General features: G+C 36.1%; 8 protein-coding genes across 10 annotated transcripts; 6 read left to right on the plus strand and 2 right to left on the minus strand.

Annotated features, from left to right (window-relative positions):
- Positions 1-1165: 1165 nt before the first annotated feature.
- On the minus strand, positions 1166-43093 carry LOC129739220 (ATP-binding cassette sub-family G member 5). Its single transcript, XM_055730644.1, has 6 exons — positions 42674-43093; positions 36358-36956; positions 36146-36289; positions 8242-8621; positions 1690-2020; positions 1166-1585 (listed from the first exon to the last, which is right to left on the minus strand). Exons 1-6 carry the CDS (start codon positions 42725-42727, stop codon positions 1285-1287), a joined length of 1809 nt encoding a protein of 602 aa, XP_055586619.1. The 5' UTR covers positions 42728-43093; the 3' UTR covers positions 1166-1284.
- On the minus strand, positions 8796-21486 carry LOC129739210 (uncharacterized). Its single transcript, XM_055730635.1, has 2 exons — positions 20639-21486; positions 8796-10715 (listed from the first exon to the last, which is right to left on the minus strand). Exons 1-2 carry the CDS (start codon positions 20867-20869, stop codon positions 8826-8828), a joined length of 2121 nt encoding a protein of 706 aa, XP_055586610.1. The 5' UTR covers positions 20870-21486; the 3' UTR covers positions 8796-8825.
- Positions 43094-53908: 10815 nt separating the features above from the next.
- LOC129739228 (ATP-binding cassette sub-family G member 8) lies at positions 53909-185601 on the plus strand. Of its 2 annotated transcripts, none has more exons than XM_055730655.1 (10): positions 53909-55557; positions 126778-126807; positions 166809-166953; positions 180658-181017; positions 181076-181525; positions 181593-182354; positions 182413-182556; positions 182618-182877; positions 182944-183224; positions 184924-185601. In XM_055730655.1, the coding sequence occupies exons 3-10, from the start codon at positions 166826-166828 to the stop codon at positions 185164-185166; spliced, it is 2628 nt and encodes an 875-aa protein (XP_055586630.1). In that variant the 5' UTR covers positions 53909-55557; positions 126778-126807; positions 166809-166825; the 3' UTR covers positions 185167-185601. The 2 variants fall into 2 exon arrangements, with proteins under 2 accessions (XP_055586630.1, XP_055586636.1); XM_055730661.1 differs by lacking the exon at positions 53909-55557 and adding an exon at positions 88034-88075.
- On the plus strand, positions 152571-154159 carry LOC129738194 (uncharacterized protein K02A2.6-like). The gene is made up of 2 exons (XM_055729385.1): positions 152571-152816; positions 152873-154159. The coding sequence occupies exons 1-2, from the start codon at positions 152571-152573 to the stop codon at positions 154157-154159; spliced, it is 1533 nt and encodes a 510-aa protein (XP_055585360.1).
- A 19100-nt stretch (positions 185602-204701) lies between the features above and the next one.
- On the plus strand, positions 204702-218634 carry LOC129739244 (protein D2-like). Its single transcript, XM_055730674.1, has 2 exons — positions 204702-205302; positions 218185-218634. The coding sequence occupies exons 1-2, from the start codon at positions 204794-204796 to the stop codon at positions 218324-218326; spliced, it is 651 nt and encodes a 216-aa protein (XP_055586649.1). The 5' UTR covers positions 204702-204793; the 3' UTR covers positions 218327-218634.
- A 7597-nt stretch (positions 218635-226231) lies between these two features.
- On the plus strand, positions 226232-233867 carry LOC129739316 (protein D2-like). Of its 2 annotated transcripts, none has more exons than XM_055730728.1 (2): positions 226232-226980; positions 227176-227300. In XM_055730728.1, exons 1-2 carry the CDS (start codon positions 226559-226561, stop codon positions 227282-227284), a joined length of 531 nt encoding a protein of 176 aa, XP_055586703.1. In that variant the 5' UTR covers positions 226232-226558; the 3' UTR covers positions 227285-227300. The 2 variants fall into 2 exon arrangements, with proteins under 2 accessions (XP_055586703.1, XP_055586702.1); XM_055730727.1 differs by lacking the exon at positions 227176-227300 and adding an exon at positions 233595-233867 and having other exon boundaries at positions 226234-226980.
- Positions 233868-235728: 1861 nt separating this feature from the next.
- On the plus strand, positions 235729-238648 carry LOC129739317 (protein D3-like). Its single transcript, XM_055730729.1, has 2 exons — positions 235729-236171; positions 238122-238648. Exons 1-2 carry the CDS (start codon positions 235980-235982, stop codon positions 238611-238613), a joined length of 684 nt encoding a protein of 227 aa, XP_055586704.1. The 5' UTR covers positions 235729-235979; the 3' UTR covers positions 238614-238648.
- A 5568-nt stretch (positions 238649-244216) lies between these two features.
- LOC129739319 (protein D3-like) lies at positions 244217-245461 on the plus strand. Its single transcript, XM_055730730.1, has 2 exons — positions 244217-244951; positions 245038-245461. Exons 1-2 carry the CDS (start codon positions 244315-244317, stop codon positions 245094-245096), a joined length of 696 nt encoding a protein of 231 aa, XP_055586705.1. The 5' UTR covers positions 244217-244314; the 3' UTR covers positions 245097-245461.
- Positions 245462-255492: the final 10031 nt, after the last annotated feature.

Below are 255492 nucleotides of genomic sequence, written 5' to 3' on the forward strand. Positions count from 1 at the left end.
CAATATTTACGATAAAAATTTTTAAAATTTACATCCCTGTGTATTTTACACGACGGCTTTTGTGATCCGATCTCGTGCATTGATTTCGATCTAAATTAACACGCCTCAAAAATTACACCTCGGAAAAAAATACACCGTGATAGAATTTTACATCAAAATCAATGTTCCGTTTTCGTGCATCGTTTTCGATCTAAATTTACACGATTTTTTCTTGCTGTGTAGACTCAAAATAACGGCTTCAAACCTGTTCAGTTGTGTTTTTCGAGTTAGAATGAATATTTCACCTAATTTATAATCGCTTTACTCATTTAGAACAAGTCATGCAGTAAAGAGTAAGTTTTAATTATATTACATTGCTTTATCTTTTTTATCTTTTTTTACTGATATTCGATTTCCACTCGTTGAGCTCTTTCACCAGATATTCATATTGTGAGGGTTTCATGCGATTTTCAGTCATTTTCAACAATTTTAGTCAAGCGGATCGGCCTTTTTGAATTTGACAATGTCGTCAGATAGCAAAATTCGATAAACCGTGTAAAATCGCGTGGAAAAAACATGCAAATGATAATGACGATATACATACTTAGTTTCTTGCGACAAATTAGATTGAGAAACACTTCTCTGACGACCTTTTGTGTGTTATATAAGTTGAATAAATATTCCCGACCGTGAAATACGCGTGTCGTCCAAGCACAGGCATCATTCGATGATCGCGGTTTGTTCAGCTACTTGACTACAGCAACTGTCGATTTAGAGCCGAAAATATTTCCTTATCCGTGAAAAATGAAACCTGTTGTGTTCCTGCTGTGTCTGGCTTTGGTGTTGATTCTGAGCGAGGGAGTTTCTGGTAAGGCGGCATACTGGACTAATCTTTGGTCTGGTGCCGCAACAGTAAGTAAATATATTGTGAAAGGCCATCAGTTCATGATACCAGGACCGTTGCAAAATGCAATCCAACCTCCGAAAGCTGGCATAACTTTACCAATAAAGGAAATAATTTGAATATAGCAGATTAACTTTGTTCTATTTTAAGTATGTTTGAGAAAAGAAAATCCACGTGTTCAAACAAAATCTGAAATTTTCCGAAAAATTTAGTCTTTTAGACAAGCGTTAAGATTCCATGCCATTTTCTAAGTTCTAAAGAAAAAAAATATTAAAAAAATCATAGACCGACTTTAAAGGATAATTTTATTGATCGATAAATGAATGGTGAGTTTTTCTTAAAATAAATACAACTTATTGTAGGAGTCAAATTCCTTAGTTTTCTAAGTCTCGATTTAGGTTCTAATCTCGAAACTTCCGTCGGACGCAACGGGGCATCGGCAGAAGGTACAGAATCATGTTGAAAGCGCACAGACCCAGGGCAAAGGCAATGCTGGCGGCAATGTCGGTCGTCTCCTGCGGCTGTGCCTTGCCCAACCGTTCCAGCAGGAAGTCGGCTGGCACCGGACAGACGATGCCATTTCCGGGGGTACACTGCATTCGCCGGCCGGTGAAGATTGCGGTGTGCAGCAGGGAGCTGGCGTACTTGGTGTGCACTCCCTTGGCGTTGTCTTGCAACCAGGGCGAGAGACCTTTGTGGGAGCTGAAAAAAAAGTTGGAAAAAGCAAAAGTTTTAGATTATGTTCATTCGGTTGCATACCTGTCGGGCGTTTAGAATACGGGGTATGTTGTACAACTAAAGCTTACCGTACAGTTCCGCTGGCAAGAGACACGCAAATGATTAGAATGTATGAGACGGCAATGGCGGCGTTAAGCTGGGACTTCATCACCAGCAGAAAGGCGATCGTGAGCTGTTCGGCCAGCATGTAGCAGGTCCACAGGGCAATCAGGAAGTACATGAAAACCAGCCCGTCCGGATTGGAAGCATTCAGGACCAGTGGGTAGAGGACGCAGGCGGCCATGGCCGACGATATGAACGAGAACGGCATCGATACGGTGTTGTAGGCAATCAGTAGCGTTGCTCCGGTGTACAAGCCTTCCGAGTATTCCTGACAGAAACGTTTACGCCATGAGGGGACTGAAAAAATATTGAATAAACGGGAGAACAATTTTAACTTTAAATAAACTTGAAAGGATCTGGTTTTTAGATAGTTTCTTATAATCTTCACAAGGAAAATTAGGAAGTTGAATCTTTGCAACTTGCAAAAAATAGTTGGATCAAATTCAATAGATTTACAATATACTGGCACAGCCCTAATGTGTTCACTTCTTGCAATTCGAATAGCCCCCTGGAACCCTCGGATGGCGGTATTTATGTCTTCTGTTGTCTCGATTCGCTGATCGTAGTAGGTGTGTTTGTCGACACTCCGTCCGAATGGCAACTCGAGTTCGCTTGATTATTTCAGCATCAGTGCCAACACTTATCAGTACCGGATAGTGGTCGGAGCTTAGATCCTCTTGAACTGCTGGTTGGCTGATGTTGTTGGATACGTTGGAAAATCCACCGGCCTTGCTGTGGAATATGGGACTCTCAGGAGCCATGATATTATAGACACCATTCTGCACAGCAAAAATTATTTCCTGTAAAATTACGCAAATGTCCTGTAACAAAAAGGAGCAGGACATTTACCGTTATTTTACAGGTCGAAAAACAAATTACGTGACATTTAATTTTTAGTGTACAACTTTTTTACAGGACATTTGCTGTAATAATAAATGAATCTTCGTTAACTTTCAAGGAAAACAATTTAAAACTACAGGTTTTGATGGGTACAGATTGATTTATTTTAAAGGTTGCAGTTTCAGTGACGCGTAATAGTCAAAAAAATTTTCTGTGTGTAAGTCTTCGTTAAGGATGAGCCAATTTCGATTTCGGTTTCGGTTTCAAACTTCATTTTTGGCGTTGAAATCTCCTGGGATAAGGTACTGATCCTGCCTTCCCGTCAATTTCATGTTCGTTCTTAAGTTTCTGGTTTGAGCCATCGCGCACATGTATGTACATTTTTCGGACAATAAGCCACAATACATGTGAGTGTTCCACTAGAAGTGTTGATTTCGACGCCCAAAGCCTCGATAATGTTAATTTGAAATTATGGTAACAGTTTGCATCTGATTCAAGACTTGACAGCGACTGCGACTCCTCCACTCCCAGAGTGTGTGCGATCCAGGCGATGTAAACGATGATTAGGGAAACATACAGAATCATCGGTTTGAGATGGGTTGATGTTTGTTTTCAGAAAGTTCGAAGGCAACTAAGTGCAGCTCTAGAGCCGTCCCCCGATGGTAAAGTGACTACATACAAAGAGGCGCAGTCTGATCCCTTTTGAAATAATAAGCTTGCAATCATGCTGTAGGGCTGCCTTTAAGACTGCTTGGTTTTGCTCGATTGGAATGACACTGGATACCGGAGGTGATAACGAAAAAATAGGTGAAATTTTGAAAAAACATATTGATGATTTGCTATTTCTGAAAGTGATTGGAGTCCCCAGTCCTTCTGATTAAACATTCGGGTTTCTTTATACCTAACTACCGATAAAAAAAATTGCATGAATAATTCGTCTTTACAATCCAACACTTGAAATTCGATATTTTAATTAATAAAATAATTCCAAATCATTTAAGTTTAAGATTAAGTAACAATCAAGTTTGAAATCCAAACATAGAATTCAATTTTCAGTTACCTTTAAAGTGACAAATTAAATTGAACATGTAGTAAGTTTTAGTTATTGAAATTTGTAAAATTAAAAATAAATAGTAATAATTTTAAATTTTATGCACATATCAGATTTACATTTTGTAATTCAGTTTAAAATTAAAGATTTTCGATTAGGTCTGCGAAAATTATTTTGATTTTTAGAAAAGAAAAAGTGGCTTCAAATGGAGGAAAACAATTTTAACAGACTATTTATATTTGTTTATACTAAGGTTGCCAGAATTTTTTCCACTCCCATCCGGGCCTACCAATTCCGGGCAAAACCGGGCAAAATTTAGGTGTTATTATATATAAAAGCAAAGAAAAAATGCAAAAAAATGATATTAATATTTTATTAATGTAATTGCAGACTTCCAAAAACTTTTTGGAACACTTAAATATTTAAAGGTTTATAAAAGTAAATCAGCGAAATTATTTGAAACAACCGGTAAAAATTTCCATACCGTTAATCGATTTTGCTGAAATTTACTCAAAAACTATGATTTTTTTGTTTCTTTGTGAAAATTGTGAAAAAATTCCGCGCAATATCCGGACTTTTTTCACGATATCCGAGAAACAGGGCCGGACCGGACTTTCTCGAAATTTAGTATCAAATGTCCGGGCAAACTCGGATAAAACCGGGCAATCTGGCAAGCTTAGTTTATACCCGTTGTGTTACAATTTATTGTTAAAATGGCGCGTTGTTCACGATTTTGCTCTTGTTCTTTGTTGTCACCCAAAATCGTCACCCGAATGCGACGATTCTCACCCACGGTGACTACGAGAATAGGGTAAGAACTCACAAAGTTCATCCGAAGTGATGTTCCTCACCTAAACCGACTACTGGAATAGAGTAACTTGGATGACTCGACTATCTTCACGTCACGTGCGGCGCATTCGAAGATGTTGCTCCTTATGGATTGAGCATTCCAATTGTGATTTGTCAGTGGTTGAATTCGTTCGTTCCCAAATTCAAACCGCCTGTTTCACATCTACCTTGCGACAACTTCGCCGTGAAAGGAATACCTGTTTACGAAAACTCCGAAAAAATCAAACCGAACACCAGGATTTAGAAAAATAAGCACTGCCTACAGAAGACTCAATGCCTTACTCCACAAGAGCTATGTTTTGCGCTTACAATCTGGTTCACGAAGAAATCCTGGAAGTTTTTGGTTTTCCGTTAACTCTAAACGAAAATCTAGCTCCCAGCCGTCCTCAGTGTATTATAATGAAAGTGTTGCAAATTCCCCGGACATGTGTTGCAACTTGTTTGCAGAACATTTTCGATCGATCTTTTTGGACACCATTTCATCTGAAAGCGAGTCGTTGCATCGAAGCTATGTCATTGCCCCTAGCTCGAATCTTCAATCAGTCGTTTTGGCAACGTAAGTTTCCTCATATTTGGAAAAATTCGTTCATGTTTTCGGTCTTTAAGAATGGCGAACGTCGTAACGTGAAACAATATCGTGGCATTACCAGTTTGTCAGCAGAATCAAAATTATTTGAAATAATTGTAAGTGATGCCCTTTTACGCGCCTTATCGCAGTATATATGCTATTGAACAGCACAGGTTCATGCCAGTCACATCAGTTTCTTCGAATCTTTTGGAATACACATCTTTTTGCTTGAATCAGTTGGAAAAGAAAAAAACAAGTTGACGCGGTATACACCGACATCAAAGCTGCATTCGACACAATTGATCATAGAATTCTACTAGCTAAGCTGGCTAAGCTTGGGATCCATAACAACATGATTGTTTGGCTGAATTCATTTCTTACTGCGCGATGCATAAGAATAAAGCTTGGCAATAGCTTATCATTTCCATTCACGAATCAATCTGGCGTTCCTCAAGGAAGTAACTTGGGACCACTATTGTTTGCGCTATTCTTTAATGATCTAATTCTCAGCTTAGACGACGGAACCAAAATTGGATATGCTGATGATTTAAAAATATTTGTTCCCATTGAAACTACTGCTGATTGCTTTCGACTTCAAGTGCTGTTGCATCGTTTCGGAGATTAGTGTGAACTAAACAAACTGTCCGTTAGTGTCTCGAAATGCACTGTCATAACATTCCATCGAAGTAAAATGCCACTTCTCTTCGATTATAACATCGGCAACTAGATTTTGAACCGAGTTTCTGAGATAAATGATCTCAAATCTCAATCTCAACGCTCTTCAGTCATCAACAAAGCTAATCGTCAACTCGGATTCATCACCAAAGTGGCACGTGATTTCACAGATCCTCTATGCTCGAAGTCTTTGTACTGTGCACTCGTCAGGTCAGTGATTGAACATGCTTCTATTGTCTACCAGTTAGGTTGGATTCTGCGAATAGAGCGTGTTCAGAAGCGGTTTATCAGATTCGCCTTGAGACACCTGTCCTGGCGCCATCCCGAAGATCTTCCTGCTTATCCAGACCGATGTCAGCTCTTGTGTCTTGATACTCTTGGATGCCGCCGAAAGACTCAACAGGCCGCATACATCGCCAAAATCATGAATGGAGAAGTGCAATCGCCTAAGCTGCTTAGTTTGATGAACTTCAGTGCCCTATCGAGGAATCTACGATCTAATTCGTTACTCGCAAGTCAAATTCACCGAACTTCGTACGGCTTCAATGAGCCACTAAGTGCAATGATGCGTTTGTTCCGGGATACTGTACATCTATACCAGTTTGGAGAACCTACTAGTCGTTTTGTTCGTCGTATACGCCAATCCACATTTTTTAATTCAGTTTGTCCGTGTTTTTTCTATTCATTTAAACTTTTATGTTCGATGAATTAATACCTAATTATAATAATAAATATTGAGGATTGATTTATGGTCCATATTTGTTGAGAAAATTTAATACCACCGAGAGGGCGATGCGTATTTGGTCCTCCTTAGAGCGGCAGGTCTTTAGACTTAGGAACAAATTCATAGAGAATTCTGGGATTACCTCCGGGAGGTAGAGGGTGTCATCGTGATGAGTGCTCGGTGGGACCGGAAAGTCCTGGAGGTGTGTTGATTACAGACACTGTTGCATTTCGACGCCTGTCCTGTACCGGAGTTGGTTTGTTTTGGAGTGGAATTGAGGGTATATTCGGAATCACATGCCTCGTAGCCAGCACCGGGAAACGTTCCAATGTATTAGGCGGAAACCGTTTTCTGCCCGGTTGGTTTCTTGTTGAGTCTTATTGATTTCTTGGTGTTGGTCGCCACAGTGAGCACATTTTGGAACAGGCAACTCCTCTTCGCAATCCGATTTCGAGGCGGTACAGTTCCCACTGGACAGCTATGCTTAAGAGTGCACGAATTTGGCGAAGCACGACAAGGGTAGAAGAACCTTTTTCCAAGTGTTCGAGATACAACACATCTCGATACTTGCCGGATTGTTATTTCCTTGTAATGGAGAAGATTCGGATTGGTTAAAGTTTGTTTCGTTTCAACTCGGGCTTGATTTCAGCTTTAAACATTGATGAGAGACCACTAAGTACCACTTTCAGAGGTCTGGATCCGACCGAACACATTATTTTTATGCCCGTGCTGTAGAGCTTGAACAATGGATATATTTTCAATTTGGTTAAACCATCCCTTAACGAACCGATTTCCTTCGTGGGGGTTAATAAGGGGGTAGAAGGGGAACTTTTCTTTGATAACGTCTTCATTTTCATGGCCTTTTTTTGGTAAGATTCGAGAGCAGGTTGCTTTGCAACATCGCGTGATTGGGATTATTTTTAACAGCTTTTCTACGCGACCTTTTGGGAACATCTCCTGAGGATGCGGTTGTACCCGCGTTTCGGTTGTGTCGTCACTTTTTGTTTTTCATTCGAATGCGAGCAGACAAGCTGCTCCACTTGGTCTGTTTACATAAGTCTCTCGAGAGAAAAAGCGCTAGTGAGCCGTTGTCAGCCAGAACCGTAATATAAGGCGTACTACTACACTTGAAACTAACGAAACACGGAGAGAAAAAAACGAACCGCTTCACTTGACGGTTCAACAGATAATGAGTCAGATTCAAATCCATTCGGAAGCATATATTCTTCAAAAAAAAGCTTAAACCAGTGCACCTTCCGGTCTCAACTGGAGACTCTACATAGTGAAGGTTAATTTGAGTTAATTGAGTAGAAAGACAAATGCCCTGGGTTAACAGATTGTCTCGTCTCACAACCTAGGACAAAACATCGCTAGTAGTCACTTTCCTGTACTAGAATATGCTATCTCAGCGACCCTGGTTTCGACAACGCATTCAGCATCGAACTCAAACATTTAAGCCGCGACTCATGCGCTTTTGTTGTTGCTAAAATACTTAACAGATACTGGGATCTTTCATACATTCCTTTATCGAGAAAGTTAGCTAAAGTAATTCTGAAGCCACGTAAAGATCCTTCCGAGCCGAAAAGTTATCGTCCGTAAACCCAACTTTCCTATCCAACTTGTGTAAGAAATCAGTACAAACCCTTACTTTGACATTCTTCGACAAAAATATGTAGTGTCTTACCTCAATAGCAGTTTGGGGTGGTTTGGCTTCCATATGGGTAGGTCAACCATCCATCAGCTCACCCAAGTTAATAACATTTAAAAAGCCTTAAACCTATAGAATGTTAAAAAAGGAAAAAAATACTCACACAAACATATCGTTGACCAAATGCCGACCCCATAGCTAAGCGCCAGGACCGTCATGATCAGTCCACTTTTGCTGAAGAATCCATGCGAGTCGTCTCCGATCTGGCTGTAGAAAATCCACATCAAGCCCATGGCGGCCGGCAGGGCAAACAATCGTAGAAAGAGGGCCTTCATTCCAGCGTAACCGAACGAAAAGGTAGCGGCCAGCAGTCGAAGGTACAGGATGCCCCATACCTTGAGCTCTCCCGGCTTCCCGTAGGCCAGCGGGATCTTTCCGCTACCGATCGGGTTGATCGGAGCCTCCGGAATCGGTGACTCCCGGGCGAAGCGCTCCACCAGGGCTTCGATTTGTTGGCTGGATTCCAGGAACCTGTCGCGAGATCTGAGACAAACGGTTGTGATTCATTCATAGGTGTGGGTTTATTGATTATATTGATTAAAGCAAAATTTGTTGGCAGTTTTGTTTCGAATTTAACAAGTTTTATTTAAAAAAAATTAAAATTGACAAACATTTCAGGGACTTGTCATCCTAAGTACAGAAAGTAGCGGTGCGGTATAAAAATAATATAAGTCTTATACTCTTTATTCATGGTCCATTCTGATTCAGATAGAGCAACATGTCTAGTTCCTCTTCCCGTAGAACGGCACGTTTTTTGAGAAAATCGCGCTGCTCGGCTCGGCCGAAGCGCAGCTTCATGTCATCACAGGCTGCCGGAATGTTGAGAACCCGCTGGCAGAGTTTCTTCAGCAGGGGGAATGCATTTTCGTTGCGCCAGTAGGTCAGGATGTCCACCGGAGCTTCCAGCTTCACATCCATGTACTGACGAACCTCATCGTCGACCACGTCGTTCGTTTCCACCTCGAGGGAAGCGTCCATGAATTCATAGAATTTGGTTTCCTTCTGGATTTCGGTATTTTTCTTCTTCCCAGTTGAATACAGCTTCTTCAGCTGTTCGATGCCCTCCTGATCTCGATGCAACTGAGCTTTAACGGTGGCGATTGTATCGGAACGATCTTCTTCGGTCATGAAACGGAGTCCCTTGAACTTGGGATCTAGAAAAACGGCAATTCTGTGATAGTCGTGCAGTTTCAAGCTTTGCTTGATCTGGTGCTGGAATGCTTCTTTGATAGTCTTCATATTCTCATCATCCTCTTCTTCCACCCGGAAATGGCGCTCAAGTTTTTTCTTCCAGAGCACCACCTCACTGATGGTGGCCGTATTTTCCGATACCAAACTTTTGATCGGCTCCTTAAATGGCGCCAGGATCTTTCGCATGGCATCTTCTTCCTCGTCATCGTCGTCGTCCTCCTGAAGGTAAATCCGTTCCACGTACAGTTCACTGTCGTACTTGAACATTTCCATAATTTTCTTCATGATTCCCCAGAGAGCTGTTACCACGCAAGGAATCACCTCAAAGTTTTCAGTTCGGAACGATTCCAATTTGGTGCCGGCCACTATTTTCATTTGACCCAAATGTTCCCTTTCCAACATTTCGGCAACTATAGCAGGTAGCTTCTGGATGAAGGTATCCTCATCATCTACAGGCACAGTCTTAACGTTGATTTTGCGGAAATAGTAATCCTCGGCTACGGTGTACGAATTGATCGTACCGTAAGTCTTTTGTTCCGGTTCACTCCGGAAAAGGTTGTAACTAAAACTAAGATCACAATCGGCCAGCACTTGGTTCAGCTGACCTCGGGCTTGTTGGTAGATCGATGGAATCACCCGTTCTACCAGTTTGTTGCGGTCGGCCAGAAATCCTATGTCCTGTTGGCCATAGTACACCCCGATATTCACCAGCATCTGGGCAAACGTTCGAAAGCTGCTACTTTCGAATAGATCCACGCTGCTGAGTTCCTTGTACAGAAAACATGTTTGCTGCCTTATGAGGTCATCGATCACGTTTTGAGGCATCGCAGTCGATTGGAATTTGACTGCATGAGACGATGTAGGTCCCACCACGGCCGATGCTTTGGTCGGCAGATTTCTAGTGGAGGCTGGCTGCTGTTCGATCTTCACTTCCACGCCGGAAGGCAGCTTAATCTTACACTTGTGCCGTAGCAGCGATCCCGTCCCTGTGCTTGCCTTGTGCAGTACCAACCATCCGCATTCCAAACACCGGACGTAGTTCTGCTTGACTCCTTTGTAGTACATCGGCAGATATCGGGCCCAGGTGCTGTTGTTATTGTGATGCTTTTTATACTCCAGATCCGGATCCTTCTCGGTGATCTTCTGCTCCAACATGTCCTTGGTGAGCAAATGGGTGGGAGCCTGTTTGAAGATTTGATCGGCCAGCTGGTAGCTGAGGTACTGGAGCGATTTCTGGTGATGGTGATGCTTCCGGAAGGGAGACTCGTCCAGGCCCCGGGTTTTGATTTCGATTTCCGGTTCATGCGGTACGTCATCGTTGGAGAAATCTTCGCCCAGCACCTGAGCCAAGGCACTGCCGGCGTCCAGCGAAACTTCCGAATCGGGCTACAAATTGAAAAGTTTGTTAGACTAATTGAGATTGATGGTGCCTACAGGAAGCTAGCATACCGAACCTGATATTGTGATTTTTTTTAATGTTAATGGAAGTTGAATCCGCGTTAAAAAATTTACCTTCCATAAGTTTGGAATTGAATACAGTAAAATGACCGAAACTGGTTTTCTATCGAGATTTTAAGAAGCAGAAATCAGTAATATTAACCAGGGATGAATCATCCAACAGGATGAAAATCCCAGAAAAAAAATATTAACCGAAAAAACTTTAGAAAGGTATCAACTCGGTGTTTTTAATACCAAAACCCCAAAACGTTCGGTTATGTTTTAAGGAATGATCGGTAATTTTTACCAAATAACTGGTAATTTCTGAAAAAGTAATTGAATATTTTTTCAAACAATCAGTAAATTCAACAAAAGAACTGTAAAGTTTCGGTAAAAATAATTACAGGATGATTATTATTATTATTATTTATTTAATAAAGGACATTTCACTAACTTTTGGCATTCGTGTCCGAATTTACAGGATGATGAAAATGTTGATAAATACAGCTTTGTTTAACATCGCATAGTGAGTTATTTTGGGCCACCTTATAACTAAGATTTGCGTCTTAGGGGGCATCCATAAATTACGTAACGCTCCTAGGGGGGGGAGGGAGTAAGCTCGAGTGTTACGAATTGTGACATAGGGGAGGGGGGGAGGTATGCTCTTCGTTACGTAAAGATTTTTTCTTACAAATTTCAGTTTCATCGCAGCTATTTTGATGTCATGCAATTTTAGCAGAATGATAAGCAAACCAAAATCAGCTTATAAATTGTGAGCTTCAACATGATTGAAACTGGATTGGAACCTTTTCTCTTTAAAGATCCGCTTCGAACCGCTTCGAATGATGTGCCGAATCTTTAATTGGTTTTATGAAGATTATGATTTTGACACGTCCACTGCTGCATATAAATCAAAAATTAGAAAATCTGTAAGATTACGAGAACTTATCTCTTTGATGAATAGTCTGATTTTTTGAATTGTTGAATTATTTCCAATTGCTGTCATGGAGACATTAATGTCAGATGATAAAACTACAAATAAATAAATAAATAAATAAATAAATATAGATTCCTTAAAATGTGAATTGAATATCCGTGAAATAACTGTTGGAAAATCGAATATTAGGTACACTTATCCCCATGAGCTCAATTCAACCTTAATACTGAAATTATTCTATTTTTTCTCTCAATTGAAAAAAAAATGCAATTTTGGTTGTGTAACAAGTTTTGCTCCTTAAACAAAATAAAGTAAACAAGATAGATCATCAGTTAACAAGCACAGAGCAAATCGTAATAAGACATTCAATTTATTTTATCAGAGAATTATCATCAATGAGTACTAAGAAGCGATATGGATAGATATTGATTTCGTTATGAAGAACTATTTTTAAACTGCGACCCAGAGATGGGTCTTGACTCAAACATTCAGTCAGCGAAACTTTTTTTTTTGTAGAGAAATGAATCCAACTTAGATGAAATTTTAGGGACTAGATAAGAGAAAATCGATGTTGAAAAACATGCGAAAAAAATTCGCCTTGTCTCCCGGTGAGACTTGAACCCACATCTTGCGCCTCTCCGGGGCCCATGTATTAACATTCTACTACAGGAGACCAACCTGGCGTATGAATATTATACTGGTTGAGTGTCGATGTCTATCGGAATGAAGGGAATAGTTCTCCCATGTGATCATAATCACACCCATAGAAGAGGTTGCAAAAATCCAATGCCTATTTGGAACATCTCTGTGCCGATAATGCGCTGAAATGTGCACTGTGCCGAAGATGATATGTTTGAAAAACCGTAACTGGCATAAGGACTCGGCTCCCAACTAAAATGATGCATGACCACTACATTCAAGCAAAACAAGAAAAACATTTTATGGGATTTCGTTCCTATTGGATAATTAATCCCAGAAACAAGAAAATAAAAGTATAAACCACAGCGCCCGTAGGGAGGCTCGAACTCAAATCATCATCCATATGGTCTTGCCAGACCGACATCTTAACCAGTGTACTATTTGAGCTTCATGCAGGAAGAGGGATATTTGTCATACGCATTCTGCCACCGATCAATCACAAAAGAAACGCACGACAGTGGCTTCCCGGCGTTTGGCCTCCTTTCAAGGTATTCATTTGTCTTGCGATGGAAACGGGAAAGGGAACGGGAGTGGAGGAAACGGGAAACCCATTGAATGAGAACTGTGCTTTGCTTACTGCCTGCTATTACATACACACGCTACATATACACAGCTGCTAAAGCCGGGCAGCTTGGCCGGTGCTTGTTTGCCGGTGAATTGAAGGAATATATTCTTGTTGCTTTTGCTACATACACACGCACAGCTTAGCCGTGGTTGTTTGCCGGCGAATTGAATTGAAGGAATGTTTTATTTTTTTGTTGCTTTTACTGCATACACACGCACAGCTTGGCCGTGGTTGTTTGCCGGTAGATTGAAGGGATTGAATTAGAAGGATGTTTTTGTTGTTGCTTTTGCTACATTCACACGCACAGTGCTCGGTTCGCTGGCTGCCTGGTGTTGGCCGGTATTTATTTCCATCCTTCTTCGTCTTGTGATGCGATAGGGAGGGACGTGAAAGCGTTTTTATTTTGTTTCTTTCAGACATACGCAATTCGGTTAACTTGGGAGATTAATGCCGGTGGGAGCAAATCGAATCAGCACCGATCGCGTTATCTTCTTGTACCAATGATGCTATATTATTGACTACACGCCATTGGCACAGAGGCTGAATTTTGGGTGCATTTTTCTTGGTCTATTTCTATTCCCATCATTTCATCTTACGGTAGTTGGAATCAAGTTTGGACATTTTTAAGCACGGCAAGATTTGCATTGCCTTCTCATATCCTGCACGGGTTGTCAGTTATGATGAGAAATGATGCGTTTTGCCGTATTTGGATATGTTATGAAGAACGTTAAAAAAATTATTTTAAATTTTTTTTACCATCGAAAATCAGTATTTAAAAATAATGGGGGGGGGGGGGGGGTAGTTATTAGCGTTACGTAATTTTCATAGAGGGGTAAGTCGAAGCGTTACGATTTGTGACATACGGGGGGGAGGGGGTCAAAAAAGTGCAGTTTTGCGTTACGTAATTTATGGATGCCGCCTTATGGCGACACTTTGGGGGAAAGGGTTTTAATTGAAACTGCCGAATAAACTTTGCGTCACTAAATTTGTTTCTTTAAAAGACATTCTTATCAAAAGATGTCACCGCCTACTAGTATTGCCACGACATACAATGCCATTACTACCTGGTCAATTTTGAGTTAGTAATGGCAAATAATTTTCCAAACCCTAATCATTAACTTTTTCTGTAGTCAGATTACTCGAATTTTGTCGTCATCCTTTTTTGATTGGACTAATACTGCAATAGACTGAGTCGATTTGGGGTCATTTTTGAATTTCTCAAACCCTGGGGTCTTAAAAGCTTCATTTTGGTCCAAAACTCATCTAAGATTTTTTGCAGAATTTTAAAGTAACGTTTACATGAGTAAATTTGAACTTGTACTGAAAATCAACATCATTTTTATTCCTTCTGTGGAACCGAGCCTACAAATGATTTTTGTGCCAATTTATAAATTTCTTACAGGAAATTTTCCGCTGATCAACTTTGTGGAATATCATAACTTCGTATTTTTTTTAACAAAAAAGTTATTAGCTCTTTAACAGGTGTATGTCTTTTGGCATTGATAAACAAGAAATTCAATTGACACCACTGCTGGGTGCCTAGCGAAATATTGCAAGACTACTTTTCATGCCATACTTCGTGGGGCACAAGCAGTGGTGTCAATTGAATTCATGGTTTATCAATCCAAAAAGACATACACCTGTTGAACAGCTAATAACTTTTTTGTCTAAAAAGATACGAAGTTATGATATTCCCCAAAGTTGTTCAGCGGAAAATTTCCTGTAAGAAATTTATAATTTGCCACAAAAACCATAAGCAGGCTCGATTCAACAGAAGAAACAAAAATGATGTTGATTTTTCAGTACAAAATATTAAATTTTCCCATACAAACCTAAAAGTCCAAATTTACTCATGTAAACGTTACTTGAAAAATCTGCAAAAAATCATGGATGAGTTTTGGACCAAAATGAAGCTTTTAAGACCCCAGGGTTTGAGAAATTCAAAAATGACCCCAAATCGACTCAGTCTAATACTGCAACTCGTCGAATGTATGGAAAATCACGTAAGATCGAAACTCTGCATCGTGTTTTCTCCAAAAGAGATTTTGTGCACTTAAACCCCTTTGGCTCGGAGGTTTAAATATGTTCCAGCAGTTTTTAGGTAATTCGGATCATCATAAGGATCCGGGATCTGAAATACAAGATCTAAATCCAGAATCAAGATCCGGGATCAGGAATCCAGGATCAAGATCGGAATCTAGAATCAGGATTTTTTTAACGAATACACAGTGATACTTCATGCTTTTTTGAAGAGATCTAATTTACCTACCTAATGCAGTAGTCGGCAACCTTTTGAGTCGGAAGAGCCGAAAATTACCATTTTTTCAAAATTTGTATGTTCGAAAGCCACATTTGATAGCTGCAATTCCGATGAAAAATCCTGTGTTATTTACACAGGGTTCTCATACTTTGTCTCCAGCAAATCTAGTTTTGAAAACCAAGGCAAGGGTTGATTCAAAAGAGAACTTTATAAAATCTTTTTTTTTTCAGAAATACTGTGAAATTTTTATTCTGTTTTTCGAACTGAAGCTTAAAAATCAAGAATTTGCATGTTCTAAAATCACAATTGACTTTTCCTTCTGTTCTTTGCCCTCATTCAGTTTAAAATGAAAAGTTCATGAAATTTATGAGCATGTTGAAACAAATTATTATTCTATTTTATATTCACAAGCATAAATCATAACTTACTGTGGGCAATCACATGGTGGCTAAAAAAATTAGAATCTTCAATATAAGGGACTCAGAAATGTTTTGTGAAATTTGAGAGATTTATAATCCGAAACCAAAAGTTGTGGATGAATTCCTCCAATAGAATACATATTACAATTCTGTTATGTGATTTGTTTAAGCAAACATGTGTGAACGTAAGCTTTCCTTCGTAAAATTTGGGAAACTGATATAAAAAACCAAAAAAATGTATGTTTAAACCTTTTTTTGTCTATAAACTTTAATTTTCTATTTGTTTTATTCTTAAGTTCTTCACATGTAGAATGGTACAAGAAAGTCTTTGAATTTTCAGAAGCATATTGATAGGGCCCAACAATAGACACTAAAGAGTCTTGAAAGAGTCCTAATTTGTGTCTCTGAAGAGTTTGAACTAACTTAGCTTGAAAACAACATCAGAGGATTAAAAAGAAAATTGAAAAAATCTCCAAAGAATGGGCTCCAATGAATTTCAATATTTTCTGCGAAAGTTCATAAAGAGTCTCAAAATTTTCTAAAAAAGTCTCAGAACAGTCGTAATATTGTCTCCAAAATACCTTAAAGTGTCTCAAGAGTCCTGAAAGAACTGTAAAAGAGTCTCAGAAGAGCTTTGAAACAGCCTCAAAACAGTCAGAAAAATCCTGAAACAATATTTAAAAATTTTAGAGAGTCTCTAAATTGTCCTTTAGAGTATCAAAAGAGTCCGAAAATAGCTTTGTTATAAATTGTCAAATTAAATCAAGAGTCTAAAAAAGGGCTCCACAGAGCCTCGAAATTCCCTCAGAGAGTCTCAACAAGTCCTAAAAAAGTTTACCCATGGCAGACGATCCTTTATGTTTTAAAATCATTACTTAATCTCTGTGACTCGAACATCTTTTTGCCTTTCTTACAGAAAGGTATAGTTATCAGCTGATTCGGAAGATCATTTATTATGGGTCTTAGACAAACCTTTATAGGTCCTTTGGTTGGCCTGTGAAAAACAAAAATTTAATATGTGATGATAATGCTTCTCAATAAATTCTGCCCGCTCATTTTCACCATCTTTAATTTCATCTAACGTTCTATCCATCTTTAAAATTTCATAATCATAGATGTTCTTACTAAAAAGGACATCACTTTTCCCCGATAATGCCGATAAGTTAAAAGTAACATTCTCAATCCTTTAAATCCTTTTCCACTACATTAAACAGCCAAATACTCCGTCGATTCCTGACAGAACCTTCAAATTGACAACAGACAAAATTTACATAGTTATCATAATGGGCAAAATCGACAAAGTTTACAATAATGTCAACATTGACAAATTTGACCAAAATGACATATTTGACGAAATTGACAGTAGAACAAATCAAATTGTCGAAATTGTCAATATTGAAAACATTGACAAAATATTTAAAATTAACTAAATTGAAAAAATGGTCTAAATTGACCAAAGATTGTGTAGGCAAAAATTACAAAATTTATAAAATTGACAAAAATTTCCAAACTGACATCATTGACAAAAATTACAAAATCGATAAAATTGGCAAAATTGTCAAAACATGTTGACAAAATTTATGAAACAGGAAAAACTGTTCAATTAACCATTTTGGCCAAATTCACAAAATATACCAAACTGACAAAATTGACGAACTTGATAAAACTGCCAAAATTGACAAAGCATATTTGCAAAAATGATGAAACTGTACAGAACTGTACGTTTTGGCCATTTTGGAAAAATTGACAAATTGAGCAAAATGGACAAAACTTTCAAAAATGATAAAAATGATAAAAATGAAAAAAAAACATAAAATTGATAAAAATCACATAAATCGCAAAAATGACAAGATGAAAAGAAATACAAAAATGACAAAAAATATTCATAAAATTATCCAAATCAACTCAAATTGAAAAAAAAATTGAAAAAAAAAATTGAAAACAAATTGCCAAGATTATAATAAATTTTAAAAAAATTGAAAAAAAATCGAAATTGTATAATTTTGTCAAAATTGAAAATATTGACATTTCAAATTTTTTAAGATCTATAATTTATTCAATCGATTAATGTACCCTACGTTGCCGCATCGTCTTTTACTCTAGCAATTGTAATTTTACCCAACTACTTTTTTCATAATATTCGTTTCCTTCGCTTGAGAGATTGAATTATTTTAAACACATGGTTAGGTATCTTTTTTAAATTGTTTTTTATACCTCTTCCATTTTAAAGTTACCATATGCTATGACTCCAAAAAGAATAACTTGAGTGAGATTATAATGTCATAGAAACGGGATCATACAAGATATTCCAGAATCCAGTCATTCAAAAATCTCCAATAAGTTGCAAATTATGTTATTTCTATAAAAATTATGATTATTTTAAAATACTTTTATCCTTTTAAAAATTTTGAATCATAATTCTTCATAGTTCGGAATTTATAAATCTATCATTTGTTTATTATTTTGAGTAAAAAATATCCAAATATAATTTACAGGCTGTAAGAAAGGCAACCATCCACTGTCAAGTTTATTAAATCGGGGTTTTATTCATAAAATCCATAAGATCGAAAAAAACGCGTCGAACTTTGAGCAACAAAGGAACTTTTTTATCAGCTTGAGATTTTTCTCGAGTTGAAGGCATCTGAAAGCTGTGAGGTAACAGTAAAATACGTGTCTTATTGAGGACAAAATTCTTGTAAAATTTTTTACTGGAGGAAAAAATAAGGTAATCCCGATCAGGAGAGCATATCAAAATAATAACTCAAACGTATCTCACCAAGATAATAACATCTGATTCAGTTATAATTAAGTACTCTAAATTTTCGATTTTAAGTTTCTCCAATCGGAATTACATCTTATTCTGATTGACAGACTTGAATGGGGTTGAGCTCATTTTCAATGATAAAGATTTTGTTCAGATTGTTCTAAAATAAAATGATTTTATCATATTTTGATATACGTGCAACTTTTTATGAAACACGGACATCGAAGTCAACGGCCCAAACCGTGTATTAATGAGTTTCGCTCAACAGATCCCTAAAATTGAATTCAATTTTTGGGAAACCAAAAATGGAGCATGGTTTTAGCATATACTGTGGTTTATTGACATTCCACTAGAAATTTTTCTCGAAGCACTCATATCTTGATAAGTTATAATTTTGATAGGTTTTGTTCTGTCCAATATCATGCTATGCTATCTGAATGAGGTATAATCTTGAAGGAGCATATCTAAAATTGATATAATTTAGCTATGATCGCATAGATTTTTTGATATCATTTGAGATATTTTAACATCCTACGAGTACTGAATAATAACTCATTTAGATAGGCAAAAAAATAGTATCAAAATATCTCATCTTGATATAATTTAGTTTTTACATCCTGATCGGGATGATTGATTTTTGTTTAGTTTTCAAATTCTATTAGACAGAAAAACTAATTTTCGACAGTTGCTAGTTTTCGACAAATTTTTCGTTCAAGACAGCTTTTGCTTTTAGTTGTGTTTTTTTTAATGAGTTGAATATGTGTTTTTGTTAACCCTTTAATGCGCAATATTGTTTTAAAACATTCCTAACTAAAATCCAAATATATCTGAAACGCGTAAATATTTTTCAGTTATAGATTGGCAAAAATTATTCAAGAGATTTAAAGATTCAGATAGCTCATTGTCAACATGGAATTTATTTTTTGCTGCCATACAAACCAAAGGCCAAAATAATTTTTTTAAACAAAAAGTTTTTGAAAATTGCTATTATTTCTACCGATTTTATTAAATTTTATCAAAACTTTTCATCACAATGGATCACAAACATCTTCCTGAACCTAATGAACAATGTTTTGGAACATTTTTTTTTAAATATTTAATCATCTTTACCTATTATAAATGTTTTCCGGGATTAATAATAAGGTTTCATTTGAAAATCTATTTAAATTAAATGAAAAATCTACAAAATCTAAATATGAACCCATCTGTGAATGCAGATTTTATGCTATTACGATTATCATTCTGATGGTTGCAAATATTCGCAAAAAGCGACAACAAAACACACGTTACGTGTCCTCGGCTTAGAACGTGTCTCAAAACCCTAAACATTGGTTCCACCCGAGTACCGAGGGCCAAGCTGGCTGGAATTGGACACTATCTGCAGCTTCGTGACTAATGTAAGACCAATGGAACTCCAGCACTGACATCAACAACAACATCAGCCAATTGTTTGCTGTTTCATGTGCGGAGGTGAAAACATGGCTTCGTGCTACTTGTTGCATTATTTTACCCGATGTTTCCGAAATGCAAGTTTGTTTTTTTTGTTGTGAGCGATTGCTCGGTTGTTTAATTTTTTTTAATCACGACAGCACGTCACGACACGACGGCATCCAATAACCAGAGCAGTCGGTTTTTTAATGTTAATTTTAGCTTGGGATGAGTTCCGCATGCTTATCAGTCTGACTGAGGCTGATGGAGACATTGAGTGAGCTACCATTTTTGGAACTCACTCTCCGCTAACGGGATCCAAAACAAACACCGCCGCGAGAGAATTTCCTTTTCTCGGTAGCTCACTCTCGGGAAAGTGGTCTCGGTACAAGTTCGTGAAGATTTCCAGCACCAAAACAACTACAGCACACACGACTCATGCATGCCGCATGTTTCCACCAACCACTTGTTACCTTGCTGCTTGAGCTGTTCCGTAGCGCAGCTCCTATCGAGTGTTTTTTTCAGCTTGGGTATTTCATTCCTCGCGTTGTACACAATCCAACGGCGAGCCAATACACAAAACAAGGGGGCGAACAATGTAGAATTCCTACACTCAGTATTTGAATCGGTAATCAAACGATGAACAGGGAGCTTAGTCACTTTCACAGCTCGTGCACGCGGTTCGGTCGGCCATTTTGGGGCAACCGAGAGACACGTCACGGTCTGTCACGGATCGCAACTTCCCTCAGGAAAATGTGGTTCGGTAGCTAGACTAGAGGCGTGAGGTTGTCAATGCTTACCTGAATGTCACCGTCGTTTGTTTCTTCCTTGATCTGGTTGACTCCGACCGGCAAGTACATGGCCGGATTGTTCTCGCGGCTGTTGCGACGCAGCTCTTCAGCACTTTTGCTTCGGAAGTCTCGTACTGCACCGGTGCCGTCCACAACCGGTGAGGCCAACCCAATCATGGCCATCGCTGCGGCCGCTGCTGTGGACGCTTGATGATCTGGCGTCGCCCGTGACCGTATCATGCTGATCCAATCCAGGATGCACCGACGTCTTCTGGTAATATCGTTGCCTGACGGCCGCAGAACCGATGAGCACGCACGCAAACAAGTGTCTGTCGTTGATGCAGCCGTCGATTGCTGTTTCTCATCTGCCGTTGTCTTCCTCCCTGATGTTTTTGCTGGTATTCCTTCTGCTGCTGCTGCTGCAGAACTACGTCTCGCATGTCCAGTTTACGGCAAGCTTCCTTGTTCTTGTCGTTCCGTTCCTTTTCCTCTTTTCTTCTACTACTACACCATTTGCTGTCCCCGTGTTCTCGAGACGGTAAGAAACACCTTTTCGCACACCTCAAGTCTTCGTGGGTCAGTGTCCCGCAAGCAGACCGGATAGTTTTTATTTTCCTCGATTCCTCTTTAGTCTTGTCACGCACGCACACCGACACGGGCTTCTCTAGCTGGATCAGCCAGCGGAAAACACACAAAAAAAACCGGGAATAGCAACAACAACTTAAAACAACAACCACTTGTAAATATCACAGAACAGGAGATGTAGAAGAAAAAATGAACCTGAAACTTGGAACGGTCCACGCGGCAAGAACCCACAACCGATACCTTGCGCTCACTCACGTCGACTGAAATGGGAAATTGAACACCGGTTCCAGTTTCCTCCGCATATTCAGTTTAACTTTGCTGTTTAATTTTTTTTTTCGACGCTGCTGCTGCTGCTGCTGGCTGTGAAGTGAGGAGAGCACTGTGTGCTGATATGCAGCGTGAAATAAAAAAATCAGTGGCGCAACGAAAGAGGTGGCAGCTTTATCATCGGTTTCCTTTTTAAAATAAATTCTGACAAATAGATACAGAGAGAAATATGCGACATAACGTTGGAGGAAGCTCTGTTAAAAAAATCTCTACATAAAAAAGGAAATCTTAGGACACACCACTATATAAAAATATTTTTTTAAACGAAACCGTTTTCAAAAGAATATTGATTCGATTTTGAAAAAGGGCGTTTGATTCAAAAAGAAAGACTAATCCCATGTTTTGGTTCACATAGTTTGTTTATTTTCACCCGAAATATAAAATTTAATTTTTATTAAATTTTCTTATGCACATTTGTTTAAAAAAAGTTATCAATATAACCAGTAATCGAAATGTCTGTATTTATTTTTGAATATCACAAAATATATTATAATATTATCTCTAAACAAGCATTCAACTAATCTTCCATTGATTTGTAATTGTATTATCTTTATGTATTGAAAAAAAAAAACAGCGTATCGACGTTTTGTTTTTTAAATGACAATATGATATAAGATGATTTATGATTTAAAAACATATTGGAAAAAGAAAAAAAAACATGAATTGTTTATTTTCTAAACAACCCGTTCCCTGTTTCGCTTTTTTGTGTCTAAACCAGGAGTGAGCAACCTTTTAAAGCAACGGGCCACTTTTGATTTGAAATTCTTTCGACGGGCCGCATTAAAAACAACATTTAGGTGAAAATAGTTTACTAAGCTCTACGTATTTTTTATAACAAAACAAAAATAAAACTGAAAAAAGGATGAATAATTCGTTTAATTGCATGAACATTTCTTTTATGTTTATGGTGATTAAACCAGCCGAAATTGAATAATCACTAAATCTTGGTAAGAGATCCATGATATTTAAATTGATTTGAAATTTTAAGTGAAAATTTTTTTCGACAAGGGGGTACAAGAGAAACAACATTTGCTTTCTTTTTATTTATTAATAACGAAAAATTTTGAAAGTCTTTCTATGGTTCGTAAAAAGATGTGAATCGTTTTCTGAGAATACCTCGTTTTTGTTCAAAAAAGTTTCATGCAGCTTAACCATAGCGATTTTTTCGGTGCCCATTTTCGAAAAGTTTTTTTTTTTACAATTTATGTACATTTTGTCGGGAAGCTTCAGTTTTTTCTTTTTAGAAACGGTGATTATATTTTTATTTGAAGTTCCGTATAAATTAATTGCTCAATATCTCAATGAGCAAGGTTTAAGAATAATGAAAAATTCATAATTTCACAAGTTTTTATCCAGATTTGCTTGTTAATGTTGCAATTTACATTTTTGATTCTAGAATTTTTTTTCAGATTTTATAAATTTTCTTAGATTATTTATTTAAATACCTCTGAGATAGGTCTTCTAAGGCAGAATCAAGAAAATCTAATCTTGTCAGCTCTAGTTTTTGAAATAACCTAAAAAAATAGGTGAAAAATAAGTGATTCAGTTTGCATACTTATTTGTCAAAACTGTAAAAAGAAATACTTATTGACTCAAAGATCAATTTTCCCAACGATCGCGAGTAACTTTAAACTCTGAGAAAAAAGGTTATGAAAGTTTTCTTTTTGCTATTTTTTCAAACACATAAAAACGGGAGTTTTGACGAAATTTTGAAGAATAATTAAACTAAATTTAATCTATTATATTTTTAGAACCGTAAGTCAAATCATTTCGCTACACATTCATGAAAATTGTCGAATGAATTTAAATCTTCTATATTCAATATTCAATGACTTTCTGAAATCATGTCAGAAGAAGTTGTAATATTTTTTTTTTGAATTTTTATAAATTGTAGAATTAAATTTTTTGAAAGCATTGTATCTTTCTCACAACAATATTTTTGCAATTTTTGAGTCCTTGATTGAATGAAGGATAGTGAATTAATTCAAAATCAGCTCTTGTTTTCTTTTATTGGTTTATCAGTCATAAGAGGTCGATTTTAACAAAAACTGATCAATTTTAAAAATTCCACACTGAAACCAGAAGTGATAGACAAAATCTGTAAAATGTTTTGAATTGATGACGTAAAAATCCTACAAAATCAGTTATTGAAACATAGGCACCAAAAATGCCTAAAAGAATACCTTGATTATGCCAAAAGTAGATATCACTGAAACCCTCATGATGCCTCATTCAGCAAACGTTTTAAAAGGAGTTTTGAGGGCATAATGATGCCACTTTTTGGTGTTCAATGGAACCAAAATTTTGCATAGTCGTGCCTCTAAACTTCTTTTAAAAAAAGCTGGCTAAATAAGGTATCAAAAACCTTTCAGTGAAACCAAAATCGTTTTTTATTAGATTTTAATTGTTAATTTCTTATCGAATCGACGATATCTCAACGAGGCCTAGTTTTGTTATGACAGAGAAATCAATACAAAATAATCCGCGCCCTATGCACTATCCCATTTGTGCAATCACTGATAAATCAAAACTCAAAATCCCCGGTTTTGCTGTTTGTGTGCAGTTCGATTTATTTTTAAACACCTAATATTTAAATTTGATTTTTCTTCACAGAAAATGTAATACCGAATCAAGCATAGATTTTTATCTCACTTTTGTACTTTATTGTTGTAAATCAAACCTTAATGATGCCTTGATTTTTTGGGAAAGAAAAGTTGAGGACTGGGGAGGTAGTAATTTTGCTACAGCCACTAAACGTAGAATTACGCAAATTTTATCCTGTCAATAAGTGAACTTTCGTTGTATTTTCGTAATGATCAACATGTGACAGTGTCAAAATGGCAATATCTGACTGTTGGACAAATTTCAACCATGTGACAAAATCTGACCATGCAACATAATTCGACCATGTGACATAATCCAACTATGTGATAGTCTGATCATGCAACAAAATCGACCTTGGACAATATCGGACCATGTGACATAATCATATCATGCAACATCATCGGACTATGTGACATAATCCGATCATGCAACATAATCGGACCATGTGACATAATCCGACTATGCAACATAAACGGACCATGTGACATAATACAAGCATGCAACATAATCGGACCATGTAACATAATCCGATCATGCAGCATAATCGGACAAAGTGAAATAATTAGATCATGCAACATAATCAACCATGTGACATAATCTGACCATGCAACATAATCGGCTCTGTGACATAATCTGACCATGACATAATCGGACCATGTGACATAATCCAACCATGGGACAGAATCGTCCATGTGACATAATCAGAACATACCTTCAGTAGGCAGGAAAAATCAAAATCCATCTAGAAACGTGGCTTCGGTGTTTTCTTTCTTTTTCTCTTTTTTTTTTTATTATTTTGGCTTGGGGATGACGTCTTAATCCTTTAGATTTGATGTCCGTTAATGAGGCTATTTTCGTGACGTGAGATTCGTTCGCGAATTTCCATTTTTCCCCCTATAGTGTTGCCGTAAGACGTAATTCTACGCCAAAAATAAAAACCAAATAGTGCTTTCATTTTAGTCTGAATGCATTATTTAGTAAATTTAAGGTTGCCAGAATTTTTTTAGCACGTATCCGGGCCGGACAAACCGAGCTATTTTTATCTAAAAAACCTGGCAAAATCCTGGCATTTGATTTCAAAATGGTCGACCAAAATCCTGGCAATATCCGGGCAAATTTGGCCAAAACCTAGAAATTTCTCATAAAAAATCACGAAAAAAAAGTTGAAAAAAAAATCATTTTTCATCAAAATATATCAACAGGTAACAAATCGTATTTTAGGCTTTTCAAAAACCTTTCATGATTATTTTTATGAAACTTGCTCAAAAAATTTCGTTTTGGACGCATAAATTAAAAAGTTTATAACTCAATTTGTTTTTAGAGTGTGATTTGAGAATGGAAATGAAAGTAAATCCGGGCAAAATCCGGGCTTTTCCAATGAAATCCGGGCAACCGGGCCGGATCGGACTTTTTCGAAATTTTATATTAAAAATCCGGGCAAACCCGGATAAAACCATGCAATCTGGCAACCTTAAGTTAAGAATTGGTTTGGCATCATATGTCGACATTTTGATGCTTCAATAAAACCTAATTATGCCATCAGAAAAATGCAATACTGAATTATGCAATCATTTTCATCATTTGGCAGCTCATTTTGGTTACCGTTTGCTATCGATTCAGACATCACAGTCTGGTCGGGAAACCATCTCTGAGCCGAAAAACTCTCAGACACCAAATTGAAATTTCACTTCAATTCCGATCCTTAACCAAATTTATTTGGTTTCTTGAAAGTATTTTTTTTTCTTAAAAAATGCTTTAAAAATTACGTAATTGTTCTAAAGATAGTTGCGAGGATGCTACACAACTTCGTAATTTGCTTTTGTAGAATAAGCTCATTGATAACTTTATAACATTTGAGTTATGATTCTAAGTGTACCACAAACGTGGAGAGCGAAAATCGATATATCTATCTCGTATTTGGACAATACATTGCGTATCATAAATTTGATTTGTTTCAGAACAAAATTGCTTTTGGATCAAGAGGTAACATCCAAACAAACTTCTCTAAAAGGGATCCTAGTGATTACACCCCCTTATCGCATGAGAGAAAACACGGCTTCACTGCTCAAAAGAACTCACCGGCGGATAGGTTCAGCGATTTCATGGTGAGAGTCACGTTTTTCGTACCGTGGTGTGTTCGAAAAACCTCTTCATCTATCTCACATATTACCATTTACCCTACTCTTTGCGATCGCCTCGAAGCACGTCTTGTGTTTTGTACAGTGAGTTAGGGTACTGTCTCTTTCGTCGGGCGTTGGTTGTTTCTCGGTTATTCATTATTGAGATACAGCTGCAGATGGGAAACGTCACCCTACGAGAGACAGAAAAATCGACTGGAAAGAATACACGCAGTGCACGCGATTCGTACACGAACACGACGACCAACTCACAAAACACGGAAAACGTCTGCCGGTCGGTGGTACTTGCTGGTGGTAAGGTTGCTGCCGTCATGTTCCCGAACTGGCTCAGGAGACCCAGGGAGAGGAATAAACGCCCGGCGGAAAGGTGTGTGCACTTGTGGTGTTCGCTGATGGGTTTTTCTCGTATATACCTGGAAAAATGTTAAGACAAAAAGAAGCAAATGCTAACTTTTTGCTGGCTCTGACGGGTCCGAAGAAGATGTACGCACGCATATATGCACGAATAGGTACCTACTGTTGTGGTACATACATTCAGGGACCGCGCGCTGCTGAGGTGAAGACGCGGCCCCTATGCAGACAAACAACGATCAGCGGACGTCTTGTGAGGGCACGCGGTGCGAAATTCCTAGACCGCTTGCTATTACTGGATGATTCCGTTTGATGATTTTATAAAACATTTGAATGAATCACTTTTCTGCTCTGGTTAAGCAATTCCAACCTTTCGATACTAAACTGATCTCAATGACTGTAATTCACAATCACAATAATTCTAATCCTGAAAGTTGGTTCCTTTTGATTGGTCGCTTATAGAAGTAAAAAAAATGTAAAAAAAGAGCGCTATCAAACCCATCAACGTTTTGAGACCCAAGGGCCTGACGATCTAAGGGCCTGACGATCTAAGGGCCTGACGATCTAAGGGCCTGATGACCGGCGAAGCTAACGACCTAAGAGCTTGACGAGCCAAGGGTCTGACAACCTAAGAGCCTGTCGAACTAAGGGCCTTACGACCTCCTAAGAGCCTGACGACCTCCTAAGAGCCTGACGACCTCCTAAGGGCCTGCGACCTCTTAGGGACCTGACGACCTCCTTAGGGCCTGACGACCTTCTAAGGTCCTGACGATCTCCTGAGAAACAGACGACCTCCTAAGGGTTTGACGACCTCCTAAGGACCTGACGACTTCCTTAAGGCTTGGCGAACTTTTAAGAGCCTGACGACCTCCTAAGGGCCTGACGACCTCCCAAAGACCTGACGACCTCCCAAGGGCCTGACGACATCCTAAGAGCCTAACGACCTCCTGAGGGCATAACGACCTCCTGAGGGCCTGACGACCTCCTAAGGGCCTGACAACCTCCTAAGGGCCTGACGACCTTCTAAGGGCCTTACGACCTCCTTAGGGCCTGACGACCTCCTAATGACCTGACGACCTCCTAAGGGCCTGACGACCTCGTAAGGGCCTGACGACCTCCTAAGGGCCTGACGACCTTCTAAGGTCCTGACGATCTCCTGAGAAACAGACGACCTCCTAAGGGTTTGACGACCTCCTAAGGACCTGACGACTTCCTTAAGGCTTGACGAACTTTTAAGAGCCTGACGACCTCCTAAGGGCCTGACGACCTCCCAAAGACCTGACGACCTCCCAAGGGCCTGACGACATCCTAAGAGCCTAACGACCTCCTGAGGGCATAACGACCTCCTGAGGGCCTGACGACCTCCTAAGGGCCTGACGACCTCCTAAGGGCCTGACGACCTCCTAAGGGCCTTACGACCTCCTAAGGGCCTGACGACCTCTTAAAGGCCTAACGACCTCCTGAAGGCCTGACGACCTCATAAGGGCCTGACGACCTCATAAGGGCCTGACGACATCCTAAGGGACTGACGACCTCCTAAGGGCCTCACGACCTCCTAAGGGCCTCACGACCTCCTAAGGGCCTGACGACCTCCTAAGGGCCTCACGATCTCCTAAGGGCCTGATGACTGGGGGGACGCGGTGGCTCGCTGTGCCTTGGAATACAATCCGTAAACCGGGATTTACCACCTGTGGTTACCAACTAAAAAAAAAGGGCCTGATGACCTCCTACGAGCCTAACAATCTCCTAAGGACCTGACGATCTACTAAAGGCCTTACGACTTCCTAAGGGCCTGACGACATGTTAATTGCCTGACGACCTCCTAAGGGTCCCACTACCTCCTAAAGGCCTGAGGACCTCCTAAGGGCCTGACGACCTTCTAAGGGCCTGACGACCTCTTAAGGGCCTGACGACCTCCTAAGGTCCTGACGACCTCCTAAGGGCCTGACGACCTCCTAAGGGCCCTACGACCTCTTAAGGGCCTGACGACCTTCTAAGGGCCTGACGACCTCCTAAGGGCCTGACGACTCAATGGCTATTATAAATCTGAAATGTAAATCCGAGTTTCTTACTATTGATATAATTTTGTTTTGAATTTGATCAACGAGTTCCCAATTTTAGCGCTCATTTTCAGTTATTCATCATGTTTTTCGTTCTCAATCCATTTTTTTCCAATATTTTATTCCGTTGAAAATATGCATGTTAAATAAAATTCTAAAGAAACAAATTTTATTTCCAATGGGTTCTGTCCTTTGTCCAATTTAAAATTTTCTACGTCAAACATCGGTCTGTCCAAATTCAATTATTAATTCGTTCTGCTTCTGACGCCGTTTCGTGTCCGGGTGTTCAGCAGAGTCTGGATTCACCATCCACATAGCCAATCTCGGAATACCGTGAATGGCAGCCAATGAAACAACACAAACCAATCGTGCCTTCTGTGTAGTAAATCTCTAATCTACGGTGCACGTTTTCGAATCGGGGGCTGTTTGGTTGATGTGTTTCCAATCCAACTGGTACCTTGCTATAGATGTTTCGCGTTCTACCTACTCTTGTGGCATCTCGTACACGAAACTACCGGCGCAGCAAAGAAACGAATCGTAATTGTCACGCTTCACTATTGCTGAGAACGTTTTTTTTTGCCAGAATGATCGCCTAAACGTTAAGGTCGTAAAACAGGTAACCTGTTTGAAATTTTAATTTTGAAAATTAGGGGAATTAAAAGAACGATATTGATAAAACTTTTCGTTTTTATGAAAGTTCAGCTGCTAGTTCTTTCGGCTCAATTTATTATTTAACTAAACACTTTCAGAAATGTTGTTTTTTCGTCCAATGAATCTTTACGCTGACTCAAAGAAGTCATGCATAATTCTTAAAAGTTGGATAGAACAAAGCAGGCTAACGGTTTTCGTTTCCAGTCTTGGAATTTGTTATCAATCGTGCTTCACGATATCGTGAGCGTGCAATCGATATGCGAACCATTCACGAACAACAAAACCTCCGCCAACCGAGACTGATAAAAACGCGGCATAATCGTGATGTTCCGATTAGCGCATTCAAACTCGACTCCGCCATCTTTCCCGCAAAAGCGACGTCAAATTCGAGCCCGATCCCATTCCAGCACGATCACGAAAGCTCGCGCCGTTGTTCTTTTCCACCGACCGACCGGCAAATTGTCGGGCGCTCGCTGCTGATCGGATGGTTGTCCTTGAACGAAGCGAACCGGGAACAACGAGATCATTCATCTTTGGCGTGTTCTCTTTTGGGTGCGCTTTTCGTTGCGTTTGCGAGAGCGTTTTTACGTTTTCGTGACCCGAAGGTGATCGTGCCAGCTCCTCACATAACTACCTCATGAAATGGACATCTCCAAAGCAACCGGCTATCAACAACAACAACATGTTTCCAAAGAATCGGACTCTGCGGGGCGTTGCTGGAAGGAAGGGAATCATTCCGGTGCTTGTGGAGGAGCACATTTAAACATTAGGTTTGCTTCTTGGCTGTTTTATTCAGCTCGGTGACTAAAGAACCGAAACGAGACCAGTGAAAATCAGTGAAAAGGCAAAGACAAAAATTGAGAGTGAGTAACTGCTAGCTGAGAGTCAAGGAGTGATGAGAGCCACCCACGCTTTTCGGAGAGTGAGTGTTAACGTTGTGTCGAGTTTTGATATTTTAAAGGAAAAATGTATATTCTAATGCATGTTTAATGGCACAAAATTTCAAACCAAAACTTGGAATAAATCATAAGGAAATTCAACCAAATTCTAACCTTCATTCTACAAGTCACATTTGATTAAGAATGAAAGAAAAAAATACAGCAATTATTGTTACACCTTCCAATGCTGTTCGGATCAATATGACCCGAAACGCACATTTCAAATACAAGAAAAACAAATATACTGAAGAACAGCGATTTTTGAGAGACTTAATATGTTCTATGGAAATAATAATCAAATCAACGAGAAAAAACTAAAATTTGTGTTTTCAAATTCCGTTCATTGAAATCAAATAAAGCGAAGCAAACTTAAAGCTTAAAGTCCTTTTAATAAGTTAGACTTTTTATCGGAAGATCTAAGAGAGCGGTCAAAACATTCATTGAACTCCAACATATTTATACATCGCTGTATTCTTGACGATTCTAAAAATCAATAAAACACCTCAATATAACAAAACTGCTAGAAGTTATTCATTTAAAAATTGTTTGTTTTTTACTTTTTTATTGGAAACCAATTTGAGGTAACCTGGTAAAACATATCAACTTTTTTTAAAAATATTGAGAAAATAGAATCAATAACCTATCAACAAAATCGGTCATCATTAGCGGCGAAATACGTTCAATAATAAACATTGTTTCTTGATAACAAAATAAAAATGATAATCTTCAACCAGTATTCAGGATACAGATCAAAAATTCAGTTTCCAAATTTCCTTTTGAAATTTTTGGAATAGAAATGCTTTCATTTCAGTTTACAATTATTCTTGAAATGGGTATCGCAATTTTTGTATTTGGGTATCATAACAACCTACCGTAGTGAAATGACCTTTTTTTACAAGGTGATAGTAATTTTCCGAAAATTTTAACATTGTCCTCAATAAAGTTTAAAAAGATTGGGTTAGGGCTAAATTTTGCCGGAGGATATGAAGAGGACCACAAAAGACAAGATTAAAACCTCTGCCCGGTTCTGGTGCGAAAAACGATGGTGGTACAACAGCTTCCGATGAGGGATGGGAACTAAGAAATTACATCAATACCGGGATCGAAATTTGGCGATGGAATCAACATTTACTCACATTCGGAATTTAAAAAGAAAAGTAACGAAATCCGTTAGGGGAACTAGGGGGTAAAACGCCCACGTTAAGAAGAATTACTTGTAACTCGTAAATGCAGAATGCAATCCAGTAAATTCGATAAAAGTTTTGAAAAGGGGACTGTTCTTCACCATAAATATATAAACTGGAACACTTAAACCAATAACATAAGTCTTAATAGTTGAATTATGAAAGGCTTTCTAAAGTATGATTTTCATTTCGTTAGGGGCAAAGTGCGCATATGCGTGTACCCAAACGCGCCGTTAAACGTTTATTATGTGTATATTGATTTAAGTGCCCCCAAAAGTGTTTGAAAGTTAAAAACACTTGTATTTTACTTCACAGATTGTATTGCTACGCGCAGTGTTGCCAGATATACTGACATTCTTGTGAAAAGTCATTTAAATCTTTAGGAAATTCAGGAATTTCCAATATTTCCGTTTATATTAAAGTTATGCTATCCTATTTAACATTGACTTTTCTTTTAAAGTATTGTGATGAAAATTGTACATGAATTTAAAAAAAAGATGCCGTAATTCCTTACGAGATAAGTTGAAAAATTGCAAGAAAACTCCTAAATAATTTTGTTTTTGTTTTTCGTCAAATTTACGTGATATACAAAACTTTAAAGGCCCACAAATGTTTATGAGCGCATTATAGTGTATATGGAACTAACTGAAATTTTCAGAAATTTTGAAAAATGTTTGATTAGTGAAATACCCCGCTCTGCGCATTTTGTAACTAGTTCCCCTATACTTTCATTTTATTGTTCTCAGTTGCGTTTACATCATACGATTAGAAGAATTCGTGGCTAGTTTGGCTAGATTTTGATAAGCTTGACAAAAACAAAATTTAATCCTTTTGGTGAAGAGTGAATTCTTCGTCCTTTGGCAGAGGATGATTAATGGTCTTGCTCTTGAGGATTTGATTTGAAATTCGTTTATTTGGAAGGGTGCCGTGCCCTTCCAAATAAACGAATTTCAAATCAAATCCTCAAGAGCAAGACCATTAATCATCCTCTGCCAAAGGACGAAGAATTGCTCTTGAGGAATATTTGAATTTCTTAAGGGCTTTTAGCAAATTCTTTCAACACTTTGCCTATGGAAAGCTGTCGAACTTTTTTGTGCAGGAGATGGTCGAAATACTGATTATATATTTCGGACAAGACCTTCTTGAACAGACGATGATAAAGTGGATTTGTTAAGATGCTGTTAACAATCTTGATCACTAAATTCATAACTTCAACTATTCAATTGGGAAACGCCTGAGCACAAAATGCTTCCCGATGAATGATACAGTAAAATGTCAAACTGTCGCGATCAATAGGCAATGGAAGCGGTGCCGAATTTGGGTGATGATTTTCCTCTAGTGCAAGTGGGATGTAGCTAAATTTCACACAACGTTAAACAGATCTTAGGCGGCATCCAAAAATTAAGTGACGCAAAAATGCACTTCTTTAACCCCCTCTCCCACGTGTGTCACAAATCTTAACGCTTCAACGTACCCCCCGATGAAAAATACGTAACGCTGATAATTGCCCCCTCCCCCATTTTTTCATGTTTTTAAATACTGATTTTCGATTGTAAACGTTCTTCAAAACGGAATTAATATCTATTCAAATCGCTTCTTAGTACTTATCTATGATAACTCTCTGATATAATAAATTAATTATCTCATTACGAGCTGATGATCTATATTGTTTACTTTATTTTGTTCAAGGAGCATAATTTGTTATGCAAAATATACTTCACTTATGCCGTTTTCGTTTTTCTCCACTAGTGCGGGGCAAAACTTTTTCTGAATAAACAAACAGAATCGTTACCTGGGACGATGCAAATATATAGTTGCTATACTCACCCTTATGTTTACCCCCAACACTGACAACTTTTACGGGATGCAACCGCCTGCTTGAGCTTCAAATCTCGGGCAAAACTATACCGGACTTCTGAATCAATAAACGAAAACAATAACAGCAGCTAGGGCAAAACTCGTGGGTAACTAGGTTGCCACTGCCAATAAACGAAAACACTATTAGTTATATTCGTTGGGATAATCAAAAGTGCATTTTTTAAATCAATTGAAAAAAATAATAAAATTTCCGTCTTACGATTGAATTGAGTTCTTGGGGGTAAAATCAGTTTCCAAATGTTATTTCACGGATATCCAATACACATTTTAAGGAATCTCAGAACCTTTAAAGAGGAAAGTTTACAAATCAGTTTCAACCATGTTGAAGCTTACACATTTTATGCTAATTTGGTTTGCTCATCATTCTGCAAAAATTACATGACATCAAAATAGCTGCGAATAAACTTAAATTTTTAAGATCGTTACGCAACGACAAGAATACCTTCCCCCCTCCCCTATGTCACAATTCGTAACGCTCGAGCTTACTCCATTCCCCCCCCCCCCAGGAGGGTTACGTAATTTATGGATGCTCCCTTATGGGTTTTTCTTAAAGAGAGAAAGAATAACTTTTCAACTATATCGCCCATTTTGCTTTGAAGTATCGTTGTGTCTCCAATATTTCTGCCAGTCATGCTTCTTGCTCAATCTATTGCTACGATTGTTTTTCAAATCAATAATGTAATTTTCAAGGCATTTAAGATTAGAAATAGCAATGTCTTCTCCTCGAGTTTGTCCCGTGAGTAGTAGTTATCCCAGCAGCTCTTCTTCTGTTCCTTGAACACTATTATACTTTGCAGAAAGGGCGAGTTGTGCAGTATCAATAATGTCGCAGGACTCATCAATTGCAAGTAATAAGGCAGAAGACTGTCGAATTTCTTCTACTTGCAAAGATGAAACATTCGAAAACATTTTAAGCACCATTTCTTGCACTGATTCAGCTGATACTGACAAATCTTAAATTATTTCAAGATTTATTAGTAGTTTTAAAAACTACGAAATAGTTCTTCGGAAGCACTAACGAAGCTCCGGAATTCCTTTAGGTTAGTTGTATGAATACTAAAACTGATGTTTTATGGTGAATTTACTTACACTGCCGGCCAAAAGTTTGGGATCACCCACTAAAAACATGCAAATTTTTATCGGTCATATATCAGCCGTCTTGGGACATATTACAAATATTCTCATCTCATTTGAAAGATCATAAGCAATAGCTATCTCGGAGGTATTTTGCCCAGATATAATGTCTTAGTTTTGTACCTTAAACTTAACCTAAAGTTAGAACATTTAAAAACAAATCGAACTCAATATTCAAAGCCGATCATTTCGGGATAGGGTGAATCAAATTTCAAAATTTTAGTTGCATTAGAATCTTTATTCTTTACTTCTCTCTCATTCTTTTAAAAACATGCAAATTTAGCTCATTCATATCTTTCTCATCTAACATAGTATTGCAGATCAGAAGGGTTCACTGGGAAGCTTAGGAATTGTTGTTTTTTCATAAATTCATTCAAAAATTATATTTTAAAGTGATAATTATAAAAAATTCAGAATCATAAGTGTAAACTTTCATAAAACAATTAATTTCAGGTAATTTTTTTATGATTATCACTTAAAAATACAATTTTTGAATGAATTTATGAAAAAAACAACAATTCTTAAGCTTCCAAATGAACCCTCCAGATCTGCAATACGATGTTAGATGAGAAAGATATGAATGAAATAAATTTGCATATTTTTAAAAGAATTATTCCAATCTTTTGGCCGATACACCATAATAAGGGGTGATCCCAAACTTTTGGACGATAACTTAAGTGTCTATTTCAATAATTAAAAGTACATTCTTAAATTTCATTTTTTTATTGTTTTTTGAGAAGTAAAGAATAAAGATTCTAATGCAACTCAATTTTTGAAATTTGGTTCACCCTATCCCGGATGATCGGCTTTGAATATTGAGTGCGATTTTTTGAAAATTTTCTAACTGTAGGTTAAGTTTAAGTACAACACTAATACATTATTTCTGGGCAAAATACCTTCGAAATAGCTATCGCTTATTATCTTTCAAATGAGATCAGAAGAGTTGCAATATGTCCTTCACTTTCACCTTTCCAACGGTATACAATTTAGCACCGCGATCAGCATTGTAAGCTTTGTTTATGCTACCGAAAAATAAACAGAGTAATTACACATTTTTTATTATCAAATTGTGTGCTAACAGCTAAGTGAAACTGTAAAATAGATTTTTATTTATTTTTTGTTTAATTCGACGTTCAAGTTAGTTTCATAGAAGGTGTAAAATAATCTGTAAAAAATATCTAATTACATCAAAACGTATCTTGAATATTCGTATCCTTAATAGACAATTTTTTTGTACTGACTTTAAAATTCGACTTTTTTTAGCTTCTTTGGGATTTGAACCACTGTGCGCTGGGAGGACAATGCATGTTATTAGAAGCTTGTTAATGCCGATTCGGCATAGAGTCTTATACTAATTATTACACATACAAAGAAAGTCTATTATTGGGTTTGAGTCTGATTTGTCGGTGTGCATATGTATCATCCTTAAAAATAAAATTGTCATCTTAACCAACAGTGGATTGAAGTCGTGCCATAAACTAAGAAATAATGCAAGTAAAATGTCAGTACCACGTTCATGGTAAGCAGTTTAGAATTTTAAATTTTAAACGCCTCCGTATGAATAAAACGACACTTACAACGAGACCGTTTAGTTTTCCACTATTAACAAAACTGCAAACAAAGCTTTTTCGAAACAAAATATCAGAGCAATAGTAGAAGTACTTACCTGCGATCGACGGTTGACAGGCAGAGATAGTACATCAGTGGATTCTCGAGCTGTGGGCAAGGAAATCCGATTCCATGGAAGTACTCCAGCATTGCTCTGGTACCACCGGAATAAACCGCACCGCCAAGACACAGAAACAGGGCCCTAAAATCGAAAATTATACATGAGAATAAGATTTCCCTCGTTTTTTTTTTCAAACAAAACGCCCATACCTATCCAAAAATGGGAACACATCCGACCGGGGTTTTTCCATCGAAAGCAAAATGCCGCATCCGGTTTTCTTGGCCGAGTTGGACAGGATGCTGATCAGCAAGTAGGCACTCAGCGGATCCAAGCCTTGCGTTGGCTCGTCCAGCAGCAACATCACCGGATCTCGCACCAGCTGTACCCCGATGGCTAGCCGACGTTTTTCGCTCACGTTCAAATTTTCCACCTTCTTGTGGGAAACCTGCGAAAGTGCCAAATCAGCCAGAACCTGCCGGACCTTGGAGCTTTTCAGATAGCCGCCCAAAATGGTCGGGGTGTAGTTGAGCGTTTGCGAAACCGTGAGGCCCGGGATGAAATCGCAGCCATGGGTCACGTAGCCACAGCGTTGCTGGAACAGTGATTTCGTGAGCGGGGACCCGTTCAGCAGAACTTGACCCCGGGAGGAACCCTCGGATCGGCGGGCGATCACATCTAGCAGGGCCCGTTTGCCGCTACCCTTGGATCCGAGGATGGCCATCACCTCGCCACTGTGCACGGTCAGGTGGACTCCCTTGAGCACGAGAGCCGACTGACCGCCCCCATTGAAGCAGCCACCGGTGTCGACCTGGGGAAAGAGTAGATAAATAAATATCAATAAGAGCAAGTTCACTGGTGTTTGGAAAAAAGTGGTAGAAATTTTGACATTTTGAAAATTTTACCATGCAAAAATGTTTTTAAGATCTTGGGACGTTGTATTTTTTTACAATACTGATTCTATTTCATCCGTATGTGATAGAAATATTGCTATTTTTGCATCACATCATGCGAAAATACAAAGCGTGTTGTAAAAAAACTAGAAGGCCACAGATCTTGAAAATGTTTTTGCATGGCAAAATTTTCAAAATGTGCTGTGAATGTCGAAATTTCTACCACTTTTTCCCAACACCAGTGAACTTGCTCTAAGGTGACTCGGAAGGATAGCTTTAAAGTAGGGAGCACTGCAATGAAAACAAACTGCAAATTGGGAGTCCTGTGAGATTTAAGTCCCCAAAAGAATTATTAATTGGCGGTTTGCAGTTCAAAACGGCTCTCAGGAGGCCCTGTGATCAAAATGATTATGTTAGGGACTCAAGTGTCAAAACAAGTAGCAGTTTTCCAAAACACATCACAATTTTTGAGAATTTCACAGTTCAATAAAATATTTAGCCAATTGGGATTGGAGGATACGGTAAGAAAAAGTGAATTCTTGAATCGCTTATACTTTTAGAAACACGTTCATCATTTAAACTTCCCTAATTTTTAGTTTTGCCGGAAAAAGTAATTGTAAATTGTCAACTTGCAGCAGCTTGGAAGACCTAGCCGGTGAAAGAATGTTTAAAGTGTCGCTATTAATCAGCAAAAGTTCTCGAAAAGAAGCGATTTGTCTGAATCAAAACAATCGAAAGGTTTCCTTTAATTCAACCACAGTATAAGAAAAGTTCACATATCGTTATTTCGATAGCAACTTACTATCTTGATAGTTTCGATTGCTTTGATTTAGTAGAATAATTCAACCAAGTAAGCTCATAACACATGATAGAGTGATTCGTCAATAATCGACTAAAAAAGATTTTTTTTTGAAGCAACTCTGAGACGGAGATTTCTTAGATCGAAATATTTTTATTCATTGTAAGCAAGTTCGTTTTCTCAAAATATTTCTTAAAATTACTTTTAGATACGTTTCGAGTTTAAAAAAAAAATTGATACTTAAACCTCATTTAGATAACAATTTCCAAAGAATGTAATGGAACGGATGGAACAGATTAGGAACTGCGTTGGCAAAGGATGTTTTATTTTTCTACGGAATTTGAAAAAAAAAATCGCATCGGCCTGACAAAATCAGAAACACAGTCCAAAGCAGGCATTTCGAACTGGTTTTTTACGAGTCGCAAGTAACCCAGTGTTTAACAGTTAATATTTATATTATGGTAAAATAGTTGAAAACTGTACAAATATATTCCTTGTTACATCATTGTTTTAACTTTCAAGGAAATTATCAGTACCATAAAACGGGGTGAGATTGATCACTTTTTTCAATATTTCTCGAGTATTTTTTTATTCAGTTAAGGGGAATGTGGCTTATTTCATATTTTCAAAACCAGTACTGGACTCCTATGAACATAAAACATGGTTGCAGAAATTTATTAGACCACTTTAAATTTGATTTAAAATCGATTTCGTCTTTGTAAAGAATTTTATGCTTGGAATAACATTGATCAGTCTCTATTTTGACGGTTTTAACTAGTTTTGTTGATCATAAAGGATACAAAACAGCTTCATAATATTTACAAATGCTTGTAATTGATAAACTAAGGCAGTTCGTGTGTTAAGGCCGTACAACAATTAAAATCGAGAGATTGACCATTCTGCTGCATAAATTAAGGGGCTAAATTTTTTAACATTACTTATAAAATTTTAACTACAAAAAAACAAATGAAATTTTGCCTTCATTCAAATCTTTAGGCCCTCGCACTATTCCCCTTCAATTTTTTCCTTCAAAATTTACCATTTTATAGGGTTTCTTGGCTTTTGTCCTAGACTGGCTTACTCTTGGAAAACGTCCCTATTTTTCAAATATCATATTGTTTGTGAGTGAGCCTTCGAAAAAATAGATATTAAAAAATTTTGGAATTACATTTTTACTTACATTTGAAATTTGCAAACACAAACCAAGTTTTATCCCATTTGAAACTCATCCTTTAGGTTTTTTACGTAGAAAAAAGTTTTAAGATATTTTAACTCTAGACTTAGTTATTGATGATTATGTGGCAAAATTTTAAGTTGATCAAAACTACCCCGGTGATCAATGCTACTCCGTTTTACGGTATTTATTTTTCTGCTGCGTTGTTTAAACGATCGTAAGTAATTAAACAGTCCAGGCATCCTCGACATTAAACGTCCCATAAAACCCTTGAGCTCGGGATGTTTCCACTAAAATCGATCTCTTCCTAAATACCTTCACTTTAGTTGAATTGAAAATACAGACCTCGTTCATTTTTGGCAACATTCGATTTTGGCAACATACACATGTGCCAAAATCGAACGGTTTTTATAAACAACATCACCTTTTAGTTTTCGCTATACCAGGACCATTATAATTTGGAAAAACACCAAAAAAAAACGTTTTTACGTTCATAAAAAGTGATTAAATACAACACAAAAAACTAATGTTTTTTTTAAATATAAAATACTCAAGAATGACAAAAGCATGAAAAATTGGAAAAAAAAAATACAAATAAAAGGCTAAAAATGACAAAAAACAACAGAAAATAAATAATAATGACAAAAACAGCGAAAAAGACAAAAAACAAAAAGATTATAAACAAAACAAGAACAGTGCAAAATTCATAAAAAACATGAGAAAAATAATAAAAAGTAATAAAAAATGGTCGGAAATTAAAACTTAAAATGATGTTTATCGTGATAAAAATAGTATTTTGTTAAGAAAAAGGGAAAAAATTTTAAGAAAAAATACCGCTTGATTTTGGCAACATTCAATTTTTGCAACAAAAAGTGTTCGGATATGTTGCCGAAAACGAACGGGGTCTGTATCAAAATTAAATTTTATCCGAAGAAATAATCAAAATTATATTTACTAATGCAAAATGCATTGAAACTAGTTAATGAATGGATATCTTACAATATTTAGCAGTTATTTTTGTCCGTAACTTGATGGTTTCCAGTTTATTTTTTGGAGATCGCAGCAAGCCGTGCTCGAGAACGGTCGTGTTTTTTTCCAACGTCGCGTTCTCTCGTTTGTATTTTCGCAAATATCAATTTTGGTGAATTTTAGGTGTTTCGGAGATTTCTGTTTAGAAAGATACATATTACAAGTGATTGGAATGCATCCAAATAATTGAAAAAGATGCTTTTCATTTCTAAATTTGATGTTCTGTTGTGCTTGACGAATCGTGCGTGAAGAAAATCGATTGTTGGTTATAGAAAAAGGAATTCTATTTCCGGTTTTCGTGATTTTAATACTTTAAATCAAATAAGTTAAGTTCGGTTGGAGGGATATTGATGATCTTGTGATTGTGCATCAATCGATGAGTGTATTTGAGTTAAAATTTTTGTTCTCGTAAAATGCTCATGTAGATTTCTCCGAGTAGAAGAACGAAAAAAAACAAACTTGAGGTCTGAGCAACATTTACTTTCGGCTCGTATTTGCTTTTTTGAGTAGGTACTAGACAGAGCCTATGGTAAACGCGAACAATCAATTGGCGGTTGATGTTAGGCGGTTGAAATTGAGGGAACAGTAATGTTGAGAACATGTGAAGGCAACCAGGAAAAATAGGGAGATAGCACCAGATAGATCTGGCGTGACCGCACGAAAACTTTGCACGAAAATGCCTCGTATTGTGCTTCGATGAGATGGACTAGTTTCTCTGGGACCCCTCGGCGCCTTAGAGCCGCCCAGATGTTTTCATGGTTAAGTCGGTCAAATGCTTTATCGAAATCAACGAACACCAGCAGAAGAGAGTCCTGGAATTCGTTGATTTGTTCCAATATGATTCGTAGCGTTGTGATGTGGTCCACACATGATCGTCCGGATCGGAATCCAGCTTGTTGCCGTCGGAGTGTAGCGTCGATTTTGTCCTGGATCCGAAATAAGTCAACTCAGTTTGAAAATCGATAAAAAATCGGTTGGCCTTTGGAATAACAGCTTTAACACTGTAATACCTGACGTACACATTAAGATTGCAATTATTCCTCTCGGGACCATAATCGTCTGAACTGCAAGAAAACAGCTCAAAATGACACTTGAATTTTTGAAAAAAGAGGTTTCCCTGTGCCTCGGGCAAATTGCCAATCGATTCTCGTAGCATTCTATTTCTCCTGAAATTCGAAGGAATTCTTTTTCGAATACTCAGGAGCTTGGGGTAGCGATTCCCAAGAATACTTAACTGGTGAAATATTGTCACTGTAATAATCTGTTTAAATCGCAGAAGCTAGAACAGTTGTGTGGAAAGATTCGTCGGCAAAGTGCCATCAATTTCGGCGCGATATTGGCAGCACAGTGTGAGACCCTAAATTTCACTGTAAGCACCACTATTTGTTGCCCAGCAAACATAAAATCGCATTAGAAATGGTAGCTCAAATCGTTAGCAATGTTAATGCGAATCGCAATTCCTACCAAATAAGAAAACGATCGTAAAAATGGTTACTTAAAGTCGGTATAAATCGTATATTTAAAAAAAAAGCTAACCGAATCACGTGACATTGCAGGAATGACAGTTGTGTTTGCGCATTAGTTGGTGTTTCACGATCCATTTTTTTGTCAAGTAATTGAATTGCGTTTATTTAAATATGTACAGAATTTCAAAGTTCACTTCTTAAATTAAATTCCAATTCATTTTCATTAATTACAGAGCTAGCACAGTTATCAATGAAATCAATATAACACGAGAGTAAACGTAATATAGTTGATCGAGTTCTTTTGTTCATTCCCTCTAGCGACGGTCTCAACAGAGCATCAGTTGAGAAGTTCCATTCAGAAGAAAAATATATCTTTTTGGACTCTAGAGATCAATTAAACCCATAAGAAATATATTTTGGAAAACTATTTCACTAAACAAAAATGAGAGTTTACTATTGCTTTGAAAATATGGCAATATGAAGTTCATATTATTCCCTTACGATTGGAATAAATATTTTTATTATGATTTTTTCATGAAGGAAACATTTTACAGTAATAAAAAAATATCTTCAAATCACATTTTGTTAAATTTTTCAAACCAACTTCAAAATCTCGCAAAATTAAATATTATAAATTTGTTGAGACATCAGCATTGTTGTTTTGTTTTATTTGGCAAATTTTTATAGAACATTTGATATTCGTAAGACATTCCAGTTTCAAGATATAGCGAAAGAATCAAGAATCCCTAGGGTTCATGTATACTCATTCTCCCCTACTGCACATAAAATTATCTAGCTCATTTGTTGTAGAGAGTATTCGTTATAGGTACGGAAACATTGTAAATTCGTAAATAATTTTAGATCCGGTCAGGCCTGCATAAACAATTTGTAATGCTTTATTTACTTATGTTTTGCCAAAACAACTTTGGAAGACTTCAATGCTCTAAGTAGCAACGAACCCCTCATTTCGATTGCTACGAAAGCCACAACGAAAACATGTTGAAAAGTTGCGCTAACTTAAGCAGTGTAAGGTCACGTTCGAGTCATACAATGACAAATTTCGTTTGCATCGAACTGAACACATCATAACAATCTCCATAAGTTCCCCCAACGAGTTCAAAATTAACCCACAAATGTAGGTATGTTACTTATTTCCGAAATACAAACCTCGGTAGTATGGTAAATATTGTGTGCTTCTAGCACGTAATCGCTCCCGATCATCGCGACCAATAGCCGTTGGATGCTCTCACTTCAACAACCCTCTCCTGCTCACTGTATCTCTCGCTCGAACAAAAATTTTCACTGTTAAATCACTTTTCTTCTGAAAACCCAGATAGGCTCTTTACTTATTCCGATTGAGGTTTCCGCTGTGTTGCCGCAAGGAGGGCACTGCAAGAATTTTCCAAGAGAAACTATTCAATCCAGCAGCAGTAAAAGCGAGAGCGAGAGAGCGACTTCCGATGACCTGGCCAAGATATTGCGGTGCCTTTCTTACTGAGAGTAATTTCCCGAAACTGTACGGGAAGATAGGAACGCGAAAACACCCTCCTGCCCAACGATCAGCTAATCCATCCGACTCTTTACGCGGTCCGATCACGACTAATTTCTCAGCTGGAGCCTCCTCGCGTGTGCTACCTGTTGACCGAGAAGCGCAGCTCAAGAAATTGCGGTCAAACCACCTCACGCTCTCGATCAGTTGGCGTTGGGCGTGAGATCGCAGAGCGGAGTCACCACACCCATACCAGTTAAGTTCGGGGAACTGTGCGCAACCGTGGGCTACAGCAGGGGTGTTACTAGGGGTCGTTAACGATGATGGCAAACTTAAAGTTTAAACAGTACCTATGGTATACACCGGTTGTTAAACAATATTTAATACATTGTAATGTACTCATCGATCCAATATCTCCCCCATTCAGCCTTTAATACGCCATCTGAAATATAAAAACAAAAAGAGGACTTTCGAACCCGAACTCAATAGTTCCCTAGCCTCAGACCTGGAACTGGGTGTTGACTGCTTTTGGGCGAGGAAAGTTCCTGGAAAAGTAATTAAGTATCTTGCAAAATGTTTGTCAGAATGTGATATGTTGAGGATTACAGTTGGCGGTTTAAATATACCGTATTTAACGGTTTATAACACGCCGTTTTTTTTTCCATCATTTTAATGCCAAAAATGAGGGTGCATACATTTTTCAAAAAATTTTGCTGAAAAATGCAGGTGCGTGTTATACCCCGATGCGTCTTATACACCGTTAAATATGGTAATTTTTTTATGTTATTTACGCGGGAAAAATGTAATTTTCAACAATTATGAAATATAACTCTATCTCTTTAATATCTAACTTATTTTCAAAGGATATTAATTCACTGTTTAATCATTCATCCCGATAGGTTTTTTTTCCTATCAAAAATGGTCTAACGCAGTTTTCGGCAACCTTTTGGGACAGAAGAGCCAAAAATTGAAAATTAGGAAAATTTCCAAGTTTGAAAGAGCCACATTTTCATGTATCCTTACCTCAAAAAACTGTGATAGCTGAGACACATAATGTGAATTTAATTTTATTCACTTTTTTAACATTTTCGATGTTTTATTGGCAAACGTGAAAAAAAACTTTGTTTTAATCCATATATTTCTGAAACAAGTTAAGCTTAGGAACGATGAGTTTTTGTCGATTTTTTTCTGTGACCTAATAGAATATATCATTTTGAACCTTGTTGCATATCATTACGAATACTTACTCTCAGTTTAGAAAAAACATTTAATATGTTTAGTTGAAATAAACAAGACAAAATTAACCTTCCTTTTGGGTCTATATAACCCAAGGCGCACATTTAAAACATCATTAAATATTATTAATTAAATTTATATATATTAGGCAACCCAGCAAACATGAAATCGCATTAAAATGATAACTCAAGTCATTAAAAACGTTACTGCGAATCGTAATTCCATCTAACGCAAGTAAATGGTCGTATAAATCGTTACTCGAAGTCGGTTTAAATAGTTTAAATCGGATATGATAAAAAGTCCGCCATGTTTGCAGATTGTGAAGACGATTTCGTTCCTTTACTTTCTCTCGCGTGGGTCATGTGAGAGAACAGCTTTGTTGTTCTCTCTGCGACCAGCAGTGCAACCAGATTGTTGAAAATCAGATGGTGTATTTGCAAGAATTGCTCAATGACAGAAGCAGCAAATATTGTCGCTGGCAACGGTTCGCATGCGTTGAGCGAAAAAAAACTGGTGCTCTCTTGCACTCTTTCAGTATGTATGAATATCATATCCTATATCGTCCAAATCGTATAATCTTATCGCTTTAGCCAGAAGTTGAAAATATGTATGTATATTGCCTCCACGTTGGTAGGTAAATGGTGTTTTTTCAAGTTTCATACGATCATTCCATAATGAATATGAGACGTATAACAAAGTTGTAGAGAAATATACCTACAAAAATGTTTGCTGGGAAGATTTTTTTTGACGATTTGAGACTCGATAAAATTTTTAAAAACAACAGATTTGTCAGAAGTTATGCATTTATTTAAATTAAATTGTTTCTTTTTTTTTTTACTTTTTTCATTAGGAATCAATTGTTGACAACCTGGTAAAAAATATCGACTTTATTTTAAAAAATTGAGAAACTAGAATAAATTACACAATGAATCAATCCATTCGTCAACATTTGCTACCAGGGGAACGCCTACGAACTACAGGTAAAATTTTCCCGAAGCGGATATTTGGCGAACAGCTTTGAAGGATTAAAATCAGGGAGGTGGCAATCTAGTTCTTCTTTCGAACACGAATCTTTTTCTTTTTTTTTCTATCCATCGGGAGAGACGTTTATGGTGTTTTCCTCTCAAAGCAGTACGAAGTCTCAAAAGTCAAAATTTCAACCAATGAGGAATCAGAATGATTGATGTGTTAGTGTGCTATCAACCATACTTCTCTAGCATTTGACATTTAGTTCGGGTCTTTGACAGCAAAATGTCAGGTTTGTTATGGGCCCACAAAATCGTGGGCCCGTAATTTTGATGGTTGTCAAATTCAATGACAAAGGATAGGCATGCCATCTCCCTGATTAAAATGCTTTTTAAGTGCAATCTAAATAAAGGATGAGCATCGTTTTAAAATAAACCAAAACGGGGTTTTATACTGAATTCTTATGTTAAATATTTAGATTGATAATAAATATAACTCTTATAATTTTAAATACAATAAATATAATTTTAAATCCAGAAGGGTTATTTTGTATGTTTTTGGCATTTTTGTTTCTAGAATATGGCAATCTAAACATTTCAATTCATATATTCTCATTATGTGGAATATCACTTGAAAAATCACAGAAGTCTATCATGAAAAAAAAATTTTTAAAAACAACAGATTTGTCAGAAGTTATGCATTTATTTAAATTAAATTGTTTCTTTTTTTTTTTACTTTTTTCATTAGGAATCAATTGTTGACAACCTGGTAAAAAATATCGACTTTATTTTAAAAAATTGAGAAACTAGAATAAATTACACAATGAATCAATCCATTCGTCAACATTTGCTACCAGGGGAACGCCTACGAACTACAGGTAAAATTTTCCCGAAGCGGATATTTGGCGAACAGCTTTGAAGGATTAAAATCAGGGAGGTGGCAATCTAGTTCTTCTTTCGAACACGAATCTTTTTCTTTTTTTTTCTATCCATCGGGAGAGACGTTTATGGTGTTTTCCTCTCAAAGCAGTACGAAGTCTCAAAAGTCAAAATTTCAACCAATGAGGAATCAGAATGATTGATGTGTTAGTGTGCTATCAACCATACTTCTCTAGCATTTGACATTTAGTTCGGGTCTTTGACAGCAAAATGTCAGGTTTGTTATGGGCCCACAAAATCGTGGGCCCGTAATTTTGATGGTTGTCAAATTCAATGACAAAGGATAGGCATGCCATCTCCCTGATTAAAATGCTTTTTAAGTGCAATCTAAATAAAGGATGAGCATCGTTTTAAAATAAACCAAAACGGGGTTTTATACTGAATTCTTATGTTAAATATTTAGATTGATAATAAATATAACTCTTATAATTTTAAATACAATAAATATAATTTTAAATCCAGAAGGGTTATTTTGTATGTTTTTGGCATTTTTGTTTCTAGAATATGGCAATCTAAACATTTCAATTCATATATTCTCATTATGTGGAATATCACTTGAAAAATCACAGAAGTCTATCATGAATTCCGAATCGGTTCTCTAGTACTAATTTTGATGTCTTATAAACAAACTTCTGTTTCTTACTTTATGTATAAAGATTACAAAAATCTGAGTTTGAATTCTCAAATTGTTAAAATCGTAACTATTTCGAGTCATTTCTTCTAGATTCTAATTCAATCTTCAATATAATGTCTAATCCTCTCAAATGGCTCTTGAATTTGAATCCGGAATTCATAATTTTAATTTCAATACAAATCATGGTCTGATTCTGAATATTGCTCACGATTTTTTAGTATTCTTAATAAAACTTTAGGAGTAAAATACACATTTAAATAGTAAAGTTGCACACCATAAAAAAACTATGAAGATTCCTTAGTTCGATCCAGCGCTCAGATTTACGTTTACAGTAATTTTTGTATCCGAGAATTCCGAATAAAAAGATATTGGAATTTACGTTCAAAATTAGAACGAAAATAAAAAACTGGAAGTTTTGAGCATTTGTGAAACGTGATCAAAGAGAAAAAAGAAATATAGAGTGATGGAATTAAAAGTTGAAAAACAAAAATCAAAAGGTTCTCTACAAAAAAAATTATTTTCATAAAAAATATTATTTTTATTTGGTGATCATAGAAAAAACCATCATTCGATGTTCATATACATGAACATCTCTATTAATATGAATTTCATCAAAACGCTGTTAGAGCTAAATCATATTTAAACATTCAAATCAAGGAAAAAAAACTCAATTTCATAAGCTCAACAATTAGAGCTTTAATTGACGATCTAAAAATTCTTTTTTATTCAAATTTTATTTTGAAAATTTTCTAGATCTCTAAAGAAAAAAATGCTCCAAGCTCTCAAAGGCTATATCAGACTTTTAGTGAAAAATGTTAACTGATTTGCAAGTTTTACCCTATTTAGTTTTCTATTCCAGTTTTATTTGGAAGATTCCCTCAACTGATTGGTCGTTTTGTATCGGTATTGCAAATACATACATACTTCTATTGTTCCTAATCGAAAAACTTATAATATGTCGTTTTATTGTGAGGTGATGTAGACTAGGAAATGATAGCAAATCTTTTATGTTTATGTTATAAATTTATTGATTTGAAATTAAAGAATCTGAGTACATATAATTTAATTTACTAGCCGGTTTTGACTATAATGACTTAACTTTTCATTTCAAGATTTTTATATTTTGTTTACTCTATATACATAATTCCAATACGACCATCCTAAAAAATTGACTTGTTATTGTACCGCCATCTGTTAGCAGCAAAAAAATTGTTTGAAAATGCGACAGATGGCATAGTTTTTTTCCCTCTATCGGTAAAATAATTTAGAAGGCCCTTGAATTAATCCATTTCTGAATGATTTATTTAAAAGTATTTGAAAATCATTTTATCTTACAGGAAATGTCCTATAGGAGCATGACGTTTGCCACAGTTCACAGGTCAAAAAAATATCGTGTCACGTAATTAAAGGCACTTCATTTTTCTGATCTGCAAAACTACAGTACATACAATTTTTGTTACAGGAAATTTGCTGTAAATTTAAATGATTTTCTTTCTAATTTTAAACCAATCAGAATTAGAAACATCAAAACAAGCGCGATCGATTTGTTTTTGTTTGCGCCCGGTTCTTCGTTTCAGTTTTTCAATAACTGTCCGCAAACTGCAACCACGCACTGGTTACACTGTCACTAAGAGCAAAAATCCGATCATTTTCTGTCTAATTTTGTTACCTTTCGTCGGCATTGCGAAGAAAAATTTAACTGTTTAGCCCGATTGAATTGTCGGAATAGCCTATTTTTCCTTAAAAGTTGGGTGGCACTTTCCAACTGGGATAATATTTCATCAAAAACGATCGATGCGCAGTCAGGAATCGATATTGCGTACTGCTGGAAAAATTATCCAACAAACGAAATCGAGCGTCCAGTCAGTATAGTCAGTGCTGCAATAATACAAAGTCGCGAACACAAGAAAAATGATAAAGTGAGTAGGTATAATCGAAACAATAAATTTTTCACACTTCAAGGTGTAGAGTATTAGATGAAAGTTATAATAATAAACAATAAATATCCAAAAAAAGAGTGACGTTTACGGAACATGAGGCGTTAAGTTAGCCGGCTCAAAATTTTGGGAAACCGCCATATTTGCATTTAGGGTCCAAGCGGATGGAAAAGTTGAGAAAAGCTACGGACACTACACAATAGACTGAGTCGATTTGGGGTCATTTTTGAATTTCTCAAACCCTGGGGTCTTAAAAGCTTCGTCGTGGTCCAAAACTCATCCATGATTTTTTGAAGAATTTTTAAGTAACGTTTACATGAGTAAATTTGAACTTTTAGGTTTGTATGGGAAAATTGAATATTTTGTACTGAAAAATCAACTTCATTTTGGTTTCTTCTGTGGAACCGAGCCAGCTGATGGTTTTTGTGCCAATTTATAAAATTCCTTGAGGAAATTTTCCGCTGAACAACTTTGCCGAAGACCGTAACTTCATATCTTATTAGGCGAAAAAATTATTAGCTGTTTAATAGGGGTATGTCTTTTCGCATTGATAAACAATAAACTCAATTGACATCACTGCTTGAGCCTCGCAAAGTATTGCATGAAAAGGAGTCATGCAATACCTCGCTAGGCACCCTACAGTGATGTCAATTGAATTTATCATTCATCAATGCGAAAAGACATACCCCTGCTAAACAGCTAATAACTTTTTCGCTTAATAAGATACGAAGTTACGGTCTTCGACAAAGTTGTTCAGCGGAAAATTTTCTCAAGGAATTTTATAAATTGGCACAAAAACCATCAGCTGGCTCGGTTCCACAGAAGAAACCAAAATGATGTTGATTTTTCAGTACAAAATATTCAATTTTCCCATACAAACCTAAAAGTTCAAATTTACTCATGTAAACGTTACTTAAAAATTCTACAAAAAATCATGGATGAGTTTTGGACCACAACGAAGCTTTTAAGACCCCAGGGTTTGAGAAATTCAAAAATGACCCCAAATCGACTCAGTCTAATACACAAGGCTTTTGAGATTTGCCTTAGTTATCCAGTTGAAATTAAAATTTTGTACAGTTTCTTCTTTTGATTCATGGATTAGCTTTAGGAGGTGGGAGTTTCAAAACATTGGCTTCTAAAAGTCGCATGTAGCTAAGAGCCTCCCTAATAATCATGCACTTTTTTGATAGCTCAAAATACGATTCAAAATCGACTGAGGCGATTCTATTAAATAATGCTTCAAGTGCTCACGAATTTTATTCGATAACTTGCTGATCCAGTGTGCTTTTCAATAAAAGGAAAATTTTAAGTTAAATTTTTCAAAATAATGATGATATTTTGCATGTCGGTTTTTGTTTCTTTGTTCCGTGTCAATTGTTTAATTTATTTATTTTATAAATGTTAGGCAATAGTTCAAATTTAAATTTAAACTTTGGCTAGGTAAAACAGACGTCACAAACATTTGACAGCACACGTATAACATCACAACACAGTAGGGGTGAACTACGGTTCAGTGGGTGGCAATGGGAAAATTGAATGACATGTCAGAACGAGGAGGCCGAAAGAGTTTCTCTTCAGGGTGGTAGCCGCCGAGTGAAGACCACGCCTGCTTTAGTTGCCAACATTAAGGCGCAATTAGTGGAAGTGAATCCGACTGTGGGCCAGCAAAACGCCCTAATGCGCAGTTCAACGCAATTCCGAGCTGCCGGTGGCGCAATCCAATTCCCGGACACGTCGAAACTCCTGTGCGCGCTAGAATTTCCAGCAAATAACTTGCCAAGGACCACTGGAAAAATTGCTTCACCTACAAGTGCCCGCCACGTGGTATCGTGTTTTGTCCACTATCTATCCAAGCCGCTTGACAGCCACATGCCACAGGAACATGAAACAGTTTTTCATGAATGACTTTGGTCTCCTTCGACCGATTTCTTTTGAAAATGGGTTTTCTTAAAGCCTAAACTATGACAAATATTTCATTCGAAGACTGCATTTCGATTCGAGTTAAGATAAAAAAGTTTTTAGACTTCAAAAATGGAGTTACTTTTTTCAGGGCGATATTCATCACTATTAATAAGATATACAGCTTCGAAGATTTCGACGCAGCATTTACAGTGATGAATATCACCCTGAAAAAAGTTACACCATTTTTTTTTACCACAATCCCTTCTATGAAAAATTTGCTCGATCATTTCTAGAGCTATTAAAAAAAGGAATAGGTGCACCCCTCTCCGTTTTCAAGCTCCCCACTGAAAAGAAAGGAGGAGTCTTAATTTCTTACCTTTCTATTACACATTTTACCTCATTTTACCACAGGAGGGCTCCCGAATAAGCATAGAAACATTTCACCATCCCAAAAACCCTCCCCTACTAAATTTGGTTTCTTTCGTATGACTCAATCTATATATTTGAAACAAAATGTATGAGGCTCCCGTCTCCTTTTCCTCTCCACTCATTGAAAGAAGAAACTGTGGTTGCCCCCTCTTCCCTTTCTATTTGTTTACTGGGATAAAGGGGAGGCTTCTCAAAAACTAGAGTCTTTCTCCGTATCCAAATATACTCCCTTGCCAAATTTAGTTCCATTTACTCGATTATTTCACCAATCATGCCAAGAAAAAAATGGTATAGGATTGTTTCTCTGATAAAAGGTGGGAGGAGCTTCAAACCACCTTAGGAAAATTTTGTTCACCCAAATATCCTCGCATTCCAAATTTGATTCTCCTCGCTTGATCAGATATCGAGTATTGCAGGAAATTGTGTAGGCCCCCTCCCCTCTTTCTAACCTCTCAATGAATATTGGGAGGAGTTTCAAACAATCATAGAACCTTTTACCATTTCCAAATATTCTTCCAAGCCTATTTGGTTCCTTTTTCTCGAATAGTTATTCAATTTCGCAATAAAAATTTTATGGAATCCCCCCTCTCCCTTTTAATCTCTCTACTGGAAGAAGGAAGGAGTCTTAAATAAGCATTGGAACATTTCTCGTAACCACTCAGACAACCATGTGGTGGGTATTTCAAGCTTGCAAAACAAATATACGTGCAAATATACGTGTAAACATATCGTATTTCATGCAGCAAAACCAGTATATACGTATCATTTTGGAGGCCATAAAGGTGCATTAGCACATACATTCTAGATTTGGATTGTGTTGTCGTAATAAAATCATGCAATGTATTTAAATACGATAAATAATATGCATGGGCCGCACATTGTAGGTGCTGATATACGGATTGTCGTAATAAAATCATGCACTGCATTTAAATATGATAAAGAATATGGATGGGCCGCACATTGTAGGTTCAGATATACGAAAATGAGTTTAAATAACATTCTATACGATATAATCTGTGAAATGAAATACGACTTCTGGTTGTCTGGGCAAATACCCCCACATGCCAAATCTGGTTCAATTTGGTTTGATTATTCTCGAGTTATGTTAAAAATAGTAAGAGGGGCTCTCGTACTTTTACTCTCCTCTCCCAGCCCTGTCTTCCCTCTGGAAATAAAGAAGGGTACCAAAAATTCATAGAAAATTTCTCACAACAAAATCCACTCCCATGTAGGATTTGGTACCATTTGCTTGAATGATTCGCTAGTTATGCAAATATTTCTGTTTTGGTTTGGAGACCCCCTTCTTCCTTCCGGTAAGAGAGAGGGGTCTAAAGTAGGGTTACCATATCCTGCAAAGCCAAAAAGAGTACATTGAGAAATATTTTCAAAACCTTAAGACAAACGCAATTTCTTCAAAACTATGATGTTTTAGGTCATTTAAATTGCGCTAATTTGTTGCTAGATATGTGACTTAATTGACAAATGCTCAGTATTTTAAGTTGGATTATTCAAAGTTTTCGATTTTATACTGAGAAAGCACACCAAAGTTGCTAAGAAAACTGCGTTTTTGAAAGAGTTTTTTTAGAGGCGTATTTTGTCACTCTTAAAAAACATTATTGCTGATTCGTTCGCTTATGATGTGTGCACCATGCTTTTAAGTAAGTTTTTGTTATGCATATTGCCTAGTGTTCAGGAGTTTATTGCATACTCAAAGGCGCTAATTTTGAACGAAAAATCCAAATTGAAACATTCTTTGAAACATTTAACAAAAGAAGCAAAACTGAAGTGTTGTACAACGAATGCATAAAAAGTTGTATAAGTATAAGGATAACATCTTCATGTATCGGAAAAAATAAGTTTATTTATATGAGGAAATTTTATTTAATTCCTTTCACCAAAAAAAAGAGTACATTTGGTTAAATTTTATAAAAAGAAGAGTACACTCATTTTTCGGTCACTATGTCGAAATGCTCACGTTTATCAATTATGAACAAATAATGGATCGAGGATTTTTCTTTTTTTTGAATTTTGTATAGGAACCCACCCCTGCTGGATTTGGAGGGGTTTTAAATTTTAGTATTACAGGAAAACGGCTTTACACCAAATTTCATTTTGATCGGTTCAGTAGTTTCCAGAAATTGTTCGAATTGTGTCATTTTTTTTATTGATTTTGTATGGGAGCCGAGCCCTCCCCCCCTTAATTTGGAGAGGTTTGAAAGTATTATAGAAGCTATTCCTGGTCTTCAAAACGGCTACACACCGAATTTGATAGTGTTAGGTTCAGTCGTTTATTAAAGTTGTTCGAATTGTGTCATATATTTATTTTGTATGGGAGCCCCCTTCCCCCCTCTGACCTAATAAACTTCTCATTTAAAAATTCAAATTGATCAGTTCAGTTGTTTTCGAGTCTATAGGGAACAGACAGACAAACAGAAAATGTTTATATATATTATATATTTATAGATTAATTTTGTCCATAGTTCGTTAATAATTACTCTCCCGAGTACCTTTTATTCAGCCAGATGTGAACTTAGGATTTTCAGCGGTAAGAAACAATAATAATTTCTTGGGACTTCCTTTGTTTCCATGAAATCAGCACGTTAAGTCAGCTGCTTCTCCCTCAATTTCGCCCATGAAAACGGACATCTCCACAACAAAATAGTGGAAAACCCTTTAAATCAGTTGATGGGACACAACTACATTGGCGACCACGCGAACACCCGGTCGCTGCTCATCATTCTCGCGGACCGGAGAATAGGTTATATTTGAGAGGCGCGAGCGAGCAAACGATCGCTCACTCAGCTCAGGTGAAAACTTTACTGACCCTGGCTAGATGGGGGAAACCTGGTTCCACAACGAGATGGCTAGCTGAGCTGGCTTAGTCGAGCCTTTAACGTACTGTCAGGTGGAGGTGAAGTTTTAACGCGGGTGCCCATCCAAAAGTCTGATCTTTTTTTGCTCCGGGTTCATTTCTTTCTCCTCTTGCCTCTGTTGTCTTTCGCGGATGAGACTCTTGGTAGTGACTTGACCCAGGCAGTGAGGTCGCGACTGAAGTGATACGGGAGCGGAACTAATTAAACCCGGACGACGAATACGGGTTCTTACGAGGTTTCTCGTATCTCTTGTGATCGGGTAGGTTCTGACAGTGCGGAACGAATCGTAAACCAACTTTGCTGCTACAGATTCTCATTTTTGGCTAACTGAGTGTACTGCATTCGTGAGTGTGTGGGTGCGAGTTGTGTTTGGGGCGGATTTTCCAAGTGTACTGGCAGCTGAATGGAAAATCGTTTGAAGGTTAAACTTATTGTATCTGACAGCTTATGCTAATCGAGATAGTGTTAATCGGTGACAATGTGCAGCTTTGAGTGCTAATCAAAACAGATACACGTTTGTCCGAAAGGAAATTGCTTCATTTTTTTGGTGTTAAGGGAGTGACGTGTGTTTTTCAATCGTGTGTCCATTGGAAGAAAGTTGTTTGCTTTGATGGAGGAAGCTGACGAATAGACGAAAGCTCTGCTTCGGAAGAGAAGCGAATCGATTTCTCGCTCCCCAGCTGAAGACACGCGAACAAATTCCTCTGGATGAAACTGACCACATCATAGTCTGGTGCTTGCTTGCGGGACGTCTTCGTCAGCATCATTTCTTTGGTGCCGTTTCTCCCCAGTTTTTGTTTTCTACCTTCTTCTTTTCGACGAAATCCCCCATCGGGCATCTCTCGCAGCTTTGTGTTAGTGTTTGCCGCAGTGTGGAAAATTAGTGAGAAATCGGGTTCGTCGCTGTTTCGTCTCCAAGACAAATTCCTCATCCCGGCACCCAGCTTGGAGTCAACGACGGACTGGAAGAACAGCTCTTTCTGTTGATCGTCTCCGTGCATCTCTCAGCTCATCGAGTATCAGCATACGAGGAATGCCAACGCGACTTGTCCGGGACACCATTCGACAAACCCCGGGCACGATTACCCTGATGCTGACCTCCTTATTCCAGTGGAATACTTAGGGGAAAAATATCTCGCTCCAACTATTGTGCAACTTCAACGAACCAGTTCCAATCGGATTAGCAGAAGGAGCAGAAAAAAAAAACGAAAAAAACACCAACATAACCCCGGGACCAAAACCGGTCATCGTGATCCGAGAATCCGAGTGGGTGGCAACATTCTTATTGGAGTGCTTTCGAACAAACTCGCAAAGAAGCGGAAAAAAGAGTTGGAGGAAATTGAAATTGCCAAAACAGCTTCGTCATCGAGATCTGTGTGCCCCTCTCCCCGGATTTGATTCCGCAATTTTTTTTTTCTTTCTGTGTTTTGTGTAATTCTTCCTCTACCGTACGCGGGAAGCTACACCCAAGATTGGCAGAAGTGTAGAGTTCGTCTTATTCGGTTGCTTACTTTTTCTTCTGTTACTGCTTTAAATATCACTCGAGTAGAACGAATCGTCAACGACGAACCCCACTTGGAGTGTGTGTTGGTGTTTCAATCGAAGACGGATACTGAAGACTTCAACGGAAGCCAGCCGCTCTTGAAGGTTAGTGACCTAGTTTAGCGAAATCTGTCTTGATTAATCCAAAACATAACGCGGCCCCGTGAAGATAAATAGAACATGAGGTCAGCGGAAGATATCGAACATTCCAATGTAGGATGTTTGATCTATTAATTTTGCGGTTATGGTGTGGAAATTCGCGCTTTTCAGCGAGCACTCATTTGGAAAATGCGAAATAGTTTTGAATTCATTTTGAAAAAAAAACAACATCTTGACTCGCCTTCGTTGAGGTCTGGAGAATAGAAATTCGCTGCAGTTTTTTTTACATTTTGACATAAAGCCTTTTTGAAATGAGTTAAAATCGTTTACGATAAATTCTTGTGCCGGACCCAAACAAAACCAGCAGAATTACTGCTTTATTGATAAGACATCCAAGTACGATTTTAGGTTTATAATGGTCAGCACAGCTTCGTTAGAGCTATAGCATTAATCTTAATAGAAAGCTTAAGCACATTCTATGCATCTCCAGAACTCTAATAAAGCTAAAATCTGCTATTTGATGCTGTTTTAGAAATGTCATCATAAATAATCTTTAACCCCCGATACCCCGAATTTATGCAAACGTTTTCTCTTTCAATGTACATAAAGAGCCCACGGGCGGATCCATGATGCGAAATTTTCATAAAGAAATTCAGTTTCTGCTGTTTGCTAGCTTCAAAATAAGGCAATTATGGTGGAAATCTTGGTCACCCATGCTGTAAATGGTAGAAAATCTCAATAAAATTTCAGAAGCGCAGCCATCTTTGATTTCAAGGTGGCGTCAAAAAGCGAAATTCGACTTCTACTCGATCGTTTAGCCCTATCATTTTTCTAAGCAACTTAAACAAAAGCATTATTGGCGTTTTCAAAACCATCTGAACACAAATGGTTGAACAAAATATCTAAGCATTTTTCATGACCATAATAAAACAGTTATGGAACTTCCAAATGCAAGTTGGCTTAATCTGTGTTACTTGGGATGCTTCGTTTGATTAAATTTGTTGACCTGTTCAATGCAAAAATTTCTTAAGGACTTGATAAAACTTTTGAAAATGGTCATTCTACAGAAATCTGAATCTAAAATCTGAAATCTGAATCTGAAATCTGAATCTGAAATCTGAATCTGAAATCTGAATCTGAAATCTGAATCTGAAATCTGAATCTGAAATCTGAATCTGAAATCTGAATCTGAAATCTGAATCTGAAATCTGAATCTGAAATCTGAATCTGAAATCTGAATCTGAAATCTGAATCTGAAATCTGAATCTGAAATCTGAATCTGAAATCTGAATCTGAAATCTGAATCTGAAATCTGAATCTGAAATCTGAATCTGAAATCTGAATCTGAATCTGAAATCTGAATCTGAAATCTGAATCTGAAATCTGAATCTGAAATCTGAATCTGAAATCTGAAATCTGAAATCTGAATCTGAAATCTGAATCTGAAATCTGAATCTGAAATCTGAATCTGAAATCTGAATCTGAAATCTGAATCTGAAATCTGAATCTGAAATCTGAATCTGAAATCTGAATCTGAATCTGAAATCTGAATCTGAAATCTGAGTCGGAACATTTTTGAATGGAAGACGATGGATTATTTCAATGTATGTCAATTTATCGGATTTAACTCATCTTTCATGATTGGAATTCCAACCTGGTGAGATAAGCCAACAAAAAACGTGATAAAATTTTGAAACATTATGCTACATTTATTCAAACGATCGACTAAATTTCTCCGTCCCATCAAACACGTACATATCCGCAAACAAATTTGCATAACGGTTCGAAACTTATTTCCAGTTCATCAAAACCCCTCGAGAGAAGAGCTACAAACGGGGCAAAAAAAATCCCTCCAAACACGCACCTCGCGCACATAAAATCCCAGACAAACATCTCTGCCAAGTCTTCACGAAATCGTCGCATGGAATCTCAACTAGGAGAAAGTGACACCGGTTTTTTTTCCTTCTGCTGCTCATTTTCCTCTTACCCCCGAGGGCCGTTGCTCGATGGCGCAACCAACGAATGTTCCCTGGAGGCTAAAAATCTGAAACCCTCCCTCGAAGAAAGGCCGAATGCCGCCCCGGGTCCATTCATATTGTCTCCGGGTGTTTTAGTTCATTCAAAATTTTGGGTGTAAATGCCCTGACGTCATCCAACTGATCTGTCTCCGCGCTCCGACCTCCAAAGAGTCGTCAGGGCCCTTGAGGGTGTCTCTAGAGCTCCGGGAAAATCATTCACCTTTCACGCATCGGAACGATTGTTGTTTTGAAGAATGTACTCTAGCATTCAACAGAAACAACGAAAACCAACCACAAAAAAAACACGCTCGTTGAAAGTAAAAGTGAATGCAGTTATGGGTACAATTGATTATGGTGGATGGCTCCGGGGTTAATGGGTGGCAATAGAAAGAAGTGACGGATGATGGTGGGAAAAATCTTCTTCCTAACAATTCCGAGTGACTACGCGAGCGTTTGAGAAGCTTGTGGTTAGGAATGTTGGGTTGAAAAAAGCTAACTAAGTTTGTTGGAAAATATACGATTATTTATGTTAGTTTTTGTTAAAAAAAAAATGTTCAAAATTAGTTTTATTTGTATGTATATAAATAGGCTGCGAAGCTACAGATTTCAACATCAGTAATTTGAACATAAGCGATGCGTTTTAAATCGCTAATCAATATTCCTAATTTAGATAAAACGTTAAAAAATATATTTTAAAATCGTTTGTCAAAAACTAAAAAAACAGGCACTGTATGGGACAAACTGATGATTTGAAGCTCATTCAATTATTTAGCTACAGCTTGCCATGGCTGACGAGTTGGCTTAGTGGTATGGTGATGGAACTCAGGGGACTGAAGTTCGACTCCCGGCCAGCGCGGGATTTTTTTTTCATTTACCCCTCATGATCGTTTATTTTGCTTTTTGCGTTATCTGCCAATCAAAACAGCAGAAAAATAATGCGTGTGTGTAAAATGTTTGTATTTTACAAGCACACATACATTACTTCACTGGTGCTTTGTTTGGCGCATGATGAGACTCGTCGTATAGGATCTCAGTGAAACTTCATGATCCTTTGAGGAGGATTCTACTCAAGACTAAAGCGTACATCTTTCAAGGATATGATAACTAGCATCTTACTAATAATAACACAAACAGTCCACAGAAATAGTACTATGTATGCCGTGACCGAGACTCGATCTCATGACCTCTGGCTTCGAAAATTTAAACGCTATCCTCTAGGCTACGGTTAGCGGAAAATTTATCATGAGTGTCAAATGAAAAAAGGATATCTTTTCAACTTAGTATCTGATACATAGAACATGCATTGCAGATACTTCTAGGGCCAGGCCAACCATGTGATGTGAAACGCCAGAGATATAGGAACAAAGGAGGAATGAAGCGCGGAGTTCCCTGCCAAACGCTTCATATGATTAAACAGAATTCGGTTTTGAAGTGATAATGTTCAATTTAAAAAGTTGAAAACTTAAAAAAAAATATAAAAAAATATGTATTTATCTCACCTGAGATTTCGACGCTGATTTGACAGGTTATAAAATTTTTGCCATCGTATTTCTTTATGCAGCCGACAGGGATTTCTATTATCTTTTTCTTGCAGAAACGCTAGAATTATAAAATTTTCTAGTTCCTCGTCAGTTACTGTTCCATAATTTTCACTGAACTTCAAGCACAAGTCTTGGTTCTTCCAACAGCGGTTTTGATTTTTTTCTCTCAAATGTCATGAAGATGTTGAAAATTTTCGGAAGCAGCTATCAAACACGTCTTAAAGCGAACGACGCTTGTTTGGATCTCTCTCAAAACTATTAGGGTACTTCTGTCTATAATGCCTTTGCGGGGTACACGCCAGCGACTATATTTTGATAAATTTTATAGATTTGCGAACTTTTCAGAGGATTCTTTTTACATAAAATTACAAGGTATTGATTTAAACATGTTCTTAAAATCAATACCTTGTAATTTTATTAAACATGATAATCAAATATTTGTTTAAACACGAACTAGAATCAAATAAAATTTTGTTGTTAAGTTGTAAAAAGTGATCCAATGAAATAGGCTTTTTCATTAAGATAATTGCTTATAACATTAGACTGAGTCGATTTGGGATCATTTTTTAATTTCTCAAACCCTGGGGTCTTAAAAGCTTCGTTTTGGACCAAAACTCATCCATGTTTTTTTGCAGAATATTTAAGTAACGTTTACATGAGTAAATTTGAACTTTTATGTTTGTATGGGAAATTTGATTTTTTTGTACTGAAAAACCAACATAATTTTTGTTTCATCTGTGGAACCGAGCCTGTTAATGGTTTTTGCGCCAATACATAAAATATTTAAAGAAAATTTTCCGCTGAACAACTTTGTCGAATGTCATAACGTTGTATCTTTTCAATCAAAAAAGTTATTAGCTGTTTAACAAGTGTCTTTTGGTATTGATAAACAATAAATTCAATCGGGCTTTTCTGATCCGGGTTTCGATGTCCCTCTTGATACCACCATCAGGCGTAATCTGGCAACCAAGATACTGGAAGCACTCTACTGTCTCAGTCTATTATAACATCCTCACCATTGATTTTATTGATTGTTCAAATTATATATTTGAATTGTCAATTGATGAAAAATTGTGGTAAATTGTTGTTTAGATTTAAAGATTTATAAAATTTTAAATATTCGATCAAAATGCCCCCATGTTGCAATGTATTCGGGTGTTTAGCCGAGCACATACTCGGTCATTTTCCTTACCAGGTGCCTATTCCCACGAAATACCCTATCACTTTTCAATCAGAAGAAGCTAAAATGCTTCGTTTAAACTTTAACACTTTGTTACACTAGCATCGATAATTTTTGCACCATTCCAATGCTGAGACTTTCCCCTTTCATTTTGAGCCTAAATTAGAAATAATCCACCGGGGGGTCTAGAACATTTTATTTGTTTCTAAGGTTTTCTAACCTTTTTAGCGGTTTTTTTTTTTCAAAAACGAAATGGTACTAATCACTGTGAAAATGCTAGTCTTTTTGTGTTTGTCGCTCAATTGGAAGGGGAAATTCCCAGTTTTAGAATGGTGCAAATATAAGCGATGCTAATTTTCGAAAAATAAAATCATTCCATCAGAGACACCGTGAATATAGTTTATAATTTAAATCTTGCGAATAAAGTTGAAATCTAGATTTGACATCAGTAATTTATTCTTGTGATTGTGTTGCCTAACTGACTCTGACATAGGGGATCATCCATAAATGACGTAGCTTTTTTTTTACGAGTTTTTATACACCCCCTCTCTTCTCGTAGCATCTCGTCACGAAGTCATAGACCCCCCCTAGATAATAACGTAGCTTTAATAAACCGCCCCTCCCCATTTTTAAAAAATCGGTTTTTAATTTTTACTTTTATTATCAGCATTTTGCAAGAATAAGACAAAAAATAACAAAAAAAGGGAAAGAAGTTATAAATGGAAGTTTAAAAAAGCATATCAATCATTCAAAAACTCAAGCTAACTTTCAACAAACAGGATAGCTAGTAAGTATTCAATCAGTTGCGTCGGTCCAAATTATCTCCATTAGGGATACCAATGAAATCGTAAGACAGCTTTCCTCCATCGTCTGTTCGGCTGGAATAATTGCATCTGCCTCCACTCACTCTCTATCGTCCTCCGGAGTGATAACCAGAACTTAGTGTCCTCTTTTGCCTACAATTCGCTTTGGACGAATCTTTCTATCCGAGGCTGGGGCCTTGTGGATTTTGCTATGCTCCTTTTGGAGAACATTTGAAGCAAAATATAAATTGCATTTCTTGCATGTACGCTCCTTGATACGCTTGAAAACAGTCGGGCAGTAGGAGCCAAAAGCTTCATGTTCAGACTGGATTGAATTAGGCATAATTTTGCTCAATTTTGATTTTATTTTCGACATTTAATTAAAGCTACGTAGCTTTACTTGAACCCCTACTCTCCCTCTCGTCACACATCGTCACACAAAGTCAAACTCCCCCCCTCCCCCTCAAATGCTACGTCATTTATAGATGTTCCCTAGTATAAAATTTAAATTCGAATCAAGAATCAAAATTATTAAACTGCGATGCCTTACAAATTGATTTCTTAATGAAATTCTCACATTGATAGTTTAACCTTTAATAAAACTTGATTTCGAGTTAAAAATGAATTTTTAATTTAAATAACAATTTTTTTTGTGGCAACCAACCACACTCCTCCACACCAAAAGGCTCGATTGAGCCTCCTGATAATGAACAAAGAAATATTAAACTAAAAACGCGATCAAAATTTTACTCATGCTGAGAACTCAAAATGTTTATAATCTAGTGCGAGGAAATGTGACGATACGGACTAAACTAACTTACAACTGTGAATCTCAATGGAAAGAGATTTCCTTTTAAGAGATTCATTATACAAATTATACAAAAATATTCAAAAATTTCTACATCTAAACTAAAACTTATAAAGGATTAACGCTACAATTTAAAAAAAAATCTTAAGACTAGCTTTGTTCGACTTGATTTATCGATCAAGTTTTTCTTTAAATATTTGAAGCAATTTTGTTTTGAATGTTGAGCAACTATTCATTTCTTTTAATTAATTGGGGAAGTTGTTGAATTTTTTTGGTTGTTGGTTGTTTGTTGTAGTTATCGACCGACAACATTATGGTTTGGGAATCACTAAGATCTACTAAAGGTTAAATGTTATGAAGACTAGAAGAGTAAATGAGTTTAGTTGGATATAGCATGGGAAGCCTGTAAATATTTTTTTAACACCTGTTTTGCAGAGATTGTAGTTTTTGTAAATGTGATTGAGATGCTCTTCCCCCGAGAGCAACCAACTGGGTTGCTGAAATCTATCTAAGCGAACATTTGGAAATCATCATAAGCAGGAGAAATGAAAGCTAAGTATAATTCCTACATCTTTTAGAGCTTATTTTTCATAATCTTTTATACACATTAACTTTTACTTATAAAATGTTCAATATATGTTAAAAGGAATGTAATAAGTCAATTATTTTTGCATCTTGGTCAAGGTCGTGTAAATAAAGCTTTCGAGTTATCATCATGACTCGTATGACATTCTATTTATTACATCAAATTTTTCAAAATACTTAGGTTTTGTGACTTCTGTGTACAAAACAAATCATTTCCAGCCCCTCTAGAATGGCCCAAGTGATTGGCGAAAAAATTTGGATAGCGCATTGTTTCTTCATCAAGGAGCATTTTTCTTAGCATGCTTCCAACGATACTGCCCATTCGAAACGTATGGTAATGGTCCACGTTTCTTCATGTGTTCCGGTTCTCTCTGCGTTCTCTGCTCCATGGTAGGCCCAACCATTTTGTTTTATGATCATTTTAATGTTAAAATAATTAAAAACATGAACAAAGTCAAGAAGAATGATAACACACTTATTATTCTTTGGGACTCAGACATAAGTTCTGGCTATGGAAGTACGATTAGTGATTAGTGATTAGTGATGTGATTGAGATGCTCTAGCCCAAATTGATATGAGATAGTGTAATACTGAGTGAATGAATGCGTGGTAAAATTTCAACAGAATATGTTGAAGAACAAATCTCCAGAGCACTCCACAGAGAGGTGAAATTCTTTTTTCAAGATTTTATTTATGGCTTTTCCACGCTTTGTACTTCTTGTATGACAAACTGATTCATATATGGGTCCCTGTGTGGTGGTTTTACTTTCCTCGACGAGCGAAACAACATATATTTAGTTTTAGCGTAATTTAATGAGAGTAAATTACTGTTGAAATATGTTGATAGCAGCTTTGAATCATTCTCCAAGTAATCTATAATATTACTTGCAGAGTTTCCTGAATAGAACAGAGCTGTATCATCAGCGAAAAGCCTAGCTGTGCCAATTAGTGGAAAATTACTTATGTCATTTATATAAAGAAGGAAAAGTAATGGACCAATGTTACTGCCTTGTGGAACGCCTATGCTTATATTCCTTAGTTCACTATTTACTCCTTCAGCTACAACAAATTGTTTTCTGTTTTCGAGATAACTTTTGATAATATCGTTAGCTATTCCTTTTAGTCCATATTTGTTTAATTTTGCCAGTAAGATGTCCGAAGAGGCATTCAAGATCAAGTATGGTGGTTATTATAAAACAAATACCTTGTATGCTGATCAAGTCCTTATCAATGATTCACTTTTTTTTGTTTTCTTCAAAGCTTTTATTAAAAGTCAGTCGTACTATTTTTTTAATCCAACGGTGTAGTTGGAGCAGAAGCATTGAAAAACTTCAACTTTCTTTGGTGTGTAATCCAAGGTTGAAAATCAAGGACGTTGAATCGGAAATCAGGTGTTCTACCACTTCTACTTGTAATATATGCCTCAGTAGTCGATTTAAATAAAAAATATATTCAGTAAAAGCACCTTTAAACCAAAGCACTTTTATACCCAGAGTATCTACCAAAAACATATATATCATGACTTTTTCTAACAAACTTTAAAATTTACTGCTTTTTTTTCAAAATTTCCCGCTTTTTTTGAAAATACTTCTCGTAAAAATGAACGTGAAAAATCTTATTTCGAAAATAACTCAATAACGTGACGAAACTACGAAACTGTAAACCGGGCAAGTTTTTGTTGCTGCTTAAGCACTTTTCTGCCGGACGTTAGCGTTCTTCTCCCAGCAACACACTCACTTTTCTTTTCGCTTTTCTGGAATGTTCTCACAGCGCTGGTCAAAGCAAGTTTTGCAAAATTCCCAAGTTGCTGCTCATTTTTGTTGTCGATTACTTGTTATTTAGTTCAGTGTCAAATTTTGCGCTATTTGTATGCAAGCTTTACTTTTATCTACGAGGGAATGAACTAATAATAAAAAAATGTTTACATGTTCGCTCAATACCGTATATAGTCGCTGAATCCCGAAACCGAAGTTTTCGTCATCATTTGCGCCGGCGACATCACTGACGGCATTTCATGACATCTATCGAATGACACCAGACATCTATCAAACATCTTCCAAGTGTCGGAACCAAACAAAAGAAAGGGTTGCCGATTGCCAAGGGTTGCCGATTGCCGAGGTGTGGATGAATTTTTCATCGTCGCTGGTTGGCAACTGCATTGACAATACAAAATATAGACCAAAATATCAAATGTACCTACCATCAAATGTACGCAGAAATTGGTTTAATCGCGTTTCGTATGCAAACGGTTCAACACAAAAAAATGTCGCAAAAACTCGAAACAATAAATTAAACCACGCAAGCACAGAGCCTAATTTATGTCCATGTTAGGCAGAACAAGATTAGTGCTGTCCGTTCAAGATCGCCCGGTGCGATAGATTTCTCCAGTGCACAACAAGTGTCAGTTCGCACAAAACACATGTGGCAAGCTCTTATAGGCCAGTTTCCAAGATGCATCCCGAGAGAAGGATGCAGCTGAGTGAGTCAACATCGTCCACACGAAGACTCTGGAATCCGGAATGGTTAAATCTCGAAAGCTTTCCCCCGTTCTCTTCCATTTGGATTGCTGGAATAGCAACATTCCACTTTTGTAGTGTGGTTCTCCGGGTACGATTCAAGAGGCTGCGAGAGGAAATGGCAAAATTGATGAAGCAATCCCACGAGCAAATAGCTGTTGAAGGCTCTTCAAACATAGTGGAGTTTAATTTTTGTGTTTTTATAACTTAGATGGTTTCGCGTGGTTGGCATTTGTTCGAGGCAGGAGACATAACTAGTTATGAAGTTTAAGCCATAATAATTTAAATTTTTGTTCTGATAGTTGTAAAAAAGTCATTATTATTCGATTGAAAAAAATGTTGAAGAAAGGAGATGGGCTAGTTCCAATCAACGTTTTCAGGAAAATTACAGATAAAAAATGTTTGCACTTTAATAAAATGCTAAAAGTCAGCAATATACATCTTAAAGAATCCTTCATCAAAAAGATATAAACATTTCGATAGATCATTAAGTCCCACCACTGGGGACCGCAAACGTGCTGCCTCCAGGTGCAACGGAACGGGCAATGTTGAATATTATTGTCTTAAAACACGATTATATGCATGAGGAATGTTTACATTTTACCGCTTCCATTTGAGGTTATTTCCAACAGACTGCTTCTCCGCAGGGCAGAGCTCAACGCACGTTTATCACGTGAGATTTGCTGCTGAAGCGTTTGAATTCGGAAAAAGGTTGAAACTAAAGAGAATTTTTAGTGCAGCTTAGTACAGTTTGAGAAAAACGTGTTGAGAAAACTCGTATTGTTTCCACGGCTGTTCGCGACATATTCATTTTCATTCACTCCTATTTACTTAGAAAAATTACGAGAATTAAATTCAAAGAATAAAAAATCAGAATCAGAAATTTTTAACTTCATCTGGAACTTGATTCTGATCCTGCCCGGAATCTGATTTTGATGGTAGTCTTGTTCCGGAAACCGACATTGATCATTGTCTAATCTGGCTGGTCCTGATCGTGATCCTTGTTCTGATTATCATCTCAATTCGGAACCTAACTGATATTGATTCTCCAAGTAAAACCGATTGTTTTGTAAGACTCTTCATGCCTCTTATAAAACCTAAACTTGGTCTAGTGGCCTGCTATAAAACTTTAAATGTTTTTTGTCCTTTTGCTATATTCTGATCTTGATCTCGATCCTGATGTTGATTCTGATCCGGAACCTGATTCTTATTCTGATTCGTGTATCAATCTTGATCTCATGCGTGGTCCTAAGGGGGGTGATCTTCTTCCCCCCCCCTCCCCTCCCCCAACAGAAAAAAGACAGTTCTAAATACACGAAAACGCTGGAACTTCTATAAAAATTTAGAACATTTGCTAGTCGGTATACCCTTGAATTTATCCCGATCCGTGGGAATATTTATCCAACAGAAGAAGTTATGCTGTTGGGGTGATCAATTTCCAAACATGCGCTTCCAAAGCGAAGGAATTCTATTGGCAGTCAAACTTTCTTATCGATCTCTTAATACTGTAATCATTATTTAATGTTAAACCTTGAAAATCTCAATTTTTTTCGCTCAGAAATTTACAGAAGTTTAGTTTTACGATAACGTAACAATAAACTTTATTGTAGAGTAAGTCTTATTACATTTTACGAAAATTGCACACCACATGGACTAAATGATTTAATTTAAGAATTTTTTCGATTGCAAATATTGAACATACATATTTGTCGATTTTTTGTCGGTTTTCCTAATCTCGCTTTTCGAACGGCCTTTACTTCATTTCAGTAGTTTAATCTAAATACGATCATTTTTTTTTTAATTTAATCCAGAATTTTTGTCAATTGTAGACTTATTTGTCAGATATTTTACATCGATACCAAAGATTTCGTACGCTATCAAAATGATAATTTCCCAAAAAAATTTATCTTTGTCTAGTTTTTTTCAAGTTTTTCTTAGGTGCAGCTTTTGCCAACAGCTAAAACAGTATAACAGTGGCCATATATGGATAGTATACTTTACATAATTTGAAACGTTCTGCAAAAATAATGTGTTTAAATTATGATTGGCTTCAATTTAATGCTGATTTAAGTTAACTCCGTCTAAAAGCGGGTGGGTTTCAGGAGGGGTTGATAAAGTTAAATTTTAGAATTTTTTTTATTTTTCATAATGTACCTTACAAATTTGAAACATACATGTATAACATGGAAAGGCAAAACAATTATGCAATTATTTTTCCGTTAATATAATTCATTTTCCATAACATAAGAATTAAGAAGAATTAAATTTAAAAAAAAGTTTGAAATGATGAGAGTCAATATGTGTTTTATGTTATAACCATCAAATAAATCTCAATTATAAATTTCAGGATTAGCTGATGAACTAATAATCCATTTTATGTTGGATCTAGATTTTTCTTCTATATTTTAAATTCTTAGAGATATGTACAATGCTTGAGAAAATTTAAAAAAAATTAACCTTCTAGTACCCAATCTTTTTCGCTTACAAATTCACAGATGTTGTATTGTGTACGAATTTTGTCATACAAAGAACCAAATTCATGGAAAATATTAGATTTATCAAATTAAATATTTTTAGGAAAGTTTTTTATTTCAGAATTTTATACCAACATTGGTATATTTTTTTTTTTTTTGCAAAAAATCAATCCAGCATCTTTGTTACACTCAAGTCTACACATTTATATATAATTTTAATTCAGAACAAAAAACTGAAACTAACTTTTCTAAGACTTTGAAAATGATGATTTTTGGTAAAATGGATCATTTTCTCGTTTTTTTTCTTGGTTTTTAAGCTTCTCTTAGCGAATGCCACACGCTTATCAAACAGATGTCATCATTTCGAAATCTTCACAAAACATCTTTGATTCAATTAGCGAAAAAAAATTTGAAAAAATCGATACGGTTTTATGAATATTTTGGTTAATTCCGCCTCAAGGCGGAGTTGCGCACTAGAAAGCAAATGTTATCCTACAATTTTTGAAAACTTAATTGAAAAAAAATATAACTTTTTTCGATATCACAGAAGAACATTTAAAAATTTTTTATATTAAAACTTTTAATTTTTTTAATCCTATTTTCTTAGATTTGAAAAAATCAAAAAAAAAAAACTAATGTAGTTTTTTTCTGAAGTATAAGTTGCTCGCAATCATCGAGAGAGCTGACCATTGATTTTAAACGTTTATATTCAAAATCTTTGTTACATTTTAGTGTTTTTTAAAAGGCACAAATTTATTAAATGACATTTGAAAAAAGGTAAAAAAAAATTCAAATGTTAGCCTTGAATCTCAGAAACGAGAGCTGAATTAATAAAATTAAATGAATATTTGAATTCAGCATTCCCAATTCAGTCAAAATCAGCACTTTGCTTCTATGCACCTTGAAAAAAATGTTTTATGCCTTGTGCTATAAAAAATTTAATCTTCATTAGATGATCTTATAATTTCACAAGGCAGCAATATTCACATGTTTCGACATGATCGGAGGTGCAAAGAATATAAGAGCTTATTTGAAGCCTAGTCCACACTAGGAGACGGTTCGTCTCGAGACGGTCTCAGCGTCTCCCATTTTCTTCGGGAGACACTGAGACCGTATCAGGTTTCCAACAACTGCAACAGACAACCAAGTTCGTCGGGAAAGAAGCTGTACTAATTGAGATATGTTGAAGTTAAGTGAACAAATCAACGATCAGGATGCTTGTTATATAGCGTTAGGTCTATTTTAGTTAGGATGTCTTTTATAGTGACATAATTTAGCGACGAAGACGATTCAATTTTTTTCAGACGAAATTTATTGTTTAGTGTTTTTTAGGCCAGAAAAGAATATATTTTCTCACAAACGCTTGATCATCAAATTCAAAAGGTCATAAATTCAATTTTATTTTAGCGGTATGTATTTGACTGCCCTCAAAGGTCAAACTATGATCCATGTTTCTAATATTTAGAGATAGAATATTTAAGTCGCTCAGAAATGTCAAAGATTAAAGTAATATGTCATTCTAAGCTCATCCGGCGCCTTGAGCAAATTTTCATATCTCAAAAATGCTACGCATGGATTTCAAGTGTTATATGTCATATTCTAAAATGTCACTTCTGCATATGTCAAATTTGTTAGCACGAAAAAAAAACAATCTTCGAATGACAAACCTGGGAGCGCGGTCGTTAACCTTTGGATAAGCTTTGTGACTGACGGCGGCGGCGGCTGCCGGGAACCAGTTTTTGGCTAAAGGCCAAAAATATGAAACCGCACAATCCGTCCGGCCTGAGAGTTGTTAAATGACATAAACACTTGAAGTTTGGGCCGAAGATTGGCCCGAAATGGCGAAAGTTGATCGGTCCGCTCGGGCTGTTAATTATACGCATGCTCGTTCATGATTCTTTTTCTCCAGAGTTCGATTGCCTTCCCAAGCGTTGATGACAAAAAGAAACAGTGTCATTTCGATGGCCGGCCTTTCTTCTGGACAAATTGCAAATTTTTGGTCGTTCCTTTTTTATTTTGGCAGTGTTTTAATTTGCCATGATGAGAAAGGAAAGCGTTTCCCCGATTGAATTCAGCTTACACTGCCTGGCTGTGTGAACTTGACTTTCGGAAAGTTTGTTTGTTTTTGTAAGCTGATACTCGATGACTCGACTTCCACATCTAGCGAGCTGAGTGCGCAACAGTGGATTGGGAAAGTTTGATGATGCAATCAGCTTTCCAATCAGTTGTTGGAAGGTTACAGAATAGTTCTGAAAGGGGGATCAGCTTGTATTGAAAATTATGGAGTACATATTTAAACAGATAATTCTAACAAGCTGTAAATGCTTTGAAAGCTTTGCACAGTATTACTCAAACTATACATTATTTAATGTTAAGGCACAGTACAATATTACATAGAGTAACAGTCTCATAAAGGTAATATCTCATTACATTACATTACATTACATTACATTACATTACATTACATTACATTACATTACATTACATTACATTACATTACATTACATTACATTACATTACATTACATTACATTACATTACATTACATTACATTACATTACATTACATTACATTACATTACATTACATTACATTACATTACATTACATTACATTACATTACATTACATTACATTACATTACATTACATTACATTACATTACATTACATTACATTACATTACATTACATTACATTACATTACATTACATTACATTACATTACATTACATTACATTACATTACATTACATAAAATTACATAAAATTACATTTCAAATAAATACAGCTTTCAAGCTTATTTTTATGCGTTTAAAGCTGTATAAAGTAACAGAACTATGTTCAAGCGTTTTTAAATTGTTTTCAGAAATATTATGTGGGTTGCTTTTGAACTGTATTCTTACAAAACCTTTTAAAATTTAACTATGTATGTAGTTGTTTCGATTGCCACGATTTTTAAGTGTCGAATCAAAGACACCATTCAACTTGCGACTTCAATCAACAGTTGACGCTTGTATAGGCATGTCTCAAGATTTCCCAGTCGCTGCTGATCACATTCCGTCCATTAGGTATCGAGGCACACTTTACGAACGAACTAAATAAGAGACAAACTTGATGGACAATCACGGTCAATCGCCTGTCCGACTCCGAGTTTCCGGCGGCGCATTTTCCGACCAATCGGCTGCGAAACCGACAGATACCTAATCGTGTTGGAAATAATAGATTTTAACCTTTTCACAATTTATCTATGCAGCCAATTGCCCAATCAGCGTCGCTCCGCTTTCGGGTCCAGCTTGATTGAGGAGCGATGCTGGTGGTAAATTGCGAAAGTAAGTAAGTACCTTTGAGTTTGACCACAGTGATTAGGGGTAGGATTCCCGGGGATTGGCCAAATGGATTCTGGCCAAATCGAAACTACCTCAACTCCAGCGAGTAGCGTTAATTGCCACGCGCAGGGAGCAGCGCTAATCAAGTGTGTAAAATCGAAATGTGGAACACCTGATTGAAGCTGTTTGGTTTCAATTGAACGAGCTAGAAAGAGATTTTCTTTTGAAAGGAAAAAGTTAGCCCTAATTTTCGGCCTAGTTGCCTGAAGCTTCTACGTACAAAACTGACCATCTCAGAGCTTTCTAATAGTGCGTGTCTGTTTGCTGTACGAATTTCATGCCCATACTGTCATTTTATTTTATAACGATGTCTTACTACTCAAACGATAGTTTTGACTGCTAATGGTTTTATAAGAAAATCAGATCCAGTGGAAATAGCTTTAACGCTGTGAAGATTTTTTGACAAGACTTGCGGGATAGATAATTCAAAACCTCTTTTAAGTTGAAATATTATTAAAAAATTAAAAGGCTTCATCTAAAACAGTGGTTTTTGAAGTCGTCTCTGCCACCCCCCTTGAGGGCGTTGAGAGCTTCCAGGGGGGCTGTGAGCTCAATTTTAGATTTGGGGGGCGTTGGAAGAGCTGAGGGGGGCAGTGAAGTCGTAATTCTCATTTTCACAAGTTACGAAACAACAGTTCACAACGAGCAAGTGCGATGGAAAACAATCAAATTACGTTACAGAACTGAACATCAGGTTCAAGAATCATATATTTATAATTTCACAGAGCTGCCAGTAAATTTTCATATCAGTAACTCAACATTTTTTTTTTCAAAAAATGTACTTAATATTTTTTAATTGTCACAGATTTTGTATTTTTGCATATGGATCTTGTTTTGTGAGATTATTTTGGGTTATACTAAAATAAATAAATTTTAGATGACAATGCTTGATAATCTTTGATATGTTCTGTCTCAAAAAGTCTGCTACAAAGCAGGCAAATAGAAATCCGTTGCAGCATTTTCGCAGCATTTGTTTTTTCTTTTCGAAAATTAGCAGTTTTTGAAAAAAGTTTTAATCGTTTTAAATGAAAATTCATGCCGCAACCAAACAAAACCATGTATAAGGCATGCTCAGTTTAATAAAATTTGCAAACCTGTTCAATGAAAAACTTTCTAAAAGACTTTAAAAGTTTTATAATGATCATTTTTATGAAACAAAATTTTTTATCCACTCACTGGTCGGTGATTAAATTCAGATCAATTTGACATTTGAGCGATTTTTTTATTTTCCAGCACTGGGTCTGCTAAACACAAGTAACCTTCGAAAAATCTGTTTGAAAGGCGTCATCTGTGATTAAGTGATAGAATTTTTGGAAGGAAAATATGTGAGATTTTTGTAGGTAAGAGAATTTTTACTTTAGGTTGCTATTTGCTCATCTTTATTTCAATCGACTCAAAAAGCAATTGTGCCATTTGCCATGGATAAACTTTTAGCCTATTCGGTTATCACAAAAATTGACGAAATTCAGCTGTTGAGGACACTTGAATGCTGCATAACTTTGAACAGGACTCAAATTCAAATATTGAATAATTGACAGTAATTAATTTGTATTCAGTAATTCAAATGAATGGTGAATATAGAATTTGGTTTACCAAAATTTAAGATATATGATTTATATATCAAAACATTCTAATCAATCAGTTTAAGTAATTGCCCAGAAAACTTTACATAGAATTTATTAACTCCACAGATCAGTGTTAACTCTTTCATTGAAAATTGGATCGCAGTCATCCGTACAAAGGTTGACTGAAAGAAGTCAGCGTGTAGAACTCCGACAGATTTTACACTGATTTGACAGGTCGCACGAATGTACAAGTTCGCACAAATGTCGCAGTCATGAGTGCGCAGTTCAATTTAGTGGGCTGCGATGAATAGTGTTTACTAGAGGTTTGAAGCAGATGCCGTATTTTGCCCGGATTAGTTTATTTTATTTGCCAAATCAAACAACAACAAAAAACAAATTGTGTTGTAAAATTTATTTTTATTCATGCTTCCAAAACGAAATTTTCTAAACAAGTTTTATAAAAATAGTCATGGAAGGTTTCTTGGAAGCCTTATCTACGATTTGAAATCTGTCGATGAGTTTAGATGAACTTTTTTTTTCAATTATATATATTCTCTTGATTTTAGATGAGCAGTTTCTGGGTTTTAACCAAATTTGCTCGAATATTGCCCGGCTGTTGGTCGTCAATTTTGAAATCAAATGCCCGAATTTTGTCTGGTTTTTATATAAAATTGAAGGATTTGTTCGGCTCGGATACGTACTGAAAAAAATCTGGCAACCTTAGTATAAGTGCATAGAAGCTTATTTCGAGAAAACACGCTTTTACGTTGTTATGTTTGTTAATTTTCCATATATTTTTAAAAAATTTGCGCTTTTCGTTCAAACAAAATAGTATGTAAATATAATTCTGAAAATCGAAAAAACATCACGAAATAAAGTGTGAAATATGAAGAATCCTTTGACATTATTAAATTAAAATCGACCATTTTAATGCTTATAAAATCCCCTACCCCTTTGGTTCTTAGGGCCTCATATAATGTGGAATGAGTTTTGAGTTAAGTCTTACAACAACATAAATCCGAAAGCTAAAGGTTTTTCAGCGTTCCAGATTATCATTTTTTTTTAAAGATTTCCTGAAATATTTTCCAAGGGAGGGGGGGGGGGGCGTTCAGCTCAAATATTTGGCAAAAGGAGGCGGTGAGTGAAAACCACTGATCTACAATTTAAATATTGTTAAACGAAAAAACCAATCAAATATTCTTAGCCGAATTTTCCTGAACCTGAAGAATAAAAACAAGTTATTTTATCAACAATCCATGATTGTTAATAATTATTTTCATTATAAAATTCCTGTGAAAGAATATAAAAATTAAGATTTAGATTTTTCAAATAACGCAATCTTGAAAATGAGTTCAGATCTTAATCTATAATATATCTTTGATTTTCTAAATGAATTCTTTCTTCAAGTATTTATTCATAATTCAACTGGTACATCCGAGTAAAATATTCAAATGATGATCCTCTAATATCTCAATTCTGGATCACCATTATGAAACTATTTTAAGTTTCAATTCTGCATAATCCAAATCTTTAAAATTGTTTGTTATTTTTAATATTTTTTTTGATAGTTCGGAATGTTGAGTTAATATGGAAAATGAATTTTTAATACAAAACCATTAATCAAGAACAAGAACAAGGCTAGAAGTGATACTGCAAAACAACAAAGAAAGTGAAGAAAAGCTGATAAGATTCCTAAAGATAAGTGAATTGTACAGTGAAATTTGATGAAAAATTGTAAAAATGTATTTTTGAAATCCGAGGGTGAAAACTTTAGGTTAATCCCTCTTTAAATAAACGATACAAAAAAAAAAGAAAAAAAAAAAAAAAAAAACAAAAAAAAAAAAAAAAAAAAGAACAATAAAATGGATATAGATTTCACAATCCGGTCACAGGCAACCAATTTGGATTCTTATAAAAAAAAATTGGATCCAGAACATCTGAAACGATTCAAACCTAAGCTCACCAGAATTTTTTCCGTTCTTATCCGGGATATTTCAATTAAAACCTTGCAAAATCCGAGTATTCGATTTTCATGGCAACATTCAGGCAAATTTGGAAATTCTTCAATTTAAATTACGAAGAAAAAACTAAAAAAAAAAATTTCATCGAAACCAGTTTATTTGGATAAACTTTGCTCAAAAAATTGTTTCGGAAGCAAAATATATAATTGTTATCAAGCAATTAAAATTAAAGTAAAACCATTCGGACAAAATCCAGGCAACCTAAGCGAGTCAAATCTTATTAAAATTGCGATATTGAAGACTAAGAACTAAGGAGTTTTTAGCGAAGAAATCACCAAAAAAATTTGCTCAAATTCATCACAATACAGCAGGAATTAAAAAAAAAATGCAAAATCGAACTAGAATAACATATAATACAAAATATCCTTTGAAGAAATATTGTAATTTTTTTTGCTATTCATAAAAAATCCCATTATTTCTAGAAATCTTTTTTTTAATTTGAAAAAAAAAATGGCTTCTGTAGGATGATTAAAATTTTACCGAATTCGACACGAGTTGGCATTTTAGTTTGCAATTTTTTGACGTTATTCAAAAATAAGAGCATTTCTGATGACTTACAATGCACTGATAAAACAAAAAATAAATGTGAGTGGGATTCAAAAATTGTAGGTATTACGGCTTGTAACGCTCTGCATTTTTCACATTAGTCGCATTAAAGAAGAGACTTGCTAAAAAATTGAAAATAACATGTTATATCTATATGGCTTAATTTTGTTGACTGAGCAATAGACTGAGTCGATTTTTGAATTTCTCAAACCCTGCGGTTTTTAATAGCGAGGTATTGCATGAAAATTAGTCATGCAATACCTCACTAGGCACCAAGCAGTGATGTCAACTGAATTTATTGTCTATCAATGTCAAAATACAAACCCTTGTTAAAAAGCTAACAACTTTTTTGACTGATAAGATACGAAGTTACGGTATTTCACAAAGTTATTCAGCGGAAAATTTCCTTAAGAGAATTTATAAATTGGCACAAAAACAATAAGCAGACTTGGATCCACAGAAGAAACAAAAATGATGTTGATTTTTCAGAGCGAAATATTCATTTTTCCCATACAAACCTAAAAGTTTACTCATGTAAACGTTGCTTAAAAATTCTCCAAAAAAAATATGGAGAAATTTTGAACCAAAACGAAGCTTTTTAGACCCCAGGGTTTGAGAAATTCAAAAATCGCCTCAAAACGACTCAGTCTAATGAGCAATCTCTTATTGCATTTGTCCGATTGCATATGGATTAACCACTTTGCTACTTATACAGTATATCGGATGAACAATGAACTGGCCTATTATCGATATAAGGCTTGAGAAACATAGTATAGAATGGAATACTCGAATAAGTTTATTCAAAAATTGCATTTAATATCACAATCAAAGCTGTTCAAAATTTTACAATTCTATTTTATAAAATATCCAGGAATGCTCTGAAGACGAGGCGTCAGGCTCTGAATTTTCAAACATCTGTGAAATGTTCACTTTTATACGATATTTTAAACTGAGTTTTTGATTTTCTTCAAAAACTTAGCTTTTAGCACAAAAAACTGGTGTGCACTTTCTTTCGTGAACACTCTCTATATTCCATAAATGCAGTTGAGTCTGCCTTCCAATTCCGTTGACACTTTACGTTCAAGCAGAAAAGTACAACTTGAGGCGATTTTAGAATGAGCAAAGAAGCCGAAATTATATCTCAAAACTGAATTTTAGATTTGAATTCCAAATAACGTTTTTGTTTTTGAACTAACGTACATTTTTTTCTGATATAGAAACATATTATTTTTGATCAAAACAAAAATCAGAGAACATCCGGCTTATTTCCAAAAATCAGGAAAAAAACGGAAGCTGTTCAGGTTATCATGATGGACCTCCAAAAACCAGGTAAGTCCTGAAAAATCAGGCACATTGGCAACCCTGGTGGTGATAGAGAAACAACAGAGAGATCAATAGTGGTAAAAGAACCGATGCGAGATATACATGGAGTGTATCGATAGAAGATCCACATGTACGCATTTAGCCTATTTCGTCACGTTCACCGTGGGGTAATTGGCTAACGCGCCGTTGTACTGAAGCGGAAATTGCGGGTTCAAGTCCCGTCGGTGAGCCGTTGTATTTTTTCGGAAAACTCATGATATTCACGGCGTACGTTCATTCTTTCTATGATATCTCTTGTTTCTATAATACTTTTTATCACCTTTAAAAATGTGATAACGGATAGAAGGTCGTTGCTGGTCCCCTGATGACTTGGGTTCGAATCCCATCTTGGTACTGGATGTTAAATGTTAATCTTAAGTTGTCTACGTTTATTCAGTCTGTAAAGCCGATATCGGTTAGGACGGTGTTTGTTTTTGATATTCTTTCAGGCTGCCTGGCGCTTTGCCGGTGACTGTTTCCTTCCTTGTTTGTTTTGTAATGGGATAGGGAGAAACGAAAAACTGTTTTTTCTTGCCATTCGGCGCAAAGCTTCTTAACGCCAATATTGTGCAAGTCTTATGCCAATTATGTGCAAATATCATTATTTCGTAATTTGAGTAGATCCTTATTTGTGGGTGTACTAGATCTAAAGTTTTAACTTTAGACTTACTTTATTGAATTTTGATTCTCTTCTCTGCTTCTCAAATTCCAGTCAAATTCCAATGCTTTGAGTCAATATCTTTTGTACTCAACTCTTTGGATTCTATTAAGGTCACGCTCCAGTTACACTTTGCTTCATTAAGTATTATTGAAGCTGCTACAATAACTTCCTATTAATAATCTAAACAGGCCGAACGATCGGTTGCTGCATTTCCATTTATCATAATATTAGGCCATCGATGCATCTCTAACACGACTCGCTTGAGATGGTAACGCCATGATTTCTTCTGAACGGGTCCGGTCCGATGCCATCTCACTTTTTCTTTTCCCCATTCGGCCTCTAACTGATGTCCACCGGTTGTCGGTTGTAAATGGTTGTCACATTATTCCCCGGGCCGGGGAGATGCAACCGGTTAAAACGTGTCCGTAACCTACAAAAGTAAACCGGGGAACTTGTTTTTTTTCGTTGTAGTTACTACCTGGCAAATAACACTACTACAAGCACCTCAAACCCAAGACGAACATCTCGGATGCAAACTTGTTCCGAGGAATCTCCACGTCATTAATTATCACCGAGCTGTCAGTCCGAGGGGTGACTTACGATCAAGTATGTTAGCGGTTATTTCTTAGAATTTATGATAAGTTCGAGAATCGAATATCTCTAATAAAATGTTAGCTTCAAATAGTCATTTAACTCTGATTCAATATGTATTCCGATTCTGATATTTAGACCTAGTAGAAGGAAATGACGATTCAAACGAATTCTCCGGATCCATCATCTTCATCGACAAAGTGGTGTCCTATGGATCGTGATCATGATTCATGGCCCCTCGGTTCCTTAAGATCTCGAGATCCCAAAACAGTTTATTTTTATTTACCTTTTTGGTCTCATCGGTGGCATTTGGAGATCAAATGTTTACGTTTTCGAGCTGTGATTCAGCGGCTGCGAATTTCGGTGCTTTCTGAATAGTGGATCATTCATCTGATTCCATTGAAATTGTTGATTTGAGATAAATACAATACCCGTTTGTTTGAAAATGATAATCACTCGAGCAATCAAAAGCATCGCATTTACTCCAGGAACTGATTTTTTATGTTTCTCCCGGACAAAATTTCTCAAAATCCCATACCTCTTCCCGTGATCAGATCTGGCCCAAATTTGGCATGAGATCATGAACTTGGCTTAGGATTAATTTTAACCTGCAGACCATAACATTTCACAGGTTTTGAATTTTCCATACAAATTTGGGGCAGTCTAATGCGTATGCATATTCTCAGTTAGATGTTTTGCATCCAAAATATTTAGTTTCTGATTTTGTATTTTTGTGTAAGGGAGAGATGTGTAGCCGGCAGTTGCGAGCGTGGCTCTCTCTCGGCCGATAGACCTTTCCGAGTCGGTGATCTTTCTCAATCGTCCTTACTACACGCACACACACGATGGCGGAGCTGTCCTACGGAAAGCGGTCGTCAGCAGTGATGTCAACCTTCCAGATTTTGTCTGGTTCTCCCAGACATTTTTTTTAGTTTCCAGACTTCCAGACTTTTGAAATTTTCTTCAGATTTTTTTGGTTTGGATATGATTTTTTTTACCAAACAGACAAAATTCAAAATTTTCGTGGTGAAATTGAAGGAAATGATTCAAATTAGTATTTCAAAGTTAGGAAGGGTACGAAGATGGATGTAAATAAGGAGTAAAGCATAGAACGTAGTACTTTTTTTTTTTTTTTTTTTTTATTAGAGACGTTTTAACCTACATTGGTTATTCGCGTCTTTTTAAAATAGAAAAATAACAATATTTTACAAGTTCTTAGTTAATCCTATATATATATATATATATATATATATATATATATATATATATATATATATATATATATATATATATATATATATATATATATATTATATATATATATATATATATATATATATATATATATATATATATATATATATATATATATATATATATATATATATATATATATATATATATATATATATATATATATATATATATATATATATATATATATATATATATATATATATATATATATATATATATATATATATATATATATATATATATATATATATATATATATATATATATATATATATATATATATATATATATATATATATATATATATATATATATATATATATATATATATATATATATATATATATATATATATATATATATATATATATATATATATATATATATATATATATATATATATATATATATATATATATATATATATATATATATATATATATATATATATATATATATATATATATATATATATATATATATATATATATATATATATATATATATATATATATATATATATATATATATATATATATATATATGGTAATGATTCCTCTTAACACCAAAAATAAAATCCACATTGGCTGATGGTGCGAAAATTTGCGCAATTTGAAAAAGTTTTCTTTGAAAATCGTTAATATATTACACTAAACGCTTTCTACCGCGCTTCAGCAATTTCAAAACACATCATTATGTACTAAGCGATTGTAGAACTTAACATTTTACAACTTTGTTTAGAAGACTGAAAATTGTTTTGTCTTTCCTGCAACGTTTCAGATTAAAAAAAATGTTTTTTCAAGGTATTTTTCTTAATTTCATTGTAACTCCTTAGAATGAAATTGTAGAACTCTGACTTGTTCAGCAAAGTTATGTATTTTGTTAAGGTTAACAACTTTGTAGAAGAAACCAAAGCTCTAAATTGCTTTACAAAAAAGTTAGCATTTTTATCTTGCTATTGGTGGACCCCTCGACTCTATATTTTATTTCAAAGTATGCGCCTTGTAAAACTACGAATGTTGTCGAAGACATCAAAAGTCTATCTTTTCATCCCTGGGCGCTATTAATTTAGTTCCGCTAGATTGATGTTCTGTACCAATGTGCAATGGTCTCAGGCTTTGATACTATATACTATGTTTGATACTATAACTTATGCGATTCCCACTTTTCCAGACAAAATTCTAGATTTCTATATTTATGACAATTTTTTTTCTAGATCACATCAGATTTCGCCTGTATATGCACAATTTAACGACATTTTTCAAATAGTTAAGCCATAATTTCATTATCTAAAGCGTGCGGTGGCTCAAAAAGCCTTAATTTGATTCCTCGAAAAAAATATCACACAAGATAGGTTTATTTGTTTCAAAATTTTCTAGTCCAAATCAGTATTTGGCTGAATGTTTATAAAACATAGGGAAATTTGGTGTTAAATAGGCAGTATATCTCCGTTTGTAAGCTCGTACGGCGTCTGAAACTATGTGCAATAATTTTTTCGGACATTTTCACTATACGAACGAAAGTATATTTTGATAGATTTAGGTCATGTAAATAGGAGAGAAGATATTGAATTTCTTCGTGGTTCATACACTTTTTTCCCCATTGTGCACCGTGTATAGGGCAAAGTTGCCGAAAAAATTCTGTGTTTTAGCAGAAAAAAATTCTGTCTTTGTATGATTTGACCCCAGAAATTTTTTTACGGTTTTCTGTGGTGGAAATAGTATTGATTTAATTTAAAAGTAATGTAGAATTGGGCTTTTTTAACATTTCACTTGAGAAAAATCTATTAAAATAAACAATCTTATCATGATTTTCCAAAACAAAGTTCAATATCCAAAATCAATGTTTACAATCAAGGAGAGGCCACAGGGTGCCTCAGAAAAAGTGTTGCGTTCTGTATTGGAGTCATTTGAACTCAAAATCGAACCTAAGGCTGCTGGGAGCTAGTTAATATCTAGGTAACTGCAGCATTTTTACAGCATTTTTTTTTCTACTTTTTGACAAAAAACACTGAAAACTTTTTGAAAAAAGTTGTTATTGTGTAAGAAAAAAAACTCGTACTGGAACCAAACAAAATCTACAAAACTGTTGTTTTATATATAAACCATGCTCAGTTTGGTGAAATTTATTAATCTATTCAATACTAAACTTTATTAAAGGCATTAAAAAAGCTTCAAACAAAATTTGCTACCAGCTCACTGGTCGGTGATTTCACAAGGTCAAATTGACATTAGAGCGTTTTTTTTTGTTTTATATGTTTTCCAGCCCTGGGTTAATATGTTCATTTTCATCTCATTTGGTCTACTCGACAAGGTAGCTAGCGACCTATAAATTTGAATCGAAACTTGGTCTCTGATATTTGAGGAAAACAGTTAAACAATATTTTGGACCTATTTCAAGCCTATTTCTAGAAACAGCATAAAAAGCTACTAGTAGATATGTAATAAAAAATACCACTTTAGTGGTAGAGCTCATATGTTTTTTTTCCTTATCCTAGTTTTTACCTACCAATTTCAAAAGACAGAAGAGCTCGAAATAAAGTGTACAATGTTTAATTATGAGGTAAGTTTGCCATTGTACTAACGTGCCACAACCCTGACATTCCCGTGAAACTAGACGCAGGTGGATTGTTGTGTTGTGACTGCATCTGGATCGCTTGGTTGATAATCATAGGGGCTCAAATTAATTCTGCGCACAGGCAGTTACGCATAACTGTTCCGCTGCACAAACTAAACTGCAACATTGTTTCGTAACGCGGCCATCTCCACGTGGTGGTGGGGTAGAAAGGAACAATTTGCAGAAATTATCAGCTGTTGCTTCATCTAACCTATATTTGGACCCCCTGATTACTTTATATAGTTGATGGTTGTGATTCTGAAATTTAAATCTGAGTATTGTATCTCAGTCGAGATTCTGATAACAAGGCTGGAATTCAGCGTGCTATTATTTTCATGAGCGAACGCAAAATTAAGCCAAGAAAAGGCTTAATAATCAGTTAGCTCTTGTGATCCATTTTTGTTAGTTAAGACAGAACTTCTGTGAACGAATAAAAAATATTAGTGAGCTGACTTAAAGTGACGAAGTTAAAAAGATTATCTCCGTTAAAATTATTTGGATATAAATTTCAATTAAATGTGTTGTATATACAATATACATACAGCCAAATGGGTCATGTCAAATTTCACAATCCAACCGTATACATTTTGTAGATTAGCCCAAGAAACTAACCTGTGCAAAATTTTGAGCTCAATTGGACTTGATTGATGGGTGTCTCAAAGCGCTCAAAATTTCGATTTTTTAACCCTCAAAAATCACCACAGAAAAAATCGGATGAGAGTTTTGCTGGATTATTTACTAAAAATAGGAGAATTTGTGGTTAAAAAGGCACCATATTTCCGTTCGTATGCAAAACTTTGTTTTATGAATAAGTTTCAAATGCATGAATAGAAATTAATAAAATTTTCAGTGAAGCCACCTAGTAATGTAATGTATACGCGTCAAAAATTTGAAGACATTCTGTCAAGTGGTTTTTTAAATAGGGTTTATCTCAGAAAATCATCGATCACTACACTACTCGACCCAAGCTCAAAATCGTTTAAGGAGTCCTAATGGATCAAAAAATGAGCTATAGTTTAAATTAAAATGAAGATGATTGATTCCATGAAGTTAAGGAATGTGAGAGGTTTTATCAAGCTCAATTCGAAAATTTCAATAGGGTAAGTGATAAAACAGATCATTCAATTAAATTTTTTTCTGACTGGTTTGTCTAGCTGACTCATGAACAGGTCTGACTTAACTTCAATAAGGTAATAAAGCTACCGAACGGTTTAATAAACAAAATAAGTACCAAATATACTTAACCAATATTTTCCACAGTCGTTTTCTCCATACAACAAAAAGGCGACAGCATCAGCTTCCTTTAGCGGACAAAATGGAAGTACTAATTCGAGAAATTCGTGTGCTGATAGCGTGTATTCCGGACACAACTTAGTCAAGGATGCCAGTTATAATAATTTTTTTCATTCCTATTCCGGCACCATGAAAATTTGAGAAACTTGAATAAATGAAATGATGAAAGTGTTTTAAGAAAATTTGTCCAGGTTTTGAAAGCTTTTGCTAGCGAAAAAATTTCATTTTCGAATCAAGTGGTTTTGAATTTTATCGCCTTGGAGAAAAATCTGCTCAACTTTGCATAATTGTTTGAAAACAATAATAACAATAATATCAATTCGTTCTGTTGCCATACTTTACACAATATGTATCACCCCACAAGGTATATGTTGGTAAGAAATATTTTCCGTAAAATACTTATGAAATTCAATTTTCAAATTGGTAAGAAATAAAATTCCACAAAACATGTGCACTAGAGTGCCCCAAATGATCCAACTTTTGAAAAAGTTATGCGCTGCAGGCTAAAATTGATCCTTGGCCTAGTACAAGATCTCATGCCAAATTTGGGCCAGATCGGATCACGGGAAGGGGTCGCTCAACGAGCTTGAAGTTTGTATGGGATTTCGAGACATTTTGTTCGGGAGAAACATGAAAAACCAGTTTTTCATCAATAACTTTGGTATCCGTCGGCCGATTTCTTTTGAAAACGGGTTTTCTTAAAGCTTAAATTATGAAAAATATTTCATCCGAAGACTGCATTTCGATAAGAGTTAAGATAAAAAAGTAATTAAGCTTCAAATACGGGCTAACTTTTTTAACGGTGGTATTCAGCACTGTTAATGAGGCGTCAATATGTTCGACCGCCTCGACTTATTAACAGTGATGAATACCATCCTTAAAAAAGTTAGCCCATATTTGAAGCCTAATAACTTTTTTATCTTAACTTTAATTGAAATGCTGTCTTCGGATGAAATATTTTTCATAATTTAAGCTTTAAGAAAACCCGTTTTCAAAAGAAATCGGCCGACGGAAACCAAGGTTATTGATGAAAAACTGGTTTTTCGTGTTTCTCCCGAACAAAATGTCTCGAAATCCCATACAAACTTCAGGCTCGTTGAGCGACCCCTTCCCGTGATCCGATCTGGCCCAAATTTGGTATGAGATCTTGTACTAGGACTAGGATCAATTTCAGCCTGCAGCGCATAACATTTCACAGGTTTTGAATTTCCCATACAAATTTGGGGCAGTCTAATGTGCACCGATGCATTTTGATGTTACAAACAACATTTGGCTTTCCAATTAAGCCTTTAATGGTTTTTAGACGATTTTAGAGCAAAATATTATGTGCTTTTATCATGAAAATTTCAAAACCAATACGCAATCATCAAAACACAAGGTTGGTTGGACTTGGTTCAGGTTTAATTATTCAATGCTTACAAATGGTTCGCGAAGAAAACAACAGAAGGCTAACAATTCTACATTAAAGAGGCAAATTTGCAGCAGAATATTTTTTTAAGAACCTTAGCTAATTTTCAAGTGAGGTCATGCGCACGAACTTCCTGTTAATTTCCATGTATTTGTTATGGAAATATAACTCGAATGTGGATTTGAGAAACTTCAGACATTTGTCTTGCTGGACATTACTGGTGAAAATTTGGGATTGGATAGAGATTGATTATGTTAATAAAAAAAAATCCTTTTTTAACAAGTACTATAAATTTGAAAAACTAATACGTCTCCCACGAGCTTAAATTAACATAAAACCATCCACTACTATTGTATCATAGAATTACATAAAAACGATTACTATTGTTTGTGTCTTATATCAAATGAACCATGCTGAATGAATCGGTGCCATTAAAGATTTTCGTGCTGATTAATGAAAATTTGAAATACAAATTTCACAAATATTTTTTTTTATCATTGTACCGTGAGTGCGGGTATTTCCGTGCACCTAAGCGATTTTTGTTTTTCAAGGCTGTGTAAAAAATTCAAATGAATGATTTAAAAGGTCACAAACCCACCATTAGTTAGGATTGTTTATGTACTTTAAGGAAAAAATACCGTAGTTGAGAAATACACGAAAAAAGTTTGGAAAAATGCATCTGAAAAATGTGTTTCGTGCACATAATTCCGTGCACTCTCTCTTGCATGTTTTTAATTCCGTGCACTTTTGCACCTAATTCCGTGCACTCTGAACTATGTTATTTATCTACAGTATGTGTTGATAAAACTAATGCGATGACTTTCAAGCTATAATAAACCTGGTAATAAATCTGGTTACACCCCAGCCCCTCCCTATTATACTTTTGTAATTAGTGAATGACCCCGAAGAAAAATAAACAAAGTATTGCGGACTCAACTTTGCATTAACGCTTTGCAACACCAGAAAGGGATGTTTCAGCCGAAGAGTGCTGGCGTTTATATTTTTTCTAGGGCTGTGTAAAGCATAAAATGCTGTAGGTATTTGACAGCATTGTGCGTAAGTTCCAAAGGACTGAAGCAACTGTCAAATCACATACAAACGGACCGTACCGACTTTTTGGAACCAGAACGTCAGTTCCCCTTTGATTTCAATGGCATTTTGGAACCAAAACGTCAGTGCGGTACTGAAATGTCAGTTCGGAAATTTCCTTCTCTTTCAGCCCCTTGGTAAGTTCAATGTCTACACGATAGCGTAATACTATGTTGAAAATAAATAATTTTTCGCATAGAAAAAATTTTTTTTCAGGAAAATGCACGGAATTATGTGCTGCACGGAATTACCCGCAGTCACGGTACGTCGACTAAAGAAAAAAGTTATGAAAACTTATTCGGACGACATCCCCGATCGACACTTTTTACGATTGTCCAACAGAGGTGTCAGGTGTGTGTCACTAGATTGGAAAAACAGAGCATAAACAGTTGATATAGACGCCTTAATATATGCAACAAATGTGAGCATCTTCTTGGCTGGATTGCAGATCATATCAATAAAATAAGGAGAAAATAATAAAATACGTGATAGACAGCAAAATTAATTCTTTGGCAGACACGATAAGTTTTCTGCCAAAAAATTTCCGTGGACAAATCTCGCCTGGATGTTCCGGAGATTAATAAGAGGAAAATTTAAAAAATGTGATGTCTAGTACTTGTCTCTAGTCTAGTACCTTTTTCAGCCATTGTGCAGTGGATCACAAAAAATAATTTTCCTCTACTACTCTTTAGATCTTCGTTTATAAAACTTGTCCTAAAGTAAGTTATTTCAAGGAACGTGAAGATGACATTCCAACTAACATAAATTCCCACTAGCTCCAGACAGATTGTCTCGAAATTCAAACTTCCAAACGTTAAAGTCTATGGCGCCCCATTTCTCACCGGTACACATATGTATGGGCCTAACAGACGAGCTATCAGGGCTTAACGGTATCAGGTTTAAATTTTAGGCTCAACCAAAGAAGTATGAGAAAACTTCCATCGGGTGCACCATAGCTAGAAGATATGCTCGTACGGTTATCACGGCATCATGATCGTGGCCACCATAATCAACGTTAGGGGCAAGTGAGCTTCATCGTCTTTCCCGGGAAGCCTAGTGGAAACACGTAGCCAGATATTAAATGCCAATACTGTTAATATTTAAAACGCCAGCCACCGGCTCGCTCTTTCGAAAACTCTAAGCATAATGGCTCTTCCGATTTTTGCCTATTCCGGGATCGGGCTGTGGTATGATTTGAGAAATTCGAAATGGAAGATAACATAATGTTTTTGTTATTTCTTCAGCAAATAAGTCGATTGAATCGCTTTCCCGGCTGTTCAATGTTCTCTTTCTGGGAAAGATCAGCAATGGAGTTATTGCTTTTAAAATCGAACTAGCGCCTCAAAAAGCGATAAAAAAATGTTTTTGAACTAATGGACTTTTTTTTTAAAAGAACGTCAACTATCTACTAAAAACTAAAATAATGTAATTTGAAGCTGTAAAGTTTGTCCAGTACAAAAGCTTAGAATGAAGAGCCCCTGATCTGGCTTACTCATTCCTCCTGCAACTCGGGCCATCGCCAAAGAATGTTTTACAAAAACAAACCACGAGATGGGGGTACCTTTTCGGAATGAAGTTTGATGTTCTTGTTTCTTTTTGAATCCATAAGTTGCCGGAGAAAGGCTACCGGAGCCTTCTGGAAAACTCCCGCCAGCCGGAATAGCTAATGGATGGATGGAAGCGATACCGTTACTTAATCGGACGACGACGACGGCGGAGAATGGGTCAGGTTCTGAAATGTGGAACCATTAAGGGAGCGAACGTGATTTGTTGTGCAAGACATGGCCCGTTCTCTCTGTTACTTTATTCGATCCACCGCGGGTTCTGCTTCTGTTTGGCTTTCTTTCTGGAGCTGCGACCGAGAAGCATGAATCGCGATTTTTCGCGCATGAGTTAATCGATTAAAATGTGCTCTTGGGGAGGTTTAGAGAAGCCTCTCTTCTTTCTTTCACCGTTTTCCCTTTGTCAAAAGAACTGCAACAAATTATACAGAAAGTGATTTCTGTTGTTCTGATTCCAGCTTGTAAACATTGTTTAGTGTTCGGTTTTATTGAATTACATGACCACATAAAACTTAACTCAATCTTCTTAGTATGACTTTGCATAATATATTTAAATCATTTTTCTAGGAAAGCTCTATTCTATTTAGCTCCAGTGAAAAATAATTGGTAAAATAATTCATCTGTGTTCGAGACGAAATCTTGATTGATTTTCACTCAAGAGTGCTTATCATTATTTCACAGTTGAGCTATGCGATATTTCTGAAAAGCCGTCCTCACAGGATGACTAAAATTGCCAATTTTCGAGGCTATTGGGGCCTAATACACATCGTGAAACTGAATTTGATCGAAAAAGTTTTTTATAATGATATATTCTCTATAGAGGTATGGCGGATCAAACAGATAACGGCCTATTATTTTTCATCTGCAAATAGTCCCTTTTGAAAAAAAAATTAAGTGTTCAAGAACCTTTAAATTCATTTTATAGAAATTCAATTTATTAAAATTCAGCTGAATCAAAGCAATCGAAAGATGCCTTTTAATTCAACCACGGAAGTAATCTTTCGATTGCTTTGATTCAGTTGATTTATTCAATCAAGAAGGCTCACAACACAATAGAGTAAAATTCCAGGTTGCTAGGACATATAAAGAAAAAAGTTTATTATTATGGGTTGGACAGGCCACGCAACAAGTCTCAGCAATTAAAATCACAGTTCGAATCAAGTCAATAATTATTGTTTTTTATTTTATTTCAGGTATTAATAAACCCGGTCCAAACTTTCGAGCGAGAAAATTTCCGTGGTTATTCTTGTAAGTGCTACTTAACAATTATTTCCCACAGTTTTTTTTGGGTATTTTTATGACAAACCCCCTTCTTATTGGGTCATCTTTTATTCAGGCTACATTTTTAACACGATCACCTATCAGAGATCAATTAGCAGTTTATACACAGCACAGTGCGCTAATTTTAACATAAATCCAAAATTTATATTTCGACAATATTGTAAAACATGGAAAAGTTTATAAAGACGACCTATTTTTATAGCGTTCAACTCATCATTAACTCTAATCAGCTCTTGAGTGTCGATATAACACTTTTGGAAGTTTAATGGCTTGCAACTTTATCGGGTGCATCCAAATTTTACAAAAAACTTCAGGAACCCTCAATGAATTTTTGAAATCTTTAATTTTGCATCATTACTATTTTTATGGAAGCACCCTGAAAGCCCAAGAAAAAAAAACTCCCTAATTAGACCTCGAGTGTAAATTTGACACTCTTCGCCTAAAACCGCTATATCTTTCTTGTTTCTCAACCGATTTTCACAAAGTTTATAGTTTTGGAAACCTCGTAACGTAACTCGAATATAAATGTTTCTCAGACATTATTTACCTAACCAATTTCAGTTGTCCTTTATTCAAAGTCCAAGAAAAAAATTCAGATAAAACATGCTTCGGAAAAATATGTACCTCAGCTCAATAAATAATTTCACTTAAATAGTATCTAAGAAAGTTGAAATTAGAGCTATTTTTTTTAAATTTACATAGTATTCCGTCTCACGACATAACTTGACGAACATAATTCCTAAAATTCACTCGGTTCATAGCAACCGTTCTCCAATTTCTCGGGCACCCCACGTTCGCCAGATCACGCTCCACTTGGTGTAACCACCACACGAAATTAGAGCTATACATTGCACATAAGGATATATTTGTTTTTGATTTTTTTTAGATCATGAGCGCATAAATTGTGAAAAAGTTGGGAAAAAACCTTACTTTTCAATCATTGAATCGTCCAAATTGTTTGAGTCATACCAGATAATCTTTGAAAAGAGGATTGAAAAATTGACGTTAGTTGGCACAATTTCGCATCTTTAGATTTCCAAATTACGAAATACAGAATTTCTGATGAATTTTCAAAGGTATGTAGCTGTTTTTTGAACTTTTTGTCAATTTGCAATTTCTCAAATTTCCTTGCATTTAAACTCAATTTTTACACTGGACTTTGAGTATTTACAGCATTAGTATCAGTATGGAATTCCTGTACTTTTCTTTAAAAGAGCTTTAAAAGATGAATGGAACATGTTGTTTTATAAATATATGAATTTATTACTGTATACTCAAAGGTGAACTTTTTTAGCTTGATAGCTTGAAAAATTTAAATATAAAAAAATAATTTTATCTCTGATTTTGATCACTGGAACTCTTGAAATAATATTGATGATTTTCTTTATATTAAATTAAATTAAGTCATCAGGTATGTGTTTTGAATGAATTCTCCCAAGCACAAAATGGATTTTTTTCCCTAAATCATGATCTCACAATTCAAATCGTGAATAAATATTTCTTAAATCAAAATAATACAGGGGAATTTTTTAATGAAGCCTTCAATTTAATATGTAGAAAAAAGAATGTTAGTTAAGATGAATAATAAACAACAATTATTATTGTTTTGCTGAATAATTCCAAAACATGATAAATTTCTTACCTGATCTGAAATTTATTTTGGAATTCGGATTAAGTTTCTTTTTAAATCTGGTTGTTTTTTCTATACGGCACAAAACTAGAAGTGATAGACAATATTTGACATAAAAATCGAGTTTAGGACGGAAAAATCTTCCAAAATCAGTTTCCCTATGTTTTTTCTTGATAATTAAAACCATCCCGTTTTCAGTCGACTATTTTTTCGACAACAAGAATATCCGTCAAGCTAAACATTCAGAAAAGTATTGATTTTTTACATTGAGAATTTGAAAAATCAAAACCAGAATTTTGAACGAGAATTGTGTTTCAAAATTGAAAATATTTATACGAAATTTCCAAATCACTAGTAAATTACGAGTAAAATACTCCAATGAAGAATTTAATCACCGTTTATCTTTTTGAAATTCGAAGCAGTAATTAACTTACACTCAGGAAAAAATGTAGATAACTTGAAGAGTTTAATTCTACATTTTCTCCTCTCAACAACGTGTTACAAATGACATTTTTAACGAGAAATACTTAAAAGAGCTTATAAAGTAACAATTCAAAAAACAAACTACCGGATATACCAATTACGACAATTTTCTTTTTATCAACATTTTTTCGCAGTAAATATTATAGAATCGCTGGTTATTCTACAAACATTGAGAAAATTTTTTAAAAGTTTTCATTTTTCTTCTCTTATTTCAAATTTTTTTAAATACATCTGATTTTTTTCAGTGAAATTCAAGGGGAGCAGCAGGAGCAGTGTGAAGTTAAAAAAGAAAACCGTGTTGGAGAGAATTTATAAGGAGGTTACTCAATAAATCGAAATTTGATACCCGATGCCAATTTATAGAATTGTGTTTTACAATGCTCAGACTAACTGTTCATGTTGAACCCCATTCTTTACATTAAAGTTCTATACATTAAAGTACAGGAAAATTATATCCATTAATTTAAACAAAATGAATTAATCGGCATTCACTAAATAGTGTTCATTTTGATTCATTCTGTTGATCATTTACTAGGTTGAGGATAAAATTGTACATGGCACCTGAACTTATCACATAAAAAATCTTAATTTTTCGCATTGAATACGAAACTTCCATAACAGTAGTCCCTAACAGATAAGTGCGTGCAATCTGAACTACTCTACTGAACATTTTTCATCAATGGAACTTACATATTCAAGCGGGTTTTTGAGATTGAATTAGGTCGACTTTAAGATATTATTTATATCACTTTCCTGCTGCTTATATTTTTTCCTTTTTAAGAGATATAAGCTGTCATTAAAAAATCTAAAGTTTTCGTATTTTCATGTTCAAATGAGAAGAAATAACGGAACGAAAATCCATTCTCACAAGTTGAACGCCCGGTGTATCATTAGGCAAATTTAATGCCTAATAACTCAAATCACGATCGAGTATCCGAAATTACTTGATCCGCCATCTATCGACCCTTGTTTTTGGCAATGGCAAAGGGTCGAGATGAAAACAATTTTCCACGCCTCTCTTACCCCGGCAATACCCAAACAATCCGAGTGGCCGGACAATTACATACAATGTTTCCGAATGATTTTTCTCGGCGAAATGGCGAGAAAATTTCTCGACTTGTTGCTCAATTTGCAACTTTTCGACTAAGTATTCGTTGATGGTCGTGGCGAGGGTAAGATTTGAATGCTTTATTTTTTTTCTATCCGTTTGGCCGGCCAGGTCTTAGCTCTAGCTAATTTTAATGACCCCTCGCGGGAAAAGAGAAATTTTTTCCCCTCGACCCGCGAACGGTGGCTTGTAATTTGAAGAAATCCAACCACACCCTCACCCTTCCGAATCAATTCAACCTCCCCAACTCACCGAATGAAGTCGCTCATCGTGCATATGATTGATGATGGTACTACGGTTATAAGCCCTCGACTTCGTTGCCACAAATCCCAGGTGTAGATGGTGGGAAGTCGGATTCGGAGACTCCTGGTAAGTTGTGAAGAATTGCCCGAGAGGGCCCTCAAATACGGAAGACCACGGCAGCACTGTTTTGGTTGTTGTTGTTTTGATCCGCTGCCTCCAATTCCGCTTCGCCGACGGAATTCGTTCGTCTGTTTTGGTTTACTCTTGGGCTCGGGGAGGGCAAAACAATAAAATCTGCTGATAAACAAAACACTGTTTTGAAACAAGGTCGGAAGGTGTTTTTTTCTGAGTTGTATTCAGAAATATTTAGTACAGCGCTTCCGACATGTTCCAAGCAAATTAAAATAGAGCCTGAGTAGTGCACCGTGCATGTAAAAACGCGAATCTAATTTGAAGAAAATCTTCATCTTAATGGTAAAATTGTTCAAAGAAATTCTTGAATGTTTATTTCCACAATAGTAAAACACTTGCATGAAATAAAGTGACTTTAAGTTTCAATAATTTGCTGTAGATATTTACAGCAACATGATTGAGGAATAACTTTTATTTCCCTCAACTGCACCAAAAAATCAGACTCTACTTCAATAATGATGTTCCATGGAGGTGGAATTATCGGCATGAAATTCTATGCCGGACCGGCATAAACCAACTTGACAATTTTGACAATTTTGAAAATTTTGAAAATTTTGACAGTTTTGAAAATTTTGAAAATTTTGAAAATTTTGACAATTTTGACAATTTTGACAATTTTGACAATTTTGACAATTTTGACAATTTTGACAATTTTGACAATTTTGACAATTTTGACAATTTTGACATTTTTGACAATTTTGACAATTTTGACTTTTGACAATTTTGACAATTTTGACAATTTTGACAATTTTGACAATTTTGACAATTTTGACAGTTTTGACAGTTTTGACAATTTTGACAATTTTGACAATTTTGACAATTTTGACAATTTTGACAATTTTGACAATTTTGATAATTTTGACAATTTTGACAATTTTGACAATTTTGACAATTTTGACAATTTTGACAATTTTGACAATTTTGACAATTTTGACAATTTTGACAATTTTGACAATTTTGACAATTTTGACAATTTTGACAATTTTGACAATTTTGACAATTTTGACAATTTTGACAATTTTGACAATTTTGACAATTTTGACAATTTTGACAATTTTGACAATTTTGACAATTTTGACAATTTTGACAATTTTGACAATTTTGACAATTTTGACAATTTTGACAATTTTGACAATTTTGACAATTTTGACAATTTTGACAATTTTGACAATTTTGACAATTTTGACAATTTTGACAATTTTGACAATTTTGACAATTTTGACAATTTTGACAATTTTGACAATTTTGACAATTTTGACAATTTTGACAATTTTGACAATTTTGACAATTTTGACAATTTTGACAATTTTGACAATTTTGACAATTTTGACAATATTGACAATTTTGATAATTTTGACAATTTTGACAATTTTGACAATTTTGACAATTTTGACAATTTTGAAAATTTTGAAAATTTTGACAGTTTTGAAAATTTTGAAAATTTTGAAAATTTTGACAATTTTGACAATTTTGACAATTTTGACAATTTTGACAATTTTGACAATTTTGACAATTTTGACAATTTTGACAATTTTGACATTTTTGACAATTTTGACAATTTTGACTTTTGACAATTTTGACAATTTTGACAATTTTGACAATTTTGACAATTTTGACAGTTTTGACAATTTTGACAATTTTGACAATTTTGACAATTTTGACAATTTTGACAATTTTGACAATTTTGACAATTTTGACAATTTTGACAATTTTGACAATTTTGACAATTTTGACAATTTTGACAATTTTGACAATTTTGACAATTTTGACAATTTTGACAATTTTGACAATTTTGACAATTTTGACAATTTTGACAATTTTGACAATTTTGACAATTTTGACAATTTTGACAATTTTGACAATTTTGACAATTTTGACAATTTTGACAATTTTGACAATTTTGACAATTTTGACAATTTTGACAATTTTGACAATTTTGACAATTTTGACAATTTTGACAATTTTGACAATTTTGACAATTTTGACAATTTTGACAATTTTGACAATTTTGACAATTTTGACAATTTTGACAATTTTGACAATTTTGACAATTTTGACAATTTTGACAATTTTGACAATTTTGACAATTTTGACAATTTTGACAATTTTGACAATTTTGACAATTTTGACAATTTTGACAATTTTGACAATTTTGACAATTTTGACAATTTTGACAATTTTGACAATTTTGACAATTTTGACAATATTGACAATTTTGATAATTTTGACAATTTTGACAATTTTGACAATTTTGACAATTTTGACAATTTTGAAAATTTTGAAAATTTTGACAGTTTTGAAAATTTTGAAAATTTTGAAAATTTTGACAATTTTGACAATTTTGACAATTTTGACAATTTTGACAATTTTGACAATTTTGACAATTTTGACAATTTTGACAACTTTGACAATTTTGACAATTTTGACATTTTTGACAATTTTGACAATTTTGACTTTTGACAATTTTGACAATTTTGACAATTTTGACAATTTTGACAATTTTGACAATTTTGACAATTTTGACAATTTTGACAATTTTGACAATTTTGACAATTTTGACAATTTTGACAATTTTGACAATTTTGACAATTTTGACAATTTTGACAATTTTGACAATTTTGACAATTTTGACAATTTTGACAATTTTGACAATTTTGACAATTTTGACAATTTTGACAATTTTGACAATTTTGACAATTTTGACAATTTTGACAATTTTGACAATTTTGACAATTTTGACAATTTTGACAATTTTGACAATTTTGACAATTTTGACAATTTTGACAATTTTGACAATTTTGACAATTTTGACAATTTTGACAATTTTGACAATTTTGACAATTTTGACAATTTTGACAATTTTGACAATTTTGACAATTTTGACAATTTTGACAATTTTGACAATTTTGACAATTTTGACAATTTTGACAATTTTGACAATTTTGACAATTTTGACAATTTTGACAATTTTGACAATTTTGACAATTTTGACAATTTTGACAATTTTGACAATTTTGACAATTTTGACAATTTTGACAATTTTGACAATTTTGACAATTTTGACAATTTTGACAATTTTGACAATTTTGACAATTTTGACAATTTTGACAATTTTGACAATTTTGACAATTTTGACAATTTTGACAATTTTGACAATTTTGACAATTTTGACAATTTTGACAATTTTGACAATTTTGACAATTTTGACAATTTTGACAATTTTGACAATTTTGACAATTTTGACAATTTTGACAATTTTGACAATTTTGACAATTTTGACAATTTTGACAATTTTGACAATTTTGACAATTTTGACAATTTTGACAATTTTGACAATTTTGACAATTTTGACAATTTTGACATTTTTGACAATTTTGACAATTTTGACAATTTTGACAATTTTGACAATTTTGACAATTTTGACAACTTTGACAATTTTGACAATTTTGACAATTTTGACAATTTTGACAATTTTGACAATTTTGACAATTTTGACAATTTTGACAATTTTGACAATTTTGACAATTTTGACAATTTTGACAATTTTGACAATTTTGACAATTTTGACAATTTTGACAATTTTGACAATTTTGACAATTTTGACAATTTTGACAATTTTGACAATTTTGACAATTTTGACAATTTTGACAATTTTGACAATTTTGACAATTTTGACAATTTTGACAATTTTGACAATTTTGACAATTTTGACAATTTTGACAATTTTGACAATTTTGACAATTTTGACAATTTTGACAATTTTGACAATTTTGACAATTTTGACAATTTTGACAATTTTGACAATTTTGACAATTTTGACAATTTTGACAATTTTGACAATTTTGACAATTTTGACAATTTTGACAATTTTGACAATTTTGACAATTTTGACAATTTTGACAATTTTGACAATTTTGACAATTTGACATTTTTGACAATTTTGACATTTTGACAATTTTGACAATTTTGACAATTTTGACAATTTTGACAATTTTGACAATTTTGACAATTTTGACAATTTTGACAATTTTGACAATTTTGACAATTTTGACAATTTTGACAATTTTGACAATTTTGACAATTTTGACAATTTTGCTAACTTTGACAATTTTGACAATTTTGACAATTTTGACAATTTTGACAATTTTGACAATTTTGACAATTTTGACAATTTTGACAATTTTGACAATTTTGACAATTTTGACAATTTTGACAATTTTGACAATTTTGACAATTTTGACAATTTTGACAATTTTGACAATTTTGACAATTTTGCTAACTTTGACAATTTTGACAATTTTGACAATTTTGACAATTTTGACAATTTTGACAATTTTGACAATTTTGACAATTTTGACAATTTTGACAATTTTGACAATTTTGACAATTTTGACAATTTTGACAATTTTGACAATTTTGACAATTTTGACAATTTTGACAATTTTGACAATTTTGACAATTTTGACAATTTTGACAATTTTGACAATTTTGACAATTTTGACAATTTTGACAATTTTGACAATTTTGACAATTTTGACAATTTTGACAATTTTGACAATTTTGACAATTTTGACAATTTTGACAATTTTGACAATTTTGACAATTTTGACAATTTTGACAATTTTGACAATTTTGACAATTTTGACAATTTTGACTATTTTGACAATTTTGACAATTTTGACAATATTGACAATTTTGATAATTTTGACAATTTTGACAATTTTGACAATTTTGACAATTTTGACAATTTTGACAATTTTGACAATTTTGACAATTTTGACAATTTTGACAATTTTGACAATTTTGACAATTTTGACAATTTTGACAATTTTGACAATTTTGACAATTTTGACAATTTTGACAATTTTGACAATTTTGACAATTTTGACAATTTTGACTATTTTGACAATTTTGACAATTTTGACAATTTTGACAATATTGACAATATTGACAATTTTGACAATTTTGACAATTTTGAAAATTTTGACAATATTGACAATTTTGATAATTTTGACAATTTTGACAATTTTGACAATTTTGACAATTTTGACAATTTTGAAAATTTTGACAATTTTGACAATTTTGACAATTTTGACAATTTTGACAATTTTGACAATTTTGACAATTTTGACAATTTTGACAATTTTGACAATTTTGACAATTTTGACAATTTTGACAATTTTGACAATTTTGACAATTTTGACAATTTTGACAATTTTGACAATTTTGACAATTTTGACAATTTTGAAAATTTTGACAATTTTGACAATTTTGACAATTTTGACAATTTTGACAATTTTGACAATTTTGACAATTTTGACAATTTTGACAATTTTGACAATTTTGACATTTTTGACATTTTTGGCAATTTTGACAATTTTGACAATTTTGACAATTTTGACAATTTTGACAATTTTGACAATTTTGACAATTTTGACAACTTTGACAATTTTGACAATTTTGACAATTTTGACAATTTTGACAATTTTGACAATTTTGACAATTTTGACAATTTTGACAATTTTGACAATTTTGACAATTTTGACAATTTTGACAATTTTGACAATTTTGACAATTTTGACAATTTTGACAATTTTGACAATTTTGACAATTTTGACAATTTTGACAATTTTGACAATTTTGACAATTTTGACAATTTTGACAATTTTGACAATTTTGACAATTTTGACAATTTTGACAATTTTGACAATTTTGACAATTTTGACAATTTTGAAAATTTTGACAATTTTGACAATTTTGACAATTTTGACAATTTTGACAATTTTGACAATTTTGACAATTTTGACAATTTTGACAATTTTGAAAATTTTGACAATTTTGACAATTTTGACAATTTTGACAATTTTGACAATTTTGACAATTTTGACAATTTTGACAATTTTGACAATTTTGACAATTTTGACAATTTTGACAATTTTGACAATTTTGACAATTTTGACAATTTTGACAATTTTGACAATTTTGACAATTTTGACAATTTTGACCATTTTGACAATTTTGACAATTTTGACAGTTTTGACAATTTTGACAATTTTGACAATTTTGACAATTTTGACAATTTTGACAATTTTGACAATTTTGACAATTTTGACAATTTTGACAATTTTGACAATTTTGACAATTTTGACAATTTTGACAATTTTGACAATTTTGACAATTTTGACAATTTTGACAATTTTGACAATTTTGACAATTTTGACAATTTTGACAATTTTGACAATTTTGACAATTTTGACAATTTTGACAATTTTGACAATTTTGACAATTTTGACAATTTTGACAATTTTGACAATTTTGACAATTTTGACAATTTTGACAATTTTGACAATTTTGACAATTTTGACAATTTTGACAATTTTGACAATTTTGACAATTTTGACAATTTTGACAATTTTGACAATTTTGACAATTTTGACAATTTTGACAATTTTGACAATTTTGACAATTTTGACAATTTTGACAATTTTGACAATTTTGACAATTTTGACAATTTTGACAATTTTGACAATTTTGACAATTTTGACAATTTTGACAATTTTGACAATTTTGACAATTTTGACAATTTTGACAATTTTGACAATTTTGACAATTTTGACAATTTTGACAATTTTGACAATTTTGACAATTTTGACAATTTTGACAATTTTGACAATTTTGACAATTTTGACAATTTTGACAATTTTGACAATTTTGACAATTTTGACAATTTTGACAATTTTGACAATTTTGACAATTTTGACAATTTTGACAATTTTGACAATTTTGACAATTTTGACAATTTTGACAATTTTGACAATTTTGACAATTTTGACAATTTTGACAATTTTGACAATTTTGACAATTTTGACAATTTTGACAATTTTGACAATTTTGACAATTTTGACAATTTTGACAATTTTGACAATTTTGACAATTTTGACAATTTTGACAATTTTGACAATTTTGACAATTTTGACAATTTTGACAATTTTGACAATTTTGACAATTTTGACAATTTTGACAATTTTGACAATTTTGACAATTTTGACAATTTTGACAATTTTGACAATTTTGACAATTTTGACAATTTTGACAATTTTGACAATTTTGACAATTTTGACAATTTTGAAAATTTTGACAATTTTGACAATTTTGACAATTTTGACAATATTGACAATTTTGGCAATTTTGACAATTTTGACAATTTTGACAATATTGACAATTTTGACAATTTTGACAATTTTGATAATTTTGATAATTTTGACAATTTTGACAATTTTGACAATTTTGACAATTTTGACAATTTTGACAATTTTGACAATTTTGACAATATTGACAATTTTGACAATTTTGACAATTTTGACAATTTTGACAATTTTGACAATTTTGACAATTTTGACAATTTTGACAATTTTGACAATTTTGACAATTTTGACAATTTTGACAATTTTGACAATTTTGACAATTTTGACAATTTTGACAATTTTGACAATTTTGACAATTTTGACAATTTTGACAATTTTGACAATTTTGACAATTTTGACAATTTTGACAATTTTGACAATTTTGACAATTTTGACAATTTTGACAATTTTGACAATTTTGACAATTTTGACAATTTTGACAATTTTGACAATTTTGACAATTTTGACAATTTTGACAATTCTGACAATTTTGACAATTTTGACATTTTTGACAATTTTTACAATTATGACAATTTTGACAGTTTTGGCCATTTTGACAATTTTGACAATTTTGACAATTTTGACAATTTTGACATTTTTGACAATTTTGACAATTTTGACAATTTTGACAATTCTGAGAATTTTGAGAATTTTCACAGTTTTGAGAATTTTGACAATTTTGAGAATTTTGAGAATTTTTACAATTTTGAGAATTTTGACAATTTTGACAATTTTGACAATTTTGACAATTTTGACAATTTCGACAATTTTGACAATTTTGACAATTTCGACAATTTTGACAATTTTGACAATTTTGACATTACTTACATATGACGTAAGACGTAAGACGTAAGACGTAAGACGTAAGACGTAAGACGTAAGACGTAAGACGTAAGACGTAAGACGTAAGATGTAAGACGTAAGACGTAAGACGTAAGACGTAAGACGTAAGACGTAAGACGTAAGACGTAAGACGTAAGACGTAAGACGTAAGACGTAAGACGTAAGACGTAAGACGTAAGACGTAAGACGTAATAATTCGAACACGTTGCAAAACCAAATATTCCAACACTGAACACAAGACTCGGACTTATGAAACAGATGACTCATAGGATTCAAAATGCAAATCACAACCATCGTCATTGCACATTTGTTGAAACTACGTTTCAACAACCCTCAAGTAGGCACACTCCGGAACTGACCAATAAGAGTTGACGTTCCGTCATTCTACACACCTGTTACGCTATTTGGTCGTCAAGTTTGATGACAAACGAGAATCTCTTCAAATTTCGCATTCTAGCCACTCGTCGTTAGACCAAAAGTGCAGCTTTCAGCACCCGGTAATGGATTCCATAAGTCAGAGTCTAACGTTGCAATTTGCATTCGAAGTATTTAACTGCATTCGCTTATTTGTAAACTTTATGACTCAAATCACTATAACAGTAGGATTAGTTTTTTTACTGAGGCTTTTTCATTCAACCAAAGCTAATTTTTCCGGAATGTCAAACTTTTTTTTCGCTTCTCGTTTGAATCAATTATCAGTTTTCAAGAAAAAAATGAATGAAAATACTATCACACAACCGTAATCAGCTACCGTGAGCCTGCAGTAGTGGAATAGCTAATTACCTCATACCGATACCGATTGAGGGTGGGTTGGCTTGGCGCCATTACTTGGGTGCATTTTTTTCCTTCTTCAACTTCAATTAGATAATCCCTGGCGAGCTGCATGGATTGAGCTGTTGATTTCCATGAATGGAACGAGCTAAACCTATGATTGCAAGAAATGTGCAAATCGCCGCCGAGAAATGACGATGTTCAATTGTGCTTCCGTTAATTACTGTTTGCCATCAGCTTGAAAGAGGTTAACGAGCTTTCCGAGTTTGACGCTAGTTGTGACAAAATAAGTTTTTAAAAACTTTTTCAAATTTGATGGGATTTGGAAAGAAGCGACATGCATTTCATAAAATATGTATATGCACCTCAATGCACGAAAACAAATCAAATTGCTTGTTCTCAGAATGATCTTATGTACAAATTATTTACCACGAGTCAGACTCGTGACAAAATCTACACAAAGAATCTGATTCTGAAATTTTTCGTGAGACATGAAATCTTCACCACGGGTCAGGGTCAAGGTTTGAATAGATTTTTCTTAAGTAAAATGTAAAAAGACAAAATTTGACTTGACTTTTGGATGAGTTTAATGGAAAAAGCATCACAGATATCCATCACAGAATTTTTGGGTAAAATCTCAGAAATTCAGATTTTTTTTCGTGAAAACACAGAATTTTTTTCGGCACCCTTGTTCTGGTTCGTGTTTTTTTTTATCTACGCCAAATTCAATGGTTATCACTTGTTCTATGTATAAAATCATAAATACGAGCCTGACTCGTGGCCAAAGTTGCCCATCACAAACAAAAAGTCTGTAATTTTACAGAATTTCGAGCAATTATCACAGAATCCGTATTTCAAAACACAGAATTTTGACATGTTTATAGATTTCAAAGATTTATTTAATTTTGAATCGATTATAAAAAATTATCATTTTTTATTTGGGAAAAATTAAATACAGATTTCTTATTTTGAAATAAAAGCTTTGATAATATTGGTAATTTAAATTGATTTTTCCTAACTAGAATGTTAAAATGGCTCAATTTATTATGAATTTGCAATTAAATTAAAGGAAATATTATCACAAAATCCCATTTCAGAATTCTTTGGGGAAAATAACAGAAAGTCATAATTTTTTTCTCAAACAGACAATTTTTTTTGGCAACCTTGCTCGTGAATTATAATAATAAAGCAAATTGTTTACGACGAGGCAGTTTTTCTGTCTTTTCTGTCTATTCTGTCTTTTCTGTCTTTTCTGTCTTTTCTGTCTTTTCTGTCTTTTCTGTCTTTTCTGTCTTTTCTGTCTTTTCTGTCTTTTCTGTCTTTTCTGTCTTTTCTGTCTTTTCTGTCTTTTCTGTCTTTTCTGTCTTTTCTGTCTTTTCTGTCTTTTCTGTCTTTTCTGTCTTTTCTGTCTTTTCTGTCTTTTCTGTCTTTTCTGTCTTTTCTGTCTTTTCTGTCCATTCTGTCTTTTCTGTCTTTTTTGTCTTTCCTGTCTTTTCTGTCTTTTCTGCCTTGTCTGTCTTTTCTGTCTTTTCTGTCTTTTCTGTCTTTTCTGTCTTTTCTGTCTTTTCTGTCTTTTCTGTCTTTTCTGTCTTTTCTGTCTTTTCTGTCTTTTCTGTCTTTTCTGTCTTTTCTGTCTTTTCTGTCTTTTCTGTCTTTTCTGTCTTTTCTGTCTTTTCTGTCTTTTCTGTCTTTTCTGTCTTTTCTGTCTTTTCTGTCTTTTCTGTCTTTTCTGTCTTTTCTGTCTTTTCTGTCTTTTCTGTCTTTTCTGTCTTTTCTGTCTTTTCTGTCTTTTCTGTCTTTTCTGTCTTTTCTGTCTTTTCTGTCTTTTCTGTCTTTTCTGTCTTTTCTGTCTTTTCTGTCTTTTCTGTCTTTTCTGTCTTTTCTGTCTTTTCTGTCTTTTCTGTCTTTTCTGTCTTTTCTGTCTTTTCTGTCTTTTCTGTCTTTTCTGTCTTTTCTGTCTTTTCTGTCTTTTCTGTCTTTTCTGTCTTTTCTGTCTTTTCTGTCTTTTCTGTCTTTTCTGTCTTTTCTGTCTTTTCTGTCTTTTCTGTCTTTTCTGTCTTTTCTGTCTTTTCTGTCTTTTCTGTCTTTTCTGTCTTTTCTGTCTTTTCTGTCTTTTCTGTCTTTTCTGTCTTTTCTGTCTTTTCTGTCTTTTCTGTCTTTTCTGTCTTTTCTGTCTTTTCTGTCTTTTCTGTCTTTTCTGTCTTTTCTGTCTTTTCTGTCTTTTCTGTCTTTTCTGTCTTTTCTGTCTTTTCTGTCTTTTCTGTCTTTTCTGTCTTTTCTGTCTTTTCTGTCTTTTCTGTCTTTTCTGTCTTTTCTGTCTTTTCTGTCTTTTCTGTCTTTTCTGTCTTTTCTGTCTTTTCTGTCTTTTCTGTCTTTTCTGTCTTTTCTGTCTTTTCTGTCTTTTCTGTCTTTTCTGTCTTTTCTGTCTTTTCTGTCTTTTCTGTCCATTCTGTCTTTTCTGTCTTTTTTGTCTTTCCTGTCTTTTCTGTCTTTTCTGCCTTGTCTGTCTTTTCTGTCTTTTCTGTCTTTTCTGTCTTTTCTGTCTTTTCTGTCTTTTCTGTCTTTTCTGTCTTTTCTGTCTTTTCTGTCTTTTCTGTCTTTTCTGTCTTTTCTGTCTTTTCTGTCTTTTCTGTCTTTTCTGTCTTTAATGTCTTTTCTGTCCTTTCTGTCTTTTCTGTCTTTTCTGTCTTTTCTGTCTTTTCTGTCTTTTCTGTCTTTTCTGTCTTTTCTGTCTTTTCTGTCTTTTCTGTCTTTTCTGTCTTTTCTGTCTTTTCTGTCTTTTCTGTCTTTTCTGTCTTTTCTGTCTTTTCTGTCTTTTCTGTCTTTTCTGTCTTTTCTGTCTTTTCTGTCTTTTCTGTCCATTCTGTCTTTTCTGTCTTTTTTGTCTTTCCTGTCTTTTCTGTCTTTTCTGCCTTGTCTGTCTTTTCTGTCTTTTCTGTCTTTTCTGTCTTTTCTGTCTTTTCTGTCTTTTCTGTCTTTTCTGTCTTTTCTGTCTTTTCTGTCTTTTCTGTCTTTTCTGTCTTTTCTGTCTTTTCTGTCTTTTCTGTCTTTTCTGTCTTTAATGTCTTTTCTGTCTTTTCTGTCTTTTCTGTCTTTTCTGTCTTTTCTGTCTTTTCTGTCTTTTCTGTCTTTTCTGTCTTTTCTGTCTTTTCTGTCTTTTCTGTCTTTTCTGTCTTTTCTGTCTTTTCTGTCTTTTCTGTCTTTTCTGTCTTTTCTGTCTTTTCTGTCTTTTCTGTCTTTTCTGTCTTTTCTGTCTTTTCTGTCTTTTCTGTCTTTTCTGTCTTTTCTGTCTTTTCTGTCTTTTCTGTCTTTTCTGTCTTTTCTGTCTTTTCTGTCTTTTCTGTCTTTTCTGTCTTTTCTATCTTTTCTGTCTTTTCTGTCTTTTCTGTCTTTTCTGTCTTTTCTGTCTTTTCTGTCTTTTCTGTCTTTTCTGTCTTTTCTGTCTTTTCTGTCTTTTCTGTCTTTTCTGTCTTTTCTGTCTTTTCTGTCTTTTCTGTCCATTCTGTCTTTTCTGTCTTTTTTGTCTTTCCTGTCTTTTCTGTCTTTTCTGCCTTGTCTGTCTTTTCTGTCTTTTCTGTCTTTTCTGTCTTTTCTGTCTTTTCTGTCTTTTCTGTCTTTTCTGTCTTTTCTGTCTTTTCTGTCTTTTCTGTCTTTTCTGTCTTTTCTGTCTTTTCTGTCTTTTCTGTCTTTTCTGTCTTTTCTGTCTTTTCTGTCTTTAATGTCTTTTCTGTCCTTTCTGTCTTTTCTGTCTTTTCTGTCTTTTCTGTCTTTTCTGTCTTTTCTGTCTTTTCTGTCTTTTCTGTCTTTTCTGTCTTTTCTGTCTTTTCTGTCTTTTCTGTCTTTTCTGTCTTTTCTGTCTTTTCTGTCTTTTCTGTCTTTTCTGTCTTTTCTGTCTTTTCTGTCTTTTCTGTCTTTTCTGTCTTTTCTGTCTTTTCTGTCTTTTCTGTCTTTTCTGTCTTTTCTGTCTTTTCTGTCTTTTCTGTCTTTTCTGTCTTTTCTGTCTTTTCTGTCTTTTCTGTCTTTTCTGTCTTTTCTGTCTTTTCTGTCTTTTCTGTCTTTTCTGTCTTTTCTGTCTTTTCTGTCTTTTCTGTCTTTTCTGTCTTTTCTGTCTTTTCTGTCTTTTCTGTCTTTTCTGTCTTTTCTGTCTTTTCTGTCTTTTCTGTCTTTTCTGTCTTTTCTGTCTTTTCTGTCTTTTCTGTCTTTTCTGTCTTTTCTGTCTTTTCTGTCTTTTCTGTCTTTTCTGTCTTTTCTGTCTTTTCTGTCTTTTCTGTCTTTTCTGTCTTTTCTGTCTTTTCTGTCTTTTCTGTCTTTTCTGTCTTTTCTGTCTTTTCTGTCTTTTCTGTCTTTTCTGTCTTTTCTGTCTTTTCTGTCTTTTCTGTCTTTTCTGTCTTTTCTGTCTTTTCTGTCTTTTCTGTCTTTTCTGTCTTTCTGTCTTTTCTGTCTTTTCTGTCTTTTCTGTCTTTTCTGTCTTTTCTGTCTTTTCTGTCTTTTCTGTCTTTTCTGTCTTTTCTGTCTTTTCTGTCTTTTCTGTCTTTTCTGTCTTTTCTGTCTTTTCTGTCTTTCCTGTCTTTTCTGTCTTTTCTGTCTTTTCTGTCTTTTCTGTCTTTTCTGTCTTTTCTGTCTTTTCTGTCTTTTCTGTCTTTTCTGTCTTTTCTGTCTTTTCTGTCTTTTCTGTCTTTTCTGTCTTTTCTGTCTTTTCTGTCTTTTCTGTCTTTTCTGTCTTTTCTGTCTTTTCTGTCTTTTCTGTCTTTTCTGTCTTTTCTGTCTTTTCTGTCTTTTCTGTCTTTTCTGTCTTTTCTGTCTTTTCTGTCTTTTCTGTCTTTTCTGTCTTTTCTGTCTTTTCTGTCTTTTCTGTCTTTTCTGTCTTTTCTGTCTTTCTGTCTTTTCTGTCTTTTCTGTCTTTTCTGTCTTTTCTGTCTTTTCTGTCTTTTCTGTCTTTTCTGTCTTTTCTGTCTTTTCTGTCTTTTCTGTCTTTTCTGTCTTTTCTGTCTTTTCTGTCTTTTCTGTCTTTTCTGTCTTTTCTGTCTTTTCTGTCTTTCTGTCTTTTCTGTCTTTTCTGTCTTTTCTGTCTTTTCTGTCTTTTCTGTCTTTTCTGTCTTTTCTGTCTTTTCTGTCTTTTCTGTCTTTTCTGTCTTTTCTGTCTTTTCTGTCTTTTCTGTCTTTTCTGTCTTTTCTGTCTTTTCTGTCTTTTCTGTCTTTCTGTCTTTTCTGTCTTTTCTGTCTTTTCTGTCTTTTCTGTCTTTTCTGTCTTTTCTGTCTTTTCTGTCTTTTCTGTCTTTTCTGTCTTTTCTGTCTTTTCTGTCTTTTCTGTCTTTTCTGTCTTTTCTGTCTTTTCTGTCTTTTCTGTCTTTTCTGTCTTTTCTGTCTTTTCTGTCTTTTCTGTCTTTTCTGTCTTTTCTGTCTTTTCTGTCTTTTCTGTCTTTTCTGTCTTTTCTGTCTTTTCTGTCTTTTCTGTCTTTTCTGTCTTTTCTGTCTTTTCTGTCTTTTCTGTCTTTTCTGTCTTTTCTGTCTTTTCTGTCTTTTCTGTCTTTTCTGTCTTTTCTGTCTTTTCTGTCTTTTCTGTCTTTTCTGTCTTTCTGTCTTTTCTGTCTTTTCTGTCTTTTCTGTCTTTTCTGTCTTTTCTGTCTTTTCTGTCTTTTCTGTCTTTTCTGTCTTTTCTGTCTTTTCTGTCTTTTCTGTCTTTTCTGTCTTTTCTGTCTTTTCTGTCTTTTCTGTCTTTTCTGTCTTTTCTGTCTTTTCTGTCTTTTCTGTCTTTTCTGTCTTTTCTGTCTTTTCTGTCTTTTCTGTCTTTTCTGTCTTTTCTGTCTTTTCTGTCTTTTCTGTCTTTTCTGTCTTTCTGTCTTTTCTGTCTTTTCTGTCTTTTCTGTCTTTTCTGTCTTTTCTGTCTTTTCTGTCTTTTCTGTCTTTTCTGTCTTTTCTGTCTTTTCTGTCTTTTCTGTCTTTTCTGTCTTTTCTGTCTTTTCTGTCTTTTCTGTCTTTTCTGTCTTTTCTGTCTTTTCTGTCTTTTCTGTCTTTTCTGTCTTTCTGTCTTTTCTGTCTTTTCTGTCTTTTCTGTCTTTTCTGTCTTTTCTGTCTTTTCTGTCTTTTCTGTCTGTCTTTCTGTCTTTTCTGTCTTTTCTGTCTTTTCTGTCTTTTCTGTCTTTTCTGTCTTTTCTGTCTTTTCTGTCTTTTCTGTCTTTTCTGTCTTTTCTGTCTTTTCTGTCTTTTCTGTCTTTTCTGTCTTTTCTGTCTTTTCTGTCTTTTCTGTCTTTTCTGTCTTTTCTGTCTTTTCTGTCTTTTCTGTCTTTTCTGTCTTTTCTGTCTTTTCTGTCTTTTCTGTCTTTTCTGTCTTTTCTGTCTTTTCTGTCTTTTCTGTCTTTTCTGTCTTTTCTGTCTTTTCTGTCTTTTCTGTCTTTTCTGTCTTTTCTGTCTTTTCTGTCTTTTCTGTCTTTTCTGTCTTTTCTGTCTTTTCTGTCTTTTCTGTCTTTTCTGTCTTTTCTGTCTTTCTGTCTTTTCTGTCTTTTCTGTCTTTTCTGTCTTTTCTGTCTTTTCTGTCTTTTCTGTCTTTTCTGTCTTTTCTGTCTTTTCTGTCTTTTCTGTCTTTTCTGTCTTTTCTGTCTTTTCTGTCTTTTCTGTCTTTTCTGTCTTTTCTGTCTTTTCTGTCTTTTCTGTCTTTTCTGTCTTTTCTGTCTTTTCTGTCTTTTCTGTTTTTTCTGTCTTTTCTGTCTTTTCTGTCTTTTCTGTCTTTTCTGTCTTTTCTGTCTTTTCTGTCTTTTCTGTCTTTTCTGTCTTTTCTGTCTTTTCTGTCTTTCTGTCTTTTCTGTCTTTTCTGTCTTTTCTGTCTTTTCTGTCTTTTCTGTCTTTTCTGTCTTTTCTGTCTTTTCTGTCTTTTCTGTCTTTTCTGTCTTTTTCTGTCTTTTCTGTCTTTTCTGTCTTTTCTGTCTTTTCTGTCTTTTCTGTCTTTTCTGTCTTTTCTGTCTTTTCTGTCTTTTCTGTGTTTTCTGTCTTTTCTGTCTTTTCTGTCTTTTCTGTCTTTTCTGTCTCTGTCTTTTCTGTCTTTTCTGTCTTTTCTGTCTTTTCTGTCTTTTCTGTCTTTTCTGTCTTTTCTGTCTTTTCTGTCTTTTCTGTCTTTTCTGTCTTTTCTGTCTTTTCTGTCTTTTCTGTCTTTTCTGTCTTTTCTGTCTTTTCTGTCTTTTCTGTCTTTTCTGTCTTTTCTGTCTTTTCTGTCTTTTCTGTCTTTTCTGTCTTTTCAGTGTATTCAGGCTTTGTTTTTTGGTCATTTTCGTAATTTCTGTCATAGTTTTGAATTTTATCAGGACCAAGCGGGATTTTTGAAGTTTAAAATTGTTTTGAACGTCAATTTTTGCCTCTGAATTATCATAAATCCTACTTCTTAGAGGGGCAGAAAATACAAATCCGAACCATCAAACCTGTCCTCAGTAATTATAGGTTTCGAGATGTTCGAGCTGAACGAGAATGACGCAACTGCGACACCCCCACGTTACAAGGTTGAATCTTAAGGGAAGCGAAATGTTTGTAGGCGTGCTTCATTTCAAACTCGTAACCTTGATGCGGTTTGTTTCTTGAACCGTATAGGAGCAAATTGAAAGACAAAAAAACGAAAAGGAGAACAACGGCCCGTATTAAAGAACCACGAGTTGAAACCTAAGGCATCGATCAAATCCGCCCATTCCATGTAAAGTCTGTCAGTTTTTTTTTTTGGAAAATCTCATTTGAGATACCAAAAAAGTTTGCACTTGAACTTGATGCGTTGAGGTTCTGCTTTAGGTCCAAAGATGAGAAACATTAATTTTTGATTCGTGAAATGTGGACTTTTCAGGAATCTTTCCTACAAAATTTAGTTTGTGCTGCAAGCACGCAAGTAAACGTAAAGCCAAGCTAAATGGAAGAAAACCTTCACCTCTTGGAGGCACGTTTTTGTAGCTTTTTTCCATCTCTTCTTTCGTACCCATCGACAAAACCAGTCGGTAAACCACTCTCTGGGGTCAATGGCGCGGTTGAATTGCAGTTTGAGACACCTGTATGGATCCGTTTGATGTGTTTCTTAACTTTGCACCTCGAACGGGAAAAATGGCGAAGAAACGAAACCGATTTATGCACACATCTTAGTCAATCCGCACTGTTTGAAAAGGGGGGCCTCATTTTTTGAGACTATGCTTTCCAGAAGATGTCACAGCATTTTTTTCGGTAGGATTCCATTTTTCGTAGATGGATGTCTTCAGAATGTAACTCAGTAAGCCATTGTTAAAAACAACAACAAACGAACTTGTAAAACAGATTTCAAGAATGGAAGCAAATAAAAAAGAGTAGGTAATTCCTAAAATCATCTATTCTTTGAAGCTAAAATTAGGGTCCTAAATCCATCTCTGTGTCCAAGAACTGTACCTGGGTGCATAGACCTAAGGGGTCCAAATCAAGAAGAGTTCAGCGACTTTTCGCGCATCTCTCACGCCGCCGTTTGGATTCACTGGCATTTCAATGAATTCGTCAGCCATCCACTGAAGCCCCTCTGAAGAGGCGTGTCGAGAGCACAACCTGTTCAAAGCTCAGCCCTTGATCACTTTCGTTACACCACTGTTTAAAGTGATGGCAAAGAGAGTGCACAATACCTGTTGTGGAAACGTGAATCGTCTTTTCGAGACGATTCAAAAGGGTAAATTGCGAAGAAGAAATCTCTGTCTGCTTCTTCGTTTGTGCTCTTGGGTATGTAAGTTTTTTCCCTCCTTTGCCCTGAAAGAGACAATAAACAACCATACTAGGTTCAAACGATAGCGAACGCACATCAATCTCGGCGCTTGTTTACCATAACTCACCTTATCCGGGCTTAGTCTGACTCCGATTATGGAGTTCAACTTGCTGCAACTAAAACAGGTGAAGGCTTGGCACTGGAGCTTCGATTTAAGTCAAACTTGAGGTGGCGATGCCGAAAGACGGACAAAGTCTTACTTTGAATGCACTGGCAACAAATTCTAGACGAGAGGAAGTTACCTTCCGTTCAGGGTTTTATTCAAGTTTAAGCTTAAATCGCATCGAACTGGGCGAGTCATACGCCAGTACGCCAGTAAAATATTGAACGATATAAGAATCTGAAAAAAGTTTCATTTGGAACTAATCAAAAAACAACTGAATCTGATCTTAGAATAATCTAAACTTTACCTTAAGAATTCGAGTCTGTATTGAATGTCATCTAAATTCGTTTTGAAATGTATCTATATTCGATTCAAATAAAATTTGAATTTGATCTGAAACTGAACTAAATCTGATTTGAATCTAATTCAAGCCTGATTTGAATCTAATTCAAACCTGATTTGAATCTAATTTAAACCTGATTTGAATCTGATCTGAATCTGATTTGAAACGAATCTGAATCGAATCTGAATCTGATCTGAATCTGATCTAAATCTGATCTGAATCTGGTCTGTGTCGGATTCTTCGATAGCATCTTCCGAACAACACAAATTAGTTTGAAGCACTAGCGTCAGTTCAGGCCAAAATTCGTTAATCGACTGACTCTTTGGAATCATATCGTTTTTTGTTTCTCCCTCCAAAAAAAATATTTACACACTATTCCAAGAATACTCGATGTCAAGAATATCAAAACGAATTACGTATTTTTATTTTGAGACGCTTCATCGGACTTTACATCTGTATCCTACAGTCTGAATCTGATTTGAATCTGCTCTGAATATGCTCTGAATCTGATCTGATTCTGATCTGAATCTGATCTGAATCTGATCTAAATCTGATCTGAATCTGATCTGAATCTGATCTGAATCTGATCAGAATCTGATCTGAATCTGATCTGAATCTGATCTGAATCTGATCTGAATCTGATCTGAATCTGATCTGAATCTGATCTGAATCTAATCTGAATCTGATCTGAATCTGATCTGAATCTGATCTGAATCTGATCTGAATCTGATCTGAATCTGATCTGAATCTGATCTGAATCTGATCTGAATCTGATCTAAATCAGATCTGAATCAGATCTGAATCTGATTTGAATCTGATTTGAATCTGATCAGAATTTGCTCTGAATCTGATCTGAATCTGATCTGAATCTAAATCTGATTTGAGTCTTTACTAAATCTGTTTTGAATCTGATCTGAATCTGATCTGAATCTGATCTGAATCTGATCTGAATCTGATCTGAATTTGATCTGAATCTGATCTGAATCTGATCTGAATCTGATCTGAATCTGATCTGAATCTGATCTGAATCTGATCTGAATCTGATCTGAATCTGATCTAAATCTGATCTGAATCTGATCTGAATCTGATCTGAATCTGATCTGAATCTGATCTGAATCTGATCTGAATCTGATCTAAATCTGATCTGAATCTAATCTGAATCTGATCTGAATCTGATCTGAATCTGATCTGAATCTGATCTGAATCTGATCGGAATCTGATCGGAATCTGATGTGGTATGAAGGTTGTCTGGAACTGATCTGAATCTGATATGTTGTTGATAACTTTGTCAATGTTGTCAATTTGATAAATTTTCACGATTTTTCTCAAATAAGTTTTTAAATTTGTCCTCTTTGTCGGAAGAAATTTATCATAATCTTGAGAAATTTATTGTAAATGAACGAATATTGATTGAAAAAAAAAAACAATTCAAAGTTCTAACAAATCGATGTAAAGCTCCTCCAGACCAGAACCAAAAGTAAAGCGTTGTAATCCACTTTCCGGAACATCACAAAAGCATTGGGGAACGGGAACTCGACCAGCCGACTACAAAACGTATGGACGTTTGGACTGACCATCATCGGATGAATCATGCTACCTGTAGATACTTTTTCAAAGAATCGCGAAGACAACACAGGGCTGCTACTAAGCCAACACTTTAGACAGATACCGGTTCCTGGCCTGGTACGGGTAGACTACCGGGTTTCGACTCAATCATGGCGATTCCGCCCCCACCTTTCGCAATGATTGTTAAAAACTCCTCAAAACAGCTCGATTTACCGGATTTTGAAGAGCGTGAAATTTATGGCCCATTGTTTTGATCGACGTTTAGCCGAGCCGGCAGCAGCAGTTTAGATTTTTCGAACTCGAGACGAGATATGTACCTATTTTGGTTTGGGAGGAAGAAGAAAAACGGTTCCGATTTCCCGGATTGAGAATGGTGCCACCCTCCGCCGTTCAAAAAGGGGTGCAATTGAACGATTGAAGAAGGAAACGGTGTACTCGTACGGCAATTGTCAAGGCCGCACCAATCATGCGGAAAAAAAATCACCAGCAGCATAACTCAGCTAATTGCAGCTGCTATGATTAGATGAACACATTTTAGCGCCACGATTTAGTGACGGCCATCATTGGTTGCCAGCAATGTGTAAGGACCGTTGTAAAACCAATTTCAATTATACTTTCTCCTCCGGTGGTTGTTGTGAATGGAACGAAAAGAGGGAAAAAATGGCATTTGTAAAATGTGTAGTACCCACAAGTTTACCAGTTGTTGGAAGATTTTTTTTTAATCGCTCTATACGGAGGACGTCGAGCGTGGAACATTACTGAGGGGAAAAAACTGTTATGATTACCTACTGCCAAGTAATCGAATATGCTGATCAAGCCTTGCACTAGCTACTACTGACCCATTGAACGAATTTGGCGTCAGTGGATTTATTTTAATTTTAATTTTTGTTTCACATTAAATATTAGCAATCGATTATCAAGCTAGCCTGTCAGTCAGTTAGCGAGAAAGCGAGCAAGTCAGCAATGTGTGTCGTTCCTCCTTAAGCTCGTAATCTGGGTGCTCTCCAGTGCGTCGTGGAGCTTCGGAGCTCCGTAAAGGTCTGCACATTTTACGACCGTGGCAGGTAATTTATCGTTAGATCAAGTAGTTCATTAATTATTGATCACGAATTCAAGCGAGTTGAGAGATCGAAATTGAAAAAGGCGAATTGAGAGGACAGCCTGAACGAATCAATTGAAATTTCCAGCGAGTTGAGAGGATAGCTTGAAATTGAAAGGTGAGTTGAGAGGACAGCCTGAAAAAATCGATGAAAATTTCAAGCGAGTTGAGAGTACAGCTTGAAATGGAAAAGGCGAGTTGGGAGGACTGCGAGAACATATCGATTAAAATTTCAAGCGAGTTGAGAGGACAGCCTGAACATTTCTATAAAAATTTCAAGCGAGTTGAGAGGACAGCTTGCATATATTGATGAAAATTCAAGCGAGTTGAAAGGACAGCTTAAAATGGAAAGCCGAGTTGAGAGGACAGCCTGAACAAATCAATAGAAATAACAAGCGAGTTAAACGCTTGAAATTTCAAGCGAGTAGAGAGGACATTCTGAAGATATCTGTAAAAATTTCAAGCTAGTTGAGAGGACAGCTTGAAATTAAAAGGCGGATTGAGAGGACAGCCTGAACAAATCAATAAAATTTCAAATGAGTTGAGAGGACTGTTTGAAATTGAAAGGCAAGTTGAGAGGACAGCCTGAACATATTGATGAAAATTTCAAGCGAGTTGAGAGGACAGCCTGAACATATCTGTCCATCCTAAAATCCGCAAACGAACTTCGGACTAATCTTTTAAACTCGTTCCTAGACACGCAGTCACCTGTTTATTTGCAAAAGCACGTTTTACGACAATATCGATAGAAATTTTAAGTGAACTGAGAGGACAGCTCATATTAACATATCATATCGACATATCGATAAAAATTACAAACGAGTTGAGAGTACAGCTCGAAATGGAAAGACGAGATGAGAGGACAGTCTGAACATATCGATAAAAATATCAAGCGAGTTGTGAGGCCATCTCGAAATTAAAAGGCTAGATGAGAAGAATGCCTGATCATATCGAAAAAATTTCAAGCGAATTGAGGTGACTGCTTGATATGGAAAGGCGAGTTTAAAGGACATCCTGAGCGTATCGATGAAAATTTCATGCGAGTTGAGTGGACAGCATAAAATTCATTGAAAGGATTGCCTAAAGATATCGACAGAAATTTCAAGCGAGTTGAGAGGACAGTATTAAATTGAAAGACGATTTGAGAGGACATATCGATAAAAAATTTCAAGCATGATGAGAGGACAGCCTGAACATATCGATAGAAATTTCAAGCGAGTTGAGAGGACAGCATTAAATTTAAAAGGCGAATTGAGAGGACTGCCTGAACATATCGATGGAAATTTCAAGCGAGTTGAGAGGACAGGTTGAAATTGAAAATTAAGAATTGAAATTAAGAAGACAGCTTGACATTGAAAAAGCGAGTTTAGAGGACAGCCTGAACAAATCAATGGAAATTTCAAGCGAGTTAAAAAAACAATTTGAAATTGAAGATGAATTGAGAGGACTGCCTGAACACATCAGTCAAAATTTCAAGTCAGTTTAGAAGAAAACTTGAAATTTAAAAGCTAGTTGAGAGGACAGTCTAAACATATCGATAGAAATTTCCAGCGAGTTGAGAGGACAGCTTGAAATTGAAAAGACGAGTTGAGAGGAAAACCTGAACAAATCAATAAAAGTTTTAAGCGAGTTCAGAAGACAGCTTGAAATTAAAAAGGCGAGTTGAGAGGACCGCCTGAACATATCAGTCAAAATTTCATGCGAGTTGAGAGGACAGTAAAAAAGGCGAGTTGACAGGACAGCCTGAATAAATCGAAAGAAATTTCAAGTGAGTTGAGAGGACAGCTTGAAATTGAAAGGTGAGTTGAGAGGACTGCGTGAACATATTGGTCAAAATTTCAAGCGAGCCTGAACATATCGACGAAAATTTCAAGCGGATTGAGAGAACAGCTTGAAATTGAAAGGGCGAGTTGAGAGGACTGTCTGAACAAATCAATAGAAATTGCGTTGAGAGGACAGCCTAAACATATCGACGAAAATTCCATACCTATGTATGTAATTCACATAAGTTCATTAATAGGATTCATATAGAAGTCAAGAAAACGAGTGCTCTAAAACAAAAACGAATAGAGCAACTAGTTTAAAATTTAATCGATATTCCACAAAGTTAGTGTTTCTCATAGTTTCTCTTTTTTTTCAAAATTTAATAAAATGAATCGATTTGATAACGTTTTTTTCTAGTTATATTAATGTTATTTTGTTAGGGATAGAAGGGGGATGTGCGATTGGATAAAACCGACATCTAATCATTCGCTCCAAGCGTGCACGCAGCCAGTTATTTATTCGGCGAGAAAGCGTGCTAGTAACCACTTGTAGTTTTTGCTATTGAGAATTAAGGATTCAATCTTTTTACTTGTAATTTTCAATTATTTTAAACTTATATCGCTATTTTTTTTCAAAAAATTCATGTCCATTAAAACATTAATGAATAATCACAATTCAAAGAGTTTCAAGCATGTTTTGAATACTATGAACTTGGTTGCCCTGTTCTAGTTATTGCCGATAATTTTCTCGAAGCTGTGTACGAGTCCAAAAACACGACCAAACCACATCGAATAAAATATTACTGCTAGTTTTGGACAAGTTTGTGTATCCGCGCCGGTCGATTAATACACGAACATTAATTCTTAGCCATTGGCCGGCCGGCCTAACTAGCCGGATTGCCCGAAAAGTCGCCAACAGGGGTGCATTGCATCATGGCTGGCGTGCTGCGTTAGTTATTTTCTACCATATTATATGTCAGTTAGTTAGTCAGTCAGTTAGTCTGCCAACCATCCGGCAGGTGGCGAAGAAGCTCCGTTGCAGAAACTAACATAAACAAACTTAAAGCTACCTTCATTCATATCATCAGCATGCTAAAGACCGGTTGTTGTTGACGTTGACGTTGATAAAGGCCCGCTAGCTTAGAGGAGTGCCCGTTACAGTTAGACACAGCACATCCATCGGGGGGTCTAGCGCGCACCCTGCTGTGGTTCGAGTCCCATCCGAGTAGCGTGATATCTTCAGCTTAAGGGTACTATACGGGCAAACTACATCATTAAACATACTCCCCGAGTGATAGTGGCCTACTAAGATTGGCGGGTACAGTAATTTTTGAGAGCCGAGTTGCTCCGGTTTTCTCGGTCATCAACTTTGCATTCAATAAACGAAAAATGGCTAGGAAAAATGTAAGGTTATGTATCGAAAAATCAATAAACAATGTTCAATTTCCGACAAGCAACAATGTTTGATCCCATCAAACGATTGGGTAAGGTGTAAATTTGAAAATTAGAAAAAAAAACCGGACCAATTACAAGTTGTTCAAACTAGAAAAAAAACATTGGCAAACATGTGTCGACGTCTAATGCTATTCCACAAACAACTTGGATTACATATGAGAATGTTGTACAAGATGTATGGCGGCGAATTTCGCTGGCATGGTTGAGTGAATCCAATGGGCTTGTGAGTGCCAGCCGTGTACGGGGGGTCCGAAAACAACAATGCAAGGAGATGTCAACGATGTCATGAGAAAATAAAAAAAAAACTACACACTGACCACTGCTGACCCAATTGGGCGGGAGACATGAAATATTGAATAAATTGAGACATTATAGTTGTATGCTCTGAATAGTTTTAGTTGAAATGCGGAATAATGATACAATACTGACTTCTTGTTTTGCATATAAAAATCAATGTGTTCCTAACTTTGCCAATGATTGTGTTCCTAATTTTGGCTATGGTAAAATGGAAGGTTTTTTGAAACACGATGTTCTACGACTTTGACAGTAAGGAGGCGAGGAGTGAGCGGGGCTCTCAATTAGTTTGTTTACAAACATAATATTATTTCCTCAGCTTTTCTGTGGTTTGATAATAAACAAACTCCTAAATAAAACAAAGCCTAAATAGCCAAATTGGCTGAATCGGGAATTTGCTATACGGTAACACCACAGACTAATTAGTCTGTGGTAACATCTACTATATGTACACACCTTGATAAAATGTTCAGCTTGACTAGTCATCTGCTCGAGAATCCGAAAATTACAATCGAAACATGCTATGATATTTAGAAAGCAAAATAAGAACGGAGTGAAAAAAATGTTGCCCAATTTCTTCATATCATGTTTCAGGTATTTTCTTTCAAAAAAAAGTGGTTAGAACGTTCTTTTTACCAAATTGGACAAACATTGTTTCGATACGTAGAAAATAGCGTCACAAACAACCGGAATATCACGGTAAGGCAAAATTACGATCACTTGCAATTTTAGGAACACTTACCCTGTCTATTCTAACGTGACATTCCATTCCGAGTGCAAACGATAATGCCCCGGACATTCCATGCGGATGCGGAATCCAGCAGATTTAATTGAAATCGCACACATTTCCCAGTTCCGGTTTGGCTATCCGGAACAATCGATCGTGCATGATCCCAGCCGATTGTGAAAGCTGGGCTCGGTACACAAACGGATCAATTATTTTTCGAAGCCCCCTATTTCACCGATGATCGGTATCTCCAGTAATCTCGCTGCATCGTTGCATTTATATTACCGCAGCATGACTGCACCTTTGAGGTTGCACCTACTTACATACAAGTTTACAAGTTGATGCTGCGCTGGTTTATTTGTTGACCGATCCGACATTCGGCATTGTTACTGACATTTCTCGGTTTTGATCAAGTTTTTATGACCAGAAATGACGCTCCCCCAATCAAACATTGATCTCTAATCGAATGTTTTCGAGTGAAATTTGAAGTGACACATGTGACAGTTGATCCATTACAATCGACATTTATACAGGGGTAGGTCACCTGACATCTCCATTTACATTGAGATGGCATAGAATTGAGAGAAAAGTTTCATCATCGATTTTTTAAATTGTACCATACATATATCTACATTAGGGTGGTACGCGCAAACTGTCAAAAACTTACCGAGTAAGTTATTTCTACGCACCCGAGAGTTTATTGGGATTTTCTTTTGTTTGCATAGTTTTCGTTCCTTATTTTGTATGCAACTCAAAAGTTTTTTCCATTAAACTTTCAAGTGAGTACTTTTGCAGTTGCCATTTTGTTTTAGACCTTTAGACGCGTTGAAGTTGCGAATTGCACCGATTTGGAAATTTAATCCGTGAGCGCATTCCGGCAGGTCAAATTGGCGTTAGAATGTGGATTTTCTCTTTAAGCGAGATCCAGCAAGTCAGCCAAAGTCGCCTCTGTTACCCCTGGCTCGCCCGGAAGAGGATTTTCTTCAACTCGCATGATCGATTTTGGAATACCTTTTCTCCTGAGGAAAACATCAAGTGAGTAGTATAGTAATTGATGATTTAAGGGACTATCAAAGTTAAATCTTACCAGCAGGACAATGTTGTCTAGTTGCGTGCCCTTCGACTGGTGGCCGAGGCATCGGTGGAAACTGAAGGCGACTAAGCCAGTCACATTTGGGTCAATTCCAGCATCCGGGAGATGCTGAATCAACAGCTGCACCAGGGTGAGGACGCGGTTAAACAATTCCTTCAAAACCATAACCAGGAGCTGACGAAGGCCGTTCTAAGATTTGCCGGACGGGTTTGAGTCGCCGCAGAAGGATTTAAGCAACTGTCTTTTGTTAGCGCCAACAGTGGACAGGGATATTTTTCTGTTGCGAATTCTAGCAACCCGACCAAATGTAGGGACAGATCTCCACATATTGGTAAGTATTCTGCGGATTGGTTGGTTGAATAGTTAATGACTTGTTTTCATTATTTTCCGGACAGCAACAACTGGGAAAATAGCGGCCCTCGTTCCAGTCATGATAGCTGGAAGAAAGGAGCGAATGTCGATGCGAAAATTGAAACTTGGCCCAAGCTAGCCAATCACTTCTTGCTCTCGAAGGATCGCAGCGGAAGGATTCCCCTCAGAGATGGTCCTCTTTGTGACACAGAGACACAGAGCATTCCGCAGCAGCTCTGACTCCGAGAACCATCCGGAAGGTTGCTTGTACTAAGCCATCATTTATAACACAGCAGATCAACTTTGTCTTCCTGCTGCGAGCATTCGAAGTCGATCGAGTTGGAAATTGTTGTTTAATTTAATTTAGGATTATAAGAATCTTCCTTCTGGTCTGGAAGCTACTTATGTATGAGAAACTAGTAAATAAAGACATAAGATTAAAATTCCTACTTTTAATTTCATTTAATTCGAAAAAAATCTATTTTCTACGATTTTTGGATTCTACGCACCGGCGAGAAAACAGAAAAAAAACTTTCTGTTGCGTAAAGTGCACTAAACTTAACGTTGAGTTAAACACGCTTAACTTTATGTTGAGTTTAAAGCATAAAACTTAACATTAAGTCCCTGCGCTTTTTGTCCGAGATGCGTACAAAAAACTGGCGGTTGAGTTTATAATTTTTTCCGTGTATAGAAAAGTGGTGTGTTGAATTTTTATAACGAACCATATAGATTTAGGAGATCGGCTCAAATAACTGACCTGTGCAACATGCCAGCTCAATCGGACTTGATTTAGGGGTGCCTCAAAAAGTTCGAAGTTTTGATTGTTTGACCCACTTAAATCACCAAAGAGGAAATTGAAGTTTTAATTTTGGTGCTAAATGACTTAAAAATGTATCAAAGTTGTTGAAACTTAATGGAGTGTTTGAGAGTTGCCTTATAAAATGAATTACAAATCGTTCCTTGCGATATTAACTATTAACTATTAAACTATATCTATTTTAACCATTAAAATGCTTATACGGCACACTTAAACTTTTATAAAAATGTCCCACGCACCGTCCCGCTTTATTCTCAAAATGTATACAGCTTTTTCTGAAAAAACTTTTGTGTTAGACTCAACCCTATCCTATTCTACCACTTCAAAATAGTTGGTCCGTGCTTTATGGAAACGCTTCTTATAAAATCTCTCTCCGATCGTTTTCAACTCTTGTCTTTTTTTCTCATCCTCTTTAATCCATTTATGATTTTCAAAACTAGAAATGTACTTACTTAAAGAACATGCCATTCGCCGATAAAGCTGTAAAAATTAAATAAATAATATTTTTATGAAGTTTCACTGACTTACACGGGTAAACTTTAAATTTAGTCTAAAATTTAATTCATTAACTCAACACAGAAAATATAATGTCATTGAAATATAATGCTTTTTTCTCAAAATTAGCAGCTTTTTTTCAAACTTTATAAGAGACTAGATTAAATAACTTGTTTAGTTCTTAGCATTTAAGGTTGCCAGAATATTTTCCAGACTTATCCGGACCGGGCTAATCCGGGCAATTTTATTTAAAAACAAACACGGATTTGGCATCTGATTTCAAAATTTTCAATCCAAAATCCGAGCCACATCCGGACAAATTTGGTCTAAGCCACGGAATTTTTCAATAAAAAAAATGATGAATGTTGGTTAATCGCCGCGATGTATTGTTGTTGAATTTTATCGACGTTTTTCGGCGAGTTTTAAAAATTAAAAACTGTTTTTTACCAGTTTCCAGACGTTTCGAGCTACTTTGGCGTTCGCTCCTCTTCAGTGGACAAAATTACTGGCTTTCGTCCATACTAAGCCAGAACAAATTAGCAACTTGACACATTAAAAAATAAAATTTTGGAATATCATTAAGGCTATGATCATTTAGTATCCGGGCAGTTACAAACGTGTGTATTTTAACAACTATTCATTTGATCGAAAAACTTTCTATGGAGGAAATGAAGGTGTTAACATGACATTTAAACTAAAAATATAAAAAAAAAATATTTATCGATGATTTCAAGAAATACTCTTACTTTTCCATAAAATCTCTTTTTTATCTTTGCACACTTTTTTCAGTCATGTTTTGATTTATTTTTTTTTACCACAGAACCAAAACCTTTGCAAAATCATGATATTTTACACAAACTCACCTGGAAAAAGCAATTGGAATCTGGTTGGAACCTTTTCATGAGTTGGTATCTCGAAGAAATTGATCTCTTAAATCCGGTTTTAGCATAAATTTTTCTGTCCATCAGAACACAGCTGTCATATTGCGTAAAAACCGGTTGCACAGATTGCGATCTTTGTATCTGATCATTATTAGTTATTTACTTGGTGTCTACTAGTCAGGCAAAACTTTTTGCCTCTGCCGGAAATGGATTTTTTGCGTTATGTAGGGAGTCTTCATTCAGTTATCCCAAATAACCATAAACTTTTCACCATATTTAAGATCAAGAGTTGCACTCCGATAGTTGATTTGAACCTCGTGTGGATCCTAGAGTGACTACTTATACTTCTTAACCATTTGGTTCGAAAAAAAAATCAGAAAAAATCAACAGTTCATGAGCTTTCGAGTCAACAATGAAGAATTTTCGAGGCACATAATGCGTAAAAGGAGCAAATTTGTGCAAAATTATTTTTACCATATCTTTTTGCATCGTAAATATCTCAAACACACGTTAACTTAAAAATCTATCAAAAATAGGCAAGATAGTCCTTTTCATAACCAACACAACGCTACTAAAGTTTTGCATATTCGAGCTCTATGAAAGCAGCTATCACCGAAATAAAGTGCCCGGATACTAAATGATCATAGCTTAGATCCCGAGATTTAGCGCATTTTTGAATCATTTGGCATGAAAATTAAAATTTCGATTTTTCCGATATCATTCTGGCCCTCTTAAGGTAATTTTTAAGGGGTCGAAGAACCGAAATTTTGAGCGTTTGAGGCGTTCCTAAATCAAGTCCGATGGAGCTCAAATTTTGAACAGGTTAGTTTTTTGGGCCAATCTACTAAATGTCCGTTTTTGAAATTCGATGTTGAATTTTTTTCTCATACATCCATTTCGTTGCTAAGCCAAATGATTGACGTGTGCAAAATATCAGTTCAATCGCAAGACACTCAAAAATCAAAACAGTGCTGCCAGAAATTCTGAGTGAAAGTACCAAAGTACTCATTGAGAAATGAGCCGGTTAAGGCTGGTTTACACTTTCCGTGAAAATGAACGTGAAAAAATCTTATTTTGTCGATAACTCTACAATGCGACTAAATTAGATTTTGTAACATGGTGGAACCGATAGGGGATGGTTGAAAGATGAAAATACTGATCTGGTCCAACCCTCCTAGAACTGTTTTTATTCCGACTTCCCCGGTTTTCACCGCGGAATTTCCATCATGGCGGCCTATTATAATTTTATTTACATAGTATTCCGTCTCACGACATAACTTGACGAACATAATTCCTAAAATTCACTCGGTCCATGGCAACCGTTCTCCAATTTCTCGGGCACCCCACGTTCGCCAGATCACGCTCCACTTGGTCTAACCACCTCGCTCGTTGCGCCCCCGCTCGTCTTGTTCCTACCGGATTCGTGGCAAACACCTGTTTTGCAGGACAGTCGTCCGGCATTCTCGCAACATGTCCCGCCCAGCGTATCCGGCCAGCCTTCACCACCTTCTGGATACTGGGTTCGCCGTAGAGTCGCGCGAGCTCGTGGTTCATCCTTCGCCTCCACATTCCGTTCTCCTGTACGCCGCCAAAGATGGTTCTTAACACTCGTCGCTCGAATACCCCGAGTGTACGCAGGTCCTCCTCGAGCAATATCCATGTCTCGTGCCCGTAGAGAACAACCGGTCTAATAAGCGTCATATACAGGTTACACTTCGTGCGAGGGCAAAGTCTTCTCGACCGCAGTTGCTTGTGGAGTCCATAGTAGGCACGACTTCCGCTGATAATTCGCCTCCGGATCTCACGGCTGGTGTCATTGTCTGCGGTCACCAGTGAGCCGAGATAGACAAAGTCTTCGACTATCTCCAGCTCGTCGCCGTCGATCGTGACCTTGTTATTACTGGACAAGCGGGTTCGGTCGGTCTCGGATCCGCAGGCCAGCATGTACTTCGTCTTGGATGTATTAATCATCAACCCAATCCTTCCTGCTTCGCGTTTCAGTTTGCGGTAGATCTCCTCCACCGCCGCAGATGATCTGCCGACTATATCAATGTCATCGGCAAAGCAGATAAGTTGATTGGATCTGTTGAAAATCGTGCCCCGCATTTCGCCCACCGCTCGTCGAATAACACCTTCTAGCGCCACGTTGAACATCATGCAGGATAGACCATCACCTTGTCGAAGCCCCCTGCGCGATTCGAATGAACTCGACAATTCACCCGAAATCCGCACACAGCACTGCGTTCCATCCATCGTCGCCTTGATCAGTCTGATTAGCTTCCCGGAAAAGCCGTTCTCGTCCATGATTTTCCATAGCTCGTTACGGTCGATCGTGTCGTATGCGGCTTTGAAGTCGATGAATAGATGATGCGTAGGGACTTGGTGTTCACGGCATTTTTGGAGGATTTGCCGTAATGTGAATATCTGGTCCGTCGTAGACCGTCCCTCCATGAAGCCGGCCTGATGACTTCCCACGAATCTGTTTGCTTGTGGCGTGAGGCGGCGGAGTAGTATTCGGGACAACACTTTGTAGGCGGCATTGAGGACAGTGATCACTCGGTAGTTCTCACAGTCCAATTTGTCGCCCTTCTTGTAGATGGGGCATATTACCCCTTCCTTCCACTCCTCCGGTAGCTGTTCTATGTCCCAGATCCGGATTATCAACCGGTGTAGGCAATCGGCCAACCTGTCCGGGCCCATTTTGATGAGTTCAGCTGCGATGCCATCCTTCCCAGCCGACTTGTTTCTATTCAGCTGGCGAATGGCTTCCTTAACTTCACTCATCGTTGGGAGTGGCTCCTCTTCGTCGTTGGCTACGCCGGCGATGTACCTTCCCCCACCGTCTTGATCTCCTGCATGTGCGCCGTTCAGGTGTTCATCGAAGTGCTGCTTCCACCTTTCGATCACCTCACGATTGTCCGTCAGGATACCCCCGTCCTTATCCCGGCACATTTCGGCTTGCGGCACGAAGCCTTTGCGGGATGCGTTGAGTTTCTGATAGAACTTTCGTGTTTCTTGGGAACGATGCAGCTGCTCCAGCTCCTCGAGCTCCTCCTCCTCCAGGCGGCGCTTTTTCTCCTGGAAAAGTCGAACTCGCTGCCTCTTCCGCTGTCGGTGATTTTCCACATTTCGACGGGTGCCTCTTTGCACTACTGCCGCCCGCGCGGCATTCTCTTCGTCCATCACCCTCCTACACTCCTCGTCGAACCAGTCGTTCCGTCGAGATCGCTCCACATAACCGATGACGTTCTCCGCAGCACTGTTGATGGCTGTTTTGATGGTATCCCAACAGTCCTCGAGAGGGGCTTCGTCAAGCTCGCCCTCTGCCGGCAGCGCTGCTTCGACCGATTGCGCGTAGTCTGCCGCGACCTCAGGTTGCTTCAGTCGCGCGATGTTTAACCGAGGCGGGCGCCGGTTTCGCGTGTTGTTCACTACGGAGAGTTTTGGGCGCATCTTCACCATCACCAGATAATGGTCCGACTCGATGTTGGCGCCCCGACAGGATCTGACGTCGATGATGTCTGAGAAGTGCCGGCTGTCGATCAAAACGTGGTCGATCTGTGATTGAGTTTGGTACGGTGATCTCCAGGTGTACTTGTGTGGGAGGCGGTGCTGAAAAAAGGTACTACGTACGGCCATTCGTTTGGAGGCGGCGAAATCAATGAGTCTGAGGCCGTTTTCGTTGGTCAGCTGGTGCGCGCTGAACCTTCCAATTGTCGGTTTAAATTCCTCCTCCTGGCCGACCTGAGCATTGAAATCCCCGATAACGATCTTGATATCATGTTTTGGGCAACGGTCGTATTCACGCTCCAGCTGCGCGTAGAATTCGTCTTCGGCCTATTAGACCACTGAAATCTGGGTGGGACAACTTTAAAAACTAAAACAAGAATCTGAAACCTGCGTTTCAACAAAACTCAAGAAAAAGACCGAAAAACATATTTTTTTAACATCTTTTTTCAGACCTATCTCAAAAGTGAATTAAAAAACTAAGGTTTAAAAAATATGTATAGAATTTAAAAATTCTGTGAATTTTGTCAAAATACTTAAAATTCTTTAATCTGTGACACAGTTTCGGTGATGAAAATTCACCCAAAATTCTGTGAAAATATGGATGTTTCTGAAATTTCGGCAACCTTGCCTCTATGGCCATGCGAAGGGATCGTCCGTATAAAACGTTTCGTTTATTTCGTTAAAAATGAATCGGATTAATGAAAAATTGTGCACATAAAAGTTTTGGGAAATAATCATTCCATTCCAGACAAGAGTTCACCCTTACAAAATATTTCTTGTTATTACAAAATTGCCAAAATGAACTTTTTTTTTTAATTATTGAGACTTTGAGTAGGCTCTGTAAGCCAAAATGAACGATGTAAAAACTAATTCAAAATTTTTGATGAATCTCGGTATCAAGATTTTGGTTAAAGGACAGGAAAATAAACTGTCTCGAATAGCATCGTTTTTGCGATAAATAAGCAATTTTTGTAAAAAAAACTTTAAAAACTATAACAAATGTTTGATTGATTTCTCAGTGCAACACTGAAATTGGAACAAATTTCTTATGGCTAGTTTTGAAGGTCACGTGAAAACTAATAAACCTTCCAAATGTTTTTTTCCGATCTTATAAAAAAAATTGCATTTTGTTTTTTTTTTCGACGGATGGAAGAATGTTCTGAAGGTTCATTTTGGAAGGACCAACATGAAGAGTGTTCTGAAGGTTCTCTTCACCAAATTTCGATGGATTGGGAGGACCAACATGAAGAGCGTTCGGAAGGTTCACTTATCGAAATATCGTTGGATCAGGAGGACCAAAATAATCGTTGGATAGGGAGAACCAACAACAAGAGTGTTTTGAAGGTTCACTTTACGAAATTTCGTTGGATCGGGAGAACCAAAATTTAAAATATTCGAAGGTTCACTTTACGAAATTCCGTTGGATCGGGAGGACCAACATTAATGGTGTTCTGAAGGTTCACTTTAATATTTTTCGTTGGATCGGGAGGACCAACATGAAGAGTGCTCTGAAGGTCCACTTGAATAGCGTTCGTTGAATCGAGGGGACCAACATGAAGTGTGTACTGAAGGTTCACTTTACAAAATTCGGTGGATCGGGAGGACCAACATGAAGAATGCTCTGAAGGTTCTCTATACGAAATTTCGTTGGATCGAGAAAACCAACATTTAGAATGTTCTGAAGGTTCACTATAATAATGTTCGTTGAATTGGGAGGACCAACATGAAGAGTGTTCTGAAAGTTCACTTTACGAAATATTGTTGGGTCGGGAGGACCATTATGAAGAGTGTTTTGAAGGTTCACTTTAATAATTTTCGTTGGATCGAGAGGACCAACATGAAGAGTGTTTTGAAAGTTCACTTCAATATCGTTCGTTTGATCGGAAAGACCATTGTGAAGAGTGTTCTGAACGTTCACTTTAAGAAATTTCGTTGAATCGGGAGGACCAACATGAATAGTGTTCTGAAGGTTCCTTTTAATAATTTTCGTTGGATTGAGAGGACCAAAATGAAGAGTTTTTTGAAGGTTCACTTTACAAAATTTCATTGGATCGAAAGGACAAACATGAAGAGTGCTCTGAAAGTTCACTTCAATAATTTTCATTGGATTGGGAGGACCATCATGAAGAGTGTTCTGAAGGTTCACTATTAAAATTTTCGTTGGATTGGGAGGACCAACATGAAGAGTGTTCTGAAGGTTCACTTTAATAACGTTCGTTGGATTGGGAAGACCATTATCTTTACGAAATTTTCTTGGATCAGGAGAACCAACATTAAGAATATTCGAAGGTTCACTTTACGAAATTTCGTTGGATCGGGAGGACCAACATAGAAAGTTTTTTGAAGATTCACTTCACAAATTATCGTTGGATTAGGAGGACCAACATATTGAGTGTTCTGAAAGTATACATACGAAATTTTGTCGAATCGAGAGAACCAACATGAATAGTGGTTTGAAGATTCTCTTCACAAATTATCGTTGGATCGGGAAAACCAACATAAAGAGTGTTCTAAAGGTCCACTTTACAAAATTTCGGTGGATCAAGAGGACCAACATGGACAGGTTTTCGAAGGTATTTAACTGATGGGAGTTTCATTCCATTTTAGTTCGACAGGGGACTTAAATATATATTAAATATAAATATTGATAAATCATTCACAAATTTGGGATACACAGCTTGTTTTTACAATTTAGCATAAAAAAGCTCTTTATTTCATTTCCTACCATTTGTTAATTTATGAAAAAAACAAGAGAAAGAAAAATTCGTATATTCTAAAATGCCACAACCCAGATTCAACAATACAGGGATGTTTCCTTAACAGAAATATACGAATTTCGGTAAATCAAGATAACTGAAGACGAAAAACACCTGTTATACACATTATAGAAATTTTAAACAATTTTTAAAACATGTCATAGCATTCCACATACATATGTACGTACTAATAAAAACGCTTTTTTCATATTTCAGATTCACACCCGGTTGACGTATTTTAATAATGTAAGTTATTTTTTTATCCTTATTGTTATCATAACATTGTCAAAATATACATCAAACAGAATTAAAAAACTTTTAAATTAAATCGACAACTTTCACACTCCAAAACGTAACTTTTGAGTGACAATCGCCCACTTTTTTGGAAACATGAAGTTCCCGAACTGTCCCAGTTAAATGACGTTATCAACACCCACTTCTCGACCATCCTCGCCAGCTTCTGTCTAGATTTCGTAGCTGTAATAGTGATTAACTTTTTTTACAGCTTACGTTAAGCGGCTCATCAGTGATGCCATAAATTAAGCATTTCCCTTGAGTAATTAAAAAAAAAGTTTAACAGGGGTTGAGACCAAACAGTTGCATTTGTCTTCATACCCGTTCGAGATGAAATGTGTTGTCTCTAAACTGAAAGGTTCTTGTTAATTTTCAGGATGAGCTTTGATAAAGGTGAAAAAAATGCAATTAAAGTTCAATAGTCTAAAAAAAGTGACAAGTAGGTACCAATACGCGTTTAAAAAACAACAAACTAAGATGCACTCACAGAAGCATGAAAATACATGAAATTGACAGGTAACCACACCTGCAAAAAAATGACAGCACAAAATTACACGCTAGGCAAGGTTAAAAGCCTATCGTCATTTTTCTCATTTTTCTATTCCAACCTCTACCTTCAGTTGATGATAATTGTCTACCACTGCATCGCATCTTGACACCAACGGCAACCACACCGTGTGCAGAAAGAAAGTTTCTAGGCAACAACAAATTATCGGAGGCAGAAGTTCGGATCCGATGGAAAAATGCGCGAAAAACGAAAGCCTCGCATCCAACTTGGTGCAGATGGCGCGCGGGCGTTTCAGGGGTTTAGTGTTTTTTTCTTCTTTCTTTATTTTGTATGGGGTAATTATCATCAGTGTACCGTTTAATTGCCACTTACAGTGTATTGCCCCTTGCTCCAACACATGTGGGTTTTTTTTAAGTTTATCTCAACTAGATTGAGAACCATCATGTTCTAATTTTTTTTTAGGTTTTGTGTGATAGTCTCTCGAAGATGATGATTATCTGTTTCGGACTAAAACTTCCTATTTAACAAGAACATTAATCGTTGTCTCGATTCGATCATTGGAACAAAGCCAAAAATAAAATTATGAGGTGCTAAACTACGTTTCGGTGTTTGCCAAAAGATGGCCCTAGGAGTAAATTAGGTTAATTTGGACAAACCAAAATAATTTGCGGATAACAATATTCATAAGAAGCAAAAGAAAAAGGCAATTGAAAGATTCAATCGCTCAGGAATGCAGTCATTTGTAGACGTATTTCGAAAAAAACCTTTATTAAAGCAAATTAACAAAAAGAAGAAAAAAAAACAATCATTTCGTGTGGAATGCACTTGACCGCCAAAACATCGAAATGCACCAATTTGTTGAAAAGCAAACTTGAAGCTCGCGACATTCAACCCCGGCAATGACTCCTTGCAAAAAGATGAGGCGAACCGGCAAAAATGATGGCCAATAAATGTAACCTTTTCGTTTTGTGCCAAGTTTGTCGAATGTTAAAAATAAACTCTCGCTCGACAGACGCCGAAAGCTAGCTCACTTACTTTGCAGGTAGGTATAAAGCAACTGTAAACTGATTGGGCAAATTTCGCATAAATCTGCAACTTTCTTTGCTGAAACACACGCGCACACCCATTAGCGCACAAACACACACTCACGCTAAGCCGCTTGATTGTTCAAACAAATCATTTAAGGAGGAGAGGATTGAGTGAGGGGCTTACTAAAAAAGTGTTTGATAATAAATTCAGCAACTAGGTCTCGTTTTGATTTATTCATGTGCTGCGAGAAGTGTTGTGCTTTTCGTATTTACCCAAAACTGCGGGCTTGCGATCTCGTAAATCATATCGTTCACCCAGTTTACGATTGGCTGGAAATGTTTTTTTTTCAACTCATATGCTGTTGTTTTTTTTTTTTCATGGCCGGTATTGAAATTTCTCTCTTTAACGATATGCAATATGAGATGTTATTTGAATCGAGTAGTTGTTTTGGATTCCGATCAATAGCAACGTTAATTGACGCGCTTATATTTCAAGTCTCGATTCTATGTTTTGAGAAGCTTAAGTTTTTAGATCATTGTTATGAAATTTAAGTTTAACAAACTTTAAGAAATATTTACAATATATTTTTATTTGATTTCCTACTTTAGTTTGACGCAAGAACTACAATTTTCCATAATTTAAAAAAAATCGACAAATAAGAAGAACTTTAATATCTAGTGAATAAACGTTCATTATGAAATAGTGATAGAGAAGGGGCAAAGATGCTGCACATTTTTCTCCAATTTCATCTCATTAAACTTGATTGGAGTTTTTTCGAAAAGTTTCAATGTTAGAGAAGAAATTGACACTCTTTTAACCCATTTTCGATTTAAACTTCTTTAGACATTCTTTGGTACAAGTTCAATCGGCGATTCTACAATTTTCCGTGCGAGAAAATGTTGAAAAAATGTGATTTTGGATTATCTATTTTTCTTGAGCTTCCCATGTCAGCGAAAAGTTATCACAACGATTTTTTAATGAATCTCATTTTGAAACTATACACTCGAAAAACAAATATTGAAATCACTTTTTGATTGATATTGCTATGCACTTTAAGCTAATTTAAAAACACTGATTTTTTTATTATTCTGTTATATTTTTCAGAATAGTGGTTCGAAAATATGGTGTTGTCTTTATCAACTCTTTAATTCATTTTATATTGCGAATTGTGACCGAAGAATTTGATTTTAAAGTCTAAATTTAATACTGAAACAAAATAATGAAATATCATCATTTAAAATGTTATTTAATCTGAAACGAATGGAATGAAATTTAAATGATTATTTGAGAAAAGTTACAAATTTCAACGAAAAGGGTATAAATAAAATGAAAAATTGTTTGTTATTCCTTTGGGCACAATATTCACAATTTATTAAAACGAGGTTCTTGAAATAATTACTAAATTATGAAATGAAGGATCAATTTCTGATATCATATGGTGACAAAAATCACATTGGTGCAAAAAAAAAATTAGAACTGATTTTAACTGATTGGGGAGTTTTGAAAATATTGTGCATATTTGAATAAAACTGTAAAATGTAACAAAGACATTGAAAATAAAGGTTTTGATTAAAAGATCATCTTCTCGATGACTGCGAGTAATTTTGACTTCTGAGAAAAAAGTTGCATAAGTTTTCTTTTAGATTTTTTTAAGTCTGCTCCAGTTACCCCGATAACCAATATTTATAATTTTTCCCTCTATACGAAAGTTGCTATGAATCCTAAAAAACCCAGCGCCGAGCGAAATTTTCGATTAGGCGACGGTTTGTAGGACGTGCATATGTTGTCGCTGACGGTTCCGTAATAGAATTTTTTCATGCATCATCAATAACTTTTTCATCTTTTGAATAAACAACATGCTGTCCTGCTCTCTGGAAAAAATCGGTTATATTCCCTGCATTCAAAAAAGGAAACAAGCAGGATGTTAAAAATTACAGAAGAGTTACTTCGTTATGCGCAGGGTCAAAACTACTCGAAATTCTGTTATCGAAAAGCTTGATGTACAAATCAAAGTCTTACTTGTCTACTGAACAACACGGATTTTCCCCGGAAGATCCATTAACACAAATTTAACTCATTTCACATAATTTTCTCTGAAATGTATGGAAAAAGGTTACCAAATCGACACAATATACACCGATTTGAAATCAGCCTTCGGTCGTGCCAACAATAAAATTTTGCTTGCTAAGCTTGGTAAATTGGGACCAGACATTATTCTAAACTGAATGGAATCGTATCTTAGCGACAGACAAGTGTCAGTAAAAATTGGATCATATGAATCGGAAGAATTCCGGAATCCTTCTGGCGTCCCTCAGGGCAGCAACCTTGGTCCGCTACTTTTCTCCATCTTTTTCAACGATATTCTTCTACTACTTCCTGAGGAGTGCAGATCGGCTTATGCAGACGACTTAAAAATTTACTGTAAGATAAAAACGATTTCTGACTGCCAGATGTTACTACGTTACATTAACGAATTTAATGACTGGTGTTGCGTAAACTGCCTAGTTATTAGCATTCCAAAATGTGCAATCGTTACAATATCTCCGGTTCCCCCATTGAACGTTGCACATCTGTTAATGACTTAGGAGTGATTTTGGATGAAAAATTGACTTTTAGTGAACACAACTCGGCGATAATTGCTAAGGTTAATAGAAATCTTGGCTTCATCATCAGAATTTCCAAAGAATTCCGTGACCCCTACTTCCTGCGATCTCTCTACCTTTCGTTAGTCCGATCAATTTTGGAAACCACTTCGGTTGTATGGAGCCCAAATTCCAAGTTTTGGTCGAACAGAATTGAAGCAGTCCAAGCTAGATTTATTAGATACGCATTGAGATTTCTGCCATGGAACAACCAGTATGAACTTCCCGAATATAGCCAGAGATGCCTATTGCTTGTAATGGAAACTCTTCAGAAACGCCGTATAACAGCCCGAGCTGTATTTCTTAAGAAAATACTGGATTGTGAAACCGATTGCCCCACCTTACTTCGTGAAATTAACATCAACGCTGGTCCACGGATGTTAAGAGGCCGGGAATTTCTCCGTTTTGGCTTTCATCGACATAACTATGGTCAATGTGAACCTCTCCGAATGATGTGCAGAATCTTCAACTGGTTCTACGAAGACTACGACTTTAACACAACCACTGCTGTATACAAATCAAGGATCAGGAATTCTAGCAGATTACGTGAACTTATCTCATTGATTAATAGTTAAAAGTTTTGTATCATATAAGTTTTTCAATATATTAGTGTCATGGAGACACTATTGTCAGATGATTGAAATATAATTAATAAATAAATAAATAAATGCTTTCTTGGGCAAATTTGTTGTACGTAAAAACTCGCATCTTTTGGTGGTCTTCGTTTTTAAAAAGCATAACGCAAAGTATACACTTTCTAGACGAATTAAATAAAAATCTAACGATAAGATGAAATAAAATATTAGAAAATGCATGCTAAAAAACCTATGAAACCAAAAATCGATTTTTTTTTATTTTTCACGTAAAGTTTGGAACCTAAACAAAATTTAAAAAATATAAAACTCATATGTTTAGTGTAATAACTCTAAACATTATTTTTCTGAGTTGCCACCCACCATATTAAAGTTTGGTTCTTACACCTTAAGCTACCATTTGAAGGTTGAGCCCCCAGAACTCCAGACATAAGGCAATTTTGGGCCACCCGAATACACAGCCAAATCTTGTCAGCATCCCGGTTAAAAGTAAAGGTACATTTACTATCCATTTTAACAAAGCCGGGCCCAATGCAAGGCAATGCAAAAAAATCTGTGTTTTTAAGAAAAAAAATTTGACTTTCTTTGATTTTACCCCAAAATTCAGTGATACCTAGTTTTTTTTTTTTTATACTTGTGAAAAATCAATAACCATTACCAATCTTTTCATGTTAAAAAAAAACCAGAATTTATGGTGACATAAAAATTTTAATTTTGGCAACACGTGCAAAATTTAAAACATCTTTGCAATCAGTGAACAATTCCAATTGTTTTGTTCTGTGACACAAAATCTGTGAATAAAATAAGCTCAAAATTCTGTGAAATTATAGATTTTTCTGTGAATTCGGCAACCTTGCACCAATGTGCAGTATTGAACGCAGAGACAACTGGAACAGGAAGAAACGTGCACATCAGTACCATACGTTTCCATGGTAGGACAGTTCTAATGTTGCAAACTAATATGCTGAAAGTAGTTAGCTCCTGGTAACGATTCTGGATTATTCTTCTTCTGTGGATGGATATTTATTTCCCACAGAAATCCAAAATTTAATGGTTTTTTATCTCTTCTTGGTAATAAAAACTTTAATTTAATGCTTAAGTTCCACAACAAGGATCTTAAAGTTTTGGATTTCTGTGCTCTTCATCTCAGGCCATCAACCTTGGATATAGCGCCAATGCTCGCTCTTGAAAAGAAAAATTGATAAAAAGAAGAACGTGATTAGAACCATCATGAAATTTTCTGAATTTCACTTTCAAAAGATTTCATGGGAAATAAAAATACTATTCAACATGTTTACTTTCGCTGACGAATGGCCCCAAATATTAAAACACAAAATTCGATTAACATGTACATCATTAAAAATTACCCTATTGAAAAAAGCTATAGCTGTTCTAGCACAACAGAAGAAAGAAAAGTGAAGTTTATTTGGTTCTTTTATATGTTTTTACAAAACCGTTTTCCCAAAGTTTATAAATCTATGAAATTTAAAAAAAATCAAATATTTTTCAGATCAAATTCGTCAATATAATATAGAATAGAAATAGAAATAAATAATAGAAATGACTAAGAGCAAGTTCACTGGTGTTGGAAAAAAGTGGTAGAAATTTTGACATTTTGAAAATTTTAACATGTAAAAATGTTTTCAGCCGTATGTGATAGAAATATTGCTATTTTTGCATCACAGCATGCAAAAATACAACACGTCTTGTTACAAAACTTGAAGGCCACAGATCTTGAAAATGTTTTTGCATGGGAAAATTTTCAAAATGTGCTAAAAGTGACAAAATTTCTACCACTTTTTCCTAACACTAGTGAACTTGCTCTAAGTACGTTTAAAAAGAAGTTTTTGATTAATCGCAGCAGTCCAAAAATAATGAAAAAGGTACTAATGAGGATAACTCCATCTCAAACGCAAATTACACTTTTCGTCAATTTTTGATTTGATGCCTTCTTAGACAAAATACTCATTTCATCCAATATACAATTTACGGTTAATATTTTCAACTATCAAATACTTAGCTTTTCAACCATTGTGAGAATCTTCCGAAACATGAGCAATCCACAATTTTCCCGTTCGGTTTTCCTCGTCCTCCTTGCTTGGCTTTAGTGTAAAATTGTGGATTTCCTTCAAATAACTCAATCTTTTGATTTCTTCTTTATTCATGCCACAAAATACACATTTATACTAAACACCATTCCTAACAGAAATTTTAAATAGTTGCAAAATAGATTTTCGATGCTCTACGATATCTTTCTTGGCTAGCAAAAGAGCAAAATACAAAGAACACATCCGGTCCCGAGCAAAGCTTGCTACGATCCCCACTAGTTTTTAGTTTTTATGTTGGTTTATAACAGGCATGTCAAACTCGTTTAAGTGTGCGGGCCGCATTAAAAATGTTCTATGACGTAGAGGGCCGCAGCCAAAATCAGCTAGAAAACATAACATATTAGTTTCGCGGAGTTTAGATACATTTAAATGTAATATAGTTAGAAGTAAACTTGAAATTAAATTTTGCGTTAAATTTTCATGTAAGTTTTTAATATTTAACATTCTTATATTATAATGCATTATATCTATTGTCCTGATACCAGGTTGAAGTTTATTTGTCCCCGTCACTTTCATCATTGATGATAATTTTTTATCAGATAATTTCGAACGATGAAGAGTTTTTGTAGCTTTTATTATTGAAAAAAAAAACTGCTCACATAGATAGCTACTTGCAAACATAGCAAGAATTCTGGCAACAAATTTCCGTAACTCAACGTAGCGTTCAGGCAAATAGCTGTAAAATTTTGTTACAGCCACTTAAATTTTGTTTTTGTTTCGATTATAGTCGTTTTACCATTTTTATGGCATTCGCGACTTTATCAACGTTGCAGTTGGCGGATCGTTATTGAGAAACTCATCCGGTACAACTGTGTTCGATGTTTACTCTTGGGCTCGAACTCGCGGACATCGGCTCAGGAGACAACAGACTTGCCAACTGAGCTATATCACAAGCCACAGCCACTTAAATGTATTTCGCTTTTAATAAAGAATCGCACTGCAGCTCTATCAACTCTAGTTGCAGATTATCAGCAGCTTAGGAGCAAACGAAAATGGAGATACAAACAACGAAAATTCTTGCTCATGTGAATTAAAGTCACGAAAACTGCTTTTGAATGCATCTAGTAACGATTCTAGGTGAAGTACGTATTTACCAAATGATGCAGCCTCATTTGATCTTTTCAGTTCTTGACTCGAAGAGAGGTGCAGAAGGTTTTCATTGTAAATTCGGTTTATCCATAATGGTAGCTTCGCTTGAAAGTTTTTTACATCATCACAAGCAGTTATGATATTTTTTTCTTTTCCTTGAAGCTTTAAGTTCAAATCTTGCAGGTTGCCAGTGAGATCAACGTCAAATGCAAATCCTGAGCCCAGTCGTCTGCTTGAAAATGTTCAACAGGTTCACCTTTTATTTCCAAAAATAATATTATTTCCTCTTGTAGCAAAAAAAATGTTTTTAATATTTTGTGGCAGTGTAGGGAATTTTGTGAAAATTTAAGACGGGGCTATGCGGGCCGCATTGACTAAATCCGCGGGTCGCATGCGGCCCGCAATCCCCTAGTTTGACATGCCTGGTTTATAATTATACGAGCCAAAGTACGAAATCTAGAGGTGATCAACAAAATCTGACGGAATATTCGAATTTATGCCATGACGCCAAAATCATTATAAACAGTTATTAAAACATATACACCAAAATAGCTTCTCTCTTCTGTAGGCAGTTGATACTATTCTTTAATGTAGAGTCTAAATTAAGGTTGCCAGATTGCCCGATTTTATCCGGGTTTGCCCGGATATTTGATTCAAAATTTGGGAACAGTCCGACCCGGCCCGGTTTGCCTGGATTTCATTGAAAAATGCCCGGATTTTGCCCGGATTTTTTCACTTTATTTGGCAAGTCAAACAAAAAACAATGAATTGTGTTGTAAATTTTTTTTTATTTAGCCACTTAAACAAAATTGTTTGAGTAGAGTTTGCTAAAAAATAATAATGAAATTTTTTTTCGAAGCCAAAAATACGAAATAAATATGTTTATAAATTTTGATAAAAAAGAAAAATTTTTTAAATTTTTTTTATCTTGATATGTGTTGAGTAATTCCTGGGTTTTGTCAAAATTTGTCTGGATATTGACCGAATTTTTGGTCGTCAATTTAGAAATGAAATGCCCGGATTTAGCCAAGTTTTTATAAAAAATCACCCGGTTTTTCCGGTCCGGACCGAGCTGGAAAAATTCTGACAACCTTAGTCTAAATCATTAATAAATCATCTTTTTTTTGTCAAATCTGAAACTGGATCATAACTTTTAATTTATATTTCAATTGTGTGAATGATCTGGAAACAACATCGACGATATGATTGGTGTGGATCTTGAAACTTGGCTACAAAATTCAAAATACGATTTTTTGTATACCTAATGCTAATTCATGCTAAGTTCAGATTGTCCGGATTTTGACCAGATTTTCTCACTCTATTTGTAAAATCAATTGAAATCAAATGAATGAAATTTCATTTGAGTCCTTAGAATTACATATCTTGCGTCCAAATCATTTTCTTAAACAAATTGTGGCAATAGAAACATAAACGATTTTTGGAAGCCTTATATATGATTCTGAATCGGCTGATGTATTTCGAAACATTAAAAACAGTCTTCCATGTGTTTTTCTTCTTGATTTTAACGGAATAATTCCGAAATTCGCCTGCATATTTGCATGAATTTTTGAAAATTTTTGAAACAATATGCCCTAATTATGCAAGGTTTTAGAATACAGTTGCCTGGGTTCGCGAAAAAAAATATCTAGAAAGTATCCAGTTTATTTTTCCTAATTTTCAGTTTGGATCATCATTGGTATACAAACCTGTTTCGAACTTTGCTGTTGTATTTCAATCTAAAATAAGATGAATTTTTCCATATTCGAAACTAATAATTTTGGAAATTGAATAGAAAATATTTAAAATTAAAACCATTTTGGACAGATTTGGATTTGAAATATTTATTCAAAATTTGTATGCAGAGTTGAAACATATGTAAGAAAGTTTCAAGAGTCTAGAATTGAAAACTTTAATAACAGGATTTAAATAATGAAATATAAATTAATAAATGATATTTTTTAAACTTTTTATTATCCTCAAGTAAAAATTCAGCTGGAAATTTATTTTAACTTTATTTACATATATTGCAGATCCTCCAGGTCTCTAACTAAAATCTTACATTTCCATCAAGTTCACAAGAGTAGAAAATAAACCTTATTTGAACCGTAAACCTATTCTTTACTATCATTTCTGAATATTTGTTACATTTTCACCCATGCTTAATTGGTTATGCTTTTGAATTAGATTTCTAATGTAAGTGAGCAAAAAAATGTATTTTTTTTTCCTTTTCTTGTCAAGATTATATAGTAGTTTCTATATCATTGTACCACTCCCGACTTTTATAAATTTGCAGTTGGCACACCAGTTATTGGAAAACTTTTCTGGAACAACTGTGTTCGACGTTTGCTCTTGGAGCCATCTGACAACCCTGGCCAGTCGATTAACGAATTTTGGCGGTAATGGATGTTTATTGAAATTGTGATCCGGAAGCTGTGAGAGAAAAATCCAACAGAACCCAAATATTCAAATCAAATACCGAGTATCTAAATCTTATTTTAAAATCTGTCGTTTATTTTGATCGATAAGAAAACTTTTTAGGCTACAGGATTTTTGAAACTGGATAAAAGTGGCAAATCGACACACCCTAATTTTACAAGAGTCAATCAACTTCTATGTTAAGTTCAATTGGATCACACCGCATAAGCAATTGTGAATGCGTTTCTCAAAGTGTTGAACCAAATAAACGGAACCTTCGGCCTTCGGAACTATTAAATGAAAAGCAGAGCTTCCGTTCCGTTCTCGTCCAATAGTGTGACTCGAGATCGGGGTGCCCGTGAATTTCAGATTTTAACCGGACATATTTCTATTTTTTTTTCTTGTGGTGGTCTGCAGCGCCTTGGTCGAATTAAACACCCCTCGAAGTCACCAAACCGTGACACTTCAGTGACCCACAAGTCGAACACTACAACACAGGCTATTCTGGGCTTCGAATGTTTTTTTTTTTGTAAGAAGGGCACCACACCGTCATCGAGTATCTCGAAGGAGGAGCAAAGGCTTGGGTTGAGTTGTCTCATTGTTGATCGATTTCATAACGGTCAAGCATGACATCGATTTCGCTGTAATGGGATCAAAGTTTTGGATGGTTTTTGGTCCATGAGCATTATATTTGTTAATTTTTCTGCAGCAAGGTCGAGATCTAAAGATCAACTATTGAGCAATCGTTGAGCTTCACTATTCGAAGGGGCAGTTGATAGAATGAATTTCGATCTTCATTCATCCATGAGTTGTACCCATAAAGGTGGTCACAAGAATTACCGGGTGGCCAAATAATTAATTATTTTGGACACTAGCCTCCACCAAAAATAATAACAAACGACCCATGTCATCGTAGCCCACAAAGATGGCACGAACTAAGGCCTTCGTTACGAGTGACTGAGTGAGCACATAAGCCCAAGTGCAGCCAAACAGCTTCACGGTCATTAGTGCCGGCTTCTTGCCCGTATTTTTTTTTCGGGGTTGCCTTCTTCATTAATATTTTTCCAGCAGCCAAAGCTAAGGTCAACCCTGGACTTGGTTCATCGCTGCCACCATCTGTGGCACGCGTATCAACTTTCGTTGGACTGTCGCAAAGAATAAAAAAGAGCAAATGTCTCCATCTTGGCATCCTCCCTCATGGCAAAGTGTTAATGAACTCACCGGATTTATCATTCGAATGCAAACTGCCGGGTTTGTGGAACCATAATCATCGGAATTTGGATTCCCACGAGGGGTGACCCAACAATAGCATTTCACCCATTCACCACCCCCGATAGAAGGTAAGGGTAGAGGTATCAAGGTCTTGCTTTCAAGATTCGAATGATTTACGCATCTATTTGCACACTAATAATGTCTTCGGAGATTTGTGCTTCGGTATCGCACTTTTACTTTCGCTAAATTGATTCATGCATTGAATAACTTAGTCTGATTTACTTTTATGAGTTCTCAGGTGTAGGTTACTGTTCTTCCTTATATCAAGGCAGGGTTTGAACATTTTTCATTTATATCAATGCGCAGTAAAGTCACTATTTAATCTCAACGCTCTTAAGCGGGCCATAGACTACACAAATGGCCTGTACAAATTCGATGATAACACGACGATTGTTTGATTCAATGCTCGCCCACACACGATAGAAACATATTTCACGCGAACACAACCGATTGCTGGCGAAAACAGCAACAGCAAAAAAACCATCTCCACCCCAGCTGGGAGGATGGTTTGTACAAAATATTTCGATGCCGACCGATTTTACTCCAACCGTTTGGGCGTAAGTATACACGATGCCAATCGTGTTCACAGCGACAAAATTTCATCGAATTTCAAACAAATGTTGTGTAGTATGTGGCCCGCTTTAGAATTCGGGTACAAACCGTTGCCAATAATTCCTTTTATAGGCTGTACCTCCAAAATTTACAACCACAAATCGAAACCTAACGTCATTACTTAACAACATCCTTGGCATAAGGAGATGCCCGCAAATGGCATAAAGAATCTTGGAAAAAAATCGAATGAATTTCCTTTTTAATTCCATGTATACACTTATCTAGAAGATAATTTGTGTTTGTGTTTCATGGTTTTATTTGGGATTTCACAACGATAATCTTTTCACACCGAATTCATTCAGTGTTTTGCCTGTGGAAGTATACGATTTAATGCCCTACAGAATACTCTCTTGTATCCAATCTTATCCAGAAAAATCAGCAGGGAGGGAAAAACAACTTACTTTTAAATTGTGTGAAAAAACAACAAAAATTTAAAAAAAATTATCAAAATTTGTTACTTGATTTATGGCGAAACTGTACAAGTTTCGAATGAAATTTTGAAATAATTTATAATAATCTTACATATAAAAATGCAGCGTATTCTTTGTAGCCACATCACGAATAAACGGACGGTCGGAATGAGGTGAAATTTCAGGGAGAGGGAGGCCTCCTTGCTCTCACTGGAAGGGGGGAGGGGTACATACAAACATACCTTATAATTGCATAACTAATACATACCTTATAATTGTATAACTCGAGAACCGATCAAGCAAATGGTGCCAAATTTGGCAAGGAAGTGTATTCGGATACGAAAAACTTTCCTAAATATGAATATTTGATACCCCGCAATCCTTTCAATTGAGGGATAGAAGCTGTAGAAGGGGTACCCCTTACAATTTTCTACATAACTCGAGAACTAATCAAGCAACTGCAAACAAATTTCGCATTCTATGATTATTTGAGAGCTCTCCCATTGTCCAGTGGAGAGATAGGAAGAGAGAAGGGGGGCTTCCATACTTTTTTTTGCATACCTCGAGAACTAATTGTGCAAATGGAACATAATTTTGCGAGGGAGTGAATTTGGGTCCTAAAAATGATTGAATATTTATTGATTGAATTTCATACAATTTTCAACATAACTGGATAACTTACAAAGTAAATGAATGGAAAAATTGGTATGGGAGAGTATTGGAATACGAAATTTTTCATACGATTTATTTAATACCTTCTTCCAGCGGGATGATAGGGAGAGGAAAGGTGGGAGGGGGGGTTCAATGGGCACTAGTGATGATTTCTGAACATTTGTTACCCCTCCCTACATCCTGTAGGGGAATAAAAACGGGGGAGGGGGTGTCAATTTGACACTTCTGACTAAAACCAATATATCTCTCTTGTTTTCTATCCGATTTTTTTTACAAAATTTGTAGTTTTGGAAACCTCGTTATGTGACTAAAAAAATGTTACTCAGACAATATTCAGCTGCAACTCTTCAGTTTCCGTTATTCAAAGTCAAAAAAAAATAATCAGAAAAATATGCCTTGGAAAAAAACTGTAGAATAGCTACGGAATGCTCGAAAAAATTTCACTTAGTGTCCAAAAAGCTGGAGTTAGAAAAAGTTTGATTATTTTGTTATAAGGTCGTTGACATTAATAGTTTTTCGTATTAAATAGAAACTTTTGAAAAAATATCCTTAAATCTTTCAAATGGTAACCTCCATTACGTCCTTAAGTAACATAAGTCTGTAATAATTGTTTTTTGTACGTTTAAGAATTTATCAATCAATTGAATGGTAAAAAGTTTGATGTAAGAGGGTTTTTAGGTACCTTGTTCCAGCAATGGGGGGGGGGGGGGTGGAAAAGAGAAAGAGGGGCTTTCTTACAAGTTTCATTTTTAAGGCTAAACGAGAACTCTGAAAAAGAAATTTTATGTTTTTACTTGGAAATCAAAACAGTGTCGAAAAGTTGCACTTTTTGACAATTTTTTGAAAACTGTACTACTTTTCGAATTTTTTTTCCGGTAGGAAAAGCAGGCCTTTTCAAATTCAAACTTCATAGTGAAAAACAAATATTTTATTACGGAGTGGCAAGAATGATTTTTTGAATGGATTAATTCTGTTAAGAGTATTTTGTCTATAAGAGCAAGTTCACTGGTGTTGGGGGAAATTGGTAGAAATGTTGACACTTGCAGCACAATTTTACCATCCAAAAATGATTTCAGGATCTTTAGGCGTTGTATTTTATTTATAGCACTGTTTCTATTCCAGCCGTATGTGATAGAAATATTGCTATTTTTTCATCACAGCATGCGAGAATACAACACGTGTTGTAAAAATTTTTGTAGACTACAGATCTTGAAATGTTTTCGCATGATAAGTTTTCAAAATGTTCACTCGTGTTGGGAAAAGCGGTAGAAATTTTGACACCTGTAGCACATTTTGAAAACTTTACCACGCCAAAAAAAAATTTAAGATCTGCAGCCTTCAAGTTTTTTTTTTACGACACGTGTTCTATTTTCGTGCTGTGATGCAAAAATAGCTCGATTTCTATCACAAACAGTGCTGTAAATACTACAGCGTCCTTAGATCTTGAAAACATTTTTGCATGGTAAAATTTTCCAAATGTGCTACAAGTGTCAAGATTTCTACCACTTTTGCCCAACACGAGTGAACTTGCTCTAACCAGAAAAATATACTTACAATTTTTTTTCAAGTAAAATAGATTACCGAACTTATCAAACAGTCGCAAAACGTCGACGGAAGCCCAAATTACGCCGTCCGTTGTGGTGGGTTTCAAATAAACCGAAAACGAAACATCCACATTATCTAACGCCGAATCAATCGTGTCGTTTCATTCCGTCATCGCAGCTCGCAAGAAACCGTTTATTAAGTTTGTTTTGAGAAACAACCGGCTTGAAAATGCAGCAGCAGGTTCCTGCCACCTCGGCGCAGCCTCAAGGTTACAATTGTCAACGGCAACAAAACGGCAATTCAACAGAATTCCGTTAAAATTTTGTTGTGTAGGAAACCCGCCTGATCGTCGTCAAGCACAGGAAAGTGTTGGCGGTAGTAAGTTTGGTTCGGTGTTTATTTGAATTATAAATAGTTGCTGGAGGCGCCTCGCTGCCGTCGGTTTCCGGTTGATCGTCGCGGTGAAGAAAAATCGGTTTGATGCTTCTCTGCAAGCCGTTCCTCGTTCCGGCTGGCCAGGTAATTAAAGACGGGATGGCGGGTGTATATTTACTGCTTTGATTGCCACCATGAGGACACTGTCATCAAACTGTCGTTTCAGTGAAGCGGCTCGATCAAGAAGGTGTCATCGCCTGTCCGGGAGCTTTGGTTTAATACCGTTTTTCACAGTATTCAAAGAGGCAAACTTGAAAAAATAGCCCTGTTTATAATTTTGTTCAAATTCGGTGCATGTTTGATTAACTTCCACTTTAAACTTGGAGAACTATTTACTGTACTGATATTTTTCGTCAATATTCCTTTTTGAGACAGATCAAACTCTTTTATATATCTTCCTCTATTTTACTGTGAAGTTCAAAGTAGAATTGATACTGAAATATGTGACTTGAGGTACAGTGTTTACTAGAGTGCCCCAAATGACCCGACTTCTGAAAAAGTTATGTGCTGCAGGCTGAAATTTGCATGGATAACTTTGGTTTCCTTCGACAGTTTGTTTTAGAAACGGGGATTTTTAAAGCCCAAAATATGACAAATATTTTATCCGAAGACTGCAAATCGATTCGAGTAAAAATAAAAAAAAATGGGCTAACTTTTTTAAGGGTGGTATTCATCATTGTTAATGAGTCGGGACGTTCGAACATTTCGACGCAGCATTAACCATGACGAATACCACCCTTAAAAAAGTTACCCCGTTTTTTAAGCTTAATAACTTTTTAATTTTAACTCGAATCGATTTGCAGTCTTTGGATAAAATATTTGTCATAGTTTGGGCTTTAAGAAAACTCGATTTTAAAAGAAATCGGCCGACGAAAACCAAAGTTATCCATGAAAAATCGGTTTTTCATGTTTCTCTCGAACAAAATGTCTCTAAATCCCATACAAACTTCAGGCTCGTTGAGCGACCCCTTCCTTGATCCGATCGGGCCCAAATTTAGCATGAGACCTTGCACTAGGCCTTGGATTAATTTTAGCCTGCAGCGCATAATAATTTAGAAGTTTTGAATTTCCCATTCAAATTTGGGCCAGTCTAGTGTTTACTTAAAAATGTGTCTTTTTGGTATTCTTTTATTCGACAGTAATATCTCATACAGGAGAGATAAGACCATAACGAGCACCCGGGGCGAACTGAGCACTCTTGCGTGCGTCGCACAAAAGTCAAGGCTTGCTTCTCGTAACTTAACTTATCGGCCTTATCGGTGAAAAGTGATGTCCTTTTTAATAAGAACGTCCTAAGATCCTGAAATTTTATAGACGGATAGAAAGTTAGAGGAAATGAAAGATGGGGAAATGAGCGGGTTAGTATTATCATCACATACAGAATTTTGGATCGACTCAACATCAAATTTTTAACAAAAAGGAAGAAATTGAACAAAAACTTGCATGCATTAAGCTTGCACACAATCCACAGACTTGTCTTAGACTTATCTCTGAATTGAGATTCTCAAGAATCGTAAAATCACGACAATGGCGCAGTTGATAAGATGAGCACAGATTTGCAAGGCTCAGATGAATAAGACAGAGTGGCTGAAAAAGCGCAGATTGTTAAGACTCCTGCTATGATTGTATGATCCTCCGGTAAATAAGACGAAGAGACTGAGGAAAAGCGCAGATTGTTAAAACTGCTACTGATTGTTTATTTTGATTCGGCCTTCCGGAGGAAAAAGACGAACTGGCTTTCTGGCCTTCTGATGGAAAAAGATGAATTGGCTTAGGAAGCGCTGATTTTCAAGGCTACTGCTGCCGCTAATGTTTTACTTTGGTTTGGCATTCCGGTGGAAAAAGCAGATTGGCTTAGAGAGCGCAAATTTTTTAGACTGCTGCTGATTGTTTGTTTTGTTTTGACCTTCTGATGAAAAAAGACGGAATTGGCATAGGAAGCACAGATCTTTGAAACTATTCATTTGGCTTTGGAAAAAATGCAGGTTGGTTAAGGAAGCGCACATTTTTAAGACTGCTGATTGTTTGTTTTGATTTGACTATCCGGTGTAAAAAGCGGATTGGCTCAGAGAGTGCATATTTTAAACCAGCCTCTACTGATTGTTTGTTTCGATTTAGCATTCCGATGGATAAAGACGGATTGGCTTAGGAAGCGCACATTTTTAAGACTGCTGCTGCTGATTGTTTGTTAATGAAATTTAATAGATTTGAAAGGCCTGTACTAAGATTGGAATGGAGAATTGAGATGAAGAATTTTTGAAAAACAAAATTTTGTTTTAGAGAAAAACAAACGTCGGTAAATAAAAGTTTCTGTTTAGAATGTAGGTGGGAAGGAATGTAGATATGACTTGGAGGATATGTATGAATTTAATTAAATTTAGTATAAAACAATGATAGTTATATTCGACAAAACTGAAGATAAAAAAATAAAATAAATTTCTATGGCGACGTTTGTTATCCTTTCAACAATAGGCAAAACAAACAAAACAAAGTCAGTCATTGATCTATTCTTGTGAGCGACAGACATGTCTTAGTGAATATCTGAATTGAGATTTGTAATAATCGTTAAATCACGACATCTTTTAAAGTTTTTGTTAGATTTGGCCAGTAAAGTGAATAAATCCGGTCAAAATCTGGGCTGTTTTCAAAGAAATCCGGGCCACCGGGCCGGATCGGACTTTCCTTATTTTTTATTTGTTAAATATTCGAACAATTCCGGATTTGATCGGGAAATCTGGCAAGCTTACGCTGTACTCTTTTCCTCAGTAAGTGTTATAAAAATTTTAAAATTTTAAGTGTCACGAAAATGCAACCTTTCTGAAAACATTCAAAATAAGAATGAAAAAATGATTAAAACTTCCACAGTTTATGGTGCCTGCTCAAAGGTACGATCCCGTATCGAATTCCTTTCGTGACAGGTTTATTTTTTTTGTCGTCGTATTGTTTTGGGCTTTATCGACTTTCGATACCGGACCGTTGCGGGAAAGATTGCATAAATTTTTCGAAAGAAAGTTTCCTCCCGGGTCTGGTCCGTCCCTTTCGAGCAGTCCTCCATGCATAGGTGTTTGGATGGGAGTTTCGAAACGATTCGTTCGTCTCGCGCATGCATGTCGGGGTTTCTCCACGGTTTTGGGACCAATTCAGCTCACCAAAACAAATAGTGGTCACTTTCTCCAGCTTCGGAAGGTCTGAGAGCCACACCTTGTCGTCGGGTCCAAGATTGTTTATGTGAAAAAAAAAACGAATTGATGATGATGAATATGAGAAACATTATGCTATTGATAAGGTTGCGGTTATGTATATCATAAAGCGAGACTGCTGGGTGAAAACAATCATAAACATGTCAACATGTTGACGATAGTTCGTTACACTTTTGAATTTACTTATACGACAAAATGCTTGACAGACGAAGCTTGTTGACAATTTTTTTGAGATCAAATGTTATAAAAATGCTTGAAATACTTCTCAAGTGAATGACTCAATCAAGAAAAATGGAGCATGAGTTTTTGAAACAGAAAGTTACTTACCCAATTCACTACCAACTCAAGAAATTCGAACGCAATTGTATTGTACGTATTTACAACAGCTTAGCATTTGATTGCATTTTTTTGCCCAACTTTGATTACTTTTGTCAGACCCACAGCAGCCTTCAAGAAAAAAGGTCTGAATTAAAATTGAAATAGAAAAACCAACGCACTGCGCCTTCATTGAAGGAATGAATGTGTGACACCCAGTCGCTCGAAGGCATAGAGTAGCCCCGAATCAACCCCAACTAGAAGTTTGTGCTCCATTCACATAAAACCGAATGCAGCCAGCTGGATTTGATTGGAGCCCGCGCAGTGAGTGGGGCATGCAATCTGACAAGAGGTTTCGCGGGAAAATAATGCGTCTTCTAACAGTGACATGACACGATTTGCTGCGCGGCAGAAGAAGGTGGTCGCGCCCAAGCATCAGCCCAACAAAAACAACAACAACGCCCCGCGCATAATTTAGGGCTGTTTGTCACACTGACTGAGAATGGAACTTGTAACTGGATTTTTTTTTACTTTTCTCAGTTTTATAGTACGGCGACCCAATATCCACTAACTATTAGTAACAGTACAGAGGTGAAGCAATTTTCCGAGCCGCAATTCAGAACTAGTTTCCAGTGGATTCCATAAAAGAGCGAGGTGAGCTTTGGGAGGCTTTGAAATAAACTGGGTTGGTTGAGCCCTGGAAAGAGAATTTGTCAATGGTGTGGTCAGTTAAAAAACAACATAAAACAGGTCTTGTAAAGCTGTTAAATATAACAATTAATCATGGTATTAAGAAATGTATCATTTTATCCGGAGTCACATCGTAAAAATTTTCTTAAACATCTCAAATCGGTATTGAATTTTGAACACGGCGAATGCGCCAACATAACTGTTTCGAGAAAAACACAGTCACATATTCTGGTAGCGCTGGTTTTTTTGATCGACAGTCTTGTTTTATTGTTTCGCAGTTTTATTGAATATTTTACTAGAAATACGTATTTCCAATTCTCTGATGATTTTAAGTGGCGTTATTTAGTGTGCAGTATGCAAAACCGTACTGTGATTATGTACCGTCAACTGGGGCAACATGCAACACTTTTCAACTTCAATGGCTTCTAAAATCTTAATGCTTACAGATAATCATTCCTCCTTTACATCAAAAGTTTTAAGGTTGATGGGACACCAAACTGACGTAGTCAGAAAAATTATTGGTTTTACCAGTTATTTTGAAATTTACAAAAACATGCGATTTTTACCCTACTAAGAAAATGGGGTAAGTTGCAACAAACTCTGTAATTAATGAAAAATCAAATGAAAACGATTGAAAAATCAAAGTTTTTGATAAATTTTTTGATGTCATAACACATAAAGCACCAATTGCAGTAATTTTTGGTTTGTTCGAATTAAATTTTACATTTTTTCTGTCAAAAATGTTTTTAATAAAAAAAAGTTTCGATCTGTTGCATACATTTAGGGGTAAAAAATACTATAAAATATTCTATTATCTCAAAACATGTAAATAAATCTTAGGATGGATGAAATTTTAATGTTAACAAATGCATAATGCAAAACCTTCCCCATGAGGGCCCATCAAAAGCAAGCGAGGTTTTCTACTCTGCACTCGAAATTTTAAATTTTTAATCAAATTTTGTTGATGGAGTAAGGTTATTCGATAATAACAATCTTGACTCAAAACTGACTTCAAAACCTCGAAAACTAATCCGAGATTCAGAATTCGGCTACAGATTTTCCAAATTTTCTTACTTAGTAATTAATTTCTTAATACTAAAATATATTCTGGTATCTTACAATCAATTAGAAATTGTATTTGTGTTTTCAAATTCCAGATTATGTATCCAGTTTAGGATTCTTGTTTTCGGCTCAAATCATCATAAAAGCTGCTCTGAAATCGTCGTTAAGATTTGGTTTTACATTTTCAAAATGTGATTTTCGAAAATCAGATGCTTTTTTTACATTTTGTTCATATTTTCCCGAATATGTCGTATTAGAAATACATAAATGAAGTGAAGAATAATCATTGAAACCTAAATATGTCCGATTTTCGGATTCATGATTGAGGGCCCCGAAACTGATTTCAATTCTTGGCTCATATTTATAAATTCAGAAACCGTTTTTATGTACAATTCAGAAAACGTAGCGAAATTCCTAAACAAAAATTCAAAAATTCAAACTTTTAATTTAAATTCGAAATTCTGATTGTTAATTCGATTTTAAAATATAAATAAATTCAGTTCGTTTGCACAATTTAACTGGAAATGACAAAAATTTAGTAGAATTATACTTAGTCGATTTTGAAAAAAAAGCATCCATATACCATTTTTCATGAATTAATGGATGATAATGAAACATGTTTCTTCTCTTCAAAAAATTTCACTGATTTGAATTTTTGTTGGCGGCGTTTGTTGAACATTTTTAATATTGCAGTATTTTTAAGAATGAAATTTTAAGCTAAAATCTTTAACAAAAATTGAGTTTGCATAAATCCGACTTGTACAGCAAAATTTTAATCCTTTACTTCCACCTTTGAAAATTGGATTTATTTTTAAAATTTTCTTTCGAAATTGAAGGCTTACTTAAAAAAAACTTATTTTAAGTTCAAATCAAATGAGCTGGCCAGATTTCCCGGTTTCACCCGGACTTGCTCGGATATTTTAAAAAACAAATAGGGAAAGGTTCGGCTGCCCAAATTTTGTTGAAAAAATACCAGTTTTTGTTCGTATTTATTCACATTTTATTGGAAAATCAAACAAAATTAATTGCATTATTATAATTTTAAATTTTTTCGCCCCAAAAACAAAATTTTACAAGCTAGATTCATTAAAATAAACATAAACAATTTTTTGGGAGACTGATATACGATTCAAAATCTGGTTGTTATTCGGCGAAAAAAATAATGCAAACCTTTTTTGCCTAGATTTTTGTTGAATAGTCTTGGATTTGTGTCAAATTATCCCGAATATTGACCGGATTTTGGTTTGAAAGTTTGGAAATAGAATGTCCGAATTTTGTCAGGGTTTAAATAAAATAGCCCGGATTTGCCCAGCTCGGATACGTGGGGGGAACTTCTGGCAATGTTAAGCTAAGTTGACCAGATTTTGATGCAAACTTAATATTTCAACAATCGATGAAAGTAAGTTTCCTATTTAGGTGCCAAAGGATTTTTTATACAATCCTAATCATCTTTTGAAAGATTTAAGGATGAATTTTCAAAAGTTTCTATTTAACTTGAAAAGCTATTTGATGTTTAACTCGAAACACGCAGTTAAAAATGAATAATCGAATAGTATTTAAAAATAATAAGTATTTTTAATTTTTTAAATTCATGCATTGTTTGAGTAAAAATGTCATAAAAAATAGGTAACAAAAACCACCCCCCCCCCCCCTCCTCTTCCCCAAGAGTAATCTCTTATTACGGCCGTGACTCCATTAGTTTACATTTGGCGCATTCGCCCTATTCAAAATTCACTACCGAAATGCTTTAAATCTCCATTGTAACATTTGTTTTAGTATATTTTTTTTTAATAAATTACCTTAGCTTAGTATTGGTCAAATTAAAATAACAGAATAGAACAAGTCACGGGTGCAGTCAAAATTTTCATTGTATCTTGAATTCGATTTTACAGAAACGTTAAGAAAAATAATATTCCTCCTTCCTTTTATCCGTGATTCAAAAGTTAGAAAATCGGGTTCTTTTTTTGTGTGTTGTGAGATTTTTTTTTGCTAAAAATATTTTTGTTCTGTAAAAATTGAAAATGTTAAGGAGTTTGGTAATGTTCTAATAAACAAAGGAAATTTTTTTTAGCAATGTTTACTGAAACTTGTCTGGAGGAGAAAATAAATAACTTTTATAGTAAATATACTCAACCAATATTTACCACAGTCGTTTTTTTTGCCAACAACGAAAAGGCGACAACATCAGCATCCTCTAGCGGACAAAATGGAAGCACGAAATAAGAATAGTAACACTATGTGTTTTGCTTGTTGATATATTAATGATTGAAAATCACCAAAATTTTCTTCTACAATTTGTTTTGAATTGTTTAACGGATAAATCAAGTATAAGTTTACTTTTTTTGGACGTAGTAATTGGCCTTGAGGACCAAAAATATGAAAAAAAGGGTGGAAACAAGAATAGTACCACTTGTGTTTTTCAACAAAAAAAAGATTATTTTAAAAATTTTCTGCGTAAAAATGAATAACAATGCTTCTACGAATTATTTGAATAGATAACAGCATTTTAAGGAGTTTTCTAGATTTTCAAAGGATTTCAAAGATTTTAAAAGGGGGTGTTAAGAGATGCTCTTCCATAACTAAGGAATTTGTTGTTTGAGCTGTAATTCTTTAACAAACTACTTACTTTCTCCATTAAAATGGCGATAAATGATAAAACAAACATTCTGGGTTTATTTTGAATCATTGTCAAGTCATAGCACTATCTTGCAGTTGAAACCAAATTAAGTCTCAATATTGATTTTCCAGTTTTATTTTGGCCCATATTCATCATTTCGAAGTAGTTTTCCAACACAGTTTTTGTTGAAGTTCACGCTGCAGAAAGCTTTTCCGGATTTGCAAAAAAAATCACCAGCACAAGAATATACCACCGCCAAAATTTCTTCTCATTTCAACTTTCGATTCAATTTCAAATCATACCAATAATACTGCTGGTCGTCTGGTCCATCAAGCTCCATCGGAAAGTACAAAATTATTCTGATTAGATATCGGTCCAAAAATTCACTTTTATTTACCTTGTTGAAATTCTAATTTTTTGATTTGGTGATCTTAGAATTTCCAAGGCGTTCACAAGGTGCCAAGTACATATTTCTTGACCAAAATCATCCAGCACATCTGAATTAATCCAGGATATTCGAAAATGGGCATCAGTTCGGTTTAATTGCAAGATCGTGACTTAAAACTAGAGAAATAGTGTTTGAATGTTTAAAAACAAAAGTATTTATGAATTTGAAGCCTGTTTTTTGGATTCAAACTCAGCCGTAAATCTCTGTTTCATCATTTTGCATCATACTTATAAATGTTAATGAAGAAATCAAGCAGTTTGATGAAGTATTACAGCTCAAATATCAAATTCCTTAAGGGGGGGGTAGGGTCTAACAGTTTCAAAAAATCGATTTTTTTATTTTTTCATTTTCTTATTGTAAAACATTTCAAGAATGTTGTGTCAAATTTTCAAGTCAATTGAAGCAAAACTGTAGAAGTTATAGGCCTTTATCTCCGCCTATCTAGTACTGCAAGAAAGCAAGAGCAGAAACTTCAAACGCGTTTTTCTCGAAAGCACATTTTTAAAGTCCGTGGACATCGTCATTTGAAAACTACTTATCCGATTCTTTTCAAATTTGGAACATATTTTTTACATATAAAATACCAGACCCCAACGTTTTTGTTTTTTGATTTTTTTAGTTTGGGGAGATTTTAGAGGTGAAAAATGGCGGATTTTTAAGTGAAAAATCGTAGTTTTTACTTCAAACAGCCACAAAAATTTCATAAAAATATTTTTAAGTTAAACAAAAACGTTGGGGTCCAGAAAAACATCTAATAAAAATATTTTGCTCTGATTTTTGACTTCAGATGATTCTGTGCTGAGATACAGTGTCCACCGCAAATCCTGTTTTCTAAAAGGCATCCTCGAAAATGCTCCGTCACCGGCTCATTTTTCAATATTTTTCTACGAAAAAATTACTAAATGTTCTTTTAACCATGCTTTGTATAATGCAAAAAATTTGAATACATTAGTTTGAACGATAGCTCTAGGAAAAAATCGTGAAAATGGTGTTTTTTTATACCCGTTAGACCCTACCCCCCCCTTAACGCTAAAGAAGCATCTCTTAAAACCCCATTTCAAAACCTTAAAAACCTTTGGAATTCTAGAAAACTCCTTAAAATGCAGTTATCTATTCAAATAATTCGTAGAAGCATTGTTATTTACTTTCAAATAGTAAATTTTTAGAAAAAATCTTGATTTTGTTGAAAAATACAAGTGGTACTATTCTTATTTCGCACCTTTTTTCATATTTTTGGTCCTCAACGCCAATTGCTACGTCCAAAAAAAGTAAACTTATGCTTGATTTATACGTTTTGTTAGACACTCCTCCTTGTACATTCCGGAGTCCATGGTCTTGTTTGTTACAAAAAACTGGGGTTTTCGCCCGCACTTGCAAATACCTTGCCAGATCAACCACTTTTTTGCAAACTTATCGGAAAAAACTAATTTGAACTTGCCGGGGACATCATCCCAACCGGTGGCTTTATACAATTTTTGGCCTGGAAGGTGCCCAAAATCCATCTTCATGTACTTTTCGTCATCCATGAGGGAGGATGCATTTGTAGTACTTCGTTAGAACCTTGTTGTAAAGGACGAAATTTTTGCGTCACATTCAACAGGGCATAACTTTTTCACCGATGGGTAAAAAATCAACCAAATTTTGCACACTTCCTCATTAATGTGTATTGTTCACATGCTGTCAAACTCGAGGTCGTGTTTTTCGATCCAACGAAAATGGACGTGAACCAATGCGAGTCGAGAGAACAAATTCTTACCAAACACCTGGAATTTTCTGACCTGTCGCACCGGCAGTTGGGAAAAATGTTGAACATTGTGGTAGGCCACGACCACACGACCAATCAGAAGCTACTAGAATGTCGCAGCATGCTATCATCACGCTAGGAGTACTTACTGGTATAAATACCACCCCTTGTGTGAAAGATCTGTCATTCAGTTGTCACACTTGCTTGAATAAACATATACTCTAGTTTAGCCTCTAGTCTTTTATTCTTCTGGGAACACGACAAATTGGCGACGAGAACCTCGAAGATCCCGATCAGAAGATTACCGAAATGGATATCAAAAACGCTATCCTCCGGTTCACCGATATCCTGGCCAACCAGCAGCAGCAGATTGCAGTTCTCCTACAGAACAACGCAGTTCCCCAGGCTGGAAGCGAGAAAATAATCCAGTCGCTGGCAACGGGAATTCAAGAATTCCGGTTCGACCCAGACGGCGGAATTTTCTTCGACTCCTGGTTCGCTCGGTACGAAGACGTCTTCAGGCAAGATGGGCAACATTTGGACGACGCTGCCAAGGTCAGGCTGCTCCTCCGGAAAGTCGATACGCAGTTTCACGAACGGTATCTGGACAGCATTTTGCCGAGTCACCCCGAGACTTTGACTTTGAAACAACAGTGACAAAGCTCAAGCGTCTCTTCGGTCGACAAAAATCGCTGTTCAACGCACGGTACCAGTGCCTGCAGTACAGGAAGGACGACGCAGATGATTTCACCGCATACGCAGCTTCCATCAACAAAAACTGCGAGGCGTTTCAACTCAACCGGCTTACTAGTGACCAGTTCAAAGCTCTGCGTTTCGTATGTGGCTTACAATCGCCACGGGACGCTGACATACGAACTCGGCTCATAAGTAGGCTCGAAGCCGAAGAAAGCGCCCCACCTGCCGAAGGTTGCCAGCTTACCCTGGACAAGCTGGTAGACGAGTGCCACAAGCTCATCAACCTGAAACAAGACACACAAATGGTTGAGAAGAAGGACCCCTCAATCAACGCTGTGTCCCTCCATCCCAAGCCTCCCGGGAAGAAGACGATTCCGAAGACGCCCTGCTGGCTCTGCGGGGACTTCCATTTCGTCCGTGAGTGCCCGTTCCAGAATTCCACCTGCGGAAAATGCAAACGCAGGGGTCACAAGGAAGGTTACTGTTCTTCAGCCGAATCAAAGCGGAAACCAAATGACAAGCGTCACCCGAGCAACCGAAAGATGAAGAGCATAAGTTTGGTGAAACATGTTGACATCTCCAAAAAGCGCAAATTTGCTGAGGTAAATTTGAACGGTGTCAATGTAAAGCTCCAACTCGACTGTGCGGCCGACATCACCGTAATTTCGACGGAAACCTGGGCTTGCATCGGGAAACCAACAATCAACAAGACGAACATCGTTGCGACCAGTGCATCCGGAAATATGCTCGACGTTTTGGGTGAATTCAGCGCACGAGTAACCATCCGGAACGTCTCAAAACGAGCATGCATCTACGTCACCAACCATCCAGATCTGAACGTCCTTGGCATCGACCTCATCGATACATTCAACCTTTGGTCGATTCCCTTCGATTCACTGGACGGGTCCACTTCGAACTTCCCTATGCAACCAACATTCGTCGCTGGGGATCAAGTCAAGGCGAAAATTCGACAAAAGAGTTCGGTCAAATGGATACCTGGTAGAATCATCGAACTCAAAAACGGAGGGAAGTACACCGTACTAATGGACAACGGTCGACTCATCAGGTCTCACACCAATCAACTGAAGGCCTGGTTCATCGAAGCAGCAGCACCGGTTCCAACACCAAATCTTCCATTGTCGGTGTTGTTGGATGATTTCGTTGCTCGTACGATCTTTCTTAAAAAAAGGGAGATGTGGTAGGCCACGACCACACGACCAATCAGAAGCTACTAGAATGTCGCAGCATGCTATCATCACGCTAGGAGTACTTACTGGTATAAATACCACCCCTTGTGTGAAAGATCTGTCATTCAGTTGTCACACTTGCTTGAATAAACATATACTCTAGTTTAGTCTCTAGTCTTTTATTCTTCTGGGAACACGACAAACATTCACCATTCAACCGTCTCCAGAGTGTTGAAGCGGTTGATGTTGGACCACGGCAAAGGATCTGGAAGAAAACCGGGACCGGAGAACAAAAAGATCGGCATGTCGCCAAGCTACGTCCAGAATGCAAAGAAGAGAGCTAAACTACATGCGTACAAGGTACAGAACTTGCCAAACCGCGATGAGCGCAAAAATCGACGGTTAAAACTCGGGCACGGAAGCTCTACGAGTAGCCGCTGACAAAATATGGCTGCTGTGTGATGGACGACGAAACGTATACAAAAGCCGATTTAAAGCAAATTCCGGGTTTTGAGTTTTTCACCAGCAAGAGCAAGTTCGATGGAGTCTACAAATTTAAGTAGAAGAAGTTGTCGAACTTCGCCTCCAAATATTTCGTTTGGCAGGCCATCTGCTCTCGCGCGTTTTGCCATTCTTGCAGCAGCACGACGAAGCTCCTCTATTTTGGCCAGATTGGCATCATGCCACTATTCTGAAAGTGTCCTGGAGTGGTATGAGGCCAATTTTGTCCATTTTGTTCCGAAGGACATGAACCCGCCAAACTGTCCGGAGCTGCACCAGGTGGAGCAGTACTGGGCAATAATGAAGCGGAAGCAAAATGACGGTCAAAGACGAGAAGAACATGTTAAGAAAATGGAAAAAACTGAGAGACTTGTACCGGATGACACTGTAAAGACTTTGATGAAGGGCATCAAGCGAAAAGGCGTTCAATTTTACATTCAAGGCCCCGTCGATTAACTGTTCTTTTGATTTTTAAAGTAAATATATGTATAAAACTACCATAAAATTATGGATTGATTCTTACCATCGAAGAAAATTGGCATGACAATTTCGCTTTATTTCTTGGAAATAAAAAACGTGGTTTTGCGTTATTCCTCAAAACGCGACCCACTAATTGAGCTGTCTGCCCAGCAAACATTTATAAAGGTATAACGCAGGAACAACCGAATTATTCAAACAAATATACCAGATGAAAAGATTGTATTAAACTTACCAAAATAGCATATAGCTACAAAAGTGGAGGCGATATATCTACAATGAAAAGATTCCAACGATTCAATTTCCCACAAAAGCAAAATAAACGAAAAAAAAATTTCCCCGACCGAAATTTGAACTCCAGTCCTCCGAGTTCGCTGTCCGATATCCAACCACGACGCTAACTCTTCAGTTGGTATGATCCACGCTATAGCTCTATAGGTGAAATTTTCTTTTTACGAACCGGTCAAAAGAAGACACCGGATAGAGTGTCCCACCCATTTATCGTTAATCAGTTCACTCAAATCGTAAATGTCGAATTAGCATATTCTCAACTTTTTGGAGACATATTTACGAATTGACTAAACTGCTATCCGATTCAACTGTTTTTCGGCAAAGCTTGTCGTAAATGAATGATAGAAAATCACTCAATACCAACGTGTGTACGATGGTTATTGAAAATGTGTTACTAACCGATTTGGATTATCATTCCTATTACGATTTCATTTTCGCTGGGTGATTTACCACTGATGAGGAGGTTCATGCATTTTCGAAAACTTTTAAAATTTTATCAAAAAGACTTTTTTAGGCAAAATGTGGTATGGAAGGATTTAGGAAGAATAAGAGTTCATTGTTTGCATTGGAATATGATTATCTGATGCTAGCAAAATGAACTATTTACAATTTTCGGCATTTTAGTACTGAAGCAGGCTCTAGATCCAAAGTAGGAGTACTCACCCTATATTCAGAGTATTTCGATTATTAATATTAGGAATGTTCTCTTTTTTGCAAGTCAGCAAAGAAAAAAGACGATGAGTCCAACGTTCCTTCCTCAGGCAGTGGATCAAAGCACTTACTACCTAGTATCGCTATTATTATTATGATTAATAGCAGCAACATACATCACATTAACCATTTCTTCGGCCGCCGATCAAAGTGTCGAACAACGGTACGGCAATGGTCCGTTGTATAGTTCAACTACATGTCTACATACACGTGTACTAACCATACCTGGAACCATTCGAGAGGTGCCGGCTTGCACCCTTTAGCCTTACTTTAGCTTTACTTCCCGTCGTCATCGCCTAATAATGGCGGCAACCCGTGAAGAATCGATCGATCAAAGTTCGCTCCGTAGGTAGAGTCATGGGACCAGCTAGGGCTAGGAGTTGTTGTTGAGTTGGCAAATTAAGCACTCAGCTTGGCAGCACCAGTGGGGAGTTACTACGGATGCTGATGCTGATGAGGACGGATGGGCCATGACGACGATTGGAGATATTGTAGGGCGTAGTTGTAGACGCAATTAACTTGAGTGCGACCCGGAATATGTGCTAATGGAGGTTCCTTCCATCATGGCAAGAGGGTGGTGTTTGTAAACAACATTTTTTTTTGTAATAGAATTCAATAGAGCGTGTTACAGCTGAAGTGGAAAGTTGCGTAATTTTTGCACCAAGTAATGTAGGTCTACTCATGGATCAAGAATGTCTACTTTGCAAATGTTGGTTGAACAAATGCGGTTGAACTTTTAGACAGAAATACTCATTTGTTAAACTCTACATATAAATATGTAAAAACAAAATTAACATGGAAATAGTTTAAATTTAAAATGATGGTCGAGGATTTTCGATGTATGTATGTTTTCCCGAATTTTCACCCCACATGTGCAGCCGGATTTCTGCATCGAAAAGTTTCCTCACCTCACGGTCAGAAACTTTCTCTCCAGCAGTAAATCAATTATATCGGTGCATGCATGACCATGCATCATGATTGATGCATTGGTGATGATTTAGATTTAGACTGTAGGCATCTATTCAAAAGATCTAAACAATCGGAGAAGAATCGAAGAACACGACAGACATAAGTGGAATTTGAAACGTGTATAACGATCAACACCCAAGCTATCTACTCTACACTCAAAATTTAATTTTTTTTTATCAAATTCTGGTGATGGAGTAAGGTTATTAAAGATTAACTATCTTTACTCAGAACTGATGCCAAAAGTTCGTAAACTAGTCCCAGGCCCAGAATTCTGCTACCGATTTCCTGATTCCGTATTATCTAATTCTACTTTTTTCATATTTCGCATTATGTATGTAGTTAAGGATTCTTCATTTTCAGTTCGCAACATCATTCAAAAATACTTGAAAAGGTGTTTCGAAATTGTTATACAAATTTGGTTTTGCATTTGATACAAAATTTTATCCATATTTTTTAAAACTCAAAAACACAATATTGAGGCTTGGATCATTTAGAATCCGAAAAGTTACAAACGCGTCAATTTTCAAAAACTATTCATTTTATCGAAAATTTGAGAGTTCTAGTGTGTCTCCTAATACTTCTTATCAAATTTCACGAAAAAAAAAATCTACAGTTAATGAGTTTTCAAGTCGAAATTTAGTGCTTCCCGAGGTAATTACGCAAGCATATTTTTACCATGACTTTTTCATCGTGGATTTTTGATAAACACATAAACTTGGAAATCTGAAGAAATAGGCAAGGTAGTCCATATCATTATCAACACAACGCTGCCAAAGCTTTGCATATGCGAACCCTAGAAATGTAATTACTACCCAAATGAAGTGCCCGGACTCTAAATGATCATAGCTTTAGAAATCATTCAGAGTTTTTGTTTCATATTCAGATCCGAAGTTCTTAAACTTAATTCTTTTCCAGAATTCAATACTTCAAAAGGGCGATCCAGATTTGGAAACTCAAAATAAGATTCATCATTCGAAATTCATATTTTAAATCAGATTAAAAATGAAATAACGAAAATAATAAATATAGATTGAAACCTAAGACATAAAAAAACTAGATTGATGATTCAGGGCTCTACTACACATTTCAATTCATGGCCCATATCGAAATATTGATCTGGCATCTAAATTCAGAAATCGTTTTTTACATTTTAGAAATCGTATTGAAACTCGGAAAAAGATCCAAAATTGAAATTTCATAATGCATCTTGATAATAAAGACTTATTTATAAGCTTAATCTAAATTTCGAATATTAATACTGTATATAAACTCTGAACCTGAATTAATATTGAGGTTAAGAATTGAAATACAGAATTAATATTCAAAATTCAGATTAAGCTCATGAATAAATTTTTATTATCCAGATTAGTATTTCGTCGAGGAATTCCATTTGCAAGAGATCACAGACTTATAAATTTGATTGTTATTCAAATTTCAAATTTGTAACCAAAGTCAGTTAGTTTTTATTATCTATAGAAAAAAAAACCTCCACAGGATTATATTTAAGGAATTCATCTTTTCTAAAAGTATTTGCGGATAAAGGAATTTGCAATATCGGTGTAAAAAATTAATAATATCATCATTGCAGTTTTATCAAGAGCCAAATTTCAATCTAAAATTTAAATTTAGATCGAGATTGCAAGTATCCGATGAGAACCGCTAAACTTTAAACATGTAATTTTACTTTTGAACATTTAATTTATTTTCATTACTGGTTAATCTTTGAACAAGTTCTAGAGTTTTCTTGATTTAGGTTATTTGATTTGAGCACAGAATAAGTTTTTTTCCATAAAATCGAAGGCTTTCTTATTAAAATTATTCCTTTGTTTAAATCAAATAAGCTTAGTTTACCAAATTTTAGAGGAAATTCAAAGTATTTAACCATCGATGAAAGCAAGTTCGCTAATTTATTTCTTAAGCATTTCTGAAAAAAATCTAGTTTACAATTTTAAAGATTTTTGGATGTATTTTCAAAATTGTCAAACTTTTAATGTAAAAGTACTCAAAAATGTAAGTAAACTATAAGGTATTACAAAATATTTCTGAGATTGTTTGAGCAAATACATCCTAGAAAAAAATGGTCACAAAAACCCACCGATTCATTGATTGAAAAGTACGGTTTTCACACATCTTTTTTACATTTTTTTTTTATCATGATCTTAAACATTCAAAAAAATATATATCCTTATTTGTAACGTATGGCTTCTAACTTCTGCTTTCTAGAACACTAACTGATTTTTTTTAAGCTTCCGCGGAAATATTAGTATATTGGCAGAATGTTAATCGAATGAAAAGCGCGGCAAAAATGAAAGATATTAATTTGAAACTTCTGGCCTCGTCTTATAGAGTAATACTGTTTACTGAAACAAGCTGGGACGCTAGCGTACACAGCGAGGAAGTTTTTGGTTCAAATTTCAATGTTTTCCGCAAAGATAGAAATTTAGCATTGTCCAAAAAAAAGTCAGGTGGTGGCGTTCTCGTTGCCATAGACTCTTTTTTCCCCTCAGAACAAATTGCAACGCAAACATGCACAGAATTTGATTATGTTTTCGTTAAAACATCATTGGCAAAGGAAGTGCACATTTTCGCTTCCGTGTACTTCCCACCTGAATATGCCACTTCTCACTATTTTGATTTATTTTTTCAAATTCTTAAAAATACAGTAGCTGAAAACCTGGAAGCAAAACTACACATTTATGGCGATTTCAATCAACGTAACGCTGACTTTATTTTGGATGATGAAAATGAAGCAATTTTACTCCCAGTTATAGGGGAGAACGAAACTTTACAACTAATTTTTGACAACGCTTCTATTTTAGGCTTAAACCAAGTAAATCATGTAAAGAATAGTAACAATACGTATCTTGATCTTCTATTTACTAACTGTACAGAAGACTTTTGTATAAATGAATCGGCAGATCCACTATGGAAAAATGAAGTATTTCACACAGCGATCGAATATTCGCTCTTTATTCATAACTGTGACAAACCTCGCGACTGGGAGTACGAGGAAATGCCAGACTATCAAAATTCAAACTACGAACTTTTAAAACAAGAACTGAATAATATAGAGTGGTCAAGCATATTGAAGAATGAAGGAAATGTCGATACAGCAGTAGAAAGCTTTTGAACATAATGATTAATCTCATAAACAGTTATGTACCTTCAAAATTAAAAAGACGGTCCTACAGCTCTAAACACCCTGTCTGGTATAACAAAGATTTGAAAAACTAACAAAATAGGAAGCAAAAAGCTCATAAAGTCTACAGAAGTGATAGAAGTGCTACAAATCATCAAAATTATATAAATTTATGCAACCAGCTTAATTCATGTGTAAAAAGTTCTTTTGAAAAATACAATCAGAAAATTGAAAAAGAAATTAAACAAAACCCAAAAGCGTTCTTTGGCTATACTAAAACGCAGATGAAAAATTCAAACTTTCCTACTCAATTGACACTTGACGGGAGCATTGGAAATAATCCACTGGAAATTTCTAACTTATTTGCAACTTTTTTTCAAGAAGTGTACACTTCTTTCACTGAGGTTGACCGAGATAGAGAATACTTTTCAGTCATTCCAGATCTAGCGTGCGACATTCAGGTCAATGAAATTGATTACAATAATGTTTCCGAAGAACTTAGAAAACTTGATGCTTCCAAAGGAGCAGGGCCTGATGGACTTCCCCCATGTTTCCTTAAAAACTTGGCGGCCGAATTGACAGAGCCTCATCTGATTCTTTTTAATATGTCATTAAATGATAGAAAAGTTCCCAAATTTTGGAAAAAATCTTTTTTAATTCCGATTTTCAAGTCCGGGAAAAAATCAGATGTACGAAATTACAGAGGAATAGCTATTTTGTCTTGCATCCCAAAACTCTTTGAATCAATAATAAATGAAAAAAATTATCAACAAGTAAAAAATATTATAACGAGTAAACAACATGGTTTCTTCAAAGGACGCTCTACAGCATCAAATCTTCTCGAATTCGTTACATACGTTATCGATTCTATGAGCAAAGGCTTTCATGTTGAGGCTATTTATACCGACTTTAGCAAAGCCTTTGATCGCATTGATATACCCCTTTTAACCTTCAAATTAAAAAAAATTGGCTTTCATCCAAATCTTCTCTCCTGGTTACAATCATATTTAACTGATCGAACACAAATCGTTCGTTTCCAAAACGAATTATCCAAATCTGTAGCTGTGACCTCTGGTGTGCCTCAGGGGTCTCATTTAGGACCTCTCCTTTTCATACTGTTCGTCAACGACATTTCTTTTATTCTAAAACGGATTGAATACCTAATATACGCCGATGATATTAAACTATTTCTGAGAATAAAAACAACCGAAGATGTTGAAACATTTCAAAACGAAATCAATGTTTTCTTTGAATGATGCAACAAAAGTTTACTTCAATTGAATGTTAAAAAATGCAACTCTATATAATTTAGCAGAAGACAAAGTCACCCTATCATTGAAACAAAATTAGGCAATCAACCAGTAACAAAATGCAAAACTGTAAGGGATCTCAGCGTCATACTGGATTCAAAACTCACGTTTGTAGAACATCAGAACAGTATCATCAATAAAGCATATTGCATGCTAGGATTTGTAAAACGTTTCAGCAAACACTTTCAAGATCCGTACACCATAAAATCACTTTATATATCCTATGTTCGTTCGATATTGGAGTATTGTAGCATAATATGGAATCCTTATTCAAATATTCACGAGCAACGTCTCGAATCAGTTCAAAAACAATTTTTGTTATATGCGCTACGTAAAATAAATTGGACCACTTTTCCTCTGCCATCGTATGAATCTCGTTGTAAGCTTATTGATATAGAACCTCTCAGTAAACGCAGAGAATTTTCCCAAATTGCATTTGTAAATGATGTTGTTACACAAAGAATAGACAGTCCTGAATTACTTTCAAAACTAAATTTTTACGCACCCTCCCGTCCATTAAGAAATAAACATTTGTTCTACATTAAACTTTACGACAAAGACTATGCAAAACATCAACCTATTAATCAAATGATGTACAAATACAATTTAAAAAGTGAAATTCTAGACGTAGCGATGAACAAAACACAATTAAAAAAGGCATTCAAAAACAACTTCATAGAACAACAAAACAATAGCTTACATTAGTTTTAAGTAGTTTTAAGTATTGTAGTCTACATAGTTTGACTTAATAAATAAATAAATTCCATAGCTGATCAACAGTTTTCTTACGAAGCATGTTTTTTCGGATTTTTTCTTAGACTTTGAATAACGGAAAATTGAAGTTTTGTAGCTGAATATTGTCTGAGCTGAATATTGTTTGAGTTACATTACGAGGTTTCCAAAACTATAAATTTAGTAATAATCGATTGAGAAACAAGAGAGATATAGCGGTTTAAAGTGAGAAGTGTCAAGTTGACACTCAAGGTCTGATTAGGGATTTTTTTCATGGGCTTTCACGGTGCGTCCATAAAAAAAGTAATGAAACAAAATCAAAGATTTCAAGAATTCATACGGAATATTTTTGATAAAAATAATTAAAATTCGGATAAACTGATCATCTGTCAATATTTCGACAGTTGTCAACGTGACAACTTATATTTTACCGATCAATCAGTACCAGTTAAACCGAAATGCCGGAAATGATTAACCGAAAAACTATAAAATCTCAGTAACAATCGGTAGAAATTACCGTAATAACTGTAATTATTACCAATATTTCTGTGATTTAAAGATCGAATCTTACCGAAATACCATAATTTTTTTTACCGAAATATATTTTTATCGGCAATATTTACCATACATCTTGTAAATATTAACGAAGTTCCGGTAAATCTTATTGAAAAATTGAAAAAGTTCGGTAATGTTTACCGAGTATTCGATGATTTTTAATGTTTCGCCGATTCTTCACCGAAAACTGTTATTTTTAAGGTAATTTTAACTGTAAACGGTAAAGTTGTCGGTAATGTAGAGAAATGAATCCAACTGTGTAAGTTGAAATTTCAGGGACTAGATAAGATGAAAATTGATGTTGAAAAACACTCCTTGTCTCCCGTAGGACTTGAAAAAAAAATTGTTGGTAATTTTTAACAAAAACGGTAAAATCATGGGTAATTTAAGTTTAAGATGCACAACTTGTTACGCGACATGATACCAGTCTCAAATCATCTAACGTAATAAGCTGTACATTAGAAGTTTAAATTACCAAACGTTTCGTGGTTTTCGATAAAAAATTCCGAAAGTATTACAGTTTTCGGTAAATATAGCCTATATTTCCAGTCAACTCGTATTTTAAATTTTGTATTTATATTTTTATTATGTCTTTGAGCTAGAGGCTCTTAAAGACTGACCAGTTTCATTTTACAAAATAATTTCATTCCTTTTTACTCTTAAAATTTCAGATCTTCATAATTTTGAGCACAGATGACTTTTAGAAGACTTTAGTCAAATCGACGCTTTTTCCTGAAGCACCTATTGCAACGCCTTGTCTATCAAATAAAAAATATAAGCCTAAAAGATAGATATTTGTGAGTTATCGTGAAAAACAAGCTAGCAGTACATCCTTTGTGCACAAAACTGATACTCCCTGTTTTCAAAATGATCGATAACGGCGCCGGCCACGTCCTAGTAGTCAATGGAAGGAATGTGAGTAAGATAGCTAAAGTCAACTCAAATTTAACACAAATAAAATTCAACCAAATTAGATTGACAGAAATTCCAGATCTGATGCTGAGCGCTTTTTTAATTTTCCATAAAAAGAATTCTTTTTTACAAGTTAATATAGAAATATTTTGTTGGATTAGAGTTTTATAACAATTTCGCAAATATTTATTTAAAAAAAATCGGACACGAATGCTAAAAAAATAGTTCAATGTCCCAAATAAAATAGATAATTATAATTTTAAAAATTTTAGAGTTTCTTTTTCTACAAAAAAAATTCGCCTCGACCAGGAATCGAACTCAATTCATCTGATTACCCTTCCGACACCTTACCAATAAGCCAAATAGTCGGATGAAACAAGTCAATCTATAGCTCTATTATACAGTTGACTTCATCGAGTTGAATTTGCTGCTAGATTCTACGGCAGAAAACGCTCTTCGTGCCCTGATTAACGGTGCTTGTACTGCCCCAGGGGGGTTCTTATTATGACCCTACAGTAACTGATTTTCACCTTTCGGCAAAAATGTTTAAAATGCATTTTTAAACGTTTTTATATATTTTTTAAAGTTTCAGTCAGCCCGATAGTAGGCTTTTTTAGTGTCTAAATACGAAACAATGATGTAACTCACATATTATAGCTTTTTTCTATGGTGAAATAGGCATCTTTCTTAAGGTGGCCATTATGCCCTTATCTCCCCTATATGGTTGTTTTTATCTCCAAATACTTCATATCAATTTTGAATTAAACAAAGCACTTTAAAAATATATATATTTTCCTATTTCACAATTTTTTAAATATTTTTCCATTGTTCTTATCCTTAAAATATTATTTTTAAGTTAAGTTTTCATAGGATTTGTTTTGATGAATTTTGACCAGCGAACAGATTCGATGATTTATTCAGTAATTAGTTGAATATTTAAGAAACCCTGATTAAACCGAGTTCTAAGCTCTCTTCCTGATAACTCCTGAAAACTAATGGCTGATAATAAACGGAAATTTATATTGACATTGCTTTAAAACATATTAGGGATGATTTTGGTTGGATTTTTGAGAAACATGAACTTTAAGATCCAATAAGAAATTGATCTAGTTCGTGACCTGGAAGATTCTTGGCTCAGAAGTCAAATTTGAAGAAAAAAGTGATTCTGCTGTTCGAAACCGTCATTAAAAAATGGCAAGAAAATGCAGCCAATTTGCAATATGTTGTGGTCCAAAAATTCGGGAATCTATCTAACATAAAATAAGACTGGAGTTAAGTGAAGTTTTTTTTTAATTGTCTAGTAGAATTTTCAAAATTTAAAATTTTTATCAACTTTTGTGAATAAAATTTATGCATACAAATTCAACTTCATCTAAAAACACTAATTTGTATTCAATTAGCTGAAAAAAATTCCTTGCAAAAATATAAAAATTGTATTACTGTTGTAAAGAAAAATACATTCGTGATTTTATTATTTATTCGTAATTTTATGCAAGTAAGTTTTTATGAAATTTTTAAACAATTTTTTTCCAAGAATTTCTTTGACTCCTAAACGAACCCCTAAACTTAAAACTTTCATCTTCATGGTTACGGGTAGTCTGAAAATGCCGGAACACTGCTTAAAACCAAAGCTGCCAGAAATGACACACAGGTTTTGACTTTGTTTTGACAGATACACAGTTTAACAGTTTGCTCGATTTTTTTCACCGAACAGTTTATAACAAAATGCTTTATTTTTTTCTTCTATTTATACCAACTTCATAAGTTAAAAATTGATTAACAAAGTTCGGTAGAAAAAAGACGTCAAAGTCATCAATTACCGACTAATTCCAAATTACAGAAGTGCTTCTGTAAACAAAATTACTGAACTCGGTGATTTTCGTTAACTATGTGCCAGGTTATATCACGACCAGAATTCGATCTCATGACCATTGTCTTAGAAGACAAGGATGCTATCCTATGGGCCACGATCTGCTGGCAGTTTGATGATGTTCGAAAAGAGGTGTGTTTTTGTGTACACTCTAAATATTTATTAAGGAGGGAATGGTTAAATATTAAATGTTCGCCATAAGTTTTATACCGTATGCCAATATATGAATGAAAAAATTCAAATGTAACAAACCCCTTAAATTTGATCCAAAGAGGTTAGGTTATGTTAGGGTAATCCTCACTTTTTGCTTAAAACTGTTTGTTCGGAAGCTTCATCCTCAAGTAAATATGGCTGGTACAATGAACAGTGACTGGCGTGAAATCGCGTAAATCAATTGGTAACCTCTGTTCTGACAAGTTGGGACAAGATCGTACACAAGATTGACGGTCTCCTTCTAAGAAAAGCCCTCTGGATTGGAAAACCATCATTGAACCTTACCGCAGCATGTCGGGTGGAACAAATTAAGCCGCGCATATATGCACGCGCTTACGTAAGAAGTCTCAACCATATCGTAATAAGTTTCTCAAAGTGTGGACGCCCATTTCGTTCCCTCTATAGTAGGAACGGCCAACAACATCCATAAACTGCAGCCTGCCAACATACAAACTGGCACGGTTCGCGAGCGCCAACAATCCAACAATAGATGCTATAGTTCTTTCCACCCATCCAGCCATTCAGCCATCCATCCAACCATTCATCTGCATGCGGGGCGACGATCGCTGACTGCCTGGCTGATGCTAAGCCAAGAGGAAAGACATAAACATAACGCTGGAAAGACAAGACACCTTTCTTTCGGCTGCATGTTTATATGGCACCCTTTTGCAAATCATCAGACGAAAGACGGACTCTCACTTTCACCGATGCCATAAGACGTCGTCGCGAACATGAACGAGCTAGTTTTACCACCCCCCTCATAATAGTAGTTACGTTTAAAAGCTCATAAAAGTCGATGCGATTATGTGATCGCCAATTAGAATGACGAACAGTTCGGTTCCAATTTGGCTCCAGCCTGCCCTTCCGGGTCTCTGTCATTCAACCTTCTCCCAAAACGAAAACCTTTTTCCGGTCTGGTCCATATAATCATGACGATTGATCTCACTTTTAATTTTTTTTCTCCCATTTTTCTTTCCCTTTCAGAAACCCGCACGAATGTTATGGAATTGCGCACGATGACCACCCCGAAGCAACAACGCGAGGACAGGCGCTACTCGATGCCCCACGGGATCCACGGAACGTTACCACCGGGCGCAACCGATGATCTGCACGCGTGGTCCATCTACAGGTGGGCGTTTTGACTATCTTTTTGCAAATTTCCAACGAGGATTCGTTGAGGTTTCTGAAGAAATTAGAAACAGTAAATTTCATAGGTATTCATTGCTGGACGGGCTTGTAATATATGCAAGGCTAGATTAAGGGGGGGGGGGCAAAAGGGGCAATTGCCCCGCTACCTCCCGGCCCCCTTGATCATACTACTTCAATTTCTACAAATCTATGAAAAGAAATCAATACTTGAAAATCGGAATGAAAACTTGAAATATAACAACTAAAGGGGCCCCTGGCAAATAATTTCCAGAATAGTTTTTCTCTTGCGTAAGTTAAGGGGGCCCCCTAGAGTTAACAGTGAAGGAGTTCTCCTGCATTTTGCAAGCTAAGAATATCAAAATCTTGGTATTGAATTTAAAAAAATTCAACCCAAAATCTGAACAAAAATAATGTGAACCGAATTCGAAACAAAAATTAAGAAGAATAGGAACATGTCAGTATTCTGTACAGAACAGGGAAAATTAAAAAAAACATCTCCTCATTTTCATTACATACACACGTCTTGCACAATAATGATGTTAATTAATGCTGTAAAGTAATGCTTAATGCACAAAGATAGCAGCTTATTTCGCCTAAACTGGCTCACAGTGCAAAGGGAGAACAGAGAAACTTTATAATCAGCATTTCAAAATCTAACCCGGGCAGTATCCAGGTTAATACCAGGTATTGTTATCACTTTCCACTTTTCGATCATTATTATTGAAATTTCCGTTGGTTTTTAAATTCTCAACGCTTTTCTCTCCAAATTTTCGAAAATAAAATCTTTAAAAAAACTGTAGTTGCCTAAATTGGACCAATCAACAGTACAGAGTTTATATATCGAATTCCCAATTTCTGTTTTAGACTTGAAATTCGTATTGAAATATTTTCAACTGATTAAACCAAAATTATATCATCTATTGAAGTTAATATCCTGAAATCAGTATATCATTTTCCATATGATCATTCTCAAATTATTATAAAAATGATCTCATAGTTAAGTTGCAAATATCATTGAGTGATTCTCTTAACAGGAATATTTCTATGTTTTTAATCTTATCTTTTTCCAGATTCAATTCATTGACATTTTCAAGGCTTGTGTTGTTTCTTAAGTTACAGAAATTCAGTTTCATGGTTTTTAGAACTCGGGATCTTTGTTTGAGGTACCAAACTCATTTGGATTCCTTATCTGACTTTTTTCATGATAACTGAATCTGTGTTTTAAACATTTAAGCTCTAATCTCAATTTTTTTTTCAATCGATCATTTTTGCACTTATGTCACATTTAGAAAAAACAATTTGATAACAATTTTTTTTCTGATGATAATCATATTCATAAACATTTCATGAAAACGTTTTTTTTGTGTTTCGAAGATATAAAATTGCAATTCACATTTGGTACAATATCTGCTTTGTCTCTGATTGTAACTTTGAATCTAATTTTTTTTTATTTAGTACAAATTTTGTTTCTCAAAACTTTATTTGAAATTATGATTGAAGATTTGAGACACTGAATTGTGAATCTTACCTGACTTTTAGTCTTGAATTTTTAAACTCTTATATCTGTATCTCTATGGAATTTGAATTTCATTATTTTGTTTATTTTTTTGTATTTAATGTATCATATCTTCATGATACTTCCCAATTGTCATGAGGTAAATATCTTTCGATGAATCACAAACCAGACGATCAATGATAATATGAAAATCATTTAAAATATCTATCCGGTAATTTTTCTAAATCATAGAATTTTAGTTGATGATAAGAGTATTAACAAAAATTGTGAATTGAATTTAGCATTTTGCAGCTAAAATCAGAGCTTTCATTGTTTAACAATGACTAAACTCTTCCGCAATTTTTGCACCTGATTAATTAATAATTTTTATTTGAAGGTACCAAAAACTAAAGGGTGACACGGTCAAAATTTGGTCAAAGGAAAACGCGTGTAAATCGGTGAAATCGTTTATTTAAAAAATTAAATTAAATTTCTTTTTCATGTTTAATTAGTATAAAATTCAGGAAAAATATTCAGTAAGGCTTCCGCTTTTCCAAATCCGAATTGCCGGGCAGATTTTGTGCAGACACCTTGTCCACCTTCTTCGCCGCAGAAAGCCAGTTTGCCTTGAACTGCTGCTCGTCCTTAGCAGTTTTTTTGGTCTTCTTTAGGTTTCGCTTGGCAATAGCCTAGTATTTCTCAATTGGGCGTAGGTCTGGCGTGTTGGGAGGGTTCTTGTCCTTGGGGACCACCTGCACGTTGTTGGCGACGTACAGTACGGCGAAAACAGTACGGAACAACCGTGTTTCTTCAGGAAAGGCAGCAGACATTTATTCAAACACTCTTTCACGTAAATTTCTTGGTTGACAGTCCCGGAAGCTATGGAAATGCTGTTTTCAAGCCACAGGTACAAATGGCTTGCTAAACCAGATATTTCTTCGCGAACTTTGACAGTTTCATGTGCTTGAAAATATCTGCTACCTTTCCCCTTCCTTTTGCCGTATAAAACTCCTGTCCCGGAAGCTGCTTGTAGTCGGCTTTGACGTAGGTTTCGTCGTCCATTACCACGCAGTCAAACTTCGTCAGCATCGTCGTGTACAGCCTCCGGGATCGCGCTTTTGCCGTCGTATTTTGTTTATCATAACGATTTGGAGTCACTACCTTCTTGTAAGTCGATAGTCCGGCTCGTTTTTTGGCTGAATGCACAGTTATAGACGATACACCCAGCTTATTTGCGGCATCTCGGAGAGAGAGGTTAGGGTTTCGCTTGAAACTACCGGCAACTCTCTTTGTCGTCTCAGCGGCTTCCGGTTTTCGATTTCCCCCCGATCCAGACTTCCTGGCTGTCGACAAACGTTCCCCAAACACTTTAATTACATTTGTAACGGTTGATTTGGTAACTTTTATAGATTTTTCCAGCTTTGCGTGCGAGTGGCTCGGATTTTCGCGATGCGCGAGCAAAATTTTGATACGCTGCTCTTCTTCCTTGGACGGCATTTTGACAACTGAAGAGTGAAATCCAAAATCCAAATAGGAGCAACATTCTACACACACACCTTCAAAATGAGGGGTGTTCAGGTGTTTTAAATGCAAAATTGATAGAAATACGTCAAGTTGATATTGACCAAATTTTGACCGTATCACCCTTTAAATGGTTTCTTGAAGTCGGAATTGATCGGATTTGATAAAAGGCCCATGTAGGTATGGAAATTCTTAAGACGATTTCACTCAATTCTTCTTCCACGCGGTCCTCAGGTGAGAAAATTGCGTGTTGTTCACTCTGTAATCAGAAATGCTACCAAGTGGCCCAAAATAAGATGGAGTCTTGAATAAATAGACCAATGCAAAAAATTGAAATACCTTGAAAAATTTATAAGTCCGTTTAAACCGACATTGAAGTGTCCTTCTTACCCGAATTAGCAATGTTATTTTTCCCCAAAATGTTCATTTCTCAAGCCTGTTGACCAGCAAAAATAACATCAAAACGTTCATCCTGATTTTATTTTTGTTTTTTTGTTAACTATTATGAGCCCACGCTTGCTGTATACCAACAAAAGGTCTCAAAAGAAGTTTTGCACTTAGGTAAACATATTCCAATCATTAGATTTGTGCTAACCATTATAATATTCGAACTGTTGAAAGTGTCCGTTTAACCCACTGTGTCCGTCTTATCCGACTGATGACAAAGTCCAGATATCCTTTATCTAACGGGTGTTATCTTAGCGAAAAATAGGCGCGGGGTATCAAACATTACCCAATGGTGCAGAGCTGGAGACGTAGTGACAGCTTCTCAGTTTGTTTACGTTTCGGCACCAAAAAAGTGAAAGTAGACAGTCCAAAAGCTGAATTGTTTTTGTAGCGATGTAAATTGTGACGTCATTGTTACTATTCCGAACGTTTTTATCTCATTAGATTCAATATTACCCTTTGAACATGCTTTTTTTTTTTTGTAAACAGACCGATGCTCTGTCAATTCACTTTTTCAAGATGGCCGCTTGTGAGATTTGACAGATTGGGGCACCTCTCTTGGTTAGCCTTGGATATCTATGGAATAAATGCACTCAAAGCTTAGTACTTCCAAAATTTCAATAGATTCAATGGACATTTTGCAGCATTTTCCGTGATGCAAAATACCGAATTCATGTACATGCTTTCGCTAATACGATAAACATTCCAAATAATCGAAACACGTGTTATTTACGTCGAAAAGAAAAATAGCAAATGAGATGAATAATTGTATCACTCACCCAAAATCGTGGCTCCATTCCATGCACCCCGGCGAAGTCTATTTTTCCCAAGTCTCAGATTTTTTATCTCAATTCAATTTTGTTGTTCTTAATTGGAACCATTTCCGAGCGCGGCAGTGAAAGTGTTCAATTTGATTTGCGCGCGAATTTTTGGGAAGTATCGTTTGTTTTGGGTACATGATCATTTAGGCTTGGGTGGGGGTGCTATAATGTCTTCAAAGTCAAACGCACCGGTTGTTGGTCAGCTAATTTGTAGGCCTGTTCTCTCACTCGATCGCTGCCTTTCCGACAATCGGAAAAGAAATTATTACCACTCTCACCCGCCGAAAGTGGTGGCTGCCAACATTTTCCTTGTCCCGGAATGCGCGGGACCGCCGATAATGATCTCGATTTCGGGTGGTTTCCATTTTTTCTGTTTACGTTTCGCCACCGATTTTTTTTCTTGATAGGGTAATATCCGATTCAAGTTGGTACACAGTGGCAGGGGAGGAAAGTGTCGGGTTTTCTACATCTCACTATGAATGAACAGTGTCGTTGATGGCAGTTCATCATAAATCGGATGATCGTGATGACCATCGGAATTATCTTTTTTTTTCCTGTCTCGAAAATGGACACTGTCCAGAGGCCTCAACAGAGTGTACAGAGAGCGCTCTGTAGACCGATGCCTGCGCATTTCCCATTAATTGAGGGGTGATTTATCAAGATTGTTTAATTGTAGCTTGTGGGATAGCATTATTGTTGATTTTTGGGAAGAAAGGGAAAGTGGTTGATTGTTTGGCACTTGGAAAGTATCATTGAGAAAACAACATTATCCAATACTAGAGGAAATTACGTCTATGCACTGAGCAAAGTTTGGGCTTCTATCAAGTTACAGGAAAAATAACTCTCTTTTTTATTCTTTTCTACTTAATTTATATTGTTTGTTTAACTATTTATTTGGGCTTTAGCTCATATGGTGGAGATGAAGGTTTGTCAAAAGTTCAAGTTCGATAAAAGAAAAAAGCTTAGCAAAAATCAATTTTAATATTTTTATCATTTTTTGTGATTTTTTATTATTTTAGTCTCAAAACGTCTATTTTGCCAAAAAAAATTGATTTCGATACATCATCAGATTTCAAAGTTTTAGGCACTTCTAAGACATTTGGAACATAAATTTTAAAGTTCCGATTTTCCTATTTACATTGGTCCCCTCTTTAGTGATTTTTTAAGGGTAAAAACAATCGTAGGGTTCAACCCTGTGAGGCATCCCTAAATCAAATCCGATTGAGCTGAATTTTTTTACCCGTCAGTTTTTCGAGTCAATTTATACCCATTGAAGAAGTGACAAAAATCCAATGCTAATTTAGCAAATGTCTTAGCTGAAAATGCGCTGAAAAGTGTACTGCGCCAAAAATTATATGATTGGAAAATGCGTAAAATAAGTTAAAAGATGCAAGACAACTACATTTAAGCGAAACAAGAAAAAACATTTTATGGGGTTTTCATCCTATTGGATAATTCATAAAAAAAATATATCTTCTGAGAATCGAGCTCACTTAAACAACTCATCTTGGCTTGCCAGTCTGATATCTTACCCAGTGCACCATTTGAGTCGGCTAGCAAATGAAATTTTATTATCATAGATTTACCAAAAAAAGTACTGCATTGGACGTCTGCCGTGTGGCCGGTGTATTTTTTCATCCACCTTTTTCTTTGATGGGAAAGGGATTAGAATAGGAGGGGAATGGAGTGGGAATGGGAATGGGAAACTATAAACAGTTTTCTATTGCCGTCCGGTTTACATACATACGCACAGCTCATCTCGGCTGGTGTTTTTTGTCGTCGGTTAAAAACAAAGATTTTTTCTACTGCCGGTTTACATACACACACAGTGCTCGGTACATCATTTGACAATATCCTTACTGGCTGATTGTTTCCATCCTGAGTCTGATTTGTGGGTGTAAAAAATGATTTGGTCGGTTTTTTCAATTGTATGTGACCATTTGCCACCCTAGATGGTTCTTAACACTCCTCGCTAATGTGCAAGTGTGCGCAGGTCCTCCTCGAGCAATATCCACGTCTCGTGCTCGTAGATGACAACCGGTCTAATGAGCGTCATGTACAGGTTACAATTGTGCAAGGGCTAACCACAGTTGCTTGTGGAGTCCGTAGTAGCCACGACTTCCGCTTATCATTCGCCGCCGGATTTCACGGCTGGTGTCATTGTCTGCGGTCACCTGTGAGCCGAGATAGAGAAATTCTTCGACTATCTCCAGCTAATCACCGTCCATCGTGACAAGCAGGCTCGGTTGGTCTCGGATCCGCAGGTCAGCATATGATTCGTCTTAGACGTATTAATCATTCACCCAATCTCCTCCATCGCCGCAGATGATCTGCTGACTATGTCCATGTCATCGGCAAAGCAGATCAGTTGCCAGGATCTGTTGCCTCGTATTTCGCAAATCGCTCGTCGAATAACACCTTCTAGCGCCACGTTGAACATCATGCAGAATAGACCATCACCTTGTCGAAGCCCCTGCGACGATCACCCGAAATCCGCACACAGCACACAGCACATCTATCCGCCTTGATCAGCCTTGACAGCTTCCCGAAAAATCGTTCTCGTCCATGATTTTCCATAGCTCCTCACGGTCGATCGTGTCGTATGCGGTTTTGAGGTCGATGAATAGTTGGTGCGAAGGGGCTTGGTGTTCACGGCATTTTAGAAGGATTTGTCGTAATGTGTTGTATATCGTACCTGCATGAAGGCTTGTGGCGTTAGGCGGCGGAGTAGGATTCGAGACAGCACTTTGTAGGCGGCATTTAGGACAGTGATCGCTCGGTAGTTTTCACTGTCCAATTTGTCGCCTTTCTTGTAGATGAGGCATATTTTCATGTCCTTCCACTCAGCTGTTCTGTATCCCAGATCTAAACCATCAACCGGTGGTGTAGGCAATCAGCCAACTGGGCCCATTTTGTCGAGTTCAGCTGCAATGCCATCCTTCCCAGCCGACTTGTTGTTATTCAGCTGGCCAATGGCTTCCTTAACTTCACTCATTGTTGGGAGTGGCTCCTCTACGTCGTTGGCTACGCGCCGGCGATGTACCTTCCCCCACCGTCTTGATCTCCTGCATGTACGTCGTTCAGGTGTTCATCGAAGTGCTGCTTTCACCTTTTCATCACTTCATGATTGTCCGTCAGGATGCCTCCGTCCTTATCCCGTCACATTTCGGCTTACGGCACGGAGCCTTTGCGGGATGCGTTGAGTTTCTGATAGAACTTTCGTGATTCTTGGGACTAATGTAACTGCTCCAGCTCCTCTAGCTCCTCCTCTTCATACGGCGCTTTTATCCCTGAAAATTCATACTCGCTGCCTCTTCCGCTGTTGGTGATTTTTCACGTTTCGACGGGTGCTTCTTTGTACTACTGCCGCGCGGCGTTCTTTTTGTCCATCACCCTCCTATACTCTTTGTCGAACCAGTCGTTCCATCGTGTTCGTATCACATGCCCGAAGACGTTCTCCGCAAGGCTGTTGATGTCTTTTTTGATCGTATCCCAACAGTCCTCCAGAGGGGTTTCGTCAAGCTCGCCCTCTGCCGGTAGTGCTGCTTCGACCGATTGCACGTAGTCTGCCGCGACCTCAGGTTGCTTCAGTCCTGCGATATTAAACCGAGGCAGGCGTCGGTTTCGTATGTTGTTCACTATGGAGAGTTTTAGGCGCATCTTCACTGTAGAGTTCCGGGTCCCCCTATTGAGGTCCAAATCCAGACTCCCGCATAACTGCCCTGACGACTACCTAGATACTATGAAGAGCAGTTGTGCTAGCGATTGCTCACCATCGCTTACATATTTTTGGTTCTCGTCTTCTCATCTACTCCCTTTTAGCGTGAGAGCAGAAGCATATTCTAAATTGCCACATTCTCCCCTTTTTCAATGATTCAGTCTATTTTAATTTAATTATTTATTCTGTTATTTTTCTGTATATTTGGCCATGGGCTAAATCCGACTACTCTGATCATTTTATTTATTTATCAATTTATTTGTCTTACTTATATGATACCATGGGCTAAACCTGGCTGAACTATTTAACTGTCGATGGCCATGGTCTGAGACCCGGCTTCTATCGATCCCCAAGGGCTGAGACACGGCATTTTTAATAAAAATCGACGACCATGGGCTAAAACCCGGCGAACGTTAGATTCATTCATTATTTAAACATCAATTTATAATAACGCTCACTATTCGCCCTTGCTGGCTATCCAAAATCTCTTGGCTCTTTGGGCAATCGAAACCTCTTTTTCCTTTAGGCAATCGAAACCTATTTGCCCTTTGCTGGGCGATCGAAACTTCTTGGCACTTTAATGAACGGTCGAATTCCCTCTACCCAATTTGGGACTTTTTGTAAAGCCTGAAGTGGGCACCATTCCAGCCTAGGCTCCATTCTTCCTTCCAACTAAAGGAGGAACGCCAAAAACACTGACATGGAATCAAATATAATAATTGTAGGAATATTCCCCACTCCCCAGAAACTTGAAGGACACATGAAACGCGCCTCCATGAGAGGAAAGTTCTTACGAACATGAATAAATGCTATCGAGAAGACCTAAGTTGCCTTAGACTAAATTTCGAAAGCTTTTGGCGAAAACTGTTAAGCTCATTATCAATTATCACCAAAACTTTGTAGCCCGATCTGACCATTATACTAAATACAGCACAAGTATATCTACTATTTTTTCATAATATCATTCATGATAAGTAAGTTGACCTCGTTAATAATTTTTTTACTCAAAATATGATTTTGATTTATCGGAGTTGGAGTTTTCAAAAAATCAGATGTGCCTAAATGAAAAGTTTTAATAAGAGCTAATTCCACACGAAGATTTTTTTCCTTTATCAATTTATTCATTTTAGAGAAATGCTGATTTCCATTTATCAAACGTGCTCCAGATAATAGTAATAATAATAATAATGATGATGATGTGGTCATCAATAAATCTCAAATCATATTGTAGAGTCGATTTTAAAATCAATTTACTTAGTAAATTGTTGCCTTCTTATGATTTCTTTTATGAAATATTCAGTATTGTCCAAAAAGTGAAATTTCCATCAATGATTGTTCCAATTCAAATGACATTAGAATCTCAAATTGTAGATTTATTAGCATACTCCGTCAGTCGGGACCTTTTTTCCATTCGGCAGAAAACAACACAAATTGGGAACCATAGCAACATACTTTGCTACACGAAAAAAGTTGGAGTAGGCTGAAATTCCTATGTTGAAAATAAAACATAAACAAAATTTTCTGCGTGGTCATATAAATGCAAGTTTAAACACGAACTTTTGTAGTTAAGACGCGAACCCACGGTTGATGGAAAGAATGTTCAGAGTTTCCTCAGTACCTCAATGCTTGAAATTTCCTTCTAGTAAGAACTTTCTCCAGGAGGTGGTGCTGATATACATGTCCTTGCTGAAGTATATGAAGCATGCTGAGAGTTACCAATGTTGATTATAATATGTTTGATGGAATTCCAATGTTGAATCCCAGGTCAGAATTCCATAGAGGTCTAAATCCAGACTTCAGCACAATTTCCTTGCGACTACCTTCTTAGATTAATATAGGTCAGTTGTGCTAGCGATTGCAAACCATCGCTCACATATTTTTGGTTCTCATCTTCTCATATACTCTCTTCTAGCGTGAGAGTAGAGGCATATTTTAGGATATCATTGCCATTACCATAACCAGTTTGGACAGGATCTGACGTCGATGGTGTTCGAGAAGTGCCGGTTGTGTATCAAAACGTGGGCGATCTGTGATTGCGTTTAATAGGGTGACTCCAGGTGTACTTGTGTGTACATTCGGTTGGAAGCGGTAAAATTTATAATTCTGAGGCCGTTTTTGTTGATCATCTGATGCGCGCTGAACCTTTCAATTGTCAGTTTGAATGTCTCCTCCTGGCCGACCTGAGCGTTGAAATCCTCGATGATGATCTTGAGATCACGGCGGAAATGTAAGTTCTTTTATTTGAAAGGAACGCAATGTTGTAAACAAAATAATGTAAAAATTTGTACTCGCATAAATAATTTCATTCAAAATTTTCTTGAAGTATCTTTGTATTGCTGAAAAATAATAAAAAAAAAATGGGATCATGCATAGTCATCAGAGAAAGTTTGTCTGACCTTCAATTTGGAGCAATTTGATCGATTTCTTCTCATGAGCTTTGAAGTTTTCAGATCTTAACAGCCGCTTCAAAGTATCAAAACAAACAAACACACAAAAAATATCGATCATCTCTCCCCAAGTGAGAGTTTCAACAAACACTCTTCATGATCTAGCCAAAATAAAAAGCCAACATTTGACCAGGTCAGTTATCAGCACGCCACTCCTTCTTGTTTCCGCCCAAACTTTCCAAGAGCATTAGCTATGGTTCCAGAGCAGGCTTTAAAAGCCCCTAATCATCGTTAGCAATCGATCGATCGATTAAGGCCTCCTCAGGTGTGCAATTTCGATGAACACTTGCGCTTTTTTCAAAAGCAAAGCACAAACAATCTTCCGCCTTCGGTACCGGAGCAGAAAATTGGAAGTCGTACGAGTTAGCGGATTTTTTGGGCCTCACTAGTTTTATCGATGGCTTGACCGGCTTTTAGCTGCTAGCCAGGCGGAAGAAAGCACAAGTGTTGGAAATTTCTTCGAAGCACACTAGCATAAAGACCCACAATGAATTTAATTTAGGCTAATGTTGGGTACTTTTTCTCAACTCGAGCGATGAAGCATATGTGGTGGCCGGCAAGCCACGAAACGGTAACGGATTTCTTGTGGCCCGTCAAAAAATGTGGGTCAAAATTGGACGCGATTTCGATTTTCACGTTTGATGTGCCTGCAACTTTCGATTTCGGTAATGTTCTCTCCCGAACTCTTCCGTGTAAGCTTTCGGATCAATTCAAAAAGCAGTCATTCAGTGTTGAATGACGAAAAAAAGCCTTTAATTAGAATGAAGACAACTAATCATAATTAACAAAAAATATGTTTTCAAAGTCATAGGTGGTTATAGGTTTGCATCTAAGAAAGTTTTATTTTTTTAACCTTTTTCGAATAGGTTATGATAATACATCGACAAAATTTAAAAAACAAATTTTACGATCAACTTGGTGCTCAGTATTTTAATCGTTCATGCTTGCATTTGATGCACGAAACCATGATCCAAACAGTTGCAACGAATACAGGGTTAAGCTTATTTGTCTTTTTCAGAATTTTGTTATTTTGAGATCACCCTCAGGTTCAAAACTTGGTCATATGGGATTTTCAGCTGTGCTTATACTCGGCCTAAGGGTTTTATTCATTTTTAGTTCTATACCTGTTTTGACATTTTTTATTTTTCATCGGACCCTGAGCTTCAGATTTTTATTTATTTTTGTTTCTACCTTTTTGCTTCCGCTTGAGGTCGGGGATTTTTCGTTCTGAGTTTTCCAATTATAAATAAGTCTAATATAGGGATACCATACATACTCTTTTAAGGGGATTCAATTTTGACGTTTTTTTTTTAAACCAAACAACAAAAATTGACAAAATAAGCAAAACGGACAAAAATTCGAAAACTTTGCCTAATTGACAAATGAGATAAAAAAAAGGATAAACATAATTAAAAAAATTGACCAAATTGCCAAAACTAACATCCATGTCAAAACTGGCAAGAATGACGACGTTGACATAATTGACCAAAATTTAAAACAAAATAAAATTGACAAAACTCTTAAAAAATTGTCAAAAGTTACCAAATTAACTTCATTGATAAAGTTAACTAATTTGACAAAAAAACGAAATGAATAAAATTTAAGAAAAATTGATGAAACTGATCAAATAGACATAATTGCCATAAATTTAAAAAAAAAATAATTAGGTCGCTTTTGTAATTTTTGTCAAAAATGACAAAATTGATTTTTGTCTTATTTGTCATTTTTGTCATTTCTGTTATTTTTGTCATTTTTGTCTTTTTTGTCTTTTTTGTCATTTTGGTCATTTTTGTCATTTTTGTCATTTTTGTCATTTTTGTCATTTTTGTCATTTTTGTCATTTTGTCATTTTGTCATTTTTGTCATTTTTGTCATTTTTGTCATTTTTGTCATTTTTGTCATTTTTGTAATTTTTGTCATTTTGTCATTTTTGTCATTTTTGTCATTTTTGTCATTTTTGTCATTTTTGTCATTTTTGTCATTTTTGTCATTTTTGTCATTTTTGTCATTTTTGTCATTTTTGTCATTTTTGTCATTTTTGTCATTTTTGTCATTTTTGTCATTTTTGTCATTTTTGTCATTTTTGTCATTTTTGTCATTTTTGTCATTTTTGTCATTTTTGTCATTTTTGTCATTTTTGTCATTTTTGTCATTTTTGTCATTTTTGTCATTTTTGTCATTTTTGTCATTTTTGTCATTTTTGTCATTTTTGTCATTTTTGTCATTTTTGTCATTTTTGTCATTTTTGTCATTTTTGTCATTATTGTCATTTTTGTCATTTTTGTCATTTTTGTCATTTTTGTCATTTTTGTCATTTTTGTCATTTTTGTCATTTTTGTCATTTTTGTCATTTTTGTCATTTTTGTCATTTTTGTCATTTTTGTCATTTTTGTCATTTTTGTCATTTTTGTCATTTTTGTCATTTTTGTCATTTTTGTCATTTTTGTCATTTTTGTCATTTTTGTCATTTTTGTCATTTTTGTCATTTTTGTCATTTTTGTCATTTTTGTCATTTTTGTCATTTTTGCCATTTTTGCCATTTTTGTCATTTTTGTCATTTTTGTCAATTTTGTCAATTTTTTTCATTTTTGTCATTTTTGTCTTTTTCGTCATTTATGTCATTTTTGTCATTTTTGTCATTTTTGTCATTTTTGTCATTTTTGTCATTTTTGTCATTTTTGTCATTTTTGTTATTTTTGTCATTTTTGTCATTTTTGTCATTTTTGTCATTTTTGTCATTTTTGTCATTTTTGTCACTTTTGTCATTTTTGTCATTTTTGTCATTTTTGTCATTTTTGTCATTTTTGTCATTTTTGTCATTTTTGTCATTTTTGTCATTTTTGTCATTTTTGTCATTTTTGTCATTTTTGTCATTTTTGTCATTTTTGTCATTTTTGTCATTTTTGTCATTTTTGTCATTTTTGTCATTTTTGTCATTTTTGTCATTTTTGTCATTTTTGTCATTTTTGTCATTTTTGTCATTTTTGTCATTTTTGTCATTTTTGTCATTTTTGTCATTTTTGTTATTTTGTCATTTTTGTCAATTTGTAATTTTTGGCATATTTGTGGTTTTTGTCTTTTTTGTCATTTTGATCATTTTTGTCATTTTTGTCATATTTTTAAGTGTTGACCAAGATTACACAACAAGACCGATCGAACGAAAGATGTACATTTGTTCGATGCATCGAAACCTAATTTTTGACATTACTTTTTTCTTAATTCCTCGGCCTTTTAGACAAAACCTCAACTCAGACTTCACCGATTCGGCGCTAGGTTCGTCGGACAAATCGCCTCAGCCGTACAGCCCGCAGCATCGCAATGTCTACCGCGGGGATGATCCGGCCATCTCCAGCCATCCCCGATACGGTGGGTCCAAATCGAACCCACTTAACTCGAACATGTACACCTACCTCAAGTTTGGTCTACCGCGGGTGTTCCCACCGAACGGAGGGCGAGGCAGGAACTCTTCGAAGGCAAACGGACGTGGTCGGGTGAATCGCGGCTATCGAGACAGTACCGGTCCAGGTCCAGGATCATCCGGGTACGATAGCAGCGATAACGAGACCAACCGCGGAAGAGTGCCAGCTAATTTAAGGTATGAGATGAAAAACTCAATTTTTTAAGAAAGTATTCAATCGTTTTTTCGTTTGTAGAAAATACCGTAGCGAATCTGATTTCCGTGCAATCGGTGCCACCGCATCCAGACCTAGTTCCAGGGCTCAGGGCATCCCTTTGGCAGCGCTCAAACAGGCCAACAGCCGCGCTAGTATAGCCGGAACACACGTGTACAATCCGTACGCCACCAACTTGCGGCATCACAATCTGCGATCCCAGAGTGAAGCAGACCTGCTAGCAGAATGGGACTATGACGATGCTCCGGTCTATGGGGAAACACGATTATATCCGGAAGAGATTTACAACACCCAGAGCCGGAGGCACTCGATAGCGGGGCTAGTGTACCCGAACATCCAGGTGCACTGTTTGGATGTGGTGCCGGGACTGCGAGGCGTTTCCTTGCAGGCCAAAGCCGGGGACTTGTTCGCGATTATGGCAACGTCACAACCGCAAGGAACAGCACTAGTTGAGGCACTTGCCGGTGTTCAGTAAGTCCAGTAACGATAGAAGGCGCTTCATTTTTAAGGTTATCTTCAAAACAACTTTGTTTTCCAGGAAACGAGTGAACGGCGAAATTCTTGTCAACGGGCAGCAGGTCAACCGGCGGATCTTGCGGCAGCTCTGTGGATACGTTCCCGCACTGGACCGAGCACCTTTGGACCCTCGCATGAGTGTCCAAAGCACACTGTCCTACCATGCGGCACTTCGAGGCCCGTACGATCGCAGTGACCTGAAAGAACGCATCGATATTCTAGTTGAAGATCTGGGCCTTACCGCTGTTCGGTCGGCCAACGTGTCTCGTCTTACTCATTCGGAAAAGCAAAGACTGAATGTGGCCTGCCAACTGTTAACTCAATCCTCGATTCTGTTGCTGGATCAGACGACGGTTAACATGGACATCTTCGATACGTTCTTCCTGGTTGAATACTTGCGGCAATGGTGCAGTGCCGGTCGGATGGTTATCATGACCTTGCAGCCGCCTACGTTTGAGATTCTATCGATGTGCTCCGGAGTGTTGCTACTGTCCGGAGGTCGAACGGTGTACTCTGGTAGCCGAGCTTACCTTCCCCGCCACATGGGACAACTTGGCTATCCCTGTCCGCCGTTTAAGAATCCAGCTGACTACTACTTGGACCTGGTAACACTGGATGACCTGTCGGCGGCAGCGCTGCTAGAATCGTCTGCTCGCATAGAATCACTTGCAAACTCGTGGGAACACGTTAATTCAGAGCCACCTTTGGCTGCTCCCGTAGCCAACCTGCCGGAACCGACCAAAAGCGCCGGCTTCTTCGGCCAAATCAGCGTTCTTTCGAAAAGGTTAGTCACTTGGATCTTGAGCTTGTTTTCACTCGCTGACGTTTTGTCTTTATTCTAGATATATGTCTTACAAACAACCGGGATCGCTACTCAACTGGATTAGTAGACTCATTCTGGCTGCGGTGCTTTCTCTTTTCGTGGGCTGCATATTCTGGGATGTCCCATCGTCCGATCCCAATCTGAACCTAAACGATCGACTAGGGTAAGCGAAAACTCGATTGTTCCTATCTCCCAATTCAAATTTTTTTTTCTCTTTATTTTAGGTTCCTACACTGCGTCATGATGGTTGCTTTGTGGCCCCTGTTAATCCTGCAGATCCGGGACGTTCAAGAGGATCGACAGTATGCGGAGAAGGACCTTCGCCTAGGTCTGTACGGTAGATTTCTTTACATCATAATCGAATCGACGCTGAGCGTCCTGCAAAGCTTGTGCATCTGGCTGGCCTACCTTCTGCCAGCCCACAGCATGGCTGGCCTTTATTCGTCCTCTAGTACCAACGACACCGGTATCTACATGTACATGGGTATGAACAAAACCAAGCGGTTGTAACGAACATTTCACTAAACCCGCTTTCTTCTACCATTCACAGGATACAAACTACTCTACCTAATGGCCATACAGACGATCGTGCTATTCGTCGCCCACCTGGTGCCCTGTGGCATTACCGCATCAATTCTGACCACCGTGGCATTGCTGTTCCTGTCCTCGGTCGGTGGCTACGCAGTTCATGCCCGAAACGTGCCGGACTACCTGCGCTGGGGTGAGCTACTGTCCCCGGAGAAGTGGATCCTGCCGCTGCTCACCGAACAGGAGTACAGTCCGGAAACGCTGCTGGCGCTCTCCAGCCAACAGATGTGCCGCAACAAGCAAGTAAGTCATTGACGGTTTCCTTTTGATTCGCCGTATAATCTCGGCTATCAGATGAAGTCTTTTCGATATTCTCTAGAAGATGGTTTTGAGAAATTCAAAAATCTTCGTTGATTCAGTTTCTTGCAATATGCTTTCCAATTGGTACTTACTCCAAATATGTGCCAGTTGTCTTCTTCCAACCAAAGAAAATCCGGACAGTTTGGTGGATTGATACTTTTTTCAACAAAATCGATCTTGTTCTCCTTATACCACTTAACGACATCCCGGCTGTAGTGGCAGCTTGCCAGGTCCGGCCAGAACTTCACCGGACCTTTGTGGGACCAAATGAATAGCAAAACCCTTTTCTGGAGACATTCTTCTTTGTAAACATTTCCATTCATTGTGTCCCCAGTTATGAAAATCTTAGTCTGCTTACCACAACTACAGATCCCTTGCCAAATCATCAACTTACGAGCAAATTTATCTGCGAAAACAAACTTGAATCTACCCGCAACATTCCCTTCACGCTTCGCAAGGTAAAATTTGTTACCGGGTATTTGTCCAAAATCCATTTTGACTTAAGTTTCGTCGTCCATCAAAATGCAACCGTTGTACTTGGTCAACACTTTCTCGTACAACTTCCTTGCCCTGGTTTTGGCAACCAGGTTTTGTTTCAGCGTCCTGTTGGGGTGTTTGCTTGCATGATACGACCGCAAGCCTTCTGGCAAACAAATTCGTCGAGCTGTACTGTGGTTTGTCTTGAACTTTTTCGCCAAATCATGTAGGAATCTCCTGGATTATTGTGAACTGATCGAATTACCTTTGCTCGCAGCTTCCGGTCATATGTTCCACTTTTACGGCTGGTTTGTTTTGCTCGATCTACCGTAAGAGTCTCCCGGTAACTTTGCAGCACCGAATTTACAGTCGATTTTGGATATTTCAGGAATTTTGCGATCTTTACCCCTGACCACATCGGTTTCTCTACGTGAGTGTGCAGAATTTTCTCTCGCCTTTCGCGTTCCATCGTTGATAACTTTTGACTGACAGCTTCAATCTTGATGAAATTTTCACCACTAAGTAAACAAACCATCCGTATCAAAACACTATCAATAGATTCGCGATGTGACAACTAGAGGCGCTGCAGTAAATGAAAAGATACGAACAGATTCTATGGCCGATGACATAGTAAATACGATGCGATGCGATGCGGCGAATGCGAATCAATGCGGTGAACCACATTTAATGAAAATGTATGTGAATCGCTTAAACCTGACATACTCAACGCGGCGAAGCAGATGTCAATTTGTTCCGCCGCTCGAGTTCGCATAGGCTGCGTCCGTAAATTTTCCGCCAATTCGCATCGCATCGCACTCACTATGTCATCGGCCTATGTGAAACAGACTTTATGTCTTTTCATCAACCGACACGACAGATCCTCCTGATTTGATGGCTGCAGCTGGGAAATTTATTAAAAACAATCACGAGATCGGCTGTCGAATCTGTATTCATGTTTTGATGTTGTTTCGATTTCTATTGTTTACTTTTTCCATACGTCCACACTCTTAAAATCAAACCCGCATCTTTGGCTTCTTTCACACTCTATCGGTAGGATTGACTACACACTCAAGACGAAATAACTACAAGTACTAAATCATAATGCTACAATAATTTTCATAATTCATTAATCCATGGGATGCTCTTCTCTCTTTTCTCCCGCCAGGTCCAGCATCAAGAGATTATCGTGCAGCAGCAGTGCCCGCAGCCGAACGGAACGGCCGTCCTGGTCGATCACCAGCTGCTGGCCCGGGACCACGTGCTAGATCCGGCCGATATGTACTCGGCCACAATGCTCGGTCTGCTGCTGACCTGCATCGTGTTCTTCGGCCTCACCATGATCGTATTCCTCAGCAACTGCCAGCGGATGTGCCGGAGACGGAACGATCGACGCCACAAGCACTATTGAGCGATGGACTTCCGACTTCCGGTTTCGGCTCCGAAATACATAGCGATAGTTTTATCTAGGCGAAAAGTGTAGTAGTATCTTTTAGTTGATTATTTTATTTAATTGAAATTGCTAGATTATTGTGGCGGATGTGCATTATGTTAGAAGAAAGCGCGGAAACAAGTGAGAATGATTTTTTTATTAATGTGTTTTAAATAGTGCGATTGTGTACATTTGGTTTATATTTCACTTTCCTTTTCCCTTCGGTTGATTACTTTTGGAACGGAAATCTATTCTACTGATGCTACAAAATAAAATCGTTCAGAAAAGTTTATTGATACATGCGTTGCATACACAAGTATTGTTTTGAAGGAAATTAATAAAAGTGAGCTTGCTATTGCAACCTGGCATTTAGAAGAAATAACAAAGTTCTTAGTGCTCACTTGACGAATAAAGAGCGTTTATTTTTAACCAAATGTGTTGTTTATTATTCGAAAGATGCTACTTTTGTAGATCCAAATATTGAAAGCGATTCCGATTTTTTTTTTTCTGTTTTGAGAGACCACCTTATCAAAATTTTTGGGTGGAATAGCAATAATTCAACCAATGAAAAAAAAGATACATGACTATCTACACAATTCCTTTATTTATAAACCTTAAAATATAGATTTTCTATTAACCTAACGAGCTACTTAAACAATAGTGTTATGAGTTGCATATAGGGTAGGGTTGCCATCCGTCCCGCAAAAGCGGGACATGTCCCGCTTTTTTGTTGAATGTCCCGCCGTCCCGCTTTTTCCTCAAAATGTCCCGCTTTTCTTCAAGGAAAACTTTTAAAAAATTCACAGACTAACACTATAAAAAATCAAACTTTATCCTCTTTATGATTAGGTCTTTTTTCTCAAAATAAGCAACACAACACAAACAAAAATCGAATAGGTCATTTTTCTCAAAATAAGCATGTTTTTCGCATGTTTTTCAACATAGATTTTCTCTTATCTAGTCCCTGAAATTTCATCTAAGTTGGATTCATTTCTCTACAAAAAAAGTTTCGCTGACTGAATGTTTGAGTCAAGACCCATCTCTGAGTCGCAATTTAAAAATATAAGCATCAATTTTTCAGAGTTTACATAAGACAATACTAAAAAGCCCTGAAGTTACAATAAGATTTGGATCAATTAATCGTTTCTGGAGCACGTTCAACCAATAAAATACCTTTAGTATTTAGTGCTTCTAAATTATTATAAATCTTAATTTTTCGACAGAATCTAAGTTCAATTGCTTTTTACACGCCATCTTTTTCAACTTAATTAGTCAAGTATACAATAATGGGAATTTTCTTGAGTTTTAAATTTTTGAAACAAATTTGAAATATATTTGTTAATGCACATAGGTTTTTTACACGATATGAAATTCGGCGTTTACATGTAGGACTTGATGTATTTCTCTCAAATAACGGTTGCCGAAATCACAGATAAATCTTTAATTACAAAGAATTTTGAGCCAATTTTCATAAAAGAATCTTTATCACAGAACACAGATTTGGAAAATATACACAGATTCCATAAAATTTTAAAATTGCATACATTTTTTTTTAAATTTTTTTTTGAGTTGTTATACATTGTGAATTTTTAAGTATGAATTGGAAAAAATGATAAAATTAGTAATGTTCTTTGATTCTTCTCAAAGAAAATGTAAAAAAGACGCAAATTCACATGACTTTTTAATGACATTATTGAAAAAAGCGCCATAGAAAACCATCACAGAGTTTTTGGATAAAATCTTAAAACCTGAGGTTTGGTTTTGTTTTGACGACCTTGGTGTTATGTGATTTGCAAGAACCGTGAAAAATAATCGTGTTTATTGCAAAAAAACGTGTAAATAGAAATCATGTAAGAAAACCTGACCAAAATCAATCCGTTTTAAAAAAAATCTCAGCGTACTTTCTTTAAATAACCTTGGCTGATGGTATTCGTATAAGTATTGCAATACAATTAAGCTTTTTTTTTAGAGTTTCTTAAATGTCCCGCTTTTTTCTGCTGTGTCCCGCTTTTTTGTCGTGAAATGTCCCGCTTTTTTGTCGTGAAATGTCCCGCTTTTTTCTGAAAGTATCTGGCAAGCCTAATATAGGGGGAAGTTGTCTACTACCGGACACTTAAGGTTTTTAAGCAATAATTTCAAAAATATTTTTTTGTAAATATTGGTTCCTCTACTGATTTGAAGAGTATCAATATTATGATCACTAAACAATATTAGAAAAAAAATAATTTACAACATATTCATGTGGTTAGAGAAATCATTTTATGTTAGTTTTCACTCATTTCCAAAAGTGTCGTCTATGGCCGGACACTACGAATTTCATCCCCAAAGTTGTCACCAATGGCACAAAAACGTTGCTAAATGACTGAAATCACTTGCTTAGGTCTTGTGAGTACGTGTTTTCCAATATTGAACATTCTATGAAGCCATTCATAAAAGTTTTTTTGACAAACCAGAATGTAACATTTGTTTCGAAAAAACTAGAGTAAATTTGTCTATGACCGAACAGTAAAATTTAAAGTTTATCAGAGGACCAAAATAGTTTGGTTATTGGATCCGTATCTTCAGCTAACCATTTTAGGGTGCTATAGAGATGAAAAGTTAAAGTTTCAAGTTGAAATCATCTATAATTTTGAATATTTTCTTGTCCGGTCATAGACAACAATATGGTGTCCGGTCATAGAGAAATCGCATTTTTTTTTAGTTTCTTAATATTTTGTTTAAACTTCCGATTTTTTATCTTACATCTACTGAAGTCGAAAGATAACCAACCAACGATGACGTTTATGTGCAATTCATATTTGACAAGCCGTAAAAACTGATCACAATATAAATGTAAAGTTTGGGCGATCCTTGCCGAACTACTAGGCGAAATCTTTCAAAGCCTATAATTGGTTTACCTTTTCAGATTGGATTACCATATTTCTAACACCATATCAGGCTTCTATTTATTTTATTTTCATAGGTCATAGACGACTTCCCCCTACATAAGTATTTCAAAGGTATCCGAAGAAATTGGAATCATTTTTCACTATGGAACTAGTTTCGACCTCAAAACAAACTTCAAAGTGGTTTATCTCTTTGTCAAAGTTATCTGCTCCCTCTGTAATACAGAAGCTGCCATTCGAATTTGTCCTCCAGATTCGAACGAAAAACTAAATGTAACTTCGCTGAGAAACAAATCTTAAATCTCCCAGGCGATGGGTAAAATATCATACTTATGTGAGCGCCTCATGCGAGACCAAGAGGTTGTGCTCAAGAGTTGTGCATAATAGTTTCGAGAGCTATCGTGAAATTGCGCTTCAAAGATTTCACATGCCGTTTACCGCAAGAGGAACTATTTTTGGGGATGATCCGCCCATCGCTCATCTCAAAACACATTCCAAGCGCGTCTACCGAAATTTTATTCGCTTGCGAATCAGAAAATCCAAAATTCAATTAAAATTTCAATTATACAGTCACATCAAACCAATTGAAAAAAAGAATTTCACAAACTTGGTATTTTTTCCAAAAATCGGTAAAACGAGAAAATATGGAAGAATACAGCTTGTGCAAATGCATGTACTACATATGCACTATTGGCATACCCTTCTCGAGAGAAAATACATACAATGGTTAAAAAAATACTAGCAAGAATTTAAAACTGATTCAGATTCAAAACATTTTCTTCCAATGTTTTGAACTAGAAAAACTTCTGAACTCTGCATGCAATAATTGACCTTGACCTATTTTCTCCCCCGCCAAGATATACACCCTTATTCTTGTTTACGGCGTACCGTGAACGCACCAATGGCCGCGCAGTACCAATGGCCGCGCACTTTCAACTTTAATCTTTATTTTCTCCGAAATTCAACAACGAAAATTTTTATGTTTCGCATTTTCGGATACCCCCGCTAGGTATCTTTCACTTGCCATACTAGAAATAAATTTATTCTGCTTTTTGAGGTCAGGAAAAAATAAAAATAAACATCGTTTTTGTCGGATGCCATTTTTTCTGTTGTCCTTAGCAAAGTGAGCTAAGCGGGTCCTATTTTGTAATTAAGTTTTTTTGTGTTGAATTCGAGCACTTTGGCAAAAATTTTCGAAGGTAAGTTATTTGTGAATGTAAAATGAATCAATTGGGAAAAAAGTGAACAGTTTGAAGGTTCTGTTGCGGAAAAAAATGACAATTTTGTTGTGCACGGCCATTGGTACACTTGATTTTTGAATGTTTCTATCGCCGCGCACGGAAAGTCTTCTGGTATTTATCAGCAGTTAAGCATAGAGAAGTTCTTCGGAAGTTCACAAAGGTTGCATAAGATTCACAGGCAAGTTTTCCAATCAATGTTTTCCTTCATAAAATCGGCTGAAAAAACACATTTTTTGAAACAGTGTCAGGAGAATCGATTATCTTATATAAATTGTTACAAAGTGTTGGAAATTTGAGGTTAGATAGCAATTCGGATCTGTTTACGTTTTAGTTGGTCAGTTTCCTCGTGGATTTTCAGACAGCTTGCCGATTTTGTGATGATTCATCGAAATCGGGACCGAAAACATTGTTCCAATATATCTTTCGGCAAAATAATGCTTTGTAAAAATGGCGCCTCATACTAATTTTGCACTAGACTAGTATCACAAAACAATGACGACAAATCAGTATTTGATGTGTGAATCTTGAAAATCCTTACCTGAGAATAATCGCAATGAGCCTGACAGCCACGTATACAGCATTTTTAACGTTTGGATACCTTATTTGCTGTTTAAATCAAATTAAGAAGTGCGCGGCCATTGGTACACTTGTGAGCGGCGATTGGAACAAGCATCACAAGCGTGCGCGGCCAATGGTACACAAACACTTTTTACAAATTTGCGTTTCTTGTGACGTTACAATGAAAAATCTCTCACTTTTAAATTTTTCCCTTAAAGAACGTAAGTTTCACTACGTGTCAGTGCTTTTCTTTTCGGAATCGCACAAAAAACGATTTTTGTACGGTACAGAGAACATTCATCATGGCTTAAATGTGCGGCCATTGGGTCCTTCACGGTATCTGACTTTCGTTCGAACGGATACTTTCGATCGAATTCGAAAATTCTTGTTTACGTTCGAATGCGATACGTTCGTTGTTGGTGTTACCCGATGAACTTCGAAATATCTAGGCAGCCCTTGGCAGGCAAATGACAGTTCTTGGCGTAAATATTTATTTTTTTCTTTTGTGGAAATTCGTTCATCGAGCAACGAACGGAAAAATTTCAGATTTTACGACAGAAAAAGTGAATTTTAGAGGTGTGCTGGATGATGATTCCTTCCAGGTTACGCTTATTCGGTGAATTAATGGACAATAATACAACATTAGCAGTGGCTGTGGATAATATCGGCAACAAATTTTGCTCGTCAACATAAAGGAAAGCAGCAGCAACAAACACCATCCGACATCGGAGCTATTCGTTCAGCTGTGACCTGTGTCCTCGATGGTCTCCGATCACAAAAATACACCTTTAATGCCCGACGATAAAAATGATGGCTCTGCCGCTATTTGTATGCTGTTCTGTTAAAAACACCTCTGCCGAAAACATAATTGATACATCGTTCAAATAAAAAAAATGTAACATTCGTAATAGAAATTTCTTTTAATTCAATTCTCATTTTTTTCCGAGTATGAAATACGGTGATTTTCCCATTGAACTTATTTTCAACCGTCCTCAACTTGAAAAACGCTCCCGGTTCGCAACATCTTACTCGCGTTTGTTGAGCAGTAGTAAAAATACGTTCGATCGAAAACGAGAATGCAACCATTCGTTCGAACGAACAATGTTCGAAAGATCGAACTGTGCTCATTCGTTCGAACGAAAACAAGAATGCAAAATGGCAAAACTTTCGAACGAATGTCATTCGATCGAAAACGAGAATAAGGGTGACAGCCTCATTGATTTCCAATAGACAGAAATATGAGATAAACGTATCTGGGAAGTACTGGATAAGTCGCCTCATACGACATGGACCAGTATCCCAGTGGCAGTATTCTTTAGGCCGCTGCCGCACAGCCTAAATTTCAACATAATTTAGAAGCATGTTTTTATAAGCTTCATAGAGGTTATAATGATGTCAAAATGTATGTTTTATTGATACGGACTTCCCGCCCTTTCACTCTTCCAATGCTAGAAGTGCTCACGAGCTACTATTAAATCATTTTTTGGATCTAAATGAAGTAACATTTCGCTTTATTTGTCTGATAAGTTTTAAAATTATGCCAAATATACATAATATGAATAGAAACTTGCCTCCTCCTTTCCGACTCCACCCAGAAATAAAGGAGGGTCTCAAATTATTCGTACGCAAACAACCTCTCTTCCTTTTGCTTTTGCAAACAAACTTGTATGAAGGCCTTAATCGTTTTTTTTTAAACAAACACGTACATAAAGGATCTTAGTGAAACTCCATGTTTCTTTGAAGAGATTTTATTCACTTAACTCTAAGGCGTACATCTTTCAAGCATATGATGGCTAACATCTTACAAAAACCGCCACTCCAAAGAATGAGTAGTTTGTATGCCGTGACCGAGATTCGATCTCATGACCTCTGGCTTAGTAGACTCGAACTCTCTTTGTTCCTCCTTTCTTCATAATGCATAAAGGTTTGTAACAATAGAAACATATCTCGTACCCAAATACCTTCCCATGATAAAATCATGTTATTAATTCTTTTCACCATATACTAAACTTGTAGACATGGCTCTCTACAAAGTGAAGTGATGCCAAATAGCACTTGTCATGGTATGAAATCTGGCGACTTTTTATACTGCAAATTACTTAATTTTTATTTGTTTTAGCAAAAAGTGCAAATTAATTTCATATGGAAAAACTATTATCCAATGAATCAAGGAAAACAATGGTTTTTAAAGGAGAAAAAATGTGTAAATTTTGTTATTCGACTGAATTCAGCAATTTTCTTTTTTTGTGCTGAGGGTCCTTCTAAAGACTTATCAAGATTTAAACTTACTTACCTTATCTGTTATATAACAAGCGATTGAAAAGTGGTATTCAAAGATTGAATGGATCGAAAAAAAACTGTTCATGCTTCGGCGGTGGTATGAATATTTTCTAAAAAGTTTCATGTTTATATCACCTAAAACCTAACAGTTATCAAAGTTCCTTAAGCAGCTTTTTTTAATTTCAATCTTAATTTCAATTCAGATACACCGGGGCAGTGGCAAACGGATTTTACCATAGTTGAACTTTTATAAAATCTAAGAAAAATATATAAGTTCTTAAAATAAATAATTTTCGTTTGTTGCATAACAAAATGAGTTCTCAACAAACTCTTGTTGAAAGTAAAATATGCAAAACTGTTGACAGAAAATATTTCCAAGTTAACATTTGTCCCGTTTATTGAGGCAAGAGAAACCACAATGCTTATTCTTAACTTATTCATAAATGCGAAATCTTAAATGAAGGCTTTGAAATGAATTGAATACGTGTTCCAGTTTGTTTTGTCCAATTTCATTAATGTATCTGCATTTTTTTAGTAGTAACAAGAATACCTTTTTCGAATTCGTTCGAAAGTATCCGTTCGAACGAAAGCCAGATACGCCGTAAACAGGAATAAGGGTGAATGTTTGATACTTTTACTGAATACTGTCTAAATCAAACCCCTTTATTTGCAAAGATATTTAATAATTTTGAACATCAACTTCAAATTGAACACACGGGATATCCCTTTCTCTCATAATGCTGAATTATTCTGGAGAGAAAATTCTCCAAAGGTAGATTATTCATGGCTAAAAGGCGCGTTTGAACTTGTTTCTCCATGTGGAATGACAGGAGTTTATATTATTTTCAACACTTTAAGGTCATATTAAAAATTTAACAAAAAAAAAATCCACTTCCACTCGAATATCAATCACAAAAAATATTTTTCATCAAAAGTCTCTTCTATTTGTGAAGAATGGATAAATTATATCGATATTTATAAACACCCGAATAGCAAAGACCATAGTTAAACAATAACCGTACATTGATATTCAATTTTACAACAAATTTCATCGTAAAATCATATTATTTGTTTACCAGTTTATATTACGATAATACCACAGATAATATCACAATATTTAGAGTAACCATGAAATGCATTGTTATGTAATACATAATATTTCAAAGTTTCCGAAAAGAGAGGAATCATCGTATCACAGTAATTTTCTTGTGATTTTCAACGGAACAGTGATTTTCATAGTAAAAATAAGATCCAAACGAAAACGAACACGGTAAACTTTTGCTCTGTTTATCATTTAAAATTTTTCGTGTAGAGGAAAATTTCATTCAACGCGCGCCATTTTGTTAGACAATTTTGCTCGTCTTTCTCGTTTCAAGAATCACGATTGATTTCCAATTTTAACGTGGTGAACATTTTTTAAATAGCCGGGAGCGATTCGGAAAGCGATGACACTGACTCGGAGATGTCCTGCTTGACGTTATTGCGGATTTTACAATGACAATCCTGCCATCGGAAAGCGATGACACTGACTCGGATCGGATGTTGATGGTGAGTAATTTTGGTGCTCATATGAGACTCATAAACTTATTGAAGATTCTTAAATTTCAGAAGCAGACGGAGAGCAAATAACCACCGCTAGAGCTCTAGACGGGGCCACAATGTCTAACTTGGGACGAAAAGAGGTCCGGAACACAATCCGTACTAATGTACACATTTCACGGATGGTGCTGGAATTTGTGCCGGAGCCGTCTCCCAGGCGCAGGAGGAGGTCCGCCGTGCCGCCCGTTTTGCAGTAAGGTGGTAACAAGTGTTAGTACTCCCTGTGATATTATCACAAATCATTCATCAAGAAAATTAAAAAATTAATAAATGATTTTGATAGCAAATCAAAAAAGTTTCTTTTTTTGATAATCCTTCCGAAAACCAAATAATTAACTAAAAACCAAATTCCAACCATGAAATTTCACGGTTACAAGGGGCTTCAAATACTACGTAAAAATTGAAGTTCATCGTGGTTCATATTCGTAAAAACAATATAAACACAATTAAAAACGATGATACAGTTTTCTCGAGAAAAATTGGAAGCTGAAATGACCATAAAATTCATAGTTTTGTGTTCTGAAATGTATGGAAAAAAGTTGATTTTTTCATGGTTAAGTTGCTTAACAACCCCCTTTTTTCATGGTAATTTTGGTCTAAACCGTAAATTTCACTGTCGAAAATGATGAACTTGACAGTGCATTTAACGTTTCTAGTATCATGCTATTTATAGTGTCAACCATAAAATCCATGGTACCGTGAAAATGAAATAGAGTATTTCCTGAGACAGATTGTGGTAGGGTAGCTTTTTGTTTTTGTTTTGAAAAATGTAAACACCAACTGGTCGCCATTTTGATCTTTGATGATAAGCACTGTTCAATGCTTTCTTTTAAAAACTTCTTTCATTAAAAGCATCAACATACCTTCATGTCTTAACTTGTTATGAATTTACAAATCATTAAATATAGAACTTATATTCATTCTCACCAAGGTGCGCTTGCAAAACCACTACAATTGCATTGTCAGTTTTATTTCGTTACTATCTGGTCATTGAACATGCGTAATGTTGTTGTTATGTTTACCCTACCACGATATGCCGAGAAAATGTAAACATGAGAAATCAGCTGTTCGTTTGAAGCCTAGTCCACACTAGGCAACATGAACTGCGATGTATGTTATGAGACAAACTTTGTTGTCTGTTGTTGTTGTTGGAAACCTGAGACGGTCTCAGCAGTGGTCTCAGTGTCTCCCGAAGAAAATGGGAGACGCTGAGACCGTCTCGAGACGAACCGTCTCCTAGTGTGGACTAGGCTTGACAAGTGGGGAAATGCCTTATTCATGGTTTTTTCACAATGTTTTTCTATTCGGGCAGTTGTTAATAGTTAATCACCCCTTGTCACGACAGGTTACATTCCCGATCGTTCCTTTCTCGAACTGTTCACACTCACACTAGTTTCCTTCGATCCCTTTCTCAGCATTGTTCTTGCACACACACAAACACCTCCTTATGCGGCATTCCAACGTCATCAGTTTCAAACGGTAGCCATGCCAGTAAGTAGCAATAATTCCGTCAGGTTTCCTGTCGTGGCCAGTTAGACAACCGGAGATGTCCTGCTTGACGTTTTTGCGGATTTTACAATGACAATCCTGCCAGTCAATCCTGAGTTTGAAAATGAAGTGTAGAAAATTCAATTTAAGGCAGGAAATCTCTGGTTGCTTCAATCGAAGTTTTTTTTTCTTTGTGTGATGTAAACAAAAAAACTACCGGTGAATAGTTTTATTGTGGAAAAAAAGTTAGTAGTAAAAAAAATGAAAATTCTTTGACATATCCCAATTCAGGTTTGAATATATGGTACAGTGTACCATCTAGGCAAAAATGCCAGTCGTCCAGGGACAGTGTGCCAGTTAGGCAGAAATACCAGTTGTTGAGGCACGGGGCCAGTTAGGCAGAAATGCCAGTTGTTCAGGCACAGTGTGCCAGTCAAGGCAAAAATACCAGTTAGAGAAAAATGCCAGTTAGTTCAGGCACAGTGTACCAGTTGAGGCAGAAATGCCAGCTGTTAAGGCACAGAGTGCCAGTTTAGGCAGAAATGCCAGTTGCTTAGGCACATTGTATCAGTTTAGGAAGAAATGTTCTGTCTGTTTTAAAAAAAGGATTTTTTTCGGATTTTGAAAAATTGTGGGGAACCGTGGGCTACCAAATCCAAATTGACTAGGTAACGTACAAAGCCTATGAGTAGACCCTAAACTGAAATTTAAGAACTTATTTAGTTATTCTTAAGCAATTTCAGATGAGGAAATAAAAAAGAGAATTGTGTATGATCTAATAATTCCTAAAACCTGGCCCACGATTCCCCACAAGCTACGATTTGCAAATCAGTTGCGTTTGTGTGACTTATTAACGTTTCATCAAAATTTTCTTTTCCACGTGAAAGCACATGACAAAACTAAGATCAAAAGCGTATGAGCATATTTTTGTTATGAAATTTAGATTCAAGTTAGCGGGTGCTTGTTTAATTTTGTAAGTATTTTTTAAAGCTTGATAAATAAAAGAAGCATATGATGCGCTTTTAATTCAGTAACATAGAAAAATATGCTTAAGTAAAGCAACAGCGATGACAGTTAGATTGAAATTTTAATCTCAACACACTTCTGAGATATTTAGAGTGGCCCACGTTTCTCCATGGCCCACGTTACCCCACTCTCCCCTAATAATTGTTTTTTAAATCTGAATTTTCGTGCTTAGCTTCTTTCCAGGACCCAATATTTTCATTAAAAGTGATAAAATCTTCAGAGCATGAAGTTTTTGACTCTAAAACCTGCGATAGAAAATTCATATATTGTTAATCTATTTTTATTATATAGAATCATGGTTTTTTAACCGATCATGATTTTGAAATTAATTTTTTTAAAGTTCGAAAAATGATTCCAAGTAGCAACATTCACGGAATAACCTATTTCCCAACATGTACTTTGTGATAATAATTGAACAAGATATATTAATGGATGTTTCCAATTTTTGCGTTTTTTAAGATAATGTATTTGAAGATTCGATCAAAATTATCATATAATATTTATAAATACCTATTAAGACAATGTATTTGAAGATTCGATAAAAATTTTCATATAATATTTCTAAATATTACCTAAATATTGATTTTTTTTATTGGATTTAAGTGGTAATTCTAACAAGACAATTCAAAATACAAGCCATTATAATGTATAAGTTTAATGAGGAAAACAAATCTCACAATTCAAACAGCGCATTCAAGGGTGCTCGCCATTCATAAAATCTGACTCATGACCGATGCTCATTAAACGAAATTATCAACTTATCAACCTCACATAAGTAGGCTTTCGGATTGTTTGTTTGTTCTTTTGTTGAATGGAGCGCAATCAGCAGGGAAATAGCTCATCATTTATGCATCAACCGAGAACTACGATCATGCACTCACCAATCACATATCGAAGTGAATGAATAAACACATGAATTAAACTCGGGGGGCTCTCAATTGGTTGAAAGTTATGGATCGATTAGCGAGGTATGTATCTTAGTTTCATGAATGGACCTTTGCTAAACCATCGATGTTTAAATAATAAATTCATTCCAGTTCTGAGTGACCCAGCAGTGGAACTAGAACCAATTAAAATAAAAATTACGTTGAAATTTTTTTAGAATCGATATTGGTTTTAAATACAGATTTTCTTGAGTTCAAATTTGAAAATATTTTTTTAACATCATTAAAATGAACAAGTAAGTAGGTAGAGTAAACCTTTACATCACATATGTTACCTACTGTTACAATCAATTTATTTAAATGGTTGGTGAATAATTCCAACCACATCATTAGAAGACTGCCAAAAAAAATTCTGTGTCAGAACTAGTAATTGCTGTGCTAACAACGTGCTCTCCAGCTTCCAATATGGCATTATTTTCAGTTCCAGGATCATAATTGGCGAATCGGAACCCTTTTTTTTATTCTTCGAAGGAAGAAAACAAAAATTGAGAATGACCAGCCAAAAACAGAATCGAACTTTCTTCTCGAAACCAAAACGGCACAGGTGATTCAACCCTAAAGGGAAACCAGTTCTTTGTGTGTTTTCCTTTGTCTACCGCTGTTTTTTTTGCTCCTTGAGGTCCTTCAATGTTCTTTTTTTCCCTCTGTAGATATAGTTTCTCGGCATTTGCCCATTACAACATATGATTAAACGTCGCAGTTTTCCTTGGAAACAACTGGACCTGAGAGTCCGGACAGATCAATCGGGAATTGAATCTTCCTCTTTTCTTTTAAATCGAATTTCAATCCACAACCGGTTTTAAGATGTGAATAGTGTTTTTTACAAATAATTAAAACACAACACAAAAACAAATTTTGATTTTTTTTTCATTTCCTTATCAAAATGTTCAGTACTATTGGAGCTTTTTAAATAAGAATAGAATTGAATTTGATTCATTTTCATTTGATTGAAATTCTATAATTCCTAAGATAAATACATTTAATCGAAAAATTTCAGATTATATATAATATTATCATAGGTTTTGTGATTACAGGCAGTAAGACGTGGGTCACGAATAGATAAGTTATGAGACGTTAGAGTGAAACGTGAGTCATGAGAAAACGATACATTAGACACGTTAAGATGTTTGAGGACGTAAAATGCATAACTTGATAAAATAGTATCTAAAAAGTGAAGAAGGAGAAGAGAGATTTGTGATTTGAGTATTTTTTATATCGTGTTGGCAACGAGAACGAATAACCATGTTAAGTAAACTGTAGGGGAGAATGAGGATACTGGATCCGTGGGGATACTTGATTACTTCGCTACATCACGAAACAGGAATGTCTTACAAATATAAAATGTTCTAGAAAAATGTGCCAAATAGAACATAACAACAATGCTGTTCTGTAAATAAATTTAAAAAAAATACTTTTCGAGTTATCGACCTATGTTTGAAAAATGTGATTTGAAGATCTTTTTTTAACACTTTAAATGTTTCCCACACGAAAAAATTATAATAAAAATATTTATTTCAATATGACAACCGTTAGAGTATAATATAAACTTCATAATGGCATATTTTGAAAGCAACAGTAAACCCTCAACTTTTTATAGATAAAAATTTCCTAAATGTCTGTTATGGGTTAAATTGATCTTTAGAGTCCAAAAAGATGTATTTTGTTTCTGAATGCATCGTGATCATTAGTTGTCACGAAATTATTAATATTTCTCCATTTACTAATGTTTTTCTAGTAATTTTCTGTTAAATAGGACTAAAAATAATGAATTTATCTAAAAATTAGAAAATTGCGCCATAAAATGTGCAATGACTATAGGGTAGTAGACAACATTTAAAATTCTCTTTGCTGATACTTACAAACTGTGAAATGAGAAAAAAATCGCAAAAAATAGTCAACGGACCTTTTACCTTTGGATTTTGCTAGATTTTTGCCTAAGGTCAGCACCCTGAATAGAGGATCAGTATCCCCTAACTTTAAAAATATTACAGTTTTTTCGTCTTACGAAAGTGCTTCTAGTTCATCTACGGGTTCATGTATCATGTTCTAACGTTTTGAGCATATAAACTTGAAGTTACATGCTTTCAGAAAATGCAAAAGACGGCGAGTTGCTAAGTTTTTCCAAAAAGATAAGATTAAAATAAGAAAAGGAGATCAAGTATCCCCATTCTTCCCTCCTTATTCAAGGACATGAAAGTTGCAGAAGGGATCTTCATATGCGCCCTATTCCCGTGGGTGAATTATTTGTACTCTTTTATGAACTTGAAAGTTTCAATAGTGATTTATATGTGCGTTGTTAGACATCTGGATGAGAGTTCCCAAAAAAGTATCTAATTGATGAAACATTGAGACAAGAAACATGCTCGATAAACAAATAAATATAAAACGTGCCTATGGGTCAGTAGCGAAGGTTTACACTCCGGCAAATAAGAATTTTAACCTTCCAAAGCCGTTCGCTAAATATCCGTTTCGGGGAAATATGAGTTGTAATTTGATTTCGTTCTCCTAGCTGTAAATGTAAACCGATTTTGATGATATTATATTCATTGTGTAGGTAATTTATTCTAATTACTCAACATTTCAAAATAAAGTCGATATGTATTACCAGGTTTTCAGAAACTGGTTCAGAAAGTAAAAAGTCCGAAAAATCAATTTTATTTTTAAAATACTCATAACTTCTGACAGCTTTTCTGTATTTAATTATTTCATTGATGTTTGAAATTGTCAAGAATCCATCTATCCGACAATGTATAGATATGTTGGGGTCCAATGAAAGTTTTTACCGCTATGACAGATCTTCCGGTAGAAAAAAGTCTTACTTTAAAAAAACGACATCCAGTTTTGGCTTTGCTTAGCTGTATTTCATTTCTCAATGAATCGATTTTAAAAACTCAAATTTTAGTTTTTTGGCGTTAATTTGATCATTATTTTCATAGAACATACTTGGTCTGTCAAAACTACCAGTTCATCAGTATATTGGAATGATGATAAAGATGTTTGAAATGTGCGCTTCGGGTCATATTGACCCGAACGGCTTTGGAGGGTTAATTAGATACGTCTCATAAAGCGCAATTATTTTTTCTAAGAGTCTTGCAAAATTCTTTCAATTTTCATACGAGGATCTTATTGAAAATAGCAAAACGACACTAATAATGAACACATTCATTCCATCAGTTCTAAATGGTAAGTATGAATTGAAGTTTATTTTTTTGTGAACGTTAAAATATTTGTAAACTCAAATTAGATTTTTAGTTTTTTTTTCACCACGTTGACCGGTAAAAAACCCAAGGTCGAATAAAATGAAAGTTTTTAACATCATTGATTTGAATAATTCTCGTCAAACATGACATATCCTTTTTTCGTAAGGCCCTCAAAGTAAGGAATCTCAATGATTTTTCTTATGGCCCCACTTCATAAGAGCAAGTTTACTAATATTGGAAAAAAGTGGTAGAAATTTAGACATTTTGAAAAATTTACCATGTAAATATAAATGTTTTCAAGATGCTTGATCGTTGTATTTTTCACAGCACTATTTCTATTTCAGCCGTATGTGATAGAAATATAACTATTTTTGTATCACAGCATGCGAAACTTGAAGGCCACAGATCTGGAAATTGTTTTTGCATGGCAAAATTTTCAAAATGTGCAAAAAGTGACAAAATTTCTACCACTTTTCCCAACACCAGTGAACTTGCTCTAAGAGAATCTTATGGTACATATATTATACGCAGCGCATAGATTGGACTGCGAACTCATGATTGCGAAATTTGTGCAAACTAGTACATTTGTGCGACCTGTCAAATCAGTGTAAAATCTGTCGGAGTTCTACACGTTAACCGCTTTTCAGCCAACAATACGGATAACTGCACGAAATCCAATTTTCAATGAAAGGGATAATATTATAGCATTTTCTTAGTGTAGCACTATCACCCCGGAGTGCCATGGATCGAATCCCACTACGAGTTGAAAGCATTTTTGTGGAATGAAAAGTTTGAATGTTTATAAGCCCTAGAAGAAGATAGTCCATAGCATGGCCGTAGGAATGGGGGGGGGGGGGGGGGGGGGTGGAATTTGGAGGTTAAACCTCCCTCCCCTTGAGGGTCCAAAAATGCCAAGCAAAATGTTCTTCTCTGAACGAAAAATTCCAAATTTCAAATCAAATTTTGATGAACGATCAAAATGATTCAAAAGTAACAGTCTCGACTCAGAACCTTGAAAGTTTATCCTAGGTCAATAATTGTACTACAGTTTTTCAAAACATTCCTAACATGTTGATAGAAATTTAGTCCCGAATATCGAATTCCAATAATAAAGACATTAAAAAAAATCCAATAAGATTACCCGAATTTCTGCACTCTATTTACAATATCAAATAAAAACTAAAATTGAGACATTAAAATATGTAATGTATTTTGCGCTTAAGTTTTTTGAGTAAATTTTATCAAAATTTATGTGTACGACTGATTAATTTCGATAAACAAAAGTAAAGTGTTTTCCTTCATGATTTTTTTTTAATTATTTTGATATTGGCGGATATTTTAAAAAATATCCCCGATTTGCACGGCTCGTATACGTAGGGAAAAATATCTGGAAAGGCTTAAGCTAGAATTTAGTGGTTGCAAATTTGCTTAAATCATTAAAATTTTATGTCTGTGATAAGAATTCAGATTCTGTATCCAGTTTATCGTTACTGAACTTCAGTTTGGATCATCATTGGAAAAAAATTATCAGGAATTCAGATTTCGAACTAAGGTTCAAAAGGCAGTACCCTGATTCGGAATCAAAATTAAGAATTCAGATTCAGCTCGAAGTTAAGTTTTATAATCAAGATTAAAATATCAATGTGAGAATTTTATTAAGGATTCAAATTACAGGCGACAGCAGTTTCATAATTTTGATTCTGTATTCAAAAATAAAATTTTATATTCAATCAGAGTTATTTAGTTTGAAACACAAGCCAGAAGAAATCATAAATATAAAATAAAATTTTGATTTTAGAGAAAACTAGATGGTATTTTAATTCAACTGAAAACATATTTTACTGATTATTTGTTTACCATTGTGCAGATTGCAGATTCTTCTCGAACAAAGTTCAAACTAAAATCTTTATTTTTTATCAAGTTTACAAGAGTAGAAAATAAATCTGATTTGAACCGCAAACCTGATCTCTTACTATTGTTACCAAATATTTGGATTTTTTTTAAACAATGCCTCAAATGGTCATGCTTAAGGTCAACCAACGACGTTTCTAAAAAATTATTTGAAATGTACAATATCTGAACACAGATTTCCGACAATCTAGTGCTTCATTTTCCTTTGTCCGAAGTCAGTCGGAAATTAAAATTTAGTGCTGGTGCGATAATAAAATATGCCTTTTAAAACTCCTGGGATCGATAAAATGCTTGTTAAACTTTTTTTTTCAAAACTTTTGCTTAAAAATACTCAGAGTTAACCACTGCTCTGAAAATATGGCATTGTGAAAGAATGGCAATACAGTGCTAGAAATTCTTATAAGCACACACATTTATGAGGATAATTCTCATCAGGAATTGAATATCACAAAGAGATTACACTGTTTGATAGATCTTTCAAAATTACATTTATTTTAACATGAGAAAACTTTAATCTATGCACAATGTCTGGGAAAATTGAAAAAAAAAACAGATTTCAAGGATGGAAATTACTATAAACGCATTTCGTCGAATCTTTCAATCACAGTTTTTTTTTTAAACAGTAAACTTTTCCAATGTTTTTGAAGGTCAAGCAAAGTTATTTGGCTCCATTTAACTTTTTTCCTAGAACTTAAGATCACAGAGAACAGACGTACAAGCTCAAACAAAAAATCTTTAAAATGTGTGTAAAATTTCGAATGCTATCATCATAAAAATTCATTAAAAATTGATTTTAATCAATGCCATCTCTAGCGCGCCATTCAAAATATACAAGTCAACTTTCAAAATGGTCAATTTTAGAAAAGGCGTAATCGTATATGAATTAAAAATTATTTATAAAATGCCTAGCTTAAATTTTAACTGAAGGCTGCTATTAATTGCTAGATAAATTCAATAACAATAACTATTGAATGAACAAAATTTCCCTATCATTATATTTGAAATACAGAGGCATTCAAAATAACTTACAGCTTTTGAATAAGCTTTTGCATTCCTTGATTGGTTATTGGAATTAGAGGCAATGTCTAGTAAACATTCTTGAATGTCCAGTAAATATTACTGAAGATCAGTCCCATCCAGCAGATTCTAGATATCTCAAAGCGAGATACTTTAAAGTATCACTTTTACATCCTATTGTTAAAAATTTTAGAACTTCTAGCAAGTCTGAAGAAAAAAGTGATTAAATTTTACGATATTGTTTCACCATTCAACATGACGAATGTTTTACGAAACTTCAACAGCAATTTTCTTGAATATGTTTCAAGGACCTGTGTGAAATTGGCTTAAACTTTGTTATTTTTCTCATTTTTATTTTGACAGTTCTTTTTGATATGTTTGGAGACATCTGGTGCCCCATTCGAAAAAAAATTGTTCAAAAAGATCATTGGAATATTAACAAGCTTGTACGTCTGTTCTCTGTATTAAGATCTTGGTAAGATATTCCAGTTGCGAGATATGGTTTAGTAATCAAGTCACCTCAAGGATTAAATCTTTTTACTCTCCCCTACTTTTTACAAGTTTAGCTGATAGCACTGATTTTTCCAATTTTCTAAATTTGTTTTAACACATTGTGGGCCAAATACGAGATATCTCGTTTATTCGCTCGCGGCAACTGAGCTGTAGAAGCATAACTCAAATTTTATTGTGAAATTTTATTTTACAAAATTTAACAATACACTTTCAGTAGCTCAAAGATAATAAACTTAATGAATTTGGTTCGGTGGTTTCTGAGATATAAAATGTCATATTAGATTTAAATTTTTTTCCTAGTTTCCACTTTCTGGCTTTAAAGATCTTAACGCAAATAAACTTATCAACTAAACAATTCGAGTTTGTTGCAGTTTTTTTTTCAAAAAATCTTGCCAGTATATTAAACAACGCTAGTTCATATTCCCATTCTTCAGCCAACCAGCAGATTGTTGCAGCTGTTCGATCAAAGCTAAAAGGTTACACCGATTCACGTTTTTTTCAATTGTTTTTCAAAATTTTATAAATGATGTGAACTTGCGTAGGAAATTTTTTTTTTAAAGACGTATGATCTGATTTTAATATTTACCGTTTTAGATAATTTGTCTAAGTTGTATAGTAGAAGGGTCAAAATATTATCGATTCCAATTTGAATTCAATGCAAAATTAAAAAAAAAAAATTTTTGAAAATATTTTTATTTTAAAATTAATATAATTTGAAATGGATTAATAACAAAAACACATGAAACTCGTTTCTGTGCCGCATTTCTTCTTTCTAAGTAAATAAGCCGATCGCCAAACTCGTTAAACCGTTCGACTGCGTTTCTGCTTATTTTCCCAGCCCCATGACGAATCGGTTTCATTCGCGGTTTGCACCTGAGCTCGCTCACATCTTCTAACGGATCTCTTGCTCTCCTCAGTGTTTAACTTTGTGTACCTGGTGAAAGATGAAGATACTCAGCAGCAGCGGTCGACGAAGCTGGGATCTTGTCGTCGTCGTCTTCGTTGGCGTCGCTCTGGCATCGGGGTTCCGTTCCGAAGATGTGGCCGAAAGTTTCACCAGCAATGAAATCGTGCCGGATGTGATCGCCGAACCTCCCCAGGCCATGGTTCAGGTTCTGTTCCCTTCCGGGGCCAAAGTCGAGATGGGCAATGAGCTGACACCGACCCAGGTCAAAGACAAACCGATGCTGGACTGGAAGGTGGACGACGGTGGAACTCTCTACACGTTGATCCTGACCGATCCGGATGCTCCTTCCCGTGCCAATCCGAAAATGCGCGAATGGAAGCACTGGCTGGTGGTCAACATTCCCGGCGTTGCGGTGTCCAAGGGCACGGTCCTGGCCGATTTTGTGAGCTCGGCTCCACCCCAAGCTTCCGGGCTGCACCGGTACGTCTTTTTGGTGTACAAACAGCCGGGCAAGATCAATCCGGATGAACCGGTGCTGAGCAAACAGTAAGTAGGGTTGACATTTTTATGAAAAGATTTTACTGGATGAATATAAGATGGTATGGTTTTGGTTGACTTAACGCAAAAGTTTAGGTGATCAAGAATTCTGTTTGCGATTTTTATTTTTTTTAAACGGATAGATCAGAGGTGGGAATCCTGAGGCTCTTTGGATGTGTAACTGTGGCATGCGGTGCGAAAATTATTTAAATCTTTATAGCTTAGTCCACACTTTGATTTTTGTTTCTGAAAAATGTTTATAAGGGTGGCCTGACTTAGAAATGGTTAAAACATTGAGATCGGTGTTGCCTTAAAATAAATTGATTTTTTTACTTAGTCGTTTATTTGGAATACCAGTAGATTTCTATAGAATTTTTAAGAATTGTTCTGAAAAATAAATCATAAATCGCTCTACAACTCATATAGCTCTCTTGATTATGTCAAAGACATGAAAAGCATGACTATGCAAAAGGGTTGTCCATTTATTTTCCGGGTGTACTTGTACTCTGTCCTATTTTTAAGGTTTTTTTTATTATTTTAGGACTACTTTAGCGGAAAATAAATGGACCACGCTAGCGGGAAATAGGATCTCAGTTGCCTCTGAAACATTTGAATGGGTTATATGGGGTTCAAAGCGATTTGTGGCGAAGTCTTGAACATACCATAGAAATTTATCGGTTTAAAAAAACGTTAAAGTCGCAAAACGTCGATTTCCACAAAAAAAATTTTTTTTTCAAGATAACACCTTTAATCGTGTGTAACTTTGAGCACTATTAGGCACCCAAAAATCAAGTCCGATAAATCTGAATGTCCGCACAGGTCAGTTTTTAGGCAAATCTACAAAGTTTATATGGCGGGATTTTGAAATAAGATTTTAAGGTATATTTACATCTTAATTGCAGAGGTTTTTGGAGAGTAGGCGTTGACTCGAGGCAAGAGCACGTGTTTTTGTTTTTGCGCTCGTAAATTATTTCGGAAATTTGTATTTTTCTAGTGAAAATGGATCACTTTCATCCAAAAATATTATCGTTTTTATTTTATCGAACCGGAACGACATGCATTGATAGTTCATATTGGAAGCCTAAGGGAAAAGTTTCGAATTGTGCGCCTGGTGATGAGTGTTCGGGAATCAGATAAAATTAGGATTGAAGTGTAGGTATACTGACTGGCGTGTTTTTGCTCAAAACAGGCAATCGCCTTAGAATTAAAATCGAGGGAGTGCTAATCAAACTTATCAAATGTAAAACATGCAAAGTAAAGGATGAAATGGAAAAGTGATTTTATGTCACTAAACAGTGTGATTTTTTTCGATTCTTCATTTGTTATGTGGCTGTCTTACGCATGTGTACGGTTGCCAACGACCTCGGTGTGCTGCGATTTTTTTCTTTTAGTTGAGTCGTTCAGATTTATCGAGTTTCCTTGCTAGAAAAAATTCTATGAAATAGAACTCGCGTTCTACTGCATCGGTGACGTTGAGCTGTTCGCGAGATGCTTGGTGGGTAGGGGGAGGGGGGGGGGGTTCGTTTACTTCATCAAAAACGTGTGAAGATTAGTTTTCACTACTGGTCAATATGTGATTGTAAATGAAGAATTTCCTGATTGCTGCGATCTTTTTTGATAATTTTAAAGAACGAACTGCAGTTCTGCTGGCTACTTAAGGGCAAGTTCACTAGTGTTGGGAAAAAGTGGTAGAAATTTTGACATTTTAAAAATTTTACCATGCAAAAACGTTTTCAAGATCTTGGGGCATTCCATCCAAGTAGCTCGACTAGTGCGGATGTCATTTTTTCACGTCCGTTTCGAACTAAATTTTTTTCTCGCAAAATCGAAATTTGGCCGAATTCACAAAGTTGGATTGTTTAGTTTTGCCACGAAAGGTGGTATTCCTGCAGTTTGCCACAGAGTGTGGTTTTTCCTGCTGGTACGGTTGTCAATTGCCGTACTCCGCCAACAATCAGCCGGTGCGAAGGTACAGACGAAAATTTGGTCAGAAGTTGCGGATTTTTCGCCATTGTCACCAACACCGCCAAGGCCATCATCATCAAAAGGGTGCTCTTTGTTCGCTCTGAACATACGGGTTTGCATACCGAGGAGGGCGTACCGAGGATTCTGGTTCTGATTGCCGTGATCGGGATACAGGGAGGACCCAGTGATTGATCGTTCTTTTCGCTAGACGTCACCACCTTCAACCAACGAAGGACGAGCACGTGGTAGAGCCGGTGCCGGAATTGAAGAAAAACACTCGTGAAACGCTTAAGTCTAAGAAAAAAAAGCTGTGAGTTCTTTTTATTCTTTTTTATCTTTTTCTCCTCTATCTTTTTCCCTTTATTTGATTTCAACAGTTGTAAGCTTTGCTTATATTTTCCACACGGAAGGCATTCGTGTCCCCGTTGGAAAATATGAGCGAAGGCGGGGGGCTCCACCCGTTAACTATGGATGACGAAAGTGTCACCTACGAGGATGAGGAGTATTTGGAGGATTCGGCTGTTGCTGGTCCATCAAATACTTTCCATGCTCTGATGGAGGATAATCATGAATCATCCACAGTTAATAGTAGACCAACCCGGCTCCGTACCTACACAGATGGTACAACTTTCAATGGGCCTTGGGTGGTTTTCATCCGGCCCAAAACCGGTGGAAAACGACTCAATGTGATTCAGATAACTAAAGATCTGGCGAGGTGGACCTCCGTGACCAGCATAACTAAGGTGCGACCAGACAAGTTGCGCGTTGTTGTGGCTGACCGGAAAGCTGCCAATGAAATTGTTGTCAGCAATTTCTTCAAGCTTGAGTACCATATTTTCATTCCGTCTCGAAACGTAGAGATCGAGGGTGTGATAACGGAAATGAGTCTGGAGGAAGAATACATTAAATCCAACGGCGTTGGTAAGTTTAAAGGCCTTGACTCGACTTCGGTCGAAATCTTGGACGTCCGTCAGCTTAAAACTGCCAACGTAGTAAACGGAGTTAAAGGGTACTCGCCTTCAGGCTCATTTCGTGTTACCTTCGCGGGTACCGCCCTCCCTCACTACGTCTTGATTGGCGGAATGTTGAGACTTCCTGTGCGACTCTTTGTGCCTCGCCCAATGAGTTGCAAAAAGTGCATCAAAATGGGACATACCGAGTCCCATTGTTGCAATAAAGCACGGTGCTCTCGTTGCGGAGAGAATCATGAGGAAGGAGCGTGCTCAGCAATAGAGCAGAAATGTATTTATTGCGGGGGCTCTCCTCATGATATCTCTGTGTGCGAGGCATTTAAGAGTCGCTGGGATAAGGAGAGGCGCTCTTTGAAAGAACGATCCAATCGCTCTTACGCCGCTATTTTAAAAAGCGCTTCTCCCCCGATTCAGCCTCAGATAAGTAACATTTTTTCAGTGCTGCCAGTTGACAATGGAGATACTGACACGACTGATGAAGATCATCCTATTGTTTTTGTTGCGAACTCTCGGAAACGTTCTAAACCAGCTCCGAAGAACCGCAGAATTCCAAAGAAAATTCCTACAGTTAGCTCTTCAATCCATGATGGACAAAAGCCATCTTCTTCGGGGACAGAAAAATCAATTCCGCCAGGATTTCCCATTAATTTTGTTCCCCTAAATAAACCAAAAGCAGCGGAGACTTCGGAACCCCCAAAATCTAACACCGTTTCGGCTGAGCCATCAACTCAATCGGGAATTTTCAAGTTGAGCGACATCCTAAATGGACTATTATCGTTCTTCAACGTATCTGAATCGATAAGAGGCATCGTTTCCGCGTTGCTTCCTGTAGTAAAGACTTTTTTAAAGCAATTGATGCAAACTTGGCCCCTTCTTTCAGTGTTTATCTCTCTCGATGGCTAATTTAAACCGAGAGGTCGGAGATATCACTGTTCTACAGTGGAATTGTCGTAGTATAATCCCTAAATTGGATCCGTTCAAATTTCTTCTTCATGAAACAAATTGCGATATTTTTGCGTTATCCGAAACTTGGCTTTCTTCTCAATCTAACATCTCTTTCCACGATTTTAATATCATCCGTCTGGATCGTGACGATTCTTATGGAGGGGTGCTTTTGGGGATCAACAAATGCCACTCTTTTTATAGAATTCACCTTCCTTTATCGGGCGGAATTGAGGCCGTTGCTTGTCATACAACCATAAGAGGTAAGGACTTATGTGTTGTCAGTTTGTACTGGCCTCAGAGAGTTGCAGTGGATCGAAGTCACTTAGAGGACCTGTGCTCAGTGCTTCCTGAGCCAAGGTTGATCTTGGGTGACTTCAATTCACATGGAACTGTCTGGGGAGAACAAATTGACGATAGTCGTTCTACTCTTATCTATGACATTTGCGACAGTTTCAATTTAACAGTTTTGAACACGGGTGAAAAAACACGAGTACCTAAACCTCCTGCAAGACAAAGTGCAATTGACCTCTCACTAAGCTCAAATTCACTATCATTGGATTGCCAGTGGAAGGTAATTTCTGATCCCAATGGTAGTGACCACTTGCCTATCAAAATTACAATCACCAATGGAGTCAACTCTTCAAACTCAACAAATATAGCATATGACCTCACTAGACACATCGACTGGAGAAAGTACTCAGACACAATTGTCTCAGCCATCCATTCTGTGGATATTTTACCTCCGATGGAGGAATATAGCTTTCTTGCTCGCTTGATTTATGATAGTGCAGTTCAATCTCAAACGAAACCCATCCCAGATACATCTGTTCGTCGAAGGCCTCCCAATCCATGGTGGGATAGTCAATGTACTAAACTATACGTTGACAAATCGAATGCTTTCAAAATATTTCGGAAACACGGTACCCTGGACAACTTCAACACGTATTTTTCTCTTGAACAGCAACTCAAAAACCTAATCAAGGGGAAAAAACGTGCGCATTGGCGAAATTTTGTTGGAGGTTTGTCGCGAGAAACATCCTTAGGCACTTTGTGGAATGTGGCACGGAGCATGCGTAATCGTTCTTCCACGAACGAAAGTGAAGAACATTCGCATAAATGGATTTTCAATTTCGCACGGAAAATCTGTCCAGATTCCACACCTGTGCAAAAAATTGTCCGAAGTGTGCCTCCGAATAGATGCGATCTGGATTCTAGCTTTTCAATGGTGGAATTCTCACTTGCTCTCCTTTCTTGTAACAATTCAGCTCCGGGAGTTGATAAAATAAAATTCAACTTGTTGAAAAACCTTCCGGATGCTGCCAAATTTCGCTTGTTGAATTTATTTAATCAATTCTTGGAGCTTAACATTGTTCCCGAAGATTGGAGACAAGTGAGAGTTATTGCTATCCAAAAGCCTGGGAAACCTGCGTCCGATTTTAATTCGTACCGACCAATAGCGATGTTGTCTTGCATTCGGAAATTGATGGAGAAAATGATTTTGTTCCGTTTGGATAAGTGGGTGGAAACAAATGGTCTCCTTTCAGATACTCAATTTGGGTTTCGCAGGGGCAAAGGGACAAACGATTGCCTGGCTTTGCTGTCTTCAGAGATACAAATGGCGTACGCGAAACGTGAGCAAATGGCTTCAGTGTTTTTAGACATAAAGGGAGCTTTTGATGCAGTTTCAATAGAGGTGTTGTCAGACAAGTTGCACTCCCGGGGTCTGCCTCCCCTTTTGAACAACATCTTATACAGCTTGCTTTGTGAGAAACATCTGAACTTTGCTCACGGAGATATTGCAATCAGAAGAACCTCTTACATGGGCCTCCCGCAGGGTTCATGTTTGAGCCCACTTTTGTACAACTTTTACGTAAGTGACATCGATTGTTGTCTCTCTGAAGGCTGCACTCTAAGACAACTTGCAGATGACAGCGTGGTGTCTGTCACAGGATCTACTGAGTCGCATCTGCACAGACCTTTACAAGATACTTTAGACAGATTGTCTTCCTGGGCGTTGGGACTTGGGATTGAGTTTTCCCCACAGAAAACGGAGATGGTTGTTTTCTCCAAGAAACGTCGACCTGCTCAACCTAAGCTTCAACTCCTAGGCAGAACGATCACTCAATCGAGATGTTTCAAGTATCTTGGAGTTTGGTTTGATTCCAAAGGCACTTGGCGAGCTCACATTGAGTATCTGAAAGGAAAATGCCAGCAAAGAATCAATTTTCTACGTTCAATTACCGGCACCTGGTGGGGAGCTCATCCGGAAGATTTAATAAGGTTATATAGAACCACTGTTCTCTCAGTGATGGAGTATGGCAGTTTTTGTTTTCAATCGGCTGCCAAAACACACCTGATAAAACTCGAACGTATTCAATATCGTTGCCTCCGCATCGCTTTGGGTTGCATGTCCTCAACGCATAACATGAGCCTTGAAGTTTTGGCAGGCATACTCCCATTAAAAGATCGATTCAGCTTATTATCACTCCGGTTCCTCACCAGATGTGAGGTCATGAATCCATTGGTGATCGATAATTTTGAAAGGCTACTTGAGCAAAATCTTCAAACCAGATTTATGTCTATATACCATGTCTTCATGTCCATGCAGGTAAATCCTTCTTTGTATTCTCCAACTCGTGTTTACATCCCAAACTACGACAACTCTTCTGTCCAGTTTGATTTGTCTATGCAGCAAGAAATTCGTGGAATCCCTGATTCGCATCGTCCACTTATGATTCCAAGAATTTTCGATGCTAAATATAGACACGTCGATGCTGACAAAATGTACTTTACCGACGGGTCCCTTATCGAAGAATCAACGGGATTTGGAGTGTTCAACCAGATTACTAGTGCTTCGTACTGTCTTCAATCTCCATGCTCAGTATACATTGCGGAGTTAGCAGCGATTTATTGGGCACTAGAAAATGTAGCCTCACGACCCGTTGAACATTACTATATTGTAACTGACAGTCTCAGCTCTGTTGAAGCTATCCGTTCGATAAGACCAGGAAAGCACTCACCGTATTTCCTCGGGAAGATACGGGATGTTTTGAGTGCTTTATCAAGTCGATGCTTTGTCGTCACCTTTGTTTGGGTCCCCTCACATTGTTCGATAGTGGGCAATGAGAGAGCAGACTCGCTAGCAAAGGTGGGGGCGATGGAAGGCGACACGTTTCAGCGTGAAATCGTCTTCAACGAATTTTACTTTTTGGTTCGAAGAAACTCTCTTGTCAACTGGCAGCGCAAATGGGACGAGGATGAGTTGGGTCGGTGGCTTCACTCGATTATCCCAAAGGTAAGCCTCAAACCCTGGTTTAATAGGTTGGACCTGAGTCGGGATTTTATTCGTATATTTTCCCGTCTCATGTCCAATCATTATCCCTTAGACGCGGTACTCTTTCGTTTGGGTATTGCTGGCAGCAATTTGTGCAGTTGCGGCCAAGGTTATCACGACATCGAGCATATTGTTTGGTCGTGTGAGGTCCATCTTGTCGCCAGAACGACTTTCATAGATTCCCTTCGGGCCCGAGGAAAACCACCTAACGTTCCAGTGAGAGACGTGCTAGCTGTGCTAGATTTGGACTACATGTTCGAAATCTACTTCTATCTAAAAGCTATCGATCTCCGTCTATAACCCTATTTTATTTTCATATTTCCCTTTCTATCTTCTTTTTTCTTTAAAAAAAAAAGTGCTAGACTAAGAAAATGATTGTGAAAAACAAAAAACGAGTGTGGCTCCTTAAAACTTAAACGTATGAGCCGTTTCAAATAAAGAATTATAAAAAAAAAAAAGATCTTGGGGCGTTGTATTTTTTTACAACACTGTTTCTATTTCAGCCGTATGTGATAGAAATATTGCTATTTTTGCATCACAGCATGCGAAAATACAACACGTGTTGTGAAAAAACTAGAAGGCCACAGATCTTGAGAATGTTTCTGCACGGCAAAATTTTCAAAATGTGCCGTAAGTGTCAAAACTTCTACCACTTTCTGCCAACACCAGTGAACATGCTCTAAGGAAATAAAGATGTATAGGTTTTTGTTATTTGCAGATAACCATCTTCAGTACGGATAATCAAAGCTAAGTAGGGGAGATAAGGGCATAACGAACATCTGGGGCGAACTGATCACATCACATTGTTCAGCAAAAAAGAAATTTCCTTATCATCCTTACAGAAATATCTAAATAACATCAACTAGGTTCTCAAGTGTCGAAAATATTATAATTTTTGAGCACTGAAGAATAAACTCTGTTGTTCGTTAAATCATCTTGATCTATAATAAACGCACTGCAACATGATGTACACATTGTTCCTCAATTTTCACCATGATTGTTTTTTTCCACTATAATCAATTTTTAAAGTCGTTTCTTCTTTAACTTGTTAACTCGGGGCGAGAAGAGCACCATTGATCGGGGCACGATGACCATTTTATGCCGTAGAATTTAGCATCGAATTCAACTCAATGAGGACAACTGTATCATAGAGCTACAACTTGACTAGTTTAAATTTGACAATTTAGCCTATTAGTAAAGTGTCGGAAGAGGTAATCAGAAGACTCGAGTTCGAGTCCTGGTCGAAACGATTTTTTTCATAAAGATAAATTTTTATGATTGGTATAGAAAGGGGGAATATTCCTATGGTAGATTGTGGACCCTTCCCGCATTTGAAGGGGATAAGTTTGCGTGTCCATGACCCGACATTTGAAAAAGTTATGCGCTGCAGCAGGCTTAAATTGATCCTAGGTTTAGTACAAGGCCTCATGCCAAATTTGAGCCAGATCGGATCACGGGAAGGGGTCGCTCAACGAGCCTAAAGTTTGTAAGGGATTTTGGGACATTTTGGTGGGGAGTAACACGAAAATTGAGTTTTTCATGAATAACTTTGGTCCACTTCGGCCGATTTCTTTTGAAAACGGTTTTGTTTAAAGCCTAAACTATGAAAAATATTTCATCCGAAAACTGCATTTCGTTTCAAGTTAAGACACAAAAGTTATTAAGCTTCTAAAAATAGTTATCTTTTTTAAGGGTGACGGTATCTGCCAAAAGTTTGAGATCGGTCATCAAAATTTGTCATTTTATTTCATCTGTTTCTCTGTTATCAATCAGGGCATCGCTAATCTGTTAAGCTTATTTGTTTGATAATCAGTTAAATTTTGTTTTGTCATGCTTCATGAAAACTTCAATTAAAGATTAGGGTAAGTGAGCCCTATTTTGGCATGGTCCTTTTCTTGGCATGCCAACATATCTTTTCATGTTTTTCAGGTCCAAATTGAGCTTAAAAAATTTTGAATAAATTTTCATTGCGAAGAGAATAATTTGTTTCAAATCTGTGCATACCGAATTTTTTGATTGTTTGTACTTTAATAAAGAAGTTAATTTTTTTTGATCTGCATCCGAGGAAATTATGTTGGAAATCACCGTTTGAAAATCAGATGAACTCACCTTTCTAGTGCAACTGTGAAATTCACATGCGATTTCAAACGCGGCCATTCATTTGAAAAATTTGCAATAAATACTCATGCTTACAGTTAAACTCGGCAAAAAATCAAAAAATACTAGAAAGACTAAAGAATGAATATTTATTTAGGTTTTGAAAAAAAATTTAAAACTAATTTTGTTCCTTTTCTTGGCATGCAACTTCAATCGAAATACACCACCAGTGTTGGAAGCTGGAAAAAATACATGTTCATTAAAGAGGTATTTTTGGGCTGATGTTTTCTCTAAAATTTCATTTAAAACTACGCACAAATGTTTTCATACTAATTGGGTTGTATGATAAGACCGTTGCTATCAACTTAAGCTTCGAAATAAGATGGAGAACATAAGTGATTCGACTAACTAAAAGTCATATCCAAGCATTTTAAATGCAAAAATCGCTATTTGGGAACCATGAATCGAAGGTACATTGGTATGCGTGCGAACAGCATTTGCATTGCAGTCTGCCGAGCAAAAGCCACGTGGTCTCCTACAGAACACAGTGGTTCGAAATATTGAAAAAAAAAACTAAGTTGAATTAAGCATCTCACAAGACTAAAGATGTTTTCCTTATCTAAAAATTGTTAGATCGATGCCAATTTATGACTTTAGTATATAAAATACATAATTAATTGAGTTTTGGAATCGTTTTCTATTGCTTGGGAACCATATACCTACTCAGATTCAATTTTTTGGAATTTTGTTCTAATTTTTTTCATGGAAACAGAAGTTGGAAGTTCAGAAAAATATCGTTTGCTTTCCAATTATTCCTTAAAATATTTGATGTGAGTCGAATTAAAAAAAACTGTTTTAGCAAGGTTTACATTCTAACATCTATTTGGCGAGTCAACCCACTGCGCAACACATCGGGCATTCGAGATGGCTCTTGCTAGAAGCTCAAAATCTCAGCTAACAAATTCAAAAGGGCAAAATTTTTGAATACCATTCAAGGAATTTTTCAATTTCTTACTTTATGAAGCCAAACTCCACAATACGAAGACAGTTGTTTGGTAGTTAAAATAACCGTATGTGTTGCAATCGCATTGCGGAATTTCTGGACTTCCGACTTTTTTAAATGAAAGCTTATTTTGTGCTTCCCTTTCAACCAAATTTCATCAATGTTTTCAAAAGCCTTTTTGTTGTATGAGTGGCGCCCGGTGTTCCATCGTCGCATAGAACTTTACGCTCAGCTGACGTCATTCTGTCAGTGGCCTTATATTCAGAATAGCGAACGATTCTGTTAACTGTCATTTGAGTATTGTTGGTAAAGATCTATTGCACATTGCTGGTGGCCAAGAATCGGATCATCGAAACGGCAAACAATTGTTACGGCGGCCAAGTAATTGGAGCACCGCAGTCAGTACTTTGCATGCATTTTACTCACATTAATGAAAGTTCCATAGAGAAAACATATTTTTGTTGAACTCTAAGCAAGTTAGCAAGTAAATTCTTCAAAGGATGTTATATGGTGCACTCAACAGGAAGGTAGGAATGTCGAAAAAAAGGGTAAACCATGCCTTAGGTGCCAAGGTCGGGTACATTTACTCTAATTATGTTCCGGAAAATTTTACCAAAATGCCTAAAGAATATCTGGAATTTATTTTTTATCATAATTTTATCATCTAATGGGTTATTATTGCGGATCTGTTGAGCTAAATACATATTTTTGCCAAATACATACAAAGAAAATATGTGCAATGTGTCAAAAGTTGGCTAAAAATTTCACTGTAGTGTTTTTTATTTATTTAGCTACAATTTTTTTTTTCAGGAAAACCAGTTAACTTGAAAACTTTTGAAATGGTCGGCGATTTGACATTTATGGAATAAATAATGAAGGTTTCAAATCGATTGAAGAATTTGTAAAAACAAATGAAACAAAAATTTCTTACTAAGATGAATCTGTACTTGAGGCAGGCGTACACACAAAACTTTCGGAGCTCCACTTAGCAAAAATTCGCTGTTACTTTCCGTTAGCAAAAATATTTTTTTACTTTCGAGTTAGCAAAAAACTAAATTTACTCAATTTTAGTAATAAGAAAGTTAATCTTGCTTGATTTTAGTAAAAGTAAGGTTTTCTAGCCGCTTTGTTCATAGACAGCAGCCGCCGTCAGTTGGGAGAAGAACAACAAATCGAATTGATCAGTGCGGTTCCGATAATTCGATGATTGCGGTTCGTTTGGTGGATAGTTCAACGTAAAAATGGTGGTCAAATAGACACCGGATGCGTACAGGTAAGGGCCGATCTTGAAGTGTACCGATTTTCCGATTGTGAAATTCCAAATTGTTTGTTTTTCCTACCAGGTTGCAACTGCCGGTAAACACGACGGTTTTCTTTTTGCAACAGTCTGGAAATAAAGAGTGACCACAACTGGCATGTCAACGCGCTGCATCCGACACAACCCAGGTGCATTCGTTGATGAGGGTCGGCCCTTGGCATTTCGCTCGCCGGAACGGAACGAATTACTTACAATTCAACGAAAAGTGGTAAATGAACTTCCGAAAAAATGTGAAAAATAAATTAAAAGTGAAATTATTCGTGTATTATATTTAATGATCAAGCATTCCCTTCGAATTAGCAGAGAAAAAACTATAAATTTTGAAATTTCAGATCCGGGGCTCTTTTCTACCGGTTTTTGCTAAAAAAGTGAGCAAAAATTGCGGCGGCCAATTTTTTCTCTCGTTTGCTAAAATTTCAGTTCGAAAATCTTGCTAAATTGATTGCTAAGTTTCTAGCTGGTCAAATTTGAGCAAATTTTTGCTAATTTCCGGCCTCGAAAATTTTGTGTGTACGAAGAATTTTTTAGTATATTTTGGGATTTTTTTTCCTAGTTATAAAAATACTAGTTTGGCCTGCGAGCAAATCTCATTTCCAAAATTTGGCCCGCCTGTTGAAAATGTTGGCCACCCATGATCTACAGATTCAAAGAAATTACCCGACGATATTTTTATGATTTTTTATAATTTCGAAAATCAAATTTATTCATTTATTTTTTGTGAAAATAATACTTTTGGGAAAATGCTGTTATTTCTTCAGATTTAGAAATACTAACAATTTTTTAATCTCAACCAATCACAAACACCTTCCAGCACTTTATTTACAAGATTTGGAAAAAAATTGCAAAATCGTAATGAAATGAATCAAGAATTTCAAAAATTGTTTTTCGACTTTCAAAAGGCCATAACTTTTATAATACTAAAAATAACGACTCCAAACCTGTACAGTTGTATTATTCGAATTAAAATATTGTTATTCCACTGAATCAATAACTGCTATTCTTATTTTAATAGGTCATGCATTAAAGGGTTTATGTTTCCCAAATCTGAAACGTCACATTTGACATACGATTTTATCTGTGGGTGTAAAAAATACCGAAAGCCAAATTACCCCTTAACCCTTTAGCAAAGTGGTAACAAATAGCATTTATGTTTTCCATAACAGCGTTACATATTTGATGCTTTGAGCCGATTGTTTTATAAGCGCCCCAATTTAGGTTTTTAATTATTCATCCAGGTTTCCTCTCTACCATCTTTCAGTAACCCCAACCGGGCTCAGTTCCAGGCAGCCGAGTTTGCTGAAAAATACAATCTCGGATCCCCGATAGCCGGCAACTTCTACCAGGCACAGTACGACGACCACGTTCCACAGGTGTACGCATCGCTCACCGAACATGATTGAAGTCCCTGACCCGATCCAAATCCGACCTGACCCGATTCTTGATCCACCACAGCAGAGAGCTCACAAATAAGCATGCAAGCACACTCGAGAACAAGCTTACACTGAGCAGCAGCAGCAACAACAACAACAACAGATACTCACAAACAACAACCCAAACACAGTGTCCACAGAGAGCTTCAGAACCCACCACCCCAACACTGGTTCCTCAACAACAACAGCAGCAACAACACTTGTTTTGGCACCACTTGGCAATAGTAAAAATCACCGTGAATAAAAAAAAAAGAACTATAACAACATAACATACAAAACGTTGAGGGTGGCCGAGAGCGAAGCAATTGTTTTGAGAATGTCCCTTGGCTTTTCCTCGGATTCAATTGTCGGTAATGTGTTTTTTTTTTGGTTCTATGGGGGAGGGAATAACGGGCTAATATATTTAGTGGGGTGTCATGGGCGTCGACATATCACTACAAAGTTTATTGAGGAATTCCGAATCCTTTATTCGGGTTCTAGGTTTCCGAATATTTAGTTGATCAAAACTAGTCGAATCGAAGTTCTCGGCAAGCATCGTTGGGTAAATGTTTGATTCGGGCTAGAAACATTTTTTTTTATTTTTTACATAGATAACTATTTTTAGGGAAAAAATCGAAACATTTAAAGCACCAAATTTATTTAAAGAAAGCATGTTTGAATCGAGTAACTCTGAAGGACCGTCGTTTAAGAAACATTTTCGCTTTATGAAATCAGTTAGACTGCTCAGAGAACCTATTCTCAGAACTGCACATTCCTTAACACTATTTTTTTCATCCCAACAAAAAACAATTTCTTCCCCTAATTTAGCTACCAAATTAGGCTAAATTAACTTCAAGACGCCCTTCCAGCAGAAGTGTGTCACCTGGCAGGACAGGCAATTGCTGTGATTTGACGTAGCAGGAAATGAATGAACCACGTCAAGATTTGTGCCACTTCAATCTGTTTAAGTAACGATAAGTCCTCCAAGTCCTCCATCATCGTACAGACCCTATCTATCCGCACAAAGGGTGAACGAGGACTGTCAAACAGAAAGTTCGGTTTTTGCAAAGGAAGATCCACAGTGGATGCCATCCTAAAGGTGACAGAGTACGTGAGACATGCATACTAAAAGAAGAGGAAAGGTGTTCGACTTTGTTTTGACTTCAACAACGCTAGCTGGGAAGCAAGCCCTCACAGGAGCGTATTTCCAATACCCTCTGCAATATAATTGGAGCTTGGACCATACTTGGACCTGTGTTATGGAATGCCATGTATAATGAGGTGTCAACGCTGAAACTATCACCAGGCGCGCAGTTCGTGCTTATGATCACCGGCGAAACAATCGAGGAGGTAGAAGACCTCGAAACGGTGTCTGTAGAAAGAGTTAGCATCTGGTTGGAAGGAGTCAAGTTTCAGATACTTAGTTCACCATTAAACCGAAGTACTTCTCGTGACCAACAAAAGAGTTGTTGAAGGACACATCACATCTTTGAAACAGCAGCTGAAATACCTCGGAATAATGTTCGACAATCGCTTAAGTTTTGGTGCCATGGTCCAAAGAGTAGCAAGTGACGTCTCCTTGTGAGCGTTGCACTATCGAAACAATGATACGGAGGAGCGACCTGGAGCTCTGCCCTAGAGGTAGAGCGCAACAGATTGAATCCTCGCAAATCCTGTGCCATCTCAACAGATGCAGCATTAGTCATTTCGGGCATGATTCCCATCGACATCACCCTGGCAGAGGATAAAGAACGATACGTATCTAGATAAGCTAAAGGAGTGCGTGAAGCTCAACGAGCAGCGTAGATGCTCAAGTGGCACGAGCGATCAACACAAGATGGAAGCATAGGCTCCGTGGCACAAGACTGGGTAAATCGGAAGTATGGAGAAATATACTTTTAACTGTCGCAGTTCCTTTCGGGTCATGGGTGCATCAGGTAATATTTTCATCGGCTTAAGCTCATCAGTTCGCCATATTGCCCGGAATGCGTACATACGGAGGAATCGGCAGAACATGCAAGCTTTGTCTGCCCCAAGTTCATGTCAAGGCGTAGAAATGATGTGAACGAAATGGGTCGCGAAGAACTTTCATGGCGATGTATAATCAACGAAATTTCGCACATCATGTGCGATCTGATGCGGATCAGAAGAGAGAATGAACGGGGAGAAAGAGAAAAGTCACCTAACTTAACAAGCTAAAGGAAGGTCTTGTGCTTGGTATGAAACCACTAATAAAAACAACGCGATCTTAGGGCGTGGTATACCTTATATTAAGGTTAAAAAGGTCTCATGTACTCAACAACGATCTTTCCTACAGCAAGGAGTAGTATAGAAGAAAGACATACACCGTCTTAGCCGATTTAGGCTTTACAGACTGAATAAATGACGAGGACAACTTAAGATTAACATTTATAACACCCAGTACCGAGATGGGAATCGAACCCATGCCATCAGTGGACCAGCGATTACCGTCTTACCACGCTAACCACTCGACCACCGAGACGTACAAAGAAATATAAAAGAAAAAGGGGAGCGATGTATACCTACAAGAGCATAGTCTATCCCTTGATGTAAATAGTATCAAGGGGCACATCGGGTATACGATGCGCAAGGTGGTTTTAGCGGGACAAACCTACTCACGACAGCAAAAACACCCAGTTGTTATGGTTTGAAGTCGAATTTAGAGGAGAGTTAGAGAAGATATCAGGCCTCGAATCTCAAAAAGGTGAGGTTAGTAAATGTGTCGAATCTCGAGTCACAAGAGAAGAGATCAGACCTTGAACCCTCCTTTCTCTACGAGGAAAGATCAAGCCTTGAGTCGTGCAGAGGAGAGGTATGTGTACGTTAACCTCGATTCATTGCGAGGAAGAGTCAGATCTCGAGTCGTTAGTGAAGAAATAATGCCGATTCTTGAGTTGTTAGAAGAGAGTTAAAGCTTCGAGTCGTAATAAGGAGAGGGATTGCTGAAAGTGGTCCCGTCTATAAGTATCTACACAGTTAGAAAAATCCGTGTAACATTACATGCAACTGCATGGGTAGAAGGGAATCGGGTATTTACATGTATCAATACGGCTTAATTCATGTAAACTTCCCATCGCCTTCAACTGATTTGTTTACTGTAAACCTACATTTCCAATCATTCTTTTTGGTATGGTTGTTTATCCAATAAGAAAAGCATCGATATTTTTCGATAAGAGATTTTAATATCTTACACATACATTTTATTTGATCCACACAAGAAAAATTAGCATTCAACAAATTTCCACGAACACCGGTTTTTTTGGTGCTATTCCCCCGATGACGGTAACGGCGATTGACATGCTGGTAGGAAAAAAAGTTGTAGCCCGAGCTTTCGTTGAATTCAAGTGGCATTTTTTCTGGAACAAATAAAATTGACCATTTGATACAATAATTACAATAATTAGAAGGGTACATATTAAGTTTTAATACTCACTTACTTGCTTTAAAACTCAGCATGCACCACCTCGATTCGAATAGAAGCGAACAGCACATGAGCAGGTACAACAAAATACGGTCGAACGTTGCGAACGCTGAGATTTACATGATATTGCAAGCTAATTGATGAAGTTCGCCTTCGTTGGGAATCCAATAGGAACGAAAACAAAACAGAATTGGCAAACTGACGTTGACGCTGGATTTCGCATGCGGTGACATGTAAAGTTCATCTTAGCCTTTAAATGGTATACTCTTTTTCATATTTATCGTGGCGAAGATGTGAAAACGTGCAATGTAAAATTACATTTTTCTTTCTGTGTATGCCTTGAAGTGCTCTACATCACAGAAAGAAAAATGTAATCTTACATTACACTTTTTCGTCTCATCGCCGCAGAAAATATGAAAAAGAGTATAGCATCTTGACATTTGCGATGAAATTACCTTGCAATTTCATGTAAATCTCAGTGTCTCAACCTTCGTCCGTGTTTTGTTGTACCTGTTCGTGTGCTGTTTGCTTCTGATCGAGTTGGAGCCTCCTCCCGGAGGTGGAGGGCACGGAATTATTTAGTAAGGTAAGTGAAAATATATTGAAATGCCGTTTTGAGAAGTAGTTACAATGTTGATTAACTTGTTATTTTGCAGAAATTCGACAGTTGATTTCGATGTCCTCCCGCACCTGTCGTCGTTTCCGTCGCTGAGGGAATCGGAAAACACCAATCGGCGTTTTGTGACAGTGAATATTTCAGTGTGTAATATTCAATTTGATTAAAATGTTAGCTTTTTATCATTAGATGCAGTTTTTGTGTTAGAAAATAAATGTATTATAAACGAGAAACCGAATCTTTTTCTTATTGGATAAACAGCCACATCTAAGAGTGACTTTGGAAATGTAAACCTACAGTAAACAAAGCAATTAAATGCGATGGGAAGTTTACATGAAACGAGCAGTACTGTTGCGTGTAAATACCCGATTCCCTTCTACCCATGCTATTGCATGTAATGTTACATGGATTTTTCTAAGTGTGTAGTACATAGCAGGAGGACCTCTCAAGGGAAGCTAAGGTCTGCGGCCCCAAGTGGAGTTTAGGGAGTAGGAGGTTTAAAAAATTAGTCGTCCCATTCAACGCATTACCCAAACTTGGAAGGTGCGGTGATTCGCCGGGCCTAGGAATGCCTAGGAAGTTTTTTGACAGCCAGTGGATAATTCATTGAAGATAACGAATGGCATTTGAGCCTTCTTTCTTTTGGTTTCCTATACTACACAGTAATTTTGGTCACAAATTCCAGCAAAAAAAAAATGCTGGAAACGTCCTGTAATCCAAATTTTTAATGGAAACTAGCAAAAATTCTCCGTCTTGCACTTTGTCTGCATTGCAGAAAACCCAGCCATCGATCTGTCAAACGCGAATTTGTTTTTCTTTTGCTAGTTCTTTTCGATACGCGCGAAAAGTGTGTGTTTGCCGTTTATGCAATGCACAATAGGGAAAAAAGTGTGTAAACCGCGAAGAAATTCATTATCTTCCCTCCTACCAAGGTTGCCGAAAAAAAATCTGTGTTTTTGCGGAAAAGAACCCTGACTTTCTGCGATTATTCCCAAAAATGCTGTGATGGTATTCTTTGATGGAAATAGCATAAATTTATTTCGAAAAATTGAGTTTTTTTTTCATTTTTCTTGAGAAAAATCAATAAACATTACCTATGGTATCATGTTTTTCCATAACAAAGTTTAAATTCAAAATTGATGTTGACAAAAAAAAATCATAATTTTAGAAAAATGTACAAAATTTAAAAAAAAACTGTGAAATCAGTAAATGTTTCCAATTAATTTGCTCAAAATTCTGTGAAATTACTGATTTTACTGTGATTTCGGCAACCTTGCCTCCTACAAGAACCAAATCTATGAAAATATACTTTCCTATAGTGAAAACGTCCGGAAAAACGATTGGACATTGTTTCAGAAGCCACACGAGCTTACGAGTGAGAGATATAGTGCCCCTAATTCCCAAATATTTTGTACACATTCCAGAAAAAAAAAACTAATTTACACAACAAAATTCTAAAAACTAGCCCTAACTTGAGAGGTTTTTTCCAAGAAATCGAATGAAAGCTGTCTACTGCACGCTTCGTAAAATGGAGTAATGGCTAATTTAACACTCGATTCCCCTATATTTTCAATTTATAATGAAAAAGTAAGAAACATCTCTTGTGTGATTTTTCCCTATAAATTTAAAGAAGACTATTTGCGCCGCCGCACACATCGGAAAATGGAGCTATGGTCGTTTTCAACCTCAATTACCTGACATTTTTCAAATATTTCAAAAAAGCATGTTCGGACTTTAAAGTTCAAATATTTCAGAAAAAGCACGTTCAGACTTTAAAGTTTTGAACCAAATTAAACTTATCAAGTGTGATTTTTTCTGGAGAATCAAATGAAGGCGGTTTGAGCAACCGCACGCTTCGGAAAATGGAGTTAATGCTGATTTTACCCTCGATTCCCCTATATTTTTCAACGAATTTTGAAAAAAAGTAAGTTCGGACTTGAAAATTTTCAAATAAGTGAGACTTATCTTGAGTGATATTTTCTTAGAAATCGAATGAAGGCTATTTGAGACACCGCACGCTTTGGAAGATGGAGTTATGGCTGTTTTTACACTCAATTCCCCTACATTTTTAAAATAGTTAAGCCATAACTCCATTTTCCGAGGCATATGGTGACTCAAATAGCATTCTTCCGATTCCTCGAAAAAAGAACACACAAGATAGGTCTCATTTGGTTTAATTTTCAAGTCCGAATATGCTTTTTCGGACCTTTTTGAAAAACTGGAGGGGAATTGAGGTTAAAGCAACCATAACTTCATTTTTCGATGCGGACGGTGGCTCAAACGGCCTTCATTCAATTTCTTGGAAAATAATCACACAAGATAGGTCTCATATGGTTCAAATTTGTTTAAGTCCGAACTTACTTTTTTATAATCAATTGAAAAATCTAGGGGAATCGAGGGTAAAATCAGCCATAACTCTTTTTCCCGAAGCGTGCGGTAGCTCAGACAGCCTTCATTTGATTTCTCGGAAAATGCCACTAGATAGGTCTTATTTGTCCTAAAATGTTCTAGACCAAATTAGTTTTTTTTCTGGATTGTTTACAAATATAGGGGATTTGGGGGTTAAAAAGGCACTATATTTCAGGATATTTTCACTAACGGAAAGTATGATTTAAAATATGTGGTTCATGTAGGAAGAAAGATATTCAATTGCTTCGTGGTTTATATTCTTTTTCCCCCGTTGTGCCATGGTGGCGATATCGAATTTTATTTCCTTCCATATTCCAGCGATTAAGCATTTAAACCAAATGTAGCTGATTCGCTAATTTCCAGCAATTGAGTTTGCTGATCGTTTTCAGCAATTCAAAATGCTGGAGAGCCAGCGGGAAAAAGCCAGCTAAATAAAATTTGCCTTGTAGACAACGTAGTTTTTTATACACTCCTGTGCTTATTGATTTGTGGAGCATTTTCCAAGAAACTATTATAAGTAAAGACTCATTTATGAAATATAATTCAGCATTTGATTAAGGTTTTAGATGTATTAAACATCATTATTCAACTACAAAACCTATAGGAGTTTAAATTGTTGCTGAAAAGCAGTCGGAATGTATGGTAAACGCTCCTTTTGACAGGTTTGTAAGTTCATACACAGTAAAGTTTGGCCTCGGTTTCCAGCAAAAAAGATTGCTGGAAACATTCAACAATCCAAATTTTTGCTGGAAAATAGAAATCGGTTTTCTTATTGCTGGATTTTTCAGCATTCGGTAATGTTCTTGTCATTTTTGCAGGAAAATCAGCAATCGAGTTGTCAAATTGGAGTCTGTTTGTTTTCATACGCTGAAGCATAGTGAGACTTAACTTGACGAAATTTGATTAGATTAATACAGTTATTCATATTTTTTACTATATTCAATCAACCAGACGTCAAGTCATGGGTGAGTTTTTATTAGATAGATAGATATTTCATGAAAAATACTAATCAAAGCTCTAATTCAGGTTGCCGATGATTAATATCTTGGCACAAAGCTGCCACCCCAAAGCCTTTTTGCTTATCATAGGAACAGTCAGTATTCAATATTTAATTTCAAATTGAAATATAATTTGATTCCCCATACAGCCGAACGTTTTGAAAGAAATAGCTGGGTTGCAGCAATCTGAATTTCTGATTTCCCGCAATTTGTGTTGCTGGAATCCAGCAAACATTGCTGATCTTTGCTGGAAATCTGGAAAGTCAGCTGGACAAAAATCAGCAAAATTTTGCTGGTTTCCAGCAATAAAAAAATTGCTGTTTATTCTTTCTATACCAAGTAAACATTTTCACTCTTATAACACGAATCAGTGACAAAGGAACTATATACTTATTCGTGAACACCCACGGTTTGGTACGCCAATGCTTCAACTGGGATGCAATCTAGTTTGCAGGCGTTTCTATTATATTTGAGGCCATCCGTGTCATTCCGACGTTTTTGTTGCATAGAAACCTGGCCCTCGCTGGCCCTGCCATACCACCGAGAGGATTGCTGAATGAAGTGACGACAAGGTCCCGGTACTACCGATTCAAATCCAAGGGTTGACCCAAATCGAGCAATCGCCCGCCAATATTGCGCTCAACGAGCCTGCACAAAAAGCCCTGGTCCCCACCCTCGCATCCAAGGCACGTTAAATCGAAACAAGCACATAACTGCACCTGTTCTCGACTCATCCGCCACTTTAGGTTGGGCCACCGATGACGGCGGAATTCGTGCGCGATTTTAAGAACCACAAAATCGTTCCGGATGTGGTTCCGGTTCCACCGGAATCAGTGCTGCAGATCACCTATCCAGGAGAGCTGCAGGTAAACCTGGGCAACATCCTGATGCCGAGGGAGGTGAAGGACGAACCGGTCGTCAAGTGGACGGCGGAACCGAACGGTCTCTATACGCTCTGCATGACGGATCCGGATGCACCCAGCCGGACTGCTCCCAAATTCCGAGAGTGGCACCACTGGCTGGTGGTCAACATTCCCGGATGTGCCATCGACCGGGGAGAGCTGCTCTCCGAGTACATCGGAGCCGGTCCGCCCAAGAAAACAGGCCTGCATCGGTACGTGTTTCTGGTGTACAAACAAAACGAGCGGCTCAACTGTACGGAAAAACGGTTGAACAATCGGTAAGTTTGAACTTTTATTATACTTTCAAAAAATGAGATTGAGCTAAAGCCGAAACTACCGTTTCATGCTTACGATTCTGTTAAACTTTTTTGAAAGTATTTCATCAATTTCGTTAAATATTTTTGATGATTCACTGTAGATAGAGATACAGACCAGAGGGTGCATTTTGAGTATTATTAAAATATTTTTTGCAGGAACCTTCAAGGTCGTGGTAAGTTTTCTATCCGCAAGTTTTCCCAGAAGTACCACCTGAGCGGTCCGCTTGCTGGGAACTTTTTTCAAGCTCAGTTTCAAGAGGATTGATCGTCCAAATAATGAAAATTGTAGCCGTATTCAGCCTGGTTTAAAAACTACTTGGTGAAACAACAAATTAACTGTTCGTGCTGGCCTAAGATTCAGCACGGATATGTTGCGATTCAAATTTTACATTTATTTAGTTTACAATTAAAAAAATATTAACAAATCGATATTTCTATTTTCCTATTTGAGACATTCATCGTGTGAGCAGAGTTTGACTTTAGCGTGACTGTAAGATTATTTTTTTTGTGTTAAATAGGATTTAACACAAATCGACCACATAACAAAAAAAATCCCATGCAATATCCGAGCCTTCCAAAACCGAATGCGTAGTCCTCGCTACGCGTCGTTTTTTTTCGCGGTAGACGGGCCATACAGTACACCACATTTGTGTAAATTCGATGAAATGTGATGAAATTCTGTCGCTGTGAAGACGAACGGTTTAAATAAAATCGGTCGGGATCGAAATAAGTTGTAGGTACAAACCACTCTCTGTAGCTGGTTGTTGCTATTAGGGGAGAATGAGGATACTTGATCCCTGGGGATACTTGATTCCTTAGCTATATCTCGAAACTGGAATTTCTTACAAAGATCAAATGTTCTAGAAAAATGTGCCAAAATGAGTAAAATAACAATGCTTGTAGTTTGAAAAATTTTAACAAAATAATTGTTTGAGTAATTGAACTTTGTTTGAAAAATTTCACAAAATGTAACTTGAAAACCTTTATCATCGCTTTAAAATGTTCCTTACATGGGAAAATTATGAAAAAATTTTTGTTCCAATGTATCAATCGTTCGAGCGTAAAATGAACTTCATAATGCTATATTTACAAAGCAATGGAAAACTCTCCACTTTTTTAGAAAAAGTTTTCTAAAATGTTGATTATGGGTACAATTGATCCCCCTTCCAAACGGCATATTCTTCTTCTGAATTGATCGTTATGATTGCTGATAACGAAATTACTAATATTTATCCAAAAACTAACATTTATCAAACAATTGTCTGAAGAATAGAGCAAAAATAATTAATTTTCTCTTAATTATAGAAAATAGCGCCTTTAAGTATGCATTGTTATTAGCGTTGAGACAAAGTTATAGAATTTTCTTCTTATGTCTGCTATAAATTGTGAAATGAGAACAAACATGACCAAAATAGTGAATTAACATTTTATCTTGGGGTTTTGTTTGATTTTCATACAAGGATTAGGGCTTCCTGAATAAAAGATCAAGTCTCCTTCATAAGGGGATCAAGTCTCCCCCAACTTTAGAAAAATCGCATTTTTTTTACTCCCACGAAAATGCTTCTAGTTCATCAACGGGTTCAAGTATCGTTCTAATTTTCGGAGCATAGTAACTTGAAGTTACAAGCTGTCAGAAAATGTCAAAGACGACGAGTTGCTAAATTTTTCCAAAAAGATATGGTGAAAATAAGAAAAGGGGATCAAGTATCCCCACTCTCCCGTATTGTTTTCGCCAACAATCGTTTGTGCGCGCGAAGTTTGTTTGTATGTGGGCGAGCATAAAATCAAACAATCGTCTTGGAATCATCGTATTTTGTTAAAATGTGGTGTAGTCTATGGCCCGCTTTAAATCGACCCGCTCTTCAACTTTTGGTCGGTCAGTCAACTCTCATTTTTTTATCCTTTTGGTTAGCATTTCATGATGAATTTTCGTTCATTTATTTTATGTATTATTATTAACATGTTTTCTCGACTCACGACATAACCTGATGAACAATATTCCTCTAATTTACTACTTGGTCCACGCGTAACCGTTCTCCAAAATTACGGACATCCCATACTCGCCAGATCACGCTCCACTAGGTCTAACCACCTCGCTCGTTTCTACCGGATTCGTAGCGAACACTTGTTTTGCAGGACAGTCGTCCGGCATTTTCGCAACATGGTCTCCCCAGCGTATTCATCCAGCCATCGTACAATACGTACAATACCTTAATCCTTGCTACTGGTCAAGGTTTTTTAAAACACTAGGTTCTCCGACTTTCACAGTAACTAGGCGAGGAGTGAGCGGGGCTCTCAATGAGTTTGTTTACAAACATAACATTATTTACTCAGATTTTCTGTGGTTTGTTGGTAAACAAACTTCATGAGTTCCGTAGTTGCATATAGCCTAAGTGAATCGGGAATTTCATATTCGGTAACACCTCCTATATATACTCACCTTGCTACTGGTCTGAACAAAAATTATTCTCGCCTTCTGTTACATTGCATGTGTGCAGCAGTCAAGTATATTGACGAACTAGGTAAGACTACACACTTAGAAAAATCCACGTAGATTTACATGCAACAACATGGGTAGAAAGGAATCGGGCATTTACGTGTGATAAAACTGTACAACTCATGTAAATTCCCGGTAGCGCTCAAGCCTGTTGTTTACTGTACATTTACATTATTTAGCACATCTCATGAATCTTATTGGACAGGAGTGGTTTCGCAAAATAAATAAGTCACTGGTTCGAGGCAGAAAAAAACTTTTATTGAAGTTTGATCACACTTTTTTATTGAATTAAACCACTTACACCGATCTTCAACTTTCAAATACTGGTTAATTTTTGACGATTCTCCCGACGACGGAAACGACGGCTGGTGCAATAAGACAGCAGAAAATTGGGCCCCAACTATGCGCTCTGATGTTTTGGGGATTTAGCAACAGTTTCCTGTAAATAACAGCAATTGGGGTGAAAATGTTAATCAAATCACAGTAATTTTCGATATTGATTTACCTTTAATCAGCAATCACGGTCAGATTGAAAGAAAAAACTAAAAACTTTTGCCGACGCAGAAACCTGAAACGAACAGGAATGAAAACAAAACAAATCTGACAAACTGACGCTGACGCTGGAATAAGCATGCATTGACATGTAATTTTCATTGAAGAGGCAAACATGCTATACTCTTTTTCAAAATTTTCCGGCGGCGGTGTAAAAATGTAAAATCACTTGTAGTGTAATGTTACATTTTTTTATCTGTGTAGGTAAATCTAGGTCAAGAAAGTATAATGAAAAGTGATACAAAAAGCTTCGATACTGAATACAACTGGGTTCGTGGTTCATCCTTCGCCTCCACACTCCGTTCTCCTGCAGGCCGCCAAAGATGGTTCTTAACACTCGTTGCTATAATACCCCGAGTGTGCGCAGGTCCTCCTTGAGCAATATTCACGTCTCGTGCCCATAGAGGACAACCGGTCTAATAAGCGTCGTGTACAGGATACACTTCGTGCGAGGGCTAACTCTTCTTGACCGCAATTGCTTGTAGAGTCCATAGTAGGAACGACTTCCGCTGATCATTCGCGGCCGGATCTTACGGCTGGTGTCATTGTCTGCAATCACCATTGAGCCGAGATATACAAAGCCTTCGTCGCCGTCGATCGTATTTTTACTAGACAAGGTTGCTCGGTAGCTCTCGGATCGCAAGTCAGCATATACTTCGTCTTGGACGTATTATTTATCAACCAAATCCTTCCTGCTTTGCGTTTCAGTTTGCAGTAGATCTCCTCCACCGCCGCAGATGGTTTACCGACTACCTCAATGTAGTCGGCAAAGCATATAAGTTGACTGGACCTGTTGGAAATCGTGCACCACATTTCGCACTCGTCGAATAACAGCTTCTAGCGCCACGTTGAACATCATACAGGATAGACCATCGCCTTGTCGAAGTCCCCTTCACGATTCGAATGAACTTGACAATTCACCCAAAATCCACACACAGCACAGCATTCCATCCATCGTCGCCTTGATCAGTCTGGTCAGCTTCCCGTTAATGTGAAGATCTGGTCCGTCGTAGACCGTCCCTCCATGAAGCCGGCTTAATGACTTCCCTCGAATCCGTTTGCTTGTGGCGTTAGGGGGTGGAGGAGGATTCGGGACAACACTTTGTAGTTTTCCCAGTCTAATTTTGATTGTCCGTCAGGATGCTCCCGTCCTTCAGCACATTTCGGTTTGCGGCATGAAGCCTTTGCGGAATGGGAACGATGCAGCCTCCTCGTCGAACCAGTCGTTCCGCCGAATTCGTTTCCGATTACGTTTTCCGCAATTGGCAATAAAATTTTTGGAAGCGATTCATTCAGTTCTGAATTAGCGTAACGCGTTTCCATTTTGTATGAAATTTGTATGATATCAAAATTCAAAAAAATATATCTTTGTATAAAAACTATTTCTTGATTCTTGCAGTATATTTTATGTGAATAAAGCACAAACCTCACTAGTAAATACTCCAAAAAGATATTCGATGTTATACATCGATTTTTTTGGTAATTCAAGCGTTTTAATTGTTTATTTGAAAGCTGTTTGACCGTAGGATAAAAATTAAAAAAAAACCATAAAACAAATGATTTGCCTAGCAAGCAAATTTTTTCATTTATTTAAATAAACTGGGCAAAAACTGGTCTGCTCGGAACCTTGAGCAGCACTGTTTGCTTCTCACAGAAAATTTTTATGACTATTACGAGTCACTGAAAACTGCAACCCTTAAAATAAATCACCTGTAGTTAACAAAACCTGTAATTTTCAATTGTTTTCCTTGAAAGTTAACGAAGATTCATTTAATATTACAGCAAATGTCCTGTAAACAACTTGTACACTAAAAATTGAATGTTACGTAATCATGTTTTCGACCTGTAAAATTACGGCAAATGTCCTGCTCCTTTTTGTTACAGGACATTTGCGTAATTTTACAGGAAATAATTTTTGATGTGCTTAATCTGACCGTAAGTTGCGGCAAACCCGAAGCAATCGACCATGTGCTCGCTCGGCTAAAATCCCGAGTCGATGGGTGGGGTTAGAGAAACAAGAGAGATCAATAGCAGGAAAGATCACATGCGGGATATACATGGTGTTTTCGATAGAAAGTCCAGCAGTTGATCGGCAGAGCTCGATTGCTCGTGTTGGCCGGTTTCATCATGTTCACGGTGGTGAAATTGGCTAACGCGCCGTTGTACTGAAGCGGAGATTGCAGGTTCAAGTGCTGCCGGTGAGCCGTTGTATCTTTTTCGAAAAAATCATGATATTTAAGGCTTATGTTGTTTCGTTCTTTGATAGCTCATGTTTCTCTAATTCTTTCCATCACCTACGAAAATGTGATTATTTTCAGGTACAAAGATGTACCAAGCAATTTCATAACATCAGTAATGATGTTTACCTTGCCTTTCCTCACAATTTGGCCATTACCACTTGAAATGTAAGTATTTTTCATCGCCGTGAAGCAAACAAAAAATTACTACGCACAGAAAAACTTAAAGTTACACAGTTCTATTGAATATGATTTTTTTTTTCATTTTTATTATTACTGTCTAAAGCATTACACATGATTCGGAAACTCTGAACTTTCTTTCATAGTCACAAATTTCCATAGTCATTGTTTCAACAAGATCATTCCTAAATTTGGTTCCCTTCTCTCCATTCTTTCACTTCCAGAAAAAATCTTGATTGTGAAATTTTAAATTTCAAAATTTTCGTTACAGAAAGACAAAATCATAAGTTTTAAGAATAACACAGCTTGCTTAAGTTTTTAAGTTTAAATTTCCACATTTTCCAGCAAAGGTAAAACGATAAAACTTTCAAAAGATTGAGTTTTTTTCGATTCTTTATTCCCTTCGCAATTTCTCAAAATATCAACGAATTTATAACTTTTAAAGTTTCAATTCCAAACTTCTAAACTTTTCCAAAATGGGCAGGAGATACGTCACAGTTTGTCTTTTATGATAATTTATATAGATTGAAATTTTTCATATTTTCAACCAGTCAAATTGAACCATGTTTCAAATTTTATTTTAATTTTCGATTGTTTTTCGATAATATTCTGTGCGTAACGCATAAACCCTGTCAATTAAAATCAATTTCGAATGTTACTTTTCCGTCACCATTCATCTTAATTTCTCGCACTTTGTATTCGAAGAAATATTTCAATTTTTATAAATAACATCCTTCTTTCAAAAATAGACGATCCAGTGAATCGTTTATCGTTTGGAGCTGCAAATTCAGCACGAAGGTAAAACTAAATGCTGTGGTTCCATGCTTCCCATTCATTTGACCACCACGAAATCGAAAAATAACGCTGTTTTCTTCACCTTTCCCTTATCATGCTTATATCATAGCTATATCATGTGTTGTGATGTATTGTAAACGTTGTAAACCTTCGAAATTTCCAACTCCATCTCAACCAGAGAACTTACTCATATCGTTGTGGTATTTTTGTCTTCCTTATACGATAATCTTTTTCAAAAGTTATCTTCATTTATTGAGCCCCTAGATGCTGTAAGACGGAGATCATCTAAACATTTTTTTCTCTTTTTTTTCCAGGAGCACCCAGGGTCGTGGCAAGTTTTCCATCCATAAGTTTTCCGAGAAGTACAATTTAGGGCTGCCGGTGGCGGGAAACTTTTTCCAGGCTCAGTTCGATGAATATGTGCCGAAGCTGTTTCGTCAGTTGGGACAGTTCCAGAATGCCATCTGAACGATGAAAATTTGAAAAAAAAATAATCGGCTCAAATAGAAATATTTTTGTTGATAAAAAAATAAATAAATAAGTGCCATTTGACAATTGTAATTCAGTGGGATGGCCGGTGAGAATTTTTTTTTGGAGATATAATCTTTGAATAAAAAAAACTACCATCGTTAATTTCGCCTAATGAGTTTATTACTTCTAAGAAAAACATCCTTGGTGTATCAAAAACTATTAAACTGGTTTGAATTCTACCTTGTATTTTTGTTTATTTTTCTCGAAACGTCATTATGTAACCGATGCGCTATGAAATTATACACTAGCCGAACGCTTAAAGATCAATAGCACACTCGATGTTGACACTGGCTGAGACAGCAACGGTGCCACACAGCAGTGGCTGAGCAGTATGATACCAATTGTTACTTAGCCGCCATGAGAAAGTTAAGGATGAGCTTGTACAAAAGCAAACGATCGGTTGGGAGACGATGATTATAAACTTGAGCTATTCCCCTAGAAGAGAGTTTTCTGGATAACTTGGCTGAATCATGTATGATTTTTTCAGAACCGCTGAATCTTCACGTATCGTTTTTTCCATTTGTGAATTCAGTGATCATTTTTCAGTGTTATTTACAATAAAAAAAATCAATTAACAACGAAGACCGAAAATGAACAAGACTGACGGAACGGGATTGGGTTTCAAGTGTAATTTATCGAAAATCCTAGTAGGTATTTGTGTAACAAGCACAGCATACAAAACTCACCGTCATCTGTCATAAAACTGTGACTGTGAAAAAGTTAAAGCAGTCGCATTCATAACAGACGCCTTCAAATGAGTAACCAAGCAAACAATCTCGCCTCAACCTTCAGTCAAATGAAGCGTCGGAATAATCATAGTCGCCTTCAGCCCGTCGTCGTCTTTTTGACTGTGACGGAATAATGTTCAGATAAAAAAACATCTTAAGACGACGCCGAAAAACACAAGTTTCTTTATGTTCGTGGCTGAAAAAAATCTGAAAACAATGATCATCGTTTCAGTTTTTGATGATCAGTCCAGGATAGTTCGGGACCGGGACATTTTCGAACGTAACATTAACTGTCACGACCGATGAGAATTCGCTAGGGACTAGAAGGACAATATCGACTATGCGCAAAAAAATTGCCTTTCATAAATATCTATATAAAAATTCCTTTACAATATTGTAATCCCGCAATTGGTAGTATTTTTTGAATCCGAATTTTATTTGTTTTTGACACTGGCAAATCGCCCAACAAGCAATCCAAATACACAATATTTTTCGAATCATACATAAAATGCTTTGAACCGACGCCGTCAACTTGTTTGACGACCGTCGTTTGAAAAATAACATCCGTCACGTGAACAGAAATCCATGACGATAGTCAAGCTTTTCCAGTCCCTTGAAGCTTGACTAGTAGTCAAATGAGATTTGAAACGTGACGATGAAGTAAAATCAGCAACCATGTCAACTATGATGCTTGAGAAATGTCTGCTCTGGAACAAGTTTCCATTTTTAATTTTTTCCAAATCAACGATTGTACAATCAAAGCATGCTTTTTATTGAATGTCAATTACAATCAAGGTGGGTATATATTCAGGAGGTGTTCCCGAATAACGAATTCCCGATTCAGCCATTTTGGCTATTTAGGCTATGCAACTATACGGAACTCATGAAGTTTGTTTACCAACAAACCACAGAAAAGCTGAGCAAAAAGTAAACAAACTCATTGAGAGCCCCGCTCACTCCTCGCCTACTCACTGTGAAAGTCGGAGAACCTAGTGTATCTAAGAACCTTGATTACAATACGGTTCAATTGTAGCGTCTTGAAAAAGTAATGCTAGCTTGACTACTTTTCAATATTTCGAATCACTCATCCAGTTCTGAAACTCACACAACTCATGGGAGGGGGTCATTTCACAACCTGAAACCGGCATGAATTTAGCTTGTCAGCCAATCTAAACTGATCGGCCTCTTCATATATAGGTGAATCAAGCCGGTTTATTCCTAGACCGGTTCACTATAAAAGCTAGATGATAACATTTTCCAGCGGCCCTTTCTCAAGTGTACTTCTTCCGACGAAAGCACGAGCTCTCGTTACAGAATCCCATACAGTGATAAGAGCAGCGCAATTAGACAGTCATTGATAAGAATTGCTCTCGAACCCAAACAAAAAAAGCGATTCAATATTTGAGAGAGATAAAAAACCTAACACCACTTTCGGGAGCGATGAGCCAAACAATGACATTGACTTTGCTGCTCATTGGCCTTCTGGCAGTAGGACAGATCGGAGCTGACGAAGCCGTAGCTGAACAAACGACATCAACGAGGGAGCCCAAAATGGCAGATATCTTGAAGGTCTTCACCGACAACGAAGTTATTCCGGATGTAATCGACCAAGCCCCCACTGAACTAGCTAAGGTAAGTTGATTTTAATTTCGTAATTGTCATTCAGAGATGTTCCTCCTTCTGTTTGCCATCACATTCGAGTGATCAAAGCTGCCCTGTTGCTAAAAGACGCTTTGAAGTTTTTGTTTTTATCGTTTTCCATATTCATTCTTAGAGCAAGTTCACTCGTGTTGGGAAAAATTGGTAGAAATTTTGACACTTTTAGCAAATTTTGGAAACTTTACCATGCAAAAGCATTTTCAAGATCTGCGGCCTTCAAGTATTTTTCAAAACACGTGTTCTATTTTCGCATGCTGTGATGCAAAAATAGCAATATTTCAATCAAATACGGCAGAAATAGAAACAGTGCTGTAAAAAAATACAACGCCCAAAGATCTTGAAAACACTTTAACATGGTAAAAATTTCAAAATGTGTTACAAGTGTCAAAGTTTCTACTCCTCTTTCTCAACACGAGTGAACTTGCTCTTAAAATCTTGAAATTGCACCTTATTACGCTGACGCTGAAAGATTGAACAAAAAAATATTTTTAGAGTATAAAGTTATGGAAGCACAAAATAGGAGTGATAACAGGCGTGATTCCCATTTCAATACAATTATGAACGGTACTGTACATGGGAAATCGATTGACATTATTAGTTTGTAATTTTTGCATTTGACCCAAAAGCCTCATTTATATTTTTTCAAGTACCTTCTTATCCTGAACAAAGTTTTTTTTTTTGTGTGTTTTCGTTTGGACACGTCGATGGGACTTATTAAGCAAACAGTAGCGACATCATGCACTCCATAGTAGAGTTGAGAGTAGTTAGGAAGCATTTAGAAAGCTTATGGGGACAGCCTTAGATTTTCTGCTAACTGCAAACCGTCAAAGATTTACCTGACATCACGAATAATGTTATTAAACATTAGACTGAGTCGATTTGGGGTCATTTTCGAATTTCTCAAACCCTGGGGTCTTAAAAGTTGTATTTCGGATCAACTTATTTATGATTTTTTGCAGAATTTTAAAGTAACGTTTACATGAGTAAATTTGATTTTTTAGGTGTGTTTGGGAAAATTGAATATTTTGTACTGATCACCAACATCAACATCATTTTTGATTCTTCTGTGGAACCGAGACTGCTAATGGTTTTGTGCCAATTTATAAATTCTCCAAAGGACATTTTCCTTTGAACAGTTTTCTCGAAGACCGTAACTTCATATCTTATTAGACAAATAAGTATTAGGTGTTGAATGGGGGCACGATTGTTGGCATTGAAAAATAATAAATTCAATTGACATCACTGCTAGGTGCCTAGCGAGGTATTGCAGGACAACTTTTCAAGCAATATTTCGCTAGGCATCCGCAGTGATGTCAATTGAATTTATTGTTTTCCAGTGCCAAAAGACATACCCCTGTTAAAAAGGAATGAAATGTTCAAAAAGTAGTTGCCTGCCAGCTGATTCAGCTTACCAAAATGGTGGAGGATAGAATAATTTCACATCATTAATAGAAAAAAAAAAACTTCAAATAAGTTCTTGAGTAACTTTGTTTTAAGTTTATTCGAGTAAATTATGGTGCTTTTAAGTGAAATGTTGTGTTTATTTTTATCGGCCACCTCACACATAATACTTGTTTTTGGAAGTATACCAGAGGAACCAGGTTTTTATGGACTTCCATAACAGAGGACTCCACTGAAACCTCTAAATTTCGTTATAACGGTTAAAGGTAAAACTAAATTCCTCAAAAACCAACGGTGTGATTGATCTTCATTAAATTGCCTTTCCATACGTATTAAAAAAATTGTATTCCGGCCAGTTGATTTTAAATTATTATAACTTTAATTCGTAATCTAACTTGTTGAACACCCTGTATAAATAGTAGATCTATCGATGTTTCAAAGTTTCATTTCTTAAATATATAGGAATGTTCGAAACAAATCCTTTAAATAAATTCTTTTGTCTAAATTTAATTTTTCATCCAGATCAGCTATCCGAGTGGCGCATCCGTCAATGGTGGAAACGAACTGACACCCACCATGGTAAAGGATCAACCCACCATCGAGTGGACGGCGGATGAGAGCTCATACTACACCCTGTTCATGGTAGATCCGGATGCACCGAACCGCAAAGAACCGAAGTTCCGGTCCGTGTGTCACTGGTTTGTGGGTAACATTCCGGGATCCAACATTGCCGGCGGAGACCATCGCATTGCTTTCGTCGGATCGGGACCACCCCAGGGAAGCGGCCTGCATCGGTACATTTTCCTGATCTACAAACAACAGAATGGCAAGATCGATCTGTCCGATGCCCCGAAAACGTCCAACCGAAGCCGGAACAATCGGCTTAATTTCCAGCACCGAGATTTCGTCACTAAGTATGGATTAGGGGAGCTGGTGGCAGGAAACTTCTACCAGGCCCAATTCGATGACTATGTGCCAACGTTGCATGCTCAACTTTCTTCTGGGACGGAATGAACAGTTTTTAAAATAAATAAAGATTATACATATCACTTTTTTTTACAATTTACTGAAAGAAAATATAGAAAATTGTGAAACAATATTTCTGGTTTAAATTCCATTTCACACTACTTTCAATTTAATACACACCCACAAATCAGACTCTACTCCAATAATGAACTTCCTTGGAGGTGGAATTATCGGTATAAGATTCTGTGCCGGATCGGCATTAACAAGCTTTCTTATAACAGGCATTGTCCTCCGAGCGCAACCACAATGCATATATCTGAAAGAAACCAAATAAAATATATCCCATATTCGGCAAAACGCCACCAGCCAAGATGAGCTGTGCGTGTAGGATATGTAAACCGGACGGCAAAAGAAAACAATTTCTAGTTTCCCATTTCCACCTCACTCTCCTCCCATTCTCAACCCTTTCCTTATCACAGACAAGAGATTGTTGATTGAACCCATAATTTTGCTAAATTAACAACGATAACTATGATCAAACTAGCGTTTGAGTGAAGTTGATCCGGCTGTAGAGAATTTCTCGACTACTTATCGCTAAAACAATTTAACAGCTGGTAGATTTGGCTATTTTTTCCATAAAACACCTGTATCTTCATCACTCTCAAGCCAACATTGCATTGATATTTGATTATGAACTAGTAAAACAATTATTCCATTCAGAAAATAGAGAAAAAAAACAGTAGAAGGAGATGTGTTTTTTTTATTTTAGGAAAATGTCAGAAGTCAGCAGGGAGTATACTGGGCCCGCCCGAGTTTGGATGAATTGTAAATGAACTTTTACCACTTTTACTACACACCGGGATGCTGAAAAGATCTGGCTAATTTTCTTTCTTAACTTGATTTTCATGTTCTTATACAATCCCTATTATTTCAGTCTAGATACATCCACATGTCAGAATGCTACAGCGAGAATTCCTTGATCCCCGGGGGCCAATCCGGGAGATGTAAGTGAAGGAAAACAACGGATAGAAAGCCAAGTTTCTGTTACCAAATCAATTATGACACGTAAGTTTTTTATGTTTTTCTTTGGGATAAAAATCTATAACGTCGATTTTGATTTAAAAAAAAAAATTATTTTTACAGGGCCATGGCCTAACCAAGTACTTAACAATATCCTCCTGGAACTGAGGCAGTCGTGGTGGCAGCAGTAGCAAAAAAAAAACAAATAGTGCATTCCATTGGTAAAAATAAATATCATCGATGCTAACCCAACAAACGGCAATTTGTTGAACATAAGCTGAGTTAATGTGTAATTGCTGTTTTAGACAAACTGAAACCATGTTTCAGCGTTTAAAGAAGTCTTAGTGCAACCAATGGGATAAGTTGAAGAATTGTTTCTAACACACTTTTTCAGTCTTTGTTCAACCATTGGAAACCAACCAATTTGACAGACTATGAACTGCCCAACGAACAATTTATTGTTGAAAAAGCGCTGAAAAATATCGTGGCTCAATTTTTATGTATGAAGGCCTCCAGAATTCACTCATTCACGTGTTTTCAGCCTTTATTCATCTTGATCTGGAGAAGTTATCAGCGAACGACATTAAACGTCAATTGACGGATCAACAATACAAAACAGTAAATTAATGACAAACATCGGTCTGATGCAAGGTACCTATGTATATATAGAAAATGTAACGATTTGACAAATTTCCGATTCAGTCATTTTGGTTCGGCAACTGCGGACTTCGTGGAGTTTGTTTACCAAAAAAGCCCTCAGTTCGAACAAATTTACTGATGTTTACAAACAAACTCACTGATCCTCAGCGCGCTCTCCTCGCCTACTTACTTGTTCTCTAATAACCTTGGTCTGATGTTTAGCACTCATTTTTCTCCAGTGAGGTTTTTTTTTTGTTGCAGCTGCCCCGAACTTCAAACCTCCGGCATGTTGGTCGCATCCCGTAGTACGCAGAGCCAATCATAAAGTCTGCGGTGCGATGGAAGCGACCAGAATGCCTCCCATCAGAAGATTTATTTTATGTATGTAGGAGAAATGATCTTTTTAGGAGGAGAAATTATTTATTTTTTCAATGTTGAGCACTAAAACTCTTATTCGTGAGAAAATCCACTCATCATTTCATAATCAAGCTGAGTAGGAAATTATAAAAATGAATGGCATCAAATAAGGAAAACAAAAAGTCTCCTCTCATTTCAATCCAGCCGCCATCATGCATGGCAGCTTTACCACGAAATGTTTCTAAAACATTTTTTTTAGCCTTTCTTCAAACATTCGCTACCGAATTTTTGTTTTCCTTATTAAATGCAATTTTTTATGGTTGCCGGAATACCTGTATTAAATTGCATATTGCATATTGCATAATGCATATTTAATATATTTTCGACTAGTTTTGGAGATGATATGAACATTCATTCAGAATACACTTAAACAGCGACACGAAAACATTCACACACAACAGATATTACGAAGCCATGGTGCCGGCTATGAAAACTTCTAAGGTAAGCAGAGGTGTTCATACTTTGGTAAAACTGCGGTGAATCCGTGAACCCGTGGTGGATTTTCTACATACATACATACATACATACATACATTAAAATGAATCTACTATTTTTGATATTTTGTTTCAAATATTTTGCTTCGCAATTTTTTAATACTTCAAAAATTGTTTATTTTAGATCAGATGGAAATAAATATGGCTATGATACTGATTAAGGTCGGTTACAGCTAAAGGTAAGCTTAGTGTGTCTTGAGGTAAGTTGGGTATAAAAGTGAGGTTATTCTGTTGTATAACTATTTCATTCATTGATTATATGATATAAGAACGTTCAATCAGTTGCCAGCTGGGCAGGTATCTACACGCATGCGGAATACCTGTCGAAGATTCATAGCACTGAGAATGTTATGAATTTTATACGGTTGGGAAACTGTTTGCTCGTTCTACAAATAAGACATACACATACACGAAATTCACTCATTACATGACAGTTCACACGAAGCCATGGTGTCGGGTATGTGCAAATTTGCATTGAAGATTGGCCGAACTTATAATCTAAAGAATGCAATTTAGCGCATACGTTGGCGAAACTGAGGTGAATCCGTGCACCCATGGTGGATTATCTACATACATACATACATACTTATTAAATGCCATTTTTTATAATTTCAAATTTAGCTTCATACTGAAATGAAGAAAAAATTTTTCTTAAAAATAGGATTATTGGTACAATTTTTAAAAAAAGTCATTTCTTCCATACTTCGTATAAAATAAATCTTCGATTGAGAGCCATTTGGTGGCCTAGGAACGACAAGTTTTCATCGCACCGCACCATACCACTTTAAACCGTGCGGTAGGTACCGTAATCCGGGGTAAGATTGATCACTTTTTTCAATATTTTCCGAATATTTTTTCTGTTAAGGGGAATGTGGCATGTTTTAAATTTTTAAAACCAGTATTGGGCTCCTATGAACGTAAAACATGGTTGCAGAAATTTATTAGACTTCTTTAAATTTGATTTAAAAATCGATTTAGTTTCTGTTCAGAATTTGATGCTTTGGGGTGACATTGATCAGTCTCTATTTTGACGGTTTTATCGAGTTTTCTTGATCATAAAGAATACAAAAAACCATAATAATAAAATTTTAAATGCTTGTTCATCAATTTGACCTAGTTTTTAACGTTTTCTTTTAAAAACATTTATAATCGAAAAAAGAATACTGATGCTGCATACATTTAGGGGCAAAAGTTATAACAATTGCTAAATAGTTTTAGCTTCAAAATACAAATGAAATTTTACCTTCACACGTTCTTCTAGGCTCACCTTCTATTACCATTTTCGTTTTTTCTTCAAAGTTAACCATTTGATAGGGTTCATAGCCATTTTTCCAATACGGGCTTACTCTTGGAAAACGTCCTTTATTTTTAAATATAAAAAGTTTATCACTAAATGCCTATAAAAATAGCACTACAACTACACGAATACAAAGAAAAAAAGTTGTTCTTTCACATTCAACAACTCGTTTGCTTCTAAATGCTTTTTGGTATCATCAGGAGAGCTGTTTGATTGCGAGCCTTGGAAAAGATAGATATTTTAAGATTTTGAAATAACATTTTTACTAGCAGAAAACAAATTTCAAATACAAACCAAATTTTGCTTAATTGATACTCAATTAATAGGCTTTCAAACGTAGAAAACAGTTTTCAAAAATTCAAACTATAGACTTAGTTATTGATGATTATTTGGCACAATTTCATGTTGATCAAAGCTACCCCGGTGATCAATGTTACCTATGTTACCAATGTTACCTATGTTACCAATGTTACTATTTTAAAGAATTTTTTTTTTCTTAATGTCAGAATCAAGCTAAATTTGAAATTATAAAAAAATGGCATTTAATATGTGAAATCTTCATGCACTTCAAAACAATAAGGGCTTGTGATATAGCTCAGTTGGCAAGTCTGTTGTCTCCTGAGCCAACGTCCGCGAGTTCGAGCCCAGGAGTAAACAACGAACACAGTTGTATCGGATGAGTTTTTTAATAACGATCCGCCAACTGCAACTTTGATAAAGTCGCGAATGCCATAAATATGGTGAAACGACTATAATCAAAACAAAAAAAACTTCAAAACAATCCTAACAATTTTTAGACCAGGACAAAGTGTATAAAATATTTGTTGTCGAAAAAATTCCTCATGACATTTTTTGGTGTCCTCAATCGTAAATTTACATTTATTTTTTTTTTTGCAGACAGTCAAATTAAACGAGTTAACACGGAAAAATTGATGAAGGGAAGAATCTTATTGTTCCACATTAAACAAGATAGTGGGGCTATTCGCTGTTAGTATAGCATACTCTTGAGACTTCTCTGCTACCCTTTATAACTTTTTGTCGTAACTTGTAGCATCTTACTGCCTTCAAAGGAAATGTGAAAAATTATGTCTTAAACATGAAAACCAAACTTGTACAGCAATTGATTGCTTGTGAATAAAAATAGAAGTAAATAAAAGTGGATTTTGCCGTTCGTCAGACAAAATTATGTCAAATTTCCATACAAACTTGAGCGTCGATGAGCCATCTCTTTAGAGTTAACCTAATGAGCAGAAATTTGAGATGGGGCCTTTTAAAGTCCTGAAGGTTTCAATTCCGAGAGATTTCCCTATTTTTAGACCACCTTAATACGCATGTTAAATCATGTTACTGGTATTTTTATTTATGTTGTCCTTTTAAATTTATCCTTAGTAATATTCGATTTCTATTCATTGTTTATTTGTGGTCTTAGGCAGTACAATTTCTCGGTCTCTAGCAAAAACCAACTCTCTATTTCGACCGTCTATGTGGAACCGGTTCCCCCAAACAGAACATCTGAGAAAGGAAATCATCTAACGATATGGTACGAAAGTCGCCCATCAAGTGCAAAGTTTGCATATATTTATGTACACCACATGCTCAGATCTAATACGTTTGTTAGGCAAAGATCATGAGCAGCAGTAACATTGCTGCATAAGGAAAGTTCTCTTCTGCAACTGCTTAGAACCAGTTTGAATGCAACCATGCAATTTACCATCGGTAATGTTTAGGCCGAAGATTTTTAATGCTGGCGAGCCTTTAAAAAAGCTGCACTCGCATGCGGCGCTTATTAGTTTGATTCTTTCGGTCTCATGCGGTGAACGGTTGCTACCTTATTGCGCGTGGCGCGTGGTTTTTAATCGGATTAAACGGATCAACAGTGACCATGTTAAGAATTTATTTCAATACAATAGTTATATTCGTGTTTTTAGTGCTCAACGTTAAGAGTTCTGAAATCCTGAACGACGCACATATCTATCGGGCATTCGCTTCCAACGAAATCGTTCCGGATGTGGTGGATGAGGCACCGGACTGTTGGCTCCGGGTGGCTTTCAAAAGTGGCCGCGAAGCAGAGGGCGGAAATCGTTTGACACCTACCCAGACTCGAAGCATTCCATCGCTAACGTTTAACGCCAATGACCGGTCGTTCTACACGCTGATCATGACCGATCCGGATGCGCCAAGCCGTGATGATCCTAAACATCGGGAGTTTGTTCACTGGATCGTGGGTAACATACAGGGAAACGATCTGGAACGTGCTGATACCATCGTTGAGTACGTTGGAGCTGCTCCGCCCAAAGGAACCGGACTGCATCGGTTTGTGTTTTTGCTGTACGAACATCCGGAACGTCTTGACTTTAGCAATGAAGCCCGTCTTTCGGCTCGATGCCGGAACCCTCGAAGATACTTCTCGACTCGGAACTTTGTTCGTAAATATGGCTTGACCAGTCTGTGGGCTGGCAACTTCTACCAGGCGCATTACGACGACTTTGTGACGGCGCTGCAGGGCCAGCTTTCTGAATGTACTGAGTATAATCATAGGAATAAACCAATTTTCACATCGTTTAACCTCCTGCTCCAAACACGTGCTTTTTATTACTCGTTGTAGGTACGCAAACGGACTTGAGCGGGCCCAGAAATGGAACAGCAGCGTTTGGCCGTACTTGAACAGCACCTAACCAGTCTGGTGTTATACAGAGCTAAATAGTTTAAGATAGTTTTAGTGGATTACTCTCTCGGCCCAAGAAACTTTTTCGCTTTTTCTTAATGATCATATATGATCAGAAATGCAGAGATATCTTTCTATAGATATTTGTACATATCAGGTAAATATGAATATTAGTCGAATATTTGAGTAAAAAAATAAAATAATTTTAAAGCATAGTGTAGTGATTAAGTTGTATGTGTAGCTGATCCATCGAATTTATTATATGTACGGTACGTACATATGTGGTGCTCAAAGTTACATCTATAGAGTAGGTACAAAATAAGTAGGTCCATTTCTTTGAATAAATGTGATAACTTTTTGAAAATATCCTGTTTCATGTGTTTCCACAATACCAAAAGCTGCTTCAATTGTATTCTGGGCTTGTGATATAGCTCAGTTCGCAAGTCAGTTGCCTCCTAAGCCGATGTCCGCGAGTTCGAGCCCGAAAGTAAACATCGAACACAGTTGTACCGGATAACTTTTTCATTAATTGTCCGCCAACTGCAGCGTTGATATAAAGTCGCGAATGCCACAAAGGTGGTAAAACGACTGTTGGAAAACTGGCCACCGTGCCAGTTCGCGGTTGTTCAAAAGTCGCTGAGAAATAAGAGCGAAAACTAAACGTCATCGTTGCCGCCAAAAAGGTCCGCACGAGAAAAATTTTCACCATCGTGGCCATCTTTCGCGTCGAGTTTAAAAGTACAGACGGCTTGAAGTTTAAGTGTTACAAATTTGTTTGTAAATCCGATTTTAATTCCTGAATTAGATTTTGTTGGTTGTGCGCGGGATCTATGCACTTGTAGGTCTAGTTAGAGTTTGCCATCAGTGCATTTGTTGAACTATTTTGTATTTGCAGGAAAAGTTGTAGACGCTAGTGATAGATCGCCGATTTCTGTCGATCAGATCGCAGAACTAATATTACGGTAAAATTTATAGATTTGCTCAGAACGATTTGGTTATAATCAAGAACTTGTTTACAGGGAATTCTTTTTAAAGCTGATTAGAATCAGTTGTCAGTCAGGGAAGAGTTGGTGCGTATAGGGTCACTGATTTGTGAGTAACATAACCAAACTTTATTTTAAACATAATGTTGACTAACGCGCAATTTTGTATCATAGATTTGAAGCATCAAAACATCTTTATCATCACAACAAATATATTGCTATCAAAGCCAGTGCATCTCTTTTATTACCACCCTGCTGTCAACAACGACTATAATCGAAACAAAAAAAAAATGTATTTTATTGCATGTTTTGTACATACGAGAGAAACGGATTTTTTTTCAATAACTAGGGAAATAAAAAAAAAATGACATTCCATTCAATGCGCATATCAGTGTTTCATCTTTCAAAACTTATGTCGTTGTTTTTTGCAATAATTGGTTGAAATGGAAATTATTAGCTTGTCATCAACCTACTTAAAGCTTTCTTATAATTGAGGCCTTTGTAGCCAAAGGGATATAAGTGCAGGAAAACTTTTTTTTGAGAAAACACACTTTTAAGTTGTGCTTGCTTAATAGTCCCGAATCGATTCTCCGGCGCATAGGGCTTAGTTGACGATCCGGAAACAGCGTCTTCGCTTGGTCCCATTCAAGACTCTCGTTTGACAGTTCGTATTTCGGCGGTTGGGCTTCGCCGCCACGAGTTTCTGTGTCTGCCTCTCCTTCTGCCTGTCCCTCTGGATTCCATTCAAGCGCCTCTCTGCGTTCTCATCTTTTTAAGTTGTTGTATTTGGCCAATTTCCATACATTTTTCACAAATTTGTATTTTGCTTTCGAACGTAAATAAGTAAATAAAGCACTGAAAATCTCTAAATCTCTCTAAAATAAACATGAAGAATCGTTTAGCAAATCAATCTTTATGCACTTATTCTCCTCTAGGCTCTGAGGATTTCTAACCAGCAAACATGAAATCGTATCAGAAATGATAACTTAAGTCGTTTACATCGTTCTCGTTTAAAATGTCCTCTGAAGTCAGTTTAAATCGGATATAATAGAAAGTCCGCCATGTTTGTAAATTTTGAAATGATTTGTGCACCCGCGTGGGCTTCGAGTGAGAAAATCATCGTTATGTTTCTCTGTAACCAGCAGTGTATCCAGATGGCTGAAAATCAGGTGGGAATTGAGTGATATTGATCGATGAGAGAACTGGAAAATAATGTCGCTGGCAACGATTTGAAGGCTATGAGAGAACAATCTTGCGCTCTCTTGCATTCTTCCAATATGTACGAATAAGGTGTCGGATAACGCCCAATTCGTGTAATTTTCGTCGCTTTAGAAAGAAATAAATTTTATGTATGTATATTGCCGCCCCTTTGTTAGGTTAATACTGTTTTTTTTTCAATTTTCATACGATCATTTTATAATGTATATGAAACGTATATCAAAACAGCATAAGAATATAGCTACAAAAATGTTTGCTGGGTACCTATGTGTTCATTGTTCGTTACTGGTTAATTTTTCTCAGTCACTGGCTCGCAAGGCCCACAGCTAACTCCACTATCTCGCAGGGGAACCTCGGTGATGTTGCTGTTTTGGGTCCCGAACACCATCAGGACGTTGTTGCACTTCGCACGACGCCCCTGACACGGAGAAGAGACGCGTATGGCTCTGAGGATACAATCCCTCGATTCCCAAAATGACAAATAATTTTTTGGTTTGAATTTATTGAATGCACAAAATGGAAGCATTGCTTTTTACTCATTATTACACCAGACAAAAGAGAAACGCTTGAATTCATAAATTCTCTGACATAAATTAAATACCATATTCGACATAACACTTAGTTCACTGGTAGCTAACTTCCTAGTTATGCTGTTAACCTTCCAAAGCCGTTCGCAAAATTTCCGTACAAATCTATTTTAGATTAATTTGACCTGCAGTTTACGAACGTTCTCCTGGCCGCAAATATTGACCGATTTCGATGAATTTTAATTCATTGTGTAGATAATTTATTCTAGTTTCTCAATATTGAAAAAATAAGTCGAAATATTTTACGAGATCGCCAGTAGCTGATACCGAATGAAAAAAGTCCCGAAAAAGAGCTCTTTTTAGAATGCTTATAACTTGTGACAGATTCAAAATATTGCGTTGATTTTATAATATTTGGAATTGTCAAGAATAAATCTATCCATGAATGTATGTATAAATTTCTGGTGGTTCAAAGGAAGTTTTGGCCGCTATCCCGGAACTTCCGGTAGAAAAAATTCTTACTTCAAAAAAATCACCCAATTTTGGCTTTGCATTGCTGTATCTCGCTTACCAATGGAACGATTCTCTGAATTAAAATTTTAGTTTTTTTTCGTTAACTTTATTATTATTTTTGTAGAACATAGTTGGTTCCTCAAAAATCTCAGTTGTTCAGTATATTGTAATGAAAATCACATCTTTTTTGTCATTTTTCAAACTCCCCCTCATGTCGGTGGGTTTACGGGATTTTGTTAGCGTGATTTCTCTAAAATTTGAACTCAAATTGGTCACTTTTTATATACCTAATGATTCATTAGGATCTCCTCTTTCGATGGACATACTTTTTGTGTAGTGTTTTGAAAATTTGTAGCAACGTTTTTCGAATTTACTGAAAGCTGTCAGATTTCAACCAGTTTGGGCCACATTTTCAGCAGGTTGATGTACAAATCTCGCACCCCTCACGTAGCCGCGGGAGAAACAAATCCTTTAGCTCTCTTTTTGTCGCTCACCAAATCTACCACCCAACCCAGCAGCAGAAGGAACTGCCGTCTCGTCGCGTGTTTTTTTTCGGGTTTTGATGGCTAGGCCAAATTTGCCCAAACCGCCAGTCGCGTGGTTTGTTGATTGATTGTGCTCATGGTGATACCTCTTTGCGTAGTAAATGTTATGATTTTAAAATAGAGAAAGATTTTTTCTCCAAATTGAAATAATCCTCTTGAAGATTCTCTTTCGGTTGGCGTGAGAGTGCGGATGCATACGAACAAGCGGTCCTTATTGCGTTGCGTTTATGCTGCAATTTCATTGATACGCGGTTGATTAATTGCATATAAGTGAAGTGATTCATTTGTGGAAGTTGTGGGTAGTGTAGTGCGGCAGATAGTGGGATATGGGGGCTTTAAAAATTGTTTGAATTGCTAATTTCCGGACTCGGAACTGTTCTCTTCGTTTTGTGTGCAATCACGTCATGATTGGAACGAAGATAAAATCAATCTGCACACAACAAGTTAAACTCGGAAAAAATCAGCCGAATGATTCTTTCCGAGGCGAGTTTAAACACCGCTGTTTATAACGGGTTTAGCTTTCACAGTTGAACGAAGGTGAACGAAAGGGGTGGCATTTCGGGGGTAGATGTAGATGAGGAAGGAAAGGATATGCGGTGCTTTGAGAATATAGTTGAAAGGATATTGAATTGGAAAAAATGCGAGAGCTGATGTGGGGGTGAGAAAGGTTTATAGTAAAAGGATTTCAGGTTATAATTTTGAAATACAGTCTATGGAAAGATAAGGAAACTGTCTTTTAAGGGCGATACTAGATCAGTTAGTGAATGGGGAGTATAGACGAGTGGATAAAAATCTGATTAAAGGAATGTGGCAGCTAAATATTTTAATTGTAACAGGAAAGATTTGAGCCATTCTTAATTGAGAGCTTTGAAGAAAATTCGTTTCAGTTTTAGAATATGTGCGTAGAGGTGGAGCGTGAGACAATGGTAGCGATTTCGGAATTTTCAGATTTTCGATTCTCTCAACATGCCTAGATCAATATAATCAAAGTAAATTTTTCGATTTTGAGCTTAAATTGCCACTTACCACAGCCTGTAATAACAGATGTACAATTGAATGGATATGTCAGGGTATCCTTTCATAAATGTATCCTTTTTTAACTTATTATGCAAATAATTATATATTTTATTTTATTTTTATTTTATCATATATTTATCATTATTTACTATATATTACTGCTATTTCATAATTATATGCTACTTATTATTATATCGCTGTACAATCCTATCATAATATTCAATTTCCTTATCTTCAAGATACATAAATCATTAGAAGGAATGCATCTGGGGATAACCTAAAGAAATCATTGCAAGCGGCACGGGTAGCCGGCCATTGTAGGTTTCTGAGGGTTGGATGCCTTCCTTCGACGAACCATCGGACCGTGGAAGCCCTAGAAGAAATTCGAAGGCCAAGCCACACAGACATAGGCAGGACCTTGCTACCGATGGGGGAACCATACATAGGTACATACATACATACAAATTGAAATAATCCTCTTGAATCTTTTTAGATATTTTATCATAAGAATTCTTCAGTGATACCTAAATTTGTTTTGAATGTTATCATGGTTCGTTTCTTTTATTTCAAGCAGTGTCTACTGCCAGAGAAACAAAATCTATGATTTAAGTAACAAATATTCTGAAATTTTATTCAGAAACTTTAATCAGAAATCTGAATCTGAAATCTGAAATTGAATCTGAATCTGAAATCTGGAATCTGAAATCAGAATCTGAATCTGAAATCTGAATCTGATATCTGGATCTGAAATCTGAATCTGAAATCTGAATCTGAAATCTGAATCTGAAATCTAAATCTAAAATCTGAATCTGAAATCTGAATCTGAAATCTGAATCTGAAATCTGAATCTTAAATCTGAATCTGAAATCTTAATCTGAAATCTGAATCTGAAATCTGAATCTGAAATCTGAATCTGAAATCTGAATCTGAAATCTGAATCTGAAATCTGAATCTGAAATCTGAATCTGAAATCTGAATCTGAAATCTGAATCTGAAATCTGAATCTGAAATCTGAATCTGAAATCTGAATCTGAAATCTGAATCTGAAATCTGAATCTGAAATCTGAATCTGAAATCTGAATCTGAAATCTGAATCTGAAATCTGAATCTGAAATCTGAATCTGAAATCTGAATCTGAAATCTGAATCTGAAATCTGAATCTGAAATCTGAATCTGAAATCTGAATCTGAAATCTGAATCTGAAATCTGAATCTGAAATCTGAATCTGAAATCTGAATCTGAAATCTGAATCTGAAATCTGAATCTGAAATCTGAATCTGAAATCTGAATCTGAAATCTGAATCTGAAATCTGAATCTGAAATCTGAATCTGAAATCTGAATCTGAAATCTGAATCTGGAATCTGAATCTGAAATCTGAATCTGAAATCTGAATCTGAAATCTGAATCTGAAATCTGAATCTGAAATCTGAATCTGAAATCTGAATCTGAAATCTGAATCTGAAATCTGAATCTGAAATCTGAATCTGAAATCTGAATCTGAAATCTGAATCTGAAATCTGAATCTGAAATCTGAATCTGAAATCTGAACCTGAAATCTGAATCTGAAATCTGAATCTGAAATCTGAATCTGAAATCTGAATCTGAAATCTGAATCTGAAATCTGAATCTGAAATCTGAATCTGAAATCTGAATCTGAAATCTGAATCTGAAATCTGAATCTGAAATCTGAATCTGAAATCTGAATCTGAAATCTGAATCTGAAATCTGAATCTGAAATCTGAATCTGAAATCTGAATCTGAAATCTGAATCTGAAATCTGAATCTGAAATCTGAATCTGAAATCTGAATCTGAAATCTGAATCTGAAATCTGAATCTGAAATCTGAATCTGAAATCTGAATCTGAAATCTGAATTTGAAATCTGAATCTGAAATCTGAATCTGAAAAATGAATCTGAAATCTGAATCTGAAATCTGAATCTGAAATCTGAATCTGAAATCTGAATCTGAAATCTGAATCTGAAATCTGAATCTGAAATCTGAATCTGAAATCTGAATCTGAAATCTGAATCTGAAATCTGAATCTGAAATCTGAATCTGAAATCTGAATCTGAAATCTGAATCTGAAATCTGAATCTGAAATCTGAATCTGAAATCTGAATCTGAAATCTGAATCTGAAATCTGAATCTGAAATCTGAATCTGAAATCTGAATCTGAAATCTGAATCTGAAATCTGAATCTGAAATCTGAATCTGAAATCTGAATCTGAAATCTGAATCTGAAATCTGAATCTGAAATCTGAATCTGAAATCTGAATCTGAAATCTGAATCTGAAATCTGAATCTGAAATCTGAATCTGAAATCTGAATCTGAAATCTGAATCTGAAATCTGAATCTGAAATCTGAATCTGAAATCTAAATCTGAAATCTGAAATCTGAAATCTGAATCTGAAATCTGAAATCTGAATCTGGATTCTGAATCTGAAATCTGAATCTGAAATCTGAAATCTGAATCTGAAATCCTAATCTGAAATCTGAATCTGAAATCTGAAATCTGAATCTGGATTCTGAATCTGAAATCTGAATCTGAAATCTGAAATCTGATTCTGAAATCCTAATCTGAAATCTGAATCTGAAATCTGAAATCTGAATCTGAATTCTGAATCTGAAATCTGATCTGAAATCTGAATTAGAATTCTGAATCTGAAATCAGAATCTGAAATCAGAATCTGAAATCTGAATCTTAAATCTGAATCGGAAATGTGAAATCTGAATTCTGAAATTTGCAATCTGAATCTGAAATCATCGACGTGAACTTTAGAAATGTTGCTCATCCGTTAAAATATTTATAATATAATAGGGTGAGTGCTCCTACTTTGGACCTAGAGCCTACTTTAGTCCTAAAATGCCGAAAATTGTAAATAATTCTTTTTGCTGGCATAAGATTAATATATTCCTATGCACACAATGAACTCTTATTCTTCCTGAACCCCACCATACCGTTTTTTGACATTAAAAGTCTTTCTGATAAAATTTTCAAAGTTTTTGAAAATGTACCTCCTCATCAGTAGTAAATCAGACAGCTCATTTAGTGGAGCGCGTTTTAAGAAATTAGAGTATTTAAGGAAAAATCACGGTCTTTTACTGTCCAAGCCAAAGTTTTAAAGAAAATTACTTTCATTGTAAAGAATATGATCTATCCTACCTATTTTTCCTAAAATTCATGAAAATCAATGGAAAACATGGAAAAGTTGCAAAGGGTCCAAATATAGGAAACTATCGATTATGATGTTCCATGTTTAGACCTAACATCACCAAAACTTTGTATCAACACTAAATCAACAAAGGTGCGAATTTTTGATTGAGGCGTAATTCTGAACCAATATTGAATATTCCTAACAGTTTTTGCCAGCTTTACGGATATAAACTACAAGTAAGTAGACACAAACAAGTTTCAGCTATTGTTCTGCTGATAGAGCTGACGGAGATTGAAAGCGTTTGTGATATTCATAACAGAAATTTCAGTTTTTTTTAATGTTAAAAAGCTGTAATACTTTTTTATGATAATTATTTTTTGAAGTTTACATTTTCAATGAATTTGTTTATTTATTTTCGAAAAATCACACTTTTATATGAATTTTAGTTCTAGGTCCATTACAAGGAACCGGTCCAGTACCAAAATAGGAACAGTAGGTTCAATATTGGAACTTTGGATCATCCATATTTTTGCAAATGTCTCAATAACGGCGTAACCTATGCTGAAAATTTTCAATGAAACCTTCAGATAAGATCATGACTTACAAATTAATTTCCTAAAGGATATAAATTTCCCGTCCATTTTTGAGAAAATCATGATTATTTAAAAACCACCGCTTAATGGGTCCAAAGTAGGGCAACTAACCCTATATCAAAAAAGATTCAAGCAATACCTACAACAATAAAGCATTCATTTCGTTATCAGCATCTGCACAATCCATCAACAAACCACGGGGCGAGACGGCAGTTCCTCCTGCTGCTGGGGGGGGTGGTAGATTTGGTGAGCGACAAAAAGAGAGCTACAGGATTTGTTTCTCCCGCGGCTACGTGAGGGGTGCGAGATTTGTACATCAACCTGCTGAAAATGTGGCCCAAACTGGTTGAAATCTGACAGCTTTCAGTAAATTCGAAAAACGTTGCTACAAATTTTCAAAACACTACACAAAAAGTATGTCCATCGAAAGAGGAGATTCTAATGAATCATTAGGTATATAAAAAGTGACCAATTTGAGTTCAAATTTTAGAGAAATCACGCTAACAAAATCCCGTAAACCCACCGACATGAGGGGGAGTTTGAAAAATGACAAAAAAGATGTGATTTTCATTACAATATACTGAACAACTGAGATTTTTGAGGAACCAACTATGTTCTACAAAAATAATAATAAAGTTAACGAAAAAAAACTAAAATTTTAATTCAGAGAATCGTTCCATTGGTAAGCGAGATACAGCAATGCAAAGCCAAAATTGGGAGATTTTTTTGAAGTAAGAATTTTTTCTACCGGAAGTTCCGGGATAGCGGCCAAAACTTCCTTTGGACCACCAGAAATTTATACATCCATGGATAGATTTATTCTTGACAATTCCAAATATTATAAAATCAACGCAATATTTTGAATCTGTCACAAGTTATAAGCATTCTAAAAAGAGCTCTTTTTCGGGACTTTTTTCATTCGGAATCAGCTACTGGTGATCTCGTAAAATATTTCGACTTAGTTTTTCAATATTGAGAAACTAGAATAAATTATCTACACAATGAATTAAAATTCATCGAAATCGGTCAATATCTGCGGCCAGGGGAACTTACGCAAACTCTCGGGTCATATAGACCCGAACAGCCTAATTACGGATTTTTTTGAGGGAGCACTTCCGGTGGCCACAGGAAGTTGCCTGGTACTACAGATTGTGTATTTCGTGATTCCCCAGGGAGGTTTTTAAAATCAAATTTTTGCGATTTTTTCTCGAAGAGTTATGATGATTTGAATGTGCGCTTCGGGTCATATTGACCCGAACGACTTTGGAAGGTTAAAAGTACTATCCGACCTATTTTTTGAACATTTAAAAATTAACGCGTTTTTGAGATATTTACGATGCAAGATTTAAAAAAAATATGTTGCACAGTTTCCTTCAAAATTCATCATCTTTAAATCGTTAGCTGGCAAAATCGTTGATGATTCAGAAAACGTCTGTGCGTGAATGGTGGAAAAGTATGCAATCACTGTTGAAAATGTTGTCCCATCTCAAGCTCATCTTGCCCGTTTAAGTGAAGCACATGATCGGTAACTATAGTTAAGGCTTATCAGGGAAATCAAGGTTCATACCAAAAGTTTTATTTTAATAATGCGAAAACTTAAGTGTAGATCGCGGAAATGTCTCGCAAATTTTTCTACGATAATGTATAATTTGACGCACAAAAGGAAAAAAAAATCTTTATTGACAGGAATTTATATTGTTACGAATATAACGTTGCATTCTGTAAAATTTTGGCGAATGAGGCTTTCGGAAGTATAAATTTTTAGAGAAATACAATTTTATGGATATAAATTTTTGCTAAGTTTAAATTTGTAAAATTTTCAGTTTTTACTGATTATTAAA

Source organism: Uranotaenia lowii, chromosome 1 (assembly GCF_029784155.1).
Source record: "Uranotaenia lowii strain MFRU-FL chromosome 1, ASM2978415v1, whole genome shotgun sequence".
In the NCBI taxonomy this organism is placed as follows: Eukaryota; Metazoa; Arthropoda; class Insecta; order Diptera; family Culicidae; genus Uranotaenia; species Uranotaenia lowii.

What these genes read in the sequence shown, in the direction of transcription:
- LOC129738194 (XM_055729385.1), top strand. Translation starts at nt 152,571, where the DNA reads ATGGATATCAAAAACGCTATCCTCCGGTTCACCGATATCCTGGCCAAC. An exon ending in ATTTGGACGACGCTGCCAAG is followed by an intron (nt 152,817 to 152,872) that starts GTCAGGCTGCTC and finishes GTATCTGGACAG; the next exon opens with CATTTTGCCGAGTCACCCCG.
- LOC129739319 (XM_055730730.1), top strand. Translation starts at nt 244,315, where the DNA reads ATGTTAAGAATTTATTTCAATACAATAGTTATATTCGTGTTTTTAGTG. An exon ending in GCAGGGCCAGCTTTCTGAAT is followed by an intron (nt 244,952 to 245,037) that starts GTACTGAGTATA and finishes TACTCGTTGTAG; the next exon opens with GTACGCAAACGGACTTGAGC.
- LOC129739220 (XM_055730644.1), bottom strand. Translation starts at nt 42,727, where the DNA reads ATGATCGGGAGCGATTACGTGCTAGAAGCACACAATATTTACCATACT. An exon ending in ATATTTACCATACTACCGAG is followed by an intron (nt 36,957 to 42,673) that starts GTTTGTATTTCG and finishes CTCTTTCCCCAG; the next exon opens with GTCGACACCGGTGGCTGCTT. An exon ending in GTGTTCCCATTTTTGGATAG is followed by an intron (nt 36,290 to 36,357) that starts GTATGGGCGTTT and finishes TTTCGATTTTAG; the next exon opens with GGCCCTGTTTCTGTGTCTTG.
- LOC129739244 (XM_055730674.1), top strand. Translation starts at nt 204,794, where the DNA reads ATGAAGATACTCAGCAGCAGCGGTCGACGAAGCTGGGATCTTGTCGTC. An exon ending in GAACCGGTGCTGAGCAAACA is followed by an intron (nt 205,303 to 218,184) that starts GTAAGTAGGGTT and finishes ACCATCTTTCAG; the next exon opens with TAACCCCAACCGGGCTCAGT.
- LOC129739228 (XM_055730655.1), top strand. Translation starts at nt 166,826, where the DNA reads ATGGAATTGCGCACGATGACCACCCCGAAGCAACAACGCGAGGACAGG. An exon ending in CGGTATCTACATGTACATGG is followed by an intron (nt 182,878 to 182,943) that starts GTATGAACAAAA and finishes TACCATTCACAG; the next exon opens with GATACAAACTACTCTACCTA. An exon ending in AGATGTGCCGCAACAAGCAA is followed by an intron (nt 183,225 to 184,923) that starts GTAAGTCATTGA and finishes TTCTCCCGCCAG; the next exon opens with GTCCAGCATCAAGAGATTAT.
- LOC129739316 (XM_055730727.1), top strand. Translation starts at nt 226,559, where the DNA reads ATGACGGCGGAATTCGTGCGCGATTTTAAGAACCACAAAATCGTTCCG. An exon ending in GAAAAACGGTTGAACAATCG is followed by an intron (nt 226,981 to 233,594) that starts GTAAGTTTGAAC and finishes TTTTTTTTCCAG; the next exon opens with GAGCACCCAGGGTCGTGGCA.
- LOC129739210 (XM_055730635.1), bottom strand. Translation starts at nt 20,869, where the DNA reads ATGATACGGTCACGGGCGACGCCAGATCATCAAGCGTCCACAGCAGCG. An exon ending in CAAACGACGGTGACATTCAG is followed by an intron (nt 10,716 to 20,638) that starts GTAAGCATTGAC and finishes TTCAATTTGTAG; the next exon opens with CCCGATTCGGAAGTTTCGCT.
- LOC129739317 (XM_055730729.1), top strand. Translation starts at nt 235,980, where the DNA reads ATGAGCCAAACAATGACATTGACTTTGCTGCTCATTGGCCTTCTGGCA. An exon ending in CCCCCACTGAACTAGCTAAG is followed by an intron (nt 236,172 to 238,121) that starts GTAAGTTGATTT and finishes TTTTTCATCCAG; the next exon opens with ATCAGCTATCCGAGTGGCGC.